At 42.6% G+C, this 288,358-nt stretch overlaps 5 protein-coding genes across 12 annotated transcripts; 2 read left to right on the top strand and 3 right to left on the bottom strand.

The window, feature by feature from the left end:
- Nucleotides 1–7,757: 7,757 nt before the first annotated feature.
- LOC124290256 (noggin-2-like) lies at nt 7,758–35,859 on the bottom strand. Of its 5 annotated transcripts, none has more exons than XM_046726973.1 (2): nt 35,597–35,859; nt 7,758–9,275 (listed from the first exon to the last, which is right to left on the bottom strand). In XM_046726973.1, exon 2 carries the CDS (start codon nt 9,264–9,266, stop codon nt 8,484–8,486), a length of 783 nt encoding a protein of 260 aa, XP_046582929.1. In that variant the 5' UTR covers nt 9,267–9,275; nt 35,597–35,859; the 3' UTR covers nt 7,758–8,483. The 5 variants fall into 5 exon arrangements, with proteins under 5 accessions (XP_046582929.1, XP_046582931.1, XP_046582928.1 ...); XM_046726975.1 differs by lacking the exon at nt 35,597–35,859 and adding an exon at nt 26,657–26,731; XM_046726972.1 differs by lacking the exon at nt 35,597–35,859 and adding an exon at nt 11,854–12,127.
- A 34,975-nt stretch (nt 35,860–70,834) lies between these two features.
- On the bottom strand, nt 70,835–255,298 carry LOC124290177 (U3 small nucleolar RNA-associated protein 6 homolog). The gene is made up of 22 exons (XM_046726871.1): nt 255,116–255,298; nt 249,864–249,948; nt 249,212–249,253; nt 247,734–247,805; nt 246,331–246,351; nt 245,694–245,741; nt 237,455–237,518; nt 235,745–235,863; nt 235,324–235,356; nt 234,881–234,910; nt 234,136–234,217; nt 233,693–233,777; nt 231,335–231,417; nt 230,681–230,734; nt 122,926–123,041; nt 116,331–116,408; nt 110,312–110,497; nt 83,951–84,031; nt 81,443–81,549; nt 80,185–80,251; nt 71,870–71,942; nt 70,835–71,387 (listed from the first exon to the last, which is right to left on the bottom strand). The coding sequence occupies exons 1-22, from the start codon at nt 255,205–255,207 to the stop codon at nt 71,230–71,232; spliced, it is 1,776 nt and encodes a 591-aa protein (XP_046582827.1). The 5' UTR covers nt 255,208–255,298; the 3' UTR covers nt 70,835–71,229.
- LOC124290180 lies at nt 145,440–175,432 on the top strand. 4 transcript variants are annotated; one of them, XM_046726875.1, is made up of 2 exons: nt 145,440–145,980; nt 173,674–175,432. In XM_046726875.1, exon 2 carries the CDS (start codon nt 173,752–173,754, stop codon nt 174,712–174,714), a length of 963 nt encoding a protein of 320 aa, XP_046582831.1. In that variant the 5' UTR covers nt 145,440–145,980; nt 173,674–173,751; the 3' UTR covers nt 174,715–175,432. The 4 variants fall into 4 exon arrangements, with proteins under 4 accessions (XP_046582831.1, XP_046582830.1, XP_046582829.1 ...); XM_046726874.1 differs by lacking the exon at nt 145,440–145,980 and adding an exon at nt 158,121–158,327; XM_046726873.1 differs by lacking the exon at nt 145,440–145,980 and adding an exon at nt 168,798–169,089.
- A 246-nt stretch (nt 255,299–255,544) lies between the features above and the next one.
- LOC124290181 (RING finger protein 151-like) lies at nt 255,545–261,494 on the top strand. Its single transcript, XM_046726877.1, has 5 exons — nt 255,545–255,655; nt 256,104–256,218; nt 256,683–256,729; nt 259,522–259,588; nt 260,220–261,494. Exons 1-5 carry the CDS (start codon nt 255,600–255,602, stop codon nt 260,499–260,501), a joined length of 567 nt encoding a protein of 188 aa, XP_046582833.1. The 5' UTR covers nt 255,545–255,599; the 3' UTR covers nt 260,502–261,494.
- A 4,538-nt stretch (nt 261,495–266,032) lies between these two features.
- LOC124290179 (manganese-dependent ADP-ribose/CDP-alcohol diphosphatase-like) lies at nt 266,033–270,553 on the bottom strand. Its single transcript, XM_046726872.1, has 3 exons — nt 270,314–270,553; nt 268,582–269,269; nt 266,033–268,222 (listed from the first exon to the last, which is right to left on the bottom strand). Exons 2-3 carry the CDS (start codon nt 269,258–269,260, stop codon nt 267,915–267,917), a joined length of 987 nt encoding a protein of 328 aa, XP_046582828.1. The 5' UTR covers nt 269,261–269,269; nt 270,314–270,553; the 3' UTR covers nt 266,033–267,914.
- Nucleotides 270,554–288,358: the final 17,805 nt, after the last annotated feature.

Raw genomic sequence — 288,358 nt, 5'->3', positions numbered from 1 at the left:
TGAGAAAGTACTGCGATACTGTTGATATGGTGAAGAGAAAGTACTGCGATACTGTTGATATGGTGATGAGAAAGATACTGCGATACTGTTGATATGGTGATGAGAAAGTACTGCGATACTGTTGATATGGTGAAGAGAAAGTACTGCGATACTGTTGATATGGTGATGAGAAAGTACTGCGATACTGTTGATATGGTGATGAGAAAGTACTGCGATACTGTTGATATGGTGATGAGAAAGTACTGAGATACTGTTGATATGGTGATGAGAAAGTACTGCGATACTGTTGATATGGTGATGAGAAAGTACTGCGATACTGTTGATATGGTGATGAGAAAGTACTGCGATACTGTTGATATGGTGATGAGAAAGTACTGCGATACTGTTGATATGGTGATGAGAAAGTACTGCGATACTGTTGATATGGTGAAGAGAAAGTACTGCGATACTGTTGATATGGTGAAGAGAAAGTACTGCGATACTGTTGATATGGTGATGAGAAAGTACTGCGATACTGTTGATATGGTGATGAGAAAGTACTGCGATACTGTTGATATGGTGATGAGAAAGTACTGCGATACTGTTGATATGGTGATGAGAAAGTACTGCGATACTGTTGATATGGTGATGAGAAAGTACTGCGATACTGTTGATATGGTGATGAGAAAGTACTGCGATACTGTTGATATGGTGATGAGAAAAGTGATACTGTTGATACTGTTGATATGGTGATGAGAAAGTACTGCGATACTGTTGATATGGTGATGAGAAAGTACTGCGATACTGTTGATATGGTGATGAGAAAGTACTGCGATACTGTTGATATGGTGATGAGAAAGTACTGTGATACTGTTGATATGGTGATGTGATAGTAGTTGATATGGTGATGAGTAGTTGATATGGTGATGAGAAAGTACTGCGATACTGTTGATATGGTGATGAGAAAGTACTGTGATACTGTTGATATGGTGATGAGAAAGTACTGCGATACTGTTGATATGGTGATGAGAAAGTACTGCGATACTGTTGATATGGTGATGAGAAAGTACTGCGATACTGTTGATATGGTGATGAGAAAGTACTGCGATACTGTTGATATGGGTGATGTGAAAGTACTGTGATGTTGATATGGTGATGAGAAAGTACTGCGATACTGTTGATATGGTGGTGTACTGTGATACTGTTGATATGGTGATGAGAAAGTACTGCGATACTGTTGATATGGTGATGAGAAAGTACTGCGATACTGTTGATATGGTGATGAGAAAGTACTGCGGATACTGTTGATATGGTGATGATGAAAGCACTGCGATACTGTTGATATGGTGATGAGAAAGTACTGCGATACTGTTGATATGGTGATGAGAAAGTACTGTGATACTGTTGATATGGTGATGTGATAGTTGTTGATATGGTGATGAGAAAGTACTGTGATACTGTTGATATGGTGATGAGAAAGTACTGCGATACTGTTGATATGGTGATGAGAAAGTACTGCGATACTGTTGATATGGTGATGAGAAAGTACTGCGATACTGTTGATATGGTGAAGAGAAAGTACTGCGATACTGTTGATATGGTGATGAGAAAGTACTGGGATACTGTTGATATGGGTGAGAAAGTACTGCTGCGATACTGTTGATATGGTGAAGAGAAAGTACTGCGATACTGTTGATATGGTGATGAGAAAGCACTGCACTGTGATGGTGATACTGTTGATATGGTGAAGAGAAAGTACTGCGATACTGTTGATATGGTGATGAGAAAGTACTGGGATACTGTTGATATGGTGAAGTAGTGAGATACTGTTGATATGGTGTTGATATGTTGTGATGAGAAAGTACTGCGATACTGTTGATATGGTGATGAGAAAGTACTGTGATACTGTTGATATGGTGATGAGAAAGTACTGAGATACTGTTGATATGGTGATGAGAAAGTACTGCGATACTGTTGATATGGTGAAGAGAAAGTACTGTGATACTGTTGATATGGTGATGTGATAGTAGTTGATATGGTGAAGAGAAAGTACTGCGATACTGTTGATATGGTGATGAGAAAGTACTGCGATACTGTTGATATGGTGATGAGAAAGTACTGCGATACTGTTGATATGGTGATGAGAAAGTACTGGGATACTGTTGATATGGTGATGAGAAAGTACTGCGATACTGTTGAGTACTGCATACTCCGATGAGCAGTATGTTTAAGACAGTGGTAGGGCCGCAGGTTCTTTGTGACATGGTCCGAGACCCTTGTATACCCCTCGGTGTCGAACCCCCGATGCACTCCCATTGTGGCCCCTGATGTATGCTACCCTCTAATAAAGATGACACGCTGTGGAAGAACTGTAATATTGTGAAAAGCGCCGTTAACCCAAACTTCCATTATTGTCAGCACCCTGCCCATTGTTTTTTGTTTCTCCAAAGTGATAAATATCTTAAACTAAGTGCCCCCCCCCCCCACACACACACTCCTCCATTATGCCTGTCCAAGAAGGAATAGATTCCAAGGATAGTAAAACCTTCGTTATGCCACTGCTGAAAGCGGTGTAAACCATTCTTACTCGTTCTACGGTTATAATCACGTCGAGAAACTGTGTGATCTTTTGAAATAAATGTTCAGGAAAATAACAAATACATAGTTGTTCCGTTTAAGACAACACTGCCCAGTGCTAACCACCGTTTGATGTGATGAAAAGGGTATTACTTGAAACCATTCATAAACAGACTTCAGATAGCTGGAACAGCAAGGTGTGGCACCGAGTGTGGGGGTATGTTCCCAGTGACGTCACTGGAATTACCACTATCAGTGACGTCCCAACACCAGGGCCCTATTCCTGAAAGTACAGCGGCCAAATGAAGCTAGTTACCCACTTCCTGACGATCTTCCTCTCATGCCACCTGCCAAACACTCTACCATTCCGACAAAGTAAACAGGGCGTGTTAATGTGGACCCTTGTGTTGTCGAGTGGTGTGAGGACCTCCGCAGCGATAAGGTTATCTTGACATATCAATAGTGCTATAGGTGATCTTGACATCGAAATAAGGATATAGGTTCTCCTAAAGTCGCCCTCATCATGTGGGTTATCTTGAAATCGCAATACATGTATCAACCTAATGATACAGGTCATCTGTTTATCACTGATATAGGAGAACCTGGCATCTCCATAATGACGCGTGTGATCCCAACATCTCCATAGTGACGTGTGATCTCGAACATCCATGTGATCCTAATATAGTGACGTGTGTGATCCCAACATCTGTGATCCCAACATCTCCATAGTGACGTGTGTGATCCCAACATCTCCATAGTGACGTGTGTGATCCCAACATCTCCATAGTGACGTGTGTGATCCCAACATCTCCATAGTGAAGTGTGTGATCGCAATATCTCCCTAGTGACGTGTGTGATCCCAACATCTCCATAGTGACGTGTGTGATCCCAATATCTGAATAGTGACGTGTGTGATCCCAACATCTCCCGTAGTGATCCCAACATCTCCGTGAAAGTGTGTGATCCCAACATCTCCATAATGACGTGTGTGATCCCAACATCCCAACATCTGCATAATGATCAACATCTCCATTTGTGATCCCAACATCTCCACAGTGAAGTGTGTGATCCCAACATCTCCATAGTGACGTGTGTGATCCTAATATCTCCATAGTGACGTGTTATCGCATTATGTCCACAGTGACGTGTGTGATCCCAACATCTCCATAATGACGTGTGTGATCCCAACATCTCCATAGTGACGTGTGTGATCCCAACATCTCCATAGTGACGTGTGTGATCCCAACATCTCCATAATGACGTGTGTGATCCCAACATCTCCATAGTGAAGTGTGTGATCCCAACATCTCCATAGTGACGTGTGTGATCCCAACATCTCCATAGTGACGTGTGTGATCCCAACATCTCCATAGTGAAGTGTGTGATCCCAACATCTCCATAGTGACGTGTGTGATCCCAACATCTCCATAGTGACGTGTGTGATCCCAACATCTCCATAGTGACGTGTGTGATCCCAACATCTCCGTAGTGAAGTGTGTGATCCCAACATCTCCATAGTGAAGTGTGTGATCCCAACATCTCCATAGTGACGTGTGTGATCCTAATATCTCCATAGTGACGTGAGTGAAGCTGATATAAGTGTACTGTTACTGGTGACCATGAGAACACCGCAATGCTTATCCCCATTCATATTACCCATCCACCTGAGCGACAAAGCGATATCCAATACTTCCACAGTGTCACAAATTAATCTAAACGCGCTGTGTGGGGCCTCTGTTTTCTCATATTGAGTTCCTCTCCGTGGTGCACAGGCCCCAACCCCTACAGTAAAGTGCATCCTGCAGATGAAGACTATGCTCCATCGTCAGGCCTCCACTACAACAGATGATGTAACTGAACCGCCGGGTAAAAGGAAGAAAACACACATGTTTGACGGGACTGAAAGTGAATCGAACAAGCAATATTTATTGGATGGTGATGTAGTTTATATGTGTCTCATAGTTTGGTGTCTCATGGCTGCGACCTGGTAGTTTTCACACTTTTAACTTTCTGATCACGTTACGACGTTTTTGTCAAATCCAACATTTAAGGTATTATTTCATGGTCTGCCGTTGTGCGCGCTGTTGGTTGGATGGTTGTTTGTTTAACGCCGCACTCAGCGATAGTCCAGCTGTACGGCAGCGGTCTGTAAAGAATTGAGTCTGGACAATCCAGTGATCAACAGCATGAGCATCAATCATGAGTCAACAAAGTCAGCGAGTCTAACCACCCGATCCCGTTAGTCGTCTCTTTCGACAAGCATGGGCTGCTGAAAACCCATTTTTACCTCTATCTTCACCGGTTGGTTAAGATTAAGAGATTGTTGTTATGTAATCACGATATTTGTACTCAAAAGGCTACCTACATACAATGAACAATGATTGTCAGGTCGTGTATAGTATCTAAGGCACTCGTAGTTCGCTGAAAAGAGGCACGCCACAAACCTATGATCGCGCGTTCGAATCCCATTTCGAACCGATTGTGTTTTTCGGTTGCTCAGTTACATACGATTTGAGTGAGTAGGTTTAAAACCATTTCAATCCAACTTGTCGGGGACCGCCTCCGTGGTGTAATGGTTAGAGCGTCGGCCCAGAGAGAGGAAGGTCGCGGGTTCAATCCCCGACCGCGTCATACCAAAAGACATTAAAATATGGTACTTGCAGTTGGTCCCTGCCTGGCGCTTGGCATTAACGGGTACATCGAGGACTGGTCGGCTCGGAGTCAGTATAATGTGTCTGAGTGGGGTATTCATGCTTCACTGCGGCATGCTATCTCAGTGGGCTAGCACTATAAAACCAACTTCAGTCTGGGCTAGTACAAGCAACCGCACATACACATACACACGCATGCACGTCGTCATATGAGCGAAATATTCTCAAGCACGACGTTAAACCTAATTTCACCTCACCGCCTCACCTCCAACTTGTCGGGACTGCCAGTTGTTTCAAGTCTAGTTCCCCTTTAACACCCCGTTAGATGAATCTCCAGTACATCTCTCTCCGCTGGAGAAGATACACTGCAGGCCAGATCGCCCGCCGGGGATGGGGCAGACTGCTTTCATCTGCTGGAGTGCTGGGCAGAAGACCTCCTCTATTAGTCCATGTTTTACATCTAATTATCTCCTCGATCTGAAAACAAGGCCCTACCATCTTAGAGGTTCACAGTCTCCGAAACTAGAGCAAGGAACTGGGCTTCTCTATCTCCAACTTACATTCACCAGTAGTTAATCAGACCATCAACGACGCCAACGTGGCCATAGGCTATCGCTACTCAGAATTCCACACTGTGAATGCAGTGCTTTGTGGGTAGCAAACACTACAATCTCGGGAATCAAAGTCTCGTGTGACCCACGCGAGATCAGCCATCAGCATACCGTGGCATCGACACACAGTATGCACAGAGCCAGGAGGATCTGACCCAACACAATGCGAAACCCCGGCAGATACGGCACCTTGGTGTGGACGGGACATTCTGGCACATACGGCACCTTGGTGTGCAGGGGACATACTGGCAGCAACGGCACCTTGGTGTGGAGGGGACATACTGGCTTACGGGTGTGGAGGGGACATACTGGCAGATACGGCACCTTGGTGTGCAGGGGACATACTGGCAGATACGGCACCTTGGTGTGGAGGGGACATACTGGCAGATACGGCACCTTGGTGTGCAGGGGACATACTGGCAGATACGGCACCTTGGTGTGCAGGGGACATACTGGCAGATACGGCACCTTGGTGTGCAGGGGACATACTGGCAGATACGGCACCTTGGTGTGCAGGGGACATACTGGCAGATACGGCACCTTGGTGTGCAGGGGACATACTGGCATATACGACACATCGGTGTGCAGGGGACATACTGGCAGATACGGTACCTCAGTGTAACGTCATAATACCGCCAACAACGTAACAAACTGTAGCTAAAGGGCGACATCAACCGAAACTCAGACACCTCCAGTAACACATGATATAAGTTAGTCAGGGTAGAATACCCTTTTTGAACAATAGACCAGAGTTATAGCTACTACCACTTTAGATGCAGCTTAAACATCTGGCGATATACACCCGATGGCTGTACAGGAGGATGTATGTCTCGTTTAATGGTTACAACACAAGCAGAAGGGGTCGTTGGCTATTTCAAGGCCCCACAATCTGCTGTTCTGTCTCAAATATCCGTTGATTATGGGCCGAATCCCATTATGATCACTGGTTTGAGGGAACCCAGACCGTGCTTGGTGTTTCAGGACAATGTGGTGTGATAGGAACACTGGTGTAGCAAGTGATGAGACAAAAATTGTTTTTTAATAAATCAGGATCTAACACAATATGAATAAAATACAAATGACCAAATATCTAGGTCATCGAGGCTTATTGTAAAGGGTCCAAACTGGGAAAGTCATTGTAAAAGAATTCAGCCCAATTAGATAAATGAATCTCTGCTAATTAAGAAACTTTGAACACCCGATGTAAAGAAAGGATATTAAATACAAGGATAGGGGAACTACTGCATTCAGAACAACGGCAAGGCACCTTTATAACATTGCTCGTGGAAATGTAATTTCTTGCCGTGAAAGGAACGTGAAATGACATGAAAACAACATACTATGAAATTGCAAATATTTCTTTATATTAGCTGTCCAAAGTGTGATATTTACATTACACTATATGTACAGTACCTATGTATAATGGCATGATATTTACAGTCGAGACGACACCGGCGCGCCATCCCCACTTATCCAGCCTCCTAGCATACCGCCGTGCTCTGACGTACATGGTGACCACGTGTTTCCGCTAGACCGTCAGTCTGTATGTTGGTTTAAGCGCTGGTTTCCCTGCTCAAGTAAATAGAGGATACTAAACGACCTTCCTTGTAATGCCATTCTTATTAAACGAGTTAATGATTTGGTATCAAACGAGCGAAAGCGAGTTTGATGCTAAATCTTTCACGAGTTTAATATAAATGGTATTTCACGGAAGCGAGTTTAGTATTCTGTTTATTACTCTCCAACATAAACTGATAGAAACTGCCTACAGTGTGATGACTCTCAGCTTTCCACGAGTCAATCAAGGTCTAATACCATTGTGACAGATGTATTAGCATTGTGACGTCATAATTGTAAAGCATTATGGCGTCAGATGTCTAGCGGTATTACACAAGTGTAATATTGCCGTAAAAATATTACACTGCACTATCTTCCACGCGAGTAATAACAAGTATTATCTGACGAATGCTTCAGGGCTATCCGTATACATTGACCAGAACTATCACGTGATTAAAATTCTTCCTACTTTCTCTCATTTCTGAGAGTTCCATTAATCCAGTTTTGTCAGGAACGAAATAACACGAACGATGCAACAATATTACATTTACAACATTGATCTGTACAACCTTAGACACCTGGTTATTGTACAAGCTGTTGTCTTGAGCGACTTGGGTCAACGATCAAACCAAAGATTCTGTTAACTCCGCTGACACTCGGCAATCTCCGGTGGTCATAGGTGGCAGGTCGACTTATGATAACATTTGCGTCAGCGAGAAACTCCCTTTGTCAAACACATTATAACTGTGTTGTAAGCAGTGCTATAATATGCCACGTGGTTATGACAGCACAACACTACACCTATATTATACACACATATGTACAACATTAATATGCATCACATTTGATGTAACGGAAATACTCTACTTCCGGCGCTGCCAATCAACCGGAACAAGAATTCCCGCATGTTCACCTTCCATGCCTTGATCGCCAATGGTTACAGCATGGGGCCATAGTTACCTGACTACACAACAAGAGCCCTCTATATACCAAGTCCGCATATTTTGAATAGCTGTTATGCATATGTCGTATCAGCGCCACTTGGTGTCCCGTGAGGCTATACACCTTGATTCACAGCATCCTTGTAGTCTGGTTAAGGTCGTCCTACTCAACATCCGCAATAGCACGAGTCTGTGATGGGGTACGGCACCTTCACCCATTTACATCTCTTCCCGAGTTTAACATGGCGTCCCCTGTGGGGTCTCACCCACCCTTCTGTGTCATTGGAGTCGTCATCCGCTTTCCCGCCATGCTTTGAGGGTCGCCTGCCACGACCTCTGTTCCCCCGCCACGGTCGACAGTGCCACCTGAGAATCTTGATTCGTCGTGATTTAGTGGGGATACAGTGCATCCCCGGCGGCCAGGAACAGGAAGGAGTCCCTACACACTCACCACGCTTAATCCAGCGCGGCCAGAAGAAGCTACCGAGGTCCTCCCAGAGGTAGTGTACTGGGCACGACGCCCTCCGGACCAGCCAAGACTGCATCGCTTGTATCACCGACTGGTTCAGCTGGAGTTGAATGCCGTTGATGTCGGTCAGGTCGATGTCGAGTCTCTGCACGGCGTCCACGGTGTCGTCTTGTACTTGTTGAACTATCACTTCGTTAACAAGGCTCGGTCTTTCGACAGACATGAAGTTTTTGTCAAAATCCCCAGAAAGTCTTTTCATGAGTTTGTGTGTCTTGAGATGTTTCTTTCTGGGTTTGAGTCTGAGAAGGTCAGAATCACGGGTGGGTATCTTCAACATCAGCCCATGGGATGCAGGGTTCACGGAGAGTGGAGGCTGTATAGCCCTTCTCAGGAACGGCGGCATGTCGCCTACAACGTCACCAAGCAACTGGACGCCCACAACCACCGACATCACACTGTGAACAACGTCATTCACCCTCATCGTGAGCCTCTGCAACATACAGAAATATAAGTTCAGGCTCATGGCATCATTTTAAAAAGATCAGAGTGGGCAAGGATTGGCTGATTAACGATTTGGTGACATTCCATGAAACGTGCCTTTCATGAGACACGGCAAGGTTAATACCAGAGCGACGTGTTTCACGCAGACAACCAAAGCTCACAGCAACAACAGTTGTCCTAAAAAATCAAAGGTGCGAGTCTGAAGATGAAGATACAAACAGTGACATTAGGAAAATGTAATGACTAATACCTATGCAGTTATCTCCCTTTGTTCACAACGGTAGTCGTCCGTTAGACGTTTTACGGACTAAGGTTTTTTATAAAGACGCAGACAGCCTGGTTGTGTTGAACACACAGCTGGCATCGGGATAGTCTGTCTCACAGTCCCTGAACCACATTAATATTATTTCCCCTACTTCCTAGCCCTCCCTGCAGTGCTAAAGCCCTAAATGAAGCAAGTCTAGATTTCCTCAGGTTGTGAATCTGTGGTCACCCTGGGGCTCCTTTTCAATTTAAATGGGTTCGTTTGTTACTATCAAAATTATATATATTCAGTGACTAAGCGTTAGTCTAACATCGGGCTAACTCCGATCGGAGTCGGCATGGCTGCCAGATGACAGGGGGATAGGGAGGGAGGGGAGAGAGAATGTGTGGAGATGAAAGTCGGAGTACGCACCTGCTACTTACAGAAGCAAATTCAAAATAAACATGGGAATGATGAAAAACACAAGTAAAACAATTCCCGTTATATAAACGTCACAGCACGTGATATTCTATGATTCATTAGTTATGGTCTAACGTATTTGTCTCCACTTAGGCGGAAGTCTGACAAAAAGAAAAAGTGAAAGTATATTGGTCTGCAAATCCTGGCTGTTCAGAGAACATAGAACACTGACACATGTGGGTATTCAGATGTGATTTAAACATATATGTATTCAAGAGAATGGAATGCGTATAAGTTATTCCAACTTAGTGAAACCCTCTCCTAAACATGCAGAGAACATAGAACACTGAAACATGTGACTATTCAGAGAACATAGAAAACTGACACATGTGACTATTCAGAGATCCTAGAACACTGACACATGGGACTATTCAGAGAACATAGAACACAGACACGTGTGGCTATTCAGAAAACATAGAACACTGATACAAGTGACTATTCAGAGATCCTAAAACACTGACACATGGGACTATTCAGAGAACATAGAACACAGACACGTGTGGCTATTCAGAGATCCTTGAACACTGACACATGGGACTATTCAGATAACATAGAACACAGACACGTGTGGCTATTCAGAGAACATAGAACACTGACACATGGGACTATTCAGAGATCCAAGAACACTGACACATGTGACTATTCAGAGAACACAGAACACAGACACGTGTGACTATTCAGAGAACATAGAACACTAACACTTGTGGCTATTCAGATCACATAGAACACTAACACATGTGGCTATTCAGAGCACATAGAACACTGACACATGTGGCTATTCAGAGAACATATGGAACACAGACACATGTGACTATTCAGAGAACATAGAACACAGACATGTGGGGCTATTCAGAAAACATAGAACATTGTTATATGTGGCTATTAAGATATCACAGAACACTGACACATGTGGCTATTCAGAAAGCATACAACATTGTTATATGTGGCTATTCAGATATCATAGAAAACTGACACATGGGTCTATTCAGAGAACATAGAACACTGACACATGTGGCTATTCAGATCACATAGAACACTAACACATGTGACTATTCAGAGATCCTAGAACACTGACACATGTGACTATTCAGAGATCATAGAACACTGACACGTGTGACTATTTTGAGAACATAGAACACTGACACATATGACTATTCAGAGAACATAGAACACTAACACATGTGGCTATTCAGATAACATAGAACACTGACACATGTGCCTATTCAGAGATCTTAGAACACTGATACATGTGGCTATTCAGATAACACAGAACACTGACGCATGTGACTATTCAGAGATCTTAGAACACTGATACATGTGACTATTCAGATATCATAGAACACTGACACATGTGGCTATTCAGAAAGCATAGAACACTGACACATGTGGCTATTCAGATCACATAGAACACTGACACATGTGACTATTCAGAGATCCTAGAACACTGACACATGTGACTATTCAGAGATCATAGAACACTGACACGTGTGAAGATTTTGAGAACAAAGAACACTCACACATGTGACTATTCAGAGATCCTAGAACACTGACACATGTGACTATTCAGAGATCATAGAACACTGACACATGTGGCTATTTTGAGAACATAGAACACTGACGCATGTGACTATTCAGAGATCTTAGAACAATGATATATGTGACTATTCAGATTATATATAACATTGGTACATTGAAAAGTGAGGATTCTATATCCTGTTCTATAAGTTCGTACGGGTATAGTTCTTGCGATCCAGAAAGAAATGTTCAACTAATCACAACAAAATTAGGTCCCAAACAATCTGTCACCGAGACCGACTTGCAAAGCCACACAAGAAAACCTTACCTACCCCACCTTCAGCAATGTTTGTGTCTGTGGTCAGTACAAGATGTGGTGAGTTGTCATGTCACTAAGCTTTGTCCAGTCCCGATCCCTGACCAGCCTCCAGCCGGGTTCACTATCCTCGCCGTGATGTCGGGGACACTGTCGTAACTGCACACATCCGCTCCAACCATTCAATTTTTATATACTAATGACACTTAATGTTCTAGGTACGCAACAGCGCATGATTGATCTTCAAATGTCGTGTTTTTAGTCCTGGCCGGAGAGTGAGTGATGTGTTCTCGCGGTGAGATCCCCTAGCCCCCTGACGTAGTTCTACAACTTGGTCACGTGACACATGCGTCTACTCTCACGGTGTATAATCCTCCCATTCATGCTTTTTGCGACTCGTGTGCGCATTCTGTTAGCGATTACCATTCCATCGAGCCAGGGGAACGGTGTCGCGCCAAACTGAACGTGCAGTCGGCACGTAGACGGAACAATTGACAACCCCGGATATGTAATGAGGGGACAGTTAATTAGTTTACACCGAGCAATGGCGGTGGGACGAATCTAGATTGCCCTGGTGATAGGCGGTGTACAGACGGACGATAGGTTAACACGGGTCAACTGGAATCAGTCTCCCAGGTGGACGAGATGAGTAGGTCTAGCACACCCCTCCAGAACACGTACATACATTCACTCCACTCAATACCACACCGCTCTAGACCATGTACACATATATAGAATAAAGAAGTTGTATATCCATAAAAATAGTCCTCATTCTTCATCTACCCAACTTCTAGAATGCCAATCAAAGAAGTCATGTACACATAAACTCACTCCAATCTACACCATGTACTCTTTCTGCTCTGGACCATGACTTTTTGTATTTGTACACATAAACTCACACGTATGGTGTCGTAATATATTTCTTTTCCAGTAATACATTCCGTGTGTGGTACATATTGTGTTGCAGTAATCAATGCCTTGTGTTCCTGTCACTTTGTTCTGTCATTATGGATTGATGCGACATGTTCAGGAGGGTGCACTATAATGCATTTTTCAGAGACGCAAATGCACATGGGTGGAATCGGATTTCCCCCGGGGCGATCCAAGCATAGCTGTGCTTGTAAATATGAATTCCTCAATAGAAACAAATAAAAAGGTCTGATATTAGGGTTTAAACGGAGTGCTCGCCGGGCAGTAGTATAAGGGCCTTTATAGGGTCAAAATCTATTTTTAGAATAGGCCCCTGGTAACAGGTTATATTTAGACTATGAGTCATGTCAACACCTGGTGTGTCTATTTTTAGAATAATAAAAGGTCCCCCCGAACAGCCCTCATACACAGTTTCAGTCACTACACCTAGTGATTACACATTATACTACCAGTGTTCCTTTTGCAACCCTAGTGACTACAGTTACTGGGTGTAAAGCCATTCTTGGTTTAGACGCGGTACTGTGCGGACGTGTTACCATTGGTCTGGGATATCATGGATGTGTGTGGACATTACCCATTCGACAAGACTGTCGTTGCCGATTGCTGTGCAATCAAGACTGAATGGACTTCATTCAAGAAAAGACTCGATTCGTTTAAAGACTGGCCAGTGCAGATGAAACAGAGTCCTAGTCACATGGCTCAGGCAGGATTTGTGTACTTAATCAGAGGGGACGCTTGCAAGTGTTTTCAATGTGGTCTCGTTCTCAAGAACTGGGAAGTAGATGATGATCCCTGGGCCGAACATGAAAAATGGTCTCCTGATTGTCCGTATTTGGCCCTGGTGGGAGTACCTCAGAAAGAGGTGACCCGTTGGGGTAGTCATGTGGATTTGCAACCAAGAGTGTGATGTAAAATGTGTGACTATTGGAAATAAATCAATGTTAAGAGTATGTCTGCCTTGGTTGTCTATGGATAGTATAAATAGAGGTTGACTCAAATACTAATCTCACTGAGATCCCAACCACGATAAGAGTTTGTTTGCTAGAAATAGTATGGCTAGGTACGTGTTAAAACATTACGAATTTTTAAGGTTCATGTTAATGTTTCAAGACATTGAGGAGATTCGACAAGACATCTTAGAAATGAACAGAGAACAGATTATCGCCATCAATGGTATTATCAATAGGTTATTAAAGGAAGATTACCAGTGACTCGATATGAAAGGCCGTTTCCTGAGGAAAACTGATAGAAATAACTATCTAGCGGTGTTACGAAGATTAGTTCACCCCTGTGGACGACAGACAGTAGGTGGAAGAGTCTTTTTGCCAGTAACATGCCAATCGTAGCATTTGTTTTGAAACCACAGTTTGTCAATGCACTTAGAGATGAGGCCATTCAAAATGCCTGGTTGTTTGACAGAGCATCGGCTTAGTATGTTTGGTACACCCGGTTTAGTTTCTCATAGTAGTGCATCCGAAACATCCTGGCAGCGATGTTGAAAGCTATACCAAGGTCAATGAAGATATCTGTATAACAGGCCACAAGGGCTATCTAACTTTATTTAGCCGTGGACCAGCGACAGTGACGCATCACCTCAGGCCGCTCCCGTTTTCATCATGAATAATCCACGATACAAACTCTTCGTACCGGATGCCGAAAAATGGACACGATTTTACATGCTCAGGGCTGAAGGGGAAAGGGGACCCTTATCATTCCATAACACGTGGAGGAGAAAAATCTGCCATGTTGTCTGTCGATCGATATTTGGAACTGTATGATCCAGAGTGGAAGAAAGACAAACAAAAAAACCAGAAACCACAGAGCAGCCTAAGATTAATTTCGTTACCCCTACTCAACAAGTGGTCGAACAAGCCAAGGCTCTTATTCAGATGCAGCAGAAAGGGGAATCTAAAGTTGGAAGTTCCTCCCAGTTTCCCATGAAGAAACGGAAGACGACTTTTTAGATAAAAGCAGTCTAGGACATGGTTCCCTGCCATTTAGACTCGGACCACCATGCAGTCAACAACGTGTCCTGTGTGCTATCAGCCGTTTTCCAGAAGGGATGCCATGCTTAGACATCTCAGGAATCAACACAGACAAGCAATGCAGCCCCCACAGCCTCCACCACCACCACCACCACCACCACCACCACCACCTCCACCTCCACCTCCACCACCACCTCCACCACCATCTCCACCTCCACCTCCACCTCCACCTCCACCGTCAGCACCAACACCACCACCACCTATGATGCCACCAGTGCAACCACATGTGGGTGCTTTGGAAGAATGTAGACTGATTCACCCCTTCACCATGATTGTCTCAGGGCCAACCTCCTGTGGGAAAACCTACTTAGTGAAACAGATCCTAGAAAGGATGAACATTAAACCTTATCCTGAACGTATTATATGGCTCTACAAACGATGGCAGCCCTTGTATAATGCCATACAAACCCATGTTTATCCCTATGTGGAATTTCATCAAGGCATTCCTTCTGATCTCGAAAAGGATGCATTTCTAGACCCCCATGTGGTGAACGTGGTTATCCTCGATGACTTAATGTCGACAGCGAGCAAAGATCCACGCATTACAGATCTGTTTACGGAAGGAAGTCATCATCGTAATCTCTCAGTGATCGCCTTGAACCAGAATTTGTATTTCAGTAAGGATCCCACACAACGAAGAAACTGTCATTATCTGCTTCTGTTCAACAACCCTATCGATCAACAACCCATCATGACTTTGGCGAGGCAAATGTATCCAGGTAACACAGACCATTTCATGGAGCCGTTTCAAAGGGCTACCCAGAAGCCTTATGGCTACTTGTTGGTTGATCTAAAACCCCAAACACCTCCCCATAGGCGTCTTTGTCCCAATGCATTCAGTTTAAAAGGACACCTCCAAGCCAGGACAGTTCAGTCCGAGTTAGATGTTCAGCGTGAGCAGACGTGTGAAGAAAACCTCTCAACCATGCCATCTTGTGATGACTGTGGACTCATGTTTCAAGATGTGCAAGATTTGCAAAAACACAGAAGAAACTGGTGTCCCGAAAAGTCTTCAGTGGGTCCTCCTGGGATACCCCAAGTGAAAAGGCAGTGGGTGGAAGACAACAACTTCTCACCTGTGAAGAGACCACGTCCTCTGGTGGACTGTGACTATTGTGGTCAAGTGTTTAGCACTAACCATAACTTACAAAGGCATTTACACGATAAACAATGTCCTGAAATGGAAAATGAGGACGATGATGTTGAATCATTAAGCGATGTCACACACAACAGGAAAAGTAAGATGGCTGATCTGGAAGAGCAAGGTATAAGACAAATGTATTCACGTACGCGTGAGCTGAATAAAGACTTTTTGGATGAGAAACGACAGCTGTACATAAAAAGAGGTTTAAACGAAGACATGATTCAAGCCAAACTGAACAAATTGATGTGGAGCACGTTTAAAGAGACGTATGCCCGATTTATTACTTATCTGTACCATATGCAGTATGGTCCAAAGACACAAGGAATACTGAAACAAGTAAAAGACACAAATAATATGTATCATGAAGTGATTTCAAAATTGTACCAATATAAGTCTTGGGTCGAAGGCATGACCGAAGATGAAGACATAACATCTGATGAAGAGAGTGAAGGGCAGGTGGATGATGATGAAGGGTAATAAGACAACAGATGTAAAGTAGGCATTTGGGAGAGCTCCTATCCTAATGTCTACTCATTCGAAACGGAGCTAATAAACAATGAAATCTGTATATCTCTCTTGTTTCTTAATGTATTGTACCTCTGGGTTACCCTTCAGTAACTCATGCTTGTCGTAAGAGGCGACTAACGGGGATCGAGTGGTCAGGCTCGCTGGTTGACACATGGCACGTGGTGTAGAATGACGCTCATGCTGTTGATCACTCGATTGTCTGGTCCAGGCTTGATTATGTACATTATGTACAGACCACCTCCATAGAGCTGCTGAGAGTGTACTTGACTCACTGAATGTATTGCTGTAGGATTGACATAAGACAACTCTTGTGCAATTCTTGGTTTTTTATAGTACCAATTTCAACCCTATTTCACTGAATCCACAAATATGTTTAACCTCCTCATACTAGTATCAGACATACAAGTTTCAGTTTAAACGTCATTCCTGTTGATTGAATACAAGATAACCACTGTTTCAGTTCATGGTATTGAAGATAGCCACTGTTACAGTTCATTGTATTGAATACACCAACAATTTTAATGATCTGTAATGAATATATTTATATATATATAAACGGTTTATAAATACATAAGCTATTACAAATGGTCACTAGTGTTGTAAAGCCATTTTTGGTCTACAAAGCCGTTTTGGACATGTAGCCATTTTGAGTCAGAACCGTTTGCGAACCGGTTTGATAGACCCGTTTGCGATCCAGTTTGACAGAACCGGTTTTAGGTCGGGGCTGTTGGCGCCAAGATTTAATGCTCTTTGTTCACTGCCATGTGCAGCCGGTATGTTGTGCTGTGCGTGTTTAGGTATTCTGACGGTTTCATGATCGTTTAAAACAGCACAGTAGGTGTGCAATTTATGTGATGGATCATTCTCTATTCTAATTTGTGAGTATTTTTGCGTATGAACGTATTGTGTGAATAATGTTGTTGACGACATTATCGTGAGTACACATGTTAACAATGCGAGTACATCTACACACTAACATTGGTTTTATCCAAGCTATAGTTTAGAAAAAAACGATGAATCTAGGGAAAGGTTCTGATTATGATTGGACTGTGTTTATTGTGTTGGGATTTAAAGATTCGTGGCATATGGGAGTCATGTCAACTTTCTATCGGTCGTATCCTGTGTGTGTATCGGGCTGTGTTTATTCATGTGATTGTGTGTGAGTTTTAAAGTAGGCTCATGGCATATGTGAGTCATGTGTAATCAACTTTCTATAGGTTGTATTCTGTATCGGGCTGTATTTATTCATATGATTATGTGGGATTTTAAAGTAAGTTCATGGGATCTACATGGGATACTTTGGTGAGAAGCATGCTGTGTGTGATTTCGCTTTGAGTTTCAACATTTTACTCAGTTTTTTTCATCGGCGGGCATGGCTAGGACTTTGTTATTTGTTTAAATCTATTTATTTATCATTTTTTTTCAAAATGGCGGCGGGGGACGCGGTCTATGACCTGGTTTCTTCAATGGACGTGAAGGCCGTCATGCTTCTCGGTTCATTGAACGTAGGGAGAGGCAATGTTATGGTAGAATGAACATGACACACCTCACTCGGAGGCTGTCGCAAATTAAAAGAAAGTATTAACGTGGACACTCGGTAACATGTATTTGAAGTTATTTATTTTTCACTCCATTATACGCTTGTTTTCTTAATCCTCATGCTTGGGTGGGAGAGGGGATTCCCTTCCCGTAAACATAGCTTTGAATGGCTGTAGGCCGGACTTACGGGTGGGCAAATGAGTCATTCATTGTTGGAGTACAGTATGAATCAATCTGTTTCTTCACATGAATGGGTTACTTGTTCCAACCCCCTCTAAACATCACGAATTGGTACCTATGGATGTGTTATTCCCTGATGTCATTCATATGGATATGATGAACAGAGGTAAGTTGACTTCATGTACACTTTATCCCCAACACTCGTTCAATCTGATGATGATGTAAATCTTAATCTGTGTTACAATGTATTCTGTGTTATAAGATATGGACTGAAGGTAGGACGTTGTATACATTTGAATTTCACATTTTTAATAGTTATAGTTAGTCAGACGGGAATTGATACTGCGATAACGGGCGCTTGCTTTGAGATAAAAGAGAAATACACTGGTAGTATAATGTGTAGTCACGCCAGTGTATAATCCAAAGATGTTTTGTAATCCAGTGAGAAATATCCACAATGTTTAATTACTCCACAGATGTATAGTTGAGAGGCTGATGAAAATATATATCCAGTGAATCACACAGTATAATCCAAGGTTGTTTAGTAATCCAGTGCACACAGTATAATCCAATGAGAAATGCACTCTGGTATATCCACAATGTGTGCAATCACTTGAATGTATATGCACTAATGACTTCAGAGACTGAGTATGACATGAGGCTTTTTGGTGGACTTTATATACCCACCCGAGTTTAAAAATAGAAACACCAGATGTTGATATGAGTCATGGTCTAAATATAGACTTTTCTAAAAATAGAAACAGCAGGTGTTGACATGACTCATAGTCTAAATATAACCTGTTACCAGGGGCCTATTCTAAAAATAGATTTTGACCCTATAAAGGCCCTTATACTACTCCGGGCCATGCTTATCGTTGTACACCCAGAGTGCTGCAGTCACACCAAGCTAGGAGACTCATCCGATAACGCATCGACACGAGGAGACATAGTCAAACATTATTTACATGTAATTATACCTCGGTTCCATTCTGGCGCCAGTTTGCGGACAGTGACGTCACGATGCGCAGACGTCATGCGCCATGGAGCACGTAGTGCTATTAATGATAAGACAGCAACAGTTCTACTTGCAGGCGGTGATGCATGCCATATCCGTATATGCAAGACGTCCACTGATATGGCACGTCTGCCTGGCGACAGGAGGAGCTGAACAGTAGATGTCTGCACTGTATTACCATATATACATTACCGAGGTTCGGGCAAGTATTTGAGAAATCTTCAAGGTCACGATCCAGATATAATACCACATACCATTAAACATTATTAATCCGAGACCAAAGGTTTGGTAAATACACGGTTATTGAAGAAAGAGTTTGGCTCCCAGATAGTTTAACACTGTTCGAAATAGAAATGAAACTTGAGACCGTTTTCTCTTGTCTGGTACAACACAGGGCCAATACAGCACAACTTCAAATCAGAAGGTACAACAGCTCCACCTTATTCTATCAGAACCTTATGCTACAAGAATGAACATCGACCAGTAACATGTCAGCGGCGTTACATTTAAACATACATAGCTTTGAATAACCTCAAAGTCACATAGGCTCAACACGATTACAAACTTCTATATGTACCAAACAGTTTTTAATTTTCTTAAAAAAAGGTATGGCATAGTATTGACCACAAAAAGCTTTCTAAGTACGGCTGCGTGGCCCTTGAGGAAATGGATGTATTGCTATTGGCGTGAACATGTCTGTGAAGTTTCGGTATAATTGTACTAGATGTTTGTGAGGACAAGCACGCCAGGCAAACAGGAAACGGCATCAGCTCACTTGATAGGGTGCTAAAATAAGTAACACCCCACTCATCTCCCTCACCCATCGCCACCCCAAACACCAGCTCTTTTACCTTTGACTTCCAGTTTAAGAGAGTGTTTCTTATTACACCCTTTATGTCCCTACGAATAACTGTAGTTGGGGGACTGTCTGTATCCTACACTGGACTGCACCTCGGGAGTAAGTATATTACATTGTATGTTCCCATTATCATAGATAATGTCATACATGTTTACCACTGGCGGTTCAAGCGGCAACGACCTCGACTGGCCTAAATCTCTGGTCTCCCTAGGGCTCCTTTTCAATTTACTATTTGTTACTATCAAAATTATATATATTCAGAGACTAAGCATAAGTCTAAGCCAATGCCTGCGTCAGGCCTGTTTCATCGCTCTCTCCGTCTAAACGAAGACATCACAATGAAGGTAGCAATCAAACGAAACCTAGCGGCTAGAAGGCCTAAAGTACCACGTGACTATGAAAGGTCTCTTTGGAAGTCCTCGTTAAACGCCAAATCAGTGTTATAACTACCACAACACAACATACTGACTGATGGTATCCCTCAAAACAAGGCCGTACAAATATACTCACTAATACAGTGCACCCTGGTTATAACACCCTGGTTATAACGCCCTGGTTATAACACCTGGTTATAACACCCTGGCTATAATGCCCTGGCTATAATACCCTGGCTATAATGCCCTGGTTATAATACCCTGGTTATAATACCCTGGCTATAATACCCTGGTTATAACACCCTGGTTATAATGCCCTGGTTATAATGCCCTGGTTATAATGCCCTGGTTATAATACCCTGGTTATAATGCCCTGGTTATAATACCCTGGTTATAATACCCTGGCTATAATACCCTGGTTATAATACCCTGGTTATAATACCCTGGCTATAATACCCTGGTTATAACACCCTGGTTATAATGCCCTGGTTATAATGCCCTGGTTATAATACCCTGGCTATAATACCCTGGCTATAATGCCCTGGTTATAATACCCTGGTTATAATACCCTGGCTATAAGACCCTGGTTATAACACCCTGGTTATAATGCCCTGGTTATAATGTCCTGGTTATAATGCCCTGGTTATAATACCCTGGCTATAATACCCTGGCTATAATGCCCTGGTTATAATACCCTGGTTATAAGACCCTGGCTATAAGACCCTGGTTATAACACCCTGGTTATAATGCCCTGGTTATAATGCCCTGGTTATAATACCCTGGTTATAACACCCTGGTTTTAATACCCTGGTTATAATGCCCTGGTTATAATGCCATTTGCTAGTAAATGGTGTCTGGAACAAAAGTCATTTTCCCCTTGTTATAATGCCAATTACACTGGCTGCATGTAGTAAACATAATGTAACGTGTTATATTTGGGATTATACTTTATATAACATATGTTACATTTGACCACTTTCTAAATGATATCGTGTATACATATACATACCCAATCGTATAACACCCATTCTGCCATCAAGCACCGCTTACTATCAACTTTCGGTGACTTTTTTTAAAATATGACGTGATGCAACCTAGTCATAAACAACGCCCACTGTTGTCGTCGTCGTCGTCCCTATTTCTCTGTGGACGCCTCGTGCGTGACATGCTCCCCACCCCCCTCGACTCGTGGGCTCCTATCTAGCGCTGACGTGTTCAGCAAACTTAACACTCCACACATTTAGAGTGGTGATAGATTTACCACCTACAACTCGTGGCTCCAGCAGATATGGACTACTTGTATCTCTAAAGGACGGCTGTTGTCAGTGAAGGAATTAAACAAAATATTTTATCACTGCAATAAAATTAGTAAGATTGTCAGAACGTGTAAACGATCGGTCTGTGGCGAGGGTTGTGGATTGGGATAAGGGCTTCCCCGTGACACTGTGGCCGTATACTACAAGGGAGACCATACAGCGGCGTTCTCTGGAACACCTTCATTTTTTCACAGCAACTGAAGCTGAGACCGACGTTAGTATCAACATCACATTTCAGAGTGGACGTAATCAGACAATGCCGTCAACACACATCCCATCACGTCTGATAGCGTCAAGCAGAGCGTACTGTAGATACGTAGTGCATTCATCTATTTGTTTTGCAACAAACCATTGAGAAAGAGACGGAGGTCAGGCAGAAGTATATTAGGGCTATACATCCCTGGTATTTAGTCAGATAACCGTCTTTCTTGGCGTGAGGAATTGCTGTGCAGCCTTGAGGGTCATTGTCATCAACTTCGTTCCTCAGAGCGCAGATGTAGCGTTACAGCACATGCCAGTATGTCCTACCAACGAGAAGCCTTTTAGACAGGCTTACGGTAAAGTGTTATAATAACGAACACAAGTGACATTATATAGGACGTGATGACAGAAGGGTGGCACTGTACAGGATGTGATGACAGACAGGTGACACTGTACAGGGTGTGATGACAGACAGATGACACTGTACAGGGCGAGGTGACAGACAGGTGACACTGTACAGGGTGTGATGACAGACAGGTGACACCGTATAGGGCGTGGTGACAGACAGGTGACACTGTATAGGGTGTGATGACAGACAGGTGACACTGCACAGGATGTGATGACAGGCAGGTGACGCTGTACAGGACGTGATGACAGACAGGTCACACTGTACAGGACGTGGTGACAGACAGGTGACACTGTACAGGGTGTGATGACAGACAGGTGACACTGCACAGGATGTGATGACAGACAGGTGACGCTGTACAGGACGTGATGACAGACAGGTGACACAGCACAGGATGTGATGACAGGCAGGTGACGCTGTACAGGACGTGATGACAGACAGGTGACATGATGTAATCATACTTTACTTAACAGATATACAAAAAACGATGTACTCAACGGAGTGTACAAACTGCCAAATACCTTAAACCAAGCGCCATTTTTAACGTTCTCAAATACGCCTGAGACAAGCAACAAGACTTGTGTGTATTTATGTGCTCGTTTTGTTGTGCAGAACGTGTGAGACGTCCCAGCAGATGAACCTCCTCATTCGTCCCTGTCATTCAAACTCTATCGCCCCAAACGACGTGAATTTATTACATGGATGATCTCCTAATTTACATTTAAATACAAGGAATTTCGAGGCATGGAATTTTACAACTCGAGTCAGTACTAGTAGACAGTGTATAACGTGCCAGGTGCCCGCAGCGACGGTGGAGGTGCATGCCGGGAAGTCAGTGGCACCACTCTAACCAATCAGCGGACAAAAGAAGGTGTTCCCTGGGAGAAGGATGAACTACATACGTCTTCTACACCTTGACCCGTGTATACGTGTTTATTGGGGCTAACTCGTTGTTCGCGTCAGAAAAACGGTGGCGAGACCTGGAACAACTCATAATTCCAAGTAGACGCGTGTAGTCTTAGATTGCTCGAGACGTGGAGTGGTTCTCCTCCTCTCACTTAAATACATAACAGCATTCCTGTATTTTCCGGCAAATATGGGATCTTTAACGCTGCAGTTTCGTCCCCGATATGTTCAATACCTTTTGATATAACAGCGACGTTATCAAACTGTAGCGTCATTTCTAGGTGAAGGCCAACGTAATGAGGCAAATGGATGCCTTGTTAGATACCCATTACACATGCAGTCCTAAACAGGTTGACATAGCAAACATGTATCTGTATGTAAATGTGTGTTGATGTATATTTGTTCAGCACTGCATAGGTGTCAGCCCGATCTGTCGACAAATGAAAAATAGGATGTCCCTAACTGTCGACAAAACAAAAAACTCGGAATGTCGACATCGCGTGGTCAACATACCGTGACGGTGTTAATTAATGAAAGAGAATGTTTGCTTAGTGGTTTGCAAGTGGCTATGGCGGCTACAGCTATGCTCGTATCATGAGTAAATGAATTAAGTAGATTAAAGAGAATGTCGTTTTAACAATTTGCAAGAGAATTAAGGTTGCAAAAACAGATTATTATTTTACGTTATGCGAGTGGAAGGATTACCATTTTGGAGTTTAACATGCAACAACATGAGAAACGGAGAGCTTACAAATTATTTTGTGATATTGGGAGTAGAAGGATTATCGAAATGCTTTTGTTAACATTTCGCATGTGGGTATATATAATAGATCATGAATATTTTGTCACCACTGTCAAAATGGCAAATGCTATGGTGCGGGTTACATTGATTGACAACATTCATAGAGGTCAGAATCTTTACCACAATGGATTCAAGTACAGAGTCAACAGAAGCAGAGGTCAGAAATCATACTGGAGATGTACAGATGCAACCTGTCCATCATATCTGGTTACAGAAAACAAGGCCGACCTTCTTGCCGACAGACTTACTGACTTGCATTACACAGACCATGTGTCAGAGCTGCTTCATCTTGGCTGAACATTCAGATTACTTTAGTGCAGATATAAAGGTGTTTTGGCAAGAAGAAATAACTGGACTCATCTTTTATATATTTATTACTTATACACCTGCAGAAATTACTTATTTATATAAAACACACACACAAATATATTGTGTGAGCTTTATGAAATATATGAACAAATATGCTATATTATGTGACATATGATACATGCATGTTGTTATATTGACTGAATAAATATATTGTCTACTATATATATCACACTCTGTTTTAATTAGTTTGTTAATTCGAGAACACTGGGAGTGAAGTCACTCATGTAGAACATCACCTCCCTTTTCCCGGACTGTCGACAAGTATTTTGGACGGATTATTTCTTGTTGTCGACAGTCCGGGCATAAACCATTGCATACGGAGTTCAACTGTGCTCTTGAGCAGTCTTCTGAAGACAGGATATTAGTGTTGTATAAATGTATATAAATGTAATGTAATGCAACAACTTGATTCAGACATCTTATCTGATTGGTATTCTTTCATAACTGTCGCCTTTCTGAATAATATTAAAATAATATTTAATACAGCAAATTAAATTTCATATTTCCGTGGCGACACATGCGTTAGTAATGATTGAGCAAAAATTGAAAATTGGGTCGAAAATCAGCAAGCGTGATTTCATCCCGATAAGACGGAAAGTCAAATAATTGATCAAGGTTACGCCGAACGTAGATATGGATCTCATTCAAGAGCATAAAAATCATAGCAACTTGAGTCACACATATAAACGATTATTCAAAAACAAAAATACCGAGCGACTTAAAAAGGACAGTTCCATGATCAACTGTGCATCAATGTAAAGTAGCCGTTATTGAGGAAAGTGTTGGTTATGTAAAATTTGTGACTTGGTTTTGTAAGTGGGACAACTTAAACAGGCACTGTTACTTGAAGAGTTCCATTTCTTGTTCCAACTTGAAGAATTCCATTTCTTGTTCCAACTTGAAGAGTTCCATTTCTTGTTCCAACTTGAAGAATTCCATTTCTTGTTCCAACTTGAAGAGTTCCATTTCTTGTTCCAACTTGAAGAGTTCCATTTCTTGTGGTTTTGTTCAGTGTACCCTTTAACAATCTTTTTATAACGCAACCGCTTTCAACTATTTAACATACTGGAGGCATCGTTTCAGATTAACGATAAGTTCACAGAAAGAATAACGGTATTACGACTGGTTACCAGACTCAACGTATTTCACATGAAGCCTCAGGAGAGAGTACTTATAACCTTAGAAACAGAACTGAATTACAACCAGTTACCCGTAGGACCAAATTGTGCGAACTCGTTTTTGCCTGATGAGCTTGTGGAACACCTGCCCTCAGGAAGGATTAACTGACGCTTGTTCATTCAGAGAATTTGAAACTTTAATTACTTTCCCGTACATAACAAACAATATTATAGACTTGAACTTCGGTACTAGATTATGTTGAATCGTTCGCTGGTGCAACAAGCTCGGATGCAGCTATCTGAAGGCTGATAATCGTCATGTATCAGACAGATGAAGCTGTATACATGTATGTGGATCTAGAGATGCTATACAGTTTCTATTTACATAAAGAACACACATAAAGAATAATATTCATGTTTGCACCCTTGGTTATAACAGCTTTATGTGGAAACTATTCACTCATTGATTCAAAGAACACGGACATGTGTACACCAGATCGAAACTTTATTGTCAACAGTTAGAGGTTCGAACGATAACTATTGAATACAATCCTACAAAGTGCAGTGATACGTTCCGGGATAGGGACGGTGGGGTAGTCTAGTGGTTGGTCGTCACGGCGAAGACCCGGGTTTGATTCCCCACATGGGCACAATGTGTGAAGCCCATTTCTAGTGTCCCCCGCGATATATATTGCTGGAATATTGTTGAAAGCGGTGTAAAACTAAACTCACTCACTTGCTCGTTCCGGGGTGTCAGGATCTGCAGCATTCGGATGCGTTTTTAATTTTATGCGTGTCATATTTAAATACTTTTAAAGTGTTTTCCATGGACCGTTATTTACAGTAGAAATCTTGCTTGTTCTCCACATCAGATTTCATTTACACGCAATGAAAATACGTTTAAATCAACTGATTTGTTGGGAACACTGTGAATGGAGACCGCAGTGGTCCAGTGAGACTCGAACACACAAGGAGTCTGTGATAAATCTACGACAAATGTTCATGTTTGTTTGCTTACAATATAAGGGCGCTTGTTGTGCCCTAGGAAGACAGATATTACATTCAACAAAATAAAAATCCCACCACGGACAGCTGCAGAGAATGACTGTAGCCTCCCAGAAGAAAAATATTATCTCATCTCACGAGAGAGCAGCACGCTTACGATTATTCCCAAGCAAAGAGAAAGCAATATCAATCTGGATGCGATAGACAAGGGTTGAATGGCCTACTCGATTAGCTGGGCGAGTTTATACTGGAATAAGTTGTGAAGAAAATAGTATCTGCTGTCATTGAGGCCTTGTTTTACATTACGTCACAACTCAAGAAGCAAGTCACCGGCTGTGCGAGAGAGTTCCGCGGTTGTAATTTAAACACACACTAAAGTCGTATTTGTAAAAAAAGTTTGTTTAGTTAGGTTTTTTGTATGTTTTGATTGCTGAATCCGGCGATAACATCACCCACCCCAGCTCCACGCTGGTCTCCGGCGGTGCAGATACCGAGATGACGGATACGATCCATTAGCTTCAAAAACTGAGTTGCAAATCAGACGTGAAAGATTGGGTTACCTGGATCCAAGCTGCATTGATGACTTCTCGTGTTATTTCAGTGCAAACATTAATCATTGCAACGACGCTAAGCGGATTCTGATATACTTTCAGCACATGCACGTGCGCAGATTCGAACAACGCACACCTACGAATACCAGCTGAAACACACTTTTCAGTGAAAGTGGAGCGCAACTTCGATACAGTACCGGATTCTTAAGTGCTGCATACTACGTCCATCGGGGTAGGTGGAGCGTTACCCTGATCTTAAACGCCGCCAAGCGGATCCCTCCCACTACTAAGGTCCAGTGTGTTATGCTGCTCTCCACAATATTCAAACAACATCTATAGAGAGGTGAGGTGAATCTGGGTTTAACGTCGTGCTGGAGAATATTTCGCTCATATGACGACGTGCATGCGTGTGTATGTGCGGCTGTTTGTACTAGCCCAGACTTAAGCTGGTTTTATAGTGCTAGCTCACCGAGATACCATGCCGCAGTGAAGCATGAATACCCCACTCAGACACAGTATACTGACTCCGAGCCGACCAGTCCTTGATGTACCCATTAATGCCGAGCGCCAGGCAGGGACCAACAAGTACCATATTTTAACGTCTTTTGGTAGGATCGGGGATCGAACCCGCGACCTTCCGCTCTCCGGGCGGACGCTCTAACCACTACACCAAGGAGGCGGTCACATCAATAGAGAATGTGGGAAATAGAACGTGTGGTGTCTCCTCAAATGAGCAGCCTGTGGGTACCCGGTAGGACGAGATGGTAATGTCAAATCAAAACATTGAGTACACAACAGTCTCGTTTCCTGCTGACTGGGTTCCGTTCTATTGCGCAACTTAGTACAATAACCAGACCAGAATTTTGAGACCAACGCACTCAACTAGATATATAAATATTTATCAGTATGATTTGACACATCCAATCACTTGTATATTGCAACACTACGCTACTTCTAATCCTTGCAAACACGTCGTGCAACCTGCTCTGTCGTATAATCTGGAAATCGTGGAAATCTCTAAACGAGGCTCGGCCGCTAGAAAAGTTTAGCGGTCTGGTACGGACTTCATATTATATCAATCACATTGTACGTTACAGAAATACACTTAATAAGCGCAAAGGACAGATTACAGGTGTAGCCAGTGTGCCAGATGTGAGAATCATTGTACGACCTCTTCAAACAGGGACAGTCTATGACGTCTTAGTTAACGACATGCTGCCTAAACATCGATATAAAATGTAGAAATACGAATTTTTTCAACTTTAAAATTAAAATAAATATGTAAAGTAGGTCATAGTCTGAATCGGTTAATGAGACTCATGTTTCGGTTTGACAATTCTTGAGCCTCATTTTCAGCTTGTATGATCCCCAGGGAGTTGATAAACAAACTTCACTTCACACTGATCATTGACTGTGATAATGATAATGAAGCGTATACCTACTTATTTACTTGGTGACTGGAAGCTGGCACATGGCATATGATAATGAAGCGTATACCTACTTATTTACTTGGTGTCTGGAAGCTGGCACATGGCATATGATAATGAAGCGTATACCTACTTATTTACTTGGTGTCTGGAAGCTGGCACATGGCATATGATAATGAAGCGTATACCTACGTATTTACTTGGTGTCTGGAAGCTGGCTCATGGCATATGATAATGAAGTGTATACCTACTTATTTACTTGGTGACTTGAAGCTGGCACATGGCATATGATTTTTTCTAAATATTTATATTACCGTTTGAACGACAGTTTATCCAAACAGTACAGAACAAACTTTTAATGTGCTTTGAATGGTCACGAGTGAATGAAAACATATCCAACCTAATTCCGAATGACGGGCTGTACCATTGATGTCAAGTGAATACATTTCTACCGCACATAGCGAATACATACCTAAAGTTCCTTGTGAATACATCCCTAAAGATCCTTGTGAATACATCTCTAACGTTTCTTGTGAATACATCCCTAAAGTTTCCAGTGAATACATCCCTAAAGTTCGTTGTGAATACATCCCTAAAGATCCTTGTGAATACATCTCTACCGTTTCTTGTGAATACATCCCTAAAGTTTCCAGTGAATACATCCCTAAAGTTCCTAGTGAATGCATCCCTAAAGTTCCTTGTGAATACATCCATAAAGTTCCTTGTGAATACATCCATAAAGTCCCAAGTGAATAATACCTAAAATTCCTTGTGAATACATCTCTAAAGTTTCTTGTGAATACATCCCTAAAGTTCTTTGTGAATACATCCTTAAAGTTCCTAGTGAATAATACCTAAAGTCCCTAGTGAATAATACCTAAAGTTCCTTGTGAATACATCTCTAAAGTTTCTTGTGAATACATCCTTAAAGTTCCTAGTGAATAATACCTAAAGTCCCTAGTGAATAATACCTCAAGTTCCTTGTGAATACATATCTAACGTTTCCTGTGAATACATCCCTCAAGTTCCTTGTGAATACATTCTTAAATTTCCTAAAGTCCCTAAGTGAATAATACCTAAAGTTCCTTGTGAATACATATCTTACGTTTCTTGTGAATAAATCCACCAAGTTCCTTGTGAATACATCTCTAACGTTTCCTGTGAATACATCCCTCAAGTTCCTTGTGAATACATTCTTAAATTTCCTAGTGAATAATACCTAAAGTTCCTTGTGAATACATATCTAACGTTTCTTGTGAATACATCCCCAAAGTTCCCTGTGAATACATCTCTAACGTTTCTTGTGAATACATCCCCAAAGTTCCTTGTGAATACATCTCTAACGTTTCTTGTGAATACATCACCAAAGTTTCTTGTGAATACATCTCTAACGTTTCTTGTGAATACATCCCTGAAGTTGTTTGTGGATATATTTTTAGAATTCCTTGTGAATACATCACCAAAGTTTCTTGTGAATTCATCCCTAATGTTCCTTGTGAATACATCCCTAAAGTTCCTTGAGAATACATCTCTAAAGTTCCTTGTGGATACATCTCTAAAGTTCCTTGTGGATATATCTCTAAAGTTCCTTGTGAATACATCCCGAAAGTTCCTTGTGAATACATCTCTAAAGTTCCTTGTGAATACATCCCTAAAGTTCCTTGTGAATACATCGATAAAGTTCCTTGTGAATACATCTCTAAAGTTCCTTGTGAATACATCTCTAAAGTTCCTTGTGAATACATCCCTAAAGTTCCTTGTGAATACATTGATAAAGTTCCTTGTGAATACATCTCTAAAGTTCCTTGTGAATACATTGATAAAGTTCCTTGTGAATACATCTCTAAAATTCCTTGTGAATACATCTCTAAAGTTCCTTGTGAATACATCCCTAAAGTTCCTTATGCATCTCTAACATTCGCAGTAAACACATCTCTAAAGTACCACTGGACGCCTAGTCCTAATGCACGTAACCCTGGATGAAGTCCACAAACCTGTCACAGATGACCCTACTACCCAATACATAGCCCGGACAGGCGATACCTGTCACAGATGACCCTACTACCCAATGCGTAGCCCGGACAGGCGATACCTCTCACAGATGACCCTACTACCCAGTGCGTAGCCCGGACAGGCGATACCTGTCACAGATGGCCCTACTACCCCCAATACGTAGCCCGGACAGGCGATACCTCTCACAGATGACCCTACTACCCAGTGCGTAGCCCGGACAGGCGATACCTGTCACAAAATGACAATACTGCCCCATACGTAGCCCGGACAGGCGCCCAGATGACGTAGCCCGGACGATACCTCTCACAGATGACCCTACCACCCCCAATACGTAGCCCGGACTGGCGATACTCTCCTCACAGATGACCCTACCACCCCAATACGTAGCCCGGACAGGCGATACCTGTCACAGATGACCCTACTACCCCCAATACGTAGCCCGGACAGGCGATACCTGTCACACATGACCCTACTACCCCCAATACGTAGCCCGGACAGGCGATACCTGTCACAGATGACCCTACTACCCAGTGCGTAGCCCGGACAGGCGATACCTGTCACAAAATGACAATACTGCCCCCATACGTAGCCCGGACAGGCGATACCTCTCACAGATGACCCTACCACCCCAATGCGTAGCGATACCCGGACTGGCGATACCTCTCACAGATGACCATACTACCCCAATACGTAGCCCGGACAGGCGATACCTGTCACAGATGACCCTACTACCCCCAATACGTAGCCCGGACAGGCGATACCTGTCACAGATGACCCTACTACCCCCAATACGTAGCCCGGACAGGCGATACCTCTCACAGATGACCCTACTACCCCCAATACGTAGCCCGGACAGGCGATACCTCTCACAGATGACCCTACTACCCCCAATACGTAGCCCGGACAGGCACTACCTCTCACAGATGACCCTACTACCCAATGCGTAGCCCGGGGTACGATACCTGTCGCAGGTAGAAAGACACAGTGTTACATACAGCAGCCTGACAACGGAGGCAATAAGATGTCGTTTGTAAAACTTTGGGAAAAAGAGATGTTTGGTAAGCAGAGATCGTGGTCAACGACCGCCGTCTACTGTATTTTACGATAAGGAAGTGGCGTCTGATCCCTATCTACGACGTGCAGACATGCACCGGTACTGGCAGATCACCCATGGCTAAAAGGGCGTGCTACAAGAAGTTTGTTTTTATAGATCTCCATCGAATAATGGCTCACTGTGATGTTCATAATGTATTATGCATGACTAGAGTCTTGGAACCTGACTCTGCCTCTAATCTAACCCGCCCCGACTAACAACATATAGCCCTCAGTGTGTTGTCAGTGAAGCCTACCATAAGGCTGAACGTAGAAGATACACCAACTCACAGTCGGGGTGATAATGACCCCTCCTGGCGCCCAAATGCTCGTATTATGAACTCAATAATTCTCAAGTGACTGACTTAAATCGCGTTTATACTGTCTGAACTAAAGTTGGTAGGCCTCAACGGGAGCTCTGTCAGGACTGGATGGAGAAAAACTAGACAACAGATTATGTTTTGCAGCTCCAGATGGTTGAGAAGAGATGAATTAAAGACATAAAATACAGGGCTGTTTGTCACATTTATTGGTTTCGGAAACAGTTCCCATGAAAAACCATCCCAAGGCTCATTAGGAATGTCACTATCTCTCCGTAGAGCTTGTTATGTAATTGAAACCCACTGCGCTACGAGCGCCGAGAACCCTTTCCACAGGGCGACTATCGCCAACACTGCTAGGGGATACCCAGTCGTAGCTTTGTTCTAGCGGTATAACAGTTCTCCTCCATGTCACGTGCTTGGGTCAGATCGGACGTCATGTTGGCCTAGCTGTGCGATGTTGGTTTCGCTTGAGTTCCTGCCTATCTGATCACACGGCCGGTTTAAACCCAGTCCCTCATATCAGCCTCCCCATATCGCCTCTATCTGCTTGGTGGGGCCCTGTCTTGCTTAGTGCACCTCACGGGCTGTATCAACAAATGCGGTCTGATATACTGTCTTCTTAAAAACTTGTTTTTGTGTGAATGTTGCGACCAAAGAATATATTGTATTGTGGATGACCACTATAGAAACCCTTTGATTAAGGTCACGTTTTGAAGAAAAGCACGAACAGTATTATAAAGTATTATGAGAACATGTTAGACAAAATCGCGCATACCTAACAAACCCGGTAACAAAGATCGTATCATTGTCGGGTTTCATATATCGAAGTAAAACATCTGAAATCTGTAGGAAACAATGATTTCAGACGTTACCGCCAGTCAGTAATATAATTACATGGAGCTGAAGAAAACGTGATCTTTCTCATCTGTAGATGACCATAGGTTCAGTACGCCGTCAACCTTGGACAGCAGACCCCGTGTTGTATTGGACGAGGCGGACAAGCCGGCGCTGTTCTGGACCATTCCCACCTGTCTTGTTGGCACTATCACCGACCTGGTTCTGGACCATTCCCAACTGTCTTGTTGACACTATCAACGACAGGGTTTTGACCAGAATGGATGATATATTCGGTTGGTATTGTTTTCTATTCGAGTAAAGATGTCTCTATCCTGGGATAGAAGTGGTCTTGGATGTACCTTGAGCATGGAAACTAGGTTTACGCCACTGTCCTTGTTACACATCTACCCAATACCTACCCACAGCATGCCGCTACCCATGTAACTAATTGACTGACTGACTGACTGAGTTTGGTTTTTTAAGCCGCTTTTAGCAATATTCCAGCAACATCACGGCGGGGGGACACCAGAAATGGGCTTCACACAATGTGCCCATGTGGGGATTCGAACCCGGGTCTTCGGCGTGACGAGACAACGCTTTAATCATTAGGCTACCCCACCGCCCCTGTAACTAAACTAACCAGAGTCTATTCCTACCTAAGGTACGCAACTATGAATGTTACAAAAGTTACTAGAGTAAATACTTACCCAGTGTAAGTCACAGTCCATGTTTCCAAACTATTCCTAGTACATACCTACCCTAGATTCAGCATTACCCCCAGTACAAGACTTCCCCGCTATCCATGTTACAACACTACCCCCGTTACATACCCCGAGCCCGTGACTGTCCCATCACAACACTACACCGTTACATACCCCGAGCCCGTGACTGTCCCATCACAACACTACCCCCGTTACATACCCCGAGACCGCGGCTGTCCCATCACAACACTACACGTAGTATATAGAATACCCCAGGTACAAACCAGAGTCCCCGTCTTTGATGAGACGGTGTTATAAATCCCCAATACTTAAGAATATGTTTCTGAAAATGTCAGATTTAGTTCCTCTTTTACAAGAAAATATGGACACCTTGGAATATCAGGATAACAATACGATTTGGTAAAGAGCTATTGTTTGGCTTATTTCAGGAAAATACAGCTCATATATTGAAACGTCGTTTCAACTTATGTACCCCAACACCCTCACGATGTGAACTGATCGGCCGTATGGACTCTTGGTTCCAATGTCATTGTCCTGTCGAAACGTATTTCATAATAAGGGCAAGCGAATTACAGAGACAGACATACAGAAAAACGCACACGCACATATACGTGCGCAGACGCCTGAAGAAAGACAAACACTCAAGGCGCGGACATACATACATACAGACAGACACACAGACATACAGACATACATACATACAGACAGACAGACAGATAGACGGACGGGGATTCTGTGAGGATTCTGTGTGGAGAGATTCTGTGATGAAATTCTATGAGGAGACCGTTTGGGAAGATCTGTGAATGGATTGTGTGAGGAGACGTGTTGAAAGATTCTGTGATGAGATTATGAGATAGGGTTGTGTCGGGGGACCCTGCAAATAATATGAGATGGTGATTGGCTCGTGATTGTAAACAGTTCCAAGAATTATCCTCGGACTCACAAACACAGGTAGTGCGTGTAAATATGCACAGATTCGTCTGCTTAAAATGCAGCTGCATGTCAGAATTAATGCGAAGAGACACGCCAAACAAAAAGCAGTAAATCCCCCTGAAACGTAACACGGTGAAACATTTGCTTGTCATGTGTTTCAATTCCAACGCCTTGAAAATAATGTTCGTGAAATATTATTCACTTAAACATTCTAGCAGTTTCATCAGCATGCGACCTCAAAATCAAATAAACACATTCTGCCAAAGGAAAATATTTCTATCATCTGACCCAGATTTTAAACAAGAAGGCCAGACACACGTGCTACATCGTATGCTATCCCGCAGGTTCAGACTGGGGACTCCCGAGAGTGTTGAGACAATACGTTGTGTAATTAGTGGTGCATGCGGTGTAGATGTCGCTGCTATCTGTCGCGGGCGACGAGTACGGAGTACCCAGCTGTCGTCGACGCTGACTTGATCTCATAAGTTACATCCACAACCCTCCACGCAATGACGGTGTTGTGGAGGACGAAGTGTGTGTTGTCGAATCATTGACGATTCACGAGTTTACATTTCTTAACATTCATATATAAATCTTTATTTTACGGTGAACCGCTTCCAGGACAATCTATGTTTAAAGTTCAGTGATATTCTGCAAAATTCTTTTCGCCCAAACCTATTATTTTATTTTACAATATATACACCTTATGTCGTTAATCTATATTTATATACATTTTGTAGTCATTGTTGTCTCACATAATTAAATTAGGAATGGCTTATGTATCAAAAACTATTGCGTTAATTTCATTGAAATTTCAAGTATATACAAAAGTTGAGACGCATGCAAAATATGCGTCTGTCTGGCTCTCTGTCCACACTTTGAAGTTCACACATTAAGATAATTCTGTTACCTCCAATTTGATATTTATATAGCGTTCCACTTGGCACAATAACATTCTTGATATTTTGACTACCATTAATTAAATAATTTTTCTTGTACGTTAATATCGTCATTTGGAATACTATATAACTATGCTGTTGACGAACATATTGCATCACCTTTATATTAACCATAGATATGTTATCAACTATCACCTGTAGGACTAATTAACATGTCTTACCTGAGCGGAGTGTCCTAGAGAGCGGTCCTCGTCGGTAAGTGAACAGCGTTCTCGTGGGGTTGCGGCGGCGTGGACTTTATATTCCCCATGAATCTGCTACAAGCTGATGGCGAGATCGCTAACACTGGACCGTTTATCCGCGATTGTGGCCGCTGTTGGTGCTGCTGGCGACATCCAAACTGTTCTTTCTATCTCTACTTGAACCACGGCACGTACCGCGCTCGAGGTAAGCAGGTCGTCTGCTTTGAGGCAGATTTGGCGGGAAGCTGACCGACTGGAGATCTGTAGTGGCGAGGTTGGTGTTTGTGAGACGAGAGTCGTAGACAATGGTGCCGTGTGTTGTGGAGAGACCACCCCTTGGGCACTGGAACCAAACTTCTCTCCGGTGCGACTGGAGCTGGAGACGTATCCTAATCGCTCAAGAAGTTGGTGAATAGCTACTCTTGCCATTGCAACAAAGGACAATAGTTGGTTATCTACGTAGACCCTTACGACATATTTGAGACTCTGGGGAGAAAGTGAGATTAACCCGACACTGCGACAAAGACTATGAACACATAACAACCTTGATAAGATCTTTAAGGCGTGATGAGGTGACTATATTCTGGAGCATCTTGACATACATCCAATGACAAGATGCATCAGCCATCCACACAGCTCACCAGTCATGTGCTTTGGCCCCATCAGATAGATTGTCAAAGCATCATACATGATGGCTCTTGACCATAAACAGACCATCATTCATGAATATGTTGGCAGGATTGGTTTTGACCCAGAACACATCGGCTGTCTGTTATCCTGGCATGTTTATTGTAGGGAGTGTTTTGCCGTTCAGGTTTACTCACATAAACTTTCTCAGATAGGTTGTTTTTCATCTACTACACTTATCGTTCTTCTAATACTTGGTATTGAGCTTAGTATTTCAGGATACCCTACGTTTTTGTGAAGAGTATATGTTAAGCTGACAGTGAGCGGGAACACCAAACATAGCCTTCAGACATTACGTCAATGGCAATACCGTTTGACCGTAACCAGGCGAGCTGTCCTAGCACCGTACACATCGGTGCCGTGTGATCGTTATCAGGAGGGATGCCATTGTGCCATACCTTAATCTGTTTGACAGTCATCAAATGTTATGTGTGCTTAATGTTATATAAAGCTGTCGTTTTCGACAAAAGGGGCATCAATTCCATCTTCCAAGAATAACAATAGGTTCAATATTTTCCAATAATCGTGCCTTCTGTCTGTACCGTGTGTCATCGTCATTGTTTTGTATGTTGGTACCTATTCCCCAGTCTGGTGATCACTGCATTCTGACTTTAGTCAGTTTCCAGCATGCCAATACCCGAGGGTTGCAGACGCAGCATCGCTCGTTCACACACTAACGATGAATGAAGTCACCACTGTATGGTAAGCAGAATAAGAAAATCAGGCACAAATAATGGTCCACAGAGATTAATTAACTTTCCTCGAAGGTGTTAAAATCAGAAATGACACACTAATCACGTGTGTGTAGTGGTAAGTTAACGGACATAAACCATATTGGATGGTTGTCCTCAACATTTATCTTTATTCTACTACATGGTATTGACATTTATATTTCGGGATCCCCAACTTTTTGTGAAGAGTATATGTTGCCTTACAGTGAGGTAAACTGCAAGCATAGCCTTCAAACATTACACCTATGACTGGAATCTGTGATCGGTGTTCGGCATGACGTTGGACGCTCCACTATACGTATAATTTCTTTCTCATTATTAGGGAATTTATTTAACAATTTAACACTTACCAACAAAAATTGAAACCAAAATGCTATCCCACCTACCCTGGTACGAAAGAGCACTCAGTTCTGGAAAACACTTACGGTGCACACTATTTGCTGTGCGTTACGATGCGTGTGTGTTATTGGTCCTGACACACGTCAGAAATGTAAGCTGGAAATGATTCGCGGGAAAGTGTGCAGAACATAAACGTTTCAGCTGACGAGTTCGGGCGGATGTTTTGTTGTTGTTTTTGCCCCTTCACGCCATTCACGGCTTGCAACCCAACGTTCTGCAATGTCTCACTATCCGGACCAGCCTTCAGCAGCTCTGCAGTCAGTATACACCGACGCTCTGCAATGTCTCACTATCCGGACCAGCCTTCAGCAGCTCTGCAGTCAGTATACACCGACGCTCTGCAATGCCTCACCAACCGGACCAGCCTTCAGCAGCTCTGCAGTCAGTATACACCGACGTTCTGCAATGCCTCACTATCCGGACCAACCTTCAGCAGCTCTGCTGTCAGTATACACCGACGTTCTGCAATGCCTCACCATCCGGACCAACCTTCAGCAGCTCTGCAGTCAGTATACACCGACGCTCTGCAATGCCTCACCAACCGGACCAGCCTTCAGCAGCTCTGCAGTCAGTATACACCGACGTTCTGCAATGCCTCACTATCCGGACCAACCTTCAGCAGCTCTGCTGTCAGTATACACCGACGTTCTGCAATGCCTCACCATCCGGACCAACCTTCAGCAGCTCTGCTGTCAGTATACACCGACGTTCTGCAATGCCTCACCATCCGGACCAACCTTCAGCAGCTCTGCTGTCAGTATACACCGACGTTCTGCAATGCCTCACCATCCGGACCAACCTTCAGCAGCTCTGCAGTCAGTAAACACCGACGTTCTGCAATGTCTCACTATCCGAACCAGCCTTCAGCAGCTCTGCAGTCAGTATACACCGACGTTCTGCAATGCCTCACCATCCGGACCAACCTTCAGCAGCTCTGCAGTCAGTATACACCGACGTTCTGCAATGCCTCACCATCCGGACCAACCTTCAGCAGCTCTGCAGTCAGTATACACCGACGTTCTGCAATGTCTCACTATCCGGACCAACCTTCAGCAGCTCTGCAGTCAGTATACACCGACGTTCTGCAATGCCTCACTATCCGGACCAACCTTCAGCAGCTCTGCAGTCATTATGAAGCGTTGTATAATCCGGTCTAGGACATACCGGTCTAAGCAGCTACATACGTGCATGCATGTAAAAAATGATGTTACGATCCAAGTAAAATCCTAATGACCGTAAACTCCATTTCACCTCACCTCAACCATCACACAAGGCCCGAACACTGTTTACTGACGCATGCAGTTGGTTTGATTTGTCCCGGTATCCATTTCCCCAAGTTCCCCTCTGGCAGACGTCTGGTAATCAGGGAACACGCAAAACACATGTACATAAAAACTTAACTTTTTATCACGAGAAGTTAAACATCGTAAAATTCATTACGTTGAAAGGGAAATTCGAACTTTTGATTCAAAATTTTAGTTAGTTTGGACCTACCGTGGCTTCATATGGTACATCTATACCACAGGCGTCATTTAAACAGGTACACTGACCTCAAGGTAATGGCGTATTGCAGTGGAATTATAAAGCTACCTGTTTGATATAACGCTGCTGCCACTGGTTACCTGCTCACTGCTGACCTCAAACAGTCTTAAATCTCACATCAACGTAGTGACGTTGTCCTTAATTAGCTTATCTAGCAAGCTTGGAATCTTCCGTCTGTTTTATATCAGGATCTGAAACATCAGTGACGTCATTCCAGACTACGTCCAGTTCTCCTGGAAGATTCTGAGTCAGTGCTGGCATCAAACCGGCTTTTATGGAGTAGGTTTTGGTGCTCAGCAGTGTATGTATACATCTGATATATTCGGGATTATACTTTCTCAATAAAGTACAGATTCCAGTACGTTTGATCGTTTGAGTCTCAGCATTGGAACACAGAGTGAGGCACCTACTCGCCAGGATACAAAGTAAGCGATCTTTCCTACTCAGCCATGGGTGAACTAAAATGTCTACAATTGGTTAATTAGTATCTGTGTTTGAGATAAGATGTGGATGTGGTGCCCAGCATCATTGATGTTGTATCGGTGACTGGTTCGTCTGGTATGAATTGATTGAATTGTCAAGTGTTCCTAGTATAAAGTTAACCGTAATCAGCCCGTACAAGAACTAGTGGTAAAACTACCAATCACCGAAGAAATGTGCTGTGATTAACAGTTGTAGTCTAAAATTAACTAAGTTTGCAAATCGATATCAATCATTACACTATGGTATCCCTAGGACTATACAAACTCGTATGGCAGTACAGGAAGGCAGTATAGTACAAGAGCAGTGATGATAGTAATACAGACAATGGCTGTAATATTCCCCTCTCAGTAGCAATAATCCCACTTCTGAACACCCGTGAAGATCCGGCTTAGAACTGGTATTCAGCAACCCATACTTGCCGTAAGAGGGATCGGGTTGACACATGTCATCCTATCCCAATAGTGTAGATCGATGCTCATGATACGGATCGCTGGATTGCCTGGTCCATACTCAACTATTTACAGACCGCCGACATGTAGCTGGAATATTGCTGAGATCGGCGTTAAACAATAACCAAACCAACTTCCGACATTAGATCAAGGCAGAGTATCCGAGGGTATAGTGATCACACAAAATGTTGGTCTTCTTGTGGCTTGAGGAGTGATGTGATATGAGGGGCAATATGTAGCTCACCTTATTTACAAAAGAATAAGCCTTGAGCACTCTACAACACTCTCTGAGGCCGAACACTCCGGAATCAGCACCTTGTAGTACATTCCAGATATTTCTATAATATTCTGTGGGTCAGAACGCGGTGGAAGCCTCTAGAACTATATGTCTCCATATAGCACAAGTCTAAATATACAGCACACCACTTCCCCCAACTGAATGTCAACACATACAACACTAACGTTATGTACATCATATATCTGGGTACTTCTAGGGACTGAGATGGAGGAAAGAGTGATGATCCCTCCGTGTGTAAGCACAATTTATTCAGCGAAAACGATGTAGCACGACACATAGCGCAGACAAACACACGAAATCTCGTTTGAATGTATGACAGCCATTGTGACTGGGCCAACCGCATCTGTAGGTATGTGTAACTGGGCCCACGAATTCTGTGTCATGTGTGATGCATGCTGTCACTGGATGTAGCTGATCTGAGGAGGCTCCAGAAGGATGTCATCGCATCTTGTCAAGGCTGGAATTGGTTTATGTAATATGTAAGGTATTTTCGCAATTGGCAAGAAACGCATATAGGAATTTCAACTGTATTTTTTATGTTTATTTTGAAACATCTTGTAGGCGTTATGAGTCAATGAAATATAGCAAAATTGCACACTGTGAATGCAGACTTATGCGTCTTTGGCACCAACTCGAGGAAAGTCAGTTTGAGTGTCACATGGAGACGTGTGGTGGTGCTGAAGTCAATACCTCGTGACCACCGTGGGCATCCAGAACTGCACGGCATCGCCTCGGCATCGAACGAATAAGTCTCAGAATCTCATGTTGCCCAATCGCAGCCCACTCTGCCTGTAGTACCCATGCGAGTTGCTGAAGTGTCTGGGGCTGAGGGTTACGGCGTCGCACCCGTCTGTCCAGGGCATCCCACAGATGTTCGATCGGGTTTAAGTCCGGTGATTTTGAGGGCCAGGGGAGCACATTGATGTTGTGGTTCTGGAGGAAGTCTCTAGTGTGACGTGCTGTGTGGGGCCTAGCATAGTCCTGTTGAAACAACTCCCTCTGGCGATCAATGATTGGAAGGAGGTGTGGGCGTAGGATTTCGTCAGGTTGCCCTGGATCATCACCAAATCACTTCTCCTACGGCATTTGATCGCTCCCCACATCATAACGCTTTCCCGGCCGAATCTGTCCACCTGAGGAACGCAAGCGTCGGCGAAACGTTCACGTCGACGTCTGTACACCCGCATTCTTCCATCGCGTCGTTCCAATAGAAATCGTGATTCATCACTGAACCAGATTCTACGCCAATTCGGTAGGTTCCAGGCCTGAACGTTGGTGCACCATTGAACTCGATGTCGACGATGTTGTTGTCGGAGCACAGGGCCAAAATAAGGTCTTCTGGCACCTAAACCAGCCTCTCTCAACCTCTTCCTGACGTACTGTGCAGACAGCCTCCTAAATCCGGGTATTTGTCGAGCGGTACTGGTCGCCGTAGCTGTTCGATGACGCAGGTGATGTACCCGGATGTAGTGATCCTGCGCCGCAGTGGTCGCTCGAGGTCGCCCACTACGACGGGCATCCGCTACCGAATTCTGCCGGCGATATCTCTCCCAGAGCCGTGAAATGGTCCTTTGGTGAACATTCATGCGTCGGGCAACTGCACGTTGAGACTGGCCAGCTTCAAACAAACCAATGGCGATATGACGGTTGGCTTCACTTAGACGTAACATTTTGCATTCGTCAACAATATTCCAAATACAGTGAATAATCGACAGACAGCGATCAACCTTTTATACCCATCATTGAGACTATCTGATCCCCAACTTTCACGTGCATCACATGTGAATTGTGTATTCTGTGACACTACACGCCGAAATTGAAAATCATGCTGTTAAATACGGGTATTTTACGGATGGTGCGTTTTGTTGTGATGTTTCAAAATATAAACACCATAGGACTCATAAACAGAGCAAAACCTTTTGTAAAATTAATAACTTTTTAATTCATTGCTACATGAAATTGCTATTTTCATGATGCGTTTCTTTTTTGGGAGAGTATATGTCATTTTAACATTCGACAGTGGCTTCCCTTTAAGTATTCCTGTAAGTTATCTGTAGAAAGGCGTCGGTTGACTGATGGTGAAATCTTGGTTCTCAACTTCCGGTATGAGAACCATCATCTGACATCACCACCACCACAGAAGATTGTCCCTTTATCTGGCCAGATTATGGCTACCTGGTTCTGAGACGTTCTGAGAGTGGCATCATGGCAGATAAAACCCGACAGATCTGACAAAACACGGAGCATGTTATGCTGTACCTTTAATGCAATTACTGGATGGAAATTATAACGGAGATAAGTGGGAAGTTGAGTTCTTTCCAACAATGTTGGCAAACATGCATCGACGGGGAAAGTGATTATGTTGAAAACACACTGTGTAAATGTCTCTACGTGTTGTCTTTCTAAGTGAGCTTCAGACCCCATCAGTCAGCACTCGTATCGAGTGGGCTGAAAAATACCAACACCTTTCAGTGTTTCGTCCTATGCCTTCGTAAAAACCAAGCTATGTTCTGTTTTTCCTGAAAATATGATGAATTCCAATATGAAAAACATGTGGCAAGATGCTTTTCAGAAGAATATCAAACCAAAGTAAATACAATGTGTTGTGTAAAACCAGAATGTACGATGTAGTGTGTGGTATGTACGATGTGGTGTGTTGTATGTACGATGTAGTGTGTGGTATATACGATGTGGTGTGTTGTATGTACGATGTAGTGTGTGGTATATACGATGTGGTGTGTGGTATGTACGGTGTGGTGTGTGGTATATACAATGTGGTGTGTGGTATGTACGATGTGGCGTGTGGTATGTACGATGTAGTTTTGAATGTACGATGTGGTGTGTGGTATGTACGATGTGGTGTGTGGTATGTCGGTGTATACTGACTGCAGAGCTGCTGGTACAGTGTGCTGTGTGGTGCATACGATGTGGTGTGTGGTATGTACGATGTGACGTGTGATATGTACGTTGTGGTGTGTGGTATGTACGATGTGACGTGTGATATGTACGTTGTGGTGTGTGGTATGTACGATGTGGTGTGTGGCATGTACGGTGTGGTATATATTATGTAAGATGTGGTGTGTGGTATGTACGATGTGGTGTGTGGTATGTACGATGTTGTGTGTGGTATGTACGATGTTGTATGTGGCATATACGATGTGTTGTGTGGTTTGTACGGTGTGGTGTGTGGTATGTACGGTTTGGTGTATATTATATAGGATGTGGTATGAACGATGTGGTGTGTGGTATGTACGATGTTGTGTGTGGTATGTACGATGTTGTGTGTGGCATATACGATGTGTTGTGTGGTTTGTACGATGTGGTGTGTGGTATGTACGGTGTGGTGTATATTATATAGGATGTGGTGTATAGTATATACGGTGTGGTGTGTGGTATGTACGATGTGGCGCTTAGCATGTACGATGTTGTGTGTGGCATGTACGGTGTGGTGTGTGGTATGTACGGTGTGGTGTGTGGTATGTACGATTTGGCGTGTGGTATGTACGATGTTGTGTAAACTATGTACAGTTCGGTGTGTTGTATGTACGATGTTGTGTGTGGTATGTACGATGTGGCGTGTGGTGTCTACGGTGTGGCGTGTGGTGTGTATGATGTAGTTTTAAGTGTGGGATGTGGTGTGTGGTATGTATGGTGTGGTATGTGGTATGTACGATGTGGTGTGTGGTATGTACGATGTGGTGTGTGGTATGTACATTGTGACATGTGGTATGTTCGTTGTGGTGTGTGGTATGTACGATGTGGTGTGTGGTGTGTCGGTGTGGTGTGTGGTATGTACGATGTGGTGTGTGGTTTGTACGATGTGACATGTGGTATGTACGTTGTGGTGTGTGGTATGTACGATGTGGTGTGTGGTATGTACGTTGTGGTGTGTGGTATGTACGATGTGGTGTGTGGTATGTACGGTGTGGTGTGTGGTATGTACGATGTTGTGTGTGGTATGTACGGTGTGGTGTGTGGTATGGATGGTGTGGTGTGTGGTATGTACGGTGTGGTGTGTGGTATGTACGATGTGGTGTGTGGTATGTACGGTGTGGGTGTGGTATGTACGATGTGGTGTGTGGTATGTACGATGTGTGTGTGTGGTATGTACGATGTGGTGTGTGGTATGTACGATGTGGTGTGTGGTATGTACGGTGTGGTGTGTGGTATGTACGATGTGGTGTGGTATGTACGATGTGGTGTGGTTGTACGATGTGTATGTACGATGTTGTGTGTGTGATGTGGTGGTGTGTACGGTGTGACGTGTGGTATGTACGGTGTGATGTGTGGTATGTACGGTGTGGTGTGTGGTATGTACGATGTGGTGTGTGGTATGTACGATGTTGTGTGGTATGTACGATGTGGTGTGTGGTATGTACGATGTTGTGTGGTATGTACGATGTGGTGTGTGGTATGTACGATGTGACGTGTGGTGTGTACGGTGTGGCGTGTGGTATGTATGATGTAGTTTTGAGTGTACTATGTGGTGTACAGTTTGTACGTTGTGGTGTATAGTATGCACAATGTGGTGTGTGGCATGTACGATGTGGCGTGTGGTGTTGTGTGGTTTGTACGATGTGGTGTATAGTATGTACGATGTGGTGTGTTGCATGTACGATGTGGTGTGTGGTTTGTACGATGTGGAGTGTGGAATCTGCAGTACAATGTGTTGCACACCGAGTTTTAGAAAGATCAGTGTATACTATGCATTGTATTGAGACATATGTTTATTATGGAGAACAGTATTCACCACGTATTGTAGTGTGTTGTTGTGTGTACCATGTATTTTATTGTGTGGATATTATTCAATGTACAGACTTGTTATTGGGGATAAACGTGTGGGTGTATTGCGTCAGTAAACACTTGGTGCAAGGGTCACCTCAGAAATTTGTCTTAATTATCATCAAGTTATGAGAGAAGCACCAAGTTCACCTTCTCCTTTTTGTTTTGTTAAAAAAAGTCTGACTTTGACAGATGAGAGATAAAACACAAATGGTTGGAGGTATCCACTCTGTCTCTGCAGCACCTCACCACTGTTGCCCTCTCACCCACATCAAGCATCACTCAAGGTGTCAATTACCCTGCAAATGAGTTTGGTTTGGTCATCAGTGAATTATTTTGGTGTATTTGTAAGATCAGTAGATCTACACAACACTCGTGTTGTCACCTGTAGTGCCGACCTGCTAATCGCGCGCCCTGTTATCTCGGTGCCAAGTAATGAGCCTCCCGGGCCACGTGCACAGCATCATCACAGCCTGGGGGGAGGCGGGGGAGACTCCCTTTGCATCGTAGCTTAACTTAATTTGAACTTTATTGCCAATAAACAAACGTATATCTGAAATAGTGTGTTAGACGGGCAGGAAAGTCGATCTACTGGAGTCGACAAATATGTGGCACGTTCCAGACACACTCTTCTGCACAATTACAATGTGTTAGAAACGCAGATTCAAGCTGATGTATTGTGTCAAGTCTGTTTTAGCATCCAGCAAGCCAAACAAAAACAAGGCCGTTACTCAATACCCTTTAGTTGAAATGCCCAGAATGGTTATCAAATTATGTCGTGGGAGGAAAACAAGCTGCTTCTACATTCTGTGGCTGTAAATCTCTTCAAGCATACAACCCATATATCTTCAAGTAACAACGCATTTGGTAACATGCACCCATCCTTCATGGGTTCAAGCACACATCTAGTTTGGCATCAAGAATACATATATGTTGAATTATGAACACATTGTCACTCAACAGGAACACATTCTATTTGGAACCATAACACATTGTATCTAACAAAATGAACACATTCATTCTAGCAGCAAGAACACTTCCTATCTAGCAGCAAGAACACTTCCTATCTAGCACCAAGAACACTTCCCATCTAGCACCAAGAACATTTCCTATCTAGCACAAAGAGCATTTTCTATCTTGAACCAAGAACCCATCCCATCTCGCAACAAGAACCCATCCTGTTTACCACCAAGAACACTTCCCCTGTAGCACCAAGAGCACTTCCTATCTAGCGGCAAGAACACTACTCACCCACCTAGCTCCAAGAACACTTCCTATCTAGCACCAAGAACACACACTTTAAAGAATCAAGAACACGTCCTTTCTTGCGCCAAGAACACGTACTTCCATGTACTAAGAAAACACGTTATTTACCACATCTCGAACCTCAGAAATAGGGTTATGTCATAAATATCATACAATGTGATGTAAGAAAACATAAACATTGCAGGCAACATTTTATGTTGATATGTACGATGTGGTGCATTCTTTCGAAAATGAAATATGAGATTGTTTTCAAATGCATGCAGAACCTACAAAAGTTTCATTAAATGCGTTCCAAGGTGCTATTTCCATCACAGGATGATTTATCAATGGTGATTCAGAGTTATTATTTAGCCCAGGTGCATACAGTTGCATGTAATTCAACCACTTTCAAGGGCGTTAAACACAACAGACTACTCGACATTAACACCACGCCATGCACTGTGTACCCGAGCTGGGATTCCTATCGCTGAACACAACATACTCCTCGACATTAACACCACGCCATGCACTGTGTACCCGAGCTGGGATTCCTATCGCTAAACACAACATACCACCCGACATTAACACCACGCCATGCACTGTGTACCCGAGCTGGGATTACTATCGCTAAACACAACATACTACTCGACATTAACACCACGCCATGCACTGTGTACCTGAGCTGGGATTCCTATCGCTAAACACAACATACTACTCGACATTAACACCACGCCATGCACTGTGTACCCGAGCTGGGATTCCTGTCGCTAAACACAACATACTCCTCGACTTTAACACCACGCCATGCACTGTGTACCCGAGCTGGGATTCCTATCGCTAAACGCCCTGATAGGGGGGTAGTTTCGTAGTTCAAGCATCCGCTCTTCATGACGAAGACCTGGGTTCGATTCTTCTCCCTATGGGGTACTCATTGCTGGTGTCTACATTGGAGTAATTGCTGTAACACTGCTAAAACCCCACTACCACCGCCTCTCCTCCTTACTCCTCATCTTTCAGTAAAAGGTGAGGGCATTGTGATCTGTGGTTGGGCTCACTGTCCCAGAACTGTATTATTTTCCCATTCGCCCAGCTCTTACCGCAATGCTAAAGCATCTAGGTTTTCGGAGGTTCAGAGTCTCCTTTTCAATTTAAAAGGAATTGTTTGTTTCTATCAAAAATATATATAGTCAGAGACTGAGCGTTAATCTATGTTATATGATAAACTCACGGAATACTCCTATACACAGTGCAGACCGCGCCCGGGTCAATGAGTGCATTGGGAACGGATCTCCCACGATTCGTTCTTCGAAAAATGTTAAAAACTAAGAAGTTAGACATGGCTGGATCTACGAGTATCATACATGACCGCCATGTTTCATCACAAATCAAATCACGTGACCTTATTGCCCTAACATGGGGAGCATCTGCGCCTGCGCGTCTGTATTTACTACTTCCTGTCATCAGTTGATCATCATGAGCTGGTCTGTGTTGATAGTGAGGCGGTAACTAGCACCATCACAGTCTGCCCAGCCTCCTGTCAAAGTAGGTAGTAAACCAAAGTTTACGCAATAAGAATCCCCAAAACAATCCCGCCATTGAAGGGCTTACATGCAGCGGAGAACGGCTCCATTCACACAGTATATGTTGATATTCTGTTGGCGATCCTCTCTAGTGATTTCATTCACGTATGGTGTAAACGCTGTTGCCGCTGTCTTGAGACTGTCTTGTGATGTATCGATGTCGTTTTATCTATTGACGCCGGCGTGCGGGATGTCTGTCCGAGTTGGCAGGACGCCGAGATGGTGTCTTAGCCGTCCACGCCGCTATATATTTTACATGAGACGTTATGTGAGGTTTGAATATACATGCCCATTTGTCATGTTAACATGCTCTCCACGCTATATATGCACTATTAACACAGCTGAGTGTTCTGGTGGTTTCTCGGGAGGGTCCGCGAATCTGCAACAGATTACCAAAACCAACACATTGAGGCAACCTGGCAAAGATCTGGATTTCAAAATGTAATTTTGAACTCCTCAAAGCGATGAAATCATGAAGTGCCTTCCTGAAGACCTCTATCCCATTACGAGAACAATCCACTTTTAAAACTAGCACTAGAATTTTGCTAACTCTTCTTCGACATAAAGCTATTGGCAGCAAGTAAAGGTGTTTACATGTGGGAGGGTTTCATGTTTTCAAGCAGCTTGTTTGCTTTAACTTTCAACAATGTCACGCGTTTATCTTCATTATACCAGAGCCCAGCGGGGTTACTGAAACAAGACAACACGAAGCATAAATATTCGTTGTATGTTATATTAAAGCGTGTCCTGCAACTTTCGTGCATACTTAGTATATATTCAAGACTTTTAACTAACTTTGAGAGATTCATTGTAAGCTCATAAGTCTCTGAGGGTGGTACGTCCGTGCGTCCATACTTCCGATAGCGCCGAACTGGAAAATCATTTCTCGAAAACAATTCAACATAATGAAATGACTCCAACGTATTCTTCATGTATGGTTACAACTTTGCGGACTTGACATAACTGAACAAATCTTATTTCAGTAGGAATTACATCGTGTCCTCCCCGAAGCCATTGAGCATATTGCTGTCAAATGTCTTGGACAGTCAAGTTTGAATTTAATATATATTTGCAGCCTTTTATTATCCCACTAACCTGGGAAGTTATTCTAGGACAACTACTTAAGGCCAAAGCGAATGTTGGATTCACATCAGCAGACTTTTGTAGCAGGTCAAAGTCGTGAGACTTAGAAACGAAGGTAATATTTATTTATTTTTATGGAACTATAAAAATAATTTAAAAAACTGTATCTTGCCATTTAAGCATCAAATATAAATACCCCAATTATGTCCCAAATGATTAATTGCTGCAATTTACTCTGAAGTATATTGATCTCATTCATGAAAAATCTTCAACATTTATATTTCTCATTTATCCCTTTTTTCTTTGCATGGATTATCCGTGAACAACATAGAGAGGGCTTGTTGAGGACGTGTATCAAGCACTTCATATAGCAAAATATATAGGAGAACATGACCCAGTAAAATACATATAACATTCCGTCGAGGACTCCTTGTTACAACTGATCCCTGCAACTTGGTGGTAACAGGTAATGGTCAGACTCGCGTACTTCATTTATTACTTGTCGTAACACGACCACGTGGTGGATGCTCATAAGATCAATCATCGGATTGTCTGGCCAGACATGGTCACAGTCCTCAGAATTGCTGATTTCGCGTGTGTTAGCATTCCATCGTCGCGCCGAGGAGCAGGTTCGTGTCCGTATATAATGAGATTTCTCATTGGAAATGCCGTGATGAGACAGAAACAGGAAGTGGCCACATCCATGTCTGACGGAACGGTCAATGGACGGTGGACGGTGGATGGACAAGGCTGTTGACCTCTGATTGCAACCACATTAATTCATACAAACCAGAAACACAGGGAATTCATGTTTCTCATGTTACTCGGACTGCGATTGTCCAAATACTCTAAATCCGTAACAGCCTCTCTCGGGTGACATGAGCATGGCCCGGATACACCGAGACAGCCCTCACCCACTGTAACACTTTCCTAGTTTTCTATTGGCATTCTATAGGTATCTATTTTGATAATAGACAGGTTTGGCAGACTGTGCTCAACCTGAAAGAAAGTGCTATTGTTTCTGGAATTCGGTGAATGTGACCTTTGCACTCTGTCAGCATATTGAAGTGATTTCAATGTAACTTTGTATTTATGAAAATATCGGGACTTCTGTACAGTAGCCTATCAGTGACGGACTCCTGTGTCTGGCGCAGGAAGCTGCTGCAGGTTCTGGGACCCTTCAGCCTAAAAGGGCTCATTGTGTTTTCTGAAAATTACGATAAAATTAATTAAAGCAAACAAAATAGGAGAATTTTACATTTTCTCTAAGCGTAGTCTAGTAGCCGCGGCGCCGAGGAATCATTTTACACGGCAGTGGAGACAGGGGGTTGTTGCCTTAGAACACTGGACGACTGAACAACTAGCGCCACCTAAGTCAATTGTTTTCCCAGAACTGATCTGTAACTGCATCTACAAGAAACCTCATTTTACAGTAATTATGACAGGGAACTAAGATCTTTCTTTGATTGGTAAGGTGTGATATAGAAGCACAGTGTCGCACATCTCAACAGCAGCAACATGTTACCTACCTGGACAAACACCGTATTGTAGTAAAGATGTACTGGAAGTTAACACATGTGACATTGGCGTGGAGTTGTCATCTGTATCACTGACACAGATAGACACTTGGGATAAGAACACGTCCCTTCAGGTAGCCAGAGGTCACATCATATACTGCAAAGTAGCAGGCAGTTTCTGTTGCCATGGAAAAGTAACCAAATATATACTGAACATCATTGAAAACGCACCACTTATAAAAGTTCAGAGTATTTAAAGCACGTGTAAGGAATTGATATTTTTTGAGTGGATAATAACAGATGGACGACTGACAAAAACAACAACACAGAAAAGACGCTCATTCATTGAAAGGATCAAACACGTGGGGTCAAATCGAAAAGTCAATATCGCGTGTGACCGCCATTTGCATTGACACATGCAGTTCAACGTCTCCTCATTGAGTCAATAAGCGTCCGAATAGAGTTCTTGAAGATGGCATTCCACTTCTGCAGTAGTGCAGCCTCAAGTTCCCGGATGTTTCGCATCTGTTGTCGCCGCGAAAGACTTTGACCAATCTTGTCCAACAAGTGCTCCATGGGGGGATACATCTGGCAACTGTGCTGGCCAATGAATAACCTGGATGTGTTGCTGGGCCAGATACTGCAATGGAAAGTCTTGTTGTGTCTGCCCGTGCGTTGTCCTGTTGAAACGTATGGACATCTTGGTGGTGATTGAAGACAGATACGATGTGATTCTGAAGAATCTGCTCACGGTAATAAAGGGCATTAACTCTCCCTTGACAGACATGAAGGCAGTCCTGTGATTGTAATTTATTCCACCCCAGACCACGACACTCCCACCACCGAAAGGTCTGTCTGAACCACACACTCATCAGCATAACGTTTACCACGTCTACGCCAAACACGTAATCGGTCGTCAGCATTACGTAGATGAAGACGTGACTCGTCAGTGACTACCACACCATGCCATTGTTGTAACCTTTATTGAAAATGCATGCTAGCCCATTGTATACGCTCATTACGGTGTCTGTCAGTCAGAATTGGTCCAATGTAAGGACGTCGAGCATGGAGCCCTGTAGCGTGTAGACGGCGTCGTATGGAGTCAGCGCTGATGACCCCCACGTCAACCTTGAACTAGTGCAGCAGTCCTGGCAGTCAGCAGTGTTCAATCACTGATATGGACAAGGTCAATATGGCGATCCTGATGGAGCGTCGTAACACGTTGTTGCCAAGGTCATTGAAGGTCATTGCTGCCTGTCTACTGATGTCGTCTATGAAGCCTAACGATGGTGGAGCGGCCAAGTCCAAGTTGTCGAGCAATATCCCTGCTGCTGGTGCCAACCTGAATCTTGCCTAGTGCACGTTCTCTTTCGTGAGGTGTTAACCTCTGCATCTCTGTCCTCGTTTCACAATCGTTAGGGAAGCAATGAGAATCGATTCTCATAAACCTGCCTTTAATGTCACAGTCAGTATGATTTCAGAATGAAATTCGCGCTTTTTTCATGGCGTGGCTGCATGTTGATGCATTTTGGAATTAAGAGTCATACTGTGGAAAGGAATTTGTTTCTAAAGCATTTTTTCAACTGGACATGCCCTTCGACTTCATTGATTGATCATTGTCATGCTGAAATTCATCTTGATGAAAATATGGACAATTTTAGACTGGTGCGTTTTCAATGATGTTCAGTATATCATTACACTGCAATTTTTAAAATGGTATTTTGTATTAACATTATGATGGCATTAAACAGTATGATGGCATTACATTGTTTCTGTTCGGTGCAGGGCAGTGGTGTCCTTGTTACAACAGTATGATGGTATTACATTGTTTCTGTTCGGTGCAGGGCAGTGGTGTCCTTGTTACAACAGTATGATGGTATTACATTGTTTCTGTTCGGTGCAGGGCAGTGGTGTCCTTGTTACAACAGTATGATGGTATTACATTGTTTCTGTTCGGTGCAGGGCAGTGGTGTCCTTGTTACAACCATTGTTTCTGTTTACAACAGTATGATGGTATTACATTGTTTCTGTTCGGTAGGGCAGTGGTGTCCTTGTTACAACAGTATGATGGTATTACATTGTTTCTGTTTGGTGCAGGGCAGTGGTGTCTTGGTATGATGTATTACATCAGTGGTGTCCTTGACAACAGTATGAAGTATTACATCGGTGCAACTTGTTACAACAGTATGATGGTATTACATTGTTTCTGTTCGGTGCAGCAGTGGTGTCCTTGTTACAACAGTATGATGGTATTACCCGGTTACAACAGTATGATGGTATTACATTGTTTTGTTCGGTAGTGGTGTCCTTGTTACAGTATGATGGACATTGTTTCTGCGGTGCAGGGCAGTGGTGTCCTTGTTACAACAGTATGATGGTATTACATTGTTTCTGTTCGGTGCAGGGATTCTACAACCATTACATCAAGACAGTTTGGGCGGATCTGTGATAGATCATTGACATTTCTAGAACCCCTGTGTTGTGTTATATATACCCATGATTCTCCCCATCAAGACGCCTGTGAAGATCATTCTGGGGAAGCCTATTCCGGAAGCTTGCAGGGTCAATGTCAATATCAATGTCATTATTGCTATTATCACAGCCATTGTAATTGTACTGCTGTTTAATTTTGAACTGCCACTCTATTGTTTTTGGAGGGATTTGAATTGACTTGTACTCCAAGTTAATTAAGAATACAATTGTTGATTGTTTAACACTTCTTTGTTGTTTCTTGGTTTCCCACTAAATTTAATTACGTACAGATTTCACTTACTGTTTGGAATCGACACAGAATTACGTACCGGTAGAAGGTGGTGGACATATACTCAGATGCATCACGTTCTGTGCCATCACTGCCTACAGCAGGGCACGCAGCTCTATTCACACATGTCAACTAGTTCTTCTGGAACAACATTTGAACATTACTGTGTTCCCATGGGGATTCCGTGTTAGGACTGATGCCCCACAACCTATGCCGCTCTGAGGATGTTACCGAATGGTGAATCGTTAATTCATGTCATTGTACACTGACGGTTCGTATAGTTGTTATATTAAACTCACCCACAGTTAATTGTAGCTTGCTCCCTAGCTGATCTGCTGCTGTTGGTAAGGGGGTAAAATCTAGGAAATATATGTACGTAAATTTATTACACTCCTCACGATAAAAGCTTCGACAGAGGGTTTCAGTTGCTTGACCGTGTCGTGAGTTGACACAAAGCCACTGTGGGTACATCTATGTGCGGGTTTATGTTTGCCATTGCTTAGAACAGTTCAGCTGAAATGTTCAGAACCGAAGTCCTGTGTTTCCCATCTCCCGTCCGCCCTGAATTTGCATTCCGATGTCGAATAACAAAACAAATTCTTATCTCAATTTCCCCGCTGGTTGTGACTGGTACTCTTGCACATTCATGAAAATAACAGATCAGCTTGATCTTTCTTCCCAAGTAAAGCGACTCGATCTACATCATAAATTAATTTAAAGACTATTTCCAAGTGATATATATTGAACTATTTCGTGAAATAATTTCTTTCGCATGTCCGCTTTCTTGCTAGCTGATTTGGTTTGGTTATTGTTATACGCCGCACTCAGCAATTATCCACCTATGTGGCGGCTGTCTGTAAATAATCGAGCCTGGACCAGACTATCCATTGATCAACAGCATGAGCATCGATCTACACAATTGGGATACGATGACATGACTGTCAAACAAGTCAGCGAGTCTGACCACCCAAACCCGTCAGTCGCCTCCTACAACAAGCATGGGTTGCTGAAGATCAGTTCTAACCCGGTCTAGCTAGTTGAGGCTGGAGATGAGAAACCAGAAACTACGGATGAACTGACGGTGATGGACTGTATTGATGGAGGTAGGTGACATGATCCCCACAGAGGTCCCACAACATCCCTCTGGTGGGGACGACATCCTCCTGGTGATATGTCCCCACATCAGAAATAACATTTACAGAATGCTCGCACTTGTTTCTTCAAGACTGGGAAGAAGTGAAAATCTGACGGTGTCAAAACATGTAAATACGGAAAATGTTCAGTTATGACAACACGGTTGTGCGCTTGTGCATTTTCTTGGTGGAGCAATACATTTTTGGTGAGTTGTGCCTGACGTTTAGACTAAATATTCTTAATTGCCAAAGCAGAATACTTAATGTTGGCGCTTTCTGACCTTTTCGGGGTAGTCCACTAGCAGGATTTCTTTAGAATCCCAGAAAGCCGAGAAAGTCTCTGGCTGATGGTTGTGAAACAAAGACAATTCCATGTCAAAAATCGGTATAAAATATCAGAAAGGAAGGCATTAATATTGAACTTTCAGCATTTCTGATCAGGATACAGAAATCTTTGAACCCAGCCTGCTGTAACCTGTCATGCCCAGTTCATTCCTGAGACAATTCTAATTTCACTGATGCCTACAGTTTTGGACCATCCATGTCGAGTATTGTATCAATATACCCCTAAGTGGTATGTCGTCCTGATCTAATAGTTGCGTGGTTAGCGCTCGTAATTTATAGATATCGTGACGTCATCTAGCGCGTGACGTCACCCGCCACGGACGAGTGGTGTGTTGCCCCAAGCGCAGCGTAGCGTAGCGCTAGAACAATATGGCTGGGAAAATCTTTACGTTTGTTTCCCCGTTCGGGGTAACAAATTTCGTGTATTTTGTAAGTTTGGCTAGTATAGGCAAATTGAAAGAATTGCTGGTTGTTGCGCAAACACGCAACACGCAAACAGTTCTTTTCAATTTGCCCATACTAGCGAGCCTCGTCCTGTCAATTTTTACGGCTGATGGAATCAGCCCTTTCAGATGAGGCTACTTGGTGACAACACTATACCTGGTTGGTCCCTTTTCATCAACAGACAATACCTAGTCAGTCTGATACCTGCGGAAATATGCTGTCTTGTGTGCTTGGTTCCAGTGCATCTGTTACCATAGATACCATTGTACCTACTTATCCCTCGATAGGCTCAGCACGTTTCAGCCACCAAATTGTATCTGCCACGACGTGTCCACCCATTGTAGGGAGATGTAACGTCACAGTGCGTGGTAATTGTGGTGATGAAACCAAGGGAGTAGTTCAAACAACACAACAAATGTCGGATACCAACCCACGAAAGGGCAAGGTTACGTTCCACAAATCTGGACTTCCTTTCGCCTCTACAAGAGGATGGACGGCCCGTGTGTCCAGTGTGACTGTACCCCGATGACTTAGTTTGATCATTTCTCATGATACCATTCACTGGAGTGTCTGGTCCGTAGTCGATATATACAATCAGACAAGTGTAGCTGGAATACTGTCGAGTGAAGTGTTAATGACACATACAAACAGAGAACATATGCTTCAGTGCAACAGGACTTATCAATCATGTATTGTCCAGGCTTTCTATAATTGGTTATGTTTTATGATACTACACCCCGTTTCCAACGAAGGGATGTCAGTTAACAAGTACACCATGCCCAAGAACGTGCTTGTCCATACGTGTATAATTCATGACAGATCGTATTTTTCCCTCTCGGTTTGAAAAAAATAAATGTGTATATCTGTGTTCCACATTTTCCCCGACCTCTGCTATGACGTCACATACTCCATGAAGTCGCAACGCGACGACGGCGATGATTATCGTCAGTGCTGAAACTGGGGTAAGACATTACGGACAGGCGATAACATCACCGACTACAACTAGGCCGCCTGCTTACGCAACACGCACGTACACGATTGAGCAATACGCATAGTTAGTTCACACCATGTAATACATTTACTGTGAATCGGGTTCATTGGGCCTGCGTCCTCATCAAGTCATCCTTCTGTGTGTGAAGGGCAGTTATGTGTATGGGATGTGCCCCGACGAAGGGAGGGGAAGGGGTAAATATGTGGAGGTTTGATAGGAGTTAACTGACCGTAGGGTTGGACGTTGGATTTTCATATTAAGAGATGGCAGCAGCTAAATAGAATACGCGAGGGGTGGTGGTGTAACATGGTGGTTAAAGTGTTCGCTTGTCACGCCGAGGTTCCAGGTTCGATTTCCCGCATTTCTAGCGTCCCCCGCCGTGATATTGCTGGAATATTGCAAAAGCGGCGTAAAACTGAATTCACTCACTAGAATGCGCGAGACGTAGTGGTGTGAACCAAGACTGGGTGTGGGTGCTGTTGGGTGTCTCAAGGGCCAGGGTATAACGACGGAGGGATAGAGGTTGGAATTGTCGAACGGGAGGGTGACGAATAGGGTCGCACAACATATGATGGGTGAGGTATTAAGGTAGGGGTCAGAGGGGGTAGGTTTTCTGGGGGACGTGATACTCTTGTCAACGTGGCCGGACCAGCCCGCCCTGAAACTGAGACTGTTTTAGAGGAATTGTCGAGGGACGTGTAAGGGGGTGTAGGCTGAGGGTTGGATCTCCAGGCAACCTTTAGCTATATGGCATTCACATCTCGCGGGATATTCTCCTTTGCTTTGTTGGAACGCAAAACATGCCAATAAACAAAATATGCGACGGCTTTCATGTGGGTTAAGGCTGTGTTTGTTAAGTTGAATGAAGAATTCTTCAGGGACGGTTACAACACCTACAGACGTTAACAACTCTATTAATGATGATTTAGGCCACATGTTGGAATAGGAATCGCTAAATCTAGTTGTTGCTGTGCCAGAGAGGTATTGCTGTATGGCGTCAGTGTACGGCGACTTATTTAGTGGTGTCAGTTTTTGTTCCGTGTGTGACGCCGCACTCGGCAATATTCCACTTTATTCCACGGTCTGTTAATAATCGAGTCTGGACTACAATCTCCAGGGATTGACATCATGCGCATCGATCTACACAACAGGCATATGGTATCATTCAGTGAAAGACTGATTGATACATGGTGTCAGTATAGGATGACGGACTGAAGCACGCGCCATTGTATAATTACGTGCTGATGCTCCTCCTCCGATGATGATGAAGATGATGTTTTGATGCACAGTGCATGATCACAATGAAGTAATGGTGCTTGGCATCAATGTACGATGACGTACTGATGGACGGTGCCGGTGTACGTACTGACGGACGGTGCCGGTGTACGATGACGTACTGACGGACGGTGCCGGTGTACGATGACGTACTGACGGACGGTGCCGGTGTACGATGACGTACTGACGGACGGTGCCGGTGTACGATGACGTACAGACGGACGGTGCCGGTGTACGATGACGTAGTGACGGACGGTGCCGGTGTACGATGACGTACTGATGGACGTTGCCGGTGTACGATGACGTACTGATGGACGTTGCCGGTGTACGATGACGTACTGATGGACGTTGCCGGTGTACGATGACGTACTGACGGACGGTGCCAGTGTACGATGACGTACTGATGGACGTTGCCGGTGTACGATGACGTACTGATGGACGGTCCCAGTGTACGATGACGTACTGACGGACGGTGCCAGTGTACGATGACGTACTGATGGACGTTGCCGGTGTACGATGACGTACTGATTGACGGTGCTGGTGAACGAGGACGTACTGATGGACGGTGCCGGTGTAGGATGACGTACTGATGGACGGTGCCGGTGTACGATGACGTACTGATGGACGGTGCCGGTGAACGATGACGTACTGATGGACGGTGCCGGTGCCTGATGACGTACGGATGGACGGTCCCAGTGTAGGATGACGTACTGATGGATGGTGCTGTGTCTGATGACGTATTAATCGACGATGCCAGTGTACAACGGCACTATTGATACACATCATTCGCCTTTCCCGAAACTTTCGCCTTGCCAGTGTTTCACTAGCTCCTTGCCGAGACATGGCTATTGTGTTTTAGCCTTTAGAACAGACTGTTATTTTAATAAAGACGACATATACGCACTTTTGCCTGGTTCTACCCCGACATTGACTATGTCTCGGGGAGCCCTCTTTCAAGGCCATGTGTTAGTCCCAACAACTATTGTACACGATAAGCTAAAAGTGATTAAACTGTCTGCTGTGTAACCCATTGAATACTCAATTGAAGAAATTAGGAAATATATCTGATTTCGTTAACCGAGGGGCTACTGATGACGGAAGATGAAGAGAAAGATATCCATCATATATCCATTACGACGTTCAGGAACATTTCAACTTGCTTCTATGAAAGAGCACAAAAGGTCCGTTGTAATACATCCATTAACATTTTTAATGCTTTCAGAGCTATAATGTGTGTATACGCTCTCTACAGGCGTTGGGTCGGGCGAGAGCAGTGTTATTCTTGCCTTTGATAAATACGGCTAGACCGGCTGCACTCGTCACATTTATGGTTATTAAAAACGTCAGTTCAAGCTGGGCTTTCTTTGTGTAGCGTGTTTGAAACAGTCAACAAGACCGGCAGAGCAAAAGCTTGTCTAAACTACGGATAAGCAATCAATGAATGCATTTATCAGTTTTCAGTCAACTGATTGATAAGTTCTGAGCCTCAAAGTGGAACACTTAACGTAACGATATTACAACATAATCCCTATTTGTAGATTCACATCTGTCAACGGTGTTGGTGGGATTGTATTCCATTTTCGGAAAGTGGTAATGGTTGTCCAAAGACGTGTCCACAGTTGCCGCGACGGCTTCGTTCGATGATCTGTATTGGTTCTTATTTACATTTCTTTACGTCTGGGAAGAGGTTACTGGGGAACTAAGGTGGAAAGAACTCAAATGCACACACGCGGATGATATATCGCCCTCAAAAGTCCAGCATAACATGTTCCGTTTGTTTTGTATGGTCCGTTGGGGATCGTCCACCATGAACTATCCGCATCTCAAAACGAGGACGCCACAACGTCTCCAGCTGATGGGACAGTCGTTGTCGTTAGTGTTGGTTTGGGTGTCAAATGCTTCCACTTGTACGATTGTTGTTTGCACTACAGGTTTGAACCCAGGTTTAATCTCTTGTCATTGCAGCAATCTTTCTAGATCAGCTTCAAACAGCTTGATCATCATCAATATGATCTACCAGAAGCTTTAGAAGTCAACGAGTTCATGCTCTCGTCATTGCCAAAATTTCTGTGATCATGGAATGATGTACCCTATCCCGAGAAAAGCATAATGAACATGCAATATGACGCAATACTCGCCGATCGATCGGCATCATATACTCACCATCAAAAGTTTAGACTCACTAGTGTAAATGTAGCCACCTACTTAAGTCAACTCTTCTAAACTAGATATCGCAAACTTGTCCATACTGTTTAACGGTACTGTTTACACATGAACTGATGTAATGTAAAACAAATTCGTAACGTTGAAAAGATTATTGTCATGGGTTAAACAAATGATGAAACTGAGTGAAAATTGGGGAATGTTTTAACAAAGTTTTACACCACAACACAGCTGTTCACATGCACGATATTTGCACATGCGTTTTAGCAATTTAATGCATGGTCCTCGTGAAATTCATCTGTATAGAGTTGGTTCCCCAAAATTAGTGGAGAAATTCATCTTGGATGTAACCACACATATATATGCATATTAACATATAGTGTGTGCTTTAAGTGAGTCTAAACTTTTGGTGGGTAGAATATGTAGAATTCTGAACTATACGTACGGACAAACGAATCTGTAAGTAACACAGAATGGAAAGGCGATAGGTGCAGTGCTTCCTCTACTGCTTTGAGCTACCTTCTACCTTCATTTACGTTAACATTTTTATAAAGTCAACATTACTATGAAATCAAAATTTTACATCAAATCGGCATTTCTATCAAAGTGAATATTTTTTTTTATAAGAAACCAAATTGTTCATAAAAGTCATAATTTTATGTTCATAATTTTACAACAAAATCAACTTAAGATTATTGAGTAAAAAAGATTTCATCTCTGTTGATCAGTCTATACTTATACTATCAATTGCGCATGAGGGTGGCGCAGCAGAGGGAACGAACCAGTCATGAATTCTGGGATATCATCCGGGTACTCACTGGAGAAAAACAATAACAAAAGCAACAACCAGTCCACGGAAATTGCTCTGGAGTGGCCCTTTAAAAGTAAGTCGTGTTAATTTAGAGGATAAACCGTTGATGTTGCCTGATGCGCACGTAAAATATAGCTCCTCGAATAACTTTCTTGAGTATATATTATGAATATTTGCTTCATGCGTTTGAAAGTAAGTTGTCTCCGTGACCTTGACTGTTTGTTGCTTTACGCCGCGCTCAGTAATAATCAGCTTACATAAAGGGAAGAATTTAACCCACGTCTATTGCTGGATGTGCTAACATGGCTTCACTATCCTTCCGGTCCCGGACTATCGTATAATGCTTAAGGCCTCCAGGACGTCAGGCTTTGTTCACACATTAAGCTGATACGCCGAAATAGTACTGGGATACTGTTCAAAACGGTGTTTAATCAACAACCCAACTCACTCACCCAAAACCCACTTACTCACTCACGCTGGTCTCATAAATTACTTGTTCTCTTTAATGATTGTGATTTGAAAATACATTTCAGCCGGCTTTATCCCAGACTGACGGTGTTTGAGTGAGTGACGTGTGTGTGACGTGTCTTTCAACAGTACTGGGAATACTTCCACGCTGACCCTGCACCAGCTGTACTGTGTTGTGGTACTAGTGTTATTTTGTACAGTGAGGATATGTTAGCACATCTAAGGGACACAACTCCTCCAGCCGTGTGACTCGCGTATTTGACACAAAGTGTGTTAATGTGTATGAGATAGATTAAACTACCTCAGTAAGTTGAATGGTACAGATGTACAGTACAGTATTCTGACACAAAGTGTGTTAATGTGTATGAGATAGATTAAACTACCGTGTACAGTAAGTTGCATGGTACAGATGTACAGTACAGTATTCTAGAGGATAGAACACATGTACAACATTCAGCAGGGTGGTACACGTGTACAGTACGTTGCATGGTACAGATGTACAGTACAGTATTCTGGAGGATAGAACACATGTACAACATTCAGCAGGGTGGTACACGTTTACAGTACTTTGCATGGTACAGATGTACAGTACAGTATTCAGGAGGATAGAACACATTTACAAAATTCAGCAGGGTCGTACACGTGTACAGTACGTTGCATGGTACAGATGTACAGTACAGTATTCAGGAGGATAGAACACATGTACAAAATTCAGCAGGGTCGTACACGTGTACAGTACGTTGCATGGCACAGATGTACAGTACAGTATTCTAGAGGATAGAACACATGTACAACATTCAGCAGGGTGGTACACGTGTACAGTACGTTGCATGGTACAGATGTACAGTACAGTATTCTACAGGATAGAACACATGTACAACATTTAGCAGGGTGGTACACGTGTACAGTACGTTGCATGGTACAGATGTACAGTACAGTATTCTACAGGATAGAACACATGTACAACATTCAGCAGGGTGGTACACGTGTACAGTACGTTGCATGGTACAGATGTACAGTACAGTATTCTACAGGATAGAACACATGTACAACATTCAGCAGGGTGGTACACGTGTACAGTACGTTGCATGGTACAGATGTACAGTACAGTATTCTACAGGATAGAACACATGTACAACATTCAGCAGGGTGGTACACGTGTACAGTACAGTGTTCCTTAGGTACGAACAGATTCGTAACAATATTTCCCATCCAAACACACACAAGGCTCTGTAGCGCTTGGCTATTTACAACAGAATAAATCATATTACTCCCCATTTTAATGATCCTGACACAAAGGGATAGTGAAACGATACCCATGTAATCATTTAATTTTATAAGATGGTGACTTGCTCTATGTGAGATCGCAATTCTAAGCAGGTTTTTATACCCTTACTGAGATCGGATGAGAGAGTGGCAAGGTGACTTCAACGAACCCAGGACTTTACCAAAGGTGGAGCAAATGTCATATCAAGCGTTCAGCTAAGTCCAACCCAGTCGATATGGACAAATTGCATACATGTATTAATGGCGGGTTAATATCGTTGTAAGGAATTCATTTCAGCGGCGCGGTCGTTTTAGAGAACCCGTGGGACGTTAACATGGCACTGTACATCACACACACGTGCATTGTTTATGCATATTCGTATACAAGGGGTATGTGTGCGGTTCTCCGCCGGAAGTGGTAATATTGGCGGACTGGCCTGCTGGGTGTACCTTACACAGTTATAGCGAATACTGGTAGTGATGTGTCCCAGACTAAAGGTCCAGGACTTGGTTAAAGATGAGAACTCTCTTCATCACTGGACTGACTGACTGACTGAGTTTGGTTTTACGCCGCTTTTAGAAATATTCCAGCAACATCACGGCGGGGGACACCAGAAATGGGCTTCACACATTGTACCCATGTGGGGATTCGAACCCGGGTCTTCGGCTTGACGAGCCAACGCTTTGACCACTAGGCTACTCCACCGCCCCTCATCACTGGACCAGTCTATATAGTTATGATCATGTGATAATAAAACATGTATAGTTAAAACAGTTGGATTTAATATCTTTCAAGTTATGGTAGTTATATGATTCCAGACATATACTTGTCATAGCTACCTTCTAATTAGCTTCAGAACTAAGGCTGTCGGAATATGTTGCTATGACAACGTTAAAATTATCCACTCAGGTACTTGTATCAGAATTACTTTAAAATAAACTATTTTGTATAAAATGTTATTTTTATTGTCTAGGTTTTAATCAACAGCATTCATTATATGACCTTGCTACGTTTGAGTGAGTGAGTTTAACGCCGCTTTGGACATTACTTCCCCCCAGAGGCCGACCCGTGCTGAACTGTCGAGAACAATCTCAATGTTTATCATTAATAATGCTCAGCCTACTTCATGTCGTACACACGATGACGTTTAGTGTTGTTCCTGCAGCAAATATTCGTTTGCCGATACCGAGACGAATTTCAGGTCAAATGTCTAAAAAAGGAAAAGGGAATATCTGATTACGGAAACCTAATCAGGTACGTAATGACGTTTTCACTTGTCAAACCTCATATTTCTGGGCAATTACATGGTATCATAATTCATACAGTTTTTGTCAAAATGGATTCTGGCGACTTATAGGTTCACGATTAGTATGAATATTGCTTTGCTCATTGCTACAGAAATAGACATTTGTGATAACAGAGTGTACATGACGCTGACTGCATGACCAGCACTTGTGTCGTCAATGGACATTGCTACACTGTCAACGTTATATTACCAATCATTGGGGTAGCCTGGTGGGTCAAGCTTTCGCTCATCACACAGAAGATCTGGGTTTGATTCCCCACATGAGAACAATTGTGAAGCGCATTTCTCGTGCCGCCGTGATATTGCTTGTAGCAGTGTAAAACTATAACTAATTGTGGGACCTAGAGACATCTTGCATCATTCAGAGACAAACCTAATGTCTTGTCCGGGTTAAAGAAAACGAGGCGGATGGGGTGTCGGGTGTGTGTGTATATTTGTGTGTGTGTGTGTGTGTGTGGTGTAGCTGCTACTATCCATACATCAATGTCCCGTCGCGCACCCTTGAGGATCCAGCATCCTATCTCCATTCTATTCAGAAAAATAGACAGACTGTCACACAATCAACCATCTTTCAGCGGGTGCACCATGTCACACAATCAACCATCTCTCAGTGTGTGTACCATGTCACACATTCAACCATCTCTCAGTGGGTGCACCATGTAACACATTCAACCATTTCTCAGTGGGTGCACCATGTCACACAATCAACCATCTTTCAGTGGGTGCACCATGTCACACATTCAACCATCTCCGAGAGTGGATACCATGTCACTCATTCAGCCATCTCTGTGTGTGCACCATGTCACACAATCAACCATCTTTCAGTGGGTGCACCGTGTCACACAATCAACCATCTTTCAGTGGGTGCACCATGTCACACATTCAACCATCTTTCAGTGGGTGCATCATGTCACACAATCAACCATCTTTCAGTGTGTGCACCATGTCACACATTCAACCATCTCTTAGTGAATGCACCATGTCACACATTCAACCATCACACTCAACCATCTTTCAGTGGGTGTACCATGTCACACATTCAACCATCTTTCAGTGGGTGCACCATGTCACACATTCAACCATCTCTCAGTGTGGATACCATGTCACACATTCAACCATCTCTCAGAGTGGATACCATGTCACACATCTCTCAGTCGGTACCATGTCACACATTCAACCATCTCAGAGTGTGTACCATGTCACACATCCAGCCATCTCTCAGTGGGTGCACCATGTCACACATTCAACCATCTCTCAGTGTGGATACCATATCACACATTCAACCATCTCTCAGAGTGTACCATGTCAAACATCTCTCATGTACCACACATTCAACCATCTCTCACTGTGTGCCATGTCACACATTCAACCATCTCTTAGTGGGTGCACCATGTCACACATTCAACCATTTCTCAGAGTGGATACCATGTCACACATTCAACCATCTCTCAGTGTGTGTACCATGTCACACATTCAACCATCTCTCAGTGGGTGCACAATGTCACACATTCAACCATCTCTCAGTGTGGATACCATGTCACACATTCAACCATCTCTCAGTGTGTGTACCATGTCACACATTCAACCATCTCTCAGTGGGTGCACCATGTCACACATTCAACCAATTTCTCAGTGGGTGCACCATGTCACACATTTAACCATCTCTCAGTGTGGATACCATGTCACATTCAACCATCTCTTAGTGGGTGCACCATGTCACACATTCGGCCATCTCTCAGTGTGTGTACCATGTCACACATTCAACCATCTCTCAGTGTGGGCACCATGTCACACATTCAGCCATCTCTCAATGGGTGCACCATGTCACATTCAACCATCTCTCAGTGTGTGCACCATGTCACACATTCAACCATCTCTCAGTGTGTGTACCATGTCACACATTCAACCATCTCTTAGTGGGTGCACCATGCCACACATTCAACCATTTCTCAGAGTGGATACCATGTCATACATTGAACCATCTCTCTCTCAGTGTGTGTGTACCATGTCAAACATTCAACCATCTCTCAGTGTGGATACCATGTCACACATTCAACCATCTCAGAGTGGATACCATGTCACACATTCAACCATCTCTCAGTGTGTGTACCATGTCACACATTCAACCATCTCTTAGTGGGTGCACCATGTCACACATTCAACCATTTCTCAGAGTGGGTGCACCATGTCACACATTCAACCATCTCTCAGTGTGGACATTCATGTCATCTCTTAGTGGGTGCACCATGTCACACATTCAACCATCTCTCAGTGTGGATACCATGTCACACATTCAACCATCTCTCAGTGTGTGTACCATGTCACACATTCAACCATCTCTTAGTGGGTGCACCATGTCACACATTCAACCATTTCTCAGAGTGGATACCATGTCACACATTCAACCATCTCTCAGTGTGTGTACCATGTCACACATTCAACCATCTCTCAGTGGGTGCACCATGTCACACATTCAACCATCTCTCAGTGTGGATACCATGTCACACATTCAGCCATCTCTCAGTGGGTGCACCATGTCACACATTCAACCATCTCTGTGTGGATACCATGTCACACATTCAGCCATCTCTCAGTGGGTGCACCATGTCACACATTCAACCAATTGCTCAGTGGGTGCACAATGTCACACATTCAACCATCTCTCAGTGTGGATACCATGTCACACATTCAACCATCTCTCAGTGGGTGCACCATGTCACACATTCGGCCATCTCTCAGTGTGTGTACCATGTCACACATTCAACCATCTCTCAGTGTGGGCACCATGTCACACATTCAGCCATCTCTCAGTGGGTGCACCATGTCACACATTCAACCATTTCTCAGTGGGTGCACAATGTCACACATTCAACCATCTCTCAGTGTGGATACCATGTCACACATTCAGCCATCTCTCAGTGGGTGCACCATGTCACACATTCAACCCATTGCTCAGTGGGTGCACAATGTCACACATTCAACCATCTCTCAGTGTGGACATTCAACCATCTCTTAGTGGGTGCACCATGTCACACATTCGGCCATCTCTCAGCGTGTGTACCATGTCACACATTCAACCATCTCTTAGTGCAACCATCTCTTAGTGAATGTCACACATTCAACCATCTCTCAGTGGGTGCACCATGTCACACATTCAGCCATCTCTCAGTGTGTACCATGTCACACATTCAACCATCTCTCAGTGTGGATACCATGTCACAAATTCAACCATCTCTCAGTGGGTGCACCATGTCACACATTCGGCCATCTCTCAGTGAATGCACCATGTCACATTCAACCATCTCTCAGTGAATGCACCATGTCACATTCAACCGTGAAGAGAGAGAGGGAGGAAGGGGGTCGTGATGTGTGTGATCAGCTAATGTATGATCTGTGACGTCTGGAAGATGGCTTGTGATGGCTATGTATCGCCTGAAGCGACCAGATACCATGCTGTTCTATAAATCTGTTTCATCAAAGAGTAATCCTCAGTAAGCTATGTCTAGACGTGGTATCTGCGGATGGACACTGCCTGCTGTCCAGAGATGGCGAGTTAGGGACGCTCTGGAATCATGGACATCTCTGGTGGCGATGTACACGTGTGATAAAGGTCAAGGTAGTTCTACCTACCTGACATAGCTCTCCCAGCCATACTCAATGACCCTCATGTCATACACTTCACAATAAACCTTATGCATGCACACTGAAGGGATTGTGGTGATAACACTCTACTATATCATTACATAACAAGGGTATCTTTCTACTTGGATAGTTCTTCGCAGGTCAGCCTATCCCGCAGGCACAGTACCATCTCACTGGTATACACAGGTAGGTATGTCAGTCTGTCACACACGGGTAGGTATGTCAGTCTGTCACACACAGGTAGGTATGTCAGTCTGTCACACACAGGTAGGTATGTCAGTCTGTCACACACAGGTAGGTATGTCAGTCTGTCACACACAGGTAGGTATGTCAGTCTGTCACACACAGGTAGGTATGTCAGTCTGTCACACACAGGTAGGTATGTCAGTCTGTCACACACAGGTAGGTATGTCAGTCTGTCACACAGGTAGGTATGTCAGTCTGTCACACATGGGTAGGTATGTCAGTCTGTCACACATGGGTAGGTATGTCAGTCTGTCACACACAGGTAGGTATGTCAGTCTGTCACACACGGGTAGGTATGTCAATCTGTCACACACAGGTAGGTATGTCAGTCTGACACACAGGTAGGTATGTCAGTCTGTCACACACAGGTAGGTATGTCAGTCTGTCACACACAGGTAGGTATGTCAGTTTGTCACACACAGGTAGGTATGTCAGTCTGTCACACACAGGTAGGTCTGTCAGTCTGTCACACACAGGTAGGTATGTCAGTCTGTCACACACAGGTAGGTATGTCAGTCTGTCACACACAGGTAGGTATGTCAGTCTGTCACACACAGGTAGGTATGTCAGTCTGTCACACACAGGTAGGTATGTCAGTTTGTCACACAGGTAGGTATGTCAGTCTGTCACACATGGGTAGGTATGTCAGTCTGTCACACACGGGTAGGTATGTCAGTCTGTCACACACAGCTAGGTATGTCAGTCTGTCACACACAGGTAGGTATGTCAGTCTGTCACACACAGGTAGGTATGTCAGTCTGTCACACACAGGTAGGTATGTCAGTCTGTCACACACAGGTAGGCAGCAAATACCGCAAGTTACCCAAATGTTTGGCAAATCAAAAGGCGTAATTTCAGTTGGCAGATTTTGGTGTGAACGGAAGGGGTTTGCCTCCAGTTCACAGAAATGGCAGAAAACATTGTTGGTGATGTAGCGGTGCAGTGTTTCTTGATGATTGGTGATGATTAGTGATGATTGGTGATCATGGTGATGATTTGTGATGATTGGTGATGATAGTATTGGGGCTGTAGTGGTGTGGGGAGGTATTTCATAAGACAGGCGATCTCATTAGCTTATTATGAGTGAGTGAGTGAGCACTCAGCACTATTCCAGCTATGTGGCAGCTGTAAATAATTGAGTCTGGACCAGACAATCCAGTGATCAACAGCATGATCGATCTACGCACTTGGGATACGATGACATGTGTCAACCAATTCAGCGAGCCTGACTGTTTGAGTGAGTGGATGAATCATTATTTGAGTGAGCGGATGAATGATTGCTTGATTGATTGAGTGGATGAATGATTGAGTGGATGAATGATTGTTTGAGTGGATGAATAATTGTTTGAGTGAGTGGATGTTTGTTTGAGTGAGCGGTGGATTGAGTGAGTAGATGATTGTTTGAGTGAGTAGATGAATGATTGCTAGAGCGGATGAATGATTGCTTGAGTTGATGGATGAATCATTGTTTGAGTGAGTGGATGAATGATTGTTTGAGTGGATGAATGATTGTTTGAGTGAGTGGATGAATGATTGTTTGTGTTTGAGTGAGTGGATGAATGATTGCTTGAGTGAGTGGATGAATGATTGTTTGTGTTTGAGTGGGCGGATGAATGATTGCTTGAGTGAGTGGATGGATGGTTGTTAGAGTGGATGAATGATTGCTTGAGTGAGTGGATGGATGGTTGTTAGAGTGGATGAATGATTGCTTGAGTGAGTGGATGGATGGTTGTTAGAGTGGATGAATGATTGCTTGAGTGAGTGGATGAATGGTTGTTAGAGTGGATGAATGATTGCTTGAGTGAGTGGATGGATGGTTGTTAGAGTGGATGAATGATTGAGTGGATGAATGATTGTTTGAGTGGATGAATAATTGTTTGAGTGAGTGGATGTTTGTTTGAGTGAGCATTGGGTGGATTGAGTGAGTAGATGATTGTTTGAGTGAGTAGATGAATGATTGCTAGAGCGGATGAATGATTGCTTGAGTTGATGGATGAATGATTGTTTGAGTGAGTGGATGAATGATTGTTTGAGTGGATGAATGATTGTTTGAGTGAGTGGATGAATGATTGTTTGAGTGGATGAATAATTGTTTGAGTGAGTGGATGTTTGTTTGAGTGAGCGGTGGATTGAGTGAGTAGATGATTGTTTGAGTGAGTAGATGAATGATTGCTAGAGCGGATGAATGATTGCTTGAGTTGATGGATGAATGATTGTTTGAGTGAGTGGATGAATGATTGTTTGAGTTGATGGATGAATGATTGTTTGAGTGAGTGGATGAATGATTGTTTGAGTGGATGAATGATTGTTTGAGTGAGTGGATGAATGATTGTTTGAGTTGATGGATGAATGATTGTTTGAGTGAGTGGATGAATGATTGTTTGAGTGAGTGGATGAATGATTGTTTGAGTTGATGGATGAATGATTGTTTGAGTGAGTGGATGAATGATTGTTTGAGTGGATGAATGATTGTTTGAGTGAGTGGATGAATGATTGTTTGAGTTGATGGATGAATGATTGTTTGAGTGAGTGGATGAATGATTGTTTGAGTGAGTAGATGGATGGTTGTTAGAGCGGATGAATGATTGTTAGAGTGAGTGGATGGGTGGTTGTTAGAGTGGATGAATGATTGTTAGAGTGAGTGGATGGGTGGTTGTTAGAGTGGATGAATGATTGCTTGAGTGAGTAGATGGATGGTTGTTAGAGCGGATGAATGATTGTTAGAGTGAGTGGATGGGTGGTTGTTAGAGTGGATGAATGATTGCTTGAGTGAGTGGATGAATGGTTGTTAGAGTGGATGATGGATTGCTTGAGTGAGTGGATGGATGGTTGTTAGAGTGGATGAATGATTGCTTGAGTGAGTGGATGGATGGTTGTTAGAGTGGATGAATGATTGCTTGAGTGAGTGGATGGATGGTTGTTAGAGTGGATGAATGATTGCTTGAGTGAGTGGATGAATGATTGCTTGAGTGAGTGGATGGATGGTTGTTAGAGTGGATGAATGATTGCTTGAGTGAGTGGATGGATGGTTGTTAGAGTGGATGAATGAAGACGAAGATATGTGAAAATTTTATTAACCCAGGGACTATACACAGTAAGTGCATCTGACTGTTCACACACTGTCCACAGCCCTGCACCTGTCCCACACTCAGCCTCAGTCAAGTCACATATGTCTGCTGCTCAAATACACCTATTTGATGTTTCCCAAGTAGCCTGACACACATACAAATCATCTACTTATCTCCACCTGATTCCCTGCTGACAGAATGTGACACAAAGTCTTACATGCTGACAATAAAGTATAACGCTAATCTGGCACATTTTGTTTGTAGAAGAACAGATTTATCAAATGTAGTGATGTTTCTCTGTTGACCTGGCCTGTTCACCAGTGTGACAATGTTTGGCGGCCTCATGAACAACACTTACAGAAGCAACAGGACCCTCTTGGGGAACTAGAGGACATATTGCAGAAACATGAACTAGTAAAAACATTGTGACAAAATGGCTCAGAGTTTGACCATACTGAAATTGTTTTGTTAAATATGTACCTCATGATCAACACAAGCACGTGACTCCTGCATATTTATTTCTTAAAAATCATAACTGAAATCAGAACTCTCGGATATTAGATGCGCCCTATCTGGCTGACTGCACAGAAGCATGTAACCCTGATGACACAGCCCCGAGAGGACCAGGAACACAGCCCCGAGAGGACCAGGAACACAGCCCCGAGAGGATAAGGGAACACAGCCCCTAGAGGACCAGGAACACAGCCCCGAGAGGACCAGGAACACAGCCCCGAGAGGACCAGGAACACAGCCCCTAGAGGACCAGGAACACAGCCCCGAGAGGACCAGGAACACAGCCTCACTGGCCTCAGCAGCGGACTTCATTACTCAGATCGGGAACAACATCGGGAACAACATCTGCTGCAACTGGACACAGGAGCATCCTCATGTTGGTCCTACAAGCGGCCTGTCTGCAGCAGGGTATGTTTGGTTACAAAGTCATGGTTGAGGGTCCCAGACAGCATCTTCAGGGCGCGGTTGTGGATCTTGCTGGTAGCCTCCAGACTCCCTCTGGGGTGGTTGGTTTCCTGGCGGAGGTAGTCTATCCACAGATCTGTCGGGTAAGAAAGTCATTGTTTACAAACAAATGTGTCTGGAGTCACCAAAATAACAACTGTGCTACACTCCTACACTTCAGGAGAGATTTATGACAGGTGTAGCTACAGGGAGCAGGCTACAAATGCTAACCAGCAGCAGATAATATCCTCTTGATGTGTGAACTGCTAGGGCACACCCACAATCTGCCAGGTGATAGCTGGGGGGTTCAAGGGTAACCAGTAGCAGACAATATCCTGGTGCCAACAAATTCATGTATAAAAGAATGTCCCAAGATATCAGTTAATGATCTAGTCACATTGTATACAACTGAACTTTCTGTAACTAGGACAGAGGATGCAAGTAACTTGCAAAACATGAAGCAGCCCTTTTGATGAAATTCCACAACTCCTTAGTCCTACATGCCACAACACCTTTATATTTCCCAGCTGTCTAGCCCACCCCATCTACAGGCAACACATGCCTCCACACACAGCCTACCTGGGTGGGACTTGCCAAACTCCTCCACAGCATCCTCGTACGCTCGGAGCAGGTGCTTGATCTTGGGGGTTGGCTGCAGGAAAGACATATCTCACATAGAACAGGACGTATCACATGATGGACAAAGGGAGCGTATCACATGTAGGACAGGAAAGCTGTATCACATGTAGAACAGGGAGGATGTATCACATGTAGAACAGGGAGGATGTATCTAATGTAGAACAGGGAGGGTTTATCACATGTAGAGCGGGGGGTTATCACATGTAGAACAGGGAGGGTGTATCACATGTAGAACAGGGAGGATGTATCACATGTAGAACAGGGAGGATGTATCTAATGTAGAACAGGGAGGGTTTATCACATGTAGAACGGGGGGGGGGGGGTTATCACATGTAGAACAGGGAGGATGCATCACATGTAGAACAGGGAGGATGTATCACATGTAGAACAGGGAGGGTGTATCACATGTAGAAAAGGGAGGATGTATCACATGTAAAACAGGGAGGCTCTATCACACGTAGGACAGGGAGGCTGTATCACATGTAGAACAGGGAGGGTTTATCACATGTATAACAGGGAGGGTTTATCACATGTAGAACAGGGAGGCTGTATCACATGTAGAACAGTGAGGGTGTATCACATGTAGAACATGGAGGATGTATCACATGTAAAACAGGGAGGCTCTATCGCATGTAGAACAGGGAGGGTGTATCACATGTAGAACAGTGAGGGTGTATCACATGTAGAACAGGGAGGGTGTATCACATGTACAACAGGGAGGCTGTATCACATGTAGAACAGGGGGGGGTTATCACATGTAGAACAGTGAGGTTGTATCACATGTAGAACAGGGAGGATGTATCACATGTAGAACAGGGAGGATGTATCACATGTAGAACAGGGAGGGTGTATCACATGTAGAGCAGGGAGGGTGTATCACATGTAGAACAGGGAGGATGTATCACATGTAGAACAGGGAGGGTGTATCACATGTAGAACAGGGAGGGTGTATCACATGTAGAAAAGGGAGGGTGTATGACATGTAGAACAGGGAGGGTGTATCACATGTAGAACAGGGAGGATGTATCACAAGTAGAACAGGGAGGATGTACCACATGTAAAACAGGGAGGGTGTATCTCATGTAGAACAGGGAGGATGTATCACATGTAGAACAGGGAGGGTGTATCACATGTAGAACAGGGAGGGTGTATCACATGTAGAATAGGGAGGATGTATCACATGTAGAACAGGGAGGCTGTATCACATGTAGAACAGGGAGGGTGTATCACATGTAGAACAGGGAGGCTGTATGACATGTAGAACAGGGAGGCTGTATCACATGTAGAACAGGGAGGCTGTATCACATGTAGAACAGGGAGGGTGTATCACATGTAGAACAGGGAGGATGTATCACATGTAGAACAGGGAGGCTGTATCACATGTAGAACAGGGAGGGTGTATCACATGTAGAACAGGGAGGGTGTATCACATGTAGAAAAGGGAGGGTGTAGAGGGTGTATCACATGTAGAACAGGGAGGATGTATCACATGTAGAAGAGGGAGGGTGTATCACATGTAGAACAGGGAGGGTGTATCACATGTAGAACAGGGAGGGTGTATCACATGTAGAACAGGGAGGATGTATCACATGTAGAACAGGGAGGGTGTATCACATGTAGAACAGGGAGGGTGTATCACATGTAGAACAAGGAGGGTGCATCACATGTAGAACAGGGAAGCTGTATCACATGTAGAACAGGGAGGCTGTATCACATGTAGAACAGGGAGGGTGTATCACATGTAGAACAGGGAGGCTGTATCACATGTAGAACAGGGAGGGTGTATCACATGTAAAACAGGGAGGGTGCATCACATGTAGAAGAGGGAGGGTGCATCACATGTAGAAGAGGGAGGCTGTATCACATGTAGAACAGGGAGGCTGTATCACATGTAGAACAGGGAGGGTGTATCACATGTAGAACAGGGAGGATGTATCACATGTAGAACAGGGAGGATGTATCACATGTAGAACAGGGAGGGTGTATCACATGGAGAACAGGGAGGGTGTATCACATGTAGAACAGGGAGGGTGCATCACATGTAGAACAGGGAGGATGTATCACATGTAGAACAGGGAGGATGTATCAGATTCAGAAAAGAGAGGTCATATCATTGATAGAAAACATGTATAGTAATACCAGAAATTAATGAGAATTTTAGGAATATGTTTAATGGGATTTCTAGTATAAACAACCTTGACCAGCTATCAGGACATCAGATCAGCTAAAGTGATTTCAAGTAAAACAGGCATCCCTTTGTTTATCGTGTTTTGAAAAATATTGCAAATGGATATGGCATTGAATACCAGGGAGGCGCTGGTAGGCCTAGAAAATTGACTGTCGGCGACAGGAGGCAGCTTGGTATTCTTGTTTCTAACAACAAACGAAGGAATTTATAAAACTTAAGGCTGGATATGATTGACAGAGGAACTGTGGCTGTCTGTAAAGAGACAATTAGAACTGAGCTGCATGCAATTGGTTGGCAGAAAAGTCGAGGAATTCCATCACCGATCATGAAACCTGAACAAAAGGAGCGAAGGTTGAACTGGTGCTGATGGCATAGAAATTTTAACTGGGACAATGTGATTTTCTCAGATGAAAGTTCTGTGTGGCTGTTTCCTAATACACTGAAATTCTGGACCAAACAAACTGAAAAACCTTTGTATCAGCCCAAAGTACAGTCGAAATTTTGCGTGTGGGGTGGCATATCTGTGTTAGGGGCAGCCCCTCTGTGTATTGAAGGGAATATGAACAGTGAGCGGTACACAGATATTCTCGAGGGACATTTACTTCCATCTGCTCACGTGTTCTGTGGACATTTTTGGATTTTCCAGCAGGACAACGACCCAAAACATCGTTCAAAGCATTCACCGGCCTGGTTTCGGACCCAAAATATGACATTATTAGATTGGTCAAGCTAATGCCCTGACCTAAATCCACTAGAAAATGTTTGGGGACTTATGAAGGAAAGTGTCAATAAGAAAAATCTGACAAATATTGCTGAAATGAAAGAAGAGGTGGTCCGATATTGGGACAGCATGGACCGTGACTTTCTAACTTCTTTGATCAGTAGTATGCCCCGCCGCATTGAAGCCTGCTTTGCTGCCCATGGTGACTTGACAAAATACTAACTGTTCACCTGTCTTTGAATCTGGAGTTATGTTCTGCTAATATTCACATTTAATATGTGAGTAATGAGTGAATTTTTTAAAAAAAAAATACAATCTTAAATTCTCAATAATTTCTGGTTGTACTGTATTAATGCCAGTGGTGGAAAGGAAATAAATGTGTTTTCAATTCAGGGAACTGTTAACTGTCATTCAGATGTTGCTAAATTTAACATTTTAAAACCCAACATGCACAAACAAATATTGAGTTGTTTGTCAAAATTCACTGACTTGAAGACATGAAACCCTGTTCCCCTCCTCTGGGTGACATTGACATGAACAGCATTCACAGTCCTTTGTGTCACCTTCATTACAGAACGTCCGTCATAATGAATCACATCCACACTATTTTAAACCATTTTGATAAATGCATAGACTGGAAAGGCAGTATTGATTTGTACAAATTGCAAAGTTTGGCAACAGTGTGATTGCAGTGTTTCAAACAGACTGTACGAGAATGTGCCGACCCCTGACTACTGGACGTTACTCATGTCCCACGAGGCCGTGCAACCAACAAATCAAAGCCTCGCTAATATCACACTACGGAAGAGAAGGTGACAGATTAGCCTACAGAGGAGCCAAGGGCATCGTTAACGTGTAATGAAATTTATGTCAGGGAAGACTTCTCCTGGCACTAGATTGGGCTACAAGTGGTGTTTAGGAGCAGTTGACATCGTGTTAAACATTAGCAGCCAGCCAGCTGCGGTGTCAGTCATAAGCGCTGTTATCGGCACTATGCGTACTTGAGGCCATCACAAGACCTGCCTGCTTGATAGGTGTAAGACCTGTGCATGTTACAGCCGCTAATATTAATTTCAACTCCAGGGAGATTCATCGGACATCAAATAGCGTTGCTACTCTGACACCCTCAGCCAATCCCTGGTCTGACACTAAGACGTGTGTCGGTGACAGGCTGCATGGGTTCTGCAGGGATGGCACTTTTTATGTCCAGATTATCATTTGTTGGAATGAAGGGAACAGCAGCGCTAATACATTTACCTCAATATGGGCTGTGCAACAGTCAAACAAGGACACTTCATTTGTACAATGACCCTCAAATCTTGTAGCAAGTGAACAATAGCATGGCAAGAGTTGAGCTGAGGTGAGACTGGGTATAATGTTGCCTTTAAAACTACTGCACCTATACCAGTTTGAGCGAGCGAGCGAGTGGGTGAGTGAGTGAGTGAGATGTTTACAGCTGTATTGTAGCAATACACCGTGGATAGTTTTGCATGGTACTTCAACAGTATTTCAGTCATTGATCCCTGATGCATATGAAACATCAGAAGGGATACAGGCAAAACTATCTAGGCGCTTGAAATCTCTGCACAAGAAACTGCTAGTTTAAGTTTACTTTTACACAGCACTCAGCAATTTTCCAGCTATATGGTGGCAAGAAATTGATAATCAGACAAGAGACAAAACACATTTGTGAAGAGTCCACTCATTCCTACCGGGTATCCATTCACTGACTGGTTATGAGAGACATGTTTCAAACAAAGTTAATTTTCTGAGTACACAGGCCTAATCTTTAATCCGACTACCCTCCATGACCACTGATCCTGCTTAACTTTACCTAACTTCTGATCTGTGTACAGTACAATGGATCACCTACCTATAAACAACACCTACCTCCACAAACTGACCGCCAACCTCCACAGACCAACCACCTACCTCCACATACCGACCACCTAGCTCCACAGACAAACCACTTAGCTCCATAGGACCACCTACCGACCACCTAGCTCCACAGACAAACCACTTAGCTCCATAGGACCTTCACCTCCACATCACCAGCTTGGGCTCCCGACCACCTAGCTCCACAGACCACAGACCACCTGGCTCCACAGACCAAACCACTTGGCTCCATGGGACCACCTACCTCCACATACCGACCACTTAGCTCCACAGACAAACCACTTAGCTCCATAGGAACACCTACCTCCACATACCGACCACCTAGCTCCACAGACCAACCACCTAGCTCCACAGACTGACCACCTAGCTCCACACACCAAGTAGCTCCCCAGACCACCTAGGTCCACAGACCACCTACCTCAACAGACCAACCACCTAGCTCCACAAACTGACCACCTAGCTCCACACACCAAGTAGCTCCCCAGACCACCTAGGTCCACAGACCACCTACCTCAACAGACCAACCACCTAGCTCAACAGACCAACCACCTAGCTCCACAGACTGACCACCTAGCTCCACAGACCAAGAAGCTCCCCAGACCAAGTAGCTCCCCAGACCACCTACCTTCACAGACTACCTGCCCCCAAATGGTGACAGAAATTACCGGTAAGTACAATACATAATTTGAAATTTAGTACACAGATAAGGGCATGTTAACCAGTTTGAAATAATTCAAAACATAAAGCAGCCCAGAAAGTATAGGACTCTGCTAAATTGTGAACACAGATCAGAAACAACTTCTCTGAGAACGTTCATCCAAAATAATAAATCACTGTGATCAAACCATTTTACAACATGTCAGCTATCGATATTTCATGAATATTTTGCCCTGCTCAGAAGACGATCCAAGAACCATTTTCTTTGGCCAGAAAGGGCCACGTCTTCCCATATCTAACTTGACCGCACGTCCACATTTAAGACATATTGAACCTTCCCCATGAGAAGACAGATTATTTCTGTTAACATTCACTGTGCACCTGCCGGGACACACTCTGAGCGAGTTAGGAAATCCATTACCCACTACCCCGGTGTCCTCCACGCTCGTACATCGCCCCTCAACTTACAGTTGGGGCTCAGTTGGCTAATCAAAGCGCTTTATGACCGTTAATATCCATCATACCGGTGCTTATTCCTAATCAACCTTACTTCAGAAATTTGGTAATGACGTCTTTTTTATTCAAAGATAGGTTTTTATAGTTGGATTATTCAGTGGAGGTTTGTGTCGGACTCATCGAGAGCTAGCCAACTCAGCACGCAAATTACGCACTGCCAATCAATCGTGATCAATTCTCATTATGGGAAAGCATGCAGCCTGCACAAATTGTTCTATAATCAACAGAGAATGAACTTGCACCATTGTTAGCTGATATGACCTTAAACGAAATAAGCCTTCTAAGTGATCTCTGTGAGCATGGGTTTAACAACTAGTACAAGCAAGTGCTTTGCACAGAAACTCACTATGCAAATACACATCTTAACAGACCTCACTTGTAGAAATGATTTCCGAAAACTTCAAAATTACCATAAATAAAAAAGGAAGAGGACAGTATGGTATGTGAAATTAGATTTCAGAATGGTCATGAATCAGCATGTAATGTTCGGAGAGAGGTATTTGTATCTGGTACTTCCCTGACAGCTAGACATCAGTCCAACAATCTCCAGCAGTCATTGCCTTGATAAATGTCACACCAGGTTACAATTTGTACTTTAATTTATTTGTCAACAAACAGTTTTGTGTACACGGGTAGTATTTTATCCGACCAGGAGCTGGTGATACAGGTTTTAGTATCTCATAAACCTCTCCTGGGTTCTTTCCCTGCCCAGTAAGTAGGTAATTAACAGCTGGTGGATTTCTCAATCCTCTTTTCATGACCCGCCACTCTACAAGCGAGGAGTAGGCCATAAATCTCCATAGCCTGTAAAGCCTCTTAACTAAACATGGCTGCTTCTCCTGGAGATTAGTCAAATTCAATTTAGTCTCTCCATGGGCTCAGAAACGATAGCAACATCTAATCTCCAATACACCAGTAGCTCATCAGACCTCCACCCTCTAGCAAACCTATATATACAGAACTACTTTCCAAACAACTAATGATATATTGATGGACAATAAGAAGGTTTATAAGTATGGTCTAACACAGTAGTCGTCATCCACCTCATAAACTGCAGCTTAGACAACTGGGAACAACTCCGAGGTGAATGAAGACAGAAGATGCTAGACGGCTTCAGGAAATGAGCTACTGATGTTGGTGTCTGGTTTTCAATAAGTTGATCACGGCATCAAATGGTTGATTGCACTTGATTACTACAATTACTGTAACTGAACGAAGGCACAAATGTAAATAATTCTCTTTAAAACTTTCAAAATGAAAGGTTATGTATATTTGATGTCTAAGTTGGAAATCAATCAACCAGTATATACCCAATTCACTTTGTTTAATGGACGAACCTAACCTCATTTGTTTCAACAGAATAACTGTTAAAGTGCCTTCCATCACATAAACTGAATAAATCTGCAAAACCACAATGGAATGTGTCATCAGTGAAACTCTACTAGGAAGTGAGCAATCTTAACACCACTGAAGATACATCACCCTTACAAACAATCTATCTATTTGAGGAGCAAACCTGATGAGGCATGATATGCAAATGTTGTACCATCTGGGCTACCCGTGGGGTGGTTTGGGTTGAGAAACTGATGAAAAGGTTCTATGAGGTATTTTTTACAACCTCCTCTATGGCCCCCAGGTTGTGCCATACTCCCTCACTGACTAATTGCCAGTGTCTACCCTGGTCCTCACTGCATCATGCACGTTCAGCATGTCTAATATCACCAACAAACCTCGGAGGACCCCACCTCAATCAACCCTCCACAATGCAACATTACCTGGCACTAACCTCCACATGCCATACACTCATTAGCCAACAACGTGTCTCAGGACGCCTGTAGACACCCATGCCATGTATTAAGTCGTTTCATGAATCGGGGAATCTATGGGGATGCTGGCATTCAGGGTGGTAATAACGCCCCCCATGGTGCTGTAGTGACAGGGAGTCATCATCTCACCGCACACATGACAGAAGAGCAGATTACCTGGCCAGTGCATTAACAGGTAATGCTGGACTCCTGTGTGATCACAGGCACTAAACAATGATTGCACATTTCTTTGGCTGCAGTTGATCAAGACACATGGCCAAGTGAGTGAGTGAGGGAGCGAGAGAGAGTGAGAGTACATGTGTGGTTGGGTGAGTTAGTGAGTGAGAGAGTAAGAAAGAGAGAGAGTGAGTGAGTGAGTCTAGGGACCTGTTGTAACCACCAGTCACTGCTGACTTGGATGATGTGAGTGTAGGTCTGTGGTAACAAGCAGCTTCTAGCATCACCAGCTCACCTGGGAGTTCTCCATGTTGATGTACTTGGTGTAGAAGTCGAGGGACACAGGTTTCAGCTGAACCAGTCTGAAAATAGGAACATTCCGCCACAACTTATTAGCAGCCCAAACTTAAGAAGCACAAACTCAACAATGAGACTAGACGTAATTGAACATTGTCCGTCAGTAGTTTTGACAATCAATGTCCAATGGTTCAGTTTCAATTGGCCTCTTAATGTTTCAAGTGTTCAGTCAGGTGGCCAGCATCTGCATGGTGCCCTGTGTCGCACCACAAGAATATTAGACATGATTAAACATTCGGCCATAAAACTGTCACAAAAATCATGCTACCCTGTCATATGTCTGCCTGACCATAAGCTAGATCTACCTGACTATCTTTTTTAAATCTCTTTGAGGTGATCTCCCAAACCAACTTTTCCAACATCTCCACGACGAGCTCTTCCCAGATCTCCATCATCATCCTGCAGGTCTCTCTGATCAAACTTGTCACAGATGTCGCAGTCTAGCTTGTCACAGATGTAGCAGTCTAGCTTGTCACAGATGTCGCAGTCTAGCTTGTCACAGATGTCGCAGTCTAGCTTGTCACAGATGTCCCAGTCTAGCTTGTCACAGATGTCCCAGTCTAGCTTGTCACAGATGTCCCAGTCTAGCTTGTCACAAATGTCGCAGTCTAGCTTGTCACAGATGTCCCAGTCTAGCTTGTCACAAATGTCCCAGTCTAGCTTGTCACAGATGTCCCAGTCTAGCTTGTCACTTGTCACAGATGTCCAAGTCTAGCTTGTCACAGATGTCCCAGTCTAGCTTGTCACAGATGTAGCAGTCTAGCTTGTCACAGATGTCCCAGTCTAGCTTGTCACAGATGTAGCAGTCTAGCTTGTCACAGATGTCCCAGTCTAGCTTGTCACAGATGTCCCAGTCTAGCTTGTCACAGATGTCCCAGTCTAGCTTGTCACAGATGTAGCAGTCTAGCTTGTCACAGATGTCCCAGTCTAGCTTGTCACAGATGCAGTCTAGCTTGTCACAGATGTCGTAGTCTAGCTTGTCACAGATGTCCCAGTCTAGCTTGTCACAGATGTCCCAGTCTAGCTTGTCCAAGACCTCCCAGACTAGTCTGTCTCAGATCTCCCTTACCATCCTTTTTTCAGATCTATCTTACTAAATTTGTCATAGATGTCCAAGTCTACACAGACTAGCCTCAAATCTTCCTAACTATCCCATCTCAGACCCTAAACTCAGTGCTGTGGGTAATATCACTCACCTGTCATACACCATGCGGGCATGTCCGATGCCCTGGGTCAGGAAGGCCCATTCCAGATACAGCTCCTTTGCGGGCCGACTGACTTCTCGACAGCACAGTATGGCTTCCTGAACAACAAGAAGCCAGGTTGTACATGTGAACTTGACTTTTACTGTTCTATTACTTACTAACTGATGATTATTAAACAAGAGACAGCTTAAATGAAGAATTTAGTATTTGTCTAGAGGACATTGTACTGAGGAATGGTCTGAGGATGGTAGACGGTGGACTGAGGATGGTGGACAGAGGATGGTGGACTGAGGACGGTGGACTCAGGATGGTGGACTGAGGATGGTGGATAGAGGATGGTATACTGAGGACTGTGGACTGAGCACTGAAGACTGTGGACTGTGGACTGAGGACTGAAGATGGTGGACTGAGGACGGTGGATAAAGGATGGTGGACTGAGGACAGTGGACTGAGGATGGTCGACTGAGGATGGTGGATAGAGGATGGTGGACTGAGGATGAGGGATAGAGGACGGTGGATAGAAGATGTGGACTGAGGACTGTAGACTGAAGATGGTGTACTGAGGATGGTGGATAGAGGACGGTGGATAGAAGACGGTGGATAGAAGATGGTGGACTGAGGACTGTAGACTAAAGATGGTGGACTGAGGTCAGTGGACTGAGGACTGTAGACTGAGAATGGTGGACTGTGGACTGAGGAAGGTGGACTGAGGACTGTAGACTGAGGATGGTGGACTGAGGACGGTGGATAGAAGATGGTGGACTGAGGACTGTAGACTAAAGATGGTGGACTGAGGTCAGTGGACTGAGGACTGTAGACTGAGGATGGTGGACTGAGGATGGTGGATAGAGGATGGTGGACTGAGGATGAGGGATAGAGGACGGTGGATAGAAGATGTGGACTGAGGACTGTAGACTGAAGATGGAGTACTGAGGATGGTGGATAGAGGACGGTGGATAGAAGATGGTGGACTGAGGACTGTAGACTAAAGATGGTGGACTGAGGTCAGTGGACTGAGGACTGTAGACTGAGAATGGTGGACTGTGGACTGAGGAAGGTGGACTGAGGACTGTAGACTGAGGATGGTGGACTGAGGACGGTGGATAGAAGATGGTGGACTGAGGACTGTAGACTAAAGATGGTGGACTGAGGTCAGTGGACTGAGGACTGTAGACTGAGGATGGTGGACTGAGGATGGTGGATAGAGGATGGTGGACTGAGGATGAGGGATAGAGGACGGTGGATAGAAGATGTGGACTGAGGACTGTAGACTGAAGATGGAGTACTGAGGATGGTGGATAGAGGACGGTGGATAGAAGATGGTGGACTGAGGACTGTAGACTAAAGATGGTGGACTGAGGTCAGTGGACTGAGGACTGTAGACTGAGAATGGTGGACTGTGGACTGAGGAAGGTGGACTGAGGACTGTAGACTGAGGATGGTGGACTGAGGACGGTGGATAGAAGATGGTGGACTCAGGACTGTAGACTAAAGATGGTGGACTGAGGTCAGTGGACTGAGGATTGTAGACTGAAGATAGTGGACTGAGGACGGTGGATAGAGGACAGTGGATAGAAGATGGTGGAGAGAGGACTGTAGACTGAAGACGGTGGACTGAGGATGGTGGATAGAGGATGGTGGACTGAGGACTGTAGACTGAAGATGGTGGACTGAGGACGGTGGACTGAAGATGGTGGACTGAGGACTGTAGACTGAAGATGGTGGACTGAGGGCAGTGGACTGAGGATAGTGTATAGATGAAGGAGAGGTGGATAGAAGATGGAGGACTAGAAGATGGTGGACTGAGGTGGATAGAGGAAGGTGGACTGAGGACTGTAGACTGAAGATGGTGGACTGAGGACGGTGGATAGAAGATGGTGGACTGAGGACTGTAGACTGAAGATGGTGGACTGAGGATGGTGGACTGAGGACGGTGGATAGAGGAAGGTGGACTGAGGACTGTAGAATGAAGATGGTGGACCGAGGAAGGTGGACTGAGGACTGTAGACTGAAGATGGTGGACTGAGGACGGTGGATAGAAGATGGTGGACTGAGGACTGTAGACTGAAGATGGTGGACTGAGGATGGTGGATAGAGGATGGTGGATAGAGGACGGTGGATAGAGGATGGTGGACTGAGGACTGTAGACTGTAGACTGAGGACGGTGGACTGAGGACGGTGGACAGAGGATGGTTGATAGAGGATGGTGGATAGAGGATGGTGTACTGAGGAAGGTGGACTGAGGACTGTAGACTGAAGATGGTGGACTGAAGACAGTGGACTGAGGACTGTAGACTGAGGATGGTGGACTGTGGACCGAGGAAGGTGGACTGAGGACTGTAGACTGAGGACACAGGACGGTGGGCTGAGGACGGTGGACAGAGGATGGTGGATGGTAGACCGAGGAATGTTGATTGAGGATGTCGACTGAGGTTGGTTGTCAGAAACTCCAACATCAGGGTAATGATGGATCTGTGTGTTGTGACTGACAGAGCTCACCTCCATGAGTTTGTCGAGGGTGTCTGTTTCCCCCGAGTCCATCAGGTGGAGCAGCATCAACTCCCACACTGGCCAGCTCACCTGCAACATCACCAACACCATCAGTACAACCACATCACAACAACTCAGTGCTGTAATGAACTGAATGTCCTACACCTTGACAAAACATTACTTAAGCTGAAATGAGTCAATGAAAAGTAATGTCCTTCCTGCAATGAAGAATCTAAAGCTGGTCTTACACTTGTTCAGGCATTGCTCTCACACAGATGTTTTTGTCTGAATTTAGTATTTTTACAGTATTTTAGCATTATGAAACTGAGCAATAAACTGTATTGCCATACTGTCATGCATGTATAGCTGGAGAGGGAACAACAACCAGGTCGAAATGCTTTCACACTCTAGGATATGATTAGAGTTAAAAGATTCTTACAGTTTAGAGACAATAACACCAATAAATTCCATAAAAAAGCAAATAAAACTGACAAAAGCTGTTCCTAATTCATCAGATAATTCTGCTAAAGCAGACTTAATTCTGTGCATTCTGCCCCATATACAACCATGTAAGGCTTTAATGGCATACTGGCTGTATTCATGTTTTGAACAAATTTTTGGTTTAAAAAAAAAAATACAAAAAAAAATACACTGGTGCTGCTCACTGAATTAATGACAGCAAACACTCATTAAAGCTCTCATAAAATCATTCTGAGGATCTAAAGCTCACTGCTGTAAGCATGGTTTTATGTTGTATCTTTGATGTTTCTAATTATGGTCTAGTCACGGTCAAGCCATGGTCCAGTCTTGGTCCAGTCATAGTCAAGCCATGGTCCAATCATGGTCAAGCCATGGTCCCGTTATGAGGAGTCATGGTCAAGCCATGGTCCAATCATGGTCAAGCCATGGTCCAATCATGGTCAAGCCATGGTCCAATCATGGTCCTGTTATGGGGAGTCATGGTCAAGCCATGGTCCAATCATGGTCAAGCCATGGTCCAATCATGGTCCCGTTATGGGGAGTCATGGTCAAGCCATGGTCCAATCATGGTCCCGTTATGGGGAGTCATGGTCAAGCCATGGTCCAATCATGGTCAAGCCATGGTCCAATCATGGTCAAGCCATGGTCCAATCATGGTCCCGTTATGGGGAGTCATGGTCAAGCCATGGTCCAATCATGGTCAAGCCATGGTCAGGTCATGGTTCAGCCAATCTCATGGCAGCATATTCCTGTGATTTGAGAGGTGAGATGATTGCATGTGAACATATTCCTGTGACTTGAGAAATGGAATAAATCTCATGGCAGCATATTCCTGTGACTTGAGAGGTGAGATGATTGCATGTGAACATATTCCTGTGACTTGAGAGATGAGATTATTGCATGTGAACATATTCCTGTGATTTGAGAGGTGAGATAATTGCATGTGAACATATTCCTGTGACCTGAGAGGTGAAATAAATCTCATGGCAGCATATTCATGTGATTTTAGAAGTGAGATAAATCACATGTGAGCATATTCCTGTGATTTGAGAGGTGAGATGATTGCATGTGAACATATTCCTGTGACTTGAGAAATGGAATAAATCTCATGGCAGCATATTCCTGTGACTTGAGAGGTGAGATGATTGCATGTGAACATATTCCTGTGACTTGAGAGATGAGATTATTGCATGTGAACATATTCCTGTGATTTGAGAGGTGAGATAATTGCATGTGAACATATTCGTGTGACCTGAGAGGTGAAATAAATCTCATGGCAGCATATTCATGTGATTTTAGAAGTGAGATAAATCACATGTGAGCATATTCCTGTGATTTGAGAGATGTGTTTCAGGAAATATTTCTTGTCAGGTTTGAGATAAAGTACCACCCTGATAACCCACACTGACATGAAAGCCAACAGAGCCTTAGCTTCAGAGGACCAAGAAACATATCCAAATGGATTGCCTCATCTTGTGTGAACAGATTCCGATGTGTGAAGGGCTGTCTCATTAGCTACAGGTTTTAGCTGTGTCTTGTAACATCACCAGACATGTCAATGCTGATGTCTTTCAGATACCCATTAGAGATTCTCTAATGCAAAGCAATAACCAAGATAGAAATTCTGAGAGAAATTAGTGGTGGACTAATTCATGGAATAAGTAGTCAATCTGGACATTCAAAACAAGTATTGATTACCAACATATTCAATCAATTAAGCAAGGCCAGTAATCAATAATTAATCAATCTGAGAGTTCTGACTATCGAATACTCAGGTAAAGGACCAACACTCACAGCAATGGAGTTTGGTGGTCTCAGTGAGTGAGTGAGTGAGTGACAGCAGGGGGTGCCGTGGTACAGATACAGAAGGTTGTTCAAAATACCTCATTATTTCTCATTAGTTTCTTATGTCAGGCTACAGTATTCCAGTGATATCACATGGGTGTAGACATAATGGAGTGTGGACCAGGCCAACCCGGGCTGAAGACCCCACCAATGATTTATTCCAATTCAAGTTTGGCTGGCCGACAATCTGTAATGAGTGCTGGAGACATATTCTACCCACAGGTCTCAAAATATAACAAACACAATCCAAAACACTCTGATAGTTGACTGAATGGCTCTTGAGAACTAATCAAAACCATAAAAAATGAATTAACATCATAATTGACTCCTTGGAAGGCATATGGTGGCTCCAACTGATGATATTCAGCCAACTGCCAACAACCAATCAGACCTGTCTTCCACCCTCAAACCAGTGATAAATGGCGGCACTGAGACAGGTAACAAATTGTAAAGTCAAACGTAGCTTAATTTGACATGCCGCTGTAACTACAACTTTGAACACAAAGCAATCAATGTTTTATGTGTAAAACAACAGAGCTGGGGTTCCGCAAGGTAAGCAAACAAGACGGCCGATTGTGAAACATTTGCTGGAGACAGGTGTGAGAGGGGCAGGTGTTACGTCATGGTTCCGCCGCTGTGATACGACGCATATACTACACGCTGGAAGCACGCTGCAAACATACTCTGCTACAAGGGCAGGGAATACAAACATGTAACAAGCACTTGATACAACTAACACAGTTTTTATGTTCAGTTTGTTGTCTCTAATCAGGTATTATTCCTCGTTACCTACTGGCGAGACATGCCCAGTCACGTGGTCCCTCCTAACGAGAGGATGTTACATCACACAGCACTACAGGAGATCTACCAGTCACACTCCACATCACAACAAAGTCATCAGCAACAAATCCAAAGGAACAGACAAATAACATTTCTTGTGTTTTTCAGTACACACTGAGGGAATGTTTTGTCTTTTTTCCTGACACAAAGACAATGATGAGCATACATTATAACATACACCTACATTTCCACTTCTTACAGCCCCAAACAAAGCATTTTTATAGGTTCGTGAAAAGTTTTTGTGACCAAGTCAAACCTTTTTGATTTCATATATACATATATATATATGTTTATATATATATATATATATATATACTACTCACAGAATGTTAGGGAGCACATGGTTGTCTCAGATATTATATAGTTTAGTCCTGCCACAATAGATTAACTGTAGTAATATGGAGGAATCAAGTGCTCCCTAGCTCTTTTGAGTGGTATATGATTAGCAACAAGATTACACAGCTCTTCTGTGTGTGAACGATAATGACTGAGAAAAGGACAACCCTGTTGTCTTCAGTAGAGACCAGGATTCAAAAGTTAGTGCTATGATATCAAAGCATGCAAATCTTCTAACAGGTTTATTATTTCCAAATGCCATTTCTGTAAGGCTTTTCAAGGCACTTCCTCTCATTTTCAAGCCATAGCAACTTAAACATGTTTCCAAGTCCTTTTCAAGTCACACTATTGAATCGTTGCCTTTCCTAATCAAATGTGAGAATTCCAGTGCACCTGTTGAAAGCTGGAGGACGTCATACTGCTATCTGACATACACCCTCCATGAATCCACCAGCTTCAGAGAAAGATCAAAATTAAAAGAAGCGCATAAATCTAGTGTGTGTATTTTGATGTGATTGACAGTAGACAGGCCCCAGCCACAATGGTAGTGGGAGGCTCTCCATGATCACAGCAGTTACAGGTCCACATACGTAAGAGATTAACTTGTCTGTGGTGACAGAGAGTTGTAGAAAATGATTGCAACCAAAAGAATGATATCATGCTTTAATATATGATAAAAGGATATCAGCTGAAGAAAGTGATTGGATTGATTTCTCCCGAGACTGTGTTATTGGCTGGACACATCAAAGAGAATCCTTGAATGATGAAGCTCACTAGAATATTGAGGAGTGCCTAGCTGCTTGGTATCTAAACCTGGACCATTGAGTCCAGGATATGTACCTTGGTAACAAGTGTTCCCGTTCTTTCAGAAAAATATGTACCTTGGTACAAACAGGGCCATTCTGTCTGGTCAATATGTACCTTGGTACAAACAGGGCCATTCTGCCTGGTCAATATGTACCTTGGTACAAACAGGGCCATTCTGTCCGGTCAATATGTACCTTGGTACAAACAGGGCCATTCTGTCTGTTCAGTGTGTACCTTGGTACAAACAGGGCCATTCTGTCTGGTCAATATGTACCATGGTACAAACAGGGCCATTCTGCCTGGTCAATATGTACCTTGGTACAAACAGGGCCATTCTGTCTGGTCAATATGTACCTTGGTACAAACAGGGCCATTCTGCCTGGTCAATATGTACCTTGGTACAAACAGGGCCATTCTGTCTGTTCAGTGTGTACCTTTGTGACAAGCAGATGCATTCTATCTTGGGAATAGTTACATCCATTATAACTGATTGTATTGAATATTGATAATTCTGCAACACACTGTAATGAAATACATGATACCCATTTCTCCTTCCACCTCATACACACCATCATACACACCATCATACACACCATCACCACCGGTCTGTTCCTGACAGATTTGTTGACACAACCCTTACCATATACCTTATCATTCATCTCTCCAACCTGCTTCCTATTCATCCATCCATTATTTAGAAAAAACTTGACCAAACAACCCATGCATCCATTATATACTGACCTTAATCTACCCACCCATCCGTCCATCCATTATATACTGACCTAAATCTACCCATCCATCCATTATATACTGACCTAAATCTACCCATCCATCCATCCATCCATTATATACTGACCTTAATCTACCCACCCATCCATCCATTATATACTGACCTAAATCTACCAATCCATCCATCCATTATATACTGACCTAAATCTACCCATCCATCCATAATTTATATACTGACCTAAATCTACCCATCCATCCATCCATTATACACGGACCTTAATCTACCCACCCATCCACCCATTACACACTGACTTTAATCTACCCATCCATCCATCCATTATATACTGACCTAAATCTACCCATCCATCCATTATATACTGACCTTAATCTACCCATCCATCCATCCATCCATTATATACTGACCTTAATCTACCCATTCATCCATCCATTATATACTGACCTTAATCTACCCACCCATCCATCCATTATATACTGACTTTAATCTCCATCCATATCCATCCTAATCCATCCATCCATTATATATCCTGACCTAAATCTACCCATCCATCCATTATATACTGACCTAAATCTACCCATCCATCCATTATATACTGACCTTAATCTACCCATCCATCCATCCATTATATACTGACCTTAATCTACCCATCCATCCATCCATTATACACTGACCTTAATCTACCCATCCACCCATACACCTGATTAATCTACCCATCCATCCATCCATTATATACTGACCTAAATCTACCCATCCATCCATTATATACTGACCTTAATCTACCCATCCATCCATCCATTATATACTGACCTTAATCTACCCATTCATCCATCCATTATATACTGACCTTAATCTACCCACCCATCCACCCATTATATACTGACCTTAATCTACCCATCCATCCATCCATCCATCCATTATATACTGACCTAAATCTACCCATCCATCCATTATATACTGACTTTAATCTACCCACCCATTATATACTGACCTTAATCCATCCATCCATCCACCCATTATATATCTACCCATCCATCACCCATTAATCTACCCATCCATCCACCCATTATATACTGACCTAAATCTACCTATCCACCAATTATATACTGACCTTAATCTACCCATCCATTATATACTGATCTTAATCTACCCATCCATTATATACTGACCTAAATCTACCCATCCAACCATCCATCCATTATATACTGACCTTAAACTACCCATCCATTATATACTGATCGTAATCTACTCATCCATTTATTCAAAATCCCTCCTCCTCACCCCACCCATCTACACACCCACCATCAGTATATCTGGTTGTACCTGTACCTGTCTGATCTGTACTGACAAGTTTGATGAATTAACCACACACTAATCTCTCATCCACAACCAGATTTTTCCCGGTGATTCCTCCCAGACATAAAGTGCTTAGTTCTTGTCACATCCAATCATAGTATGCGTCAATCAAAGGCCCGTGACCCCTGACCCCACAAAAGCTTGATGCTGCTGTGTGTCTCCATGAGAATACCTGGTGCCAGGTACTGACTTGGCTGGGAGCTACCTAACGAGACACCTCACATCACCTTTAGGCCCATCAGGTACAAGATGTCTCAGTGGAGGGGTGAGACACTGCCTAGGATGGGACTTTCACAGCACTGGAGCGGTGAGACACTGCCTAGGTTGGGACTTTCACAGCACTGGAGCGGTGAGACACTGCCTAGGATGGGACTGTCACAGCAGTGGAGCGGTGAGACACTGCCTAGGATGGGACTGTCACAGCAGCGGAGCGGTGAGACACTGCCTAGGATGGGACTGTCACAGCAGTGGAGCGGTGAGACACTGCCTAGGATGGGACTGTCACAGCAGCGGAGCGGTGAGACACTGCCTAGGATGGGACTTTCACAGCACTGGAGCGGTGAGACACTGCCTAGGATGGGACTGTCACAGCACTGGAGCGGTGAGACACTGCCTCGGATGGGACTGTCACAGCAGCGGAGCGGTGAGACACTGCCTAGGATGGGACTTTCACAGCACCGGAGCGGTGAGACACTGCCTAGGATGGGACTGTCACAGCACTGGAGCAGTGAGACACTGCCAAGGATGGGACTTTCACAGCACTGGAGCGGTGAGACACTGCCAAGGATGTGACTGTCACAGCAGTAGGGGGGTGAAACACTGCCTAGGATGGGACTGTCACAACAGTGGAGTGGTGAGACACTGCCTAGGATGGGACTGTCACAGCAGCGGAGCGGTGAGACACTGCCTAGGATGGGACTGTCACAACAGTGGAGTGGTGAGACACTGCCTAGGATGGGACTGTCACAGCAGCGGAGTGGTGAGACACTGCCTAGGATGGGGCTGCCATAGGAGTAGTGTGTGCATGTGTACTGGGAGACATGTCACCTGAACAATGTGCCCACCCAAGTTTTGGGTTTGAGTGAAAGAGTGAGTGAGTGAGTTGGGTTTTACACTGCTTTTAGCAATATAATGGCGGGGGACACCAGAAAATGGGCTTCACACATGAGTGAATGAGTGAGTGAGGATGAGTTAGGGGAAAGTGTATATGTGTGATGCTCAGCAATATTACAGCTATTCCATTAGTTGACTCTTATGACAAACTTGGGTTCTGAAGACCAATAACAACCTGGGTCTTCACGGGTATCGGGGTGAGTGAGTGAGTGAGTGAGTGAGGATAAGTGTGAATGAGGATGGCTATGTGAGCGAGTTAGAAGGTGAGTGAGTGAGTGAGTAAGAGGGAGAATATGTGTGTGTAAAACTGCGAGAATTTGATTCCTGTATATTAATACAAATCAGACAAAATGTAGATTCTTTGAAAAAATTGTATTAACTCTTTGTGTCATTCTGCTCCACTAGGTTCAGTTATAAGGAAGATGTTGGTAAGACTGTTTAAGCTGCTTTTATAGCAGCCAAACAGTTTGATGTAAAATTTACAACAATTTCTATTGATTTTACCATTTCTATTCTCCCTTAACATGAGCAACAGAAATTCAACCACAGAAAAAGAAGACTTGATTTTATCGTATTCTGATTGATAGATTGATGTTGATGTTGTTACTGTTTATTGGGTACAACATCATGAGTCATGAACTCACTTTCCTGTGATGTTTTAACATCATAGAATCTACTTACCCATGGATTTCATGTTATCTCTTCATTGTTTAGATACAGTTACTTGTAATGTCAGAAACACTCACATGTTCTTGAAACTGTACCCTAATGGAGCAGTGAAATAGAAGATCCTCGACAAGGTAACAGTGTGTAGACAGACAGCAATATGTCAACAAGTTGCAGGCTATATATATTTACACTTGAAACCAAAACCATGATCCGCCAGTATTTGCTGTACGCAACATTTGCATGATTTAAGGACTACTCTACATGGTCCCCAACAGAAAAGCTTATCAAGTTTTATACAGAAAATATTACATGAATATATCATGGATAAAAATGTCAAGACCAAGAGAATGTGAGTTTATCAGATAGAGCTAGATACATCGTTTATTAAATGGAGCTAGATACATCAACAATATGTTCCTAACCTCCAACTGAGATGCGTGGGCTTTTTTACCCAACTGGCTCCAAACCTTGGTCTCACAAATATATGTTATTATATTTAGTGAATAGGGATGGAGAGGTGGGTGGTAGGAGGGCTGGGATGAGTTGATGGGTGGTGGTAGTGGTGGACTAGGTGTGGACTCGGGTATGAGATGGGGATGTGGGTGTGAGTTTGGTAATTGTAGAGTGTCAGCTAATGGTAGGTGGTACTGGTAGAATGGTAGGGAGGAATGTGGGTGGGGGTGGAGGTAGGGTTGAGGAGGATGCAGATAGAGGTGTGGGGGGAGAGGGGGATTACAATATTCTGTTTTATCCCCTTCTTTAAGTCATAATATGTTATTCCATGAAAGGAGAAAGTGAACAGCTTCTATTTTGCCCAACAAGCTAAGTTCAGGTGAATAGAGATGCATGGATGTGGATCTTTCCTCCTCACTGCAATACTTTACTTTGGGATAAACTTCTACAATGTATTTATTGTGGCCTTGAGTACAAAATGATGAGCAATCGAACATTTATAACCATCAGGTAACGATCACAACACAGATGAGAGCAGGAGACTTCTTAAGGCCCACCAGGTAACATTTACAACACAGATGAGAGCAGGAGACTTCTTAAGGCCCACCAGGTAACATTTACAACACAGATGAGTGCAGGAGACTTCTTTAGGCCCATCAGGTAACATTTACAACACAGATGAGTGCAGGAGACTTCTTTAGGCCCACCAGGTAACATTTACAACACAGATGAGAGCAGGAGACTTCTTTAGGCCCACCAGGTAACATTTACAACACAGATGAGAGCAGGAGACTTCTTAAGGCCCACCAGGTAACATTTACAACACAGATGAGTGCAGGAGACTTCTTTAGGCCCTCAGGTAACATTTACAACACAGATGAGAGCAGGAGACTTCTTAAGGCCCACCAGGTAACATTTACAACACAGATGAGTGCAGGAGACTTCTTTAGGTCCACCAGGTAACATTTACAACACAGATGAGAGCAGAAGACTTCTTTAGGCCCACCAGGTAACATTTACAACACATATGAGTGCAGAAGACTTCTTTAGGCCCATCAGGTAACACTTACAACACAGATGAGAGCAGGAGACTTCTTAAGGCCCACCAGGTAACATTTACAACACAGATGAGTGCAGGAGACTTCTTTAGGCCCATCAGGTAACATTTACAACACAGATGAGAGCAGAAGACTTCTTAAGGCCCATCAGGTAACATTTACAACACAGATGAGAGCAGAAGACTTCTTAAGGCCCACCAGGTAACATTTACAACACAGATGAGAGCAGAAGACTTTTAAGGCCCACCAGGTAACATTTACAACACAGATGAGAGCAGAAGACTTCTTTAGGCCCATCAGGTAACATTTACAACACAGATGAGAGCAGGAGACTTCTTTAGGTCCACCAGGTAACATTTACAACACAGATGAGAGCAGAAGACTTCTTTAGGCCCATCAGGTAACATTTACAACACAGATGAGAGCAGAAGACTTCTTAAGGCCCATCAGGTAACATTTACAACGCAGATGAGAGCAGAAGACTTCTTTAGGCCCACCAGGTAACATTTACAACACAGATGAGTGCAGGAGACTTCATTAGGCCCATCAGGTAACATTTACAACACAGATGAGAGCAGAAGACTTTTTAAGGCCCACCAGGTAACATTTACAACACAGATGAGTGCAGGAGACTTCTTTAGGCCCACCAGGTAACATTTACAACTCAGATGAGAGCAGGAGACTTCTTAAGGTCCACCAGGTAACATTTCCAAATCAGATGAGAGCAGAAGACTTTTTAAGGCCCACCAGGTAACATTTACAACACAGATGAGAGCAGAAGACTTCTTAAGGCCCACCAGGTAACATTTACAACACAGATGAGAGCAGGAGACTTCTTTAGGCCCACCAGGTAACATTTACAACACTGATGAGAGCAGGAGACTTCTTTAGGTCCACCAGGTAACATTTACAACACAGATGAGTGCAGGAGACTTCTTAAGGCCCACCAGGTAACATTTACAACACAGATGAGAGCAGAAGACTTCTTAAGGCCCACCAGGTAACATTTACAACACAGATGAGAGCAGAAGACTTTTTAAGGCCCACCAGGTAACATTTACAACACAGATGAGAGCAGGAGACTTCTTTAGGCCCACCAGGTAACATTTACAACACAGATGAGAGCAGGAGACTTCTTAAGGCCCATCAGGTAACATTTACAACACAGATGAGTGCAGGAGACTTCTTAAGGCCCATCAGGTAACATTTACAACTCAGATGAGTGCAGGAGACTTCTTTAGGTCCACCAGGTAACATTTACAACACAGATGAGAGCAGAAGACTTCTTTAGGCCCACCAGGTAACATTTACAACACAGATGAGAGCAGGAGACTTCTTAAGGCCCATCAGGTATCATTTACAACACAGATGAGTGCAGGAGACTTCTTAAGGCCCATCAGGTAACATTTACAACTCAGATGAGTGCAGGAGACTTCTTAAGGCCCATCAGGTAACATTTACAACTCAGATGAGTGCAGGAGACTTCTTTAGGAACACCAGGTAACATTTACAACACAGATGAGAGCAGGAGACTTCTTTAGGCCCATCAGGTAACATTTACAACACAGATGAGTGCAGGAGACTTCTTAAAGCCCACCAGGTAACATTTAGAACACAGATGAGAGCAGAAGACTTCTTTAGGCCCACCAGGTAACACTTACAACACAGATGAGAGCAGAAGACTTTTTAAGGCCCACCAGGTAACATTTACAACACAGATGAGAGCAGGAGACTTCTTTAGGTCCACCAGGTAACATTTACAACACAGATGAGAGCAGGAGACTTCTTTATGCCCACCAGGTAACATTTACAACACAGATGAGAGCAGGAGACTTCTTTAGGTCCACCAGGTAACATTTACAAATCAGATGAGTGCAGGAGACTTCTTTAAGCCTATCAGGTAACATTTACAACACAGATGAGAGCAGGAGACTTCTTTAGGCCCACTAGGTAACATTTACAACACAGATGAGAGCAGGAGACTTCTTTAGGTCCACCAAGTAACATTTACAACACATATGAGAGCAGAAGACTTCTTTAGGCCCATCAGGTAACATTTACAACACAGATGAGAGCAGGAGACTTCTTTAGGCCCACCAGGTAACATTTACAACACATATGAGAGCAGAAGACTTCTTTAGGCCCACCAGGTAACATTTACAACACAGATGAGAGCAGAAGACTTTTTAAGGCCCACCAGGTAACATTTACAACACTGATGAGAGCAGAAGACTTTTTAAGGCCCACCAGGTAACATTTACAACACAAATGAGAGCAGAAGACTTCTTTAGGAACACCAGGTAACATTTACAACACTGATGAGAGCAGAAGACTTTGTAAGGCCCACCAGGTAACATTTACAACACAGATGAGAGCAGAAGACTTCTTTAGGTCCACCAGGTAACATTTACAACACAGATGAGAGCAGGAGACTTCTTTAGGCCCACCAGGTAACATGTACAACACATATGAGAGCAGAAGACTTCTTAAGGCCCACCAGGTAACATTTACAACACAGATGAGTGCAGGAGACTTCTTTAGGCCCACCAGGTAACATTTACAACACAGATGAGAGCAGGAGACTTCTTAAGGCCCATCAGGTAACATTTACAACACAGATGAGTGCAGGAGACTTCTTAAGGCCCATCAGGTAACATTTACAACTCAGATGAGTGCAGGAGACTTCTTTAGGTCCACCAGGTAACATTTACAACACATATGAGAGCAGAAGACTTCTTTAGGTCTACCAGGTAACATTTACAACACAGATGAGAGCAGGAGACTTCTTTAGGCCCACCAGGTAACATTTACAACACATATGAGAGCAGAAGACTTCTTAAGGCCCCGAGGTAACATTTACAACACAGATGAGAGCAGAAGACTTCTTAAGGCCCACCAGGTAACATTTACAACACAGATGAGAGCAGAAGACTTCTTAAGGCCCACCAGGTAACATTTACAACACAGATGAGTGCAGGAGACTTCTTTAGGAACACCAGGTAACATTTACAACACAGATGAGAGCAGGAGACTTCTTAAGGCCCATCAGGTAACATTTACAACACAGATGAGTGCAGGAGACTTCTTAAGGCCCATCAGGTAACATTTACAACACAGATGAGTGCAGGAGACTTCTTAAGGCCCATTAGGTAACATTTACAACTCAGATGAGGGCAGGAGACTTCTTAAGGCCCAACAGGTAACATTTGCTGGAGCTATGTTGTAGTAGTTTCTGAACATATTGAACCAAGTCCCGTTAGTTGACTCTTACAACAACCTTGGTTTGCTGAAGACCAATTATAACCTGGATCTTCACAGCTCTCGGGGTAAGTGAGTGAGTGAGGATAAGTGTGAATGAGTATGGCTGACTGAGTGAGTTAGAAGCTGAGTGAGTGAGTGAGTGAGAAGGTGAGTGAGTTAGAGGGAGAATATGTGAGTGTAAAACTGCGAAAATTTGATTCCTGTATATTAATACAGAGCAGACAAAATGTAGATTATTTGAATCAGTTTGTATTAACTCTGTGTGTCATTCTGCTCCACTAGGTTCAGTTATAAGGAAGATGTTGGTAAGATTGTATTAACTCTGTGTGTCATTCTGCTCCGCTAGGTTCAGGTATAAGGAAGATGTTTGTAAGATTGTATTAACTCTTTGTGTCATTCTGCTCCACTAGGTTCAGTTATAAGGAAGATGTTGGTAAGATTGTATTAACTCTTTGTGTCATTCTGCTCCACTAGGTTCAGTTATAAGGAAGATGTTGGTAAGATTGTATTAACTCTTTGTGTCATTCTGCTCCACTAGGTTCAGTTATAAGGAAGATGTTGGTAAGATTGTATTAACTCTTTGTGTCATTCTGCTCCACTAGGTTCAGTTATAAGGAAGATGTTGGTAAGATTGTATTAACTCTTTGTGTCATTCTGCTCCACTAGGTTCAGTTATAAGGAAGATGTTGGTAAGATTGTATTAACTCTTTGTGTCATTCTGCTCCACTAGGTTCAGTTATAAGGAAGATGTTGGTAAGATTGTATTAACTCTTTGTGTCATTCTGCTCCACTAGGTTCAGTTATAAGGAAGATGTTGGTAAGATTGTATTAACTCTTTGTGTCATTCTGCTCCATTAGGTTCAGTTATAAGGAAGATGTTGGTAAGATTGTATTAACTCTTTGTGTCATTCTGCTCCACTAGGTTCAGTTATAAGGAAGATGTTGGTAAGATTGTATTAACTCTTTGTGTCATTCTGCTCCACTAGGTTCAGTTATAAGGAAGATGTTGGTAAGACTGTATTAACTCTTTGTGTCATTCTGCTCCACTAGGTTCAGTTATAAGGACGATGTTGGTAAGATTGTTAAGCTGCACACTGAACATATTGAAAAATACAGCAATCTGGCCTCAGGTTCACATTGTTCCTTGGCTGCATAAAGTGTATTGTGTTTCAACTAGGAAATGTTCTACTGATCTAATCCGAGATTAAATGGCATCTATGACAGAAAAAAATCCTTTCTCTAACAAACTTCTACCCTAGTTAGATTTGGTAAAATTACGGAAGCAGAATTTATCCTTAAAAGTCTGACTGCAAGCTGTCTGTACTAATTGTTACATCAAGAACTCTTAACTTATTCTCCACCTAAAATTAGAACTGCCTTTTTGTCTCATCACTGATATTTCTGCATTTGTTGAAGTAGGACAGTGCTCAGCATCTTATATGCGCCGGAAGTGGAATCTGGCTGGGAGAGAGTGGTTGTTAATTGGCTGTGTAATGTGGTCTGCTTGATGTGAGGGGACTGTATGATCTCATTGTCATATTGTTATATCTTTAAAGAACATCATCATAGTTACAAACATTCATGTCAAGTATCATCGTATTTGGTAAGGCAGCCACTGACATGAAAGATATGATATTCTTACTACGTCATCAAACCTTGAGAGCAAAAGATGGCGCCTAAAAGCCCTTATAAACACATTCATCTACACATGTATAAGCTCCATCATGGTGATATTCTTGAATATTTAATTTTACCAGAATTTCTTTTTTTATAAGAAGACAATTTCATTTTCTCAGAGTAATGCTCTGATTGCTACATATACCAAAACGCAGCTCTCATTATTTATTTTTCATTTACCAGTACTTACTTTCCATTTCCAGGCACAAAATAAGTCTTTAAATTTAAGTAGGAGGGTGATTGAGGACGTGTTAGTGAGTGAAGAGATGCTGGTTTCTGGAGTCTGTGTAAAGTGAGTGAGTTTTAAGTTTTACATGCTTTTGGCAACTTTCCAGCAATATCATGGCGGTGGACACCTGAAATGGGTTCTTCACACCTTGTGCCCATGTGGGGAGTTGAACCTGGGTCTTCAGCGTGACGAGTGAACACTTTAACCACTAGGCTACCCCACAGCAACAAAATGGATGAAGTATCAAACTTGTGTTTACACATGATGTGTCTTAAGTGTAGCAAATGAATGCTTCAAACATATCTGAGTTTCCAGCGTCACAGACCCTGGTGTGAGTGAGAACAGTGTTCCTGCTGTGTGACAGTCTGTCAGTCTCATGCAGGAGGAAACCTGCAGTTATGCTGGTTCTATTGCGTATCACTTCGCTGTAAACCCACCACAAGCCCAGTGCCAACATACCTAGAGACATCATCAGGGCAAATCTGGATTTGAACCTTGTCCACTGTTTTCATGGATCCAACACTATGTACAGTGAATTGTAGCACCCTACACTACTGAACCAGTCACTCCATACATTACAGTCATCAGAGCGTAAGCCACTCACTGACTGTCATAGGTAACTGACGTAACTATACAAGCAACACAAAAGCACTGCAATCACAAGCATTTTCTCAGCAATTAGAGAACAAACGGGATCTCAGCATCCTGTTGACCCTCATGCCCTCAGAATGGTTGAAAGTGACCTCCATGGTCTGTGAGAAATCCCAAACCCTGTTGGAAGCTTGAGTCCACAACGAGGGGCGAGAAACTCCTCCACAGTAACGCTGACAGTCAGGTCTTCTGCAGCAGAGCTAACCATGAAAAACAGGAATTTGACATGTACAGCGATTTGCTGACAGCCCTGTGTTGACTTGGAAAGCACAAAGGCCCATGGCCATTGGGTTCAATTGTTATGGACGGCAAATAAACCCCTTTTCAAGGTTACACTAGTTCAGAATGTGGAGTTGAATTGATTGTATTAATACACAGAGGAGAGGAATAAACATGACATGCTGCTCCCTCTTCTGTCAAACAGCGTCAGCAAACAGGCTCTGTAACGGTAGAGTCAGTCATATAGCCTCCTCACTGTAGCCGCTTCAGGAGATGGAGGCGTGATGTGGGTATGATAGTACGTGAGAATAGCCAGGACAGCCAGTCAGGACAGATGGGTGGGCAGGCAGGTGGGCAGGTACATAGGTAGGCAAGTGGGTGGGCAGGCGGGTGGGCAGGCACATAGGTAGGCAGGGTGGGTGGGTGGGCAGGTAGGGTGGGCAGGTAGGTAGGTAGGTAGGTGGCAGGTGGGTGGGCGGGCAGGTGGCAGGCAGGTGGGGTGGGCAGGTGGGTAGGTGGGTGGGGGGCAGGTGGGTGGGCAGGTGGGTGGGCAGGTAGGTGGGCAGGTAGGTGGGCAGGTAGGTGGGCAGGTAGGTGGGCAGGTAGGTGGGCAGGTAGGTGGGCAGGTAGGTGGGCAGGTAGGTGGGCAGGTAGGTGGGCAGGTAGGTGGGCAGGTAGGTGGGCAGGTAGGTGGGCAGGTAGGTGGGCAGGTAGGTGGGCAGGTAGGTGGGCAGGTAGGTGGGCAGGTAGGTGGGCAGGTAGGTGGGCAGGTAGGTGGGCAGGTAGGTGGGCAGGTAGGTGGGCAGGTAGGTGGGCAGGTAGGTGGGCAGGTAGGTGGGCAGGTAGGTGGGCAGGTAGGTGGGCAGGTAGGTGGGCAGGTAGGTGGGCAGGTAGGTGGGCAGGTAGGTGGGCAGGTAGGTGGGCAGGTAGGTGGGCAGGTAGGTGGGCAGGTAGGTGGGCAGGTAGGTGGGCAGGTAGGTGGGCAGGTAGGTGGGCAGGTAGGTGGGCAGGTAGGTGGGCAGGTAGGTGGGCAGGTAGGTGGGCAGAGGTGAGGTAGAGCATTGCTTAAGGTGAGGCAGAGTGTTGCTTATAGTGAGGCAGTGTTGCTTAAGGTGAGGCAGTGTTGCTTAAGGTGAGGCAGAGTGTTGCTTAAGGTGAGGCAAAGACCAGAGTGCTTATGGTGAAGCAATGTCGACCACATGGTGGCTCTATGGTACCTACACTGATCTGGTTTGATGGAAATGACTGAGAGTGTTGCATAACACCAGTCTTAGCAATATTCTAACTTTATCATTGATTTGGGTTATATATATATATATCATATATATACTATGACAGCAAATTGCTGGAAACTGAGCACCTGTTCCAGTCTAGTCTCCCAGTGAGTTTCTATTCAGTGCAGAAGACCTGTCCGAACCTGCAGTGTCCTACACTACAGGAGTGTCAGAGGACATGATGTCAGCACTAAGAATAAGCCCCACAACTGCGTGCTGTATTCCTGGTTCAGGAAGGTTCGAAGTGACCTCCGCAGCAGTTGTTTGCATTCCACAAACACGGAAACCACCGCAACATGAGATGACCACAAGTCGACAGCGGCCTAATTGTTGTTTCTGATTTCGACACTTGCCGCGAACAAACATTTCTCCGATGTTGGTGAACAAGTCATGGTTGCTGCAGTGTAACCGTCACGACTCTGGCTCCCGGGATGTGTGTAGACTCCATCACCGGGAACATCAACTTCAAGTCCGCTATTTGACCTAAGGGTGTAAGATTAACTTAACAATTTAGCAAAACAACAGTAAATTCACCAATTTGTCTCTGGCAGTGGTGTTTGGTTTGTAGTCATCCCAGTAGTCATCCCGGAAGCCACCTGATAAACCAAATGAAATAGGAAAACAAAGACAACAGTTTTTGGTTTTGGGATCTTCCTCTGAGGTACCAATATGACTGGGAACACGACACTCATGCAAACATCCATGATGTAAAAAGTATTAAATTTGCTGATTTTCACACTGAGAGATTGAAAGCAGTATCAAGTATTTGTTTTGATAGCTGAGCTGAAAAATTTGCTTGACAAACAGAGTCTTGTCCACATAGATTAGAGAGGCTGGCTGGAGACAGGGAATGAAGGAGCCATTGTTGACACAGACGGTGCGACACAAAGCCAGATGTGACGACACAAAGACACAAGCACCAGACACAATCACAGGAATGTGGAGAGAAGATGCTATCAATGCAAAAGCAGGCTTAAACCAGCCTTGTCCCAGCCTGAAATCTCTCAGTGATGTAAACTGGGGTAATCATGTCTTGTGGTTGTAAATGCAGTCTGAGGTAAGAGTATGCCCTGCCCTTGCACATATCAGTGATGAAAACAGCGGTAAATTGTCCTTATTCATGACAAAGCAAACTTGGGTAAACTGGTCTTATTCATGACAATGTAAACTGGGGTAAATTGTCCTTATTCATGACAATGTAAACTGGGGTAAATTGTCCTTAATCATGACAATGTAAACTGGGGTAAATTGGACTTAATCATGACAATGTAAACTATGACAATGTAAACTGGGGTAAATTGGCCTTAATCATGACAATGTAAACCGGGGTAAATTGGCCTTAACCATGACAATGTAAACTGGGGTAAATTGGCCTTAATCATGACAATGTAAACTGGGGTAAATTGGCCTTAATCATGACAATGTAAACTGGGGTAAATTGGCCTTAATCATGACAATGTAAACTGGGGTAAATTGGCCTTAATCATGACAATGACTTAATCATGACAATGTAAACTGGGAGTAAATTGGCCTTAATCATGACAAGTAAACTGGCCTTAATCATGACAATGTAAACTGGGGTAAATTGGCCTTAATCATGACAATGTAAACTGGGTAAATTGGTGACAATGTAAACTGGACTTAATCATGACAATGTAAACTGGGGTAAATTGGCCTTAATCATGACAATGTAAACTGGGGTAAATTGGACTTAATCATGACAATGTAAACTGGGGTAAATTGGACTTAATCATGACAATGTAAACTAGGGTAAATTGGACTTAATCATGACAATGTAAACTGGGGTAAATTGGCCTTAATCATGACAATGTAAACTAGGGTAAATGATGACTTTTTTATCCATACGGTGGAGCCTTAGTCATGTCATAGTTTAAATACGTGCACATGTGCACATATCATTTTTGCCTAGCAACCATTGTTTCAGTATTTTGTCGTCTGTGACGTCATTAAGCAATTGAATGTGACGTCAATTAACAGGGCCGTCACTCTTGCTTACCGTGTTTCAGTGCACAGATGTACATAAATAAAATATTCTGGGCAGCTCACATCAGTCAAGGGATATATCCCAATGAAGGTGGACCCCTGGCAATACCCTTGATGACACCTAAATCTCTTGCCTGGAATTTGATATCAGACACAGTTTATCATGTCTGGAAATTTATACAAACCAGAGTATATAATTGTTGTCACTCGCTACTAACCTTGGTATATCATGCATAGGGCTTGTTATAAACAACAGTTTATCATTCCAGTCAGTAGTTAATGACCTGGGTATATCCTACCAGTCAGTAGTTAATGACCTGGGTATATCATACCAGTTGGTAGTTAATTACCTGGGTATATCCTACCAGTCAGTAGTTTATGACCTGGGTATATCATACCAGACAGTAGTTAATGACCTGGGTATATCATATCAGTCAGTAGTTAATGACCTGGGTATATCCTACCAGTCAGTAGTTAATGACATGGGTATATCATAGCAGTCAGTAGTTAATGACATGGGTATATCCTACCAGTCAGTAGTTAATGACCTGGGTATATCATACCAGACAGTAGTTAATGACCTGGGTATATCCTACCAGTCAGTAGTTAATGACCTGGGTATATCATACCAGACAGTAGTTAATGACATGGGTATATCCTACCAGTCAGTAGTTAATGACCTGGGTATATCCTACCAGTCAGTAGTTAATGACCTCATACCAGTCGGTATATCCTACCAGTCAGTAGTTAATGACCTGGGTATATCATACCAGACAGTATAGTTAATGACCTGGGTATATCATATCAGTCAGTAGTTAATGACCTGGGTATATCCTACCAGTCAGTAGTTAATGACATGGGTATATCATAGCAGTCAGTAGTTAATGACATGGGTATATCCTACCAGTCAGTAGTTAATGACCTGGGTATATCATACCAGACAGTAGTTAATGACCTGGGTATATCCTACCAGTCAGTAGTTAATGACCTGGGTATATCATACCAGACAGTAGTTAATGACATGGGTATATCCTACCAGTCGGTAGTTAATGACCTGGGTATATCCTACCAGTCAGTAGTTAATGACCTGGGTATATCCTACCAGTCAGTAGTTAATGACCTGGGTATATCATACCAGTCAGTAGTTAATGACCTGGGTATATCCTACCAGTCAGTAGTTAATGACCTGGGTATATCCTACCAGTCAGTAGTTAATGACCTGGGTATATCATACCAGACAGTAGTTAATGACATGGGTATATCATACCATATAATATAGAACACTCTTTATGGATAACAACTTCTGTTTATTCGAATAAAAAGAAGTTGTTATCCATAAAGTGTGTTCTATATTGTACTTCCCAACTTCTAAAATGCCACTCAAAGAAGTTATATCATACCAGTCAGTAGTTAATTACGTGGGTATATCCTACCAGTCACTTGTTAAAACCTGGTGATGATGTGTGGCAAGATATAGTTTTACCATTATATGCCATGATAGTTGTCATTAATAACACAGTCCCCTATGTAGAGTATTTTGCAGTTTACAGTCTGACCTGTTTTCTAATACCTGCATGAAAATTTCACACTGATAATGACCTCAACAGAAGGCGGATGAGCATTCAGAAATATCCCGTTCCAAAAGTTTAGATTAACAAAATAATCCAAATAGAAACTAAGATCAAAAGCATTCCTTGTTGTAGTAATAGCTAGACCGACAAAGATTAAGAGGACACAACACATCCCATAGCTTACACTACTAATGATAGTGGAGCCGGGAGCCAGGAGCCTTCACTGCCATCACACACCCTCACTCCTAACAGCGGGTTAATATAGACATATGACCTTCACTGACACTAATGGGCCTCATAAACTCCTCAGCTATCATATACATGTCAAAATGACATGACAATATCTTTGTGTATGATAATCGACTTCATGTACGTTGTTTGAATGCAAACATTTAGCACTGTCCACTTCCTACTGATTAGCTGGGTATTGACACTGATCACTTGGTGGAAGATATCGGAGTGAGAGTGGCCCAGAGTGGAGGACCAAGTGAGCACTCTGTTCAACACCAATAAATACACCGATCAATTTACAGACATGCGTTTCATGGCTATTTCCCAGCCCTTTCAGTTAAGCACTTGGTGCGTATAAAGCAGAGTTAAGTCTTCCCTGATCAGACTGAGGCAAGTCTTTATCTATGTCTGCTCAGCCAAACGCTTGGTCTCTAGACAGCGCACCGGACTGTGAGACATGCTGTACTTGCCTGCCTGGTCAGAAAGCGGCTGCACGACTTGCATTAATACAAATTTCTGTCCATTCTTCTCCTCCACTCAAAGGAATCAAAAGCAAAAGTTTACATTTATGAGTGATCAGGAACGATGTATATGGCGTCAACCAGCCTTCTATTTGATTGCTCCAGCAGACAATTGGTGCCCTTCTATATTGACATGATATACAGGACCAGCACCCGCAGGCTTTCAATGGCTGTGGAGTGCTGGCCTTACACCCCTATACATCCATATTTATAGTGATAGGATAATATTTATATGCACACAATCTTTGCATACATATTACTAGTGTATGTTGACTCAGTCAACACAGGTGACACTTAAGACTGGCTGTGCCACAAGTTGAGGCTAGATGGACGGACTTGAGCACAAAGAGTGGGACAGTAATCAGAGGAACTTGGCTCATGGTATTTACACCCTGCCTAAGAAAGCACACATGAACATTCATAAACCACCAGCGCTAAGACTGATTCTGCGTTACTGTGACAAAAAGCTGCATATTAAATATCAACAGTAATAGCATACAAATGGTCCGTGGAATAAATCTTTTTATCACCTAAGAAATTCCTGTAAAGATTTGGACAAAACAGTACAAGAATCAATGGATATGAAACGTATCGGCCTCCCAGGACCTGAGTGAGCTGAGCTGATACCGTCTGTAAGCTCCTAGAGACGTGACTATTGCCAGATGATGTCCAGCTGTCCAGCCAGCACATGACAGACTTATATCTCACTATGAACACACATCACACAGCCAAACTCACACATATACTCTGTCTAAACACATCAGTCTTACTGGAGCCTCCTGATCAGTGATCTTGTCTCCTGGTGCTGAAGGTGGATAAATTAGCCTTGGCAGACGTGGGCTGCCATGTTGATGTGACTAACCCCTCATGTACAATAACTGTGTGAACTACTAACAACACACGCTGTCACATCCCATGAAATACATGTCAGATAATACCACAGCATGAGGGATGATGACAGATCTTCTTGAACAAATACAAATCTTGAATATCAATTGGAAGAAAAACATGTCTTGAAAAGAGTTAAAAAGACGATGAATCTCTTGCTTTGAGCAAGAACCACATGTTTGTACTCTCCTAAAACATCAGCTGGGGAAAAGACTTGCTCATCATGACATGTACAAATATTGGAAAACAGTTTCTCACAACATTTAAGACAGTCTTCCGAAACTCAAGTTTACATGTTCTTGCCATAGCCTACACATATACAGTTGTCCACTACATCCGCTGCTGAAAGGAACAAAGTCTTATTCTAATTCACCATATCCATAGAGATCTGCACATGAAACATATCAACAGAGACTAAAACATGTTTCTGGTGGTACAGCATGATGTTGTGACAAGATGGTGGTGTCTACCAGAACAGACACACATGTATTCCATCTGACAGGACTCTTCGTGTCAACTGATGCAGGAGACCAACATTGTGTGTGTTTTCTGCTTTACCGAGTTCTGGATGCTCGGAAATGTCATTTGGAACCATAAAGTGTAAGGATGAAAACATGCAATATTTAGTGTCTTGGTATTATACACGTTATCTGTCATTGTCTCTCTCTCTACATAAACTCTCACAGTTGTGGTATGACGTGAGGTGAGGTGAAATTGGGTTTAACGTCGTGCTGGAGAATATTTCGCTCATATGACGACGTGCATGTGTGTGTGTATGTGTGGCCTGCTTGTACTAGCCCAGACTTAAGCTGGTTTTATAGTGCTAGCCCACTGAGATACCATGCCGCAGTGAAACATGAATACCCCACTCAGACACATTATACTGACTCCGAGCGGACCAGTCCTTGTTGTACCCATTAATGCCAAGCCCCTGGCAGGGACCAACAAGTACCATATTTTAACGTCTTTTGGCATGACGCGGTCGGGGATCGAACCCGGGACCTTCCGCTCTCCAGGTGGATGCTCTAACAACTACACCACGGAGGCAGTCTTGGTATGACGTGACTCTGGAATGTCATGACACTGACCTTGTATATTAGCACAATGTGAAAAACCTCAACACTATCCAAATGGCTTTGATGATTAATAATCAAACTAAATATTTAATTAATGTGTATCTATTTCACCAAAGGTATCTATTTCACAAATATCACATTTTTCAAATATTGGATTTGAAGATACTTATCAAGAAATGCATTTGTATGCAGTGACATGTGTGAAATATTTCCAGACTCTGAACACCATTACCAAAGTTTATCAGCCAATCACACTGCACCATACACTCCCATCTGTCTAACACTGTACTGTCAGCCATGACATCCAACGTGAATGTGTTTATCGCTTTGAACTACATGCACCAACTGATAACCTCAGCCAAAAAAAAGAAGCAATATTAGTAACAAAATACTATCAGTCTTAAAAAGGATTTTTCTGATCAATATTGAACCCAAAAATCATCATATGAAATTCTTACAAAAATAGGTGTTTACCATTTTTCAAATAAACACGTCTAAATAATGAAAAAGAACCTTTTTTGTAGGATATTAAAAGACGACAGTCCAATATGGCCACAACAAAAGGCACTGTGAAAATACATCTGTGTTTGGAAAGAAAATAACAATATATCTTGACACATCTTTAATGGGCTGCTGGAATGCTAAGTTGCTTTGCAGCCTCTTATTGAACAGTATCCATGCTAGTTGTGACACCTGCAGGGAGAAGCGTTGTGTGAGATCACTTCCTGGTGCACACACTCGTCTCTAAGCTCAGTCCTGCCAGCACTTTGTCCTACACTCGCCAGGACAAACCCGCTGCTGCTCTCACAGCCACGGCCATGTTTATTCTGGTCACTCATTTGATGATGGAGTGTTTATGTACTGCTGCCTTTAATTGCACTGGATGTCTCACCCATAATATCAATAACAGTAGAGAAAGAATACGACTTATAATAAATAGCATGACAAAGACGGGTCCTTCTGACAGAGCCAGGGAACAGCATCTACTGCAGTTCAGACCCAGGTTCTCGACAGATAATAGTCTTTACATCGCTAGTATCCTCGAGACCAATCATCAAACAGACAGATGAAGGACCAATCAGATGAGATCAATATCACGGACATGGTGCAGTACTCGTGTGTCAATCACTGCCGTTCAACTACTATCGTTAGAGACATGCAATGGACACCAGAATATAGCAGCAGTCGGGGGCCAGCCACACTGCCGACATGCACGTCGTCATACCACCAGTACTCCTATCATAACACGTAGAACGTCCACAATCAATATTTCTCTTACATATCAATAATAAAAATAATACATTCTATAAATTTGTCTCAATATCTGAAAAGAGCAAAAACGTGCATGCATCTTACTTTAATAGAAATCAGCATAGAAGTTTACAGACCTTGTAGAGCCACTGACATTGATAGTTTAATGTAATCGCAAGCAGTGCTGTTCAAATTTATCAATTTCATCATTTGGCAGGTTAATTACTGTTATATATGAAGGAATCGGTTGTCAAAATCACATGCACAATAGAAAGTCTAGGTCATATATACAGAATATACAGCATAAAATATATCTATGATCCAAACCCTGAATCGCTGTTGATGTTCCATCACACTGGATCATGTCATACCACAGTTGATGTTCCATCACACTGGAGTGGGTGTTATACCACAGTTGATGTTCCATCACACTGGAGCATGTTATACCACAGTTGATGTTCCATCACACTGGAGCATGTCATACCACAGTTGATGTTCCATCACACTGGAGTGGGTGTTATACCACAGTTGATGTTCCATCACACTGGAGCATGTCATACCACAGTTGATGTTCCATCACACTGGAGCATGTCATACCACAGTTGATGTTCCATCACACTGGAGTGGGTGTTATACCACAGTTGATGTTCCATCACACTGGAGCATGTCATACCACAGTTGATGTTCCATCACACTGGAGTGGGTGTTATACCACAGTTGATGTTCCATCACACTGGAGCATGTCATACCACAGTTGATGTTCCATCACACTGGAGTGGGTGTTATACTACAGTTGATGTTCCATCACACTGGAGCATGTTATACCACAGTTGATGTTCCATCACACTGGAGCATGTTATACCACAGTTGATGTTCCATCACACTGGAGTGGGTGTTATACCACAGTTGATGTTCCATCACACTGGAGCATGTCATGCCACAGTTGATGTTCCATCACACTGGAGTGGGTGTTATACCACAGTTGATGTTCCATAACACTGGAGTGGGTGTTATACCACAGTTGATGTTCCATCACACTGGAGCATGTCATACCACAGTTGATGTTCCATCACACTGGAGTGGGTGTTATACCACAGTTGATGTTCCATAACACTGGAGTGGGTGTTATACCACAGTTGATGTTCCATCACACTGGAGCATGTCATACCACAGTTGATGTTCCATCACACTGGAGCATGTCATACCACAGTTGATGTTCCATCACAGTGGAGCATGTCATACCACAGTTGATGTTCCATCACAGTGGAGCATGTCATACCACAGTTGATGTTCCACCACACTGGAGCATGTCATACCACAGTTGATGTTCCATCACACTGGAGTGGGTGTTATACCACAGTTGATGTTCCATCACACTGGAGCATGTTATACCACAGTTGATGTTCCATCACACTGGAGTGGGTGTTATACCACAGTTGATGTTCCACCACACTGGATCATGTCATACCACAGTTGATGTTCCATCACAGTGGAGCATGTCATACCACAGTTGATGTTCCACCACACTGGAGCATGTCATACCACAGTTGATGTTCCATCACACTGGAGTGGGTGTTATACCACAGTTGATGTTCCATCACACTGGAGCATGTCATGCCACAGTTGATGTTCCATCACACTGGAGTGGGTGTTATACCACAGTTGATGTTCCATAACACTGGAGTGGGTGTTATACCACAGTTGATGTTCCATCAAACTGGAGCATGTCATAAAACAGTCGACATTCCAGAATACAGGAGCATTAACTAAATAGAAGTTGTCTAGAGTCTGTACACCTAGGGAACTAATGCCTACCTTTTCCTTGACGGCAACACGGGCTGACTTGAACACCCTGAGGATTGTTGGCAGTTTCTCCTGTCTGTCTATCAGAACCTGGAGGTGCAAGCACCAAAGACCAGTGGACCTCGGATATGTGTCCGTGGCCTGTTTCAGGACCTCCTCAACCTGGCCGATCTTTGTCGAGGTCAGCAGCAGCTCCACCTACAGGTAGAGGTACACATCCATTACCACATGCTTGTATTACTTGTATATTACTGGTATATATTAGCTGTATATAACACAGATAACATGCAATTTATCTATCAGATAAATATGTAATACTTGTATAGCATGGGTATACCCTAGGTGTGTAGCACATACAGTCGTTGTCTCGATATTCCTGGGCCCAAGAAAAAATATCGAGTTATCCGAACTTCGAGACATCCGACCTGGGAATATCATCACATTTCACTATGAAAGAAAACAAAACGCTTCTCAGTATGTTTTGATTCGAAACTATAACCTGTTATCAGTTGTTTTATCAACTCAATTACATTTGTAGCCTTAATTAGTTTACACTACCGCATCCCTTTGATTCATGCCGCACCGTGTGTAAATGTGTGGAAACAACCTCAGTTCAGAAGGATCCTTGCCCATGAAAGGTAGGTGAATATCGAGTTAAAAGGGTAATTTTGCTTGTTAGGACCATGAAATTATATCGAGATATCCGAAATATCGAGACATCCACATCGAGTTAAAAGAACTTGAATAATGATAAATTGTGAAGGATTTTAACGGGACTGAGATGTTATATCGAGACAACCGAGATATCGAGTTATCAGAGTTCGACACAACGGTGCTCGACTGTATATACTATAGCACATGGTTTCACTAACTGTATAGCATGGGTATATCAATGATGTGTCTATCACATGTATATTATCTATTACATAAGGTTGCATTAATTGCATATCAATGGTACATGTGTGTTGGCCATGGTTGTAAAGTTGTTTTAAGAGATTCACACATAGTCAATAGTTTGTTGCTGTTCTGAGACACCTATCACCATCCCCAGACCTCCCAGACCTCCACATCCCAGTCTCTAACTCACCCTGCCCTGAGACACTTTATCACCATCCCAGACCTCTACATCCCAGTCTCTAACTCACCCTGCCCTCCCAGTCCCAGTCTTCTCTGAGACACCTATCACCATCCCAGACCTCCACATCCCAGTCTCTGCCTCACCCTGCCCTGACCCTGCCCAGAGACACTTATCACCATCCCAGACCTCCCACATCCCAGTCTCTGCCTCACCCTGCCCAGAGACACTTATCACCATCCCAGACCTCCACATCCCAGTCTCTGACCTCACCCTGCCCAGAGACACCTATCACCATCCCAGACCTCCACATCCCAGTCTCTGTCCCACCCTGCCCAGAGACACCTATCACCATCCCCGACCTCCCATATCCTGGTCTCTGCCTCACCCTTCTCTGAGACACCTATCACCATCCCAGACCTCCACATCCCAGTCTCTGCCTCACCCTGCCCAGAGACACCTATCTCTATCCAAGACCTCCCTGCCCTGAGACACCTATCACCATCCCAGACCTCCCTGTCATGAGACACCTATCACCACCCCAGACCTCCACATGCCAGTCTCTGCCTTACCCTGCCCTGAGACACCTATCACTATCCCAGACCTCCCTGCCCTGAGACACCTATCTCCATCCCAGACCTCCACATCCCAGTCTCTGCCTCACCCTGCCCAGAGACACCTATCTCTATCCCAGACCTCCCTGCCCTGAGACACCTATCACCATCCCAGACCTCCCTGTCCTGAGACACCTATCACCATCCCAGGCCTCCACAACCCAGTCTCTGCCTTACCCTGCCCTGAGACACCTATCACTATCCCAGACCTCCCTGCCCTGAGACACCTATCTCCATCCCAGACCTCCACATCCCAGTCTCTGCAACAAACAAACCCCCTCCCCAACACCTATACTAATTGCATAATAAGTTAAGGAGGAAACAGCATGGATGTTGGTTATCAGCACAGAAGAGATGCTGTGGAGGGCCAGATAAATGCTTCATACTTCCAGGAATCTCTGCCAGAGTTCCAGTCTCTGGTGCCACTTATCAGTTGCCACGCTAACCGCCCCACAGATAGTAGCGCTGACACAACCAAATAGTAGGCGTTACCGTTCCTTTTTTAGATTTAATCAGCTTCTCTTATCTCCAGAAATTAATGTTCAAACACAAATGAAATGTCTTCTATGAATGATTTAAAAGAAATCATTTAAGTGTGTACATTATGGTGCAAATATAACTCAAAGTATTTTGGGAATGTAATCGTATATGTATAACTGGTGATTATTGAAAGACGGCAAGTGTCTTTGTGATTAGCTGTATACATGGAATGTTGCTGTTAACTCACTGCAGCAATCATGGCAGAATAAGCACAATTATTCCGCAGTTAAAGTCACAATGTCAAGAGTGGGGCCAGATTGTGTGGCGTCAAGGTGTGAACGTGTCGTGACGTCATGGTTGGGTTATCATGCAGGTTATCAAGTAAGGCGACACCAAGCGGTTACATGCCATACATGTCAATTGAAGCATTAATCATTTACACCTTAACGTTTGCAAAATATATTATTTACACAAAAAAAATGCAGCCTAAAGCAACAGGGATTTTAATGCTTGCATCTGAACATTGTGTTTCCACTTACCCTATTGTGGCAGATAATGCATTCATCAGAGGCTCACACAAACCAGAAGGGCTGCACAGCACGTCTGTATGAGCATACAGAGTGAGTGTGTATGGTTTAACACCGCTTTTAACAATATTCCAGCAATATCATGGTGGGGGACACCAAAAATGGGCTTCACACATGGTACCCATGTGGGGAATCGAACCCGGGTCTTCTGTGTGACGAGCCAACACTTTAACCACCAGGCTACCCCACCGCCCCCAGTATACAGAAGACATTTTATACAGATAATATATTTGTAATGCCAAAGTTCACATCTGATCTTAACAGTTACCTCCCACATTTACATTTGATTTTGCATCATGGTTAGAGTTGAGTGGCCATTTTGATATCGGGAACAAACCTAAGTGAATTTCATCATTTCACAATGTTTGATAGTTTATTTAAGTTAACATGATGCTATAATTCAACAACAAATTTTGAGCTGAGCTAAACCAAATCTTGGGACAATTTTAGTAAAAAAATAGACAATATATCTATTCACATTAACAGGAAATTTACTATTTTGCTGAATGACCATTTAGTGGATGAGAATCTGAGTGAGAATCTGATTTATTGGTGCCTCAAACAATATGACTTCTTTGATTGGCATTCTAGAAGTTGAGGAGATCACAGACTCAAATGAACTGTATTATATCTCAGTTAAAACTCAGCTGAGGTTTGACTGATCTTTGAGGAACACAACTAGGTTAGAATTTTTGTCACCCTCGTTTTGAGACTGTTGACAATCCAAGTTTGTTTTTAGAAATTGGGGCTTGCAATTCCAACTAAGGATCCCGACTCAGACACAGTCTATCCAGCAGACCATGACGGCAGTCACAACACATCATGGGAACTTGGTTCACGTAGCATCGTAAGTCTCAAAGAGCTGATGGTTGTAGATATTTAACATTTAGGGTCACTATGCTGACAGACTAATGATGACTTGAGGCATTTCTGGGGTTAATTAATCACCAGCAGATCCTGGCATTTAAGGGGAAGCAACTCTGTTAATAAATTGTAACATCACAGGCAGCTGTGCCACTTACACCGCCATTTTCCCTTGAAGATCTTAAAAGAAATCTGAGCAAGTGATATGACTGTACAGTGATGCCCTTGCATACTTTCAGGGGCGGTGGGGTAGCCAAGTGGATAAAGCATCCGCTCCTCACGCTGAAGACCCGGGTTCGATTCCCCACATGGGTACAATGTGTGAAGCACATTTCTGGTGTCCCCCGCTGTGATATTTCTAAAAGCGGTGTAAAACGATACTCACTCACCAATTGCATACTTACAGTGACATGTTCTGTGAGAAAGCTCTTAATGTTCATGATCAGTTTGGTAAAACTGAGTGAGTGAGTGATATTGAAGATATAGGCAACTGATGCCCATGATAATCAATGGCTACAACAAATATCGGTGTCTGGTAAAATCTGTTTCATTCGGAGTTTATACTTCGGTCAGCAATAATCAAACCATATCATAGTGGGAGAGTTATAATCCATTCTGGGGCGGACTAATCAGTGGTTGACATTGTAAGCAACACACCACTCTGTGGAACAATGACGACCAAATCAACAAGCGTGATCCACCGTGTCCGAGTTTCCTACAAGCAATGCCATTATGGACTTGTGAGCTGAACAAAGCTCTGTATCACAGAGGGAAATATTCATAAGACAACATTCAAAGATGTTGATAAAGTCACGAGTTGACAATAATTATCAAGATCCACCAGTAGCCAGAGTAAACTGTGTGTCTCCACAAAATGCACCCAAAATATCCCCTAGTTAGTGTTCCAGGACTCCTGTACATGTACAAAAAGCAATGACAACACTGCATGTAATTATACATGGCAGCTTTTTCTGATTGCATACCCATATTTCTATTCTCATCTTATCCCCGGATCACATGCAGGCCCAGCATGCATCAAGTCTACTGCAGTGAATAATGGACAAAAACTCCACCAACACCTCCTGTTGAAGGAAGTAGATGCAAAACATCTAACCAACACCGCCATGGGCTACAGTCTGGTGCAGGATCACCACAAAACCACAAAATATGTAACACGTAAAGTAGCAGGAGTATATTGAATTCCCAAAGACAAACTGTAAAAAGATAATGAACGCATGAGAGAAAATACTCAAAGGCTCCAAAAGTATCTGGAGCACGGATCCCCCGATGTTAGCTCACCTGGTCACATGACCTGATATACAATATATAGCTGTGAGGTTAATGTAGAAGAAACAAGCTAGGTGAGAAACATTATAAACACAGGGTTTAGTTTACACTGCTCTAAACTAAACACTGACGTCTCTCCACTTGAACCGTATCCATTTCCTGCACAGACAAAAGCTGACATGGCTGCCTTACAATGTGGCGTGTAGACAGGCCAGATAGTGTAGTGTAACCATGTTCACTGGTGTGATGTAAGGGTCTGGCTCAGTGTGTGCCACGTTTCACACCACTGACCATGGAGGTGGTTCTCGGTATTGTGTTAGACACAGTTTAGGTGTCTAACATCCAATGCAAGAGTGAGTGAGTGAGTGAGTGAGTGAGTGAGTGAGTGAGTGAGTGAGCGAGTAATGAGTGAGTGAGTGAGTGAGTGAGTGAGTGTACTGGCCTATTGAGATACCAAGCCACATTTTAACCTTGGAGGCCCTATTCCCACATAGTATACTGACTCCGAGATGACCAAGGCAGCAGTCCTAACACAGTATAAAGCAGCAAGTTTAATTTCTACTGATTGATCAAGAGATGTGGTCTCTGTCTCCAGAATCTAATATTATAACAATCAGACACTGATGAAGCTGAGAACATCAGTCTTTCTGTCAACCATGTCGGAGACAGATTGTATACGCAACAATACATCACTGTAGACACAGTCATCATGGTCACCAACCTCAGCTTCTTCTGCACAATGTTGTACATAATAGACAAAAACAGTCTGTGGATATTCTTTTGGTAACTCAAGACACAAAATGTATTTTGTTGTTTGTTTGTTTCTTCTTTAAAGTTGCACTCATCAATACTGTAAGTGTACAATGGCGATAAGCGATGGATGGTCATTTTGTGCAAAACTACAGACTGGTGTTACAAGTATTGAGTGCTGGGGACAATCAATACAAAGCCATTTTGATCATCCAATACACAATAAGTTCATCTTTATTGCAAGCAGTGTGTCCTGTGTTCCTGTGGTGGTCTGTACAACTCAACTGTGACCTATCTCAGTGAACATGGTGATACGATGGTTATCTTCAGTGTGTCGAAGAGTTGCAAGCCCTGCTGGAGGCAACTGGACTCACCCACTTCAAGAACCACTTCTCCTCGACCATCTGAAGCTCAGCTGCATCGTGGAAGACCTGGAATGTCCGCAGAGCCCTCTGAAACAGAAACACCTGACCATTTAGCCATTAGTGTGAATTATTCATTCATACAGCCAGTCTCAATGGACCTTTCCCGTGACGCTCAGTATGAGTGCACCACGAAGCGGGCGCAATCTGTTTATATGATGCTATCTTACGTGACTTTCAAGGAAGGTCAACAATATCAACTACAGGACAGCGGCCATGGGACATGGGACATGGGACATATCACTCGGGTATCTCACTGATGGCAATCTGTGTAACTGAATCAGCTCTGATTCCACCTGGGTTGTTCCCATGTCAGCAACTATATCACAGCTCCCCAATCCTCCACTGATACAAAGTATATCATTCAGCTCTTTTGTCTGTCCAAGGGTTAAATATCAGGTTAAACAAAGTATTAAGGACTCCCCAATGTGGATGAACCCTCTGTAAGGAGGTATTAAGTGTAGACCCATGTGTCCGTGCCCACTACAATAGGTAGGTGGTTGCTGCCTGCAATGCGAGCTGCTTCAAGAGTCACCCAGTTAGATTTATAGAGTATGGAAAAGCTGATGATTATGGTATTTCAAGCAAAGTAAGGTGGCTGACAACAGAACATTAGCAGGAAAATAAGGATATCTTGGAGGACTGAACACATTCAGTGTTAAGAATATGTATATCAATGTCTGTCTAAAACTTCAACATGGACTTAAGACAGCTCTGATAACCCCTTAAACCTCTTCATGTATCAGTGAGCTTGGTGGCAGTGCATACCGGTCATCGTAAAGGGTGTAGCATTATTAGACATACAGGGGTCAATTTACACTGGTCCATCACTAAGAGTGTAGCACCATCAGAGCTACACAGTGGTTGCAGACAGGTCCTCCCTGTGTCTACCATCTCTGTGAGTGAGTGAGTAAGTGAGTGAGTTTGGGTTTATGCCGCTTTTAGCAATATTCCAGCAATATCATGGCGGGCGACACCAGAAATGGGCTTCACACATTGTACCCATGTGGGGAATCGAACCGAGGTCTTCGGCATGACGAGTGAACGCGTTAACCGCTAGGCCACCCCACCGCCCCCCTACCATCTCTGTACCTGTATGCAGGAGAGCTACACCATGACTGCAGGCAGGTACCCCCTGTGTGTACCATTTCTATCTCTGGGTCTATCATCTCTGTACCTGGATGCAGGAGAGCTACACCATGACTGCAGGCAGGTGCCCCCTGTGTGTACCATTTCTATCCCTGGGTCTATCATCTCTGTACCTGGATGCAGGAGGGCTACATCATGACTGCAGGCAGGTGCCCCCTGTGTGTACCATTTCTATCTCTGGGTCTATCATCTCTGTACCTGGATGCAGGAGAGCTACACCATGACTGCAGGCAGGTGCCCCCTGTGTGTACCATTTCTATCCCTGGGTCAATCATCTCTGTACCTGGATGCAGGAGAGCTACACCATGACTGCAGGCAGGTGCCCCCTGTGTGTACCATTTCTATCCCTGGGTCTATCATCTCTGTACCTGGATGCAGGAGAGCTACACCATGACTGCAGGCAGGTACCCCCTGTGTGTACCATTTCTATCTCTGGGTCTATCATCTCTGTACCTGGATGCATGAGGGCTACATCATGACTGCAGGCAGGTGCCCCCTGTGTGTACCATTTCTATCTCTGGGTCTATCATCTCTGTACCTGGATGCAGGAGAGCTACACCATGACTGCAGGCAGGTGCCCCCTGTGTGTACCATTTCTATCCCTGGGTCTATCATCTCTGTACATGGATGCAGGAGAGCTACACCATGACTGCAGGCAGGTGCCCTGTGTGTACCATTTCTATCCCTGGATTAACACGAATCCCTCCCCTCTGTATCTCTATGCCCTCCATGCTCTTTGCCAACACCATCACACAAAGGCTTGCAAGCTTTACAGCACAATCAGGAGACTGTCACAATTCCCTATCAGCCACTAATTAGTCCGCCAGATTTGTGTGGGGTCATCTTTAAGCCTTGTCAGGTTCTGCCAACACAAGAGCCAGGGATCATAAAGACACAACAGACTGTGTTGGCTTACAGCAAGCCTCCACACAGTGGACACTTGTAACATGTAGCAGGGGACGGGGCTGTGTTTGATGTAGCGGCCATCTGTCCACTGTGGGGTAATTTGGCCGTCTGGAAACAGCTGGGGTGAGGTAAGGGTAAACTGAGAGAGTGGCCGGGTGGCCAGCAGAGAGGAAGGTCATGTGACACTGAGGTGACAGAGTCCTGGACAAACAGTTAGTGCGTGATCCCCGATTTGTTACATTGTTGCCTTTGTTAAGACTGGTCATCTGCTGATGTGTTGGACAAAGGTCTGTTGGATGGAGGGACAGACTGAATGATGGACAGACAAACACTAACTGTGTAAAGGAACAAGTAAACTAGTCTTTGATAGGGTCAGTCCCGACTAATTAGCTGAATCTTGTACCATGAAGATGGCAACATAAACAATGTTTGCTCAAATCCAGAAACAAAATCAATACAAATTCAACTAAATATGAACCTACAAGTAGTACTTTACACCTGAGTGTCCTCCACCTCCTGGTGAGTGCTACTGTGTGACCAGCAGTTAGAGTGGGTCAGGTGTGTCACCAAGTGTCAGCTGAAAGGAGGCCATGTGTCTATGGCCACGATGCCCTCCAGTTCCAGCAAGCTGAATGCAAGTCATTAAAACCTACTTTTGGTTATATATTATGTATATGAAATGAATACTTTAATGACAGACACAATATGTGGAGCACAGTGGTGTAGTGGTAAGCATGCTGGCCTCTCACGCCAAAGGCCCGAGTTCGAATCCTGGTGGAGATACCAAAATTTGTGATCTGGGTCTCATACTGTGTTGTGTCCCTGGGCAAGGCACTTCGTCCACATTGCACTCAGTCCACCCAGCTGTTTAAAATGGGTACCAGGGAAGCGGATGTACGGACCTATACGGTCGCGAGAAACACTTAGTAGCAACTTTGAAAGTACAATTCCGTCAGGGTAATAATGTAACGCCAGAGAACAGCGTCGCTGCTGGATTCTAGGCGTAAAACTTAGCATTATTATTATTTAATATCTCAGTTTTTTCATAGCGAAGCATAGTTTCCCTACAAGGCTGTCGCCAATGTCTCCCTATAATGTTGGCACCACCTCTCACTGTAATGTTGGCACCATTGTCTCACTGTAATGTTGGCACCACCTCTCCCTATAATGTTGGCACCACCTCTCACTGTAATGTTGGCACCATTGTCTCACTGTAATGTTGGCACCACCTCTCACTGTAATGTTGGCACCATTGTCTCACTGTAATGTTGGCACCATTGTCTCACTGTAATGTTGGCACCATTGTCTCACTGTAATGTTGGCACCATTGTCTCACTGTAATGTTGGCACCACCTCTCCCTATAATGTTGGCACCACCTCTCACTGTAATGTTGGCACCATTGTCTCACTGTAATGTTGGCACCACCTCTCACTGTAATGTTGGCACCATTGTCTCACTGTAATGTTGGCACCATTGTCTCACTGTAATGTTGGCACCATTGTCTCACTGTAATGTTGGCACCATTGTCTCACTGTAATGTTGGCACCATTGTCTCACTGTAATGTTGGCACCATTGTCACACTGTAATGTTGGCACCATTGTCTCACTGTAATGTTGGCACCATTGTCACACTGCAATGTTGGAACCATTGTTTCACTGTAATGTTGGCACCATTGTCTCACTGTAATGTTGGCACCATTGTCTCACTGTAATGTTGGCGCCATTGTCTCACTGTAATGTTTGTTGGCATAATTGTCTCCCATAATGTTGGGGTCATAATCTCTCTATAATGAAGGCACATACAGACTCTAACCACTGGTAGAGAACAAGCATTCTATTCAGTGTAAATACCTTTAATACCAGGAAGAGTTAGTGTGCCCATCACTTTCTTTCCTCATTTCATTCCCCACACAATATTCCACCTATGTGGAACTAGCCTGTCATTGAGTCTATACCACAATAAAGTGACAGCTATTTTAAGGAACAATCCATGCAATCATGGTACACTGAAATGTGAGTGAGTGAGTTTGGTTTTATGCTACTTTTAGCAATATTCCAGCAATATTACGGTGTGGGACACCAGAAATGGGTTTCACACATTGTACCCATGTGGGGAATCGAACCCAGGTCTTCAGTGCGACAAGTGAATGCTTTAACCACTAGGCTACCCCACCTGCCCACACACTGAAATGTTATGTAACATGTCACCAAATCTGACCCATTATGTCACCTCTCACGGCAAGAAGGGCTGCAGTGTTCCTTTAGCAACCCCTGGGGTACCCAACACTACTGAGGCTCCATGGCCCTTTAAAACAGCAGCAGCAGCAACAGCAGTAGCAGCAACGGAAGTATCCCATATCGTGTAGGCTGCCCATCACAATGACGTTGGCAAACAAAGCCAATCTCCTCTCTCAACTGAAGGACACAAAGCACTCAGCAAAGAGCAACCACTTGTCATAGGAACAAATTAGGCTAAGGTCAAAACCTGCAATCAATCCTGCTTTACTCAGTAGAGGGATTTTTCAGCCTGTAAGACTATCAGACAAGTGACAAGTGCTTCATGTCAAGAGGGTTTGGGTTTCAAGTGAGGCAAATCTCTCTTGTTGGATACCCCATCAGTCAATATGACCCAGCTCACTTGAGACTGGGAAGGATGTACTCCACCCAAACAATACATATTGGCGATCAGAGGCTAATGATGGCGATACACCTGATGCCAAACCGGACAGATTGCTGCCCAAAGGAATGCCACCAGATGTTGATGTGTCCATCCATTCGAGGGTCAAGAAGCAATGACATAATACTTCCAGACAACTTTCTGCCTTCAACTACAATGCTGAAGAGACAAATGCCATATGGCAAACCCAAAACTTAATGTACAACACACACGCTGTAAAAGACAAATGTACACAAGGCAGACCTTAAACACATCTTCAAGACACATCAGGGGACACATGACACATGGAAGACCTCAAACACACATCTACAAGACACATCAGGGGACACATGACACATGACAGACTTAAGGAACATCTACCAGACAAGCATTGGGTGGCACATGCCAGAACTCACAGACACATCTATGAGACACATCAGGGGACACAAGACACAGGGGACACACGACACAGGGGACACATGTACAACACACACAGACACATGCCAGACACCTCAGAGAAGTCACACAATAAACTTCACATGTTGGAGGCCTAGAAATAGCTGAAACTTGTCCACATAATCCAGTGATTGATGTTGTGAGCTACGATCCACAGTCAGGTCACAATGACATCAACTCCCCATGCTCGACTTCCCGATCCACAGTCAGGTCACAATGACATCAACTCCCCACGCACGACTTCCCGATCCACAGTCAGTTCACAATGACATCAACTCCCCACGCTCGACTTCCCGATCCACAGTCAGATCACAATGACATCAACTCCCCACGCTCGACTTCTCGATCCACAGTCAGTTCACAATGACATCAACTCCCCCGACATACAACTTTCGACTTCCCGATCCACAGTCAGATCACAATGACATCAACTCCCACGCTTGACTTCCGATCCACAGTCAGTTCACAATGACATCAACTCCCCACGCTTGACTTCCCGATCCACAGTCAGTTCAAAATGACATCAACTCCCCACTCGACTTCCCGATCCACAGTCAGTTCACAATGACATCAACTCCCCATGCTCGACTTCCCGATCCACAGTCAGTTCACAATGACATCAACTCCCCACGCTTGACTTCCCGATCCACAGTCAGATCACAATGACATCAACTCCCCACGCTTGACTTCCCGATCCACAGTCAGTTCAAAATGACATCAACTCCCCATGCTCGACTTCCCGATCCACAGTCAGTTCACAATGACATCAACTCCCCATGCTCGACTTCCCAATCCACAGTCAGTTCACAATGACATCAACTCCCCACGTTCGACAATGGAGATACTGATAACAACCAGCATAATTTCCTGGGTGAATTTACATCCGATCAGAATCTCCATGGGCATTATAACTGAAGTAATCGTATGTGATCACTTCATACAGCAGTTTGATATCAAATGGACTGTGTGACTACTGTTTCTTCAAACGACCTCTGAAGAGGGAACTTGATGCCTCATATTTAGACGATGTCTACATAAGCAAACATGGAATCGAAATACTGACTTCAGTATACGTTGTGCCTGAGTGTCAATCATTGTAGGAGTGAGGGAATTGGGTTTAACGCTGTTTGGTATAATGCTTTAGTTATAAGACAGGGCGTCACAGTGGGCTGTTATTAATCACATGATGGTCAGGCTAACCAGAACCCGGGAGTGATGATCCACGGCACGGGGCGGTCAGCCAACACAACAACTCATCTCACTTTCAGTCGGCGCCTACAACAAGCCATGACCTGTTCTCACAGAGGTTCACACAAGGTCAACATTCAAGTGATATCATTCAGTCTTACATAGTTTTACATGTGAAATATTCCACTTACTTTGTGCAGCTTCTCCGAATGTCCCCCGTCCTTGTGCCCCTTGTCCTCATGTGTGTCCTCAGTGTCGGTGGTGAGGACGTCAAGGGAGGCTGCAAGGTAGAAGCCCCACATCTCCTCTGTAACACAACAAGAACAGTGATGACATCTCAGACGAACTCAGGCCTCTAGAACTGTGTCTACTACAGAATAACCTGCCATGCTACCAGTTAATGTCACCAAGGTGCATGTATGAGAGAGTGAATGAGAGAGGAGGACAAAATCTGAGAGTGAGAGGAAGTGAGTGAGAGAGTGTAAGAGTGAGAAAATGAGAGAATGTGAGAAAATAAAAATCACGGTGGGAAGAATACATGAAGGACATATGCAGAGCGAGCTAATCACATGCCATGCAGGAGGCAGAAATTCTGCCTGTTATTGGCATCAAAACCATATATATATATTTTTTGCTTTATCAGCAATATTTTAAGTGTTTACTGTTTTTACCTGTCTGATGTAAAGTTTGTTTCCTTGCATTATTTAACTGCCTCATAGTAAAGTGAAACAAAACACAGGTTTAGGAATGTTTCCACTGCCTTGCACTGGGGGACACTGAGATTATGTACAGAGACAGCAAGGTTACCAAGTGGCACTGGGGGACACTGAGATTATGTACAGGGACAACAAGGTTACCAAGTGGCACTGGGGGACACTGAGATTATGTACAGAGACAGCAAGGTTACCAAGTGGCACTGGGGGACACTGAGATTATGTACAGAGACAACAAGGTTACCAAGTGGCACTGGGGGACACTGAGATTATGTACAGGGACAACAAGGTTACCAAGTGGCACTAGGGGACACTGAGATTATGTACAGAGACAGCAAGGTTACCAAGTGGCACTGGGGGACACTGAGATTATGTACAGAGACAGCAAGGTTACCAAGTGGCACTGGGGGACACTGAGATTATGTACAGAGACAACAAGGTTACCAAGTGGCACTGGGGGACACTGAGATTATGTACAGAGACAGCAAGGTTACCAAGTGGCACTGGGGGACACTGAGATTATGTACAGAGACAGCAAGGTTACCAAGTGGCACTGGGGGACACTGAGATTAAGTACAGAGACAACAAGGTTACCAAGTGGCACTGGGGGACACTGAGATTATGTACAGAGACAACAAGGTTACCAAGTGGCACTGGGGGACACCGAGATTATGTACAGAGACAACAAGGTTACCAAGTGGCACTGGGGGACACCGAGATTATGTACAGAGACAGCAAGGTTACCAAGTGGCACTGGGGGACACTAAGATTATGTACAGAGACAACAAGGTTACCAAGTGGCACTGGGGGACACTGAGATTATGTACAGAGACAACAAGGTTACCAAGTGGCACTGGGGGACACTGAGATTATGTACAGAGACAACAAAGGTTACCAAGTGGCACTGGGGGACACCGAGATTATGTACAGAGACAGCAAGGTTACCAAGTGGCACTGGGGGACACTAAGATTATGTACAGAGACAACAAGGTTACCAAGTGGCACTGGGGGACACTGAGATTATGTACAGAGACAACAAGGTTACCAAGTGGCACTGGGGGACACTGAGATTATGTACAGAGACAGCAAGGTTACCAAGTGGCACTGGGGGACACTGAGATTATTTACAGAGACAGCAAGGTTACCAAGTGGCACTGGGGGACACTGAGATTATGTACAGAGACAGCAAGGTTACCAAGTGGCACTGGGAGACACTGAGATTATGTACAGAGACAACAAGGTTACCAAGTGGCACTGGGGGACACTGAGATTATGTACAGAGACAGCAAGGTTACCAAGTGGCACTGGGGGACACTGAGATTATGTACAGAGACAGCAAGGTTACCAAGTGGCACTGGGGGACACTGAGATTATGTACAGAGACAGCAAGGTTACCAAGTGGCACTGAGGGACACTGAGATTATGTACAGAGACAGCAAGGTTACCAAGTGGCACTGGGGGACACTGAGATTATGTACAGAGACAACAAGGTTACCAAGTGGCACTGGGGGACACTGAGATTATGTACAGAGACAGCAAGGTTACCAAGTGGCACTGGGGACACTGAGATTATGTACAGGGACAACAAAGGTTACCAAGTGGCACTGGGGACACTGAGATTATGTACAGAGACAACAAGGTTACCAAGTGGCACTGGGGGACACTGAGATTATGTACAGAGACAGCAAGGTTACCAAGTGGCACTGGGGGACACTGAGATTATGTACAGAGACAGCAAGGTTACCAAGTGGCACTGGGGGACACTGAGATTATGTACAGAGGCAACAAGGTTACCAAGTGGCACTGGGGGTCACTGAGATTATGTACAGAGACAACAAGGTTACCAAGTGGCACTGGGGGACACTGAGATTATGTACAGAGACAGCAAGGTTACCAAGTGGCACTGGGGGACACTGAGATTATGTACAGAGACAACAAGGTTACCCGGTGGCACTGGGGGACACTGAGATTATGTTGAGTCACAGGTTGCAAACCTTTGTGCCACAACATTAGTTTCAAGGGCTGTCTATTGATACAGATCATGGAGATATATAATCATTTACTGAATATTGATCGATTATCAATAAACATCAGCAGGAGTAACATTGAGCAGAAAGCCTGAATAGGACTGAAAGAATCACGTCATTGGTTTGGGATACCACTTTTAGCCATTGATTGCAAATAACATCAGATTTCTGAATATTATTTAGAAATGGACCAAGAATAAAGACGCAGTTGTCTGCGTAAATTGAAACTTTCATCACAATACTGTCTGCAAGTGATTATTGAAAAAACAATTTCCAATCAATATTTGATAATAATGCTTGCCACCAATGATATGTCCGATGATGATATTTCAATCGATACCTTTAGCCACCTCTGACAGTTTCTAACACACAGTTTGTTACACCATGTGCAAAAGTTTACTTCATTCAAGAGTTTGCTCCACATCGTGATGAAGTATTCTACATTTCAGGCAGTAGATCACCTCATGTTATGTCACAGATTGCAAAGTCATACCACAGTCTTTAATGGATTCTACCGGGGGCTAAATGGTACAGTGATACATAGAGGATACTAAACGACCTTCCGTGTAATACCATTTTTATTAAACGAGTTAATGATTTGGTATCAAATGAGCGAAAGCGAGTTTGATGCTAAATCTTTCACGAGTTTAATAAAAATGGTATTTCACGGAAGCGAGTTTAGTATTCTGTTTATTACTCTCCAACATAAACTGATAAGAAAAAAACTACGAAGTGTGATGACTCTCAGCCTTCTACGAGTCAAGCAAGGTATAATTCCATTGTGACAGAGGTACTAGCATTGTGTCATAACTGTAACCATTATGACGTCATGTCTAGCGGTATTACACTAGTGTAATATTGCCATAAAGATATTACACTGCAGTATCTTCCACGGGCAAGTAATAAAGTTTCTTCCACGATGCTCCAGCATATGCTAATGTTTGCTACATCCCTACAGTTGTCATGAACAGACAACGCAGATAATTAACACATGGACTCAACAGGGAAACTGACAGAATGGAAACACAGAAGTTGGAAGCACTAAACATGTATACTTAATGGTAATAGAAAAAAAGATTTCTCATTTTTACTTGAATCTAATTCCCTGATCATGTAACTGGTTTTATGGAGGCAATTTGCATACCTTTGCATGTAAAACTTAAAGAGATTATATGCATTAAACATTCCCATAAATTGAAATTGAAACCTCAGTTTAAGTGATAGATTCTAAAGGTCACTGAGAACATTCATGGATGGTATTCACTCTTAAAATCTTATTTCACAGTCAAATATTCCCTAACAGCACCAAATGTTTTTATTGCAGATTGAGACGTCCAGTGTTAAACCACAATTGACCTCTCCCAAATTGAAGTGGTCAGCACACATCAAAGGCCATGTGACACCTGGCCAACCAACCAAATCACACATAATTGTGAACTTTAACAATGACCAGTCAGTCATGAAAATCAAACCACTCTGTACTTAATACAAGTGTTATTTTCACTGTCTGTCAGGCCCACTTGGCTGTGTTCTTGTCACATGGAGCACAGACGTAATCCTCCATCCTTGTTAGCTGCAAACCTTGTGCTTTGTCGGTCAGCGTGGAATCCACTCACACAATTCAACAATTGCAGATAATGTGAAACCTAATCTCCAAGTCACTGATACGCTTGTACAAATGCAACTGCCTTATAAATAAGATTTTGTTGTCAAAGTTGATCACATTTTAATTGCAAAATCAATTTTTCTACATCTCAATCATTTTGTTTGCATAGCAAAATTGATTAAATATAGTAATGCAGTTTGAAAATCATTACATCTTTGGATGAACATTTATACATTCATCTAATATGCTCTCACTGCATGGGGAAAGTAAGACTGGAAGCAATGGCAGAGTTTCTACAGCAGGAGAGAGGAGCCACGGAGCACATTGTTCCGTAATGACACATTCACATCGCTGCACGTTTTTACGTACAAACTAAAACTGCATTAACTTGAGATAAAGACTGTCGACTAATCCCCAATTGACAAGCCACACATGAATCCATCTTAATGATACAACTGTCTCCATGTTTTCTTTAATTGTCATGACAACCAGAGAGGAAGAGAGAGGATTTCACCAATTTAGCGGAACTGTGGTCTTATACTGTAGCCGCAGAAGCCTGGCATCTTCAAAGGAAACAATGAAGAAATGAGCTGTAATCTTTATTAAAGCATTCATGCAGAAATTCTTAAAACCAATCTGCTAAAATTTGTCCTGTGGATTTGGTCAGATGAAAGTAAGGAGAATTTTAGGCTTGGTTTTGATTGTCACTAATAATGGAGTTCTCTTTGATGTGGTACACGCTGTTGCGTGTATAAACAGCTGTGAGATGAAGGCGCTGATGATGCTGTAGGACGACAAGTGAGACGAGTCACAAGGTGTACATGTCGTAACTCACGATGGAGTCACGCTACAGCACAGCAGTATTTTGGTGATCCAAGAAGCACGACATTATTTACTGTGACTGAATTAATGACATTGATAATACTGAAGTAGCGTGTTGTCAATTACATTGTATCGAATGCAACTGAAGAACTGCTACCATTGTTTTACCAAGGCTGTTGATATCGAGTAATTGATGAGTTAATATTGTGCTGAGACGTGACCACATAGAGAGCTGTCAGACTCGGCTACAATTACCATGAAATATTCCACTTTAAACACACCAAACATCTCACTCATGTACAGTAAGATATTTCCATTTCAAAATCTACCAAAGTGACACTATGTCATCAATCACCCGGTGTAATAGTGAGATATACAACGTTCGTGGCTATGTCATTACACAGTGTTGTAGTATATACCAACTACTGGGCTATATCATCACCCAGTGATATAGTGTAGTATATCAACTACTGGGTTATATCATCACCCAGTGATATAGTATAGTATACCAACTACTTGGCTATGTCATCACCCAGTGATATAGTATAGTATACCAACTACTTGGCTATGTCATCACCCAGTGATATAGTGTAGTATACCAACTACTGGGTTATATCATCACCCAGTGATATAGTGTAGTATATCAACTACTGGGTTATATCATCCCCCAGTGATATAGTGTAGTATACCAACTACTGGGTTATATCATCACACAGTGATATAGTGTAGTATATCAACTACTGGGTTATATCATCGCCCAGTGATATAGTGTAGTATACCAACTACTGGGTTATATCATCACCCAGTGATATAGTGTAGTATACCAATTACTGGGCTATATCATCACCCAGTGATATAGTGTAGTATACCAACTACTGGGTTATATCATCACCCAGTGATATAGTGTAGTATACCAACTACAGGGTTATATCATCACCCAGTGATATAGTGAAGTATACCAATTACTGGGCTATATCATCACCCAGTGATATAGTGTAGTATACCAACTACTGGGTTATATCATCACCCAGTGATATAGTGTAGTATACCAACTACAGGGTTATATCATCACCCAGTGATATAGTGTAGTATACCAATTACTGGGCTATATCATCACCCAGTGATATAGTGTGGTATACCAAGTACAGGGTTATATCATCACACAGTGATATAGTGTAGTATACCAACTACTGGGTTATATCATCAAACAGTGATATAGTGTAGTATATCAAGTACAGGGTTATATCATCACCCAGTGATATAGTGTAGTATACCAACTACAGGGTTATATCATCACCCAGTGATATAGTGTAGTATACCAACTACTGGGTTATATCATCACCCAGTGATATAGTGTAGTATACCAACTACTGGGTTATATCATCACCCAGTGATATAGTGTAGTATACCAACTACTGGGTATATCATCACCCAGTGATATAGTGTAGTATACCAACTACTGGGTTATATCATCACCCAGTGATATAGTGTAGTATACCAACTACTGGGTTATATCATCACCCAGTGATATAGTGTGTAGTATACCAACTACAGGGTTATATCATCACCCAGTGATATAGTGTAGTATACCAACTACTGGGTTATATCATCACCCAGTGATATAGTGTAGTATACCAAGTACAGGGGTTATATCATACTGGGTTATATCATCAAACAGTGATATAGTGTAGTATATCAAGTACAGGGTTATATCATCACCCAGTGATATAGTGTAGTATACCAACTACAGGGTTATATCATCACCCAGTGATATAGTGTAGTATACCAATTACTGGGCTATATCATCACCCAGTGATATAGTGTGGTATACCAACTACTGGGTTATATCATCACCCAGTGATATAGTGTAGTATACCAATTACTGGGCTATATCATCACCCAGTGATATAGTGTGGTATACCAAGTACAGGGTTATAACATCACCCAGTGATATAGTGTGGTATACCAAGTACAGGGTTATAACATCACCCAGTGATATAGTGTGGTATACCAACTACTGGGTTATATCATCACCCAGTGATATAGTGTAGTATACCAAGTACAGGGTTATATCATCACCCAGTGATATAGTGTGGTATACCAAGTACAGGGTTATAACATCACACAGTGATATAGTGTAGTATACCAACTACAGGGTTATATCATCACCCAGTGATATAGTGTAGTATACCAACTACTGGGCTATGTCATCTCCAAGTGCTATATGTAGTGGGGTAAGGGTCAGTGTTAAGGTCAAGTCAGCTAATGCCACAGGTCAAGGGTGAGAGTCAGTCATGCTTTATGAATAGATGCTGAGGTGACTTCCACATGTATTTCTATCGCAGGGACGGATCTTGTCTCCAGCCAGTGCCAATACACATGTAAAATGGTCTGCTTAATTTCTCAAAGTGCATACCAATCATAAAATGTGCCTATTTTCCACTTCCCTGTGTCTGATTTGTCTTCAATCTCACATGAACTGAGACTAAATCCCAACCAATTTATTAGTTTGATGCTCTTCAACCCTCTGCCACCAGTAATCGGCACATACCCATGTTGACGATGTAGTCGGAGTTCAGCAGGAGCCACGAGGATTCAGCTGATGAGGTCCCCTGAGACAGTGGGACTGATCACCTAGATATGAGGAGGGGGGTGAGTGGGGAGAGGGGAACATGGAGGGAGAACCACGGTCTTCAATCACAGCTGAGGATATAAACTTCTACACAGATTGAGATTACTTGACTGCAGATATACACTGGAGGCAATCAGAGGATGAAGGAACGGCTCATTCACAGCTAGCCATGTCTGCAAACTAATTTTCCATGATGCTCATATGTAGTATTCTATTCAGACTCTGGAGTGTGAGTCAAACACTCCCTCACATAGGTAGTTACAATATTAGAACCCCAAAGAAGGAAGCGAAGATTAACCAAGTCTGCAGTACAACAATGTAACCATCTCCTAAGGTGATTCCCTTCACCTGGCAGGACCAACACCCTGGGACGATGATCCTGTCATGGTTATACACAAGCAGACTTGAGCTGGTACATATGGAAGCTATCTAGTGGTCTGTTTCTGGCAGGGACGTATGGTGTAAGTGGTTTAAACAGACCCGTCTCCATGATGCAGGGTATGGGGAACACCCTGAAGGAGTGAGAGGAGGGAGGATGCAACAAGTCAGAGATTGTAGTCAGTTGGGGATATTGCTGAATTGTTCAAAATGCATCATGTAAACACAAATGATGATCAATTTTCTAGAAGAGAGGAAATCTAAAAGAACGCATTGTATAAACTATTTGAACCCAAACATAATTTGTGAAACTTTGTAAAATAAACATTACTTTGCCTATTAGTAGCTTCAAATAAAGTCATGATAACTGGAGATGTGAGTGCCTTCGATGCCTATAATTGATGACAACACTACATTGTTTAGTACATTTATATACTTTCCAGAATCTGTTCCCCCAAATACTGGGAAAGAGTACTATGCCTTTGTAGTTCTCTAACAAAACTGGTCAGTCCATCAGTGATCTAGCCCTGTTGAAAGCATGCCTGGCTTTGTGTAAGTGTTACTACAATTATCATGAATACCCTGACTATCATGCTACCAAAGCCAGGTTTTGCCTTCTATCAGCAATGAGTCTAGCAATATTCTAGAGAAGTAAATAACACTGGTGTGGAAATGAACACTGTAAAAATGGGAATCAAATCCAGTTCTTTACCCATACTAGCGACCACTTTAACCACTAAGCTACCTCACTCCATCTCTTTCCTAGAAATAACAGTAGAAAAATAATAATCTAAAACTAATCAGTGCAGATAGCAGCATATTGATGAAATAAAACAGATGAAAAATCTGCTGATTGTCGCCTGGAATATTGTGCAGCTGAGATTCTGTCACGATCCCTGATCATGGCCATATCGTGGAATCTGCTCCACAGCATTGTCTTGAACTGCAGACAGCGCATGGGAAACATCTTCACGATCGATGCTTCAACACACCAGCTCATATCGGTGGGTTCAACTTTAGAGAGAGACTTGATGTGAAGCCTCATAAACTGACCCACATAATTGTTGCACAAGTTCTGTGATCATCTTGCATGAGCCTCGTCTCACTTTGACCGATGCAGGCTGAGTGCAGGACTAAAATCCTTCGTTTTTTATCACACTTACTTGAACATGAGTGAGTGAATATAGTTTCTCACTGCTTGAAGTAATATTCCAGCAATATCACAGCAAGAGAAACTAGAAGTGGTAATCACAAACTGTACCAAACTATGGCAACAAACCCAGCCCTGTGGTGAAACAATCAAATACCTTGCCACTAGTGTTGGGAATTGGTTGAAATCTCACAATTGATGATTGCTTCATTACCAACGAACAATCATCTAAAAAAATTGGTTAGCGTCATTTTTCAGATTTACCTATCCAGGTTGTTATTGCAGATATGTATAACATGATGCAACTTGCTACTTTAAAGTGATGACTTATATATCATGAACATAAACTTTCTGGACTCTTCAAGAAATATTCAGTCATGGCTTTCAGTTAGTGAAGTGAGTTTTCTATGAATTAAACACGTTTTCAGGCACTGACAACTTCAACGATATGTTCCATTGTCAAGTATTTCAAAGACTAAAAAAGTAGTTCAAAAATCGTTTATGTTCGATTATGGGAAAATGTGATCGATTGCTTGGTTGTTTGGTCACTGCGACCAATTTTCGATTATTTCAATTAATCAGAATACCACTACTTGCCACAGGGCTACAAAACAAGCCATGACAAAACATTCCAGTTCCTGATGCAGAAAATTGTGTTTGATTAAAGTGATTATTTGATGGAGTCAACTGTATTTTAAAACAAAAATCACAGACCTCTACAAATAGGACCAAGTTCTAGATGATTGTAAAAGCTTTCAAAACTTATGCATTCTTCACTGAATAAGAAACGGTGAAAAAAAAGATTATTCCTCCTTCAGATCATAAGATTTATTATCCTCTCCAGACAAACAACCTTTCAGTAAAATACCTTGCTCATAGATAAAAACAAATATAAATTAAAAATACCACAAGACACCACAGTAACTTTTTTTAAAAATCCATTTTTGGATACGCTGTCAGATCCAGAATCAAAGTGATAGCCACTGTCATCAAAAGATAGGTCATTATCGGTAGAGCACCATGAGGTATAAAGTGTAGTTGATGTAGCGCCTGATGATGTGTGCTGCTACAGCCGCTGTCCACGGACCCCCAGTCCCAGTAGACTGACCAGATGACCAAACCTCATCATAGCTACAAATTACTGTGATGACACCTCTGGGGCACGACAGGACATTAGTGGATAGTCATTGGTACAACAGCATATATATTTCATAAAGGGCAGCCAGGAAATAGAATTAATCTGTTGATGTTATTGAGCGGATTAGACCACTACACCGGCTAAACAACGGATATACGATACATTTACCACAGTACAAGCATGCAAGACAACTGTGGAAGATTAACAGGAGGAAGGTATCAGTGTACAGCACAACTGCTGGGAAATTAAACAATCAATGTTTGATGAGGGAGTTATCTATCTCACTGAACATCCTCATCAGTCCCATGAATAATACTTGCTAGGTGCTGGAAACTATTCTCTTACAGAACCTGGAGTGAGTGAGTCAACTTGGTTTGATGCTGTGTATTACAGCATGTCACGTTAATGTCGGAGGAAGGCCCATTGTGAGGCTGGTCATGTCTGTCAGAGATGGCCGACATCACTACGATCAACATTAACACATGGACCAGATTTTGATAGCATTGATCCCTGCAGATCCCGAAACATACTCATCAAAACTGTGTGGTAGATAGGATCTGTTTCAAATACATAATCTGACTTTTGTTTAAAGGTTGACATTTTGTAAATTTGTTTGATTAAAGTTCTGTGTACATGAAGGATATAGTGTTGTGTGGAAAGTCACCCAGTTTAGTGAGCGTCAGACAAGGCTTGATGACAACCATCATGCAGTCATAAATGTCTGTACTACGTCTTGTCTTTCAATTCATGTAGTGCTGGCAGTTGGGAAATCCCTTTGACGAAACACGGGGCAGTGGGGTGGCCTAGTGGTCAAAGCGTTAATTTGTCACACCGAAGACCCGGGTTCGATTCCCCACATGGGTACAATGCGTGAAGCCCATTTCTGGTGTCCCCCGCCGTGATATTGCTGGAGTATTGCTAAAAGCGGCGTAAAAACACACTCAATCAATTTGATGAAACACCCCACTTTACAAATACACTTTACACCCCACTTTACAAATACACATTACAACCCACTTTACAAATACACATTACACCCCACTTTACAAATACACTTTATACCCCACTTTACAAATACACTTTACACCCCACTTTACAAATACACTTTACACCCCACTTTATAAATACACTTTACACCCCACTTTGCAAATACACTTTACACCCCACTTTACAAATACACTTTACACCCCACTTTACAAATACACTTTACACCCCACTTTACAAATACACTTTACACCCCACTTTACAAATACACTTTACACCCCACTTTTCAAATCCACTTTACACCCCACTTTACAAATCCACTTTACACCCCACTTTACAAATACACTTTACATCCCACTTTACAAATACACTTTACATCCCACTTTGCAAATACACTTTACACTTTACCCCACTTTACAAATACATACAATACACTTTACACCCCACTTTACAAATACACTTTCACACCCCACTTTTGGAAATACACTTTTTATCCCACTTTTACCCCACTTTACAAAAATAAACACTCCACTTTTACACCTCACTTTACAAATACACTTTACACCTCACTTTACAAATACACTTTATACCCCACTTTACAAATACACTTTACACCCCACTTTACAAACACTTTACACCCCACTTTACAAATTTTTACACTTTTACACCCCACTTTTTACACCCCACTTTACAAATACACTTTACACCCCACTTTACAAATACACTTTACACCCCACTTTACAAACACACTTTACACCCCACTTTTACAAATACACTTTACTTTACACCCCACTTTACAAATACACTTTACACCTCACTTTACAAATACACTTTACACCCCACTTTACAAATACACTTTACACTTTACACCCCACTTTACAAATACACTTTACACCCACCACTTTACAAATACACTTTATACCCCACTTTACAAATACACTTTACACCCCACTTTGCAAATACACTTTACACCCCACTTTACAAATACACTTTACACCCCACTTTATAAATACACTTTATACCCCAGTTTGGAAATACACTTTACACCCCACTTTGCAAATACACTTTATACAACACTTTACAAATACACTTTACACCCCACTTTACAAATACACTTTACACCCCACTTTACACCTCACTTTACAAATGAACTTTACACCTCACTTTACAAATACACTTTACACCCCACTTTACAAATACACTTTATACCCCACTTTACAAATACACTTTACACCCCACTTTGCAAATACACTTTACACCCCACTTTACAAATACACTTTACACCTCACTTTACAAATACACTTTACACCCCACTTTACAAATACACTTTACAACCCACTTTACAAATACACTTTACACCCCACTTTACAAATACACTTTACACCCCACTTTGCAAATAAACTTTACATCCCACTTTACAAATACACTTTACACCCCACTGTATGTCTCTGTCAGAGTTATGATAGGTATCAAACCTTAGTCAATAAAATAGTATAAGAAAGTTTTGAAAATTTATCGTATTGTGAACCTATCACTAACAAAACAAAAACAAAACAATATCGTAACATTGTTCTTACTTCAGGCATAGTATATTATGGGAATTACAATAATATACACAAGTCTACCACTGCCAATCTGAGCTAAGCATATATTGCCTGATGGAAGCTACAGGGAATATGCTGCCTACAATATTTCAATCATCTAAGTCCTTTTGCCGCAATCCTTATTTTCCATCCGTACTCATTTACTTTTCCCTAAAGTGTTGATCATTCACTCACGCACTCACTTGTTGATCCCTCACTCACTTGTTGATCACTCACTCACTTGATAATTCAATCACACTTGTTGATCCCTCACTCACTTGTTGATCACTCACTCACTTGATAATTCAATCACACTTGTTGATCCCTCACTCACTTGTTGATCACTCACTCACTCACTTGTTGATCACTCACTCACTTGTTGATCATCTACCACTCACTTGTTGATCACTCACTCACTTGTTGATCATCTACCACTCACTTGTTGATCATCTACCACTCACTTGTTGATCATCTACCACCCACTCCAGTAGTATACACTGCCCATATGTTCCCACAACAACTTCAAGTGTATATGATAAGAACCTGTGAATTAGAATGTGAGGTCTGACAAATCAAACAAGACAGATACCCCAACAGCCCTCACCACACACACACACATGTAAAACCATGTTTGCCCCGAACTGGAACTTCTCAACTGTCAACACCTAAATCAATTGCAAAAAGATGGAGAGGTTTGTTTTTCAAATTTAATTCCCAGTAAAAAATATTCAAATCAACTTGATGCATTATTGAAACAGGCAAAATGAAAAACTACTTAATGTTGGAAGCTGCATCAAGTGTTTTAATGGCCAGTCACAGCAAGCATAGCAGCCTACGTCACCTCAGTGCGATTCAATGGCAAGGTTTTGTGATACCATCACAGTGTATTAACAAACAAGATATTAATTTGTTCCCGTCTCCAATCTACACTGGCTATCAGTATCAATAACGGATATGTTAATTAGATATCAGAACAAGGATCAGATTCATGTAATTCCATACTGATTAACAATGACAAGTCAAAAGGCGAGAAAAAATACATGAAGATTTTGCAGGCAATTGCTCTAGTTGTTGAAGTCACGGAGCGCGGCAAGCATGGATTGGATTACAGTCAGTTGTACAATACATTAAAGGCCCTCTCAAAAGGTGCATTTCATGGATGAGAGTCCATAACAACCGATGCCACAAGGCAAGATAGAGAACCAGGCCACGAGGATAACAAGAATTTGTGCGGGAACGACAGATATTAAATGAGGTAAAAAAAAGTGACCTTGGTTACACAAGGTGTACTATAGACCTAATCTGTTGGTGATCTCAACAGAAAAAGTCTAAATAAGATTTTGTGCCCTATGTTATCCACATGTGTGTGATTCTGTTCCCAACCGTTGAATAGATTGCCCTTATCAAAAGAATCCACACTGAGGTTGGGGGTTTGAAGTGATCCCAGCTAGATCCTTGAAATCTCTACCTATCTGATATCCTGGAGTACACCATGAGCTGTTTAAATCCAACTTGCTACGGTTTTCCTAGCAAGCTGCCTTATCATGTGGAAACACACAATGCAAATGCCCAGGTAAACAACAGAGGGAAGGTCTAAGCATAATAAGTAGATGACTGTGCAGATGCACGTTCAGAAGGTTGGCATGTGTCACTTTCCGCTGTTGGGTATTCAAGCAATGAAAGCCAAACATGGGGAGGCATCATTTCTGTCATCATTTCACTCCCATCCCAGGCATCATTATCACACACATAACTAGGGGGCACTTACGGCCAAGTCATCTGAGGCGATGTAGAGTTATGTCCCTTAGACATGCTGGATGACTGTGGGTTTGAATCCTGATTTGCCCTGTTGGTGTTTCTAGGTCTGTCAGCACCATAACTACTGGTAAACGTCCAACACCTGTATGATCTCAAACTATTCGCTGACACGCTGTGAGTAACTAGACTACTGTTCAAAGAGATGTTTAATCCAACTCACTCACTATTCAGAAAATTAACCAACACTCAATGATACATATTTCTGGCACATATGTCCTCTAACAACACTGGCACATATGTCCTCTAACAACACAGAGCTGAAATAATCCCCCCAAGTCATCTCTCTGCTGGTTGCAAAGAGTGCCAGAAATCTATATCAACAGGGTACACCATACATTACAGCTACCAGATAAACATCCATGATGAAGCCATGGTTGACCTTCAGTCTCTGACACACACGCTTACGCAGCCTTGTACATGACAACACTAGTCAGTTTGGTGTCAGGGAAACTGGGAAAAAGAAAGTTTCCTTAATAGCAAAATGGCCCTTAAAAGCACATTACTGAACTAATATTTATGCAGAGTTTATCAAGAAAATTTCAAATGGTCTTTGAGTTATGCTCTACAAATGAACCCTTAAGCTTCCTTTAATCCCAAGTCCAATTTGTTGCCATGGGAACTCAAAAAATGTTAAAATTTCAAAATTGCCTAAATAGCAATATGCACCAGTCCTGGCTAGACTGATATGTGTGAAGTTCCATAAGTAACAGTAAACAGACTTTGAGTTATGCACCGGAACTGAAACATGACAGACACAAGTATATAGCGAGGACACCATTCCCCTTCATGAATAGGTTAATAATGAGGTACAGAGCCCTCGGGGCCTTCCGTAGACATCTACTGATTACATGAAATTAATCTTGTGAGGATGAAGCCATGAAATCAAAAAAAGTTTTATACTTTCAAGTGGCAGACATGGACATAGTTGGCAACTTGAGACACTTCTTGTTGGCTTTCCACATCCATTTCGGTGACAGTCATCCCGAATCTGCCTCCTACCACTAGTGTGAAAAAGTAAATTCAACACATCAATTTTGCTGAAATAAAAGACAAATAAATGTTCTTTAGGGACCTTAAGAAGAATGTCTTTCAAGTTCTTTGAAGCCTACATACATGTGGATGTACAATAAAAAGAAAGTATTAAAATGGCAGTTTGGAGAGATACAACAGATTCACAGTGAATGTATAGTGATTGAGAATGTGTGAACGCACAATGTTAGAGAATCAGTAAAAATTGCACTATGAATCTTTGGATATAATATGACCATGTACAATTTGTGTATTTTCCAGAAATATACCCCTGTGCATACCAGTATTTCCATATCTGACACTGTGAGCAGTGTCCATCTACCTGTGAATATCTGTGTGTTGACACAATGTCACCAGCAGGTGTAGAGAAGCCCATGCTCTCCTACACACAACCCGCTGAGCAGAAACTTCAGAGCTGCTCTCATGAAAGTTTAACACCTGACATTCCAGTTCCAGCAGGACTCAAATACCCAGCATTCCTTCCCTCCACCTCTCATTAAAGTCACATTCTCACCTTGTCCTCCAGCATTGTCAGGAATCATTGCCATGGCAACACTAACTCTTCACCTCATTTAGTACTTTCTCATGGCATAACATTTACACAGATTTTCATATAATTACAGATCCATAGAGAGCAATATATTGGGATTCAGGGAAAATGCAGATGTGAAGTATTAGTCTGAGCTATAACTTTTGATAAATACTAGCCTAAGGTAACAGGAATCCTGAGTAAGAGTAAGGTTACATTTGATGTTCTGGATCAATAATTCATGCACATTTTTTATATATGTTCTGTCATGCTATCTTTACCATTTGAGGCTGGTGTTTTCAATATGTGATTAATTGACCTGGGTTCATTATTGAACTTCATAAATGCTGGGGCAGAAAGTGGCTGAATACCTGACAGGTTTTGCATGCTTTAACTATCAGTTTCACACAAATTCTTCACATACCACTTGAAACAAATCTAATGTCTGCCTACCATTCAATCTAAGAACAGGTCCAAAGCTTACCATAAAATTTTGAAATGTTATACCTAAACACAGAATGTGCAATATTCATGGTGTCGTGTGGTTACTATGACAAATATCTGCTGGCTTTGGCTTCATCACTACAGCAGTGCAATATCAAATATATATCTTACTGGCAGTTTTATGAGTTCAAACAATGAAAATTTCATATCCTGAACAGTGTGAAAAATGCAAGCATTTAGCTTCTGCATAACTGTATGGCTGTCATCAGATAAGTGCTTGTTACATAAAACAGGAAGAATTCAAAACCATTATGATGGACAGATATGACATCGACCTAACTGACAGACCTTTGCATCGGAAAATGGAATATGTGGCACATCACAAAATATATAAGGTTACATAAATGGAGGTTAAGTTGTTGGAGAAGATCACTATTCTTTCTTCCGGTATATATTTTTTGTTGAACAGTAAAACAGGACTTGGGTAAGTTCAAGGGATGTCACCCAGATCTGATGGAAATGCTATATTCCTTCTGACTTGTGAGCGTCAACTGACCTCAATGCCATCTCAGTTAACAAGTAGGGTCATGAATGGCTGAACCAAAATAAGTGTGAACCAAAGTTAACACCACAAAAGATAGTGACAATGAAATATCTTGAGGTTGGCAGTAATGACCAACAACAATCAACTAATTGATTATGGCGGTAGGCCAGCATTGTTTATCATCACTTCCACCATTGATCTCACTGCTCCACAAGGAAGCAAACAAATTCATTTCTTTTGGAACTGATCTGTCCTCAACATATTTAAGCATCATGATGTACCGGTAATATAATGTGAAATTTTGTTTTTGTTTGTTAGTTGTTAGACAATGGTCTCACTGGTGGGAAGTAACGCATCATGGCTTCAAGGTATCACCAAGGAGGTAGACCAAGCCAACTACAGGTTGTAATTACGTATCATCAAGGTCCTTCCAAAGCCATGTTGCTTATCGGTAATCTTTTTGCAACTAATGCCTATTTAAGGCCTTTTTAAGACAAACTGCAAAATTCAAGACCTTTCAAGATGGTGCATACCTTGACACAAATGTACATCTAGAGCTGCTTCCATCTGTAACAACTCTGGCATAAAGTACAAGGTGAGAAAAACAAAAAGCAGAATAATGGAATAATGCTATGATCATTGTCCTGTAAATAAACATAATTGATTTGTACATAACTGCTTTGTATGGAGCCAGTTTTATTTACTTTAGTCCTCCGACGACAGGGTTCCTGTAAAACATAGATGACTTCGGTGAGTCTGGGAATTGGAATGATCCACAGAAACCACAGTCCCTGATCTTTCAGAGGACAAAAGTCTCATTTTCTTCTTCAAACCTGCTGCAGAACATATGATGAAACTGTTCTTAACATTTTGGAAGGTTACTCAATATGAATTTTATTTTTCACTTCTGTACAACAGGTATTAGATTTTGCACCTCTGAAGACATGATAAAAGGTCAACTTTAAAACATCCAACAATCTATTTCTTCACATCTCTTTGTCGCCAATCCTGAAGATTGGGCACAATGTACACTTGTGGTTGGTAATTAGCAGCCTGATAATTTTCTCGTCTATTATGATCAAGTGACAAAAATAGCAGCTTTGTGTTGACATTTGTGACCCGAAATACTACCGTAGTGACAACAAGTCAGGTAATCAGGTGACATAATGATTAGTTGTCAGACAGACAGGACACAAATGACATAACTGTTTTTGTCTTCCTGCGTGTAAGGACATCTCAGCAGGGGGTGTGGACACTGGGGAAGTTTACGCAATAATGGTGAATAATTAACATGAATAGGAAGCTATTAGGGAAACTTGATTAAATGTTGAACATGGACAAGTCTCTTGTAAAGCAATCTAGGTCCAATGTTCTTATTGCAGAGCATTTTCTCGCTTCCTCTACAGCTATTTATTGATTATAGTATAGACACATGCAAGAGATCTTGCAGTTCATTTGGTCCATTGATAACACAGACTAACAAGCCAGTTTCCAGTATTTGAACTCTGCTTCATCAGTAAATACAGTCTGTGTTGTTAGTAACCCATGCATTGCTGCTTGACGAGGCTGTAGTACAGTTACAGAGTAGGGAATTGTGGTGAGTGAGTGAGTGAGTGAGTGAGTGAGTGAGATCTTGTCAGATATTGCCAAGTTGGCAAGTTGGTGAATCACTGACTTGAAATTCACTAGTATTTCCACAATATAATCAGGTCTGGGTTTTGTTTGTTTGTTGTTTAATGCTGAACTCAGCTATCTCAAGCTACACGATGGTGGTCTGTATATCACTGAGTCTGGACCAGACAATCCAGTGATTGACATCATGAGCATCAATCTACGCAGCTGGGATATGAACTGAGCGAGTCTACACCACGGGATCCCATTAGTCACTTCTTATGACAAGAATGGGCTGCTGAAGACCAATATAACCTGGATCTCCCTAGATTCCCCAGATACTAGTTTGTGCATACCACACCAGCCTGTCAATATGTACAGGAAATACCCAGGTCTAATACCCCTGATACCTCAGATTGCTAGCATGTACCTAACTGGCCACTACCTGTTGCTTTGTACATTACATAACCTTGCTGTTACCGCAGCAATTTGTACATATACTGCAACATATGTTAATCATCTACTCTGTACTGTAGCATCTGCATCAACCTTTCTTGGCACAACATACATTAAGAAGACTGGAAATAACACCGAGATTTATAGTTCTCTGGTGAACAATTGATACAAATGGTGACAACTGTCAACCTTAAATTCTTCCCGATGCTGTTCTGGAACATGATACATTCCAGGAGGTCTGACAAAGACAAATCTCCATCTCCATGTTAAGGTTAATCTCACCTCACAGCGAAATTAGATAAAACAATGTAGCTGCTTTTATTTCCTTAGCTGCACATTTGAAATCTGACCATCATGTCAAATTGCTGATCATTTTTTCAAGACAAGTACTACATGTATGTCACCGTAGCAACCATCATGGCTTCACTTCAGTTTTGCCCAAGGACTGAAGAGGGATATTAGCAAGACCTTACCAATTAATATTTCAGAGGCACTGTGTGTATGAAGCATGCGAGTGTACTGAGCTCCCAGCTCGGCGCCTCAAATACCAGTCTGGTCTTAATGCTTCACTTTATTGACTGATCACAGCTCTCTTGGTGGTTCTAGTCTTCATTTAGCAGCCATTTTATGAATATTTCTGAAACAATTTTGTCACAAGATACAATCATTAAAATAGTTCAGAGCAATTTATTGTATCAGGTGAACCTTGGCATATGCTTCTGGATGCAATGTGAATGGATTTGGGTGTGATAACGCGAAGATATTTCATTTGAGAGACTTCTACTGCATTTCTATCTTACTGATAGATAAGAATAGACACAACTACTAGACATCCTCCCCCTCTAACTATCAGTTGATGGTGGCTTGTCAATAACAGTGTGGAACATCTCACATAGTATTCCCTGTATATATACTACTAGAAAGAGCTTAAGGACCATCCAATTCTTTCATGTATCTATAGTTAATCAGCCATGACATGAACTATTAGCCATAATTAGATGAAACAATCAGATGGCACTTCACATTTTTTAAGTAGTACATTTATACCAAGTGTGAAGCACAGAACAAAGGTTTTTGTATGATAGTCTCAGTATTGATAATTGTTCTGTACCGTTGACATATTGGCACTTATGTTCATTTTAAAGCAGAAAGAGCTGAACCAATTTTTCTTTTTCATCAATAAAATACTCACAAATATAAAAAATTTTTATGTCACACTGTACTTTATTTACATATTTAATCCATATTGTGATATAAAAGTGTTGTTTGACCAAACGCCATGCACATGATTTGCATTCATTTTCACTCTATCATTAATTTTAGGATTTTCAGTACTTTCCAAAAGAAGAATTTAAAAAACCCCAACTAGTTTGCAGAAAAACCTGGCGTTTTCACTTGCATGATCAAAGAATCCAAATGTGTGCAATATGTTTCGTTATTGTCAAATTAACTTCCAAAATTATTGATACATGGATAGTTCCAGTGGACATGTATGGCGACAACCATCATTACATCAAGCTACAGGCAAATAGTTCATTCATGTATTTGTTGACACAGCACAAAAAATTGTACTTTTGTTTACGGTCTACTTGTCGAGTCCTGTGTGAGTTCCACGCCACATGTAAATCGAGATACATAGAAAATGGGGAATCTGTGTGCTAGAGAGAAAGAAGAATGAATGAGAGTGAGGAAGAAGACAAGAATGATTGAGCAATGAAGACCAAGTCAGAAGACTAACGCTTTGTCTCTGGAAGACTACATTTACATCAAAAAGGAACCCCAGTGAAATTGCAGATTTCTGAACCCGTCAATCTAGACTTGGTTCATTTAGACCTATAGCATTATAGTATGGGCTGAGAAGAAGGGAAAATCACATGGTTTAGAGAAAGACCAGCAAATGGGCAGTGTCTTGCTCTACCGTATTGAACTGACTGCTGTAACAGTCCTTCGCCTGAAGACTGACGGACCAGCTACCAGTCACAGAAAGGGGGAGGAGAGAATCCACTGAACAGGGACTTGCGTATTTGGTCATCAGGACAAAGAAAGATATTGGAGAGAAATGAATAAACACGTTAAGATCAAAACTGCTCTAAAATATAGTTGTGTTAGCTTAAAATAATATTAAAATAATTATTATATTACAATACATCGTGTTTTCATTTAGAGAAGTATAGTGTGGACAAACAAAGCAACATCAAGAAGGTCATCAGATCCTGGCATGCTTAAGGGACAAAACTCAACTGCAAGGGCCATCATACACTTTCAAAGAAGTATTTCAGATAAAAGACAACAGTGGTAAGAGTTAAGACAGAGAATGAGCGATAATGATGATATAATCACAAAAGTAAATGATAGTTCCAGGCCAGTGAATGCCACCGACTGAAAAGACCTGGAGAAATTGAACTGCATTACTTCCATGTTTAGATGTTTTTGTGATTTTAAGTATAAAATTGTCTGTGGAAGTTGTGATAAAGACATAAATGTTTGTCTACGAACCGGAGACAATTGCCAGGTGTTGCTGGTGCCCTGAGGCACAACTTTATAGGTTAGTGTTTTCTTTCACATCGCTCGTGTTCTGGCTAGACCTGCTCGGCTCTGTCCTGAACTGCTCTCTGCTCATCGACAACTACATAGTTCATTTGACTCATTTTGTAAAGTAATAGAATTAGTTTCTGTATTTAATTCACAGTAAATTAATATTAACACAAAGTTTATTCTGTTTTTTCTTGATTTTATTGAAGGCATCTGTCTGTTTAAGAAGTCACAATATATCCAATCCATTAACAAACAGCATTTCTAATCAGTGAATTTATTGAATTACACTCTAATAGTGCTTGAAAGCTTCTCCAAACTTGTATCCCAATAACACGCAGTTCAACCTCATGCTTCCTTGGATGCACAACAATAAAGCCCAAAGAATCAGTCAAAAGTTGAGGTATTATCTCGTTCACGGGTGAGTGAATTTTACGCGTTATCTATGTCGTGATGTCTGTGAAGCCTCACAACCCAACTAAGCGAGGAGCGTGAGAGAGTACTTATGTCTGTATTGACCTGACAAGGTGGCGACAATGCTAATACCCATCTTCCCTTTCATTAAAGCGATACAATCTCACTTCTTCTGTAGGGAACTGTCACTGATTGGTCAAGTCTACTCACAACCTGAACAGCAACCTAGAGCAACACAAGCAGACGCAGCCAAACAGGCAGCCAATTAAGATATCCACTCATTTAACCTGGTCAAGATCCATAGCTAATTATGGACACAACTTGGTCAGTGTCCGAAAAGGAATAATGGATGGGGTCATGATTGTAACAGTGTCGTAGACTCTACCCAAACTGACCAACTACCATATACCTGGTTGCCTGGGATAGGAGAGGCTATGGAATAAAGCTCCTGCTACCGATAAGTCTGCGTATTTCTGCAGATACATCTCCGGTTCCATGGGATCAGCAGCAATTAGCTGTGCCAGAGACGGTGATAACACGGTGATAACACGACAAGTTCTGAATCAATGTGATAACATCTACCTTGGTCGTGACAGCCGTTATTTGTTACTGGAGGCTGGGAGGAAGCAGACCTCTGTTGGACATTCATTCCTCTCGGAAACCGGTGTGTACACAACGCGATAGTGCCGTGCTTGGGTTATCTGAACGTAAAGTGGTACTGTGGTACTCCAGTGGCAGATAGAGATTGTCAATGTTGTACAGGCGGGGAATACGAGGAAATAGCGCCATCATTTAGAGGATATATCACCATGATGTAGCCGACAATGTCACCAGCAGTAAGTGTTCTATTAGTCTTTAATCTCATCCCACTTAACTTGACAGCTTGTTCAGTTTACATAACACTGATGTTTTTTGTGAAGCTTATAAATCACACAATGGATCTAACGTCTCAGTGGTATTTAAGTGACAGCTGATCGAGGACAAGCCATTTATATTGCTTGATTTTATTACAGAAATGTGTCAATTTGCATTTGGAAAGTGTGTTGTCCTTTACACCAACATTTTTTCTAACGATGCTGAAATCCATGTCTTATCTGATGGAAGCATCCCTGATGTACTTCCTTTTTTGCCCCTACTGGCTGTCCTGCTGTCCCTGCCTGTCGGCCCTTAACAGCCAGCCTTGGCTGTCTATCACATCTCACAGGCTGCTGGAACCTTATATATAGATCAGACTAGAACTGACAGCTACAAGCAAATTACCTTGTTATCACACACATGAGTGAGCAGTGGCCTGAGATGTCAGGTCAAGCGAAACACTGACCAATTGCTAAACTGACCAGATGAATGGCAAGGTGCCCTTCTGTACCTTGGGGACAGCACAGGGGGCAGCTGGGGTGGGGTGACCTGCACAGGGGGCAGCTGGGGTGGGGTGACCTGCACAGCCTCAAACAGGGGTAGGACGATTTTGTTCTATTGAGAGGCAGTCACATTGAAGGTGGGAGGATCTCTAGACACACGGCCACAATCACATCCATACACACCCATCTCTGTGGGGAGACCTATGGGACTGTCACATGGAGGCTGGGAGGATCTCTGGCCACACGGCCACAATCACATCCATACCCACCCATCTCTGTGGGGAGACCTATGGGACTGTCACATGGAGGGTGGGTGGATCTATGGGGACTGTCACGTGGAGGGTGGGTGGATCTATGGGGACTGTCACATGGAGGGTGGGTGGATCTATAGGGACTGTCACATGGAGGGTGGGTGGATCTGTAGGGATAGTCACATGGAGGGTGGGTGGATCTGTAGGGACTGTCACATGGAGGGTGGGTGGATCTGTAGGGACTGTCACATGGAGGGTGGGTGGATCTATGGGGATAGTCACATGGAGGGTGGGTGGATCTGTAGGGACTGTCACATGGAGGATGGGTGGATCTGTAGGGACTGTCAAATGAAGGGTGGGGATCTATGGGGATAGTCACATGGAGGATGGGTGGATTTATTGGGACTGTCATATGGAGGGTGGATGGATCTATAGGGATAGTCACATGGAGGGTGGGTGGATCTGTAGGGACTGTCACATGGAGGGTGGGTGGATCTGTAGGGACTGTCACATGGAGGGTGGGTGGATCTATGGGGATAGTCACATGGAGGGTGGGTGGATCTATTGGGACTGTCACATGGAGGGTGGGTGGATCTATGGGGACTGTCACATGGAGGATGGGTGGATCTATTGGGACTGTCACATGGAGGGTGGGTGGATCTATGGGGACTGTCACATGGAGGGTGGGTGGATCTATTGGGACTGTCACATGGAGGGTGGGTGGATCTATGGGGATAGTCACATGGAGGGTGGGTGGATCTATTGGGACTGTCACATGGAGGATGGGTGGATCTATAGGGACTGTCACATGGAGCATGGGTGGATCTGTAGGGACTGTCACATGGAGGGTGGGTGGATCTGTAGGGATTGTCACATGGAGGGGACTGGTCACATGGAGGGTGGGTGGATCTATTAGGACTGTCACATGAAGGATGGGGGATCTATTGGGACTGTCACATGGAGGGTGGGGGATCTATAGGGACTGTCAAATGAAGGGTGGGGGATCTATGGGGATAGTCACATGGAGGATGGGTGGATTTATTGGGACTGTCACATGGAGGGTGGGTGGATCTATAGGCATAGTCACATGGTGGATTTATGGGTGGATCTATTGGGACTGTCACATGGAGGGTGGGTGGATCTATGGGGACTGTCACATGGAGGATGGGTGGTGGAGGATTGATTTTGGGACTGTCACATGGAGGGTGGGTGGATCTATAGGGATAGTCACATGGAGGGTGGGTGGATCTATAGGGACTGTCACCTGGAAGATGGGTGGATATGTAGGGTCTGTCACATGGAGGATGGGTGGATTTATTGGGACTGTCACATGGAGGGTGGGTGGATCTATAGGGATAGTCACATGGAGGGTGGGTGGATCTGTAGGGGTCACATGGAAGATGGGTGGATCTGTAGGGACTGTCACATGGAGGGTGGATGGATCTATAGGGATAGTCAAATGGAGGGTGGGGGGATTTGTAGGGACTGTCACATGGAGGGTGGATGGATCTATGGGGATAGTCACCTGGAGGGTGTGTGTGGATCTGTAGGGACTGTCACATGGAGGGTGGATGGATCTGTAGGGACTGTCACATGGAGGGTGGATGGATCTATGGGGATAGTCACATGGAGGGTGGGTGGATCTGTAGGGACTGTCACATGGAGGGTGGAGTGGATCTGTAGGGACTGTCACAGGAGGGCAGGTGGATCTGTAGGGACTGTCACATGGGAGGGTGAGGTGGATCTATAGGGATAGTCAAATGGAGGGTGGGTGGATCTGTAGGGACTGTCACATGGAGGGTGGATGGATCTATGGGGATAGTCACCTGGGAGGTGTGTGTGTGGATCTGTAGGGACTGTCACATGGAGGGTGGATGGATCTATAGGGACTGTCACATGGAGGGTGGGTGGATCTATGGGGATAGTCACATGGAGGGTGGGTGGATCTATTGGGACTGTCACATGGAGGGTGGGTGGATCTATAGGGACTGTCACATGGAGGGTGGGTGGATCTATTGGGACTGTCACATGGACGATGGGTGGATCTATTGGGACTGTAAAATGGAGGGTGGGTGGATCTATCGGGACTGTCACATGGAGGGTGGGTGGATCTATAGGGACTGTCACATGGGAGGGTGGGTGGATCTGTCACAGGAGGGCAGGTGGATCTGTAGGGACTGTCACATGGAGGGTGGGTGGATCTATAGGGATAGTCACATGGAGGGTGGGTGGATCTATAGGGACTGTCACATGGAGGGTGGATGGATCTATGGGGATAGTCACCTGGAGGGTGTGTGGATCTATAGGGACTGTCACATGGAGGGTGGATGGATCTGTGGGACTGTCACATTGGACTGTAAAATGGTGGGTGGATCTATAGGGACTGTCACATGGAGGGTGGGTGGATCTGTAGGGACTGTCACATGGAGGGTGGGTGGATCTATGGGGATAGTCACCTGGAGGATGGGTGGATCTATTGGGACTGTAAAATGGAGGGTGGGTGGATCTGTCGGGACTGTCACATGGAGGGTGGGTGGATCTGTAGGGACTGTCACATGGAGGGTGGGTGGATCTATAGGGACTGTCACATGGAAGACACAGCTATAGGTTTTCAGAAATGTTTTAGTATGCTGTTTTGATATAATCCTTAAAGAGAAAGTGTTTAAATGAAAGTTCATGCTGCCATTGATAGAGTAGACATCATGTCTCGAAGGCAAACACAGCTCTGGACCATCAGACTATCACGCATCAAATACCTGCTGACAAAAAAGCTAAGAACTTGTTTTCCTTCTGGTGGTTGGAATATTTTCCCACATGAGAGCTAACAAGCTGGAGTGGGTGACAGGACGTCCTGTAGACACTCAGCGAATGTAGCTCTCCATGACAGACTGTCAACAGCCATACTCACCATTGGCTAGTTTTCTTTACTAAAGACTTCCACTGGAAGCACAGCTAATTTCAACGGTTCAAAGAAACAGAATGTTTCACCAAGTAAATTGTTCACTTTGAAAATAAAAATATTTGAATTTGTGATTCTGTTTGACTGGTGTGCCTATGCACTGGGTGTTGTGTCAATACACAGCCGCATCAAAGGCAAGCAGCCATTTCACCTCAGAGCTGCTGCACAATGTCATTAATGCTCTGAGAAACGTAGTTCCACTCCAACTACCACCGTAAACTGCACTGACCCTGTGTGTATTGGCAGTGGAGGTACCTGGCAGGTAGCTGTGTGTTGACAGGTGTGTTGACAAATAATGTAACCAGGTAAATAAACAGCAGGTATCTTGGGGTAAGGGGTGGGTCACACCATGCCGGTTCAAAATTTCCATTCAACGACTAAACACTTTCTCTATGTCATTGTGTGATTACAGTGTAATAAACTCTGTACAAAAGGCAAGGTTTCCAATACATAAAAAGTTTAAGATTATAGATGCATAACACAAAAGATGAGATGATCTGGCATCACATTTTTTTGTGCTATTCTAATGTAAGAATTGATCTCTCTCAGAATCAATTTCTGTTATTGATTACAAGTCTAACTTGATTCCAAGAAACTACCAACAGTCACACCTTCCCTATATATAGCAAAAGGCACCATCTCAGTGCCATGTGCAGTCACTGTGGGGAAGTACTGAAAACAGTCGGGGTCAGCTACTGAAATGACATGATTCCAGGCCAGTTGCTGCCTCTTCTGTGTATGGAGACTGGGGAGGGGGAAGGAGGCTATAGGAATTTTTTTTGTGTGTTACATACAATATTTTCTTAATTTGTAGGTATATGTATTTGACACACTCGAGCAAACAGCAGAAATATTTCTAAAAGATAAATATTAGCATGATTTTTTTACCATTTGACTTTCTATAAGTCTAACAGAAAAAGTTTACATTTTAACAAAAGAGAATGGTTAAGTTTTAAACTATTTGATCAAATGCATTGTTTTCATTTAACGTTGCCCTGACAACAGCACGACAGCAAGAACCTTCACTATATACATGGCAATATTACCCTGAAGTATTAAACACCTTCATTCTAAACACGGAACCAACCAACAACTTGCAGCCACATAAAAACAAACTAGTGAGCTAAACAAAACTAATGAACTATGTGAAGCACAATTTTATTTTTGCTAAAAAATGTTAGGTTTAGTAGTTAAAAATTAAACAAAAATGAGCTACACAAATATATTCCTGTTTGAATCCACATCCTAGAAGCATGGTCAGCTGTAGAGTAAGTACACCAGCAACCTGTCCTCATCATCAACCATTCCCTCTATGGACGGCGAAGTCCCCAACATGTAAGTCAATAACGAGTTCTGTCCAGCATATTGATTGCTGATATTGGTGTCACATCACAAAACTTCACAAACACTCACCAAAAATATCATACGCCTGGTGCTGACAGGCCACAGTGAGCTGGAAGTCTTAACCCATGTAGCCTGTGTCAGCAGACTCAGGATACAGACTTATATGGTCCTACAAGCATAAACTATATGTATGTCTGTCTGTTAAATATGTGTCCTCCATGTATAAAGATATGTCACCTGTCATGCTAGTTGGGCGAAGGTCTGGCAACACAGGAATATATACAATATCCTGACAGAGTTGATACAATCAGTGTAGAGCCTGCAGGTAGACTGCTGTTCATGGGTTGAAACCCTTCCGGCTCCCTAGCCTTGTGATGACAGTTAGTGATAACTGTCTCCTGTCTTAAGTCTGACATACTGGATAACCATGGGAACAAGATGACAACACCAGCAAATAACAGAATTAACACTTAGGTAACACCACTGTCATCAGGAGTGATATGACTCAGGGAGAATGAGGGTCATGTGATATGTCATCTTTTTTATCTTTCCTGTTTTGTAATTACTGAAATGAATATGAATTTAGCACTTTAGTATATTTGTCTTACAGACACTACTGTTCTGTTTTCTACACATACTGGTATGACATATAACTTTTATCCCCTCAATGTCTACCATGTTAAACACAGCATGGTATATGTTTTTATATCCCTGGCTGTAGACTAATGCTTAGTCTCTGAACATATATAATTTTGATAGTAACAAACAAGCCCATTTAAATTGAAAAGGAGCCCTAGGGAGACCAGAGATCCCTGAACCTGAGGAAATCTAGACTTGCAATATTTAGGGCTTGGCAGTAGGGAAAATAATGTGGTTCAGGGACTGTGAGACAGACTACCCTGGCTGGTCTGTCACCTTGACATTTAGGGAATACATGAAGAAAGGAATGATTTGGTGAGTCTAGGCTGTTCAGCTCTAAGCACTGTACTGGGTTCATTTGAATGATATTTTGTAGATATTCATATTTTTAAACAAGATAACTTCATTTGGGTGGCTATATGTTAGTCTATTATACCCTTTACAGATTCCCTATCGTGCACATTTTTGTGTTACATGATCAGAGTGAATAATGTCCCTTCAAGCAGTGTATGACCAGAGTGGAATGAAAGAGCAGATAGAATAACATTGTAAATGACATCCATTATAAAATCATGCTGCATGGCAGCCATCTTGACAAAAAGATGCAGGAGTAATATGGCAGATTATTGCAAAGCTCCCGATGGGAAACCACAAGATGAATTCCGAGGCTGTAGCTTGTGTCTGTGAGAGTCAGCCTGTTTATATGAGGTTTTCATGTATTAAAGTGTGTTAGCATGGGTTCGGTGGTTTGTCAACTTGCTGCCTCCTCCTCCTTTGTGAGGCATGGCTGTTGTTGGATGTCTGCAATGTTGGATCTCTGTCACCAGACCTGTATCTAACCCCCGCGGCAGTTAGCGAACATTCATTTGGTGGATGTGAATGGGACAATAGTGTGTTTACTCTTGAACACAGAGCAGGAGATGACTCTTTCAGAGGCAACAATCAGGGGACGTTTAAAGCAACATGGCAAGAATTAAAAGCAAACATAATCTGCGAAGAAAGTGTGAAATTAGTGAGTTGTGCATGTCTTCCTAGTGGCACTGGAGAGGAGGGGAACGTTGGCAGTGAATGTTGGGGAGGGGGAAAGGGGAGGTATGGGTGTGGGTGGCCAGGGAATCGGTGTGCGGTGAGGGGATTGCAGAAATGAATGACTTCATAGTGAAGGCATGACATCTATGGGTCTGCAAATATGGATATGAAGAGTCATATTGCAGGGAGGAGTGAGTGAGTGAGTGAGTTTAGTTTAATACCGTACTCAGCAATATTCCAGCTATAAGGCAGCGGTTTGTAAATAATCTGAACCAGACAATCCAGTGATCAACAGCATGAACATTAATCTATGCAACTGGAATACGATGACATGTGTCTACCAAGTCAGCGAATCTGACGGCAGAGTGGATATAAAGTCATATTGCAGGTAGGATATAAAGTCATATTGCAGAGAGGATATAAAGTCATACTGCAGAGAGGATACAAGAGCACATTTCAGAGAGGATATAAAGTCATATTGCAGAGAGGATACAAGGTCATATTTCAGAGAGGATATAAGGTCATATTGCAGAGAGGATATAAAGTCATAATGCAGAGAGGATACAAGGTCATATTGCAGAGAGGATATAAAGTCATATTGCAGAGAGGATATAAAGTCAGAATGCAGAGAGGATATAAAGTCATATTGCAGAGAGGATATAAAGTCAGAATGCAGAGAGGATATAAAGTCATATTGCAGAGAGGATATAAAGTTATATTTCAGAGTCTATACAGAGTCTTATTGCAGTAGTGATGTATAGAGTCATATTAAGTCATGGTATAGTGGACAGAAAGGTTTCTAGAGCGTCCACTGTTACTAGCTTGTACTTAACATCTTTGGGATGAAGCTCAGCTGCTGGGATGTAATGACTGCCAGTTAATGAGATATCATCATTAGCAGGGTAGTAAACCTTTCACCTCCCACCACCACTCCCCCCTCCCACCTCTCATCAGCCCAGCTCATTGTCCACCCTCTGCACCAACCTATAATATACACGTCTCATTAGAAAGCTCTTCATCTTGGCATACTAGTGCCATCAGACCTCCTGCCTACTATCTAGGTCTCTATCACTACGTCCTGCATCCATGCCAACACTTTGACAACATCGAGGTACAAAGGAGACCAATAAATGTCTCTTGGCCACTACGACAGTGATTGGAAGTGTTTGCTGGCTCTCAGAGCAATAGATCACGATTTACAGCCCAACACAATTGGTTGTCCTATTGCCTCAGAGCAGTGCTCATTGTGGACAATTCAATTACCTGGTGCAGTTAATTTATTGCAGGCTGATGATCACATGATCAGGGCTTTATTTCACAGCCAGGTAATCATGGCTTGTTGGTTTAAAGGTAAACAGGGCTGTGACCGTACAGTAGTGTTAGCCAATCCTCTCATGATTAATCGCTACTAGGGGCCCTGACTGGCCGCTTCTTGTGCTTTCACTGTTATCGTGCTTTGACGACAGCCCTCAAGTGGGATATATTTCATGTCATTAGAGTAATCGTGGCTGGAGGAGACACACCATCCTAATCCCACGGTAATTACCTCACATAATCCACATCAGCCGTAACACTCGCAATTCAAAATAATCCATTAATGTCCTTTTTATCAATATCAAAAACAATTTGTCATTGTAGGAAAAACCAGATTCCCAAAATGATATTAACTTTGAACAAAAAAAACCTTATGCATGGTAAATTAAACATCGTACTAATTTCATACAAATATCAGAAAACGAAGCTAAATAATCAATAATGGTTTCAACTCAAGGGATCGTGTTCGTAAAGACACTTGTGTAAACGTCTCAGATTTCCCGTGGTCCTGCATGTTTTCCCAAAGGAAGAAATGAACAGAAACAGACTATTACTCAAAAGAAACTTGTCACATGAGAGTCCATTTGACCATTAGGCTCGGTGAGTAGAAGTTGTTCGTAAATAAGTCATCAATATTAAAGCAAAACTGAAGCAATCTGCATGCAATCATGTCTGAACCATCCAGTGGTTGATAATATAAAGATCAACAACTCCTCATTCTTCGCAAATCTTCCAAAACCTCTAGTACTATCCACAGCTATATGAATAGGAAAACTCAGGGGCAAGTATGTAGCCTGCAAGTGCTACAATCACTTCTACCTATCAGTAATCAAAGCCCATCTACCTGCCAGTAATCACAGTGAGACAGTCTGTCTACCTGTAAGTCATCAGTCACTTCTACCTGTAAGTAACCACAGGCTGCCTACCTGTAAAGTAATCACATTCAACTTTACCTGTAAGTAATCACAAAGTCTCATCTACCTGTAAGTCACTGCAAAGTCCTATCTAATTGCATTTAGTCACAAACTTTTTTTCTACCTGTAAATAATCAGTGACTTCTACCTGTAATTATTTACTCCCAGTCTGTTCTACCTGTACTTCATCACACAGACAATCCCTATACCTGCCCCAGCATACATTGCCTATTCCCACACTTGTCTGTTACACAAGAAGCAGCTCGGAGACTGAGATTATGGCGGTTCACACGAGACTTGCAGCGTGAGTGATGACGGACCCCTGAGGTGAGGGGCTCGGCCTGCACATACTTCACATATCTGCACCTACCTCTCCGGCTGCCCGATACCTACTTACATACATACATACATCTGATCATTATATCAGTCCAGATATCACTTGTGGAGTGGGTCACAGGTAACACTCAGAAACATCTACCTTTAAAATCAAGTTGTAGGCTTTTCTTAGTAAGTCTAACCTTCATGGAAAAGATTCAGCTATCATTGTCTGGGCTTTGTTCAAACACAATCTAGATGTTTTAAATGCTTACACCATATGAAAAAAATAACATTTATCTTCTTGAAATAATGTTTCAAGTTCAGACCATTAAGCTGTTTAATAAGACCACTCTGAGACCAATGAAACTGATCAGACCATGCTTTAGCAAGACCCGATCAATGATCTGAAGTTAGAGTGTTAACCTCTGTGATCTATAACTGGAAGGGTTGTCCAGCCTGGCCTCCCACAGCCACACACCCTTCCATCAGCTCTGGCCTCTTCAGCTGGAATGTTTGTACTTCAGATGATTGACTGATGGGCTGGCACACTGATGACATGTCTGGAGATGATTCATCACCTCATAAAAAACACTATTTTCTCTGTGTTTATGACAAACAGTATAAAGATACTTCATGATAGTAGCTAGTTGTGAGGGAAGCGGTAGTTACATTCGACAGACAACCATCCGTCAACCCCACCCTGGGGAACAGATCGAGGTTGCACTCTCAGCTACCAGGATGCTGTTTGAACTGGGTAAACATTGTTGCGGTTCATGGTTCCACCTTTCTTACATTCATGGAGAAGAAACAAGATACCATCAAGCAGATTATAAAATATATTTACTGTTAATTGAACATATTAATCCAAATAAATTATTTTGACTTTTTTAAACCCAAATATCAAGGGATGAGTTGGACACATTGGAAAATGTCCAATCAAAAGTTACAAAAAAGATTTGTCATACTGGTATAAAAAAATCACAATGGTCGATGAACAATATTTTTTTTATTGAATTGTATTTTAGCATTTGGCGATGACCCAGTACATAGTTATAAGCTAATATGGGAGAAAAACATCAATTCCTTTAACAGAAAATGTAGCTATGATATTTCTGGTATATCTTTGTACTCTCTCCCTACAACTACATTGACAACCAGCTTTGGTAAAAGACTTCATGTTAAACTGCTTCCTGAAAACCTTTAAAACCACCATCTTTAACTTCCCTGTACATACAGCACCATTGCTAGTCCCAAACACGATGTTTGAAGTGATCATTCCAGTTCTCCATACAGTAAAACAGTTTTGTCATACCTTGTCCTGTAAAGGAAAGTATCCCCTGATATATCCCCTGTTGATATTTGTACCAGACAAGGACACAAGATGGTGATCAGCACTAAGGAAATCATTCTCTCCAACACTACAACACCATGAATCATCTGCAGCTCGCAATGGCTGGTTGTGGTACACAATATAGCAACAGTTAAAACTGTCATGAAGGTGATAAAACTATCATAACCTGATCTGCTGTCATGTAATACGCAAGATGATGTCACCTTGTCATGTTGATCGTGCATCCTGAGCGGCGCGTTGCCTCCCTCGGGAACAACAACCACTTCCACATGGATCAACCGGCAGCACCTTCTCCTGGACACTCAGAGAGTTGACTGGATGATGATGATGATGATGATGATGATGATGATGATATAAATAGTAGAAGTAGTGGAAGTATTGTTATTAATAGTAGTGGTAGTAATACTAGTAAAAATGATAAAAAAATGATAATAATGATTTTGAAAATAATATCAAATATGACTCATATTTCAAGAGAGAAATCATAAAACACTGCATAAAATGTACAGCTAGTAGTGCAAATTTTAAAGACCTCATTGAAAGACTCCAGCACCACTCAACAGCTTATGACTAAGGCAGGATGTACTGTTCTTCAGATGTATTATTCAAATTACAACATTGAAACTATATGCAAACAGAGCCGGATAATGTATTTTCTCTCCTGTTTATGCAAATATCCGTACATGAAATGTTGATGCAACATATTTCTCAGTAAATAAGTCTATAATCCTCACCACTGCAGTGAACATTTACATAATTACACAGATTTTTTCTTTTCATAATGTGAAAATGGTGTATATCACTGCCATACAGTTTATAGCTGTTTGATGCTGCTCTATCATATGTAAATCTCCAACATCAGCAGTGAGGCCTGTCGAGGGGCAGATCCACCAAGCTGCCCATGACACTAATCCACGGGCATTCTTCACAAACATCTTGCCTTATGTGCAAGCCTATATCAGTTTTATTACCCAGTGCCCTCTTAAATTCATGATATAAAACATCTGTAATATTGCCTGAAGCATAGCTAAATGGGGACAAAATGCATCTCCTCGCAGCCCTCCAAAAGATCACTCCACGGAGGAGTTAATCAACAGTGAAATATGATTATTGATCATAAACATACAAAAGAATTACAAATTTGATAAAAAATGGACTTATTTCTGGGCAAGTAGTTTTTGCCAGGCTACAAGTATCGCGGCAGAGTTCATTCACAAGACTGTAGTCTGTCGCATTGTTACATTAGCAACCGATTTCACCTATTCAATAAAGAAGCAATTCTGTTTTGCCCTTTCACTCGTTTTCTTAAGCAGGGCTAGGTCTTTTTATATTCTGTTGAATTATTCCTGAGAAAGGAAAACACACAATATGTTTTGAGACATTGAGCTTGTGTTGATGTAGGTCAAGTAAAATCGCTACCGTCTGTCGTCTTTAGAGCTCTGCAGGTTCTCTACTGTGGCCATACCTTAACGGGCCACAGGTAACAGCAGAGTCACGAGGAAGCTGATCGCTTGCTCGCTCTTGCTGTCTCGCCAGTTAGTCGCTCCACAGGCTGAGCTTTACAAGCCGAGCAGACGGCAGTGTGTCCACAGTACAGGTATGTGCTCACTACCGCACAAAGACCGCCAGTCGCAAACGGGTACATGCGATACATGGAGCAGTGGATTGTGGGATACAGTGGTCAGAGAGGATACACTCAGTGAGACGTAAGTATCACTAATACTGACAATACACAGGCTATATGTGGAGATAAAGAATACTGTCATAGGGAAACAGGAATGTTGTCACCGAGTCAGAAGTCACTTGCTGTAGTATATCAACCTGCGTGTTCTGGCTCAATAACGGCTGATCTACAGTCAGATGAAATACCAGGCACATTCTTCACACCAGACTTTTTACAGCTAAAATAATAACAGCGTGGTTGTACTTAAGTACTTGTCTTGACAACCAACAAACTAAATGTTGTGACTTTAGTAGAGACAGGGTAGCCGTGGAAACTGAAGGGTCTTACACTGTATGTCGCAATAGAAAGGTAGATATTGTGACTGTCTATGTCCCAGGGGTCTTAAATTCATCAGCATCAAGCGATAAAGCTGGAGCAAGTCTACAGTCATGGTAATCAGCTGGCTCACAAACACATAACAACTCTATCAGTATCAATAAATATGTGATTTTCCGCACAATAAGCCGTGATTGGAGGCTGGGGATAATCTGACGGCGGGTAACCAGGGCTATTGTGTTTTAAACGTTGGACCCGATGACCCCTCGCAGCCCCTGTCTGGCCTCCATGTGTGGAATACCTGCTGTACAATGGTCCATTCCCTTCCTCCACCTCCACAAAAGGCACCCCATGGTCGTGTCATGGGCCATCAGGGTATCTCATACTGCATTGTGGGTAGAATACTGTGTTTCACTTGCCCCTCAATCATCCCAATTCACACTTGGTTGACCGTATAATCTCCGTAACTCATCACCATTGTCCGACTGATTGTATCTTTCAACCGACAAGTTTTAAGGGCTATATTTAGTTACAAGCACATTATATGCAAATCTAAATTTAAGATTTATTTTATTGAGGTAATTACCCAAAGGACTGGAAATCCAATAAAGGCCCAGTTTTACTGATACTTAATCACCCAGGGAGCTAAACCTCTGTTGAATTTAAAGTGTATTTAATACAAAGAAATTTAAAGCCATCCACTCAACTTGGATAGAATCAAGTAGTAATGTTATGTGCATTGCCTGACAATGATGACATTAAAGATGACTGAGTTAAAGATAAAATGCTTTCAAGGTGATATCTAAAGAAAACTTGAAAGGCAACATTTTTATAAAGAAATATTGAGTCCTTGAGGAGGATACGAGTTCCTCCTGTTTTGCCAGTGGTGTGGCCGAGCATCATGTTTAGAATTGTACTGCTGCTGAGGCTGGTTTGGGCTTGATCAAGGTTACCTCACGCTGCTCCCATGGTGGACGATGTTGCTTCAACAACGATGCAGCGGCCTTGTGGCAGCAAATAACACTCATAGCAACATTGGAGGGCAATTTCAGAGAAATAGAAAACAAAAAAAAATGGTGGTGGAAGTTTGTGAACATCTGATCAAAGGTGTTGTCATCGTGGTTCAATCTTGTCAACTCCAGGCTTTCAGATAGATTTGCTGCCCGTTTTTCTCAAAGATCTTCTGCTTTGTTTGCAATGTGGTGATGCAAAGTGTTTGATTTGAAAAAAGTAAAATGCTTCGAGTTCCGCCCAATCCTGCCTCTATAGCTCCTGAGAGAAGGGCTTGTTTGTTAGCTTTCTGCTGTTGAACAAGGGTGTCTTACTGTAGATACTCCGAATCACTGAAGCCAACAATTCCATGTTTTCTCTACTGGACGATATTTCTGGAGATACATATATTTATTGTTTAATTGGTGGAATTCTTTACAATTTTTCTTCTTTATATTTCTGAATCCCGTGACAGTTACCTTGTCAAACATGAATTGTTCAAGTTACCTCATCAATTGAAAATATTTCAACATCCATAATAATTTTAAAAACAATTCTTTCAGCTATAATCAATTTAACAAAGGACTACCTCAATGTTCTCAGTTTCAAATAATTTTAGAAATGAACTCATGCAAGAATTGATTTCTGCTAGAAACAGACTCTAAGAACCAACCTAACCAGATAATATCTTTAACAGGCATGAAACTAATTTCTCCGCACTAAACTGAAGTATTCTATGATGAGACAGGCTTGGTTATTTCACATATATTTCACACACTACAGTAGACACCTACTCGTTTCACTGTAATAAATTAGATTTATTTTCACTCTGGTTCATTTACCCACAAGTAGCAACAAACCCATCCATGTATGCCTGTCTTCCAATATCACTGTTGGCATTATGAAAATAATAGTTCATAAATTTCAGTTCATTGAAACATTCGATTTCCATAATTATATTTCTGTCTCGGACATTTTTATTGATCTTTAGTAATTAAACTGTTGTGGTATCGGGCTGGCCTACCGTCAAGTTGATATATATAGTCAGTGATATGCAGGGAGATTATTGAACATGAAAATACTAAAGGGATCCTAAGTAGGCCATTAACTTTTGTGCATGTGTATTGGCCTAGTCTAATTGAGAACGGGGTTCAGGGTTCAGGTAGTTTTTAGCAATATTTCACAAATATAACAGCTGGGGACTTACTTGTTAGCGAACCATGTGGAGAAACAAGCCCAGCATGACAGCGAGTGCATTAACCACTGGGCCACCCAGTCATCATGCGGCCAGGAAATGTGAAAGGCCTTCCACATGAGCAACTGCCATGTGAACGTTATGTCACACACTCCCCAGCACAGCTCCATCAAATAAATGATGCTTCCACCCCACTTCTCCCACAGAATCATTGTGACATTAAACCACCATCATCTTGGGACTCTGCACTAAATAAACACACTTTACTGACTCAACTTCAATAATGGCAACTTGTGTTTCATGACACCCCAATATTTTCCAAGTCTATTGTTGCATCGGCAGATGTAACTACAGTTTACGGCAATGTTTTAAGTATGACAAATAACCCACGGCCTGTTAGCTCCCCAATAAACTCAAAAATTGCAGGCCGTGTTTAACCTTCCTAAAGACATAAATCTTTCCTATGAAACTGTGGATGCCCAGGGACAAAGCACACTGGACAAATTATGGAATAACCTCTTAACAGCCATTCACGGGCGTCCTGACATATTGCTGGCAAGACGCTCAGCTGGGACGAGTGTCAATAAACTTGATATGTCAAGGAAACATTTAGGATCATAAACTACCACTGCCATTAATATAAAATAATGAGATGTAATTTCACACAAGTGAAATCCTAGACCAACAGAAGGAAATAGTGCAAATACAAGATCAGGTCCCCACAAAGGAGTGTATGTCGTGGGAAAGGTGGCCATTGTGTACATACAGCACCACTTGTCATACAAAACAGCAAGTACTCAGACCCTTTCTTTAACATAACTGTAAAGAAGTAGATTTCCGACTTGAATTAAACCTTCTGTAGGGTTGAATCATATATATTTGAACTTTTAACGGTATCATGTCATCTCGCAAAATGTGGTAGCTGTAACAACTTCCCCCCCAGAACCTGGTCACTGACTGACTGAGTTTTCGTTTTACACCGCTTTTAGCAATATTCCAGCAACATCATGGCGGGGGGACACCAGAAATGGGCTTCACACATTGTACCCATGTGGGGATTCGAACCCGGGTCTTCGGAGTGACGAGCCAACGCTTTAACCACTAGGCTACCCCACCGACCCCCTGGTCACTGAAGTAATGCTATCTTCCTCGCATGTGTACTAACTACTCAACTGGAGATGATGAACACTTCCAATTACTTCAGTGTCTATATTTAAAGTAAGATGATGGGTTATAAAATCATGTCTCTACCAACACACAACTTCTTTAAACTGCATGAACTTTACAGTCAAAATATAAAAGCTATAAAAAAATAAGTACATCTATTTATTGTACCATTACAGCGACATAATAAGCCTCCTATTTGATGTACTATACACCACGGTGAGTGGTTCTAGGGAATACAGCACTACACTGCAGAACTCAAGTCAGGATCCCTACCTCCTATTTGTTGTACTATACACCACGGTGAGCAGTTCTAGGGAATACAGCACTACACTGCAGAACTCAAGTCAGGATCCCTACCTCCTATTTGTTGTACTATACACCACGGTGAGCAGTTCTAGGGAATACAGCACTACACTGCAGAACTCAAGTCAGGATCCCTACCTCCTATTTGTTGTACTATACACCACGGTGAGTGGTTCTAGGGAATACAGCACTACACTGCAGAACTCAAGTCAGGATCCCTACCTCCTATTTGTTGTACTATACACCACGGTGAGTGGTTCTAGGGAATACAGCACTACACTGCAGAACTCAAGTCAGGATCCCTACCTCCTATTTGTTGTACTATACACCACGGTGAGTGGTTCTAGGGAATACAGCACTACACTGCAGAACTCAAGTCAGGATCCCTACCTCCTATTTGTTGTACTATACACCACGGTGAGTGGTTCTAGGGAATACAGCACTACACTGCAGAACTCAAGTCAGGATCCCTATAACCACTACTCAAATGTGGAATGTCGCTGGGGATAAAATCAATCAGTCATGCCACAAATTATGACTTAATCATTAATCAATATACTCTGTAAAGGCAACATGGCATTTCTTGACAACATATTTTTGTAAACTTTCTGTAAAATGATCTTATAATATTGACGTTGTGCCTTATGCCTGCAACAGGTAATTGTGAGTTGCGACAGACAGGTAATCCTGTGTTGTGACATGGAGACAATAAAGAGCTGCTGGAGCTGTAGTCACTAATGAAACACTGTGATGATGTCTCATGAGTGAGGTCATTCACAAACAACTGCCCCAGGGTGCCCCATCCACCTCCGTGACAGCAGGAAGTCATGTGACCAGCCCCAGGGTAGGGGATCACCTGTACCATATCAACCACTAATAGTTCAATCTGCTCATCTTTAGGCTCGTCAGTAGGAATGTTAGGTACGGCAGTTACATCAATGTGATCAGTATTGCTGCAAGTGGCCACTCAGTGACAGGTGCTCCTTGCTCCACTGTGACACTGCAATAATTACATGTCACAGTTACAGTTCTCTATCTCCAACAATCTCTCAGAGCCATCAGGCAAATCTCCTCCAGTTAATTGCCACCACTTGTTGACATCAATGTCTGAGTATGTAATATTGCATACGTCATTAAAACCCACAGCAGTGCTTCTGGACGAATACAGTCAGGTAGCCTAGTGGGTACAGTGTTTGCCTGTCATGCCCAAACCCAGTTTCAGTTCCTCACATGGGTAAAATGTGTGATGGTCTTGGAATGGCATTTATATGAGAGAGTAAGGATATGCTCCAAAACGTGTTCCTCATAATAAAGAATAAAAAACTCTCTTCAAAATGTGTGAAGCCCATTTCTGGTATAGTCTGTCATTTTGCTGTAATATTGCTGCTAAAAGCAGAACAAATTCCCCCTTCATCACATAACACCACAACACTGTTACAACTATGAGACGTGTGGACATCAAACTGCATGCATAATTCAATGTGTACTTGTTAAAAATATTGCCCTTTAATCAGAATAACATTCAGTCTCTTCCAAAAACATAATCATACAAAATTCAAATAGTATTTTTCGTAAGGGGAAACCAACAAAATAAGAAAACTTCTTGTCTTAAATGTTTAATAAAATAGCTATTTTCATGATATTTTCATCACACATGAACTACAGTTGGAAATGTAAGGGTCACATAGGGATCACCTTCAGGTATTGAATTTACCATGATATTACAGTGTTATCCCCTGGGTGGAGCAGCCAGTGAAACCCAACATCTCCCACCCTGATGTGCAGGTGCTCTCTGTATCCTAGGCTCTGTATAAGCCTGACCACCCAGGTCCATTATCAGATTCCGACACACATTACCCTTACCCCAGTTATTACATACAACTCACAACACATCGCTTCTGCTTGATACAGCAACTAAACTGATACACAACATAAACATTCACCAGTTTAATACGGTCGTGTTATAAAACATTCTCCACTGTGTGGATGAGAAAACGGCATTGAAAACCACCACCTTTACTGATGAAAGGTCACAATTAATGTTATACTCTGGAACCCACATTAATATATTACCTACTGAGACAGAAATATTGAGTATGTAAACTATGTAATTCCAAAATAGTTATAGCAGACAATTTTTTTATTACATTTTATACATTTAATATTTAGATTTAAGAGAAAGATATTTAAATGATTAGTATAACACTTGGCCAAAAATACAGAATTATAAACACTGTTCAACAAGTTACAACCCTTAAAAACCTACTTCCAGTAACAATAGTAAATGTCTAATGTCATCTCAATGTAATTTGTCATAAGATGTATATATTTGTATTCATGAAGCGTAGGTGTTTTTTTTAGTACAGAAGTGAAGGTTTCAGACTGTATTGCTGTTAATCTGGCCTAGTTGTGTGTCTGGTACTCTCCACTAACCACTCCACCTCCTAATCCACACCGACAGTCATGTAGGTTATAAACCTGTCACAGCAACACTTCATTAGGGGAGCTCCAGCATCAGCTTAGTCATCTCCACATTGTGCTTCAAATACTATTTCCCACAAGTTTACTTTGCTCAATGCGAAACTACATTACTTGCTTTGCTCCTGTCTTCAGAACAGATGTGAGTGACATGTCAGAGGCCGGGTAAAATATAGGGCAATTTTAATTTTATGGCAAACCTCTTGTCTATCTGGCTTGATAAGAGAATCAGGAACATAACAAGCTTTTCTACCAAGCCCAATAATGACATTTTCCCTTCCGTTTGTCATGCTACACAAAATTAGATGTGTAATTGTTAAGTATGTACTTTTTAATAGTTAAAAAATGCATGTAGATCAGATGGACTACAGTGCTATTTAAATACACATATATAATAAAAAAATATCATTTCGTTCTTATTAGGGCTGCGCAATATAACCGGTTTACCAGTATTTACCGGTTCAGACATGAAAACGATACGTATTTGCGATATGCTGATCAAAAACCAGTATTTGACTTTTATTCGGAAAACTTCGTAACACTCGGAAATCTTCGGATATTTCCTTGTTTCATGTGTGCCAAATATTATTTACATTTTTATTTTGTCATGATTAAAAGTTTTTATTGAAGCTTAATCGAGCATAGTGATTTTGTTGTGTTCATGCTTTATAAATCAAGCATTAACTCTATTATACATAGTTTTTTGTTTAAAAATACTTCTTGAATATATTGCAATACATATCGCAATATATTGCAATACATAACGCAGTATATTGCAATATGAAAATTCTCTGCAATACCCACCCCTACTACTTATCTTGATTCATAGTTGACAAGTTGGAGATTTACAAGTGTCTCAATTAATTACACTGTCTGCAGTACACCATCACCGGCATTCAGTGGTAGCTTCACTGTACAGATAGCAAGACCAGTAGACACAACTTGCTTCTTGGTCTGGATGTTATATTGAAGTGTACAACAACTGCCAGCACTTCTCATTCAAGAATAGAATATCATTTGTCATTTCCAAACATTCACTTCAAGACTAAAACCTGAGACTGTATATTTTCTGTCATGCAGACCGATGATTTGTTTGAGTGGCATTCTACAAGTTGGTAGGTATAGAGATGACAAAACTTTACGTTCAACTTCTTTATTTTCACAATAGCAACATTTTGGTATAGATTCTATACCGAAACATTGTGTAAATACCATACCAAAACATTGCTATTGTGAAAATAAAGAAACTGAACATCCAAAAAAGTTTTGTCATCTCTACACAGACCCAGAAACAATACCAAAATACCCCAAATATTCCTAAAAATTCTTTTAGCAAGACAAGATTTGTTCAGTTCTGAAAATGTAGATTTTCATTGAGCTGTTTTCTTTACATTTGAAGCACAATAGAAATAATGTCAGCTACATCCAAGACTTGATGTGATTCTGCAGGTGTCATGGCGATATCTGAGTACAACTCGTGATGGGGTGCCGTATTGATGTTCCATTGATCTAACAACGTGGTCACGTTATTACGTAACTATCGCTGCTTTGTGTCTGATGCACAGGACAAGTAGATCAATTCCGCCGCATCAGAACAGTTCAATGATACACTACTCAACTCACTAATCCCTCAAAAAAACATTCCGCTTGATTTTCATTTGGATTTTGAGTTATATTCAATCATATTTACAACATGCTCAGTTGAACACGGGGCGTTCTTTGTAGTAACTACAGTCAATCAGTGCTCACGTCCCCGCAACATGACATTGGTAACATTAAATCTCACTGCACAACACATGAAACATTGCAGAAAACGCACTAAGTATTATACTTATTGAACTGGATTCCATTTTACTGCTTCAATAAACATCTCAATAGCCTACACACAAAAAAACATCCCTTAAAGAGTGTAATATTCTCGTTACAACAGACTTTGTGTGGCCAACTCAATTTGTATATCAAATCACTAAATTCAATCTGGAATTATTTCTTACACTGAAAGGAATAAAGAAGAACATATACATCTTTATTGCCTGTGTAATCCCATAACTAGATCAAAGTAGTCTGCGGTGGCGTGAATGTTGGTGTTGTGATTGTTGTAGTTGACGATGAGAACAACTCACAGCAATAAGTCCCCCACCGATGTAGACATACGGAGGTCACCTATGTCAACATACAGGTCTCCATCCAGCATAACCTTTCACTCGGTGTCATGTTTCCCTTACAACAAGGAGGGATTAAACACTTGGACAAACACTCAACCAGATCAAACAGGCCTGCTGGGGTACTAATTACTGGCTAATTAGCCAAACGAGGTCTACATCAGACAGGAATCACATCTATATAAATTCATTTAGCACTTCCATCTCATCCATTAGTAGCTCAACTTTCAGGGTATAAGTTTCTACCGTATCCTAAGCCTGGACTAATACAGCCAGTTCCTCTCCTAGGGTACATGTTTGATATCCCCCTCCGTGACTCAGATTCTCTATACAACAGCAATCCTTCCAGTCTAGCAATACATCCAGTCATGTTCCGGGCCACTTCTAAGGTAAGGCATTATTGATTTCACATTGGTCAGTGTTTGACCCATTTGAACATTGATTTCTTTTGATGTCCATATTACTACTTGCACCTTGCTATGATAGCATCATCTTACATACACACAAAGTCACTTAAATCACTCACAGCAGTTATCTGACACAAACCCTAAGAAAACTTCATTACATACCAATTCAATATAAGACTACAATAAATTATGTAAGAATATTATGGTAATTACAGATTCATTGATTAACTCATTTTTATAAATATTAGATACAATCTCCTATTTTCTGGAAATTATAATGTAGGTAAATACTAATGAAACAATCAATCGGCATATCAAAGTCACGGAGTAGCTACTGAAGTTAGTGTCAGCTTTCATAAATCCACTTGATAGACAGATAATGCAATTATGTCACAATAGAGATATGGTGTGTGAAAGGAACATTTCGTGTGGAACACTTGCCATGAAACAAAATACGTACAAGCTGCTTCAAGGCTGCAGGTGAAATATTGAGTATGTATAACTGTGACTGCCAGGCATGCTATTTGCAGTATGCAACTTTGATGAGGCCGACACAAGGGCTTTAGGTACCGGTAGATATGATTGGCGCAGATACCCTGTTGAGAATCTGGGTGGGGCAGGCATCTTATCAGGGTATGATAACACCGAAGGGCATTATCTCCTGGTCTGTATAAGGTATCATTTTAGTAACTCATATGTGCTCATTATAAATTACATGTGTTTTGTTGGCTAAATGTTCTTCAAACTATAATGTTTTCTCTAAAAGAATGTTTTTCAATGGTAGTTATTAAAAATTCTTGTGAAGTAATCTCTGTTCCTGATAGTTATAACAAAAATAAAATAGGCTAATATATCTTGTGAGGTTATGGTATGTCTGCTCCTGAACAAAAATACCATTTCTAAATCCATGTGTTAACTATTATTGATGAGACACACCAATATGTTAATGCCTATGGTTATCCTGTACAATGTCAAGCCCTTGTAACATCAAACACATCATCTGAAAGGCACAGGGGTTCAGTTTTTGGGGAAAATATTGACTTTCTCGTTTCTACTTCAGTTACAAAGTTATGTAAGACTTGGAGGATATATTCCTGGTGAGGGACAGACCACTGCCTCACTTCTTTGATGTTTTCTCTCGCATACTGTAATCCGTGGGAAGTCTGTCAATATTGGTAGACTAGCCGCTTGTGACCGACTTGATCACCAACTGTACATAATCAGATACCCCTGTCTCAGTGTAAGTCTGGACACAGGGTCCCCCATTGTTCCCTTGTGGTCCCCTGCACCCATGGAACACACTAGCAATCAGTGTATACAACATGGTCAGACCACCCATTGCCAGCCTTCTTTAATTAGGTAATGTGTTTATTGGTAGTGATTACCTTGAACATTGGCCCTACTCCTGCCCACCGATGTGGAACTGAGGCAAGCGAGGCTCGCACCTCCCGCCACCAGTCAGCCAATCACACGGCCAGGTCAGAGAGCGACAGTGGTGGAGTAGTAGCAGACGTGAGTCGGCCACTGAGTTCAGGGAGTGAACCCACTGTGGCCGGACGGATTACTGACAGAACTACTGGAGTTGTGTTCGAGTAACATGTAGCCCTATCTACAGTGTACAGTCCCTGGTAGACTCGGGTATCTGTGGTGGAACCCCGTGGCCAGGTGTTGGGGCAATGAGTGAAGGTCTAAATATAGGGGTGAACACCTGGAGAGAGACGACTTTGTTGTGGATATACATTTCCGTGGGCATTCGTGGCAACAAAGGTGAGATTTGAGGAGTGTTCGGTTCATGTCTGTTTCCCTGTCTAGAGTTGGTCATATAGCTTCTACTGGACAGCACTGCACTGTAAAACTGTTGCATAACAGTAGTTTGTAGCTGATAACAGTAACTTGAGACAGATGGATTAAACATAGCGACAAGAGACAGGTAGGAAGTAGTGGTTGTCTCTATCTATTTCATCTTAAACTAATCTTCAGCTTCAACCTGGTACAATACTTTATTTATCACAGACTGGGGGTAGTATTTGGTTACAATATTAATAAACTTTATATAAATATGATAAGCTTATAAATAATGTTTAGGTATAACACTGTCCGATGTGTTTATTGTGTTGTCCTCCTAGAGTTGATACACCATTTCCCCGTGCGATGTATCAGCATTGGTTGTCCTGTATTCTCCACACAGAGAGCAGTAGACACAACAAACCATACTCCGCCAGTAGGCAGTTCCCATTCATGTATTTGACTTTTAGTGAATTAGCGAATCAAGCAAAATTGTTTATACATTAAAAACATATTTGACGACTAGTAAACCTCAATAACAGTGTTAATTTATTTCACAGACATAATATTTTCACAATATGTCTAGCGCTGATAATGTGAAGGCACAAATATTCAATAGAGATTATTTTAACAGGAAGACTTTCAAGAAATGCTTCTGTTCTGACCATCTATAATACTAGTATTCAACCTGTATCAGTATCAATACTGTATCAGTTGTATCTTACCAGAAGGACCAAAACAAATCATAGATACATAAATGAAAATGGAAGAACTTCTTACAATTGATTATAGGAAATAATAATTCTAACACAAATCTGACAAAAATGTTAAATTGTTTCAAGCCAACATGAAGAGGCAGATATTGATAGCTCACCAGCAGCATTTCAGCATATATTATCTTTATCAACTAAAATAAACGTTATCTACTTGCTGGTGTATAAATATATAATAATCCTTGCTACACAGATAGAGATCGGATAATAATGTCCGACAGTGAAGTACTAATGGCCTTAGTCATATTCAGAAGTGGCTTGTCTCAACATCCAGCATTACAGTGTGGTGCTTACCATTAAATATTTATAGTAATTTGTAGAAAAGAAATCTATACTTTAGATTGCCTTTCCAGTATGACCCATACACAAGGAGATCAGTCACTGTCGTGATAAATCATTCATATCTTCATAACCAACAATGTCTCTGACTCCTGAAGGTATCATCCTCAGGGATGGAATTTTGCTAACATCAAACCTATCTAACAGCAAACAATAGAAAATAACAAAAGTATGATGACATTAATCATGCTATTAAAAAATAATAGCTACTACCTTTCACACATATCATAGTACTAATATGAAATTTGTTGCATACAGATTTCTACAGAGTGCGCTTGTTCGTCTGTTGTATTGGTAGGACACCAAAAGGGGTGTTGTATGCTGGGTAGTACACTTGTTGGGAATTTAATATTTAAGGAAGAACTCCAAATGAAATGATATACAACACCTGACGGAATAATTTATTGTGAGATGAATACTTGTGTGAATGTACCCAGGCCAGGGAAGAACACCTGATGAAGTAATACCAAGGGTAGACTGAGCGTTCTCCTCTGTGTACCCAACTGCTATCACAGCATTGTGTCTGTTCCTGCCTCCGATGGAGGACAAGGTTCACAGCAGTGAAGAGCCAGCATGTGAGAATGTTTGAGATCCCGGTCCAGATGTGTGTAGGATTACCTCATAAAACAGTATCGACATGACGCAACCTACCACATGAAAGCCCAGTGGAGCCGTCCCAGGCCTGACCCAACACAACATCACTATGTCCTCCCTGGACAACCGTGCCACACAGTGGGGAATTTCCTTTCTACAGTATCAATGCTTTGTTTCTGGGCGGTGACAGGGATATTCACAGCCTTGCACTCACAGCCCATTTCCCCTCAAAAACTTATGTGTGTTTCGAATTTATCAAGGATTGTATCAACAAACAGACAAACTAAATATATTCCTTGAAGTTAGGGTTACGTGACTGTTTCTTCTGATTGTGTAAAGGTAATGATTGTTTTTCAGTGACAAAATCTATAAGATTAGTGTGTGATATCATGTTGTGATCCTGTGTGTTATCACAGAGTGATCCTGTGCTGCTCCAGCTGGCATTGTCTGAACACATGATACCAGATACAATCTCTCCACAAGTGTTACAGAGGGTATCGGAGGGTAACCTGCCCTCCTACCCAACCATCTCCATAGAACTTGCTGTAACACAGCACTGTGTCACGATTGCTCGTACTGCTTGTTGACTATCACCCATAACACCCTCTGTATCATATCTCCTGCTCAACCGACAGTGATACAAACACACGTATGCACTATTGAATAATACCCTAACACAATGCACCAAATCATGACAACAGGCAACTATCAGGGGAACCATCAATGATATCATGTCTTCATTGGGTGGCCTTGGCCTACCAACTATCTATAAGTCAAGCGTCAGAAACATTATCCATTTGGAACGGTTGGCCTCAAACAATGAACGATGACTTATGACCACCTGACCGGAAACTAGTTTACTGGTTGTGTTGTACAACAATTTACCGAGACATGTTAATCCCGAGGTCCCAGCAGGTAGAGTACGCTCTGTCACACATGAACAGTGTTCTGTTACGGACAATCACAGGTAACAGGCTTCTACTCACTAGCACACCACTAATCTGCTTTATTGGGTACAGTAACTATTAGGTCACAGACGGTAGAGGTCACTGGTCAAAAGCACAGTTCATCCCTATAATCTATGTGCTGTTCACACTGGGGGGAAGGAACTGTATCCTTTAGAGGGCTTAACGGCCATGAACTCCGCTAACGGGAGTCTTTATGGCAGGTGCCATGGTGTATTGTGTCCCACTTCAGGGTAGCACAGGGAAGTAACGGGTCATAACCTGTGTTGGGGGACGATGGTGGGGCTAGGTGACTGGGAAATGACTTTTGGTCATTACCAGAGCCTGTTTACCACTATCTCATTCAGCTTGGAATCATTAATTACTTCCATACAGCCCAATCTAGGACTGACTGTCACTGTATGACTTCATGGCTAGTTTATGTTGAGATCCCCCTTGGTGATATGACATGTGTATAATACTCGTCATCACAATCTGAGGTGATTTCCTAACTGAGTGAACCTTTTAATAGTATGTGCCACCAGTACTGGGGGAAACACAGTGATAAAGCTAGACTTATTTCTGTCAAATTGTGTAAAATTGAAATGGAGGTGGCAGTCATCCTACCTATAAAATTCCAGTCACTAAAAGATCCCTGTAAAATGAAACCAAAATTTTCATAACCTGAGTTTGCAATATCACAATTCCAGCATGATTTTCATAGCAACTTATGACTTGATCTGTGGCTTGTACCAGGTGACCTCCAGTTGGACAATAGGCATCGCATGTTAAAGGCCATACCTCCACTAAAACACCAAGACACCTGCCCTGCTGGGTTTTTCTAGTAATGGGAAAATAAAATGTCAATCTAAATATCTGCAGTTTACTGAAACGAAACAAGCTGTTGATATGAATAGTTAATAACCAACCATAATGGATGAGCTCCCATTGCAGAACCTAACACAGCTAATCATCACATATCAGAATCATTGTTTTAGGACAATTAGCCACAAAAACTTGATTACGAGCAAAACTGGCTTCAGTTTTCTTCCACATATTCAATCAATGCTCCATGGTGTTTATCCCATGTAGAAGTTGTGAAAGTCTGCATTCCAGTATGAATAATAAATCTCCCTCATCAGGGCAGTGCTTGCTGTCTACACAGGAGAAATGCCTACATTCCACACAACCTTGCCTGGATCAACAATGGACGTACAAATACCATATCATTGTTTCACACACGACTTCTTGCAGTGGCACAAATATGATGGTTAGTCCCCACTTACAGGATGTGGTTGATGTGCACTCTCAAGACAATGCAACCTGTGGGGTGAAGCTGCACATGTCACCAGCCTGACAAGTGTCAGATCCATGGCCTGGGGGTGGGTCTATAGTCGGGATTCAGAGAAGCTCTATTGTACAGGGTGAGGAGATGGGTAGCATCTACCCTGGGGTGGGTTTGGGCGCAGGAAGAGGGGGGGTTATTGTCTCGTGAAGTGGAGGTCGTGGCATGTGCCCTGGGGGTGGGGTGATTGATCCTGATCAATACATGACTGTTATGTTTTGGTCACTTGTTACACTGAAGCATTGGGTGAGGGAAATGATGCATTGTGTGTCCTAACACTGGGCAAAGTTGAGGAGGTGATCCCATTTGGAAAGTGTTGTATGGAGGCAGGGAGGGTGTGATCATTGGGAGGTGTAGCAGCTAACCTGGTCATATTACTGCAGCCTCACATACCAAGTGACAAGCATACGTTTCCCTTAGAGATGGTTTGTCCAACAGGTCAGTCCAGGTCCTCTAACACATTCACATACTTTGATTTATTCCTTATTTGAAATGTCAGTTGCATGAAATGACTGTTGTATCATATATGTGTAGATCTACATTTCTCTAATTTTGTGTGTCTTTTTTTCAGATTTTCGATGTGAGCTTGGTGTCCGCCAGCCCTGTTTAATTTTTATGATGGGGAAGACGCAGTCAAGAGCCAACCATTATGATTATTGAAAGGAAAACAATGAATATTCTCTTCTATCTGGGGATTATTGTGCCAACAATCATCACTGTCATCTTATTTGTGCTTTTTATTGTGTGCTGGTACCGTCTGAAAGCTCGCCGGGAGGTATTGCACAAGAAACACGACCCCCACGGCAAGATGCGACAGCTAGGTGTGTCACGGGTTCCACCTCCTCCTCCGGTGTTCATTCGACAGGTGTTCCAGCGCCTGTCTGTGATTGGGGAGGATAACGATGCTTACCAAGTGAGTCGCAGCCCCTCCACCGAACAGGATCAGGGGGGACGTCCTGGATTGTACCACGCCCCCCATGACAGCGGCTTGTCGGAACTGAGTGAGTTACAATGCAAGGACAGGCCTCATTCACAAGCATCACAAGGATCAACAGATTCGGAGGATTCCGGCTTCAGGAGTTCCCGTTCAGGACAATACCACCCTAGTGCAAATAATCAGCTTCAAGACATTCCCCTACTGAAGCCTATCAAATCCAACAAGGAAGCTATAGAGACCGTGTGGCTTCAACCTTCAGATAACGCTCACTCTCAGTCACAGATGCAGGCATGTGCACGGCCACTCAACTCATCAACCAGAAGCATAACTTCATCTGCCAGACATTTCAATACATCTGATAGAAATCTCACTTTTGCAGTAAAAAATCTCAATTCTTCTAGGAATCTTAATTCTTCCTGTAGGACAATGAACAATTCCTCTTCCTTCAGTGGCATGGAACAGTCACCACAGAAGGTAGACTTGACAGACATAAGTACCCACATCAGTTGGATGTACCTGCAGAACTTAGCAACATCGTCTCCTGCAGCGCCACACGGCGGTGGGGGCATCAACCCCAAGGTGACCATGGCCCAGGTCCACTGCAGCAGTGACCCGGCTGGGGCTGGTGCTGTGGTGGAGTCTAATGGAGATTTATTAGGGTATTCTGTGGTATGAATGGGAACATTCCCAAGATGGAGATTTTCACTGGATTAGACAGTAGTTGATTCAATCTCCTGTTGTGTGATTTTGTGTGGATAACTAGTCTCAGAGTCAATCTCATTTCATTCCAATCTGCAGCAAGCAAAGCTACAGATTTACAGCCGATTTCAACAAAAAATAAACCAAATAACAATTTTTCTTCAAAAATTGTTTAACTTGAGATTTGCCCTGGTGTTTTGATGTTGGAGGATCCGAGATGATGGCAGAGACTCAATGATTGTAGGACTACACCACATTCCTCCTATGACTCCATTCCTCTAGTGCTACAACAAGCTGTCTCTGCATCCGTGTACATACAGACAGTGAACTCATTCAGATAATTGTGGAAATAGTCTACTGGACAAGCTCGTCCCCTGTATGTGTTTTATATGTGACTGTGTTTGTGCCCTCTGTGATACCATGGTAGCCGCCATGTTGTTGGTGTGAGGCCAATGTGCTTGTTTTTATGGGACAATGTGAGTGTGTTGGTTGATGGCTGGGAGTAGTTCGTGTGTATGGCATGTTGACCAATCCGGCATGTTATTGACTTGTGTGAAAGTTGAGGCGTGACAGGGTGCGTATGGTGGGTGTGATTTGGACAGCGATTTGTAAACTGTGAAAACATAGTTCTCAACAACGTCAATTGCTTGTTGACTAAACCTGACAAAATAAAATAATTTATGTACTTTTCAAATCCTTGTTTTTCATGCTATGCCCTTGTTCCATATTCAAGTCACATGACTTGGGGTCTCGATAAAGCCTTGAACTGAGAGTATCTTGGCCCCACTTCGGCCTCGCCACGTGTTGTGTAAAGTTGGAATGAGCAAGTTCTCTCGTACATATTCACACAAAATACTGACACCACCAAAACACCTTTCCCACGGGTAGGGCCATTTTTCATATACTCATGGCCGATACAACATGGGGCTGATTTGGGCAGATGCCCCTACAGCAGCTACAGATTACAGATGTAAATACCGCCTAATTCCACACGGAACCCCAGTCTTACAGAATTGGAAGAACTTTTTTTAAGCATGTAATCTTCAATAATGAGTGCTAAATCTTTCTCTAGGCATGCTAGAGTCTCCAGGTTTAACCTAACGGGGAAGTGACACCAACAAGTGGGAAATGATAGCGCATGGTGCCATGTGGCAGCTTGCGTTGCGGGACATGCTCGCACACTCATTACCTGGTATTAACTGACCATCAGAGGTCGGCAAATCCCTCATTGATATGGAAGAACGTATGTTGCTTTTGCCTTCATCAAAAGATGGGAAGATCAGTTTCAGATTCATTATTGAGTCACATACTATCGTGCAGTTAACGGCCACTTTGCGCTCGATGTCTGTCATAATGTAATCTTGTTTTTATTGAGAATAAAAGGAGCGGTCGATCAAGAGAAGCAGAGGCCTCTTTAATCTAACATTTCCGTCTTAGTCTTGCCTTAGGGAACAGGTGAAGAAGAGGATTTGGTGAAGGAGAAGGGGGGACAAATGAGGTGAGGAGGGAGGGGAGGAGGTGCAAAGGGGGATCATGATGGGTGGTAGGCTGTGGACAGAAGGCTGGGGGAGGGGTATCATTACCAGCAACTTAGATGGAGGAGGAAATAATGAGGAGGGAGATCCTTAGTGTGCACTCCATCGTCGGTTCGCAACTACATCGTCAGTGTGCCACAACTCCCTGGACATCACCATATAATGATGGCAATATGACATGCCACACTAGAACCTGTGTGTCCCGGTCAACACAGTCCTGTGTGAAGCTTCTCACACTTGTTAGTGATCAGTCCAGTCACCTTGATTTACACAGTCGTATATAATACAGCAGTATCAGGGGTCTCTTAGTAACCTAATCCCATGTATATTACTCATCAGTGCTTACAATAGGTGGAAATTTCAATTACATTTTGAAGAGAAAGTATAATCCCAAATATAATATGTGTTACATTTGACCACTTTCTAAAATGGCATTGTGTATTTTCATTTTGAAGAGAAGACAAACACTATGTTTTTTGTGTGTATTTCCTAATAACAGTAATGTCAGTTAAGGGTGTGTGTGACTGCATCTGTGGATGTGTGAGTGTGAGACTGCATCTCTCTGTGGATGTGTGAGTGTGAGACTGCATCATTCTCCTGATGTGTTAGTGTGAGACTACATCCTCCCCTGATGTGTGAGTGTGAGACTGCATCTCTCTGTGGATGTGTGAGTGTGAGACTGCATCTCTCTGTGGATGTGTGAGTGTGAGACTGCATCTCTCTGTGGATGTGTGAGTGTGAAACTGCATCTCTCTGTGGATGTGTGAGTGTGAGACTACATCCTCCCCTGATGTGTGAGTGTGTGACTGCATCATTCTCCTGATGTGTTAGTGTGAGACTGCATCTTTCTCCTGATGTGTGACTGTGAGACTACATCTTTCTCCTGATGTGTGACTGTGAGACTAGATCATTCTCCTGATGTGTGAGTGTGAGACTACATCATTCTCCTGATGTGTGAGTGTGAGACTACATCATTCTCCTGATGTGTGAGTGTGAGACTACATCATTCTCCTGAACTGTGAGTGTGAGACTACATCATTCTCCTGAGACTACATCATTCTCCTGATGTGTGAGTGTGAGACTACATCATTCTCCTGATGTGTGAGTGTGAGACTATATCATTCTCCTGATGTGTGAGTGTGAGACTATATCATTCTCCTGATGTGTGAGTGTGAGACTATATCATTCTCCTGATGTGTGAGTGTGAGACTACATCATTCTCCTGATGTGTGAGTGTGAGACTACATCATTCTCCTGATGAGACTACATCATTCTCCTGTGTGTGCAGTGTGAGACTATATCATTCTCCTGATGTGTGAGTGTGAGACTATATCATTCTCCTGATGTGTGAGTGTGAGACTATATCATTCTCCTGATGTGTGAGTGTGAGACTACATCATTCTCCTGATGTGTGAGTGTGAGACTACATCATTCTCCTGATGTGTGAGTGTTAGACTATATCATTCTCCTGATGTGTGAGTGTGAGACTATATCATTCTCCTGATGTGTGAGTGTGAGACTATATCATTCTCCTGATGTGTGAGTGTGAGATTACATCATTCTCCTGATGTGTGAGTGTGAGACTACATCATTCTCCTGATGTGTGAGTGTGAGACTACATCATTCTCCTGATGTGTGAGTGTGAGACTATATCATTCTCCTGATGTGTGAGTGTGAGACTACTACATTCTCCTGATGTGTGAGTGTGAGACTATATCATTCTCCTGATGTGTGAGTGTGAGACTATATCATTCTCCTGATGTGTGAGTGTGAGACTACTACATTCTCCTCATGTGTGAGTGTGAGACTGCATCTTTCTCCTGATGTGTGAGTGTGAGACTACATCATTCTCCTGATGTGTGAGTGTGAGACTATATCATTCTCCTGATGTGTGAGTGTGAGACTATATCATTCTCCTGATGTGTGAGTGTGAGACTACTACATTCTCCTGATGTGTGAGTGTGTGACTGCATCATTCTCCTAATGTGTGAGTGTGAGACTATATCATTCTCCTGATGTGTGAGTGTGAGACTATATCATTCTCCTGATGTGTGAGTGTGAGACTATATCATTCTCCTGATGTGTGAGTGTGAGACTATATCATTCTCCTGATGTGTGAGTGTGAGACTATATCATTCTCCTGATGTGTGAGTGTGAGACTATATCATTCTCCTGATGTGTGAGTGTGAGACTACATCATTCTCCTGATGTGTGAGTGTGAGACTACATCATTCTCCTGATGTGTGAGTGTGAGACTACATAATTCTCCTGATGTGTGAGTGTGAGACTACATCATTCTCCTGATGTGTGAGTGTGAGACTATATCATTCTCCTGATGTGTGAGTGTGAGACTATATCATTCTCCTGATGTGTGAGTGTGAGACTATATCATTCTCCTGATGTGTGAGTGTGAGACTATATCATTCTCCTGATGTATGAGCATGTGAGTGACCAGATCGATTTGTTGACAAATGAACATATGAGTGATGATACATCATCACTGATGATGAGAGTGAATGAGAAAATAATGAAAGGCAACAAGCACCAACACTCTCCAACACAGATCAGCAACCGGCATTAAACAAGAGCAAATAGTCACACTGATCTAATGGAGATTTCATACTTCTTAATTGTCTATTTCTATCTGTCAAAATTAATTCCCAGCTAGCTTTGTGCTCCAAACTGTCAGCGATCAGAGAACACAGAAGCAGGAACAATGGCTGCTCCCAACAACCTGAACACACTGACCAGACAATCACTGCCCAGAATAACCATTCACCAAGGAGACACCACAGAGAAGTATGTCAGGTGGACGGACGGGTTGTATCAACATCCACATTGTGTTTTGATACACTATTTTTACAAAAGTAGTTTTTGTGTACCTGTTACTACAAACTCAAACAGCTGCCACTAGTAATAAAATCAGACCCACAGTATGCATACATAATACTTTCATTGAAGTGCCTCATGAATAAACATTTACATTTAACTTTAAAAACATTTGAAAAAACATTTTTAACTTCAAAAACATTGTCATATTCGATTTTCAAAACTTCTGGTAGAATTCCTTTTACACCATATAAATAAATGTTGTATCCACTCAAAACATAATTGCACATAATATGTGACCCGTGACATGTGAATGTGACATTGTTATGTTGTGCAGAAAGGGGAACCTGTGTGTCTGTAGAGGCTGTTGTATGACGCAGTCGATGTATTAGTCACTGTGCTCGACGTATTGATACACAACCACATTCCTACTTCATGATAACCTGGAGACACAGGTATTTCATGTTCAACACATTACCTTTAATCTTGATTTTTTTACAATAAATGTTCATAACCTTTGGACTTTAATCTGGAATGCGACCCACTACAAGTGAACCAGCATTATTAGACCTGATCACACGTTGTCTTGATCCAAGGTCGGACGTGCAGTGAAACTAAAATATCAATTTATTGATTCAGTGTCGTCCAGTGCTCTATTGATAATCCAACGGAGAATATTGATACAAATACAGTTATAACACCTGGACATTATTTCCCAAACTTTGGTAACCTTTCATTAAGCAATTTTGTAGTTTATAAAAAACAGGTATTGCATAGAAATCTTTGTAAAGGCAGAAAGTCTAGAAATAAATATAAGGTAAGAACAATGACAGCGACAGAAGTTTGGACAATTATAATTCATTCACAAGCCCAACTTCCTGTATGTTTGACACGCAGCCAGCTCTCTACAGTACAGTAGATGCATTAATACAGGATGACATGCTTCTGTCATAATATTGACACGGGCAGTCAGCCCAGGGTACATTAACAGTTTGCTAGGCCGGACCTAACTTTGCAGCAGCCATCAGAAAATCCATAAAATACGGGAACTGTCAAGGGATCTTATATGAATATTCATAAACCCATAGTAACATTTGGTATAATTTCACACAGGTAATATGGAAATACATGATGTTTTAAGATAGACTAATTGCTTCTCAACACATGCAATAATAGCAGTATTTGCAATATAAAGACTAAATCTATTGTTTGTAATCTCAGATATTATTTAAATATCTATTTTCAAATACTTTTATATTTTCTACTCTACAGCTGTGTCACAAATTAACAATAATTTGAAGATAAATATTCAGTTGAATAAAACCCATTTCTATGAGATTTTCAGTAATCTGATTCAGACACGAAAGGTACAACCAGATGTCACCCCTGGTTACACATTCCCCAGTCTAGAGTTTACATCTGGAACACCTTTCTGTATTTTACTTGAAATTCCGAGACGTTAACAAATAACTAATCTATGTTTGGAACACTTCACAGTTTCACTTACAAACTACCTGAAAATCTAGCAACCTGAACATAGCGCTAACTGTTGATTAATTGCATGTCAGTACCGAACGCCACACCCGTTGTTTCCCACCCGAGGGGAAAGTTATGCATGTTACCATGGCAACTAATACGAGGCTGTTTACCCTTCTGCACCTGTCATATAACATCAAATGTTCAGCATGAACTTCGGCATCTATACTGGGTGGTGTTCTCCTTACACAAATATAGCTTATGCAAATACTTGTAAAGATAAAAATAACAATTATAAGCACCATATGAGTGTTTTGTGGCACAACAAAAATAAAACTTTAATAAATAATTAATAAAGCAATTAAAGATAAGGAATATGGGTGTTTTTTATCAGAAACATATCAATCTGGATCAGCTTTAAAAAGTCGAAACTTGGAATGTTTATTGACCCATTCTATTTCCTTGCCTCTTCACTCGTGAGTGACATTTTAAAAAACAATTCGCATCAAACCAATAGGACATCGAAAATAAAGGGTTTAACAAATACAATCACCTGACAATTATATATGCAATATAATTTTCGAGCTATTGTGCTAATTAGTATGAACAATAAGTATTGAGTGTGTTCTGGTGAAAACAATACCTGTCACCTTGTGCACCTGTGCTAACGATACAATTACCGACGAGAGCAGTGTTTATGTTGCCCTTTGTAGTAAGTCAGGTGTTTCAACCACTGGATTACCTGTGTATTGTTTCACATGAACGCTGACTCAGCTAGAATTACACAGGTGACAAAATGCTTGACAAAACACGAAACATAAGTCGAGACAACAATATAGCCCCTGCTAATCCCCTTGACTCCTGTTGGCCATTAACACGACTTATAACAAGTAGAGAAAAGAAATGATGAATGTTTTGCCTGCCTGGCTGACAAAGTCTGAGACAAAGGCTTGCCGGAAGAACAGGGGGAGAAGGGCATGGGATACTTCTGGTCGTTGATAACACCTAATTCCTTCTGAGTGAGTTACCGAGTTTGGTTGTGATCAGATCTGAGTGATTGGATCAGCTAAACCAACACGATCACATTAATACCATGGAGACGACTTCAAACAACATCACACGCTCGCTGTCTGTGTCCCAACTGAAGACAACGACAACCACAAAGACATCAAAAGTCTACCAGTATACACATGATGAATGGAGGCACAAACATGCCCTCCTTCTCATCAAAGAAACAATAAGATACATTATGTACAAACACAACCTCGGGCAGATATATCAAGTGTTTTTCTTGCTTGCTTTGTTTAGAGACTTCAGTGATAAACATAATTGTTTTTATTGTAGATCATTTGATTCCAACATCAAAGATTAAACAACTTATGGCCTGTAACTTGTAAGAAACATATGAGTTCTGTTTGCTGTAAATTAAGTGCTAACATTGTTCTCCTAGGTGTGACAAGAATACATAGAAACATGTTCATGTCCAAGCTACAGACTTGTGTTGAACACGTGGACATCTTTCACTTACACTATACAAGGCAAGGTCGGGACTGGTAGCTGTGAACTTTTTGTTGTGAAGTTGTTTTATTTCAATTCACTTTAATAGTTTGTAACTTAACATTGCCTATTTCTATAAAGATATCACTGACACTTCATTAAATGTATGAGATTGGCAACATGACAACTGAAAACAGTGAGCACAAACTGAAAGAATTAAAGAGGTTTCTGATATGAAGGACATTCCTATTCATTAATGTAATTCTGTTTTCCAGGAAACTGACAAATTAATTTTCGCTTGTCCTCTCCTTTGTGTGTTTGAAAATGTCAGGATATTTTTAATCATAATATTTTTTATCAGAAATACAAGCATAAAATACAGGCTCATATGTCCCTTTTTAAATGCATCCTGCTACAGACACTGTATCACTACATCCTGCTACAGACACTGTATCACTACAACCTGCTACAGACGCTGTATCACTACATCCTGCTATAGATGCTGTATCACTACATCCTGCTACAGACACCGTATCACTACATCCTGCTACACTGTATCACTACATCCTGCTACAGACATTGTATCACTACATCCTGCTACAGACATTGTATCACTACATCCTGCTACAGACATTGTATCACTACATCATACTACAGACATTGTATCACTATATCTTGCTACAGACACTGTATCACTACATCCTGCTAGACATTGTATCACTACATCCTGCTACATTGTATGACTAGATCCCGCTACAGTGTATCACTACATCCTGCTACAGTGTATCACTACATCCTGCTACAGACAGTGTATCACTATATCCTGCTACATTGTATGACTACATCCTGCTACATTGTATGACTACATCCTGCTACAGACATTGTATCACTACATCCTGCTACAGACAGTGTATCACTACATCCTGCTACATTGTATGACTACATCCTGCTACAGACATTGTATCACTACATCCTGCTACAGACAGTGTATCACTACATCCTGCTACAGACAGTGTATCACTATATCCTGCTACATTGTATGACTACATCCTGCTACATTGTATGACTAGATCCTGCTACAGACAGTGTATCACTACATCCTGCTACAGACAGTGTATCACTACATCCTGCTACAGACATTGTATCACTACATCCTGCTACAGACAGTGTATGACTACATCCTGCTACAGACATTGTATCACTACATCCTGCTACATTGTATGACTACATCCTGCTACATTGTATGACTAGATCCTGCTACAGACAGTGTATCACTACATCCTGCTACAGACAGTGTATCACTACATCCTGCTACAGACAGTGTATCACTATATCCTGCTACATTGTATGACTACATCCTGCTACATTGTATGACTACATCCTGCTACAGACATTGTATGACTACATCCTGCTACAGACAGTGTATCACTACATCCTGCTACAGACAGTGTATCACTACATCCTGCTACAGACAGTGTATCACTATATCCTGCTACATTGTATGACTACATCCTGCTACATTGTATGACTAGATCCTGCTACAGACATTGTATCACTACATCCTGCTACAGACAGTGTATCACTACATCCTGCTACAGACACTGTATCACTACATCCTGCTACACTGTATCACTACATCCTCCTACAGACATTGTATCACTACATCCTGCTACAGACATTGTATCACTACATCATACTACAGACATTGTATCACTACATCCTGCTAGACATTGTATCACTACATCCTGCTACATTGTATGACATCCTGCTACAGACATTGTATCACTACATCCTGCTACATTGTATGACTACATCCTGCAACAGACATTGTATGACTACATCCTGCTACATTGTATGACTACATCCTGCTTCATTGTATGACTAGATCCCGCTACAGACAGTGTATCACTACATCCTGCTACAGACAGTGTATCACTATATCCTGCTACATTGTATGACTACATCCTGCTACATTGTATGACTACATCCTGCTACAGTGTATCACTACATCCTGCTACAGACAGTGTATCACTATATCCTGCTACATTGTATGACTACATCCTGCTACATTGTATGACTACATCCTTCTACATTGTATGACTAGATCCCGCTACAGACAGTGTATCACTACATCCTGCTACAGACAGTGTATCACTACATCCTGCTACAGACAGTGTATCACTATATCCTGCTACATTGTATGACTACATCCTGCTACATTGTATGACTACATCCTGCTACTGCTACATTGTATGACAAGATCCTGCTACAGACAGTGTATCACTACATCCTGCTACAGACAGTGTATCACTACATCCTGCTACAGACATTGTATCACTACATCCTGCTACAGACAGTGTATCACTATATCCTGCTACATTGTATGACTAGATCCCGCTACAGACATTGTATCACTACATCCTGCTACAGACAGTGTATCACTATATCCTGCTACATTGTATGACTACATCCTGCTACATTGTATGACTACATCCTGCTACAGACATTGTATGACTAGATCCTGCTACAGACAGTGTATCACTACATCCTGCTACAGACAGTGTATCACTACATCCTGCTACAGACATTGTATCACTACATCCTGCTACAGACAGTGTATCACTATATCCTGCTACATTGTATGACTACATCCTGCTACATTGTATGACTAGATCCTGCTACAGACATTGTATCACTACATCCTGCTACAGTGTATCACTACATCCTGCTACAGACAGTGTATCACTATATCCTGCTACATTGTATGACTACATCCTGCTACATTGTATGACTACATCCTGCTACAGACATTGTATCACTACATCCTGCTACAGACAGTGTATCACTACATCCTGCTACAGACATTATATCACTACATCCTGCTACAGACAGTGTATGACTACATCCTGCTAGACAGTGTACCACTACATCCTGCTACAGACATTGTATCACTACATCCTGCTACAGACATTGCATCACTACATCCTGCTACAGACATTGTATCACTACATCCTGCTACAGACAGTGTATCACTACATCCTGCTACAGACAGTGTATCACTATATCCTGCTACATTGTATGACTACATCCTGCTACATTGTATGACTACATCCTGCTACAGACATTGTATCACTACATCCTGCTACAGACAGTGTATCACTACATCCTGCTACAGACATTATATCACTACATCCTGCTACAGACAGTGTATGACTACATCCTGCTAGACAGTGTACCACTACATCCTGCTACAGACATTGTATCACTACATCCTGCTACAGACATTGTATCACTACATCCCGCTACAGACAGTATCACTATATCCTGTTACAGACATTGTATCACTACATCCTGCTACAGACATTGCATCACTACATCCTGCTACAGACATTGTATCACTACATCCTGCTACAGACAGTGTATCACTACATCCTGCTACAGACATTATATCACTGCATCCTGCTACAGACACAGTATCAATACAACCTGCTACATACAGTGTATCCCTATATCCTGTTATGCTGAGGACGCTTTATACTTCAGCTCCAACTACTGAGCCCTGTACCAATACAGATGAGAATTGAGTTAAATAATTTATGTCTTAAGGGGTACAATAAAAGTTTGGTTGTTGGAATCATTGAAGCTAATGAAAACCAGAGATTGCATGCTACCTGCAACTGACCTTCCTATAGGAGACATACAACAATGTAAACTGACAAAACTTTGCATCTGCACTGATACATTTGCAAGAATTTGCTGACATTACTGAATTTTATTCAGTCAAATATTGGTGGTCACACCATAGATTTGACCTGCTTTGTCTTTTGTCTGGGCAGCTCTTCTTTTCATTGATAGAGTTCTTTCACAGAGTTTGGTTAGCGATACCTCCACATCATCAGGAGAGTGGTTATGAGACTTGGTCACTTCTGGGTTTTCAGTTTGCAAGTTAGTCCAAACTTGGACCTGGCAGTTAATACTTGACTTACGGCTGCACTTCCAAACAATCTTTGATTTGCGAGCTAAAATCACATTATAATTGTCGAGTTCTTTGATTCAATCAGCTAACATCACATTTTATTTGACAAAAAGTACTCAAGCTAATCATGGATTAGATGAAATATCATTTGAAATATCATTAAAATATCACTGTTCCTGGTTAACTCAAGCATTTTCATCCATGTCTTTTAAAGTCATTATACACAAGCACTCTATGTTTTCTTTACAATAATCTTGATGTCAACATCAGTTTAATCTGTTTTCACAATAAAAGCACTTTTTTTCCGGTACTTTTTTACCAAGGACTTTTTGTCCTGAGGACTTTTTTCCCTATAATCCCTCCCAGCTGAAAACACTCTCCCAGAACACAACTTTCTGCAACTACATGTACACTCTGATTGGTAGTAAACTTGAATCAATCACATTTTAAACAATGAGATTTTAAATTACTCTCCTAAAGAGTGTAGTCCCAAATGTATTATCATATTTAAACATATTTCCACAATGTTTTTGTTAGTTCCCTGTTTCACTGCTTCCATCAGACCTTTACTCCACATTCAACAGCCAGGGGGCGTTGGCTCGTCACGCCGAAGACCCGGGTTCGATTCCCCACATGGGCACAATGTGTTAAGCCCATTTCTGGTGTCCCCCGCCGTGATATTGCTGGAATATTGCTAAAAGCGGCGTAAAACTAAACTCAGTCAGTCAGTCAGTCAACAGCCAGATCAACCCATTTTCTTGCTTTAGACAACCTCAATTCTGTCAAAATGGAAAGAAATAGCCAGAAAGTATGATGAATAAAACCATCTTTTGTATGAAATGATGGAATATTTATTTCAAGTGTTTTCGCAAGGAAACAATCTGAAATCAAGCTCTTGTAATTTTACCTCCTGCCTCTTTGGATATTGACATGAAATTTGTAAAGCAGAAATTAATTGGCGTCTTCTTCAGTCTCCTCCCCCTTCCCCTAGTGCAGGTGAGTCCTGCCCATCAATACGCCGCATGGACAAGCGGGACCGGGCTCAACACGTGAAGCAGCAGCAACAGCAGCAAATTGATGAACTATGCACGGCCGACCATATACTCGGTCCTTGTCTGATCAGTTCAAGATCTCACGCCGGATTATCTCAAGCATTAGTCATCCGTGACAAGGTATCCGTCATCTCGGTTGCCGATGACAGCCCAGTTGACAACTACATGCACTATGATATTGATATGACATCCAGTCTATTGACAACTGACCATTCACAGGCACACTGGACGCAAAGCTGTTTAACCGATGGCTGAGGAGAAGGCAGCACTATTGACTGTCCAGTTGTAGCCTGAGATTGATGACATGGCTTATTGAAATTAATGGATAGTATCTCTGAGATTATTTCTGTCTATTGAGACCGGATACAATCTAATCGGCACTGTCACTGTTATTATAACGAGATGTATTATTTACTGACCATGGAGCAGAATCACGCCAGATCTGGAGTAATGCTGGTACAACCATTGGCCACGTGGCAACCCAAACTACACCTTCACATAGAATTATTGGATTAACTCAACAAAGAAATACTTGCACTCAGTAACAATCACCATAATCTGTAATAAGTAAAAGAAATTAAGGGAAAATGGGACACATTCAGGTATTTGGCAGTCTTTCAAAATACGATAACAATTCTACCATTTGCCCTTACTGTATAATGGGTAGGTTTCGTGACAGGATAAAGCCAATGGATAAAAATGGTAAATACAACGTTTATTCCTGATGTATTAGTTAACTGTTTTTCAACATGAGATAAGATCTGGCCATATTTCAACCACTGAAAGCTAACCAATTATACTGTTTTCACTTTGTTTTTCAGCTACTTTCCTGCAGACTATTTTTCCCATTTAGCATGTTGAGCACAACACCTTGCTGCTGAATAACAGTGACGCAGCAAAGACATTTTTCATTGCATAACAGGTGCTGTGAGTCACAGAATATCTCTTCCCAAAATTAGAGACAGCCTGTCCAAATGGATGGATTTTCCACAATCAGAGAAATTTTTTGCACGGCAAATGAGAAGATATCAAAATGTGGAGTTCTCACTGTGTAGTCGAGCAGACTCGCGAGAACTAAGTGAGCCACAAATTGCTCCATTCCCATAAGACATGGCCAGCCACGTGGTGCCGCTCCACGCAAATAAGATATTTCAAAAGTTACATGAAACCTAAACTGAATAATGACCCTGGCACAATAATGGAGGCCCGTGATTAGCCAGCAGATGCTGATCCTAGAACCTGAATAAAGGGCCTGCGTTTATACCTGGAACTTACTATTCATGATATTGAAGGTTCAGGTAAGCTAAAAAACATTGAAAATAATGACATACATTCTACAACTTTCCTCATAGGTAAGTTATTTTTACCATGTTCTGATTTAGATTCTGTCTTTGTCAGGTAATTAATAATTGATAGCCGAACTAATCTGGAGATGATTTTTAAATATGGTCCAACGGTTGTGTCTCCAGTCGAACAGATGGAATGTGATATAAGGGTGATACTGTGCATGGTGCATGTTCCACTCACTCACTCACCCTTCCTGTAGGTGTAACAAGAGTAGGCCACAAGGTAGAACCAAGGATAAGACTTATCTACATTTTACACAGCTGTGTAAATCTCCCATGAATTCTTAATTTGTGACAATCAAGCAGAACTACCTCCAGATTTCAAGGTAATATGATAGTTGGAGTCATATACATGATTTGTGAGAAGAAGAAGAGCACATCTACATATATATACAACGCAGCAGAAAGAATGTATATGTTCCTTCTGGGACAACATTGTCAAATATTAAAACTTATCACAGGTTTTGCCCTGAATCAGTCAGCGAGTGAAGGATGTTTTAAGCCTCAAAGTGTTTCTACCTGCAATTGATCACAGCAGCCAATAAGAGCTGGGCCATGCAGCCCAGAGGCTGATGGCATGAGCACTAGGTAATGTTGTCATGGAGACATAGTGAGCCACGCAGACCAATGGTGATGTCATGAAGACCTACCCATGTAGTCATGGTCACACATAGTGAGCCTGGCAGACCAATGGTGATGTCATGAAGACCTACCCATGTAGTCATGGTCACACATAGTGAACCTGGCAGACCAATGTGATGGCATGAAGACCTACCCATGTAGTCATGGTCACACATAGTGAGCCACGCAGACCAATGGTGATGTCATGAAGACCTACCCATGTAGTCATGGTCACACATAGTGAGCCTGGCAGACCAATGTGATGTCATGAAGACCTACCCATGTAGTCATGGAGACATAGTGAGCCACGCAGACCAATGGTGATGTCATGAAGACCTACCCATATAGTTATGGACACACACCGTGAGCCTGGCAGACCAATGGTGATGTCATGAAGACCTACCCATGTAGTCATGGTCACACATAGTGAGCCTGGCAGACCAATGTGATGTCATGAAGACCTACCCATGTAGTCATGGAGACATAGTGAGCCACGCAGACCAATGGTGATGTCATGAAGACCTACCCATATAGTTATGGACACACACCGTGAGCCTGGCAGACCAATGTGATGTCATGAAGACCTACCCATGTAGTTATGGACACACACCGTGAGCCTGGCAGACCAATGTGATGTCATGAAGACCTACCCATGTAGTCATGGTGACACATAGTGAGCCACACAGACCAATGTGATGTCATGAAGACCTACCCATGTAGTCATGGTCACACATAGTGAGCCTGGCAGACCAATGGTTGATCGTATGAACAACTGGACATGTTGTCATGGAAACACACAGCCAGGCAGGCAGGCAGACCAGTGGCTGATGGTACCAACTCTTGCCCATGTTTTCCTGGTGACACAATGTTTCCCTGCTATTTAAATGCTGCACTCAGCAATGTTCTAGATATTTAAAAGAGACCTGAAAATAGTTGATATTAGGCCACACAATCTAGTGACATCAAAGCGGTTGGGCTTCTGTACCATATTGTCTATACATGGTATAATCTTGCATGACCAGATGCTACAGCAGTACTGTTCACAGGTGCACATGACTTACTTAGCTACTCAATGTGACTAAGACAAGCAATATATACGGTCGTCCATTTGAGCCACTGATTCACCATGAAACAACAAGGATCACTGGCTTCAGAAAGAAATCTAACACAATAAGTTCGGATACTTGTTACAGAAGAAATTGTATAACTCTTTGTTCACAGCTTTCAATGCAAGTGTCCAGTTTAAAGTGTGCATCTGATTTACAGAAGCGTACCTGAATGAATGTTCTGAAGCACTGTACAACTGCTTGTTAAGGTAGACAATGACAGCAATTAACACCTGCAACTCCTCCCCTCCCCTCCGTCTTCAGGTGCCACCACACCTGTTAACACCCTTTGTATGGAAACATGGGACGCTGCATGGCGTAGCTTCATCTTACTTTGGTACAAATAAACTGTAAGTGATCTTGCAACATTTCAGTCAATGTTTTTTTGCACTTGTGTCTTTTGAATATAAAAATGATTCAGCCTACTGGCTGCGTGATGGTTCCCGACAGGGTGGGTTGGACTCAGGTTGCATTACGGCACTAATGCCAGTGATTTCACATTGTAGCTATGTATGGTAATCATCAAATGAGCAGTCTAGGAAGTTACTATGGTTGACTTATTGATAAAAAATGACCTCATATATATTTGCGTTTATGGAAACAGCAAACTTATAATATAATCACGTACATAATCACGTTATATAAATCTGATTTTCCAACACAGTACGTCTTTTTTTATATCTTAATTACGCGGTTATGGTAGAAAGGAGATAAACGTACTGTGTTGGAAAATCAGACGCATATACCGAAATTATAATAGCTCTAAAAAAAATAATTTAAAACCTAATGCTACACGATTTTCCAACCCAGTATGTATTTTTTTAAATCTTAACGCGTTTATGGTAGAATGGAGATAAACTTACTGTGTTGGAAAATCAGACGCATATAACAAAATTATAATAGCTCTACAAAAAAAATTTAAAACCTAATGCTACATGTTCGGTTTTAAATAAAATTTAGAGCTATTATAATTTCATTATATACCTCTGATTTTCCAACACAGAATGTTTATCTCCTAAATAGCATCAGGCAGTAAAAAGGAAATAAAAAAACAACAATGTATCTTTTGTTGTCCAAATATTTATTTCATTTTATTTTTTGTAATTAATTTTTTCTTTCTGAGCTGCAGTTACAAACAAAAACCAGAAACCCAGGGTAGTGCTTGGTCCAAATCAGATAAGAAAAGATATGGACAACTTTAGAAGACACAAGCAAGGTTATTTAATTTGCCTGAGTTCAGAAAGCTAATGTTAAGCATGTTAATTCTGTTAGTGAGGTTGATATTAGAGATGTGATAAGTTGTTGTCCAAGTTTCTCCATGACCATAAGGATTAAATCAGTCAGGTTATTTCACAATTTTTAACAAGATTTAAAATCAGTTTACACACCAAAAGAATTATCGGTAGAGGGACACAGACATATAGCCCAAATGGTGTTATTGAAGTTTTTCATCAGCCAGTTTTAACTTGATCATATTCTGGACAGGGTTCAATACAAGGTTATATTTTCCAATATGCACACCAGTCTACCAAATACATCTAATCACATCAATTAGATGTGAAACGGCAGAGAGCAATATACACACGTGCAGCACAAAGACAGCGTGGTAGCCTGACCTGCGTGGAGTTGTGCTGCTTGACAGCTGATGAAAGCAGCCATTGAAGCACACACACAAGAAAGCAGGGCAAATATCCTCATTGATTAAGAAATATGGCCCATTCTGTACAATAGCAGGCAATGATAAGCTTCTATATCAAAGAAAGGGGATATTACTGTACAGGTGTGGTCAATACAGATTGATATTCCCACGTGGTGGGGCATGGTGAACCCTGACAATGGTGGAACTTGATGTCAGGTTCAATCTCGTAATGTGTAGAGTCATAACGTTAGGCTGCTTGTATGGATATTGCAATCATCAAACTGTTGGGTATAGATTATAGATTAGCATAAATAACCTGGTCATATGACACCTGGGATAATGTGCTGTCATTAGCATTCATTCAAGTCAGCTTTGATGTCAAACACAAATTCAAATTTGTTTATAAGGTGTGACTTCATAACCTTTAACTCCAATAAAATAATTTTTACTATTGAAGGAATGTAAGATTAATAGCAAGGCTACACTCCTGCTTGTTAGTGTCAACCATATACATGGAGCAGACATTATTGAATATCTGTCTGGAATCTCAACCCAAATGTGGTCAATCAGGAATGGTTGACCGAAACCTTGAGACAGCGGCCACACCTGTCACAAGACACTAGTCTCATTCAGAGCCACCAATACAAGGGGGGTCAAGGACCCATCAAGCGGTTCCTTCAATTACAGTTATAGTAAAGAGTATTATAAGTAAACAGGGAGCTGTGTCAACTGCGTCCAGGACTACAACAGCACTTGTACAACCCATGGCCTGGAGGGGTGCTAGATGGACAACATGCTTCTGTGAGGGGGAAGTCGCCTGATAGATGCTTAAGGGGGAAGAGCTGGGGTACAGACCATCGCACAATCAACTATTTACACAGCATATGCCTCTTCTTCTGCCTGAGAGGGCTTTTAATCACCTGATGAATGGATGGATGGTGCCCGGGCTGCCCTCTCTAGTGGCGAGTATGTGTGTGTGGTATCTCCTTCGGAGACTCGAGCTGGAAGACATTTCTCCGCATGTTTACTTTGTTTGGAAATGCCTCGGTCCACGGCAAACCTCCCCCTCTAGTCAGTCCTCTCCTGACTGGACAATAAGATGTAATATTGATCTCCTACAAGGCCCACTTGCCTCTAAGGACCTGGACACGATTGTTGCATTAAACAAACACAAGACAGGCATTCTCAACAGGCTCTGGTCTGTAGTGCTAGCTATAGTTTCTCCACACACAGGCAAATACAAGTAGACCAGTTCAACAAATCACCGCATTAAACATCAATACACACATAATTACATAGGCTGGAGTAATGGCTGTGAAAGGTGGCAGACTATAGGCAGCACTTTAGGTATTGATGTGAGGGTGGTGTACAGATGTCTTCATTACAAGGTGACTCCCACAAACAACCACCCTCAGCCTACCCCTGGGCACTGACAAAACATCATCAGGGTTTACTAATAGACACATGAAAACATGATTTAAACACTTACTGATGTAGTTATCAAGCACATTGTCAGTGCAGTGGAAGCTATCAGACTCATAGAAACAAGCCATGAGAAACCTGTGTGAAGAGTGAGTGAGTGAGTGAGTGAGTTGGGATTTATGCTGCTTTTAGCAATATCCCAGCAATATCACGATGGAGACACCAAACAAGGGCTTCACACATTGTACCCATGTGAAGATTCGTACCTGGAGCTATGGCATAATGAGGAAATGTTTTAACCACAAACCACTAGGCTACCCCATTACTACCTCTGTGTAGGGATGGGTATGAGATGCATGTGGTGGAACTGAGTACACGTGGTGGAGCTGAGTACCTGTGGTGGAGCTGTGTGTTCGTGGTGGAGCTGTGTGTCTGTGGTGGAGCTGTGTGTCTGTGGTGGAGTTGAGTGTCTGTGGTGGAGTTGAGTGTCTGTGGTGGAGCTGAGTACCTATGGTGGAGCTGTGTGTCTGTGGTGGAGCTGAGTGTCTGTGGTGGAGCTGAGTGCCTGTGGTAGAGCTGTGTGTCTGTGGTGCTGAGTGTCTGTGGTAGAGCTGTGTGTCTGTGGTGGAGCTGTGTGTCTGTGGTGCTGAGTGTCTGTGGTGGAGCTGTGTGTCTGTGGTGGAGCTGTGTGTCTGTGGTGGAGCTGTGTGTCTGTGGTGGAGCTGAGTGTCTGTGGTGCTGAGTGTCAGTGGTGGAGCTGTGTGTCTGTGGTGGAGCTGTGTGTCTGTGGTAGAGCTGTGTGTCTGTGGTGGAGCTGTGTGTCTGTGGTGGAGCTGTGTGTCTGTGGTGGAGGTGAGTGTTTGTGGTGGTGGAGGTGAGTACCTCCGGTGGAGCTGAGTGTCTGTGGTCGAGCAGAGTGTCTGTGGTGCTGTGTGTCTGTGGCGGAGCTGAGTACCTCCAGTGGAGCTGTGTGTCTGTGGTAGAGCTGAGTGTCTGTGGTGGAGCTGAGTGTCTGTGGTGGAGCTGAGTGTCTGTGGTGGAGCTGTGTGTCTGTGGTGGAGCTGTGTGTCTGTGGTGGAGCTGTGTGTCTGTGGTGGAGCTGAGTGTCTGTGGTGGAGCTGAGTGTTTGTGGTGGTAGAGGTGAGTACCTCCGGTGGAGGTGAGTGTCTGTGGTGGAGCTGTGTGTCTGTGGTGGAGCTGTGTGTCTGTGGTGGAGCTGTGGTGGAGCTGAGTGTCTGTGGTGGAGCTGTGTGTCTGTGGTGGAGCTGTGTGTCTCTGGTGGAGTTGAGTGTCTGTGGTGGAGTTGAGTGTCTGTGGTGGAGCTGAGTACCTATGGTGGAGCTGTGTGTCTGTGGTGGAGCTGTGTGTCTGTGGTGGAGCTGAGTGCCTGTGGTAGAGCTGTGTGTCTGTGGTGCTGAGTGTCTGTGGTAGAGCTGTGTGTCTGTGGTAGAGCTGTGTGTCTGTGGTGGAGCTGTGTGTCTGTGGTGCTGAGTGTCTGTGGTGGAGCTGTGTGTCTGCGGTGGAGCTGTGTGTCTGTGGTGGAGCTGAGTGTCTGTGGTGCTGAGTGTCAGTGGTGGAGCTGTGTGTCTGTGGTGGAGCTGTGTGTCTGTGGTAGAGCTGTGTGTCTGTGGTGGAGCTTTGTGTCTGTGGTGGAGATGAGTGTCTGTGGTGGAGGTGAGTGTTTGTGGTGGTGGAGGTGAGTACCTCCTCGGTGGAGCTGAGTGTCTGTGGTCGAGCAGAGTGTCTGTGGTGCTGTGTGTCTGTGGCGGAGCTGAGTACCTCCAGTGGAGCTGTGTGTCTGTGGTAGAGCTGAGCGTCTGTGGTGGAGCTGAGTGTCTGTGGTGCTGAGCGTCTGTGGTGGAGCTGTGTGTCTGTGGTGGAGCTGTGTGTCTGTGGTGGAGCTGTGTGTCTGTGGTGGAGCTGAGTGTCTGTGGTGGAGCTGAGTGTTTGTGGTGGTGGAGGTGAGTACTTCCGGTGGAGCTGAGTGTCTGTGGTGGAGCTGTGTGTCTGTGGAAGAGATGTGTGTCTGTGGTGGAGATGTGTGTCTGTGGTGGAGCTGAGTGTCTGTGGTGGAGCTGTGTGTCTGTGGTAGAGCTGAGTGTCTGTGGTGGAGCTGTGTGTCTGTGGTGGAGCTGTGTGTCTGTGGTGGAGCTGTGTGTGTGGTGGGTGAGTGCTGTGTGTCTGTGGTGGAGCTGTGTGTCTGTGGTGGAGCTGAGTGTCTGTGGTGGAGCTGTGTGTCTGTGGTGGAGCTGTGTGTCTATGATGGAGCTGTGTGTCTGTGGTGGAGCTGTGTGTCTGTGGTGGAGCTGAGTACCTGTGGTAGAGCTGTGTGTCTGTGGTGGAGCTGTGTGTCTGTGGTAGAGCTGTGTGTCTGTGGTAGAGCTGAGTGTCTGTGGTGGAGTTGTGTGTCTGCGGTGGAGTTGTGTGTCTGCGGTGGAGCTGTGTGTCTGTGGTGGAGCTGTGTGTCTGTGGTGGAGCTGTGTGTCTGTGGTGGAGCTGTGTGTCTGTGGTGGAGATGAGTGTCTGTGGTGGAGGTGAGTGTTTGTGGTGGTGGAGGTGAGTACCTCCGGTGGAGCTGAGTGTCTGTGGTGGAGCTGAGTGTTTGTGGTGGTGGAGGTGAGTACCTCCGGTGGAGCTGAGTGTCTGTGGTGGAGCTGTGTGTCTGTGGTGGAGATGTGTGTCTGTGGTGGAGATGTGTGTCTGTGGTGGAGCTGAGTGTCTGTGGTGGAGCTGTGTGTCTGTGGTGGAGCTGAGTGTCTGTGGTGGAGCTGTGTGTCTGTGGTGGAGCTGAGTGTCTGTGGTGGAGCTGTGTGTCTGTGGTAGAGCTGTGTGTCTGTGGTGGAGCTGAGTGTCTGTGGTGGAGCTGTGTGTCTGTGGTGGAGCTGTGTGTCTATGATGGAGCTGTGTGTCTGTGGTGGAGCTGTGTGTCTGTGGTGGAGCTGTGTGTCTGTGGTGGAGCTGTGTGTCTGTGGCAGAGCTGTGTGTCTGTGGTAGAGCTGTGTGCCTGTGGTGGAGCTGTGTGTCTGTGGTGGAGCTGTGTGTCTGTGGTGGAGCTGTGTGTCTGTGGTGGAGCTGAGTACCTGTGGTGGTGCTGAGTGTCTGTTGTGGAGCTGTTTGTCTGTGGTGGAGCTGTGTGCCTGTGGTGGAGCTGTGTGTCTGTGGTGGAGCTGTGTGCCTGTGGTGGAGCTGTGTGTCTGTGGTGGAGCTGTGTGTCTGTGGTGGAGCTGTGTGTCTGTGGTGGTGGAGCTGTATGTCTGTGGTAGAGCTGTGTGTCAGGGTAGCGAAAGAAAAAGAAAATACTTGTTCAATCAAGACATCACCTATTAAATAGACAGGCCAGTGTTGCTTGTACAAGTGATGGTGTGTTTGATGGCTACTGTCTAGACACACATCACATATAATCACACTACCATAACACTTCCATTGATATTGTATGAGACAAATAAACAGACACAGTGCACAGTTTGGGGGATTGTGACCGGGCGTCATCTCTCATCCAGCTTCCAACAACACCACAGACAATCTTTGTGTAAATTCACTATGGACACACTAAACAATAATGTACAGACACAATTCGAAAACATAATCTAATAGTGTCTCTACAATCCAACCTAGCAATTTAGACACCCACTAATATTAGTAAGAAAACCATTTAATCCATGACTAAGCCTGAAATGAATTACAAAAACTTGATATGTGGCCATATCCTCATATAATAATGAAACACACACATGCAACATAAATACAGACATACACATGCTAACACACAGACACACACACATGCAAACATACAAACACATACAGACACACACACATGCAAACATACAAACACATACAGACACACACACATGCAAACATACAAACACATACAGACACACACACATGCAAACATACAAACACATACAGACACACACACATGCAAACATACAAACACATACAGACACACACACACTGCAAACATACAAACACATACAGACACACACACATGCAAACATACAAACACATACAGACACACACACATGCAAACATACAAACACATACAGACACACACACATGCAAACATACAAACACATACAGACACACACACATGCAAACATACAAACACATACCGACACACACACATGCAAACATACAAACAAATCCAGACACACACACATGCAAACATACAAACACATACAGACACACACACATGCAAACATACATACATACATACACACACACACACATGCAAACATACAAACACATACAGACACACACACATGCAAAACATACAAACAAATCCAGACACACACACATGCAAACATACAAACACATACAGACACACACACATGCAAACATACAAACACATACAGACACACACACATGCAAACATACAAACACATACAGACACACACACATGCAAACATATAAACACATACCGACACACACACATGCAAACATACAAACAAATCCAGACACACACACATGCAAACATACAAACACATACAGACACACACACATGCAAACATACAAACACATACAGACACACACACATGCAAACATACAAACACATACAGACACACACACATGCAAACATACAAACACATACAGACACACACACATGCAAACATACATACACATACAGACACACACACATGCAAACATACAAACACATACAGACACACACACATGCAAACATACAAACACATACAGACACACACACATGCAAACATACAAATCCAGACACACACATACAGTACAACCAGAAATTATTGAGAATTTAAAGATTGTAATTTTTAATTTTTTTTTCACTATTTACTCACATATTAAATGTGAATATTAGCAGAACATAACTCCAGATTCAAAGACAGGTGAACAGTTAGTATTTTGTCAAGTCACCATGGGCAGCAATGCAGGCTTCAATGCGGCAGGGCATACTACTGATCAAAGAAGTTAGAAAGTCGTGGTCCATGCTGTCCCAATATCGGACCACCTCTTCTTTCATTTCAGCAATATTTGTCAGATTTGTCTTATTGACACTTTCCTTCATAAGTCCCCAAACATTTTCTATTGGATTTAGGTCAGGCCTATAGCTTGACCAATCTAATAATGTCATATTTTGGGTCCGAAACCAGGGCCTGTGAATGCTTTGAACAATGTTTTGGGTCGTTGTTCTGCTGGAAAATATAAAAATGTCCATAGAACACGTGAGCAGATGGAAGTAAATGTCCCTCGAGAATATCTGTGTACCGCTCACTGTTCATATTCCCATCAAATACACAGAGGGGCGTTGCCCCTAACACAGATATGCCACCCCACACATTACATTTCGGACTGTACTTTGGGCGCTGATACAAAGGTTTTTCAGTTTGTTTGGTCCAGAATTTCAGTGTATTAGGAAACAGCTACACAGAACTTTCATCTGAGAAAATCACATTGTCCCAGTTAAAATTTCTATGCTGTAAGCACCAGTTCAACCTTCGCTCCTTTTGTTCAGTTTCATGGAATTCCTCGACTTTTCTGCCAGCCCATTGCATGCAGCTCAGTTCTAATTGTCTCCTTACAGACAGCCACAGTTCCTCTATCAATCATATCCGCCTTAAGTTTTCTAAACTCCTTCGTTGGTTTTTAGAAACAAGAATACCAAGCCGCCTCCTGTCACCGACAGTCAGTTTTCTGGGCCTACCTGCGCCTCCCTGGTGTTCAATGCCATATCCATTTGCAATATTTCTTAAAACACGATAAACAGTGGACAGTGGATGCCTGTTCTACTTGAAATCACTTTAGCTGATCTGATGTCCTTGTTATAAGACTCTAAAATCAACTTCCTCTTCTCTAAATCATCCATACTGAGGATCACTGAAAATGTCGTCTGCTAGCAAGTAAACAAAGGGGGATAACTCTTCACAAACTAATGAAAAAAGGATTAACGGAGTTGTCTCTCTTGAATGAAACCAAGCACTTGATAGCTGGTCAAGGTTGTTTATACTAGAAATCCAATTTAACATATTCCTAAAATTCTCAATAATTTCTGGTCATACTATATCTGTTTGTATGATAGACCTATTTCACAACACACATACACCTGTAGTTGCCATTTACCTGTACACCTTTGTCACCAATAGCCGGGTTGTCCCTAATTAAATCATTTCCCACCATTACAGATTCTTGGTGTGCATCAGCTGTACACAAGTAATTGTTACCTCTCGACTGATCTCGACTCATTACCTGGCTACAAAGCTCTTGACGATAGTGCCCTACGTGAACTGATGGGTGTGGCCGAGCTCACAGTCGCCGGCAAGACAAATATGACTTTAATCACCTAATGACAACCTTCATCAATGCATACTCAATTTTACTTCGATTACATGAAGTGATAATTACATATGTGTCGTGTATTACAACAACATAAAAACTGTACAACAATATGGAAATGGACACAACTGGTTCCATCACTACAGTTCACTGAAGCGAAACAACTCGCTGAAGCATCACATGTATATCCTGGTGTTACAAGGAAGTGCCATAGTTATTTTTCTAATGACAGTATAAGCTTTCACCAACAATACACTGAATAAACATTTGATTCACCAACTGTTGACGCCCATTGAGATGGAATCAGTGGAGTGTAGCCAACACCAAGGAGAGATATCAACAATTTAAATATTTCATCACATAGCACATTTGTTACTTAGTTATGCTCACATGCACGGCTGAGTGTATTGAAACAAAGTGCTGTACGATCCGCCTTCAATACACACTATAATTCCCCTCTAGGGGCCGTCTTGATCCTCCACCTGTACAATCTAACATTCTTATCAGCCGTCTTTCAAATGGCTGGCAGACTCAAAACAGCTTCTATTGAGTTAATGTGCAATATTTAAACATCTTTACGGAAAACTGCAATCAGATGTGATAAAGGGTTTATGACCTATGCATAGAGGTTATGTGAGTTGCTTGATAGATGCGTGAGTTTGTAGGAGGAGGTTGAAGGGTGGATCTGTGTTTTAGGTGCTTGATACAGAGCTCCAGATAAGATTTAGCTCATGTGGGTACTGTACCCACTGTATTTTTTTGGAGTGGGTATTATGAATGTTGAGTGGGTATTTCATTTTCCGTTACCCACTGCTTTCAAATATGTGTGTATTTCAGTCATTTTACTCACCTAAGTATTATGTGACTGAGTAAGTTTACTAAGCAGGTATGTTCTGCCTTATGTCATACCTAATCAAAACCAACTTAAATATAATGGAAATGATTTCATAAAAATCACTCATCCTATACTGACAGTACAACACTTGTCCTATACTAACAGTACAACTTGATAGCAATCGATGTCTTTTTCATTACGCAAGCGATTTTTATAAAAAAAATTATTAAACTTTTTGCGTATCCAACATTTTAAATGCGTAATTGGTACGCAACAATTATTTTTCAATGCGTAATTTGGAAATTTTCTATGCGTATTTTACCTGGATACGCAGCTTATCTGGGCCTCTGTTGATAGATGCGTGAGTTTGTAGGAGGAGCTTGAAGGGTGGATCTGTATTTTACAGGGCCACCACAGATGACGAAAGTTCAATTTCCCTGACCAATTTGATTTTTCACTGATCAAAATTAGAAGAAAACAAATAAACTTTCGGCCTCCAACCTCCCCTACACCAGACTTTTCCACCCATTCTACTTAAGACAAAGTGAAATCTTAAGACAAAGTAATCAGATGTAATCAAACAAATACAGAGATCCATCTAACATCTAAGTATATGACACAGAAATATTACCTCTGGTAAACACTGCCATAAGAGTTTTGATTTTTCTTTTTTTAAATTTCAATGTTTTTATTGTCAGAAAGTCCCTGTTACAAGACTGAGGATCACCTCCAGGAAAAGGGCGACTCTCATTTGTACAGTATGAAATCTTACTGGTAGAAATTCTGACATTTTCTAAAAAAACCAAAACAAACTCATTCACACTCACATTCATACTGGGGTGGTGGGGTAGCCGAATGGTTAAAGCGTTGGCTCGTCACGCCGAAAACCCGGGTTCGAATCCCCACATAGGTACAATGTGTGAAGCCCATTTCTGGTGTCCCCCGCCGTGATGTTGCTGGAATATTGCCAAAAGCGGCGTAAAACCAAACTCATCCACTTTCACATTCATACTAATACTGTTGTGAGTTTAAAAAGTTCAGCAGAGAACTTGTGATTGAATATGTGGTCACATTTCTGTGTCAACCATCCATGGAAGTTATTCCAAAATATGTCTATAAATGGACACTGCCAAAACAAGTAAATTAAAGTTCATAATACCAATCTCTATACAAAAACACATTTAATACAGACCTGGAACTCAAAATCATACAATTGTTGCCTCTGTGAAATCTGAAAAGAACTAGTTTTTCCTGACCAAAGGCAATTTTTCCTGAGTTTTTCCAAAGCTTCAATTTTTACTGACTGGTAATTCCCTGACTTTTCCCTGATCTTGAAAAAATAATTTCTTCCCTGACCTGTGGCAACCCTGTTTTAGGTGCTTGATAGATGGGTGAGTTAGTTGGAGGAGGTTGAAGGGTGGGCAGTGTGTAACCAACATCGTGGCAGCATGGAACATTAAATCAGCAAACGAGAAACATTTTCAAATATCATTCATCCATCATCCCGCAACAAAATCATCATCCTACTTATACTTATATACACAGTGGTGGCGCGTGGTCCTGTGCTGAAAGCTCAGGTCACAAATCGGTGAAGTTAAGCAGCGTCCAGCTCGGAGAGTCCTTGGATGGGTGACCGTGTTTGGCAGCTTGACTCCTGAGAGTTTCTAGGACTTGAGTCCTGCCCCACAACGAAGCACATGTGACACATGTGGTCTCACCTTAGGCAAGTGAGTTTGTTCAAAATTGCCTCTGTTCACCCAGCAGGAAAATGGGTACCCGGTGGAAAAAAGTCATATGACTCTAACCTTCTAGCGCCTAACAGGCAGCTTGGGTTATCCGGGGTAATAATTGCCTTGATTGTTAGCGCTATGAGCATACCTAGTGTGGAGTTTGGCGCTATATAAATGGACACATTATTATTATTATTATCACTTGGACCGACCTGACTCACACCATTTTGAGTCTCCAGGGTGTCCATGGAGGTTTCACAAAGACAGAGCCATCGCCTAGCAACAAGAGGCTGCTGTTGTTCAGATGAACAGCCATGACATTACAACACACAGAATCGGCAGTCCCTACAGTTCTTTATTCCTGAACTGACAGATTGTCACCTGTATCAAGTCACTACAGAATCACACCAAGTCATGTATTACCTTGCTTTCACGTCAGAACCATCTTACATCAGAACCAACACTCCATTAAATGTCATGTATGCATTACTTTCACATCAATGTACTTATTAATATACATTAATATTAATAACTTTTCAAACAGACTGCATGACATATGTGCAAAACTATATGAATACTGGAAAACTATTTCCATTCTAATATAATAACATTTAATTTCATTTCATTCAACCACAAAGTCTTTTATCTAGAAAACTGATTTAATGAAAACAATGTCTCATTGTGTTGCTTTCTAGTCCTGATAACTATGGTATCTGTTCAAACCTGGAAACAAAGCACCACTACATCAGTGTATACTTCAGACCCTGCAGCAATAATGGCCACTAGACCAGCTCCGACATAGACAACTGTACATCAACAATGAGCATTTATATCCAGAACCATACAAGGCTGTTGTGAAGCAAGTCAAAACAAACCGCATCCACAACCTCATACAGGTGCTTCACATACTTAGGCATCAACTAACAAAACTATATAACTCCATCAACTTTTTTTATTACTTTATCAATAAATTCTACTAAAAAATTCATACCTAATCATGATTTGTTTGAAGACCTGATATCCCCCAAGAGAAGCCATGTATAATTGATGCTCACCGATGTGTATGCTGACGGCCTGACAGGGCCACCTATAATCACATACTATCTGTGACAAAACACACCTGTTATGACAACCAACGGAGAGAGATTTCTCTTTGAACTCAAATTACAACCAATGAAAGTACCCTTTCCTGCTGAAATAATTACCTCGGATCACATGACTTAACTATTCTCTAAATATATTAAACAAAAGTGACGACTCCTCCACAAATTGCAGAAGTAATGACAAATTAATCTGGAATGAGAAGCACATCCATTACCATGGCCAGGAACATTAACAGGCAAAAGCTACTATGTTTTTAGGTTCATGTTTTTTTCTGACATATTCCTGATGTCCATCAGAAGATTAATTGTTAGAACTGCCTACAGCTCTTTGCTCGCTCCATGAAGCATGTGTCAAACAGACGTGTTGACAAACCTTTGATCTGCGGAGAATGACAATTGTCATCAAGTGACATGTTTACTCTGTGATTTTACGGAAACACATTATCTATAAATACTGGGTATTGCCAACATACGGTACTGTGGTCCTCATAGGGTGGTGTGTGTTGAGCTAAGTACTGATTCTCGCCACACACAGGGATCAAAGCCAGCAGGACATGCATGGGACTACACAACATCCACTGCTGCATGTTCCGGGTGCAGTATTGAATTCCTTATACTCCAAGTACAACATGAATCTGTATAGTTTTCACTTTAAGTACAACATTAATTTTGAGTGAGTTTAGGGAGTTGGGTTCAATACTGATTTAAAAAAGTAATATAATTACTTTATAATTTCGTCATGGTGTGTAAACTTGATGTTGGATGGATGTCTGATGTAAAGCAGGTTTCAGACACTTACGTGAGTGAGTGAGTGAAAGTGGTTTTATGCTGCTTTTAGCAATATTCCAGCAATATCATGGCAGGGGGCACCAGAAATGGGCTTCACACATTGTACCCATGTGGGGTATCGAACCTGGGCCTACAAAACCGCCCCCTACCATTTGGAGCACGGGTGTGGTGCTGGTGCTGATAAAACTAAAACATATCTGAGTGAACTGAGGAGTGAACCCACTTAAACTGGTCCAGAAGAAAGCAACACTGTTACAGCAGCCAGGCCACCCATTCACTTCAGCTATTTATACTGACTGACTGAGTTTGGTTTTACGCCGCTTTTAGCAATATTCCAGCAACATCACGGCGGGGAACACCAGAAATGGGCTTCACACATTGTACCCATGTGGGGATTCGAACCCGGGTCTTCGGCGTGACGAGACAACGCTTTAACCATTAGGCTACCCCACCGCCCCAGCTATTTATAAAAACGTTTTGGGTACAACATTGATTTCTGAATATTCCAGATGTCACATTATTTCCTGAATATTCCGGTAGCAGATTTAATATGCTCAATATACAATATTGATCTCCCATATATTTTGGGTACAACATTAATCACCTGTATATTCTGGGTACCATATTAATGTCCAATAAATTCTGGGTACAGCATTAATCACCTGTATATTCTGGGTACAACATTAATCACCTGTATATTCTGGGTACAACATTAATCACCTGTATATTCTGGGTACAACATTAATCACCTGTATATTCTGGGTACAGCATTAATCACCTGTATATTCTGGGTACAACATTAATCACCTGTATATTCTGGGTACCATATTAATGTCCAATATATTCTGGGTACAGCATTAATCACCTGTATATTCTGGGTACAACATTAATCACCTGGTACAACATTAATCACCTGTATATTCTGGTACCATATTAATGCAATATTAATCACCTGTATATTCTGGGTACAACATTTAATCACCTGTATATTCTGGGTACCATCACCTGTAATGTACCAATATATTCTTCTGTCCAATATATTCTGGGTACAGCATTAATCACCTGTATATTCTGGGTACAACATTAATCACCTGTATATTCTGGGTACCATATTAATGTCCAATATATTCTGGGTACAGCATTAATCACCTGTATATTCTGGGTACAACATTAATCACCTGTATATTCTGGGTACCATATTAATGTCCAATATATTCTGGGTACAGCATTAATCACCTGTATATTCTGGGTACAACATTAATCACCTGTATATTCTGGGTACCATATTAATGTCCAATATGTTCTGGGTACAGCATTAATCACCTGTATATTCTGGGTACAACATTAATCACCTGTATATTCTGGGTACAACATTAATCACCTGTATATTCTGGGTACCATATTAATGTCCAATATATTCTGGGTACAGCATTAATCACCTGTATATTCTGGGTACAACATTAATCACCTGTATATTCTGGGTACCATATTAATGTCCAATATATTCTGGGTACAGCATTAAGCTCCTGTATATTCTGGGTATGACATTACCGAGGTTTATCTACCATGTGCCAATCAACCTGCGTGTACAATAGTTTCCACATGAATCACAGCCTAACCTTGGGTGTCACAGGCATACATAATGCACAACTCAACTATGGTATGTAATTCAGCGAATGATGGCCAACGAATGATTATTTGTGACAGCAATCAGTCTCCCTCCATCAATCTATCACTGGACTACTTTCTGCCCAGGGAGACCGGAATTCTGTCACCAACCTTCTTTTACAAGAAGAACTTTACTGTACATCAGCACCTATGAAGATGGTAAATACATGAAAGAAGCCTTGGATAGTGGTGATAGGTGCATGAATATTTCAGACACTGATGAGGCATATGAGAGCTGACATGATGAAGTCCCTCATATCTCGTGGTGCCAGTTTACCATGCAACATGAATATTAGATGATGCTACAGGCAATGGGCAACCAGACAGGTCCCGTCTCTCTAACTTACACCACACCAGCAGGTGGAGCTACAATATAGTCCTGTCTCTAACCTACACCACACCAGCAGGTGGAGCTACGATATAGTCCTGTCTCTAACCTACACATCAGGTGGTGGAGCTACGATATAGTCCTGTCTCTCTAACCTACACCACACAAGCAGGTGGAGCTACAATATAGTCCTGTCTCTAACCTACACATCAGGTGGTGGAGCTACGATATAGTCCTGTCTCTCTAACCTACACCACACAAGCAGGTGGAGCTACAATATAGTCCTGTCTCTAACCTACACATCAGGTGGTGGAGCTACGATATAGTTCTGTCTCTCTAACCTACACCACACCAGCAGGTGGAGCTACAATATAGTCCTGTCTCTCTAACCTACACCACACCAGCAGGTGGAGCTACAATATAGTCCTGTCTCTCTAACCTACACCACACCAGCAGGTGGAGCTAAGATATAGTCCTGTCTCGCTAGCCTACACCACACCTGTCTCTAACCTACACCACACCAGCAGGTGGAGCTACGATATAGGCCTGTCTCGCTAGCCTACACCACACCAGCAGGTGGAGCTACGATATAGTCCTATCTCTAACCACACCACACCAGCAGGTGGAGCTACGATATAGTCCTGTCCCTCTAACCTACACCACACAAGCAGGTGGAGCTACGATATAGTTCTGTCTCTCTAACCTACACCACACCAGCAGGTGGAGCTACGATATAGTCCTGTCTCTCTAACCTACACCACACCAGCAGGTGGAGCTACGATATAGTCCTGTCTCTCTAACCTACACCACACCAGCAGGTGGAGCTACGATATAGTCCTGTCCCTCTAACCTACACCACACAAGCAGGTGGAGCTACGATATAGTTCCGTCTCTCTAACCTACACCACACCAGCAGGTGGAGCTACGATATAGTCCTGTCTCTCTAACCTACACCACACCAGCAGGTGGAGCTACGATATAGTCCTATCTCTAACCTACACCACACCAGCAGGTGGAGCTACGATATAGTCCTGTCCCTCTAACCTACACCACACAAGTCAGCAGGTGGAGCTACGATATAGTTCCTGTCTCTCTAACCTACACCACACCAGCAGGTGGAGCTACGATATAGTCCTGTCTCTAACCTACACCACATCCCAGCAGGTGGAGCTACGATATAGTCCTGTCTCTCTAACCTACACCACACCAGCAGGTGGAGCTACAATATAGTTCTGTCTGTCTAACCTACACCACACCAGCAGGTGGAGCTACGATAAAGTCCTGTCTCTCTAACCTACACCACACCAGCAGGTGGAGCTACGATATAGTCCTGTCTCTCTAACCTACACCACACCAGCAGGTGGAGCTACGATATAGTTCTGTCTCTCTAACCTACACCACACCAGCAGGTGCAGCTACGATATAGTTCCGTCTCTCTAACCTACACCACACCAGCAGGTGGTGCAGCTACGATATAGTCCTGTCTCTCTAACCTACACCACACCAGCAGGTGGAGCTACGATATAGTCCTGTCTCTCTAACCTACACCACACCAGCAGGTGGAGCTACGATATAGTCCTGTCTCTCTAACCTACACCACACCAGCAGGTGGAGCTACGATATAGTCCTGTCCCTCTAACCTACACCACACAAGCAGGTGGAGCTACGATATAGTTCCGTCTCTCTAACCTACACCACACCAGCAGGTGGAGCTACGATATAGTCCTGTCTCTCTAACCTACACCACACCAGCAGGTGGAGCTACGATATAGTCCTGTCTCTCTAACCTACACCACACCAACAGGTGGAGCTACGATATAGTCCTGTCTCTAACCTACACATCAGGTGGTGGAGCTACAATATAGTTCTGTCTCTCTAACCTACACCACACCAGCAGGTGGAGCTACGATATAGTCCTGTCTCTAACCTACACATCAGGTGGTGGAGCTTCAATATAGTTCTGTCTCTCTAACCTACACCACACCAGCAGGTGCAGCTACGATATAGATCCGTCTCTCTAACCTACACCACACCAGCAGGTGGTGCAGCTACGATATAGTCCTGTCTCTCTAACCTACACCACACCAGCAGGTGGAGCTACGATATAGTCCTCTCTCTCTAACCTACACCACACCAGCAGGAGGAGCTACGATATAGTCCTGTCTCTCTAACCTACACCACACCAGCAGGTGGAGCTACGATATAGTCCTGTCTCTCTAACCTACACCACACCAACAGGTGGAGCTACGATATAGTCCTGTCTCTAACCTACACATCAGGTGGTGGAGCTACAATATAGTTCTGTCTCTCTAACCTACACCACACCAGCAGGTGGAGCTACGATATAGTCCTGTCTCTAACCTACACATCAGGTGGTGGAGCTTCAATATAGTTCTGTCTCTCTAACCTACACCACACCAGCAGGTGCAGCTACGATATAGTTCCGTCTCTCTAACCTACACCACACCAGCAGGTGGTGCAGCTACGATATAGTCCTGTCTCTCTAACCTACACCACACCAGCAGGTGGAGCTACGATATAGTCCTGTCTCTCTAACCTACACCACACCAGCAGGTGGAGCTACGATATAGTCCTGTCTCTAACCTACACATCAGGTGGTGGAGCTACAATATAGTTCTGTCTCTCTAACCTACACCACACCAGCAGGTGGAGCTACGATATAGTCCTGTCTCTAACCTACACATCAGGTGGTGGAGCTACAATATAGTTCTGTCTCTCTAACCTACACCACACCAGTAGGTGGAGCTAAGATATAGTCCTGTCTCTAACCTACACATCAGGTGGTGGAGCTACAATATAGTTCTGTCTCTCTAACCTACACCACACCAGCAGGTGGAGCTAAGATATAGTCCTGTCTCTAACCTACACATCAGGTGGTGGAGCTACAATATAGTTCTGTCTCTCTAACCTACACCACACCAGCAGGTGCAGCTACGATATAGTTCCGTCTCTCTAACCTACACCACACCAGCAGGTGGTGCAGCTACGATATAGTCCTGTCTCTCTAACCTACACCACACCAGCAGGTGGAGCTACGATATAGTCCTGTCTCTCTAACCTACACCACACCAGCAGGTGGAGCTACGATATAGTCCTGTCTCTCTAGCCTACACCACACCAGCAGGTGGAGCTACGATATAGTCCTGTCCCTCTAACCTACACCACACAAGCAGGTGGAGCTACGATATAGTTCCGTCTCTTTAACCTACACCACACCAGCAGGTGGAGCTACGATATAGTCCTGTCTCTCTAACCTACACCACACCAGCAGGTGGAGCTACGATATAGTCCTGTCTCTCTAACCTACACCACACCAACAGGTGGAGCTACGATATAGTCCTGTCTCTAACCTACACATCAGGTGGTGGAGCTACAATATAGTTCTGTCTCTCTAACCTACACCACACCAGCAGGTGGAGCTACGATATAGTCCTGTCTCTAACCTACACATCAGGTGGTGGAGCTTCAATATAGTTCTGTCTCTCTAACCTACACCACACCAGCAGGTGCAGCTACGATATAGTTCGTCTCTCTAACCTACACCACACCAGCAGGTGGTGCAGCTACGATATAGTCCTGTCTCTCTAACCTACACCACACCAGCAGGTGGAGCTACGATATAGTCCTGTCTCTCTAACCTACACCACACCAGCAGGTGGAGCTACGATATAGTCCTGTCTCTCTAACCTACACCACACCAGCAGGTGGAGCTACGATATAGTCCTGTCTCTCTAACCTACACCACACCAACAGGTGGAGCTACGATATAGTCCTGTCTCTAACCTACACATCAGGTGGTGGAGCTACAATATAGTTCTGTCTCTCTAACCTACACCACACCAGCAGGTGGAGCTACGATATAGTCCTGTCTCTAACCTACACATCAGGTGGTGGAGCTTCAATATAGTTCTGTCTCTCTAACCTACACACACCAGCAGGTGCAGCTAGATACTGATATAGTTCCGTCTCTCTAACCTACACCACACCAGCAGGTGGTGCAGCTCACGATATAGTCCTGTCTCTAACCTACACCACACCAGCAGGTGGAGCTACTGATATAGTCCTGTCTCTCTAACCTACACCACACCAGCAGGTGGAGCTCTGATATAGTCCTGTCTCTAACCTACACATCAGGTGGTGGAGCTACAATATAGTTCTGTCTCTCTAACCTACACCACACCAGCAGGTGGAGCTAAGATATAGTCCTGTCTCTAACCTACACATCAGGTGGTGGAGCTACAATATAGTTCTGTCTCTCTAACCTACACACACCAGCCAGCAGGTGGAGCTACCTACACATCCAGGTGGATATAGTTCTGTCTCTAACCTACACCACACCAGCAGGTGGAGCTAAGATATAGTCCTGTCTCTAACCTACACATCAGGTGGTGGAGCTACAATATAGTTCTGTCTCTCTAACCTACACCACACCAGCAGGTGGAGCTACGATATAGTTCTGTCTCTCTAACCTACACCACACCAGGTGGTGGAGCTACGATATAGTCCTGTCTCTCTAACCTACACCACACCAGCAGGTGGAGCTACGATATAGTCCTGTCTCTAACCTGCACCACACCAGGTGGTGGAGCTACGATATAGTTCTGTCTCTCTAACCTACACCACACCAGGTGGTAGAGCTACGATATAGTCCTGTCTCTCTAACCTACACCACACCAGCAGGTGGAGCTACGATATAGTCCTGTCTCTCTAACCCACACCACACCAGCAGGTGGAGCTACGATATAGTCCTGTCTCGCTAACTTACATCACAAACAAACATTGTAAGTGTGGGTGAGGGTGACAGCGAGTGAGTGAGTGAGTAGTGAGTGAGTAGTGAGAGTGAGTGAGTGAGTGAGTGAGTGGGCTTCCGGTAATGACCCTTCCACTGCTGGGATGGATGTTTGCATCATATAATCCTCCATGGTGATATTCGTAGATGATTACAAGCTTGTCTGGAGTCTGATCCACTACTGTTATACCACACTGTGTCACATGCACACCACGACCCCTGGAACCTGTCACCCCTCGGACAATAGCGTCACCACTGACATGTGCAGTCAGTGTAGCGTCTAACACTTGTAATGGGACAACATGATCTCCGTGGCAGCCATATGGGTCTCGAGGGTAAAGGCCGTTATGGATATAATATGTCTTTAAAATTATGAACTCTAATGCCGAATGACATGAAATGATAACATATTTTATCTGATCAATGCGAGTGCGTGGTCAAATTGTGTGCATAGAAAGAGTGAGTGAGTGAGTGAGAAAGAGTGTGAGTGAGTGGGTGGTTGGGTGGGTGTGATCAATCTTAAGTTTTTTCTGAGTGAGTGAGAAAGTGTGAGAGTGAGAAAGTGTGAGTGAGTGAGTGAGAAAGAGTGTGAGTGAGTGAGAGTGTGAGTGAGTGAGTGAGAGTGTTTCTCACTGAAGAATCTGGGGATGCTAAGAATATAACACAGGAACATGTTTTGACAAGCAACTGCATTAATTACTTGGTCAACCCGTAGTCATGGATCAGTAACAGAAAGTGTACAAACAAGAAAGCCTAATTCAGAGCGGAATCAAACCAAAGTTTTCAGCATGACAAGTAAAAACTTTAACCACTCAGCTAACCAGAATCCATCATCCACAAGAAGATTGTAGTGTATATCCATCCATACATGGATCCAATCTGTGAGATCAGCAAGATGAGCAACAGATACGACTACAAGGCTACCTGACAACCCTATCTGAGCTTGATCAAGACAGACAACACACCAGTGCTCCATCTCTCTACATATCTGCTTTTCTATCACTCCCCACACATACAGATCAGGAGTCATGCTGTGTGTGAAGCCACTGGTCACTCTTGTTCGGTTCCTCTAACTGCTGTGGCACACAATAGTTGCGTGATCTTGAATGTTTTTTCAGATGGGTTGGCAGATACACTTATCTGTTCATCTTCACATGTGGAGTCCATCCACCTCCGACATTGTTGTGTACCAATCCCCACTGTGTTATTATGTGAGTCTGTGACGACAGACTGAGTTGTAGCCGTGATCTACCGTGATCAGGACTTGCCACATGCTCCAACCAAATCTGTTATCACAGACTAATTACCTACTGAGAGTTCGAAAGGATGTAATTGGCGGTAGTGTGAAGAAGGAATGAGAAAACACCCTCAGCTGACAAATTAGGGGCTCCACCAGTAGCAGCACGCTCTCTGGCCTGTGAGGTGTGAGCTTGTCAGGGCAGGGGAAACCTGAACTGAGGGAGAGGTGAGGTGCTGACAGACCGACCCCGCCCTATATGGCCTGGTGGTCAGGGAGGGGATGCTGCTGTGTGGGGAGGAGTGAAGCATGGTGTTGAGGGGAGCAGGAGGAGCTGTCTAGTGTTGGAGAGAGGCGGCTGGTGTTGGGGAGGGTAGAGCTGGTAGTGTGGTGTTAGGAGGGGTCAGAAGGGGTCAATGAGGTGTTGAGGACTCTGGGAGGGGTTGGGTGGTGTTAGGGTGGGACAGTGTGAGGGGAGGGTAGAGCTGGTAGTGTGGTGCTGGGGACCAGGGGAGAGGTTAGGAAGTTTTTTGTAGAAAGTGGAAAAGGCTAGTTTGGTGTAGGGCTGGGTCTTAGGGAAGAGGTAGGGTCAGTGTAGTGTTAGGGAAGGGGTAGGGTAAGTGTAGTGTTAGGGAGGGGGTAGGGTCAGTGTAGTGTTAGGGAGGGGGTAGGGTCAGTGTGGTGTTAGGGAGGGGGTAGGGTCAGTGTAGTGTTAGGTGAGGTGAGGTGAAATTGGGTTTTACGTCGCGCTTGAGAATATTTCGCTCATATGACGACATGCATGCGTGTGTATGTGTATGTGCGGCTGCTTGTACTAGCCCAGACTGAAGCTGGTTTTATAGTGCTAGCCCACTGAGATACCGTGCCGCAGTGAAGCATGAATACCCCAATCAGACACATTATACTGACTCCGAGCTGACCAGTCCTTGTTGTACTTATTAATGCCGACCGCCAGGCAGGGACCAACAAGTACCATATTTTAAGCGTCTTTTTGGTATGGCCGCGTTGGGGATCGAACCCATAACCTTCTGCTCTCAGTGCGGACTCTAACCACTACACACCAGAAGGTCTGTAGTGTTAGGGAAGGGGTAGGGTCAGTATGGTGTTAGGGAGGGGGGGCATGGTCAGTGTAGTGTTAGGGAGGGTAGGGTCAGTGTTAGTGTTAGGGGAGGGGCAGAGGGTAGAGGTCAGTGTAGTGTTAGGGAGGGGTAGGGTCATGGTGTTAGGGAGGGTAGAGGTCAGTGTAGTGTTAGGGGAGTGTTATGGTGGAGGGTAGGGTCAGTATGGTGTTAGAGGGCAGGTGTTCAGGGTCAGTATGGTGTTAGGGAGGGTCAGGGAGGGACAGGGTCAGTATGGTGTTAGGAGTGTAGTGAGGGGTAGGGTCAGTGTAGTGTTAGGGAGGGCAGGGTCAGTGTAGTGTTAGGGTTAGGGGGGGCAGGGTCAGTGTAGTGTTAGGGAGGGGTAGGGTCAGTATGTAGTGTTAGGGAGGGAGGGTAGGGGTCAGTATGGTGTTAGGAGGGGGGTCAGGGTCAGGGTATGGTGTTAGGGAGGGTAGGGTCCATGGTGTTAGGGAGGGTAGGGTCAGTATGGTGTTAGGGAGGGTCAGTATGGTGTTAGGGAGGTAGAGGTCAGTATGGTGTTAGGGAAGTAGGGGGTAGGGTCAGTGTAGTGTTAGGGAGGGGGGGGCAGGGTCAGTATGGTGTTAGGGAGGGGTAGGGTCAGTGTAGTGTTATGGGGAGGGGGGTAGGGTCAGTATGGTGTTAGGGAGGGTAGGGTCAGTGTAGTGTTAGGGAGGGGGTAGGGTCAGTGTAGTGTTAGGGAGGGGTAGGGTCAGTATGGTGTAAGGAAAGGGGTAAGAGGCAGAGGCAGTTTGGTGTTAAGAAGGGGTAGGGGTCAGTGTGATGTTATGGAGGGGGGTAAGCAGCAGTGTGGTGTTAGGGAGGGAGGTAGAGGCAGTGTGGTGTTAGGGAGGGGGAGCATGAAGTGGGGGGACATGGTGTCAGGTAGGAGGGAGTTTAAAGTGGGGGGACCGGGTGTTTGAGAAGGGAAATAGTCTGTGTGGAAGCGTGGTCTGGTAGAGGTGTCAGTAGCGCCGGGAGGGGACAGAGGGGATGAGATTCATCACTGGATGTCTAATTGGTACATGGATCTTCAGGAAGCCAGACAGACTGGCAGGATTTGCCACTTGTATGATCAAATGCTCTGGTACCTCGTACATTACAAGATGAAATTGGGGTGATAATTCCATTAAAACCCTGACCGAGAGCGCGAGGTCCGACACTTGTAGTCCAGATTAGAACCTGCAGATAGAACTGGTCAGGGCAGACAGAGAAGACAGGCACAATAAGCACATCCCGGAGAAAGTCGGACATCGTAATGTAAATTATTCAACATAGCTCTTCCATCACTCCCAGTCAGTCCATATGTAGTCCAGCCTCTCTTTGTTTTTTTTATCTCAACCTCTATGATACACCCTTTACCCCTTTCAGTATTGCCCAACCTGTTTCTGTATCCCTCTCAACCTGTTTCTGTACCCCAACCTGTTTGTGTACCCCAAACACCCTTCATATCTCCCTCCCAATCCCTAGCCTCATCACCCCAACCTTCCTATATCTCCCATACCTATACACAGCATCACAAATCCAAATCTCTATCAACATGATAATATAATACATATTACAAAGTGAAAGTACAGTAAAGTACAGATGCTAGAACTTTTTAGGTGGATTCTGATATGGGATTCGAACCCACATTCAAAGAGTCAGGCACCTAATCACCAGCACACAAAGTGTAATCTCAAATATAACATAGGTATGTTACCTATCCCAAGCTCTCTCTATGTTACAAACAGCACCCAAATATCCCCTCCCCTCCACCCCTCTCCCTATATCTCTCTCAAACCTCCACATCCCTCAACCCCTTCTCTAGATCCCCTAAACCCCTCTCTGTATTCCCTTAACCCCTCTCTGTATTCCCTTAACCCCTCTCTGTATCACCTAAACCCCTCTGTATCCTACAAACCCCTCTGCTGTTCCCCTTAACCCTTCTCTGTATCCCCTAAACCCCTATCTGTATCCCCTAAACCCCTCTCTGTATCCCCTAAACCCATCTGTATCCCCTAAACCCTCCCTGTATCCCATAAACCTCTCTCTGTATCCCATTAACCCTTCTCTGTATCCCATAAACCCCTCTCTGTATCCCATAAACCCCTCTCTGTATCCCATAAACCCCTTCCTGTATCCCATAAACCCTTCTCTGTATCCCCTAAACCCTCTCTGATGTTTCCCTCAACCCATCTCAATATAATCCCCTATCTGAATCTGCTGTATAGTTCCTGATACCAAGGGCTGCTGTTGCTGCCTGCATAAGGTGACAGTTAAGTGTGCCAAGTGGCTGCAAGTGATCTCCGCTGAATTAGCTGCTGCCAGGTCCCTGCTCTGAGCTGACTATGTACATCCACTGGGACACCGCCATCAGGGCCCCCACCAACAGGGCCCCCACCATCAGGGCCCCCACCGTCAGGGACATCACCGTCAGGGACCCCATCGTCAGAGACCCGGTATCAGGGCCCACACCATCAGGGCCCCCACCGTCAGGGACATCACCGTCAGGGACACCACTATCGAGGACACCACCATCAGGGACCCCACCGACAGGGACACCACCATCAGGGACCCCACCGTCAGGGACATCACCGTCAGGGACATCACTGTCAGGGACACCACGGAACCCCACCATTAGGGACACCACCGTCAGGGACACCACCATCAGGGATGCCACCATAGGGACACCACCATTGGGGCCCCCTGGCAGTGGAATGTGTCTTATTATACCCACATGGAATGGCCTGCCTAATGGACATGATAACTCCACCAAATACACAAACATCAAAACAGTATCTCTTGAAATATTCCAGAAATGTCTATTTTATCCCACTCACTGTTTTTATTCTTTCTGATGGTGAGTTAAAACTGCAATTGCATCTTTCATTACAAGAATGATTTCTATGCTAATGATCATATATATGTATGGAACACTTTCAGCCCTTAAACTATCACATGTGACTGGACACGGCAATCCATCAGATTCCATCCTCGTGAATCACGGATGGACACTTGCTCACTTTATGTCAGCTTGTGATAGTATCATTGATTGCTCTGCCACATTAGGAGAACACACACAAGAAATACAGCCATTAAACAAACTGTTCTGGACAAGTAGCAAATGATAATAGCAATCTTCCATCACGTCCGGGTGGCCGACGGTTTCCCTTGCCACTCGGACCCAACCTGTAGATGCACACTGGCTTGCCAATCAACGCAGTAACGAGGGGATGCATTAAATGGCTGGCAGACGCGTCTCAGCTCCACAGGAAGCACATGCTAATAATCCAATTATTCGACAAATCAAGATTGTACTGCATCTTATGGATGAATGCCTGCGATTTGGGCTCAAAAGGTTTGTCAAATTGAACCAACGGCTCATATAAGGCAATCTGATCAGCTATTTGAAGGCATGCAGTGAATCCTGATGCAGGAAATTGGCAAAAACGGAGAGACAGGAGAAGTTAACATGGTGGACAGATCGGAAATAGAGAGGCCAATAGTTTAGAAGCAGTAGTCTGGGTGTCTCACAGGTTAATAATCTATAATTGAATCATTCAAACAGGAAAAGGTTATGAAGCGAGTGCCGATCAATCTGTCCATGGTTCCAAAACACCAGCAACTTTGGCGTGAAGTGTCAACATGAGTTTTCCTCCTCACAGCGTATGTCATGGAACTCACACACTCCAATTACGATGGCAGCCATTACACTGAAACGTCATCTCATACTCTCATTGTAAAGCTTCAGGAAAAACTTCAGAAATCTTCGCAAATGTGTTCTGAAATGGTTTTGTTGGTCCAAATTGTTGGAGCCTGGGGAACTAATTGGGTGGAGTAAGGTCTCCACTGCTTACTATCCACTGATAAAATGTCACTTAAATGTCTCTTATTGTGATCTGACCGAAGTGTCAGGGCTGTCTTTGAAAGATTCTTCCTCCAGTTGATGAAGAGACGAAGTAGGCCAGTGGAGACAGTCTTTTGAGAAGAAAGTACAGTTCGGTACTATCTCACAATGCTGAATATCTAATTGCTTCCAAAAGGTTTCATAGCAGGATATCAGTTAGTGAGGGTACAAGCCCCAATGCCACCGTCCACCATGTTCCGGCAGCCAGGATTCAGCAAAGGTAGATGAGATAGTAATGTGAATAATATTTGTTGATTTCCTGAGTCATTCACTCATACTTCATACTAATTTACTAAGGCAGGAGGTGAGGTGAAATGATGTCACGCTGGAGAATATTTCGCTCATATGACGACGTGCATGCGTGTGTATGTGAAGGTGCGGCTGCTTGTACAAGCCCAGACTTAAGCTGGTTTTATAGTGCTAGCCCACTGAGATACCATGCCGCAGTGAAGCATGAATACCCCACTCAGACACATTGTACTGACTCCGAGCCGACCAGTCCTTGTCGTACCCATTAATGACGAGCGCCAGGCAGGGACCAACAAGTACCATATTTTAACGTCTTTTGGTATGACTGACTGACTGAGTTTAGTTTTATGCCGCTTTTAGCAATATTCCAGCAATATCACGGTGGGGGACACCAGAAATGGGCTTCACACATTGTGCCCATGTGGGGAATCGAACCCAGGTCTTCGTCGTGACGAGCCAACGCTTTAACCACTAGGCTACCCCACCGCCCCCTTTTGGTATGACGCGGTCGGGGATTGAACCCGCGACCTTCCGCTCTCCGGGTGGATGCTCTAAAACTACACCACGGAGGCGGTCACTAAGGCAGGAAGCAAATAATTGACATAAAAATATTTTCAAGCAAATAGTCATTTTAAAACTGAAACTTTTCTCTTTTCATTTACCTTAAAATAAAAACTGTCAGAGTCTTGCGCTGAGTGTGAAAAATTAAGGCTATAGCTTTTCAAAAAAATATATTTCAGACTCCCAAGTGACTTGCCATTCTGTACATGTGTGGTGACATAATGGAGGAAAAATCTCATTCCAGGTGCTAACAAAATGTCAGATCCAGAAATATAATTTCCTCAAAGTGAGTTGTTTTAAGATTCTCCTCTCTGCTCCATTGGCACAAAGAACATCCATCATTCTGTAAATCGATGCTGGCCACTAATTACAGGAGAACTTCAAGTTGCAGTCACAGTGGAAACGTCAAAAGACCACCTGACTAATGATAAAGCCTTAGTTGCTGGCTAATGAGGCAGATCAATGGAAAATAGTTTTTTAGCGTCTTCCTGTTAGTTTGTGTCGAACACCTGTAGAGCAGTCAATCAGCCACAACAAATACAGTTGGGTCTCCTACTGGGTGGACAATGCATTATCAAACACTCACCATGCATGAACACTTTGGCATTCAAACGACACAAGCTGAATGGTAATGTGCCAGAAAAATATTGTTCCTGCAAGGAACACACATAGCAAATTGGTGTTAATTGGTGTGTGATCACATAACGGCATGGTCGAGTCTCCTGCAAACAGCTTCCATGAGTCGTAGGTACATGATCTATGATTTCACCGTCTGCAAACAACCACAATAATCCCAATAGACTTAATTAGACGACATTTCATAATTTTTTTTAGTAAATGTCTCTTAGGGCAGAAATAGACTAAAATGGTAACTAGAAACATAACATAAAAAGTGTATAAAAAATGTTTCTGATGTTAATAGGAATTAAGAAAGTCAGGCAATATTATGCTTCTGTGAAACTGTTTATAAAGCTGTTGTCCATGATGACCACAGAGTATTGCCATTGGTCTCACTGTGGCCAGCGGTCAGTATTGACTCAGAGCTGACTGGTTTTAACGTCTACAGGAACAAAGGGCCTGTGTTTGCCGAAGCGCGAGGCAGATCTATACTCCGTGCGATGGGGACACGGGGAATTAGCTGCACATCAAGCCCCACAATCAACACAGGTAATTGGGGATGCAACTGAAGTAATGGCCAGGAAAACACAACGCCACAACAGAAAGCAATAGCCCCGAGTGGGTGTGATTTGGGTAATTCACTGTCGTGTTTTCGCTGCACGGTGTGAACGAGCACAAATAATGCACATGGATGATGGGATGTTGATCATGAGAAATTGATTCTCAGCATAAATCCGAGATTACATCACGTTATGTCACTGACGGCAACACCTTAAGGTACAGCAGTGTTTCATCAACATCATCAGCAGGTGTCAAATGAGATGAAAATCACCAAAATACATCGGTCCCCATGGTCCAGCAGTCTTCAGTCTAATGATACATATCAATCAAGCACCTGCCAGTAATGGTTTACCTAACATTTATGACCAGAGCTAAGGCTCCCTCCATCACAACATTCAACTCTCAGCATATATTGCTAATATATGGGAAGACCTTGGCCTCTTGTATGTAACATGACTATCTTATTGACACCATGTAAGATGTCTGTCCTGTCCATGTGCAGAAGCTTGGTGTTATTTACTGTATTCAAGGCGACGTGCCCTTTGATACTACAGAGTAAACAGTTTCAACTTTAACATTCGAAGAACTTGATCAATATATTATCCTTTCTGACATTTTGTACCAATGTTACTTTCTTGTCATTTTACCAGAATAAACTGCCATGTGTTCAGTGTTTCGGAACGCTTTTGTCTGCATGTTTACTTTTAATGCCACACTCAGTTTCACCTATATGACTGTGACCTGTAATTAGTGAGTCTGGATCAGACAATCTAGTGATTGGTACAATGATATACTTTCAACCAGACCACCAAATTCATTATCAGGACAAACTGCTGGGGAATTTTAGAACTCAGGACCAGTTTGTTCAATTGGTGTCACACTTCCACTTTAACACATTGTCTCTTGCCAGAATTAGAAAACTGACAATTCATAATTCTACATTCAGCCAAACTGTAGGCCCTTCTCTTCAAAACCAGTGTCTGACCATCACTATTTTCCAAATCAGGAACTGACCGCAGCCAAACAATCAAACTGACATGATATGGTGACACTGAGAGTTTGGGTGCCTTAATGATAATGCTACGAGTGTACCGGCCAAAAGCCCTTCAGGTCAAAAGCTCCTCACTAATGTGAGCACCCCCTGTCAGAAGCCCTTCAATTCATGTATTTCATTACAGAACAAGCATTGTCACTAAGGGGACATAATCCCCCGCCGCAAATTATCAAATCAAACTTATAAAGTAATGAAAGTTTAAGTTAAATGTCAACAAAAACATGACCAGTCAACCTGTCTTGATAACTTGCTCTTTAGGCGTTCAAACACGAACATATTTTCAAGACCTTGACATGAATGTCATAGTGTATGAAATATGCAAAAATAGTACCAAAGAAATTGCTTATTGAAAAACATTCATGAGAAGTCTTGAAAGTCTATGAAGAAATTCAGTAAACCGTTCTTAAAATATCTTGCTGACAATTCAGGTTAACATGCTGAAATCTTCAAAGTGTCATCGTGACCCTGAAAATTAAGTGAAGGTCACCAAAGTTGACTGGGCCCTGGGCCTTCCCTAGATGAAGCTTGGTGTCACATATAAAGAAAATCCAGTGAATATTTTTTGCGATATCTTGCTGACTATCTTAACATGCAATTTAACATGCTGAAATCTTCAAAGTGTCTCTGTGACCTTGAAAATTAGGTGCAAGTCACCAAAATTGACTGGGCCCTGCGCATTCCCTGGATGAAGCTTGGTGTCAACTATGAAGAAACTCCTGTGAATGTTTCGTCAGGCATCTCGCTGACAAGCATAACATGTAGGTTAATATACTGAAATCTTCAAAGTGTCTGTGACCTTGAAAAGTAAGTGAAGGTCACCAAAATTGACTGGGTCCTGTGCCTTCCCTAGATAAAGCTTTGTTTTAAATATGAAGAACTTCCAGTAAACGGTTCTTGAGATAGCTTAACATGCAGGTTTACATGCTGAAATCTTCAAAGTGTCGCCATGACCTTGAGAGTTATATGAAGGTCACCAAAATTGACTGGGCCTGGCGCCTTCCCTGGATAAAGCTTGTTTTCATATATGAAGAAAATCCAGAGAACGGTTCTTGAGATAGCTTAACATGCAGGTAAAATGTTAAAGTCCCCTTGTGACCTTGAAATAAAGGTCAAGGTCACCAAACCTGACTTGGACCTTTCTTATACAGTGATGAACCTAGGTAATAAATATGAAAAGAATCTAGTGAACGGTTCTTAAGATATTCCAATTCGTACGGACGGATGGACGGAGCTAAACGCGCGGCGGGGAATAATGAAAATTGCTCACTGCTCTTATATATTTTATACAGTATTTTAAGTATTTTATCGCATCAATGTAAAGGAAATGGACAAAATCTATAAAGGAAATTGGTATTTCACAAAACAAACATTTCTCACAGCCAAACTCAGGCTCTCCCATATTATTTGGAATCAGTATATTATAAAGCAATAAAAAATTTCATGTCATTAATTATTTCTTGTCTTAAATCTTCTTTTCCCATTAATAGATAAAGTGAGGGGCTTTTGGTCATTTTTGAGAGGCTTTTGTCCAGCGGGACTTTTGACTAGACTCACATTCACCAAATGTGTTTGCTTATGCAGCGTTAGGAACAGCCCTGTTGATAGTGTTTTGACAGTAAAATTACCACACTTCAATAAAACTAGACAAATCAATGCTTTTGGAGCATCCATGCTAGGACACCTGTATTGTATTGCTTGGCCCACGCAACGCTGCCCCTGACTGTTGTGCTATGACCCACACACCAGTGCCCCTGACTGTTGTGCTATGACCCACACATGGCTGCCCCTGACTGTTGTGCTATGACCCAAACAACGCTGCATGTGACTGTTGTGCTATGACCAACACAACGCTGCCCCTGACTGTTGTGCTATGACCCACGCAACCGCTGCCCTGACTGTTGTGCTATGACCCTCACAACGCTGCCCCTGACTGTTGTGCTATGACCCAAACAACGCTGCCTGTGACTGTTGTGCTATGACCCACACAAGGCTGCCCTGACTGTTGTGCTATGACCCACACAACGCTGCCCTGACTGTTGTGCTATGACCCTAACAACGCTGCCTGTGACTGTTGTGCTATGACCCTCACAACGCTGCCCCTGATTGTTGTGCTATGACCCACGCAACCGCTGCCCTGACTGTTGTGCTTTGACCCACGCAACCGCTGCCCCTGACTGTTTTGCTATGACCCAAACAACGCTGCCCTGACTGTTGTGCTATGACCCAAACAACGCTGCCCTGACTGTTGTGCTATGACCCAAACAACGCTGCCCTGACTGTTGTGCTATGACCCACACACCGCTGCCCCTGACTGTTGTGCTATGACCCACGCAATGCTGCCTGTGACTGTTGTGCTATGACCCACACAAGGCTGCCCCTGACTGTTGTGCTATGACCCATACACTGCTGCCCCTGACTGTTGTGCTATGACCCACACAACGCTGCCCCTGATTGTTGTGCTATGACCCACGCAACCGCTGCCCTGACTGTTGTGCTTTGACTCACACACCGCTGCCCCTGACTGTTGTGCTATGACCCATACAACGCTTCCCCTGATTGTTGTGCTATGACCCACGCAACCGCTGCCCTGACTGTTGTGCTATGACCCACACACTGCTGCCCCTGACTGTTGTGCTGACCCACACACCACTGCCCCCGACTGTTGTGCTATGACCCACACAACGCTTCCCTGACTGTTGTGCTATGACCCACACACCACTGCCCCTGACTGTTGTGCTATGACCCACACACTGCAGCCCGACTGTTGTGCTTTGACCCACACACCACTGCCCCTGACTGTTGTGCTATGACCCACACATGGCTGCCCCTGACTATTGTGCTATGACCCACACAACGCTTCCCCTGATTGTTGTGCTATGACCCACGCAACCGCCGCCCTGACTGTTGTGCTATGACCCACACAAGGCTGCCCCTGACTGTTTTGCTATGACCCCCCACACCGTTGCCCCTGACTGTCGTGCTATGACCCACACAACGCTGCCCCTGACTGTTGTGCTATGACCCACACAAGGCTGCCCCTGACTGTTGTGCTATGACCCACACACCGCTGCCCCTGACTGTTGTGCTATGACCCACACACCGTTGCCCCTGACTGTTGTGGTAGCATGCTACACCTGCAATCAGCACCTGTTGTTGTGGATACATGACAGAAGTCACACATCTGTGATTGCACACATTCAGCCTGCACTGCAGCAGCGTCTCTGTAGATTCACTAATTACCTCCGTCAGAGTAGCAGAACGTGTTAACGACTGAGAAAACAATACTCCAAGTTTATACCCTTAGGCTACATATAATTATATGTTCCACACAATAACTCTGGGATGTAAATAATAGAGTAAGCTATGTTTACAATGAACACACTTATAACAAACTGACAGATAAACAAGCTGTTGTTTTCTGTTCTGGTCACTTGGTTAATAATTGAATAGAAATACAAATAATGAACTCCGTTTTAACACCAAAAAAATACTTGTCCCATTGTGTTCGTTATAACCATAGTTTACATTTCAATCAAAGTGGGACAAGACAATATTCAACAAGCTGAAATATGTGAGTTTGGTTCACTAATACCCCCACCAAGACTCCCACGTTCAGCAGAACAACAATACTAAACACATGTTGACACCACTTTAGACACTATTGCTAAAAAAAATTGGGTCACAGAAAATATCCGCCTGCTAAATGATATACAAATGTATAAACAATTTTCTTCCTTGACAAGTCACTGACTACAAGCAGCGGACAAAACACAAACAATCCATTAAATGGCTTTTGCTGAACAAATTTGCCATGGGAATATTTCAGAGTTCAATCTAAATTAATTATGATTACTCTTGTCTAAATATTAACAATTGTATCAAACTTTGTACTGCACCTTTCCTATAAACAAAGAAGTCACTATCCTCATCTAATAATCCATTAAATGATCATAGATTTATTGGTTGAACAAATTTGCAGTGGGAATCTTTCCTGAGTTCATAATATATAAATTGACATAACTCATAACTCAAAAGTTATCAAATCAGAACCAAAGTTTGCAGTTCACCTCTCCATTCGACAAAGCAGCTGCTTCAAATTATTGGTTGAATAAACTTTTCTAAGCTACAGTTTGTAAATTGCTGTAATTTTTGAAAATATGATACAAAATTGCACTGTACCACCAAATAGTTTTAGACAAATGGATAATGTGAAAAGTCTTCCCCACATCTGAAAACAATCCAACAAATAGTTTTCAAGCAAAAGTGTCTCCAAATGGATAATGTGAAATTATGATTCTAAGATGCCCTGCGGTTAGAACAATCGAAAAAACAAAACATTATTAGACAATAAAGGTATAGTTTTTGATGACGTAACAATTGAATGATATTTATCCCGTAAACCGAATCGCTGTTATCGTTTTTTCCATTCTAGTGTGCCCCTCGTAATCGAACCATTTTACATTACGTTATTCACAATGTAGCGGCATGTACGCCACGATGCATGTCAGTTGTCATCGCCCTCTATAATAATTCGGCCTCCTACAGTAAACTACACCGTTGCATCCAGTTTCTTTGAACAATCGAAAAAAAAAATACATTTTGCTAGCTTTTTTTGATTTTAACGAAGCTAACATCACTGGTGGAGAACATTACGCTTATGTTTTACGCACGGTTAAAATGTCTCATTTCGACTCACAAGTTTTCTGCGACACGGTAACGTTCAGTAATGTGTACATTCCCACAATGCAATTGTGGAATGTCGCTGACTACTCAACTTCCTCTGGATGTACTGATCTAAACTTACGCTGGTAAGTAGAAATGCAACGCTCATATTGCCCCATATGGTTTACGTTAAGGACAGATGTAATTAAAATAATTCAAAGAAGATATTTAATCCGAAGCGTAAACCGTCATCAAACTGTTATCATTTGTTTTTTCTGGTAACGTTCGCCTTAACGTAGGGGCAGACACATCAATAGAACAGCCGCCAGTTAGCCCTGTGAGAGGATTCTTAATTTAGGTCACCGACACCGTCGTTTGTTTTCTGCCTTAAATTAATCGTAATTATCTTTAGAAAGTATTAAATTTGGCATCTTAGAAAAGAATATAAGTTCGCCTACTACCATGTAGAGTGTAGTAAAACACACTTTAAGCCCTGAACTATTCTATCGTTAAAGCACTTTCGGACGCGCAAGCGCCCCTCGCTTTTAACTATAATAGTTCAGGGCAAAAGTGTGTTTTATTACACTATACATGGTGGTAGAGCGAAGTGTATTTCTTAAATGTGAAAAACAAATAGATGACATATGGAGGAGTACATTGTGTACTATGTAAAGATGTCAATGGGTGCAAAACAACACCAAGCTCTAGAGGACAATGATGAACATGTAAAGATGTACAACATTCTGTAAAACTAATATACAGTGATGTATCTGACATGGCCATGATAGCTAGGAGCAGGACAATTGCCACCCAGGACAATTGCCACCCGGACAACTGCCACCTAGGACAATTGCTACCCAGGAATATTGCCACCCAGTTATCTTTACTATAATAGTGAACACAACTGCCACCCAGAATTTTATGCAAATCCATTTGTGAAAATGAATGCAGGTTTCAATGAACACAACTTTAGATGATGAAAAGTCAGTGTTTTGGGGTATATTAATATTCTGACTTTGATCAACTTTTAACATTGAAGTAATTTTGACTTTGATGAATTTTGTTTACTACCTCAGATTTTACTGTTTTAAAAACCTAGCAAAGCTTGTAAATGTTATCTTTTATACTATAACAAAAGGACGGAATTGTCAGCTATCACTGTGAGTTGAGACGCAGAGGACAATGCAGAGTGGCCATGAATGTTTTCGATGATTTTCCCCTAGTCTGTCATACAGACCACGAAACACCGGTGCCTCTTTATCTGCAAGTGTACATGAAAAATGTAATTGGGCATTTATTTGCTAGTGCTCTATTTATACAATTCTATTGTAATAGTGTCTGGTGGTCTTAAAAATTCTATATTGATGTGCAACATTCATCAAGTTGGTTATATGGAAGAATATGTTGTTATTTGTTATGAATTACCATGTCAAACTCAATAAAAGTTGGTAAAGAAACTGAATTAAATTTTATGTTTAGGGTGGCAATTGTTTTGGGTGGCAATTGTCCTGGGTGGTAATTGTCCTAGGTGGCAATTGTCCTAGATAGACTATGGGTGTTCTTTACATATGTTGAGTGGTATATGTGTAATTTACTTATGAAATTGAGACAAAATATTGCAATGAGAAAAAGCTGCACTGCATCTGGGCCAGGCACGTTATTTCAGTAACTGAGAAGTAACTTAAGTCACATGTTTTTGCAAAATACACAATGATATAAACACAGCTCACTCTGTCTCTTACCAGTGCCTTAATTACTTTTTTTTATCACTTTATTTCTTTTGGATCTGGGTACAGCATTTCATACACATTTAACAGGTCGGCATATTTGTAGTACATAAAGCAAGTCAAATTACAGCAGAGCTACAGATAACCATTTGGGTTATTGAGTTATGTACTCGCTTGTGTTCATCTGAATAGGGTATCCTAATTTTCCTCTGAGTAACCAAATAAATTGTTCCCACCTCACTCAAACTCAATTGGGTATTTTGCCATTTTCCAGTAATTGTGAAAATATAATAAAGAGCTGGTGGTTATATATTTGATCTGTAATATGAGAAAAGATAAGGAAGACTGCAAGTTGCCAAGTTCATGTGCTGAACCTCACAACATACCTCAGTTATTCTATCTACCCTCAGTAACCTCCATCTGCAGCACGTGGGTCTGCTTACATCAAATTCTAGTAGGTTTGCTGAATGTTACAGTACGCAAGCTAAGATTTGACATTTTTGTGTGTACAAATGCAAGATTAAATTTATTGAGCATTTACAAAAATACAAGCGTACTTGTACGCATAAGACTTAATAGGAATTGAGTTTTCACATAAATATTTGCGTACTTTACGCAGATACACAACTTATCTGTACCCGTTACAGTCATTATCACCTTAACTAAATTATTATGAGTCATTACTATCATCTCAATATTGTTACATATTTTAATTACATATGTCTTTTTAATGTCATTTCAATAGGTTTAAACAAACAGCCAGTCGATACAACATACTGTATAAATGGAGAGATAAGAGGGAGGTTTATAAGATTATTTTTTTTTCGATTTTTGAACATCACCGTCAATGCAATGTCAAGCAGAGCATTAAAGCCTTTTTCTCTTGAGTATGTTTTGTGAAGCCATTATAGGAACAAGAATTTGGAAGTGTTAATTTCCTTTGTGAGGCTTTTTTTTCTGCAGACTTGTGGCATGTTCTTGTCTGAGCAGGTCTGGGTACATCTGTGTATGAACATGTGGCCAGTATCAGTACAAATTCTCCTTCAGCTGGTTCCACTTCCGACACAATGTCAACACCACATCATCTAGGCCACAACCTCTTGTAATGTTACAAATACTGACAGCGGTCTTCAACTGACAATGAATGTTGGTTAATTTTTAAATACATTAAATGTTTAAATAGATTGTATATATGCACTAATAAATTTTGTCTGACAGTACTAACATGAGTCTTTCGATGGCAACATCTAAATATTAAAGTTTGAACCAGATAATCCAGTGAATGACATCATGATCATCGGTCTCCGCAAATGGGACTTGATGCCTGCCCACATGATTCCATTAGGCATGTCTAACAACAAGCATGGGCTGATGAGGACCGGTCTTGTACACTTTAGTGAGTGAGTGAGTTTGGTTTTACTCCGCTTTTAGCAATATTCCAGCAATATCATGGCTAGGGACACCAGAAATGGGCTTCACACATTGTACCCATGTGGGGAATCAAACCCGGGTTTTCGGCATGACGAACGAACGCTTTAAGCACTAGGCTACCCCACCGCCCCTTGTACACTTTAGAGAACATTCAGATATGTTTAATATGACCAGCAACAAAGACATGACATGTCAAGCTATAAAAGTGTTTTGGAGTCTGAGTCCATACATGCATAATTTTCTTAAGTTAGTCAAGCAACTAGAAATCTGTTACACTTCATCATTTAACACATACAAATAGGATCCCGCCATAATAGTTTTAATATATAACCAATTAAGAATGTTGTTTTATCTACAGAAAGTGTTACTATAGACAAGGTAAGTGAATACAATGTCATGGCAAATGGCAAACAGCACTACTAGGTATCCAGATGAAAATGTTTCTCTCAGCTAATTTGTCTTGAAAATGATGATAAAATGCTCTGAAATGCAAGCAAATTCCAAAATTTTATTGGAGGCTTTGCCCTGAACCCCACTCATGCACACGCAAGATTCCAAGGACTATGCGTTTTAGGAACACAAAGTTTTTTATTACCACGAACACTGATGGGGGGCAGCACCACTATCATCATGGCAGTAACACACACACGTACATCTGACAGAACAGCAACCAATTAAAATTCAAGCAAAAAAACCACTAACTATGAACACTTGTGTGGAAAATAAACCCGTCTACATACAGTCAATGATGGGTTGGTGTAGATATAATGATTATCATTCTAAAACATTCAGCAAACATCTGTTATTACAAGTCCTACTTGCCCAATCTGCCTATCACAGGACCTCACCAATGTAGGGGAGATAACCCAGTGCACACCTTCACTTACCATGGTCAACATACGGTAGTAACATAAAATCCTCATTGTGAGTTGTCCATGATTATCACATTGATCTCTCACTGGCAACAATACACATATAAGATTTGTAACAGAAGTACTGCAGTACCTGTATCAGTAGGGGAGCAGACAACCCAGCTGACTGTGATGTAACAGTACATGATATATACAGTCCACTGTGGATCTGCCCCAGAATCACTGCAGGGACATTCTGTGTGTATAACCCAGCTGACTGTGATGTAACAGTACATGATATAGACAGTCCACTGTGGATCTGCCCCAGAATCACTACAGGGATATTCTGTGTGTATAACCCAGCTGACTGTGATGTAACAGAATCACTACAGGGTACATGATATGAGACAGTGAACTGTGGATCTGCCCCAGAATCACTACAGGGACATTCTGTGTGTATAACCCAGCTGACTGTGATGTAACAGTACATGATATATACAGTCCACTGTGGATCTGCCCCAGAATCACTGCAGGGACATTCTGTGTGTATAACCCAGCTGACTGTGATGTAACAGTACATGATATACAGTGCACTGAGGATCTGCCCCAGAATCACTACAGAGACATTCTGTGTGTATAACCCAGCTGACTGTGATGTAACAGTACATGATATATACAGTGCACTGTGGATCTGCCCCAGAATCACTGCAGGGACATTCTGTGTGTATAACCCAGCTGACTGTGATGTAACAGTACATGATATACAGTGCACTGAGGATCTGCCCCAGAATCACTACAGAGATATATACAGTGCACTGTGGATCTGCCCCAGAATCACTGCAGGGACATTCTGTGTGTATAACCCAGCTGACTGTGATGTAACAGTACATGATATATACAGTGCACTGTGGATCTGCCCCAGAATCACTGCAGGGACATTCTGTGTGTATAACCAAGCTGACTGTGATGTAACAGTACATGATATATACAGTGCACTGTGGATCTGCCCCAGAATCACTGCAGGGATATTCTGTGTGTATAACCCAGCTGACTGTGATGTAACAGTACATGATATATACAGTGCACTGTGGATCTGCCCCAGAATCACTACAGAGACATTCTGTGTGTATAACCAAGCTGACTGTGATGTAACAGTACATGATATATACAGTGCACTGTGGATCTGCTGTGGATCAGAATCACTGCAGGGATATTCTGTGTGTATAACCAAGCTGACTGTGATGTAACAGTACATGATATATACAGTCCACTGTGGATCTGCCCCAGAATCACTGCAGGGACATTTCTGTGTATAACCCAGCTGACTGTATAACCCAGCTGACTGTGATGTAACAGTGACATGTACATATATACAGTGCACTGTGGATCTGCCCCAGAATCACTGCAGGGATATTCTGTGTGTATAACCAAGCTGACTGTGATGTAACAGTACATGATATATACAGTCCACTGTGGATCTGCCCCAGAATCACTGCAGGGATATTCTGTGGACATGACTGTGATGTGTGTATAACCCAGCTGACTGTGATGTAACAGTACATGATATATACAGTGCACTGTGGATCTGCCCCAGAATCACTGCAGGGACATTCTGTGTGTTCTGTGTGTGTAACCCAGCTGACTGTGATGTAACAGTACATGATATATACAGTGCACTGTGGATCTGCCCCAGAATCACTGCAGGGACATTCTGTGTGTATAACCCAGCTGACTGTGATGTAACAGTACATGATATATACAGTGAACTGTGGATCTGCCCCAGAATCACTACAGGGACATTCTGTGTGTATAACCCAGCTGACTGTGATGTAACAGTACATGATATATACAGTGCACTGTGGATCTGCCCCAGAATCACTACAGGGACATTCTGTATGTATATACTGTAGGAAACAAATGTGACTTACTTGTGTTGAGTTCCCTGATGGCCTCGTTGAAGGTCATGAAACATTTCTCCTCACCTGCACACAAACCACAACATCTTAGTACAGAGATAATCACAGTATAACCTTCTCATGCATCTCTGAGTGTGAGTGAGTGAGTTGGGTTTTACGCCGTTTTTAGCAATATTCCAGCAATATCATGGCGGGGGACACCAGAAATGGGCTTTACACATTGTACCCATGTGGGGAATCGAACCCGGGTCTTTGGCTAAAAGCGGCGTAAAACCAAACTCACTCACTCACAAGGAAACTGAATGTCACTAGTACAATGCACCCACAAAGAAACTGAATGTCACTAGTACAATGCACCCACAAGGAAACTGAATGTCACAATTTTCATGCATAAATGACCTGACAATTGACAACTATGTCAAATCAGGGGGAGGTAAGTCTTATCAGTCTACATCACATCACACTTTGCCATGAAATTCATACTTTGGAATGAATCCTCTTTTCATTATACACTATTCTGAGAGATATTTCATATCAACAGGTTTGTTTTCATTTCTTACTAATAAATAACAAACTGAGTAGCCTAAACCTGAATCAACTGTGCCAGTGATGCACTGATACATGTACTGGGGTTCCATTGTAGACAGTGAGAGCACAGCATCTTACCAACATCCTTGTCCTTGGCTTGCAGATGTCTCCGAGCAAGGGCGTTCCACGTGACAGCATGCTGCGGGTACAGATCCTTGAGGCTGGAACATCATGAAGGCAGACATTAGATACTCTAGGTGAGTGGAGGTCAAACATGGAGTATGTAACTGTGGTCAGCAAAATTCTTGGGGGCCTGTATGTATTAAAGTCGGGAGCAGATAACCCAGTGGTTGATATTACGACCAACTTAAAAATGCCTTCAAAGTACATGTATGACTTGGCCACTCTCCACTACAGGACAAGCAACATGAGGAGACAGCATCTAATATATCCAGGTCGCAGGGCTGAAATATGGTGCTGGCAAAGCAAGGCTGAATCTGGCATCCAAACCCATGACAAAGTAATTCTAACATGTCTGACGGACACAACTGTACCCAGTTTAAGGATTGCTATGTAATGTTGCTCTCAGCAATATTCCAGCTCTCTGACAGTGACTTACTCTTTGTACATGGTGTTGAGCTTAGAGGCTGTGACAGTGACTTACTCTTTGTACATGGTGTTGAGCTTAGAGGTGAGGTGAGGTGGAATTGGGTTTTATGTCGTGCTTGAGAATATTTTGCTCATTTACATGGTGTTGAGCTTAGAGGCTGGTTTTATAGTGCTAGCCCACTGAGATACATCGCAGTGAAGCATGGTGTCCAGAGCTTAGAGGCTGCTGACAGTGACTTACTCATTTTGCCACATGACCAACAAGTGTTGAGCTTAGAGGATGTCGAACAGTGACTTACTCTTTGTACATGGTGTTGAGCTTAGAGGCTGTGACAGTGACTTACTCTTTGTACATGGTGTTGAGCTTAGAGGCTGTGACAGTGACTTACTCTTTGTACATGGAGTTGAGCTTAGAGGCTGTGACAGTGACTTACTCTTTGTACATGGTGTTGAGCTTAGAGGCTGTGACAGTGACTTACTCTTTGTACATGGTGTTGAGCTTAGAGGCTGTGACAGTGACTTAGTACATGGTGTTGAGCTTAGAGGCTGTGACAGTGACTTACTCTTTGTACATGGTGTTGAGGCTACATGGTGTTGAGCATGTGACAGTTACCTCTCTTTGTACATGGTGTTGAGCTTAGAGGCTGTGACAGTGACTTACTCTTTGTACATGGTGTTGAGCTTTGACAGTGACTTACTCTTTGTACATGGTGTTGAGCTTAGAGGCTCTGACAGTGTGTTGAGCTTAGAGGCTGTGACAGTGACTTACTCTTTGTACATGGTGTTGAGCTTAGAGGCTGTGACAGTGACTTACTCTTTTTGTACATGGTGTTGAGCTTAGAGGCTGTGACAGTGACTTACTCTTTGTACATGGTGTTGAGCTTAGAGGCTGTGACAGTGACTTACTCTTTGTACATGGTGTTGAGCTTAGAGGCTGTGACAGTGACTTACTCTTTGTACATGGTGTTGAGCTTAGAGAGGCTGTGACAGTGACTTACTCTTTGTACATGGTGTTGAGCTTAGAGGCTGTGACAGTGACTTACTCTTTGTACATGGTGTTGAGCTTAGAGGCTGTGACAGTGACTTACTCTTTGTACATGGTGTTGAGCTTAGAGGCTGTGACAGTGACTTACTCTTTGTACATGGTGTTGAGCTTAGAGGCTGTGACAGTGACTTACTCTTTGTACATGGTGTTGAGCTTAGAGGCTGTGACAGTGACTTACTCTTTGTACATGGTGTTGAGCTTAGAGGCTGTACAGTGACTTACTCTTTGTACATGGTGTTGAGCTTAGAGGCTGTGACAGTGACTTACTCTTTGTACATGGTGTTGAGCTTAGAGGCTGTGACAGTGACTTACTCTTTGTACATGGTGTTGAGCTTAGAGGCTGTGACAGTGACTTACTCTTTGTACATGGTGTTGAGCTTAGAGGCTGTGACAGTGACTTACTCTTTGTACATGGTGTTGAGCTTAGAGGCTGTGACAGTGACTTACTCTTTGTACATGGTGTTGAGCTTAGAGGCTGTGACAGTGACTTACTCTTTGTACATGGTGTTGAGCTTAGAGGCTGTGACAGTGACTTACTCTTTGTACATGGTGTTGAGCTTAGACTTACTCTTTGTACATGGTGGCTGTGACAGTGACTTACTCTTTGTACATGGTGTTGAGCTTAGAGGCTGTGACAGTGACTTACTCTTTGTACATGGTGTTGAGCAGAGGTGTTGAGCTTAGAGGCTAGAGTGACAGTGACTTACTCTTTGTACATGGTGTTGAGCTTAGAGGCTGTAACAGTGACTTACTCTTTGTACATGGTGTTGAGCTTAGAGGCTGTGACAGTGACTTACTCTTTGTACATGGTGTTGAGCTTAGAGGCTGTGACAGTGACTTACTCTTTGTACATGGTGTTGAGCTTAGAGGCTGTGAAGGGGAACTGCTGGCACACATCGATCAGAGCCAGAACCAGGTTGACATCTCCTGCAACAGTGATTGAAGTGAGTGAGTGAGTGAGTGAGTGAGTGAGTGAGTGAGTGAAGTGAGCGAGAGTGAGTGAAGTGAGTGAAGTGAGTGAAGTGAGTGAAGTGAGTGAGGAGTGAGTGAGTGAGTGAGTGAGTGAGTGAGTGAGTGAGTGAGTGAGTGAGTGATGTGATCGCGAGAGCGAAAGAGCGAGTGTGTGTGTGTGTGTGTGTGTGTGTGTTCAAGAAAAGATTAAATGATTTTTCTTTGAAGCACTGTCTGTCAATATTTATTTAGCAACCCCAATGTATCTGTCTGGTAACTTTTACGTCTGCGATAATGAGAATATATCTGTTGTACTGAAGTATTCTCAACTGACCTGGGAATTGTTCCACTGCCTTCCTGTACACTATCTGAGCCACCTTCCCCGACAACACTGCCTCCTCCTCCACATCAGCAAGCTGTGCAACAACAACAACAACACTGATAGAGTGGTCTATAAAGTATTCTGCTGGATGATCCCACCTGTGGATCTATATTGTACAAGGTCAAGGTGTGTATAACACTAGATAACACTGCAAGACACAGTCCATAACACTACATTACACTGTGCAACACTGTCCAACACTGTCCGACTCCTATAAGAATATAACACCATACAGCAGCGTAGAAGACTACATAACACTCTACAAGAACAGTTAATACTGTAAATATTCTACCTCTGTACGTGACTGTATAACGCAGACTACAGGACTACATACAAACTGATATGAAACTTGGTCATCAATATGATGATACATGACCTATTGTGATGAAACAGAGTTTTAATTCAATCACATGATACACAAAGTTTATTCATGGATTGCTTCTAAAGTTTATTCAGGATGCTGTTCTGTTAATAATCCATGCGTTAATATGTCACCATGATGTGAAATATGCCAATTTCTTTCTGACTTTTTACTTCTTTAATAGTTATCGATTGATATTTACTTAACAATTATTGATGTCTATGATCTGTATCGATAGACCGCAACAGTTGTCAGTAGTGAAACTCTATTACACTGTATAACACAACATACACTATAAAACACTATATACAGATATACACAGGCGAAACAACTCACTTCTTCCAGCAGTTCTCGTCTTTTCCTCAACTAAAACAAAAACAAGCTGTTAAGTTCTCTCTGTATTGTACAGTGTATTGTCAGTATCTGAAATTAACAGTCATGGCACGCCACAGTGGGCATGAAGACAAAGTCCCAAGACAAAGGATGTAAGTCCATTTCCATGTAGTTTAAGATAAATGTCCATAGTTTTCTGGTTGATACTGAAACTACTACTGAGTGAATCCATGCAGGATTCAGTTTACAGTCGCGGCCCTCACTTACTGAGAGTAGATAAAAAACTGTGAACAATGTGACACAGTGTGTAATAGAAGAAACGAAAAATATTTTGTCTTATAGCGACTAGTCTCAGGTAATAGAGATTCTTGTTGCCATGATTACAAAGGTCCAGTTGATATAGACACTTATTCTCCTGTTTCATCTTGGCCTACTGAGCTACGTACCTTCTCTGCATATAGTAACTCCAGTCTGTAGTACTGAAACACAGGGACAAAACAGCATGGGACTGAGTGAGTGAGTTGGGTTTGACTCCTAACACAGATTTAGTGATACCATTACACATTATATTCATTTGGATTGAGCTGAACACACAGTCCCCAACATGGCTATGGTGCTGGTATGCTGGACAGAGTAGCTCACCAGTCAGCTCTTCAACACATCCTATTTTCACTCAGAAAGAAGAAGCCAACCAACTTTGGGGAAAACACCATTACTTTCCATAACATCCAGCATGTGTTTAGCAAACTTCTGTAGTTGTTGTAAAACATGCAAACACTTCTATTGGCTTAACTTAACAGCTTAAGGTACATAAGGGCAATGTTGGTTTTGTTTTATGATTTTGTTGGTTAATGCCGCCCGCCTCACCTCTATCCACAACTGCTTGGAGGTGTCATTGAACCTCAAACCTCTCTGCAACAAAGTGCGAGCATTCTCGGGGTTGACGTTGGCTTCAAACTCCCACTTGGCAGCCATGATCCATAGATCTAACACAGATACAACACAAGATACAATTAAGAAATACAGTTCGCTCTACCACCATGTATAGTGTAATAAAGCACACTTTCGCCCTGAACTGTTATAGTTAAAGTATGAGGACGTTTGCGTCCGAGTGCTTTAACGTTGTAATAGTTCAGGGTGAAAGTGTGCTTTATTACACTGTACATGGTGGTAGAGCAAACTGTATTTCTTTTTTAAGATGCCAAATTTAATACTTTCTAAGCATAATTATGATTAATTTAAGGCAGAAAAGAAACAACGGTGTCGGTGACCTAAATTAAGAATCCTCGCACAGGGCTAACTGGTGCGCTGTTCTATTGATGTGTCTGTACATGGTGACGCAATGCAAATAGTGCACATTATCGTCTGATAAAGTACTGTCAGCGCCTTTGATCGTTAACCGAAGCATCTTAGAATATGCAGTGGAAGCCCCCTAAACCGGCAGCCCTCCAATCCGGCACACTCTCAATATTGGCACTAGAATTTGGTCTTGACAGAAGCTAGTTAATTTATAATCATTTACACGCCCTCTAATCCGGCGTCAGTCTATTCCGTATTTCGGCACAACAAAGACCGCCCAATTGACTGTTTGTACAGTAATAAACGCTCTCTAAACCGGCATCCAGTACCTCGGTTCTCCTGCTGATTGGCTGAACCTGTATTAACAACACAATGGCTTGCCATCGGTATTAATCTCAGTGATGTTGATTAGGCCTAAGTAGGTGAGGTAAATTGGTGAGTGACAAGTGTCACTTGTATTATAATTTAATTACAGCAAATATATGACAAAGTTAACACTCTGACGCATGATTGGTTTTTGAGTGTCTGCAGTAAAAACATGCCCATTTCTGGACCTATTTTGAAAGAGAAAGCTATTTAGTTTGCTTCAGAATTGAATCTCAACGAGTTTAAGGCATCAGATGGTTGGCTGGCACGTTGAAAGACACAATACGACATCAACTGAGAAGCGAAAGTGTCATTGTAGATCAGAGTGAAAAGTTGAAGTCCCGCCTCCCGACTTTGATTGATGGATATGCGCCTAGGGAAGATGTCTTTAACTGCGATGGGACTGGTTCGATTTTGTCGTGCTTTACCCCATGTTATGTTTATTGATGAATAAAGAATATGATGACTATCGACACGTTGTTCAGTCGTATTTTATGGCACACGGAAGATCTTCTCAGGTTGAAAAGGAAAAGTTCTCTAAACCGGCACGCCCCCTATATTGGCGGTTTTTGCCGATCCCAACGAATGCCGGTCTAGAGGGCTTCCAGTGTACAACACAATATACAATGCAAGATAAAGCACTGATACAATACTAGATACAACAATATGCCTTGCATATTTTAAAATCAAATACTTATCAATTTTATACAATAGTGAAACAAAACAAATTCCATAATCATAATTGTTTTCATCCAACATTACAATAAGCACAGCTTCTGATATTAATCAGTACTACACTTTTCCAGAATACTCACAACAATCTGTAGTTTTCAGAAATCTACAAATGTTACAAACGTTTCAGGCAATACTCAGCTACTGGGGTTTCACATATTCCCGTTGGTTGAAGCTCACCTGGTTTCTTGTTGTGAACTTGGAGCATGCGGGTATACAGTCGGCTCACGTACGACCTCTCATTCTGAAGCAACACATATACGTATCATCAGACACGGCCCCAACTTCTTGCTGGCTGTCAGTTCACAAAAATATATAACAAATTGTAAACTTATGTCATGTTTCCTATTAGGGATGCCACGATACATTGATGCATCGATACTTTTTCTAAGACAATACAATTATCGATACATTAAAAACTGTATCGATATTTAGTTTTGAAAGTATCGGTTTAAATATGTTGGTGTATCATTTACATTTTGCAATTGTATCATGTTTTTTTATGTTATGAGAGTTATAAATTTGAAAATTTTATTATAAATTGTATATTTATATACTTATCCTATCTCACGGTATACATAATCCCACAGCTGGTAGGCGGGGTCGCAGATTACCCCGTTACTACCACCAGGAAAAACGCATAACCCAAGGAGGCCAGGAGAAAGCACCAACTCCCGATATGCAAACTCCAACCTGAGATCGGTTTCTTGTAACCCCTTGGCTTACACAGCACAAAAACTCTAGGGAGTGGGCGCTCCTGAATTAATGTGGTTTTCGGCCACAACTTTTGACAAGCAAAAGGACGCAGTTTGGCAAGTAGGCCCCGCCGCCCCGCGATTTATCAGGTCAGCCCAGTGAATTAAAGTCGAGGACCTTAATCTGGCCAGTCCCTGCTTCGAAACTACCCCCCACAGACACACGCTGGAAGGCGGTGAAAGAGGGAATAGTTCGGTTGCTCAACTAGTTTCAGTACCAATCTCCCTAACTCACCAAAGGTGAGAAAGGACTCAGGAGCAGAACGGTTCGAAAATCATGTAAGTAATCGGAAATCAACACTTCGCTGACGTAATTGCTCAGAGAGTAGAGGTCAGTAAGCGGAGTGTCAATCATCTCTGCAATGTAGCACAAGACTTGCCTCACAGTCTATTAAGTCATAACCGATGACAGTGCAGACACGCCCTATTCCCATAGGTGAGAATAATCTAAGCCCAAATGGAAGAAAATACCAAGACATGGATAACATCGATATCTTTTATTATGTACAGAGCAAAACCGACCAAAGAAGGATTGCTTTATCTGCGAACACGGGCCGATGACAATTGCTGCGCCAGGACCAGGGGGCCGAATTGATGTAGACCTTCCATGTCTGTAACCGATAGGTCCGTCAGGTAGTGTGAGGCAAACACCGTATCTGATCGCCAAAAACAGCCCTCCATGATGGACTGCAGGGAACAATTTCTGTGAAGAGCCATGGTGGAGGCAAGAGCTCAAGTCTCATGAGGCTTCGCCGTCGACGGTGGAGGTAGGTCAGCAAAGGCATAAGCATGCAGGATCGTAGTTCGCATCCAAAACGCCAAGGTAGTACGGGAGACTTCCGAGGTGGAGGCAGTAGACAATGGAATGAACAATCTCTTACACACTCTGCGGCGATCCTGTGAGGCAGCTAGGTAAATCCTTAATGCACGCACCGGGCATAAGGACAGATCCTCAGTGTCATCTGGGCCCAAGATAGTGGACAACGGCGGAATCGTGAATGTGCGATCTGGCTGTCCTGGTAACTGATTCTTGGCGAGAAAATCCAACCGCAAACCAAGGAAAACTTTCGCATGTCTAGACCTTTCAAACCGTACCCAAGAAACATCAAGAGAATGCAACTCAGAAATACGAGCAGCCGTAGCCAAGGCCAATAGAAAGAAGGTCTTAAAGGAGACATGTTCGAAATCTTTCTTCTCCAAAGGTTCATAATCAGCTGACGTGAGATGAGCAAGTACAACGGAAAGATCCCAAGCTTGAGGCCGGAACTTCCGAGATTGGTCAGCCAGTTTGTAAGACAGGAGGAGAAACTGGAGTTCAGGGACAGTGGACACCTTGACACCTGAGGCCGCTGCAATAACCGTGTTAAGTGCCGCCAGATAGGTAGATAGTGTAGAACCATTGAGGTTTCTGGAGGTACGGAGATGCTGAAGGTACTCTGCTACCATCTGCGGGGACGCCGTAGTGGGGCATGAGATGCCCCTCTTCCTGCAATATGCTTCGAAATTCTTCCATTTGTCATCGTAGAGTGACCTCGTAGAAGTACGATGCGCTGTAGTAATGGCAGTAGCCACATGCTTAGAATAGCTCTTAGCCGTTAACGACCGATGTAGATGCGGCAAATGTGCAGATGGAGCGTCATCGGGGACCAATGTAGCCTGTCGGAGTGCAGATGTACCAATAGATCGGGCCAAACGGGAAGTGGTTCGGCTAGGTCTTGAAGGTTTACGAACCAGCTTCTGGCCGGCCAATAGGGCGCGACCAAAAGCAGAGTCATCCTCTGAGTTGCGCGCAGCTTCACTAATTCGCCAGGAAGAAGGGCCACTGGTGGAAACGCATAAGCTTTCAGGTTCTCCCACAGAATGGCTAGAGCATCGAGGTCCCAAGCCAGAGGATCCGGAATCGGTGACTCAAACCGAGGCAGCTGATTGTTGAATCGAGTGGCGAAGAGATCCACTGTCGGAGTCGTCAACGGGAAGGCAAAAGGTCTGGAACACCTGAGGATGTAATTTCGAATTCCGTTGGAGAGGGACGACTGATTGTTGATTGAGAAGATGAGCTCCCCACCCGTGTAGAGACGCGTCCACATACAGGTGGTGAGACAGAACAAACGGCCCTAAACAAACTCCGTCGCAAACATTCAATTCTTCCATCCACCACAGGAGATGGGGATGGAGCTGCAGAGGTAGAGTGATCAAGGCAACGGGATCTCCCACTCTGATGTTAGGCGCTAGAAAGAACTGCAAGGGACGAAGTTGTAGTTGACCCCTGAGGGTCAACGCCTGAGCCGACGTAAAGAGGCCCAGGAGCTCCTGCCACTGACGAAGCGTCCTGGGTTGCGCCAGTGCCAGAGAAACCAATCGCTGAATCTTGCAGAAACGATCCCTCGGGACAAAGAGTTTGTTGGCCTCTGTGTGGAACACTGCTCCAATGAATTGGAGACGGCGTGTAGGGGCTAGTTACGATTTCTGCAGATTGATTAACCAGCCTAATTGGCGAAGAAGCTGTATCGCAAAGTGCATGTGATGAAGCAGAAGGGCATGATCGGTCTGCGCCTGAATGCAGTCGTCGATGTAAGCTTCGAACACTATCCCCTTGTGGTGAAGGAAGCTGGTGATAGGCTTCGTTACCCGTGTGAACAGCCACGGGGCCGAAGAAATTCCAAACGGGAGGACACGCCACTGATAGTGGGTGCCCTCGAAGACAAATCGAAGGGACTTGCGATGAGCCGGGAAGATTGGGATGTGCAAGTACGCATCCTGGAGATCCAAACTGACCATGAAGTCTCCCGGCTTGATAATGGTCTTGAGGAGTGCCACCGAAACCATGCGAAAATGGGGCGGAGGCTGCAGAAACCTCTCGTTGAAAATCTTCATGTTGAAAATTAACCTCAGTTTGTCCGAATCCTTCTTGGGGACCAGAAAGATTGGGAGAATAGAACCCCGGGGCGGTCAGAGCCGGACCCAGGGATTCGATCGCAAGTTTCTTGAGCAAGGTGTCTATTGTGGATCGACGAACCGCCGTCTGTTGAGCGGGATACGTTCTGCGATCCGGAAGCAAAGTGAGAGGAGGATCCCCGATGAGTGGCAGCTGAAAACCCGTGGACAACATGGAGGGACGAAGGGGTCTCCCAAGATGGTCCAGTTGGGAGCATAAGTCCCAAGCCGGCCGCATACTGGGGAAGTCAGAATGGGCACGACTGGAGGTCGCCTGCTAATGTCCTCAAGTCACTGTTTGTCAGGTCTTTGCGAAGTGGGCTGGTCGGAAGCGGAAGCTGATCGTAAAGCAGTGGATGCCCGACATTGACGGTTGAGTCGTCCTCTGCCGAAGGATCCCTTTCCATGAAAGGAAGCAGCAGGACCCGCACGAAGGTCCGGATTCACTGGGACATAACGGGCTGGCCGTCGCTGGCGCAACGATTCCTCCACCTGCAAACGCTGGAACTTCAACAATTCCACTGACACTTGTAAATGAGCATCTTGACCCACTCTGTTGGCGACATCTCTAACAGCCCCGTTGAACAGTGATCTGCCAGACCACGGCTGCCGAAAGAGATCAGTACGGAACCGATCCTCCCAAAAGGATAAGTGCAAAGCCCCCCTGCGACGCACAGCTGTGATGTACAAAAAGAAGTGAGCTAACTGATCTAGAATGGTCTGGAATTGCTCTTGCAATAAGACCATAGCCGCTCGAATATATGCTTGTTGATGGGACGTAGCATGCGCAACCGACATAGCCACCGCTTCGGTAGTCGTCAACACCATGTTGAGTGGAGCCATTGTCTTCCTTATGACACCATCCAAATGCAAAAGCTCACGATCCTCAACCAGGAACGGCGAGTAGGCTTTCTGTCCCTAGCAATGTAATATCATCATCCACCAGAGGGGAGACGATTAGCGTAGAGAAACCATGAACATGAGCAGATGCTAAATTGAAGCGAGGAGCCGCGAACCAATCCTTAACCTTCCTCAGGTTACCAAAAGCCTCATCCAGAGATGCTGCCAATTGAGTAATACACAGTCGAGGAGGGAACGTGATAGAGCCAAAGTCACCTGGCTTCATGTCAAAGCTGGATAATAAATCCGCCGATGAGCTACTACGCTGTAAACGAAGGCTATCGGCAATCCAGACAAGTAGTTGAGGCATGTCAACAGCATCCACGCTACCATCGGATAGTGCCGTACCATCAGACGAAGGACATGGCGTCATCGAACGATGAACCTCCTCTAAAAGAGGAACTGGAGTAGTCGAAGGACATGATGACTGATTAGCAGAGGAGGATGCTGGCACCTGCTGTCGTAACGCTGACGCTACCGCTAGCACAATAGCATTAAAGTCCAGAGGTTGAATACTCGAAACTTCTGAACCCGGATACCGGTAAAATGGGTCTGGCCACCGATCCCGTTATAGGAGGAACCGACGAAACAGAAGCAGACACCGAGAGATGACGAGGCACCTCACTAAGAGAAGACGGACCTCCAGCTAACTGAGACACCCCCCCATGAGGCAACGATGAAGCCGAAAGGTCCCGGCCATTGACAGCAAAGGTTAAACTGAGTGGACCCAGCGCCGAACTAGACACATGAGAGGTGAGCGCTGAACCCTGAGGAAGCAACGAACCAACCGCCCCATGAGTCAACCTTGAAGCCAGTGAGCTATGAGAAAGCGCCAACCAGGACCAATATGCGTAAGCGCCGCAGCACGAACACCGTGAGGAAGCGCTGAACTGGGAGTACTATGAGTAAGCGCCGAACCAGGAGCCCTGGGAGCAAGCGCCGAACCGGGAATACTGTGAGTATGCGCCGCACCGGGAGCACCATGAGGAAGTGACGAACCCAAGCCTGCATGAATTAGCACCTAACTGGGAGCACCGGGATTAAGCGCCGAATCAAAACCCCCCTGAGTAAGCGCCGAACTTGGAGCACCGGGAGGAAGCGCCGTATCAAAACCCCTATGAGTAAGCGCCGAACTTGGAGCACCGGGAGGAAGCGCCGAACCGGGAACACCGGGAGGAAGCACCGAACCGGGAGCACCAGTAGTAAGCGCCGAACCGGGGGCAAACAAGAGCGCCGAATTGGACCCAAGCAGCGCTCTGAATGACATCACGTGATCGGCAACAAGCGGCGCTCTACCCACAGGTCCTGAAGTAAGCGGTGCTTGAGAGGTATGCGGCGCACTAGAATAATGTGGTGGCCCATAACCAAACGGTACAGGATACGGGACAGAAGCGGAAAAAGGTAATCTGGGAACCATCGACACACTTGTCAACCCCACCGGAGGATGAGAAAGCGCCGCATCAAAACTATCCCCTGTACCCAAAGCAAGTGACACATTCGACGCAAGCACCGAATGGGAAACAGGCATAGTAACAACCACCGAAGTGGAAAGTGCCGCACTGCAAGGAAGCGGCACTTGAGATGTAATGCTAGGAATCACACCAAGCGCCGCACAAGAAACCCCCACCTCAGGACCAAAAGAGCACTGAGGGATAGTTATCACCGAAGACGGACGGGGCTGAAGAGAAGATGTAGATTACACGACAACCCTAGGTGGAGAAGAGTCTTCCAAAGTGATGGGGTTAGAGGCATGTGGTCGGAAAAGTTGCCGTAAGTTTTCACTGAGGTAAGAATCCGACGCCTCCCCTAGGAAATCTTCATTAGGAGACGGGGACTTCAAACGACGGACTGCAGTTTTCATACGGCGTTCTGCCTTAAGACGTTTAGACGCAGACGGACCCTCAGATGGGCTTCGACAATCCCTATCTGACATACGTCTACAAGCCACCCGGCGGTATTCAGAGAAATCATCATCGTTGAGGTCTGCACAAAAAGTACAACGATGTGACCACTCACACCGACCCAAGCAGTCAACACACAAGGCATGTGGATCTGCCGCCGAGAAGTTACTTTTACAATTATCGCAATGTTTACGCTTCTTAGAACCACTGCGATTAGATTTTCCCATTGTTGGAAACGCAAGCAAACTTTCTAGAGACAAGCACACGTCCACACGATGTAGCGACAAGAAAGAGAATGACAGGCACAGGTAGTCACATGATCATCTGAGCGAGCTGCACGCTTGCGGAGATGATTGACAGGTGCTGATGTCGGAGTGGGGGGGGAGGTCAGGGCGGGTCAGAGGCCAGTAAGATTTGATTCAACTTAGCCTACAGCACGTTTCAACACATGGTCGTAGAAGAAGAGGAGAGGTGCATACCGTGAGATAGGATAAGTTTAAAAATGATTATTTTTCAGGCACAAAGATGGGAAATTATAACTTATTAATCTCTGAGAATAATAAATGTTGATCTTTTCATGGACAATTATAAAATATGAAATATTAATGTTAAAAATGTACCAAATTTATGCAATAATGCCTGGAAAATAGGTATCGTGATACGTATCGAACCATGACATGGGTATCATGATACGTATCAATTCATGAAACTTATGTATCGTGACATCCCTACTTCCTATCCAGACGTACAGGGAGCTCAGTCTTAAGAAGAAGATGTGTTGACCAGAAGATGCTGATATCTTTCAACCATCTGACGTCCATCGGAAGCTTGCTTCATAGCTCTGCTAATGGTTCTGTTTCCCTAAGTTTGTGTCTTTGGTGGTGGCACCACCAACTGTAGACTAACACTCCCAATACATATTATTTTGATAGAAACAAACAATTTATTTTAAATCAAAAAGGAGTCCCAGAAATCTAGACTTGGTTTTCTTAGGGCTTAACCTCGGCAGAAGAGAAAGTAATGTGGTTCAGGGACTGCGAGAAAGACTACGCCAACTCAGGTTGGCATGAATATCATAAAGCTGTTGTACTGGCAGTAGTAGCGAGTGAGTTATTATTATTCCAGTATGACCACTGTGACCAGTAGAATATCACGGGCAACAAGGCATGACCCAGGTCACATGTACTCGATCTAGTCGTCTCATACAAGCAGGGGGGACTACTAACACTATCCCAACATGTGTATCAAGGCATTACTGCATCAGAAGGTAAGACTTCACTCAGATGCCAGTATCCTTACCACATGTATTTCATTTGTATGTAAGAAGTAAATCAAGGAGTTATTACACAATGTAAGTAATTGCTTTAGAATCTATCAGACTTGTATTTCATCTAAACGATGCAATGACACATTTTAAAATCCCATGTATAGAGTATGACACTGTATTTAGTGAATTACATACTGTTTCAGGGTTTGTTCTAAGCCAGTGGAATATACGTGCCCTGGCATTATTTGACTACACACTATGCGCTTACAATATCATCAGAATAGACATGGACTGCCACCAGTTCCCTATCTTACAGTCATAGAACTTTGTTTTTCTTAAAGAAAGTAGACTAGTCATCAGACTTTGTAAGAAGTCCTGCTTGAACAACACAAAACTGGTTATGCTGAACCTGTAAAATTGGTCACATTAAGTCAGCTTGGATACAAAAATGGTACCCCTATAAAATTGTAATTATACCTTTTGAAGTTAATCCAGTGGAATACTTTAGCAAGTTCTGATTTGTGACAAGAAAGTAATATCTTGATGTCATGGTGCGTACCGTCATGTTACAGTCATACAAACAGTGACATCTGATTGGAGAAGACACTTTTCAATTGTCCAACAATTGGTTCATCCAGATTGACAGGAAAAGTATTACTTACCCGGCTCTTACAGAACTCGATGTGAGACAGCCACAGTTTGACGTCATCCTGTGAGAGAGATGCCACCTTATAACAACATACCTACACGATCATAGATAAGATATATTCATCCTGTGAGAGAAAGGTTTCCTTGTGACGAAACACTGACACAATCGTATAATTATTTATCATCCTGTGAGGGAAATGCCACCTTATGACAACACATCAACACAATTGTGTACCCGATAATTATTTGTCATCCTGTGAGAGAGACTGCCTGACTGACTGAGTTTGGTTTTACGCCGCTTTTAGCAATATTCCAGCAACATCATGGCAGGGGACACCAGAAATGGGCTTCACACATTGTACCCAAGTGGGGATTCGAACCCGGTTTTCGGCGTGACGAGCCAACGCTTTAACCACTAGGCTACCCCACCGCCCCTGTGAGAGAGATACTACTTCATTACAACACATCTACACAACCATGGATTTATTCATCATCCTGTGAGAGAGAGCTGATACCTTATGATAACACATCTACAAAAATCATATATTTATTTGTCATCGTGTGAGAGAGATCCTACCCTATGACAACATATCTTCATAATTGTATATCAGAAATTTTGGAAAAATCAAATTGTCCAAGAGAAGTACTTACTTGAAACCTTAGGCAGACAAGCTGAAAAAGCAGATATAGAGATGAACATTATCTGTTCTCCGATATGCAGGTCTTACTGAGCATTTAACAACATCTTATAGAACAAAGGGGGATAGTGACAGTCTTGCAGATGATACAGTCAAAGTGGACTTGTAGCATTGATGTACAGTTTAGACAAACAAAATATACCCACCTGTTTCACTGAAACACTACAGTTGAACAGATAGTTTGTTGGAAAGTTTTGCTGACAGGATTTCTTATAGTGTGCAAGAACACACAGAGGGGATTGTTGCCTCAATCTGCGAAAACTGATGATCTTTATTTCAGTCAAATCACACGATTGAGTACTTTGATTATACACACTTGATGTAAGTTTATTTAGATATCATACCTTGCAAACTGAATATTTCAAGAGTGAGTCAAGTAACATTCAAACAACATGTTTGGAAACGCCAGACACAGGTCTCACACATTAAATTACACTGATGTGAGGAATTAAACCCAGCTCTACAAGAACAGCGTATGGTTTAACAATTAATCGACCCTTCTGAACCGTGTTGAGTAAAGGCTACATGTATCTGAACAATGTTGAATAAAGAATACATGCATCTGAACCGTGTTGAATAAAGAATACATGCATCTGAACCGTGTTGAATAAAGACTACATGTATCTGAACCTTGTTGAATAAAGTCTTCATGCATCTGAACTGTGTTGAATGAAGACTACATGTATCTGAACCTTGTTGAATAAAGAATACATGCATCTGAACCCTGTTGAATAAAGAATACATGTATCTGAACCGTGTTGAATAAAGAATACATGCATCTGAACCGTGTTGAATAAAGACTACATGTATCTGAACCTTGTTGAATAAAGTCTTCATGCATCTGAACTGTGTTGAATGAAGACTACATGTATCTGAACCATGTTGAATAAAGACTACACGTATCAGAACCGTGTTGAATGAAGACTACACGTATCAGAACCGTGTTAAATAAAGACTACATGCAATCTGAACTGTGTTGAATGAAGACTACATGTATCTGAACCATGTTGAATAAAGACTACATGTATCTGAACCGTGTTGAATAAAGAATACATGCATCTGAACCGTGTTGAATAAAGACTACATGTATCTGAACCTTGTTGAATAAAGTCTTCATGCATCTGAACTGTGTTGAATGAAGACTACATGTATCTGAACCATGTTGAATAAAGACTACACGTATCAGAACCGTGTTGAATGAAGACTACACGTATCAGAACCGTGTTAAATAAAGACTACATGCAATCTGAACTGTGTTGAATGAAGACTACATGTATCTGAACCATGTTGAATAAAGACTACATGCATCTGAACCGTGTTGAATAAAGACTACATGTTTCTGACAGGGACACGTACCCGGAACAGTTTGTGGATCCGCTGAATAATGGCCACATCAATCTCCAATCTCTTGTACGTACACCCGGAACCCTGGAACAACATGGCAGGAGATTGTATATAGGGCTGACCACATCAGATCAATTACCTGGTAAACTGTATAAACTCATGTTTATGATGACAACTTCATGATCACAATATTCAGCTGATGTAACCAGGGAAGAAAACAAATACCCTCAAAGAAATGCATGTCAAATAATGTACTAGAAATAAGTATCTGAATAAATATCTACATGTAGACAAAACAATTTTGATGCCTGCATCCAGTCTTCATAAAAACTTAGTGGTCATTGAAAGATAGGTTCATCCGACGAACTTCTCACTTTTGTCAAACTTGTTTGATGAGCAAATCATCATTTGTTGTACCCGTCAAGGTCCAGGTTAGAATATTGATCTTCAGTAACCCATGCTTGTCATAAGAGGCGACTAACGGGATCGGGTGGTCAGGCTTGCTGACTTGGTTGACACATGTCATCGGTTCCCAATTGTGCAGATTGATGCTCATGCTGCTGATCACTGGATTGTCTGGTCCAGACTCGATTTTTTACAAACTGTCGCCATATTAGTGCTGGTATTGGCATACAACCTGCGATACGATACATCACGATACTAAAATGTTAGTCACGACGATATATTGCCAAAGTATTGTGCACTGCATCTGCGATACGATACGAATCCCGATATAAGGGTGGCAATATGATACGTATCATGATACTAAAATCTTTAATTCTAACACCAACTATAAAATACCTTAAGATCAAAACAAAACCATTTTTAAGTATTTTGTCAAATTCCGCCAGCGTATTTTCAATGTTCCTTCGGAAACGAGATAATTAAGTTTATACATGGACTTTGTGAATGTCAATAACATGCAAGTGCTTTGTCTGACACAGGTCTTGACGCAAGTATTTCTGAGAAAACGTTTACTTATGAAGGGAAAATAAGTAAGTATATATTTTAATCATCAAACAAAAGTAAGTGTTTCTTCATGACAGATATCGCGATTTGGCAATATTCCAAGTTAAACATCGATGTATCAGGGCCCATTTGAAGTATCGTATAGGGATGTACGCCAATGTAAAACTTTGTATTGATTCCCTGTATCGGCGGCCCATGGATCGATGCATATCGATGAATCCTCACACCACTACGCCATATAGCTGGAATATTGCCAAGTGCAGCATAAAACTAAACTCACTTACACTCACTCATTTGTTGTGTCCTTGTGCATGTGTTTTGTGAAGGATTTCACGGAACATTCGGATACAGCAAGCCATGATGGCCGACTGTGCATCGCAGCTTATCTACTGATATCAGAACATTCTGGAGACAATACTACACAACGCATACATGACATGGCCTGATGTAATATTCACTTCAGACAACCTGATGTAATTACTGAACAAATATTGCCAATCTTGTCAAGTTCTATCAGTTACCTCTCTCCTCTTCTCCACCAGCTTAAGAACATTAACTTCATACTGAAACACACGAAGAAGACACATACAAGGTAAACAGTATAATCAAATCGCAAGTCTTCATAAATGTATCGTTAAGTTACCATGGTTACCTTGACCACAACATGCATAAGCAGGCCATACAGCAAGATATGACCATACCCAATATTCTCCAGACTATTTGTTATAAATGTTCAACATGTTAAGATTACCATTGCTTGGGTGTGTTTTGTTAACTGTTATACCTGGAAGGCTTCTGGTGCGTTTTCCCGATTAAAACCTCCTCAGCAAGGCCTTTGTACAGTAGGATCTTTACAAGCCAGACAAGCTTTCAGTCAAATCATGCCCATTATAGTGTCAAAAAAGGAAAATTGAAATTTGCTTCTTAGAAATTATTGAACCAAAGTTTTCTTCAGCAATGTCATAATGATACGAGTCAGGTGTAATCTTGAATCTTCAACATTGTTTAAGAACAGCTACGCAGCAATCAATTTGGAAACTGACATGTATCACATATTGATATAAAGGCTAATGAATTTCCACAAACAATAACCTGATAACTGCAAATTTGATATATGGCATGTTTGGGAATGTTGTAATTCTTGGAGGTTAACACTTCAGATTCCTGGCTCACCTGTATATACTGCAGGAAATCTTCACGACACTTGGTCCGGCGCCGCAGCTTGTACTCATAGGATTGGCGCTTCTTCAGGATTTGCCTTCAACACACATAATATCTATACCTGTACTTCCTCCATTGATAGAGGGATGCAGAGAATTTAAGACATTGCCAATTCATACACGTTTACAGTGTATTTGTTGGATAAAATGTGAGTGAATTCACAGACAGATATCGTTCATTGCAATTGGATGATAATAAAGCCAGTCACATCAATCAATGGCTGTTACTCAAGAAGTAAAGGCCAAATGTTAGAACTTATTTCAGTCTAAGGACGAAGCTGATTACTGATTATAACATATGTTGTGAACCTCAACAACAAACAGCTCACCTCACAACAAACCACTGTCCTTGCCAAAGGACTCAAGTTTGCCCCAACGCCACCCAAGATCAACGCAGATCCTTCATCACCACCATTGAGAAGGGGCTGCAACAACTGGCCCCTGGGGGCAAAGTGGACTACCTCCGCCACCAGATCAGCAACATTCTACAGAAGGCACAACCTCAAAAACCCAGCCTCACCAAATTCGACAGACTGGCCATCAAACAACTCAAACAAGACCCAGATATGATCATTGTCCCAGCAGACATGGGTAGGGCCACTGTGGTGTTAGACCAGCCCCACTTCCACTCCATGGTGGAAAACATGCTGCAAGACCCAACCACCTACAAGATCAAGAAGGACCCCGCCGCAAAACTTCGACAACACAAGGCCTGCCTTAAGACACTCTGTGATAACTATGAACTATCTGTGGACTTTCATCGAAAACTCTCAGTATCGCATCCCAAACCTCCCTATGCCAGAGCAACAGTGAAAATTAAGGTTGGCGACAACGTTTGTCATCCTCCACCCTGGCCAAGATCCAGACCAGCTACTACAAAATCTAAACAACCAACACCACCGCATCAAATTTAACATGGAACCAGAAACCAACAACAAACTGCCCTTCTTAGACGTCCTTGTGTCCCGCACCCCTACCAACACACTCCAGACCACAGTTTACCGCAAGCCCATGCACAACGACCAATATGTTCATTACCAGTCCAACCACCCACCACAGGTAAAGACTGGTATAATATCCACATTCACCAGGAAAGCTAAGAACATCTGTTCTACTAATCTTCAAGAGGAAATAAACCATCTCAAAGAAGCGTTCATTGACCTCAATGATTATCCACCCCAATTAGTCAACAGGACAATTGTTTCAACCCTTTCACCATCAACTAAGCTACCAAGACCAGAGCCAGCACCGATAAAATCTCCATCCCCTACATTGGCAAGACCTCACACCAGATCAGCAGGCTCCTGAAGCAACAAGCCGATATATACACCACATTCTCCACTTCAAGAACTCTAAACAACCTTCTACAGGCCAACGGGCGTAACCACCTCAACAACGGAAAATCCAATCCCAAGGGTGTGGTTTACAAAATTGACTGTAACTGTGGACAATCATATATTGGCGAGACATATAGGCCAATCAACACCACAGTGAAAGAGAACCAGGCGTCAATAAACAAATCCGACAACAAATCAGTTATCTCAGAACACATTCAGACCAACCCCAATCACCAAATCAACTGGACCAGAATAGACAATACTGGCAACCAACCAAGCTGACTTTACCAAACGGAAATTAACTGAAGCCATCCACATCAAACGAACACCAACCCATGATTAACAGAATTCAAGGTTATTTCATGCCCTCAGAATACGACGAACTCATCAACCAACCCTAACTGCTTGTACAACTTGTAAAAACATGCCCACCCATCCTGCTCTGTACGTGCCACTGGCTTCTAAATGTAATCCATTGTCACTAGCTTCTACTTGTAATCCCTTGTCATCACATTGTTACTGTACTTCCCAATTAACTTCTTGTTGTTCTTGTTATAAAGTTTGTCCTTATATGTTATATTTGAATTCCTTTGTATAGTACAGATTCTAGTACCTTTTGGGGGTTGAGTCCCATCCGGGATTCGAACCCACACCGGAGCCAATTTACACTTATCAGAGGGGTACACAAAGTCAGCAGTCTAGACTACCAGTTGTCCAACTTCTATTTTTGTGGAAGTCGTGGTGGGTGAGCGGGTTAGGGGGCTGCCTTTGTGTGCTGGCGATTAGGTGCCTGACTCTGAGGGTGTGAGTTCAAATCTCGGATGGGATTCAACCCCTAAAAAGGACTAGAATCTGTACTTTACTAAGAAAGTGTAATCCCAAATATAACATATGTTACATTTGACCACTTTTTAAATGGCATTGAGTGAGTGAGTGAGTTTGGTTTTACGCCGCTTTTAGCAATATTCCAGCAATATCACGGCGGGGGACACCAGAAATGAGCTTCACACATTCTACCCATGTGGGGAATCGAACCCGGGTCTTCGGCGTGACGAGCGAACGCTTTAACCACCAGGCTACCCCACCGCCCCCAAATGGCATTGTATAATCATGATTACTGATTACTTTTTGATTGGTTAGGCCACATAAAAATAATTTCTTATTTCTCATTACCGCCCAACCCTAATTTAAAAAAATTTTAGTTTGCATAATCAAAGTTTGTTATGTTCTTTTGAACATAAATGAGGAAAAGACGCTGGTAGGTTGCAAGTCTTTACTTCATAACCACATGGTTAGGTTACAGCTACAAGTGGTAGACTAGAACTAACACGGAATAAGAGTTAGGGTATAATATAAAAGTGTAACTGTAAAGTGGATGGGTACTTATTACAACAAACTTCAAAGAAAGTTAGTAAAGACACATTAATTGTCATCACCATTGACATGAGGATATGTCAAATAAAGCTGAAGATAAACCAGTTTTTTTGTATGGTTATTTATTGTACAAAGATGCAATCACTTTGAAAAGAACACATATAACTGATATAATATTTGCATATTTTGTACACAGACACATAGCAGATACATGCAGGAGTACTGCACTTTACCGGGCACACTTTTTCAGATTAATTAGCGCTGCTGGGGTTCCCTAACCCTGAGGATCGTAAAGGGTGCCTAACCCTAAGGATCGTAAAGGGTGCCTAACCCTAAAACCTAACCCTACAGATCGTAAAGGGTGGCATACCTTAACCCTAAGGATCGTAAAAGGAGCAGCGAGGGCTGCACCCGGTAAAGTGCATTCTAGCCTAACATGCAGATAATACTGTAAGAACGACTAACATTGTATAGAAAATCAGAAGAAAATATGGAGCACCTTTAGAATACAGCACCACAACTTCTCGTGGGGACGATCTCTGCCGTAGGTCACATGTCATTAAGACAAGCAACCAGTTTGTGAGAACCCGTCGGACGCGAACCCGCGACCTTCGGATTGTTAGCTCGACAGCTAACCGATTGAGCTACGTCCACACTGTTGCACAATGTGCAAATTTATCGAGTCATTCCTGTGACGTCACGGAAATGAACGGAAAGAGTCGAATAGGTCACGGACAATTACGAATGCTACGGGTAGACTTGGTGTCATGCGATTTTATTCTACGGACAGTTGCCGAATGGATCCGATGCCATTTGGCACACTCGTCCCATTCCGTAATCTACAAATTAACGTATGGAATGAGCCGATATGCCTCAAACAGAAAAGGGTTGTTGACGCCAGGCGCCAGACGAGATTTCACGGTGTATGCATGAATGACGCTTTTATATAAATCTGTGATTTTGTGACAGAAAAGTGATGTAGGGAACACTGTAAGGATAATGTGGATCGCAATAAGGAACGAGGGAGACATGTAGTGACGGCACGAGGGTGAGTTAGCCTTCGAATCATTACTTTACAAAATTTATGTTGCGTGTGAAAGAGGCTTCAGTGCAAATTCAAGGCCGATTTCCATTAGCCCAAAATTTCTACATTAACCCATTTCATAATGTACTTTCGACGTTTTTTGTGTTTCCCGTTTTTGTGTGAAAAAAAAGTATTAAAATGCAAAAAAGAAAAACAAGAAATGGTACTCACGTATTACACCGGACATGTACCTACTATATTGGATTAGGTCCCTAACCCTAAACCCTCAGCCCTAACCCCTTGAAATAATCCTAATAAATAGAATGCATTGACCGAACCACCGGACATGTACCTACTATATTGCACTAGGTCCCCAACCCCAACCCTAACCCTAACCCTAGCCCTAACCCTAATCCCTTGAATTAATCCTAATAAATAGAATGCATTGACAGAACCGGCACAAACACGACTGACGTGTCTAGTGTAATGCATTATTACCGCTTCGAAATAAAAAATACTAATAAAACACTTTTCTATGTAATGGTGCAACTTACTGAATGACAAAAATATATATGTAAATTTAAAAAATTACAAAATACAAAATACACAACACTTAACACCCCAGCAGCCCGTAATACAAATAAATATGAGCGTATTAGTGAAAAAAGAAAAATATTTCAAACTAGTGCTTGCAAAATATTGAGCATCCGCCGGTATACAACTACTGGAAACTCTCAACATCGTTGGCCTTATGCAATGACATAGCTCGTAGAGATGAAACACCAGTGAGCGGAGCTTATACGCACTCGCTGAGCAAGACAACCGTGTTGCCATGCAGGCGTCATAGGGCATTGTTTCGAGATCGTGCTTTCGAACAAAATCACATTACATTACGTAAAAGGGTATTATGACGTATTTTTAAAGTTTGTGGTGCTGTATTCTAAAGGTAGGCCGAAAATATATTAAAAATATAATGAAATCTGCCCTACCTATCCAGTTTTAAAAAAAAAAGTGATGAGAAACAAGAAATTTATTGTATGTGGCCTAATGTGATAAATCATTCAGGTCGATGCTCATGCTGTTGATCACTGAATTGTCTGGTCCAGACTCGATTTTCTACAGACCACCACCATATTGCTGCAATATTGCTGAGTGCTGCGTAAAAACTCACTCACTCACACTGAAAGGTTGGTTGTAAGTGTCAATTACTCTAATGAAACACAGCAGAAATTGGGCTGGATGAGTTCTCTTTTCGATAACATAATTATACATATTATACACCCAACACCCACAAAACCAAGTTTTATGACGTGGCATTTTGTGACCTCGGAAAACTGACCCATTGTCATGCCTGACGTTTTCAATATAAAAGAAAACGATTTCATATTAAACACGATGTGTACCCCTTCACTCAATGTTCACATCACACTTGACACTTCGCTCAAACTCAGGTAGGGTAATAGTTCTAACCTTGTTTCTGCTTTAGTGAACAGTTTTACTCTCTCCATTTGCTCCAGCTCTGGAAGCATTTCCTCAATACTTTGTTGTACAAACTCTGCCATTTTGAAAGTTGTCTTTTAATACAAAACTCCTGGTTTGCAACGTATGAACGCAGGGTAAATACACCACTCCACGTGTGTTTATACCGGAAGATAGTTAAAATCCGAATGCAACATAAAATCTAAAACTACCACGAAACGAAATAAGATTCGCATTATTATCACGGGTTTTATGAAGATGTTCAACATGTGTGGCATATGTTTGCTCTTAAATTTAAATTAGCTTATTATGTTAGGCGAGAGGCATACAAAGGGAAGGACACTGAAAAACAATTTCAGCCTAATCCCAATTTTGCATTTATTGTTTTTACTGGACAGTCCCGGTTATACATCACGGAAGTGAGCTACACCTGACAACAGACGCGGCGGTTTCAAATCTTACAGATTTAATTATCATGTCCAAAAGAAAACAGGATAACAATTTCGAAAGAAACACTTTAGCCGAAGAGGGGTAATTACTCAGCTCATAAGAAGGCCATCATTAGAATGTATACATCACTGTAACTATCACAGGCCTGCTCTTTCTTCATGCATCCTGGCAAAACAATGGATTCTAGCAAAGGAACACTTCGCAAAAAAAAACCCATCTGAGTGTCTTTTGCTGACTATTTATCTGTGATGCCATTTGATTTAAGTGTTATGGTTACCAATGAAATGTTCATTGTAAGGATATATCCTGGGAAAGAATTCTTGATTTCACCCATGTAATTCAAGAAAGTAAGGTTTGGATAAAAATAATTACATGAATCCCAAAGTAGCCATGAGGCCAAAGGGCTATGGTTTTTAATGGTAAGCAGGTTGAGATGAGTTGGGGCTGCATTTTCTTGGATTTGTTTCTTAAAGAATGCTTCTGACTTTCACATCTTATTCACATATTCCTACTTCTGTCTTATTCATAGGCCCCGCTACTTTTTGAACCCTGAGTCTGTAAGCCACCACCTGTATTGCTCAATATGCCAGGAGGTGTTCTCAGAACCACAGAGGGCCCCATGTGGTCACAGTTTCTGTAAAAAGGTACAACCATACTTTCATTCAGTTTGTTTGTTTGGTATTTAAGGCCATACTCAGCAATATTTCAGCTATATGACAGCAGTCTGTATAATAAAGTCTGGACCTGACAGTCCAGTGATTGACATGACTGGCATCCATCTGCACAACTGGTATTCCACTAAGTCAGCAAATCTGACTAGTGATCACTCCAATCACCTCACCAAGCATGGGTTACTGAAGTTCTAACATGGCTCTTCATGGGCAAGTTTGTTGGGGAAAATCCTGGTCAGTAGGTATATATAATTGGAGGCCAAATCAGTATAAAAATAGACCATACAATTTTTTAAAGTTTTCTGAGTATGTTTCAGTATGTACTAAGCTTGTTGGTCTTATAGTTTACACACAATATTGTTAGCACAATACCTTTAAGTGCAGTTTGTGAGAGATCCTTTTTTTCCAATGTTGATATTTGCCATGTATTATTGCAGTGTATTCTACCCTGGCTGAAACATGGACGGACCTGCCCCGAAGACAGGTGAGGAGGCTCTGGTCTGTACACATGGTGGAGGGGTTAAACAAGGGGAAACTGAGGGACACAGATATAACCAGACACAGATAGAATTCAGTCAAGGATTAGCAGCCTTTTCCACAAAGTGATTTTACAGCTAGCACTTTTGTAATCCTATGCTAAAGAGAGCAGCTATTGTCATCTTAGGCTGTAGAGTTATGACTGTTGTATAGCAATGTTAAGGTAGGAAAGTTACTCGTTTTATGGCTGCTGTAAGTATGGAGGCTACTACTGTCTTAGCTCTATGACTGTTGCAAAACTATGTTAAGGTATGGAAGCTTCTATCGTCTTAGCGCTATGACTGTGGTAAGGCTATGTTTAAGTATGGAAGCTACTAATGTCTTAGCTCTATGACTGTAGTAAGGCTATGTTAAGGTATGGAAGCTTCTATCGTCTTAGCGCTATGACTGTAGTAAGGCTATGTTAAGGTATGGAAGCTTCTATCGTCTTAGCGCTATGTCTGTAGTAAGGCTATGTTTAAGTATGGAAGCTACTAATGTCTGAGCACTGTGACTGTAGTAAGGCTATGTTAAGGTATGGAAGCTTCTATCGTCTTAGCTCTATGACTGTAGTAAGGCTATGTTAAGGTATGGAAGCTTCTATCGTCTTAGCGCTATGACTGTAGTAAGGCTATGTTAAGGTATGGAAGCTTCTATCGTCTTAGCGCTATGACTGTAGTAAGGCTATGTTTAAGTATGGAAGCTACTAATGTCTGAGCACTGTGACTGTAGTAAGGCTATGTTAAGGTATGGAAGCTTCTATCGTCTTAGCGCTATGACTGTAGTAAGGCTATGTTAAGGTATGGAAGCTTCTATCGTCTTAGCTCTATGACTGTAGTAAGGCTATGTTAAGGTATGGAAGCTTCTATCGTCTTATCGCTATGACTGTAGTAAGGCTATGTTAAGGTATGGAAGCTTCTATCTTCTTAGCGCTATGACTGTAGTAAGGCTATGTTTAAGTATGGAAGCTACTAATGTCTGAGCACTGTGACTGTAGTAAGGCTATGTTAAGGTATGGAAGCTTCTATTGTCTTAGCGCTATGACTGTAGTAAGGCTATGTTTAAGTATGGAAGCTACTAATGTCTGAGCACTGTGACTGTAGTAAGGCTATGTTAAGGTATGGAAGCTTCTATTGTCTTAGCGCTATGACTGTAGTAAGGCTATGTTTAAGTATGGCAGCTACTAATGTCTGAGCACTATGACTCGTTAAAATATGGAAGCTACTATTGTCTTAGTGCTATGACTGTAGTAAGGCTATGTTAAGGTATGGAAGCTTCTATCGTCTTAGCGCTATGACTGTAGTAAGGCTATGTTAAGGTATGGAAGCTTCTATCGTCTTAGCGCTATGACTGTAGTAAGGCTATGTTACTGTATGGAAGCTTCTATGTTAGCTATAAGTAAGGCTATGTTTCTATGGAAGCTACTATGTCTTTAAGTTAAAATATATGTCTTAGTAAGCTATGTTTAAGTATGGAAGCTAATGTCTGAGCACTATGACTGTAGTAAGGCTATGTTAAGGTATGGAAGCTACTATTGTCTTAGTAGTAAGGCTATGACTGGAAGTAAGGCTATGTTTAAGTATGGAAGCTACTAATGTCTAAGGAGCACTGTGACTGTAGTAAGGCTATGTTAAGGTATGGAAGCTACTAATGTCTTAGCACTATGACTGTAGTAGGTATGGAAGCTATGTAGCTATGACTGTTAAGGCTATATGGAAGCTACTAATGTCTTGAGCACTATGACTGTGAGGCTATGTTAAGGTATGGAAGTAAGGCTATATGTGACTGTAGTAAGGCTATGTTTATGGAAGCTACTAATGTCTTAGCACTATGACTGTAGTAAGGCTATGTTAAGGTATGGAAGCTTCTAATGTCTGAGCACTATGACTGTAGTAAGGCTAAAAGTATGGAAGCTACTATTGTCTTACTATTGCTATGACTGTAGTAAGGCTATGTTTAAATGGAAGCTACTAATGTCTGCACTGAAGCTAGGTATGGAATCTATTGTCTTAGCTATGACTGTAGTAAGGCTATGTTTAAGTATGGAAGTAAGGCTATGTTAAAATAGGTATGGAAGCTACTAACTAATGTGGTATGGAAGCTTCTATCGCCTTAGCGCTATGGCTGTAGTAAGGCTATGTTAAGGTATGGAAGCTTCTATCGTCTTAGCGCTATGACTGGTTAAAATATGGAAGCTACTATTGTCTTAGCGCTATGACTGTAGTAAGGCTATGTTAAGGTATGGAAGCTACTAATGTCTTAGTACTATGACTGTAGTAAGGCTATGTTAAGGTATGGAAGCTTCTATCGTCTTAGCGCTATGACTCGTAAGGCTATGTTAAAGTATGAAAGTAGCACTAACTAATATGGATTGATAGAACAGAATGCAGGCATATGTATATTTGTGACTATATATATTTTACTACCACAAATACAATGTAGGATTGTTCTTATAATGAGATGTATACTGGATGTAACACTCAGTAGCAAATCCAGGTGTTCTTCTTACACTTTGGATAAGTTCACATACAAAAATTACAAGAAGAGGGACCTTCGTTTCCTGCTGACTTGTATCATGAGTCATTTACAAATGTACCAGCACTTGTGGTTTACGGCAGTTCCTTCTGTTGAGTTGCATCCCCTTGCCCTGCCAGGATCCACTGATTATGGGTTTCACTACACGTGTTTTACCTCAAGTACTGCTGAAAGTGATGTTGAGTCACCTTTATGATGTAACTGACATCCATATGTTTTGTACAGGAAACCCCTCCAAGCCCACCAGCTCCACAATGACTTTATCCTGGAGAACATCATTGGGGACCAGATGGTATATACCTTTGTGTGTTGTTAAATGCAGAACTTGCAGTATTCCACCTATATCATTGTAGTGTCTTATTGTTCAAGGTATAATGATGTAGAGGCCATAACGTTTCTGTGTACCAAGATCAAATTTTAACCACAGGCCTTCTGATCTTAATCCACATGACCAAAGCTTAATTGAAATGACCACACTATTATGTATGTATCAGATGAACTGCATGATCAATTATCAGTTTATTACATCCCAATTGTGAATGTAAATACCTGGATCCTTTCACCACCCAAAGCTTCAGCTTGGAAGTGTCATTCCCATCTCCACCCACTAACTTCACACAGGACTTCTCTTGCTCTTTTTTCTTGAGGGCTTGTTTCTAGTATCATGCTTTTCAAACTGGGTTCCAAACAAAGCAGTGGCGAAAAACGGTCCCAGTGTATGTATGACGATAGAGTGAAGACAGCAAGGACTGGAAAGTCGTGGATGATTGAAATGTTTAGGTCAGTGTATACAATGGCAGATTAACTTTAGTAATGTGAAAGAATGTTCCTCTGAGTGGTATATGTTGTTGTAAGGTGACTCATTGTAACTGTTGTAGTCTGTAGTTGATGTTGTAGTAACCCCTGGTGCTTGTCTGTGCCAGGTGGCCTGTCCCCACAGAGGTGCTGGCTGTGAGTTTGTGGGGCAGCTCCAGCAGCTAGCTTCACACAAGAAGCACTGTGACTTCAACCCGTGCAACCTCCCCGAGTTTGTGCTGAAGAACACATCCGACAGTCTGACTACCCCTCCCTGCGGCCAGCTGGATGAAGATGTTGTGCCATCCCCGGGAAAGCCGTCCCTAATGTTGAGGTTGTTCCGATCCGGGGAGTCTCAGAAGCAGCTGCTGAAGTCCATGTTTGATGGCAAGGAAAACAAGCCTTCCTGACAGACCATTTCCTGAACGACCCTTCCATATGTCATTATCTAAATGGATTTTCTCACACTCATAAGAACATGAGATCAATCATTATGACTTTGGGTTTTGTAAGTTAGAAAAATTAGTTTGACAGCCTGGAGAAATGAAAATCAGGGACTCGATCAAGAAAAAAGTAGAGCCACTTGTTGGGGTGTTGTGTGCATCATGTAAAACCTGCTGACCTCTTCCAATCCGGGGTTCCATGATACACCTGGAATATCACTCAAAGTTGTATGAAATCAATCTCTTTCATTCCTGTGCTTACCTTAAAACACCCTGCCTCATTTTCAAACCCACCCGCTTATATTCATTTACATCAGAAAAGAGAACAAAGGACTTTTATGAGTTATGAACAATGAATTGGCAGAATCTGTCACAGTATCTGCAAATCCCCTATAATAAGCTTCCACTCAAAGTTGCTCGAGAGAATCCCATGGTTTGTTCTTTTTGTATATACTTGAAAGATCAGTTTTGTAGATCATGGACAGACAAGATAAGAATATCCGACTTGAAAGTACGGTAGTACATTCATCCAGTTTGGTGCAGATTTTGGTTGTTACTGTGTAAAGTACTTGTAGAGACCTGAACAGTGATATCACCAGGCATGATATCCAATATTACATTTTACTACATAAAGTACACATGCATCACATCGTACATTGATTTGCTCATTGTAGTCCAGTCTCCTCCAGTATTTTGTTTTTTTTACAAAATTATCTCTGATATCTGGGTATAAATCTGCCCTACCTGCAACAGTTTACTGTCCGGGGAGAATTTTCCCTAAATCTGGAGATTTTATTACACGGGTCATTTTTGTAATACATGTATGCACAAATTATACTACCATACAACAATTGTAAATAGCATGTCAGTGACATACAAGAGTGCTAAGTTATTGTATTTGAATGTATTCAGATGTTTTTCACTGGTGCATGTATTCTGTAATAAATCAAAGATGTGTCATCTTTCCTAGTTGTATATCTATAGTGGTCTAAAGCTCTTCCGTTGACTGTGCAGAGTTACCTCCCTTAGCAGTCATGATCTGCTGAATATAAGTTCCAATCCCTGACTCACTCAAACTATTGTAATCTAAGGTCTGTCAACATCATGGCCATGTTTTTTTCAAAAGTAGTTCTGTTGCTGCTGTATGGCTGAGACAGTGTTGATGTGATGTTCCAAGCAGCACTATCACCAAACTCAGGTTAGTGTTTGGTATCACAGCGATCAGTAAAGAAATCCCAAACTTGTACCGATTCATATCAGGATGCAGTCTCTTTTGGGTGACCAATGCTAAAATGCTGATGGTTGTGATATGGCTGAAATAGAATAACTGATGAAACATTACTATAGTAACATGATCTTCCTTCCTTAAAATGCCTCATTACGAAAATAACAAACTCTTGAAATGTTTTGACAATTTATGTCATAAAATGCCCAGTATGCAAACAATACATATCCTTGGTGATGGATGTCCCACTTTTCGTAAAAACAAACAAATGAAATAAGTTAACAAGCATACTTCCACTGCAGTCATTTTCTCACATTCAAGTACATGGTAATACTCAACAAGACAGTCTTAGTTCAAAGACAACAACAATAGCAAAAACAACAAAGAAAACTCAATTCAGCTTTACAAATTCAGAGTACTTCTCTGGGTCCAACACTGAGAAATAAGTTACATGCCTGATAACATACTGTTTTCAGTCATATTTTGTCCCCCATGTTTCAAATGTTACGTAAGTGTCGAACACGCTTGTCTGTTATGATGGGTGTGTGTGTGGTGGGGACCCTGGTGGTTGGATAGAATAACTTATATATGATGAGCCCCCAAACCCCCTCCATCCTCAGCTGTAACAGTACCAGTGTATAACCAGAACAGTCACTGAGGTTGTCTCCTCTACAAGGGATGTAAATATACATCTCATGGCAATACAACATTGTAAGTTTGATGACATACATGAACATATAATGCATGAAACTAGGAAGAAACATTTCCATCAAAGAAAACTGAGTTAGTTGCTCGATACAAACATTCAGTAGTCAGTTAACAAACCCTGGATTCATACCTCTTGTACATTAACATGAGAATATAACACTTTACAATTTATGTTCACATATACTCACCATCAAAAGTTAAAGACTCACTAGTGTAAATGTAGACACTTACTTCAGTCAATGGTTCTTAACTAGATCTTGCAAAATATTCCATACTGTTTAAAGGTACTGTTTACACATGAACTGATGTATTGTAAAACAAATTCATAACGATGAAAAGATTATTGTCATGAGTTCAATAAATGATGAAAATTGGTGAATTCTTATCAAAACCTTACACCAAAACGCAGCTGTTCACATGCACAATCTTTGTACATGAATTTCACCAATTTGATCCATGATCCTCGCAATTCATCTGCATAAGGTTTGCAGTTGGTTCCCCAAAGTTTGTTGAGAAATTCATCTTGGATGTAACTGTATATATATACATAACATATAGCGTGTGCTTTAAGTGAGTCTAAACCTTTGATGGGTAGTATATATAACTGTATTGACACTGGACCTATTCATTCCAGATTTCTGTCATGGCAGAGCGGCATGCACTATATGCTTGTTGCATCACAACACATTTTCACCTTTGTACATGTCTTTAGCAAACACCACAACTGTAGTAATAACACCCTCGAACATATCTGTAGTGAACACCACAACTGTAGTAATAACACCCTCGAACATATCTGTAGTGAACACAACTGTAGTGATAACACCCTTGAACACATCTGTAGTGAACACCACAGCAACACCCTCGAACACAACTAATCAATACCGCTGTGATGTTCATAACACCCTAGAACATATCTGTAGTGAACATCACAGCTGTAGTGATAACACCCTTGAACACATCTGTAGTGAACACCACAGCAACACCCTCGAACACAACTGTAATCAATACCGCTGTGATGTTCATAACACCCTTGAACACATCTGTAGTGATAACACCCTTGAACACATCTGTAGTGAACACCACAGCAACACCCTCGAACACAACTGTAATCAATACCGCTGTGATGTTCATAACACCCTAGAACACATCTGTAGTGAACATCACAGCTGTAGTGATAACACCCTTGAACATATCTGTCATGAATTGAACAGCTATATTGAAACCAATAACACTCTCACACATTACTGTGGTGAACACCACAGCTGTAGTGATAAGGCCCATTCAACGTATCTGTAATAACACACTACATCACAGCTGAATACACAACCCTTACATATACAGCTGTAGTACTGACAACAGACAATAAGCCTCATCAGTGAGGCAAGGCAAGTTAAACACGATATGCACATCCCACACAGACATAGCTACATCTTGTTATTATGTCAAACACATATAAATACACACAATGCAACACATTTTATATACTAAGTCAAAAACGAATATCTTTCAAAATGCATATGGACTATAGTGGCTATCAATATATCACATTGCTTGTGGATATTTAATCCCCAAAAATATCACAATGATAAGAGCACAAGGCTGACGGCCATGGATCAGATCCAGCACTTGTATTCCCTACAGCACGGGTGGCTCAGTCATGTAAGGCCTCGCAATTGGCTGTGCACAGTAGCGTTCCTCAGGTGTGCGAGAAACCTCTGGGTTGTGGGTTTGAACCCGGACCACTCTGATCATGTTTATAGGTTTGCCAGCACCATACCCATGCTAATGGGTTTCGCCATAGTGATTAAATAATGGCATCACTTTGAGTTCCCCTCCCTCCCTGATGCTGTGATATAACATACACTGTTCAAAGCAGCTTTAAACTTGACTCCCTCGCTCCTACTTTACCATCTCTCAGTTAGATAACATCTCATATAAAATCACAGGCAATTAACACCAACATTGTATCTAATCTGTCACTACAAAAGATATTTTTTAACTGGGACATGATTCAAAATTGACTTGTCTAAATAAATAAGTGGTTTAAAAACTATTTACCATTTTGTTTTGGCATCATTTTTAACTTTGAAATGATTAAAAATTCATGTATGTCATTACAAAAAAGTGGTAAAAAACCTACTATTATCTTTAACAGTGAATGATTCAAAATTGATTTACCCCAAAATTTACAAGACAATAATAAATCAAAATAATAAAAACACAAAAACGGGAAAAAGTAACACATGAAAACAATACTTGGTGCTAAAAGCCTGCATCAAACCAGATTCCCTCCCTCTTCTCCAGTACTTTGGTAGTTTCATGAAGCACCAGTTGACAAATCTAAATGTGTTCCACAAAAAATACTCTGAAGATACTATATAGATCCTGATATGCACTGTAAGCTTATCACAACCCGTCACACGTCACATGCTGACTGACAAACATCGGACAAACATTGTACACAAACATATATCTTGTTGGTGTGTTCTAAATGCACACCGCATATATACATCAACAAAGCATACACAAGTAGATATATAGATAAATATCTTCAAGTAAACCTCAGGGATCATCTGCTAGAAGATCTATAGCACCTGTCTTCTAGTTGATCTATGGTTAATATCTTCTAGCTGACCTATGGTATCTATCTTCAAGTTTACTCATGCTACATATATAAGTTGGCACGTGAATCAATCTTGAAGTAGACATATTATATCTGTCTTCATGTACAGCCATCATAACTATTAAAATCTTCAACTGGCCTCTGGTATCTAAGGCCTTTCAAGGTATCTAGTTGACCTATGGTGGAGGCCTCTGGTATTTACATGATCTAAGGCCTGTCTTGGCCTAGTTGACTTATGGCGTGGCCTCTGGTATCTAAGGCCTGATTAGGTCTAGTTGACTTATGGAGTGGCCCCTAGTATCTAAGGCCTGTCTAGGACTAGTTGACTTATGGAGTGGCCTCTAGTATCTAAGGCCTGTCTAGGTCTAGTTGACTTATGGAGTGGCCTCTGGTATCTAAGGCCTGTCTTAGGTCTAGTTGACTTATGGAGTGGCCTCTGGTATCTAAGGCCTGCCTAGGTCTAGTTGACTTATAGTTGACTTATGGAGTGGCCTCTGGTATCTAAGGCCTGTCTAAGGCCTAGTTGACTTAGGTGGCCCTAGTTGACTTATGGAGTGGCCCCTAGTATCTAAGGCCTGTCTTGGTCTAGTTGACTTATGGAGTGGCCTCTGGTATCTAAGGCCTGTTTAGGTCTAGTTGACTTATGGAGTGGCCTCTGGTATCTAAGGCATGTCTAGGTCTAGTTGACTTATGGAGTGGCCTCTGGTATCTAAGGCCTGCCTAGGTATTTAGTTGACGTATGGAGTGGCCTCTGGTATCTAAGGCCTGTCTAGGTATCTAGTTGACTTATGGAGTGGCCCCTAGTATCTAAGGCCTGGTTAGGTCTAGTTGACTTATGGAGTGGCCTCTGGTATGTAAGGCCTGTTTAGGTCTAGTTGACTTATGGAGTGGCCCCTAGTATCTAAGGCCTGTCTTGGCCTAGTTGACTTATGGCGTGGCCTCCCTTTATCTAAGGCTTGATTAGGTCTAGTTGACTTATGGAGTGGCCTCTGGTATGTAAGGCCTGTTTAGGTCTAGTTGACTTATGGAGTGGCCTCTGGTATGTAAGGCCTGTCTAGGACTAGTTAACTTATGGAGGGGCCTCTGGTATCTAAGGCCTGTCTAGGTCTAGTTGACTTATGGAGCGGCCTCTGGTATCTAAGGCATGTCTAGGTCTAGTTGACTTATGGAGTGGCCTCTGGTATGTAAGGCCTGTTTAGGTCTAGTTGACTTATGGAGTGGCCCCTAGTATCTAAGGCCTGTCTTGGCCTAGTTGACTTATGGCGTGGCCTCCCTTTATCTAAGGCTTGATTAGGTCTAGTTGACTTATGGAGTGGCCTCTGGTATGTAAGGCCTGTCTAGGACTAGTTAACTTATGGAGGGGCCTCTGGTATCTAAGGCCTGTCTAGGTCTAGTTGACTTATGGAGCGGCCTCTGGTATCTAAGGCATGTCTAGGTCTAGTTGACTTATGGAGTGGCCTCTGGTATCTAAGGCCTGCCTAGGTATTTAGTTGACGTATGGAGTGGCCTCTGGTATCTAAGGCCTGTCTAGGTATCTAGTTGACTTATGGAGTGGCCCCTAGTATCTAAGGCCTGGTTAGGTCTAGTTGACTTATGGAGTGGCCTCTGGTATCTAAGGCCTGATTAGGTCTAGTTGACTTATGGAGTGGCCCCTAGTATCTAAGGCCTGTCTTGGCCTAGTTGACTTATGGCATGGCCTCCCTTTATCTAAGGCTTGATTAGGTCTAGTTGACTTATGGTGTGGCCTCTGGTATGTAAGGCCTGTTTAGGTCTAGTTGACTTATGGAGTGGCCTCTGGTATGTAAGGCCTGTCTAGGACTAGTTAACTTATGGAGTGGCCTCTGGTATCTAAGGCCTGGTTAGGTCTAGTTGACTTATGGAGGGGCCTCTGGTATCTAAGGCCTGTCTAGGACTAGTTGACTTATGGAGTGGCCTCTGGTATCTAAGGCCTGTCTAGGTATTTAGTTGACTCATGGAGTGGCCTCTGGTATCTAAGGCCTGCCTAGGTATTTAGTTGACTCATGGAGTGGCCTCTGGTATCTAAGTTCTGCCAAGGTCTTGACTACTAGTACTTTTTCTTTCAGTAGACAAATAAAATCTATCCTTAAATAGTCAGTAGGTATCTATCTTAAAGTAGGCCTTTTGTACCGATATTCAATACATACTATATATTTGTATAAGACTAATCATTGAGGAGGTTCAGAGCAGCTGAACTCAGAATGACAATACATCCGTAGCAGTGAATCAACAGTTTGGCATAACATGTGCTGGTAATATATGAACGTATCTGTAACACATGCAAGACATAGTATCATAGTTGTAATCTCTCCTATCTATCATAAGCTAATTAAACAGATTGCACCAGGATCACTAGCTTACATAACCAGAAGCATGGCACATTTACTCTCTCACTGTGGTAAATATATTAAGTGTACAATGAATATAATCCTTTGGAACAAAGTGTGACCTTATTATTAGTTTCATGTAGTAACTGCGGTCTGATCACGAGCATCCCAGGAGATACATGGACAGTAAACATTTATTATGTGCCCAAACCTTGCTGAAGATTTCTTGTAATTGGACAGTGCCTTGCTAAACCAAGTGTGCTTCACAAACTCCTCAATGAAATGTGCTCTGACAAGTAAATCTCTGAGATTATACTGATAACTAATTTCTTGAATTTCTGTGCATAGTTGCTAAATTCCTGAACTATATGTGCCTGGAAAACATTGGACCACTAGCCTCTAAGATTACATGGATCACTAGTCTTATCCTTCTCTCTATCACAGTCAGTATCTAGGGACATATCGATCCCCTTCTATCATAAAATCAGCGTTGGATATCGGAGTTTAATTGAGTAATTTGGTACACGCCCCTGTCCTACTATTTCTATTCTATCACAATACATGGTGGCTGTCCCAAAAGCATTGTTCCCTGGCTCTGTCTCGATAACAGCTGGGAATGTGATGTGTAGAATACCTCCACTGTCAGTAGCAGACCCTCCTTCATGGTCATGACCTGCCATGTAGGCCGACACGCATGAGTGTTTGTAGATGACACGCAGGATGTCCTCATAGTTCCAGCACAGGCAGGATACGTCAGCACTTGCAGGAAATATGGGGATGTGACCTGCAACAGATATAGTACACATGAGACCCAACCTTGGGTACATCAGCAGAAGGATTATTCAGTGAGATGTTCTAGTGTGCTATAAAAGGTTAAAACAACCATTCCGTCTTAAAAACTTTGTAATATTGTAACATGTATTCAAAGATCACAACCGAATTCAGATATCCATGTAACAGGTAAAATCTTATTGATAAAGACCCGATTGCAGGGGTCACAACCAGACCATTATTCACCCTTAAATCATTTATTTACAAATGATAATAATAACCACTCAAAACTTCATTCATCTTGGATAATGATATAATTTCTTTTTAAATTGTCATACTAATTAGGGACCTGTGTTTACCAGATGTACTCACCAATAAGTATAACGTTTTCTCTGTTTGAGTCCGCCTCCAATAGAACTTGATCTAGCCATTCAAGTTGACTACTAGTAACCCCTCCATTATATGCCACAAAGCGTCTATCTGTTCCCATTCCATGCGGTTCATTCTGGTCGGCATTTGTATTTCTCTGTAAGATTCTCTTTGCTTCGTCATGTTCAGGGGTATTTTCAGGAGTACCGATAACACTCATTTCATAGCAGTCAAGAGCCACAATGCGCAGTGCAGGTGAGGCAAGAAATGTGTAGAATGCTTTGCCTGCAACTCCTTTACAGTTGACACGTGCTGCAGAGTTGAGGGCAGATTTAAGAAGGAAATCTTGAGAGAAGTTGTAACATTCATGATTGCCTATAACATGATAAACAGATTTCCTTAGGCTTGCCAAAGGTGCCATGACTGCCATAAGGGCAGTTCTAGATGCGTCATCCTTTTTGTTTTTCCCATCAATAATGTCCCCTAATTGCAGGACAAAATCAACCTTGGGTTGACAATCTCTCCAGTAGTTTACAGCATTTTTCAACAGGTTCAGCGAGTTTCTGTAGTATCTCTGACGAGTACCATGGAAATTATAACTGTCATCGATATCAGCATACTGAATATCTGTTATGATGCCAAAAGTAGGTGCTGGAAGAGCCTTTGGTGTTGGGGAAGACATCCTTCACGCCTGCAACCAGGAATATGGATTTATAGAATTACACAAAACTTGTTTTCCTAATTACTTGGGATTTTGTTTTTTAACTTTTTCAACTGAAACCTATATTTACATGCAAAGAAGATGATTCAACAAGGTAAACTGAGGAAAGAGAAGAAGACAAATAATGGATAAAAAGGCAGAATATGCTACATGCTGTTGTTGTGTCAGAATCAAAGTGTCTCAAAGGACTTTACCACATGCATTTTGTCAGAGGTAGTTTTTGAATCTTGCAATGTATTTTTGAACATATAAGTCTCACGTTGGATATAATATCATCTGAGGTTAAATAAGGTAGAATTAAGGTTGAGCTTATCTTTGTTTAGGTGTGTTATTACTGATGTATATCATGTTGTTCAGAGCAGGTCTATTATGATGTACAGACTGTGATTGTGTAATGTTGCTGACTCAGTGGCTCAGTTTTATACCAAGGGACCGTTCATAATTTATGGGTGGGGATGGGCGGGGTTTAGTGATGATTTTAAGGGGGGTCACCCATTTTGTTCTGGGCATGTAGGGGGGTCATCAATTTTGTACACATGTACTAGGGGGTTCAGCAATTTTGTACATAAAAACATTACAAAAATATGCTTAGAAATTATGGGTGGTGGGGGTGTCATTGATTTTGTACATGACACGGATCAGCCATAAATTATGAATGGTCCCTGAACCTCAACATTCACTTATCTTTTTTTCCTTTAATTACTCTGCTTTAATCTGCCATGTATACTATTCTGCTATCAATACTGGGTTAGGATAAGGAAGTAGTCTTACAACTGTACAATCATCATAAACAATGACACTCACTTCTTAGCTCATCGCAATGACAACATCGTAGACTAAAGATATGTCGATACAGAATTCACAGGAAGAGCTAGGAATAGTAGGATCTCTCTTTAAACATCATACTTATTATCGGAGACGTATCTAAAACGCATAGATGATCGGATACACAGTTATACATATACATCCTGGTCTCACATGTCAGATTGTGTAACGCTACTATATAGCACTTACTGTATGGTGTATGACCCTCACACTTGGGGCCGTTTCCAAGGCTGAGATCAAGATCCAGCAAACTTGTGGGACGCGTAATTTTCGCTAAAATTTCACCTTGGATTACAGTTCTCTCAAACCATTCTCGGGACAAACTGCTGACATTCTTCTTCTGTTCGTCTTGAGAAATGACAACGTTCCAGACAACGTTCAACTTATTGCGTTTAACGTACAGACTTACAACATGACAGGAAATATTTAACACCGGATATGAGAACATTTCTAACTTTATCCTACGGGAATGTATCAAGGGACGCTACTCTGTAGACACTGCAACAACAAAACGCCATACTGTTCACGGGTAGTGATTCTACTGAATGAATTTGTCTCACAATCGAAGTATAACAAAAGTATCACAATTAAAGAATCGAGTCTTGGCCAGTCAATATAGAGACTGACATCATGAACATCTTCCTACCATATGTATACGATTGCATGCACCACCAACACCGGGTGTCTGTCCATCCGCTCCCATTTGGTCACCTAGCTCTTAGGGCAAACGTTCAATGTTTGTTTGTTGTGTAAGGCCGCACTGAGCACTATTCCAGCTGTATGGTGGCTGTCTGTATATAACCGAGTCTGGACCAGACAATCCAGTGATCAACATCATAAGCATCGATCTGCGCGTAATGGGATACGATGATATGTGTCAACCAAGTCAGCGAGCCTGACCACCCGATCTCGATCCCGATGTCGCCTCTTACGACAAGCATGGGTTGCTGGAGACCAATTTTAACCCGGAACTTCACGGGTCGACAAGAATTCAAATTCGGATCTTCATGAGTTAGAATCTCAAAATATTTAGACATTAACTGAATATAGGAAGACCTGACCGTAGAACATATTTTCTATTTCTGTTTGTTTACTGAATACAAACTAGGGTGGGGCGGGTCCAAATTTTCTACACGGGTACCCCGCCCCCTATACCCGTTATGTTGATTCCTGACATCAAATTTGTAACAAAAGACAATATATTTTTCATCTCGGAGGCTAATATCTTATCCATGCAGTATATTCAAAAGAAGTGACTTTAACTATGTCTAAATCTTCAAAGATAATACAACCTTTTAATCATGAAAGAATAACATATTACATTGTTTAATCTATTTGTCACATGATCAAAACGGGTTCGGGCATTGAGACGGGTCCGGGTCTAACTCATTACCCACCCGTCCTGGGTATCCGGGTTACCCGTCCCAGCCGTAATACAAACGAAAATCAACAGAAACATGAAAAGTAAATCTCACAGAGAAAAAGCATAAAACAGAAAATTACATTCAAACACACAAAACAAAATCACCTTTACAATTCACCTGTGTCCTTTGTGAATTAGTTTCTAGTGTGGTCTCATATATACCCCAGAAAAACTGCACAAGGATTTGTGGAATTGGCGAATCACGTGTCAAACATGTCCATTGCACGCATGCGTGATGAGCATTCCACGTACTCCACGTTGGTAGGATTAGATATACAGATTCTACTGTGTACTTGCTACTACGTATGATGTACGGTACAGTACAATTTCCTGCCGAATATATGTATGTTCCTGCTGTGATATATATTATGTATACTATCCAAAGAAAAGCAGGGGATATTCGAAAATAGATGATTACACGAAGACAAAGATGCGTTTATCGAGTGATGGTTTAGGATGTACATATAAGGAAGATGAAGGACAAGATGTAGTCTACAACGTAGCGGTGTGTAGTTTGATCGTCTGATCTTGCAAGGTAGATACAAGACTTGTCACGCCTTTCTCTCAACGTGATGCTGAAACCGTTTTCTTGCATTCTGAAAAAGTGGCTAACAATTTGAAATGGCCTGAGAATATGGGGAGCATGTTCTTGCAAAGCGTATTTAGGAGAGGAACTAAGGAAGTTTTTATTTTCAAACATGTTGATAGGAGTTTTTGAGTGTTAAGGCAACAGTTTTGAAGGCTTATGAATTAGTTCCTGAAGCTTACAGGCAAATGTTTAGGTCTGCTAGGATTTGCTTGTTTGTTAGTTGTTTAACGCTGCACTCAGCAATATTCCAGCTATATGGCGAGGGTCTGTAAATAATCGAGTTTGGATCAGACAATCCAGTGGTCAACATCTTGAGCGTCAATCTACGCAATTGGGAACCAATGACATGTGTTAACTAAGTCAGCGAGCCTGACCACCCTATCTCGACAAGCGTGGGTTGCTGTAGACCAATTCAAACCCGGAACTTCACGGGTCAGAAAAGCGATGGTAATACTTTTGTTGTTTCCTAGGGCGAACAACAATTTTGTTTGATAGGTGGTGTACTCAGAAGAGGTCAACGGTGATTTTGATCGTTTAAGGCTGGTTAAAAGATAACCGAGTTTTGAACAACCGGACCCAGTCTACTACTTCGACTCAGACTCATAACAATAATACATGTATAAGGAGTTACTGAGACTGACAAGGAGTTACTGAGACTGACAAGGAGTTACTGAGACTGACAAGGAGTTACTGAGACTGACAAGGAGTTACTGAGACTGACAAGGAGTTACTGAGACTGACAATGAGTTACTGAGACTGACAAGGAGTTACTGAGACTGACAAGGAGTTACTGAGACTGACAAGCAGTTACTGAGACTGACAAGGAGTTACTGAGACTGACAAGGAGTTACAAGCAGTTACTGAGACTGACAAGGAGTTACTGAGACTGACAAGGAGTTACTGAGACTGACTGACAAGAGTTAGTTACTGAGAGACTGACAAAGGAGTTACTGACAAGCAGTTACTGAGACTGACAAGCAGTTACTGAGACTGACAAGGAGTTACTGAGACTGACAAGGAGTTACTGAGACTGACAAGGAGTTACTGAGACTGACAAGGAGTTACTGAGACTGACAAGCAGTTACTGAGACTGACAAGCAGTTACCGAGACTGACAAGGAGTTACTGAGACTGACAAGGAGTTACTGACAAGGATTGAGATGAAGGCGTTCATTTGTTGTTGTTTGCTGTTGGACATTCAGTTTAAGAGTTCTTAGGTTTCTGGGTCCCGATCCACAAACATACGTAACGTTACGACCTGTCGTAACACTATAGTTTATCATAGGCTTACGGATGTCGTAGCGCTACGAATGCTTTGTGGATCGGAACCCAGTCCTGTTGACCTTGCCTTTGGTGAAACTATTCTTGTACCTTCTATACCAGGACTTTGCAATGAATTGATCATAAGTCTCAAATGAGTTTGTTTTAAAATTTCGTAGTTTCGAACTAAGCTTTTGAAAGCCTTAGAAGTTGCTGAGGATAATTTGAAAGAACCCCAGGGCAAGATGAAAATACAATATGACAAGAAGTCTCACGAGAGAAATTTCAGTCCTGCGATAAAGTGTTAGTGTTTTTGCCTATCCCAGGTCAACCATTACGAGTTAGAGTCATATGTTATTGATAAGACAGTCAATGATACCTACCATGTTGTTCCAACACCAGACCGGAAAAAGGCACAGCTTTGTCATTTCCATATAATAAGAAAGTATCATGTAGGGAATGACAAGGTACCTACTTAGTATGTTGCCCCTGTCTTGTAGAGCTGTTTCAGACTGTGATACGTATGGGAGATGTGACTTTGTAAAGTTCGGTGGTCGATGGTATAGCCCTAAGTTACGCAATTATGAATGTTTAGCTAACTCAGATGTTGAGCGAAAAGCTCAAGTGTCAGAGTAAATTCAAGAGTTCATTATTTTTGTTTCCGGATATGCTTGGCTGTACCAATGATGTCATGATGAACAAGAACACACAAACCACCTTCCGGCGTCTCACCAACGGAATTATGGGTAATATAGTGTCGCCTACATCAGGGATACATCTACAGAGATCCGTGCCTTCTTCGAAAGACTGACTGAAGCCAAGCAGACTGTGAGTTTAGCAACATGTGAATTTACACAGGCACATGTACATTTTAAAGTCATGTCATAGGCTAGGGTCAGGTACAGCAGGTTCCAGCCAAGGTGGAATCCATTTGATTATAGGAACCTATGAGATTTCTGTGAATGGAGGGTTACTACCATACAGTTTGTCGAAGTTTCTCACTTGTGGCAGCCCCTCTCACTAATGTACTTGGCAAAGCAGCGAAATTGTCTTTGGACAGCAACTGTCAGACTGATTTTGACAAAATGATGGCCAATCTCACGAATTCTACTGTTCTCCAGGCTGGCTAGTGACATCGACGCTGGAGCTGTCCTGTTGCAGGTTTTGATCATCCTTGCTACTTTTCAAGGGAATGAAACAAACATCAGAGAAATTGTGAAATTGTTCCACCATTGAATGAGAAACTCTTGCTCTGTTGTGAGTCATGCAGCAGAGCGTGGAGTCATCCCATAGGCGACATCCCAGGTACAATAATTTGATGTGTACCTTGTACTACATTGTTTCTAATGCAAGTGTACACTGATTACAATCCACTTACTTATTCATAAAATGAAGAACAAAAAGAGATTGTCTTTGGAGGAATTTGATTTAAACATCAAACATATCAAAGGCAAAGACAATGTTATCGATGATTCATTATGACAAGTTGGTTGATGTGGTTAGTTCTGACTGCAGACATGATTTGCATGTGTGTAAACATATCTCATAATTATGCATAACGCGGGGTTGTAAGTCATCCGTCCACGTACAGGTATGATATATTAATATCCTCATCATGTCTAACACGGACGTGTGTATGTGAGGTGGGTACAAAACTGCTTAAAACGCGCTGTGTTTACATGGAAGGAAGTGTCTCTGTTCTATATTTCCACGTGATCTTGGCACGTGATATTGGGACATTTATGTTCGTGCGAATGCTGTTCAGTTTTTGTACACTACAGAACCGATGAAAGGTATTCAATCTATGCTTGTACTGCCTTCATAGCTAGGTGATCAAATTTTGACAGTTGAGCTTTACAGAGTGAAGTTTCCCAGTTTATTAAACCAACTAAACTCCACATTGCAACCAAAATAGAATTATCCGCTACCACTATACATAAAATGTTTGCATATATTTGAAATATTGATACGTTATTTTGAACTGCCGAAACAGTGTCCAACTAACTAATTTCTTTGGATACCTGTTATTCTTTGTTGGAGAAAAACAGGTGTTTGTCATGGGTCACAGTTCGGACTGTTACTGGTAGCAAATGAAGCGAAGGTACAATATCGTCGTGTTACAGCAGGTTAATCAACCAGCCTCCAATGATTTTTGTGAAGAAACTTCGGGACAGACAACATCATTCGAGAAGTTTCGCAAGCTGGCTATAAGGCTGACTGTACCTATCAGACCTACCATACAAACGGTGAACAAATCATCAAAACTGAACTCATAAACACCAAAACAGAACACAAATCACCAAAATAGGAAACTAAACTTCCAAAACTGCAAGAATATCCTCTAAAACCGAAGCAATACATCTGTAATGGAAGACTATAATCGTTTGAAATGGAAACAAAACTCGCGTATCAGCTATAAGAGCGCGCGAGAACGGCCGCCGAGCGTACAAAACGGCATTCATAGCATCTCGAAACGGCATACAAATCGTCAAAGATGGCGGCGAGGGGAGACGAATATAAATAGGCTTTGGTACATAATGTTTTCCGTTACTATGAGTCTAATCTTGAAAATTTGATATCGGGATGTAGTGCATCAACCCCCTATTGTAGTAAGCTTCAAACCTAGGTCCATAATTCTCAGTGTCAGGCTTGCAATTCTGCACAATGTGGTCCCTCGTTCGACCGAATAGGATTTCTTGTCAACATGCCGTGCTACTTTTTCCCTTTAGTTTTGTAAATAAAATATTCATAGCGTCACATTCAACATTACTGTATTTTAGTGATTTAAAAAGTTTACAAAGACTTTGTTCACTCTCCGTGAATTGCATATCTAAGTGATCATTTTTACTTTGACTTCCCAAATTGCCTTTATAGTGAAGCAGATAAGTGTAAAAATAGTTCACCTAATCATGCAAGCATGAAATTTGGCACAAATGTTCATTGGAGTCCACTCTTTCAAAAATGGGCATTAGCCACGCAAAGATCCAAGATGGCTACCAATTTCAAGATGGCCGCCGTCTACACTAAAAATTACTAATAATTACTTTGTGAGTTGTATCTACTTCAAGTAACACAACTTAATTCAATTTTAATGACAAAATGAAGTTGTTTTTATTACAATGCCAAAACAATACATAAATCAATGGCAGATTTAGCAACAAAAAAACAACAAACAGTCGAAATTGTACCTGAACTAACCACTGCACCCAGAATAACAGAGAAACTACACTTCACATTTGCAACTGCACAAGGCTGTGCATGTGAGACTAAACCGGTAGCATTTGCACCTGCCACGACAGCCAGACTTGCAGCCACATTTAGTGAGCTGTTCACAACTCTTCAGAAGGTTTTCCATTCTTCGCCAATCTTCTCTCATCCCCAGTCAGCTGGACTCTCTGCTTCTGGCTGAGCCCACACACAACCTGCCTGATATGCTGCACGTTTCGCGTGTTGAATTAGAACTGCTCTAGTTGGAGGGATGGCTTCATATGGTCTCTGCTTTCTGGCAAATAAGTCGAGTCTAGCCTCATCCACACCATCTACAGTGCTAGACCTATCATACATGAGGACCACAAACTTCTCTAGGATCTCCATGTCACCATCCTCAAAGGTTGGTGGGTGCTGGCAAATACTGGTGTTGCCTCTGGGAAAATGTCCCATGTTTGCCAAGCTGTCTTTTCCCCTTTATTCCTAAAAGCTGACACCACATCAAAACCTGTAAAAACATGGAAGAACAACATGCCTTTGGCCTTCTCTTGACCAGGTTGTGAATGCCAATCCATCGAAGGCTCTGACCTTGGCCAAATACGAGCCACAGCTTCTGCAGACCCATGCTTTGCAGTGTTGGGAACATACTCAGGCCAATCACAAGGACATCTGTGTCATTGGCATAGATTGGCTGGTCTGCTGTAATGACAGGTACTTGGCCTTGGTTCAGGTGTGCAACTGTGTCACACACCTTCTGCATTACGTGCTTCACTGCAGCTACAGAGTGAGCCTCGTCCCTGAGAAGTGGCAGCAAAGAAGTGATACTCACTTCAAACTCTGGGTTTCTTTTCTGAAATGCATAATGAGCTGACCATGTGGGGTTAACAGCTTCATCTATTTCTTCCGTGATAAAGACCTTCTCCAGCCACTCATACTCCAGGGCCATGAGTGGTCTATGCAGGTCTGTCATTGGCACTGTACCACTTGGCGGTGTTGGCTTCTTTGACTTCAATGAAGCAGGAGGGATATTTGTAAAGGAATCAGGTAGTTCAGGAACATATTTTACCCATGGTTGTCTGTAGCAGGATGCTGAAAGACAGAGATACTGGTACCATGGAAAGAGGTAGTAGCAGTGGTTGCAGAGTGAGTGAGTGAGTGAGTTTAGTTTTACGCCGCACTCAGCAATATCTCAGCTATATGGCGGCGGTCTGTAAATAATCGAGTCTGGATCAGACAATCCAGTGATCAACAGCATGAGCATCGATCTGCGGAATTGGGAACCGATGACATGTGTCAACCAAGTCAGCGAAACTGACCACCCGATCCCGTTAGTCGCCTCTTACGACAAGCATAGTCGCCTTTTATGGCAAGCACATAGGTTGCTGAAGACCTATTCTACCCCGGATCTTCACGGGTCAGTGGTTGCAGAAGGGTTGTTGTCAATGTTGTCCATGACCGCAGTGGTGAGCAAACCCTTTCTGAGAACCGGTGGACAGACCACACCCTCCTCCACATACTTGCTAATTGTGGCATCTCCAAGTTGGGCTGATATCTCCAGCACCCTGTCATACGAAATGCCCACGCCATGATCATGAAGTATTTCTACGAGGCTTCTCTTCCTGGTTTTGGCATATATTACCATACACATGTACACTGGAAAGGGAGTTTCCCTATCCTTAGAATGTCGATTGGTAGTTGCTTGTTCTTTCTGTTTTGAAAAGCAGTTGTACTGAAGGAGCTGAGCAATAGCCTGGTCTGACGTGGATGAGCCAAATCCAAGCTGAGACTAAATGTCTGCCCCATGTTCCACCATACCAACGAACTGGAGAAGACTTGCAGGTATGGCATCTTTGATGCATCCATCGCGAAATGGACCATCGATTTTGGACTGGTGGTCCAGAATGTGTTTTCTCAATATCTTTGCAGTTCTGGCCAAAACAAGAGCATCTGAGTATTCAGATGCCTGAGATAGGGCTAGAGTAACATCGTTTTGTAGTGCTAAAAGAACACTTCTTCCCTTTGTATGAGCTTCTAGCGCGGGTATTTCCATTAACAATTTCTCTTTTAGCCTGGTTTTGTTCACACTAGGTGAATCAATTCCTAGCTGCTCTAAACGTTGTGTGTACAGATGGGATATGTCTGCCAGAGGGAAGATGGCAGGGCCCTCTGAACTAAGACTGGTTTCTACCATGTAGTTCACTAGTTTTGATAATACTAGTGGATAGACATCTGGTTCAGCTTCACTCTGACGGGAGGTTTTCTCTAGACTTCTGAGGTGAGTAGTTTCCCTATTGTAAAGGGCAGTGAGATATTTGCGATGATACTTTAGCTCTGTGCAATGGCATCTGCACCAGTGTTGTGGCACATTCATGCAGTCTGTTGTTCAGATTCATAGTCATGATCTGTCGCAGATTTGATGTAGGAGCTATGCTGTCACACAATACGCAAGCTTCACAATCATGACTTGCGCGACGGTGTTTAGCTTGCCTTTTATCTGACTCGCTTTGAACATCACAATGCCGTTTCCTAACACGTTCCAGCTTTGTGTTGTTGAGTGAGTGAGTGAGTTTGATTTTACGCCGCTTTTAGCAATATTCCAGCAATATCACGGCGGGGGACACCAGAAACGGGCTTTACACACTTTGCCCATGTGGGGAATCGAACCCGGGTCCTCGGCGTGACGAGCGAACGGTTTAACCACTAGGCTACCCCACTGCCCCTTGTGTTGTTGAACATGAGTCTACAACTTGAGTTGTTATTTGCCATATTCGTCTCAATGTTGCCACTATGCCACCACCTTCATCCAGCCTTGATGGTTCAAAGGTAAGTGGCATTTCAGACATATCGTGACACAGGTACATTTGTGGCAATCATGGTGTAGCCATCATGTTCTGGAACATGATGAGTAGGAGGTGAAGTCAGATTTTCATTTTTCATTTCTTTTTGAAATAGGCAGCATTTTGTCCAGTCAGTCTGCCTCTTAGTTATGACCCGATTTCCACTTGCCATTGTTGATATTTAATTAAGGCCGAGGGTTTATTCTTTTACCACCTTAATTAAAATATGTAATAGCGCACTTTCATGTATGGGATACAACTAGGTTTGGTTGTCCTACACCTAGCCCGATCATTCATCCAGTGCCATTTAAGTCCCGTGTGATCTGTACACCATCCGGGTAAGTCCATGAACAACTCATATATAGCCCCCTTACCCTTGGCTCGGCTCAGTCAATTCAGGCCCGACCGTCTAACTTTATCTAACTATTTTATACTATGGGACTATTAGACAGCATTTAGGACACAAATCTAATCTGCACTACACCTGATACTATTCTACTACAATAGAGTTAGTAAAGCTGGGAGCGGCATTAGTAAAGTTAGATCAGCTGACACTGAACCCCATGGTGGGTTACACAGCAATGAAGTCACCAGTGCGCCCTGGTTGTGCACTGACATTCACTCTATTAGTATACCAACACCTTGTAAATAATGTTTACATCCTTTGAGAAAAGCTTTTGATCAATTAGAATCTCTGACCCCAAAAACTCTTGTAGATGGAAAAAAGTCATTCATAGTGACAGATGCTGAGATGAGATCAATACTAATTTTGGCCGCCATATTGGACGCCATCTTTGTTCAAGTACTTGGAATTGAAAGCGTGACAAAATTAACTTCAATAAATGAATAAACTGGTGATTGAATGGGATTAAAAACCATGATAAATGCATCAGTAACATCCCTATTCTCGATGGTGATGCAATTGGCCAAAGGATGGCAGCCATCTAGAAAAAAGAGGCAGCCATCTTGGATTTTTGCGTGGCTAACGCCCTTTTATGAAAGAGTGGTCCTTTGAGAATGTATGTGCCAAATTTTATGCTTGCATGATAAAGTGAACTATTTTGGGTCATTTCTGCATTTATATGCTCCTCTATTATTTTTATAAAATTCTCAAACTTGTATTCACAGACTCCTGAGAGAGACGTGTCAGTCCTCTCGTCAGCTGTGTCCTCAGACATATTCTTCTTAGTTTGTATGCTTGTATGCCACCGCTTCACACTGTACGTATGGTCATGTTCTCAGACGAAGATCTTCTAGTTTCATCTTACTTTTATGAAGTCATTAAGTGAATATATTTCTTTCAGATATCTCTGTGATACTGAACCTTCCGAAAATTCCAACGTTTGAGTGTATGCCATGTAAAAAGAAGTTCAAAAATCGGGTAACATTGCGTTCTCATCAGAGAAGGAAACATGAACTTGCTTATAAATTCAACTGTGTCTCAGGAAGATTTTATCATTCTGCAATTTTATCTTTTCCATGTACTTCAAACTATTCCATGCAATCCCAAACATTTTACATCATTTAACAAAAACATAAAGCTTAACTTGAGGTACAAACATGCGTCCGTCTTTGTTCTTGTAAGTCTCAAGAAGTCGCCTCCTGTGGACTTGAAACAGAAATCCCTGCCCTAATCAGTGGATCGAGTTTGCACTCGTACACTTTAAAAATGATCACATAAATCTATATGTAATTCACGAAGAATGAACTAAGTTTTTGTAAACTTTTAAAATCACTAAAATATAGTAATGTTGAATGTGACGCTATGGATACTACATTTACAAAACTGAAAAGAAACAGTAGCACGACATGTTGACAACAAATCCTATTCGGTCGAACGAGGGACCACATTGTGCAGAATTGCAAGCCTGACACTGAGAATTATGGACCTAGGTTTGAAGCTTACAACAATAGGGGGTTGATGCGCTACATCCCGATATCAAATTTTCAAGATTAGACTCATAGTGACGCTGAAGGGGTCGTTGTCGGCACGGGTACTACAGATACACCCCAGGTACGTTTCTGTATACAGAAACGTACCCTAGGACGATTCCATTCCCATTGTGTCGTTTTCTTGACCGGAACTGTCATACTGTTGTATTAGATACATTTGATTGCGTTATGTAAGTAATGAGAATACACAGTAACGGATATTTCGCGATGCACATGAATACCACTCGAAATCAGTTGAACGGGAACAACTACATACGGTTTCGCTTTTGGATTGCGGAATATCGACTCGTCTGCCTTTTAGGGTACCGGGTACGTTTCTGTATTTTGACTTTGTTTAGGGTACATATCTGTATGCAGAAAGGTACCTGGGGTACGTATCTGTAGTACCTGTGCCGACAACGACCCCTTCAGCCATAGTGACGAAAAACATTATGTACCAAAGCCTATTCGTCTCCCCCTCGCCGCCATCTTTGACGATTTGTATGCCGTTTCGAGATGCTATGAATGCCGTTTTATACGCTCGGCGACCGTTCTCGCGCGCTCTTATAGCTGATACGCGAGTTTTGTTTCCATTTCAAACGATTATAGTCTTCCATTACAGATGTATTGCTTCGGTTTTATAGGATATTCTTGCAGTTTTGGATGTTTATTTTCCTATTTTGGTGATTTGTGTTCTGTTTTGGTGTTTATGAGTTCAGTTTTGATGATTTGTTCACCGTTTGTATGGTAGGCCTGACTATGAGAGAGGGAAACAAGGTCAAGGATTCGAAGCCCTTTACGACCGGACTTGCGTCTACTTGCTTCCTGGTAATGTTATACATTCATGAAACTTCCATAATTCTTCCTTTCTATTATTTAAGAACGGAGGAGCACGTGCAGCATTCAAAACATTTGACAGTGACTTATTAGTGCATGTTCGTGTGTGCTCTGACATTTATGACAGGACCTGTTACTTATTGCTGCCGTCACTATTTGCACACATTGCCATGTCGTTTGTGTAAACTTAAACTGTGTTTCAATAATATTTGTTAATTGTGCACTGATCTTGAGTGGTCATTAAGTGATTTCACAATCTGATTAAGATCTGGGCTAACCTCTGTGTTTCAGTCTGAAAACCACTTCGTTACAACATGTCTCCCTGTGAGAACTAGACCTGAACAATATACTGATCAGTATACCAACAACACGTGTTTTACGTAAGTCCTGCAAAAATGCACAATCGTGTTATAAAGTTATTCCAGGAGCAAATTATGTTGTTAAAATATACTTAGATCGCCTTGTGGGAATGGACCCGTACTAATGGCTATACGGTATTGATGTGTGCGTGCGTGGCAAAGAAGCACTATTTATGGACAAGAGTCCGGTCACCTTTAACGATTCACGGAAGAATATGGCCTCTGTCTACGTCCTGTTCGCGCGGGTTTGTCTTTCCTCTATTTCACAGAGTCCCCAATACCCGAGGTAATGCTGCCAGTCTTTGGCACAGGAAGTGTTTACAATATATGTATGTGTCCATTTGTCCAGCTGTGAGTGTGTGTGTGGATGGGTTGCCGATTCATTCATTGAAGGACTGATTTTACGTCATGTTGGGAAACAATCCAGCCATACTAAGGCAGAAGAAATAGGAACTGGCTTTGCACATTGTAGTTTTGCGGGGGATCGAACCCGTGTCTTTGTCGCGACGAAGGAACCCTTATCCACAAGACTACCTAACCAATCTGTATGTGAACTCGATATCAAGAACAGATAACTGCGGGTTTGCCAAATAGCCTTTTTATAAAAGACGCCATGCAGTCTCTGTGATCTATTGGGAATTGGGTAGTGATCGTCTCCATCTGCCTCCGACTGCTTCTGGACAACACGTATTAGCGGTAAACAGTCACAGTTGTTATTGGCGGCACTCTTGTAGGGTACTAAACCTGCGCCCAATTCCATATCCAGTTTATGTCCCGCATCTAATACCGTTTTTTTCCGCACAGAGCTGTTATCCGATAATTACTACTCAAGTGGTACTGTTCACGCTATACCACGTGATGTTGAAAGTTCATTATCGACAGACACAACCCGGGACACTGTAAGTATTAACGGACAAGCTTCATTTAAATATTAAACGAAACGTGATAGAGATCATCAACTCCGGTATTCTAACGTAACCAGCTCGCATAGAGGGGAAACATATGGCGAATTTAAAAAAGATAATCTTCATAACCCTACATTTTATCTCCGAAAAAACTCAATACCGTACGTTACTGACATTCAGATGGTGTGGTCATAATTTACCCCAAGCGAGGGTTGATGTAAACACCTCCATGCTGTATGGTTATTTATAACCTGACTGTGTTATAAAACCTATCTCATATATAGCTCTATGCATAGTTATATACAGGTGCGTGGCTGCCGAGGACGCCTCTATGTAGGGGAGTCGACACTGACTCCTGGGCCCCGTTCCTCAAAGCGATCGTAGCGCTACGACAGTCGTAACTCCCATACTTTAACGTAGACTTACGACTGTCGTAGCGCTACGATCGCTTTGAGGAACGGGCCCTGGAATACGGCTGAGTGCGGCGTTCAACAACAAATACAACGAACTAAACTCTTCAATCACGCCACTTGTAGGTCTCCTTATGTGATGCAGTGGAATAATTTACTAGCATCTTATTCCAGCTGGGTGTACAAAATGGGTTAATATTGTTAATCTTTGCAAAATTAATTAAATGTTTTTCCAACCTCTGTACTCATATCTTCGAATGATGTCGTGTTGGCGACCACCGACAAATATAGCGAAGAGACGCTGCTGGCGATGCTGTTCTTGTATCAGCAGTTGGGGGTAACAAGACTGTCTCTGGTCTCCCTCACACAAGTTTACCCGTACATGTGATTAGCCACAGGCAAACTGTAGCGCAAATAGGGTTGCACAACAGAGAAAAAAATTATCAGTTGTCGTTTTTCTCTCTGTTGCGCCAGCCTATTTGCGCTACAGTTTGCCTGTGGATTAGCCTACCGCTTATGTCCCCTGTCACAACCAAGACACAATCTCCCACAGAAAGCTAGCCCAGGTCCTTATTTGAGTGGCATGTTAGAAGTTGGGAGGTATAATGCTGAAACATGTGTCCAGCAGTGAAACTATGTAAGTTGACTGGGTTTTCAGTAAATACAGGTTATTAGCGGAGTGTGTGTTCATGACGTCAGTATCATGTCTTGGGAATGAAACTGATATTTTACGGGCTTGGTTGGCCGTGAGCAATTATACTTCGTGTAAAGTTTGTGACCAAGACAGAATTCGAGTCAGTGTCATTTTCCCCTTTTTTTCGTGCTGAGAGAAGCTACCATAAAATCTACCGAAAGTATCAAATATGTTTCGAGCTCGCATGTTGAAATGAGTTCTTGGGTGCATTTAGGGGAAAGCTATTAATTTCATTAAATGTGCCCTTGTAGTAGATGGCGATATGAAAGATCCTGATTTAACCATCACTGTAAATAATCGATCAAGTATCCTTCACCTTCAGGAAACTATATATCATAATGAACAAGAGTAAATCAAGGAGTTGGGACTCCTGTGTTATTTAGACTGGTTGTATGGTTGGGGTATTTTGGTCCTATCTTCCACGTAATCTTCACGAGGGTTGCCACACATAATGGCAGGTTATCTGTAACCCAGGAAGGCGGTTAACCCTTCCGTTCTAGTATCAGTGTCATATGGAAGAGAACCTATATATCACTATGGGGTGTATCAGGGTAGATACCTGGGTGTGGGTAGATGCAGATATACAGATATATGGATAATATAACCTTGATCATGTAGCTGTCGGTCATGACGGACATGCATTCTCATCAATGTCCATCGCTCCTTTCTCATCAGCCTCCGCTTGGCATCAGTGAATGAGACTCATCGCAGAGTGAGCAGATCATGTATATGTATAGTTATTTAAGTGAAACTTTACATCCCCCTTGTTGCAGCTGGTGATAGATCGGGCCATTAGCGTCACCATAGTCTTACAGGGACAGGAAGTTAGGTCCGGGCAATACACCTGATTGATAGAATCTCGCCATCTTACAGAGCATGTAGTCGAGGAGGACGTTGGTGAAACAGATTGTGGAATTTGTGCACGGCATTCGTGTTGACAGATGACATAACTTGAGGAATGCTAATCCGTGCCTGAACCCGTGGTTGTTGGATATAGTCTCAGAATGTACAACGTCTACTGCCACGTGTTGCAGGGACTGCAAGTCTTTCCTTGAACCCTTGGTTGTTGGATATAGTCTCAGAATGTACAACGTCTACTGCCACGTGTTGCAAGGACTGCCAGTCTGGGTTTGAACCCTTGGTTGTTGGATATAGTCTCAGAATGTACAACGTCTACTGCTACGTGTTGCAAGGACTGCCAGTCTGGGTTTGAACCCTTGGTTGTTGGATATAGTCTCAGAAGGTACAACGTCTACTGCTACGTGTTGCAGAGACTGCCAGTCTGGGTTTGAACCCGTGGTTGTTGGATATAGTCTCAGAATGTACAACGTCTACTGCTACGTGTTGCAAGGACTGCCAGTCTGGGTTTGAACCCTTGGTTGTTGGATAAAGTCTCAGAATGTACAACGTCTACTGCCACGTGTTGCAGAGACTGCCAGTCTGGGTTTGAACCCTTGGTTGTTGGATATAGTCTCAGAATGTACAACGTCTACTGCCACGTGTTGCAGGGACTGTCAGTCTTTCCTTGAACCCTTGGTTGTTGGATATAGTCTCAGAATGTACAACGTCTACTGCTACGTGTTGCAGGGACTGTCTTTCCAGTCTGGGTTTGAAGTCCCGAATGGTTGTTGGATATGAACCCTTGGTTGTTGGATATAGTCTCAGAATGTACAACGTCTACTGCTACGTGTTGCAGGGACTGCCAGTCTGGGTTTGAACCCGTGGTTGTTGGATATAGCCAGAATGTACAACGTCTAAAGCCACGTGTTGCATGGCCTGAACCCAAGTCTTTCCTTGAACTGCCCTGCCAGTCTGGGTTTGAACCCGTTGTTGGATATAGTCTCAGAATGTACAACATCTCCTGCCACATACTGCAGAGACTGCCAGTCTGGGTTTGAACCCGTGGTTGTTGGATATAGTCTCAGAATGTACAACGTCTACTGCTACGTGTTGCAAGGACTGCCAGTCTGGGTTTGAACCCTTGGTTGTTGGATAAAGTCTCAGAATGTACAACGTCTACTGCCACGTGTTGCAGGGACTGTCAGTCTGGGCTTGAACCCGTGGTTGTTGGATATAGTCTCAGAATGTACAACGTCTACTGCCACGTGTTGCAGGGACTGTCAGTCTATCCTTGAACCCTTGGTTGTTGGATAAAGTCTCAGAATGTACAACGTCTACTGCCACGTGTTTCAGGGACTGCTAGTCCGGGTTTGAACCCTTGGTTGTTGGATATAGTCTCAGAATGTACAACGACTACTGCCACGTGTTGCAGGGACTGCTAGTCTGGGTTTGAACCCGTGGTTGTTGGATATGGTCTCAGAATGTACAACGTCTACTGCCACGTGTTGCAGGGACTGATAGTCTGGGTTTGAACCCTTGGTTGTAGGATATAGTCTCAGAATGTACAACGTCTACTGCCACGTGTTGCAGGGACTGCCAGTCTGGGTTTGAACCCTTGGCTGTAGGATATAGTCTCAGAATGTACAACGTCTACTGCTACGTGTTGCAGGGACTGCCAGTCTGGGTTTGAACCCTTGGCTGTAGGATATGGTCTCAGAATGTACAACGTCTACTGCCACGTGTTGCAAGGACTGCCAGTCTGGGTTTGAACCCGTGGTTGTTGGATATAGTCTCAGAATGTACAACGTCTTCTGCCATGTGTTGCAGGGACTGTCAGTCTGGGTTTGAACACTTGGTTGGATGATTTAGTATGTATACTGAAGTGACTTGTGTTCTATGCTTGCAGCTATTGACTGATGATATATGCTTGCACTCTGACTGGGAGCTGTGAGCACTGGGTATATACGGGATTGACCACAGTTATACGACTACCACTACTCACCGCAACTACACGGCTGCTGATGCAATAACCATAACCACTCACTCACTCATCCACTACCCCAGCAGTGGGATGCCTGCAGGGGTTCAATATGGCACCATGAACTGTCAAAAGGGAACGCGTCTGGCACATATTCCAAGCTTCGTTCGTCCTTCTCCTTCGAGATGGCGATCATTTGTCATTCATCTAACGGTTTGATTTCATAACGACCTCACAGATGCCTTGGAGAATGCCGCTAGCGATATAAACTCCTTCCTCTGACTGATAAAGCTGAGACCGACCGGAGGGAGGAGCGCTTACCGGTACCCGCCCTGCAGGGAGTTTTGCTTCATCTCGCGTGAAGTCAACGTGATGGAATCTGGCGGAAGCGCTGGCTGATCGCGGATAAAGAGTGACAGGAATGTAATAAAAGTTTAACAAGGTTGTTTGGAGAGATATGATTGAAGGGATGGCCCGGGGCAGGGGTTTTGTAACTAATATGCAAACTGCAGTATAGAAAGCATGTGTGCCATGTTGATTCTGGGGCATTTGGCCCGAACATGTGCCTTGAAACACTACTCACAGTTAATCCAACCTCGTCACTGTACTTGTCGTTGTAAATGAATAATAAATATTCTATTTTAACCATGAGACGTTTTTCAAGATTTGACAATTCAGGCTATGTGTCGAGGCTTACCGAATTTCAACCAGAGATTGTATTAAAGTCTGGCAATTAATAGATACATTCAATGTTAATATATATGCCTTTATTATCCGGGCACCTGCGTGAGCATACTGTCGGAAGCTGACGACAACCACGGTGCTTCACCTACCCACAAACCATTGCGCGGACAGTTGCGGGTCGTATAGTCAAGAGTATCTATTGCACAATACCATCTATCATTCCAGTGATAATCATCTGAGAAATACTCATTTTTCTGGGAGAATATAAAGCTTAGACCTG

The sequence above is a fragment of the Haliotis rubra genome, unplaced genomic scaffold (assembly GCF_003918875.1).
Source record: "Haliotis rubra isolate DU_JTF1 unplaced genomic scaffold, ASM391887v1 Scf46, whole genome shotgun sequence".
Taxonomy (NCBI): domain Eukaryota; kingdom Metazoa; phylum Mollusca; class Gastropoda; order Lepetellida; family Haliotidae; genus Haliotis; species Haliotis rubra.
The sequence above is the reverse complement of the archived record's forward strand: the minus strand, read 5'-3'. Positions and strand labels throughout refer to the sequence as shown.

What these genes read in the sequence shown, in the direction of transcription:
- LOC124290256 (XM_046726973.1), bottom strand. Translation starts at nt 9,266, where the DNA reads ATGAGGGTGAATGACGTTGTTCACAGTGTGATGTCGGTGGTTGTGGGC.
- LOC124290180 (XM_046726875.1), top strand. Translation starts at nt 173,752, where the DNA reads ATGATTATTGAAAGGAAAACAATGAATATTCTCTTCTATCTGGGGATT.
- LOC124290177 (XM_046726871.1), bottom strand. Translation starts at nt 255,207, where the DNA reads ATGGCAGAGTTTGTACAACAAAGTATTGAGGAAATGCTTCCAGAGCTG. An exon ending in CCAAGCAGTTGTGGATAGAG is followed by an intron (nt 235,357 to 235,744) that starts GTGAGGCGGGCG and finishes CCTGTGTTTCAG; the next exon opens with TACTACAGACTGGAGTTACT. An exon ending in ATTCGGAGAAGCTGCACAAA is followed by an intron (nt 116,409 to 122,925) that starts GTAAGTGGAATA and finishes TTTCTGTTTCAG; the next exon opens with AGGGCTCTGCGGACATTCCA.
- LOC124290181 (XM_046726877.1), top strand. Translation starts at nt 255,600, where the DNA reads ATGTCCAAAAGAAAACAGGATAACAATTTCGAAAGAAACACTTTAGCC. An exon ending in CGGACCTGCCCCGAAGACAG is followed by an intron (nt 256,730 to 259,521) that starts GTGAGGAGGCTC and finishes TGTTTTGTACAG; the next exon opens with GAAACCCCTCCAAGCCCACC. An exon ending in ACATCATTGGGGACCAGATG is followed by an intron (nt 259,589 to 260,219) that starts GTATATACCTTT and finishes TGTCTGTGCCAG; the next exon opens with GTGGCCTGTCCCCACAGAGG.
- LOC124290179 (XM_046726872.1), bottom strand. Translation starts at nt 269,260, where the DNA reads ATGTCTTCCCCAACACCAAAGGCTCTTCCAGCACCTACTTTTGGCATC. An exon ending in AGAAAACGTTATACTTATTG is followed by an intron (nt 268,223 to 268,581) that starts GTGAGTACATCT and finishes TATCTGTTGCAG; the next exon opens with GTCACATCCCCATATTTCCT.